The sequence below is a fragment of the Girardinichthys multiradiatus genome, chromosome 23 (genome assembly GCF_021462225.1).
Source record: "Girardinichthys multiradiatus isolate DD_20200921_A chromosome 23, DD_fGirMul_XY1, whole genome shotgun sequence".
Lineage (NCBI taxonomy): Eukaryota > Metazoa > Chordata > Actinopteri > Cyprinodontiformes > Goodeidae > Girardinichthys > Girardinichthys multiradiatus.
The window spans coordinates 748,249-969,973 of NC_061815.1; the positions used below are offsets into that span (position 1 = coordinate 748,249).

The 221,725-nt window shown below is 42.0% G+C and overlaps 2 protein-coding genes and 1 long non-coding RNA gene across 11 annotated transcripts; 2 read left to right on the forward strand and 1 right to left on the reverse strand.

Moving 5' to 3' along the window:
* The first annotated feature begins 16,798 nt into the window (after positions 1-16,798).
* Positions 16,799-179,177, forward strand: enpp6 (ectonucleotide pyrophosphatase/phosphodiesterase 6). Of its 9 annotated transcripts, none has more exons than XM_047353457.1 (10): positions 16,800-17,164; positions 52,926-53,105; positions 92,851-92,962; positions 113,344-113,485; positions 116,124-116,303; positions 117,900-118,037; positions 125,928-126,051; positions 126,707-126,861; positions 127,084-127,519; positions 178,421-178,545. In XM_047353457.1, exons 1-8 carry the CDS (start codon positions 16,909-16,911, stop codon positions 126,763-126,765), a joined length of 1,191 nt encoding a protein of 396 aa, XP_047209413.1. In that variant the 5' UTR covers positions 16,800-16,908; the 3' UTR covers positions 126,766-126,861; positions 127,084-127,519; positions 178,421-178,545. The 9 variants fall into 9 exon arrangements, with proteins under 9 accessions (XP_047209410.1, XP_047209408.1, XP_047209413.1 ...); XM_047353455.1 differs by lacking the exon at positions 178,421-178,545 and adding an exon at positions 142,584-142,937; XM_047353456.1 differs by lacking the exon at positions 178,421-178,545 and adding an exon at positions 142,584-142,937 and having other exon boundaries at positions 127,116-127,519.
* Positions 107,473-107,916, forward strand: LOC124860283. Its single transcript, XR_007036311.1, has 2 exons — positions 107,473-107,760; positions 107,859-107,916. It is a non-coding gene; the product is annotated as an uncharacterized LOC124860283 (long non-coding RNA).
* Positions 179,178-189,942: 10,765 nt separating the features above from the next.
* Positions 189,943-199,379, reverse strand: igbp1 (immunoglobulin (CD79A) binding protein 1). The gene is made up of 3 exons (XM_047354444.1): positions 198,862-199,379; positions 191,786-192,121; positions 189,943-190,910 (listed from the first exon to the last, which is right to left on the reverse strand). The coding sequence occupies exons 1-3, from the start codon at positions 199,333-199,335 to the stop codon at positions 190,641-190,643; spliced, it is 1,080 nt and encodes a 359-aa protein (XP_047210400.1). The 5' UTR covers positions 199,336-199,379; the 3' UTR covers positions 189,943-190,640.
* Positions 199,380-221,725: the final 22,346 nt, after the last annotated feature.

The window sequence follows — 221,725 nt, forward strand, 5'->3', positions numbered from 1 at the left end:
GTTTGAAGAATTAGTATTGCATACAGAATCATTGGTAATTTATTAGATTGAAAGTTTTCCCTCGTGCTATTAAGCTAACTGACAGTTCAAGATATGCCAAAAGTAAGGAATATATTTCTGATAAAGAATTAGAGTTATGATTTCATACGTGGTTGGAATTATTTATTAGATTCGAATTTGTAGGGTTTATGCATCTGAATTACATTAGATGTCCATTAATCTAAAACTTATCTTCATACAAGAAAAATCAGGATGATGTGTGACTTATTTCTAAGTGAAATATTGATGAACTGTACGACGACTGAAGTTTGTGTTTTGTTGTTAAAGGAACTGAGTTACAGTTAAAAACATCTGGATTTTCTTTATGCTGCTTTTGTTAAATTCATAGTGACACATACAGGTCCTTCTCAAAATATTAGCATATTGTGATAAAGTTCATTATTTTCCATAATGTCATGATGAAAATTTAACATTCATATATTTTAGATTCATTGCACACTAACTGAAATATTTCAAGTCTTTTATTGTCTTAATACGGATGATTGTGGCATACAGCTCATGAAAACCCAAAATTCCTATCTCACAAAATTAGCATATTTCATCCGACCAATAAAAGAAAAGTGTTTTTAATACAAACAGCGTCAACCTTCAAATAATCATGTACAGTTATGCACTCAATACATGGTCGGGAATCCTTTTGCAGAAATGACTGCTTCAATGCGGCGTGGCATGGAGGCAATCAGCCTGTGGCACTGCTGAGGTCTTATGGAGGCCCAGGATGCTTCGATAGCGGCCTTTAGCTCATCCAGAGTGTTGGGTCTTGAGTCTCTCAACGTTCTCTTCACAATATCCCACAGATTCTCTATGGGGTTCAGGTCAGGAGAGTTGGCAGGCCAATTGAGCACAGTGATACCATGGTCAGTAAACCATTTACCAGTGGTTTTGGCACTGTGAGCAGGTGCCAGGTCGTGCTGAAAAATGAAATCTTCATCTCCATAAAGCTTTTCAGCAGATGGAAGCATGAAGTGCTCCAAAATCTCCTGATAGCTAGCTGCATTGACCCTGCCCTTGATAAAACACAGTGGACCAACACCAGCAGCTGACACGGCACCCCAGACCATCACTGACTGTGGGTACTTGACACTGGACTTCTGGCATTTTGGCATTTCCTTCTCCCCAGTCTTCCTCCAGACTCTGGCACCTTGATTTCCGAATGACATGCAGAATTTGCTTTCATCCGAAAAAAGTACTTTGGACCACTGAGCAACAGTCCAGTGCTGCTTCTCTGTAGCCCAGGTCTGGGGAATGCGGCACCTGTAGCCCATTTCCTGCACACGCCTGTGCACGGTGGCTCTGGATGTTTCTACTCCAGACTCAGTCCACTGCTTCCACAGGTCCCCCAAGGTCTGGAATCGGCCCGTCTCCACAATCTTCCTCAGTGTCCGGTCACCTCTTGTCGTTGTGCAGCGTTTTCTGCCACACTTTTTCCTTCCCACAGACTTCCCACTGAGGTGCCTTGATACAGCACTCTGGGAACAGCCTATTCGTTCAGAAATTTCTTTCTGTGTCTTACCCTCTTGCTTGAGGGTGTCAATAGTGGCCTTCTGGACAGCAGTCAGGTCGGCAGTCTTACCCATGATTGGGGTTTTGAGTGATGAACCAGGCTGGGAGTTTTAAAGGCCTCAGGAATCTTTTGCAGGTGTTTAGAGTTAACTCGTTGATTCAGATGATTAGGTTCATAGCTCGTTTAGAGACCCTTTTAATGATATGCTAATTTTGTGAGATAGGAATTTTGGGTTTTCATGAGATGTATGCCAAAATCATCCGTATTAAGACAATAAAAGACCTGAAATATTTCAGTTAGTGTGCAATGAATCTAAAATATATGAATGTTAAATTTTCATCATGACATTATGGAAAATAATGAACTTTATCACAATATGCTAATTTTTTGAGAAGGACCTGTAGTTATGTCAGAATTCATTTCTTTGGTTCTATCTAATGTGATCTTGGTTAATAGAACATTCTTGTTTAAACCTTTTGCTGGATTGTCGCATGGGTTGGACCATGCGCCAAAAGGGGGGAATGTCAGAATAAAGTAACATGGAGATATTTCCAAGATCAATTTTTTTTTCACATCTTTGTGTGAAGATAGGATGTTGTTACTGTCAAAACCTGTCCACTGTGTTTTTTCAAGTTTCACAGACGGTGAAGGCTGCATTACCAGGAACAGCCACTTCCACCCTCCAGTCCTTTATTCCTGGCGACTGGATTCTGCTCAGAGAATTTAGGAGAAAACACAGGAAGTCCAGGTGCTGGAATGGCCCATATCAGATCCTACTAGACACCCAGGAAAGCTGCAGTCCAGCTCCTCCAGCTTCATCTGGCTTCCAGGACAAGTCATCTTCCAACTGGATCATCCACGGCTTGAAAGGTTTGAAGACAGCGGACCACCACAAGACAAAGAACTGGAAACTGATCACTGGCGAGTGATTGAAGAGGTGGTTGAAGAACACTGTTCTTGCAAGGGCACAATAATCCCTTGGGCAGGGCAGCGTTATTTCAGAATCTACTTAAGGCCATCGCATTGCTTGAAAGTTAGAAATCATAAGGTCATTTGCCTCACTGTACACACACACCACAGTGAGAGGGAAGACCTCTACACATTGCACATAACCTTTCTCTGGATGATGGACTGGTGACGTCTGCAACAGAGAGACAGTCAAACATGCGCCATGATGCTTATTCTCCTTAATTTCTTAATATTTGGTGGCTACTAGGGGCTCCTTTGCCTGGACGGCGAGGGTCAGCCAAATTCTTTTCTCCCACTTTGACAGCGAAACAGACTCTGAGGAGGAAATCTCGGATGCTTTTATCTAACTTTCATGTTTATTGCTTGATATCTATCATTATGGCACAAATTTGAAATGTGTTCATTTCCGCCGTTGTTATAATTTGTTTTCTTTCAGGAAAAAACTGTTTGCTTTCAGTATCAGAAGGAAGGAGTTGTAATGGAAATTATTTTATTAAGTGTTCCAAAGTGTATGACCTTTGGGTTACCTCACTCCCCTGAACATCTTTTAGTGGAGGAAGCTGTAAAAGCCATTATCAGAAGTTTAATGGTTAAGGCCATTTGTTAGGGTGATGCCTTTGGAAGAGCAGATGTTGTTCCTAGGTAACCTTCTCACCTCTGAACCCGAGAACGGTCTAGGGTCATAAAGCACAAACTCTTTTAAGTGGAGATAACACCCATATACTCTTTAAATACTGTGTGTAAATGTTGACACCACACTAAACCCAAAAGCAGATTATTATGATGACATGTTGTAAATGAATATATCTTCCATGCCTGAGTGTATTCATAATTGTACTTCATAAAATGACCTTATAGCAGAAAATTGAAAAAGGTTGCTGTTTAAGTGAAGTGAGAAAAAGTGCAATGATGATATGAACAAGGCTTGTTTTAATTCTTTTACTTTTTATTCTTACATTTTGTTTCTTTGCTTTATTATTGTTTTACTCTGCCATGATTGGTGGTTGCCTGGCGGAGGGACCGTGTAAGTGTTTCCCACAAAATAATCTGTTTTCCGTCCTGTGGGTTTGTGCTTACACAGAGTGTTTCATTTTACATGTATTTACTCATGACTTATTCGTGATAAAACAGGGGGGAACTGTTAGGGTTTTTATCACTTTTTGTATTGTTTATCACTCATCTAAGTGCTTTTCTCTCCTTACATGTTGCAGGAAGGGAGATGGTCACAAGAATGAGTTATGCTTTTATTACTAGCAGCATCTGGGGGCTATACTACACCAGGTGCCCACTTCCTCTGTTTGTTTATAATCAAGATAAATGAACCCTTACCTTTCTGACCCCCCCCCCCCCCACACACACACACACACACACACACACTCTGAATGATGTTTGAACTGTGTGTGACCAAGCATGTATAAATAAAGAGAGAGGGGGCTAATACTTCGTAGTCTGTAGTGCGCTGTGCTATTTAATCAACTCAGAGGTAAGGAAAGACACCGAGTCAGTTTTACTTGCAAGGGTAACAGCTACCCTTGCAAGTAAAACTGACTCGGTGTCTTTCCTTACCTCTGAGTTGATTAAATAATACCTATCACCACCAGAACCGTGAGATGCTTCCCCAATAACAAACCTTGGATCACCAGTGACCTGAAGGACCTGCTTAACAAGAGAAAAAGAGCCTTCAGAGAGGGAGACAGAGAATTATTGAGGAGTATACAGAAGCAACTTAGAGTCCAGATAAGACACAGTAAGGAGATGTACAAGAAGAAGCTGGAGAGCAGCTCGGGCAAAACAGTATCAGAGATGTGTGGACAGGGATGAAGAAGATCACAGGTTTCAAACAGAAGGACTATCAGACCGATGGATGTCTGGACAGAGTCAATGCACTGAACACATTTTTCAATAGGTTCAGTTCAGAAGCAATCTCAGCATCCTCCTCTCCTGGTCAGAGCCAAACAGACATTCCACCCTCCTTTGACCCACAGGACCCACAGCTGTCCAGTAACACGTCAAATGTTTTATCTTCCACCTCAGCCATGGACCCTTCTACTTCTACATGTTTGCCTTCAACCATATCAGAAGATGCTGATGCTCCCTTTGCCTCCCCTTCCACCTGTGTGTCTCAAGAAGTCAGCCAAAGAGACAACTGGAAAGCCTGAATCAGAATAAGACTGCAGGTCCAGATCATGTCAGCCCTAGAGTCCTGAAGGTCTGTGCAGAGCAGCTCTGTGGGATTCTGCAGCACCTCTTCAATCTTATTCTGGCCCAGAAGAAGGTTCTGGTGTTGTGGAAGACCTCCTGTCTTGTTCCGGTACCAAAGAAAACTCACCCATCAGTCCTCAATGACTATAGACCTGTTGCACTGACATCCCACATCATGAAGGTTCTAGAGAGACTCCTGTTGGCCCACCTGAGTAAGCAAACAATGAACCATCAGGACCTCATTCAGTTTGCTTATCACTGTGGAGTTGGAGTTGAAGATGCCATCAAACGCCTGCTTCAACAAACCCAGTCATCTGGACAAAGCCAGCAGCAATGTGAGGATCATGTTATTTGATTTCGCCAGAACATTTAATACAATCCAACCTGATTTACTTTGTCAGAAACTCCAGAAGACTCAGGTGGAGGCCTCAACAATCTCCTGTATCAAAGACTACCTGACAAACAGACCACAGTTTGTGAGACTGAAGGGTTATGAGTCTAACCAGGTAGTCAGCAGCACAGGAGCACCACAGGGGACGGTACTCTCACCATTCCTCTTCACTCTGTACACCTCAGACTTCTAGTACAAGACAGACTCCTGTCATCTGCAGAAATACTCGGATGATTCTGCAGTCGTGGGGTGGATCAGAGACGGACAAGAAGCTGAGTACAGGAAGGTGGTGGACCGCTTTGTGGCATGATGTGGAAACAATCACCTAATTTTGAACGTGACTAAAACAAAGGAGATGATTGTAGATTTTAAAAGAAACAGGAATAAGTCAAAAACTATTTCCATCATGGGAGAAGAAGTTGAAATTGAGCTTCCCCTCCTTGAAAGACCAGCATCCGCCACTGATGTATACCTAGTGTTCATCTGGACAACAGACTCGAATGGAGATGCAACTGTGAAACCATCTACAAGAAGGGACAGAGCAGACTTTACTTCTTCAAGAAGTAAAGTCCAGGAAGATGCTGCATATCTTCTATAAGTCTGTTGTGTAGAGTGTGATCTCTTCTGCCATAATCTGCTGGGGAAGCAGCATCAGAGCCAGGGACTTAAAAAAAGCTCAACAAGTTGATAAAGAAGGCTGGTTCTGTTCTGGGGACTCCTCTGGAACGTCTGGATTCATTGTGCAAAGAAGGATTCTTCATAAAATGAAGAACATTATGGAGAACCCTGAGCATCCTCTTCATGAGACTGTCCTACAACAACAGAGTGTCTTCAGTCAGAGGCTTCTTCAGATCTACTGTAAGACAGACTGGTACAGGCTTTCTTGCTGCAAGGCAACAGTGCTACCAACTGCGCCACCATGCAGCCCTGTACCAATAGCATTTGTTTTATTTAAAAAGTATGTATAAGGTGTAGAGGACCCTTGGGAGACCGTTGTCAGGCAATCTATCACATGGCATGCAGAACCCACTGAAAATCTTCTCTGGAGGTTGAGCTGGAGATCTGAGACCAAAGTGGAGCCCTAGAAACTTGGAACCAAGGTGGAGTCATGAAAGCTTGAGACCATGATGGAGCTTTGGGTACTGGCAAACAAATTGTATATGCTGTTGACCACAAGAGGGCGCTGAAGGAATGGCAGAGAGAGGCAGAGAACCCTGGCTTGTGGACTCTAAATGGTGGCCTGTGACCAGGAAGCCCGTGACAAGGCGTTGGTCAGATCCTCCACAGACCGACCCAAACCCTTTGGACCTCATGCATACAAGAGTGCACAGTTTTTGTGATAATAGTTTGTCTGTTGTATCTGTCCTGTTCTACAATGTCAAATCCAAACAGCCCTGTCAAGTTGCTTCATTGGCTCAATCATAGTTTAATGCTGGTCATAGCAATGTATACAAAATCACTGTAATGATGTGAATATGTCTCCAATATTTCTATTAGGAGAGAGTCACCAAACCACTATGTAAAGAACATAAAATCTTTAAAACGATTCAGGACGTCACATATAAAATTACCTAGAAGCTAATCAAAAATAACTGGGCATCCTGTAAATCTTTATGAGCCTAGTTAAATATGTAACAACTTGGTTAAGAAAGCACCGCTCTGCAACACAAGCAAGACTTATGAGATTTAAGGAGCCTGAGAACAAACATATTTGGAACATTTTATAGACACATTGAGTTTTTTGAGTTCAACCTGTTTTTTGAATAATTAATACTTCTGTACGTAATACTTGAACATGTTTTGTGTTGGTAAAATTCTAATGCTCACCTTTACTTACTAAAAAAGAATTGACACACTCGACTCTTTGGGAATACACACAGGCCTTTTACTTGTGCAAGGAGTTCAACAGACAGCACATAGCATGTACAGTCTTACCAATAACACACCAGTTGAACTCACTAATACAGAGAATGTGTCTCTATTAATCTGCATGTCTCCCCCTCCAGGTTCCTCGCTTCTGGAAGCAAACTCCTGCATGCAAAGTCATACTAGGTTCAGCTAGTACACAAAGTAATACAACTTTGATGTTGTATAATTACAAAGTATAGAAGAATAAAAGATGTTATCATAACAATCACATTATAACATAATAAAAATTCAACGTTTCTATTTCATTTCAATTCAATTCAGTTTTATTTATATAAGTCTATATATGTAAGTCTCTGGATGTTGTGGAGCTGTCATGGTTGACACGCCTCTTCAACAATTGCGTGGCGGTCGGGGACAGTGCCTCTGGACTGGCAGACTGGGGTGGTGGTCCCCCTTCATAAGAAGGGGGCTGGAGGGTGTGTTCCAACTACAGGGGATCGCACTCCTCAGCCTCCCTGGTAAGGCCTACGCCAGGGTATTGGAGAGGAGAGTCCGGCCGATAGTCAAACCTCGGCTTCAGGAGGAGCTGTGTGGTTTTCGTCCCGGCCGTGGAACACTGGACCAGCTCTATACCCTCTACAAGGTACTCGAGGGTTCATGGGAGTTTGCCCAACCGGTCCACATGTGTTTTGTGGACCTGGAGAAAACACTCGACTGTGTCCCTCGTGATGCCCTGTGGGGGGTGCTCCATGAGTAGGGAATCGGGGGCCCTTTATTAGGGGCCATCCGGTCTCTGTAGAAGCAGAGCAGGAGTTTGATCCGCATTGCCGGCACTAAGTCGGACCTGTTCCCAGTGCATGTTGGACTCCGGCAGGGCTGCCCTTTGTCACCGGTCCTGTTCATAACTTTTATGGACAGGATTTCTAGGCACAGCCAAGGGCCGGAGGGGGCCTGATTGGGGGCCAGTGGATTTCGTCTCTTCTTTTTGCAGATGACGGGGTCCTGCTGGCCCCCTCTAGCCAAGACCTACAGCATGCACTGGGGCGGTTCGCAGCCGAGTGTAATGTGGCTGGGATGAAGATCAGCTCGTCCGAGGCCATGGTTCTCGACAGGAAAAGGGTGGCTTGTCCTCTTCAGGTTGGAGGGGAGCTCCTGCCTCAAGTGGAGGAGTTCAAGTATCTTGGGGTCTTGTTCACAAGCGAGGGAAGAATGGAGCCGGAGATCAACAGACAGATCGGTGCAGCTGCTGTAATGCAGTAATGGGGGCACTGTGCCGGTCTGTTGTGGTGAAGAGAGAACTGAGCCGAAAAGTGAAGCCCTCAATTTACCGGACGGTGTACGTTCCTACCCTCACCTATGGCCATGAACTTTGGTTATGACCAAAAGAACGAGATCCCGCATACAAGCGGCTGAAATGAGCTTCCTCCGTAGGGTGGCCGGGCACTTCCTTAGAGATAGGGTGAGGGCTCGGAGTAGAGCCGCTGCTCCTCCACATCGAGAGGAGCCAGTTGAGGTGGCTCGTGCATCTATACCGGATGCCTCCTGGACGCCTTCCTCAGGAGGTGTTCCAGGCACGTCCCAGCGGGAGGAGGCCCAGGGGACGGCGCAGGACATGCTGGAGGGACTATGTGTCTTGGCTGGCCTGGGAATGCCTTGGGCTCCCCCCGGAGGAGCTGGAGGAGGTGTCTGGGGAGAGGGACGTCTGGGCGTCTCTGCGGAATCTGCTGCCCCCGCGACCCGGTCCTGAATAAAGCGGAAGACGATGAGTACTAGTAGCGCCAATTCACAATACATGTCTTCACAAAATCAATTCAGTCGAATCATACATATTTCAAGTCAGGTACATACAATCCAATTAATCCTTACTACCGAACAGTTCAGTCAGATTCAGTTATTTATTTAAAAGGATTAAAAATTTTTTCTATCTAAGGAAACCCAGCAGATTGGATTGAGTCAGTAACTTGTAGCATTCACTCCTCCTGGATGAGCATGTAGTGACAGTGGAGAGGAAACCCTTTACAAGGTGTATTGTTCATTTATTCAAAAATAAGGTGCCAAGTGCACCAATGAACACCTTTATGCTTGAAAATGGTGTTCATTATGGACAATCCGTGACTACCACATAAGTCCAAAAATGAAACACCACTCAGATTCAGATTGAGGAGGCCATTCCTCCCGAACACGCCTCTCCAAGTGTCACTGCCGTTTCCCACGTGAGCGTTGAAGTTCCCCAGCAGAATAATGGAGTCCCCGGGAGGGGCACTATGCAGCACCCCTGACAGGGACGCCAAGAAGGCCAGGTACTCCACACTACCGCCCGGCCTGTATGCCGAAACGACAGTCAGAGACGTGTCCCCAACCCAAAGGTGCAGGGATGCGACCCTCTCATCTGCTGGGGTAAACCCCAACACGAGATGGCTAAGATGGGGATCAACAAACAAGCAAACCCACCCCAGCTCACTGCCTCTCCCCGCAGGCCACTCCAGAGTAGAAGAGAGTCCAGCCTCTCCCGAGGAGCTGGTTTCCAGAGCCCACGCTGCATGTGAAGGTGAACCCGACTATTTCTAATCGATATCTCTCGACTTCCTGCACAAGCTCAGGCTCCTTCCCCTCCAGCGAGGTGACATTCCACGTCCCTAGAGCCAGCCTAAATATCTGGAGATCAGGCCGCTGAGGTCTCCACCTTCGTCCACTGCCCGATCCTTTTTTCACCGGTCCCTTATTATTCCCCCTGCAGGTGATGGGCCCACTAGGGGATGGCCTCGTGTCTCCCGCCACCAGGCACTCTCCGAGGAGTCCCAACCCCAGGCCTGGCTCCAGGGAGGTATCACTCCTTTAAACATCTCCACAACTTTAGCGTGTTTTGCATATTCAGGACGGCAAACACGCTAAAGTTGTGGAGATGTTTAAAGGAGTGATACCTCCCTGGATGGTACCCCGGCTCTGCTATACTGGGGAACGTCACGTGCCTTGATTGTGTTGTCCTCATTAAGGTGACTTGATCCGCTCTTTGTCTGCCCCATCACACAGAGCCTGTTTGCCATGGCATACCCTACAAGGGGCATTTAAGCTCCAGACAACATAGCCTCTAGGATCATTTGAGGACTCAAACCCCTCCACCACGTTAAGGTTTTGGTTCAAGGAGGGGTAAATAAATATATCATATATCTTTAATGTAAATCTTAAATTTAAATATATATCTTATATATATATAAGTTTTGGATTTGGATTTAGATTTAAGATTTAGATTCAAGATATGAGATATAGATTTAGGATTTAGAAATAAGATATACATTCAGATTTAAATTTAAGATTTAAAAATAAGATATATATTTAGATTTAAGGTTCATTCATTCATTTATTCATTCATCTTCTATACCGCTTAATCCACAGTGGGTCACTGGGAAGCTGGTACCTATCTCCAGCACTCTACAACCATGCACACACTCATTCCCACCTAAGGGAAATATAGGGAGACCAATTTACCTAACAGTCATGTTTTGGGTCTGTGGGAGGAAGCCAGAGTACCCGGTGAGAACCGGGGAGAACTTGCAAACTCCATGCAGAAAGACCCCTGGCCAGGAGTCGAACCCAGGACCTTCTTGCTGCAAGACAGCAGTGCTACCAACTATAATATTTCAGATTTATATTGAGATTAAGATATACATTTAGATATAGATTTAAGATTTAGATATTTGTATATAAATGTTATATTTACACTGCTCAAAAAAATAAAGGGAAGACTTAACACAATATAACTCCAAGTAAATCAAACTTCTGTGAAATCAAACTGTCCACTTAGGAAGCAACACTGATTGACAATCAATTTCACATTCTGTTGTGCAAATGGAATAGACAACAGGGGGAAATCTCTGGCGATTAGCAAGACTCAATAAAGGAGTGGTTCTGCAAGTGGGGACCACAGACCACTTCTCCGTACCTATGCTTTCTGGCTGATGTTTTGGTCACTTTTGAATGTTGGTGGTGCTTTCACACTCGTGGTAGCATGAGAAGGACTCTACAACCCACACAAGTGGCTCAGGTAGTGCAGCTCATCCAGGATGGCACATCAATGTGAGCTGTGGCAAGAAGGTTTGCTGTGTCTGTCAGCGTAGTGTCCAGAGTCTGGAGGCGCTACCAGGAGACAGGCCAGTACACCAGGAGATGTGGAGGAGGCCGTAGGAGGGCAACAACCCAGCAGCAGGACCGCTACCTCCGCCTATGTGCAAGCAGGAACAGGAGGAGCACTGCCAGAGCCCTGCAAAATGACCTCCAGCAGGCCACAAATGTGCATGTGTCTGCACAAACGGTTAGAAACCGACTCCATGAGAATGGTATAAGGGCCACACGTCCATGGGAGTTGTGCTCACAGCCCAACACCGTGAAGGATGCTTGGCATTTGCCAGAGAACACCAGGATTGGCAAATTCGCCACTGGCGCCCTGTGCTCTTCACAGATGAAAGCAGGTTCACACTGAGCGCATGTGACAGACGTAACAGTCTGGAGACACCGTGGAGAGCGATCTGCTGCCTGCAACATCCTTCAGCATGACCAGTTTGGCAGTGGGTCAGTAATGGTGTCAGGTGGCATTTCTTTGGAGGGCTGCATGTGCTCGCCAGAGGTAACCTGACTGCCATTAGGTACCGAGATGAGATCAAAATCAGAATCAGAAAAGCTTTATTGCCAAGTACGTTTTTGGACATACAAGGAATTTGTTTTGGCGTAGTCGGTGCAATACAATACAAATTAAACAGTATAAACATATCTACAATATAATATAAATATATGTGCACAGTTTTAAGTGAGTGAGAGTAAATATAGAGCAGTATAAGATGCAAGAGCAATACAACAGTGCAGGTGATCATTGTGCAAGTAAAGCAGGAGTCTAAGCTGAGCGTTAATGTAACGCATAGAGTTACAGTTTACAAGTGTCCTGTCAGCAAAAAAAAAAGGGGGGGGGGGGGGGGGTATGGGGGAAAGGGGGAGTGTCAGTGTGGTTTCCGGGCTTTGTTAACAAGGCTGGTGGCAGATGGGAAAAAACTGTTCTTGTGGCGTGAGGTTTTGGTCCGGATGGACCGCAGCCTCCTGCCAGAAGGGAGAGTTTCAAAGAGTCTGTGACCGGGGTGGGAGGGATCAGCCAGAATCTTCCCTGCCCGCTTCAGGGTCCTGGAGGTGTACAGTTCCTGGAGCGACAGTAGACTGCAGCCAATCACCTTCTCAGCAGACCGAATGACACGCTGCAGCCTGCCCTTATCCTTGGCTGTAGCAGCGGCGTACCAGATGGTGATGGAGGAGGTGAGGATGGACTCAATGATGGCTGTGTAGAAGTGCACCATGATAGTCTTTGGCAGGTTGAATTTTTTCAGCTGCCGCAGGAAGAACATCCTCTGCTGGGCTTTCTTGATGAGGGAGCTGATGTTTGGCTCCCACTTGAGATCCTGGGAGATGATGGTTCCCAGGAAGCAGAAAGATTCCACAGTGTCAATTGTGGAGTCACAGAGGGTGATGGGGGCAGGTGGGGCTGGGTTCTGCCTGAAGTCCACAACCATCTCCACTGTCTTTAGAGCGTTGAGCTCAAGGTTGTTCTGGCTGCACCAGTCCAACAGATGGTCCACCTCCCATCTGTACGCGGACTCGTCACCATCAGAGATGAGTCCGATCAGGGTGGTGTCGTCCGCTAACTTCAGAAACTTGACAGACTGGTGACTGGAGGTGCAGCTGTTGGTGTACAGGGAGAAGAGCAGAGGAGAGAGAACACAGCCTTGGGGGGAACCGGAGCTGATGGTCAGGGAGTCAGAGACCTGCTTCCCCAGCCTCACGCGCTGCTTCCTGTCAGACAGGAAGTCAGTTATCCACCTACAGGTGGAGTCGGGCACACTCAGCTGGGAGAGCTTCTCCCGGAGCAGAGCTGGGACGATGGTGTTGAAGGCAGAGCTGAAATCCACAAACAGGATCCTGGCGTAGGTTCCTGTGGAGTCCAGGTGCCGGAGGATGAAGTGAAGGGCTAGGTTGACTGCATCATCTACAGACCTGTTGGCTCTGTAGGCAAACTGCAGGGGGTCCAGGAGGGGGTCGGTGATGTCTTTTAGGTGTGAGAGCACAAGGCGCTCAAAGGACTTCATCACCACAGAGGTCAGGGCGACGGGTCTGAAGTCATTAAGCCCTGTGGTCCTTGGCTTCTTGGGAACAGGGACGATGGTGGAGGACTTGAAGCAGGCTGGCACATGACATGTCTCCAGTGAGGTGTTAAAAATGTCTGTGAAGACTGGAGACAGCTGATCAGCGCAGTGCTTCAGGCTGGCTGGTGAGACAGAATCCAGACCAGCAGCTTTCCGGGGGTTCTGTCTCCTGAAGAGTTTGTTGACGTCCCTCTCCTGGATGGAAAGAGCCGTCCTCGGCGTGGGTAGGGGGCTGGTGGGGGGGAACTTCAGGGTGGGGGTTGGAGGTGCCAAGGCCCCTCTTGAGGTTGGAGAGATGGGGGTGGTGGATTGTGGCTGCAGCTGTTGGGGGGCGTCGTGGGGGATGGTTGCAGGACTGTCCCTTTGTCTTTCAAAGCGGCAGTAGAACTCGTTCAGGTTGTTGGCGAGGCGTCGGTCGTTGATGGAGTGGGGGGCTTTCGGCTTGTAGTTGGTGATTTGCTTGAGCCCTTTCCAGACAGATGCAGAGTCGTTGGCTGAGAACTGGTTTTGGAGCTTCTCAGAGTACAATCGTTTGGCCTCTTTCACTGCCTTGCCAAACTTGTACTTTGCCTCTCTGTATATGTCTTTGTCCCCACTCCTGAAGGCCTTTTCCTTATCCAGTCTTAACCTTCTGAGTTTGGCTGTGAACCAGGGTTTGTCGTTGTTGTAACTCACCCTGGTGCATGATGGTACACAGCTGTCCTCACAGAAGCTGATGTAGGAAGTCACAGCCTCTGTGTACTCGTCCAGACTGTTGGTAGTAGTCCTGAACACATCCCAGTCTGTACAGCCTAAACACGCCTGGAGATTCTCCACAACCTCACTGCTCCACTTCCTTGACGTCCTCACAACAGGTTTGCAGAGCTTTAGTTTCTGCCTGTATGCAGGAATCAGGTGGACCATGATGTGGTCGGATTGGCCCAGTGCAGCACGTGGGACGGCGTGATAAGCGTCTCTGATGGTGGTGTAACAGTGATCCAGAATGTTGTCCTCTCTGGTCGGACATTTTATAAACTGTCTATATTTGGGGAGCTCGTGGGTCAGATTACCTTTGTTAAAGTCGCCAACGACGATAACTAAGGAGTCCGGGTTGGTCCGCTCCACACTCAGTATCTGGTCGGCGAGCATGCGCTGTGCGACCTGCACGTTAGCTTGCGGCGGGATGTAAACACCGACCAGGATGAACGAAGCGAACTCACGGGGGGAATAGAAAGGCTTACAGTTTATGATGAAGGATTCCAGGTCTGGAGAACAGTGCTGCTGAATCACTGTCACGTCGTTGCACCAACCACTGTTGAGGTAAAAACAGATTCCTCCACCTTTCGCTTTGCCGGAGAGTTCCGTGTCTCTGTCCGCTCTGTAGAGCTGGAATCCTGCCAGCTGCAGCGCAGAGTCCAGTATTAATCCACACAGCCACGTCTCCGTGAAGCACAAAACTGCCGATGAATAAAAGTCCCTGTTTTTCCCCAACAGCAGTTGTAGTTCCTCAATTTTGTTGGGAAGTGAGCGCATGTTAGACAGAAATATTCCAGGTAACGGTGTTCGTAGTCCACGCTGGCGAAGACGTACCAGCACCCCAGCCCGTTTCCCTCTCTTCCGGCGTTTCACCACGTGAGCAAAGGTGAGCGCACCTTTGACCAGAATGTCCAAAAATTCCAGAGCACCAAAAATCCTCAGACCCCTTGTGAGACCATATGCCGGTGCAGTTGGCCCTGGGTTCCCCATAATGCAGGACAATGCTAGACCTCATGGGGCTGGTGTGTGTCAGCAGTTCCTGCAAGATGAAGACATTGAAGCTATGGACTGGCCCACCCGTTCCCCAGACCTGAATCCGATTGAGCACATCTGGGACATCATGTCTCGCTTTATCCACCAACGTCACGTTGCACCACAGACTGTCCAGGAGTTGGCGGATGCTTTAGTCCAGGTCTGGGAGGAGATCCCTCAGGAGACCATCCGCCGTCTCATCAGAAGCACGCCCAGGCGTTGTAGGGAGGTCATACAGGTACGTGGAGGCCACACACAATACTGAGCCTCATTTTGACTTGTTTTAAGGACATTACATCAAAGTTGGATCAACATGTAGTGTGTTTTTCCACTTTAATTTTGCGTGTGACTCCAAATCCAGGCCTCCATTGGTTAATAAATTTGATTTCCATTGACGATTTTTGTGTGATTTTGTTGTCAGCACATTCAACTTTGTACAGAACAAAATATTCAATGAGAATATTTCATTCATTCAGATCTAGGATGTGTTATTTGAGTGTTCCCTTTATTTCTTTGAGCAGTGCATATCAGATGTAGAATTTACATATAAATATAGATATAATATTTAAACATAGATTTATATTTATATTTAGTATTTCCCAATGAATGTGAGAAAAATTCACTAAATGTGAAGAAAGTGCACTAAATAACAGAAATCTGACTGGGAATGTTTTTTTTTCAGAATTGTTACATTTGGCAAGCCACAACGTTTTAAGTTAATGTAGGTAAAAAAAACTGTTACCACGGTTTTTTTTTTTTTTTTACAATACTAATAATTTTATTTGTCATCCTAGCAATTTTTTGGCATGCAAATTCATAGCAAAAAAAATATTTTAAAACAGTATTCCTTCATGATCAAACAGACAAACGGAACACTTTCACTTTTCCTTGTACAAAAATATACACATTCTCCTAAGATTGGCTTTTCAGTTAAATCTAAGGTAGTAACTGTGAACTTTATTATTTCATGGTTTTATGCAATAGCTCTGAAGGAGGAGAGTTCAAAATTCCAGGTTTGGATGCAGTTTTCCAAAAACTCCCAGTAATCCTCTTCTCCCTCATGTTCTGCCATCTTTTACTCCTTTGTCTCCACATTTACTTGTATATTTTTACATTTTATTAACATTGTTTATGACTAAGACTGTTAAGATATCAACTCCATGTACTTGCCGGCTGATTCTCTGTTGGTTTTTGTTATTCAAATATATATTTTTACTAAAAACATACTACAGTCTCTGTGCTGTAGATATCAGATATGAATTCAACTGATGATAATAATAAAAGAAAGATTACCAATCAGAATTCAGTATTTATTGTTAGGGAAACATGCAGTTGTAAAGCAACAACTGAGCCACATACAGGATGGTAAAAATTTAAATGTGAAATAATTATTTAAACTTTTCCTGCTTATGGATCCAATGCTACCCTAAGGGGTAATGGAAGGATCAACTGTATAACTCAAAAAAATATTTTGTAAGCAAATTGTCTTTTGAAGGGAGTAAAGGTTTTGAGGGACAATCATACTTAAGGTATGATTAGGTATGATACTTACTGTCTCACATTATTTTTAACCTTTAGTGAGAAACAGAACTTCCCAGTTTTTTCTGATACATTTTGAGAGTTTATTTTCTTACAAATTTCTGTCTTTACGATGTCAGAGGATATCCTAGTTTTGATATCATAAATTTATACCTTTAATCACAATGTACATTTTTTCCCCGCAAAAGTTTTTTCCGCAAAAGTACTCCTCTGCAACCCCCCTTTTTTTCTCCTTTTGTCTAAATGGCCCTAATCCCCCGTCGTATGTTTCAGTTAGTACGGCCCCTATTCTGTACATTCGTACTTTATTACGTAAGCTTGGGTCTCTGTCAGGCAGTAACCACACCCACCACACCGTGCCCGTTAGGACGCTCCAGGCCACACTTCTCGTTGGTATTTTGTGGACCGACCCAGAACGAGGGCCCAATATGTATCCGAGACAAATCACCTCGTGTTCCTCGCATCTGTGCCTCCTTCTGCTACTTCTGTTTAAAGCGCAACAGCAGGGTCTCGCTTCCCGACCGTTACTTGTGTTTCTACTCGACGGGTTTCGGTATGACTACATAGATAAACTACACGAACTGCCGGGATTTCGCGAGCTGGTGGATAGAGGAGTGAAGGTGGACTACATGACTCCGGAGTTCCCGAGTCTGTCATACCCAAATTATTACTCTTTAATGACAGGTAAGCTATCAAGCCACCTATCTTGTTATCAGTTCACAAACAGAATGACATCAGCTCATAATATAATAATCATAAGCAGTTTTATAAATAAGACATTCACGGTGTTGTGTAAATGTTGATTTAACACAACTAAAATATGTTGACATTATGTGAAAATACTCTGCATGACCTGATAAAAGCATTGAAACCCCCTTTTGTTCTCCTGCAGCAGGCTTGATCTATGGCATGGTTCAGGGCAGATGGCTCTGTTGAGTCTAACATGACATTTCTGCCACACTTTGCAGTGTTCAAATTCCGTAGTCAACATGTCTAGGATGGAATTACAGGTTTTACTTGTAAATGACACATTTGGCCATGTTCTCTAATAGCTACTTCTTGTAGCTTGTATATAGACTTTACCAGTCTTGGAGAATCTGTTCTCTACATAAACAGGTGCTCTGTTAGCCTAAGCATTGCTCTTCATCTTGGTTTGTTTGGTAAATGACCCAAATGCAGAGTTTACCTGAGGTGAAAAAGAGTCCTTTAATGAAAAAAGACAAATGTGGACTTAGTAATCGGAGAATCAGGAGATCTAACCCATTGCGCAAAGAGACGTCGAAACGAAACTTCCAAGTCATTTTGCACCTCTAATTTGGGTCCCCTGAAGGTGCAGACTGTGACGCCAGATGATGTCTTTTTCCGACGTTTACCAAATGTCTAGTTTTTGATGTCCTCAGCACCGCCAATTGTAACGCCAACAAAGTGCAAATGTGGTCGGTCACTGTATACGTCTTTTCTACGTCAAATTTGTACTTATTTCAGACGGTGCGATGCTGCCTCTATGCTGTTCCTAATCACATTCCACCCATAGCTTTAATTATCCCATTGGCAGATAGCTGGAAACACTTACTGAAGGTGTAATGCATTTCCAGTTCAAACCTGCTGCTGAGCCAAATAAAGCTAGAAAATTGTACCCGTTCGGTTTACAAATAAATCACTCATGTAAAGTTATAATCTTCATTTTTGTAATTGGTATAACAGGTAGCTTACTGGCTGCAAAACAAAAATATTTACACACACACGGGTCTGTACCACACATCAAATAAAAAAATAAAAAAACACATCCCTTTGTAAATTTTTTATCGGATTCACAGATGAACAAGTTGCATATTAACGCTGTTTTTACTACATAAAAAACACATCCAAATAAAAATATAAAATTCCACATCCCTAATCAGTCCTGAGTGATGGCTTTGTGTCCTCCACCTCCACTTCTTTGCGGTGCATGTTTGAGATCCTCTGCAGCATGTATCCTTATGATGTCTTCTGTGGCTGCTTCATCACCATTCATGATTCCATCTGCATTTGTAGAAATACAAATGAGTAATATGCAAAAGGTAATCTGGAAAATGCACAATAATGTTGCTGGTGCCTTCCCTAGCAATACTGGATAAATACAAAACCATCTCCATAATTTAAAATACTTGTAAAATTTGAACCACTTTTCGCACCTTCAGTTGAAAAACACATATAGAATTAACCCCGGCACAATTCAAACACTTGCAAAATGTTCACACTTGTCTTTGCAAACACATCAGCTTACCTTTTATTGCTCTATAAAACTTTGACTTCTTCAAAGATCTCTTGCCTTGTTTCCCCTTCATATTGAATTTAGCCATCAGTGCATTGGCGAAGAGCCTGAAGAACAATAAATTACAATTATAAATCAGTATGAATATATAAAGGATGTTTTTATACATGCCAGAAAACAGTTTTACTACTTTTATGGGAGAAATGGGACTAAAGTGCTCATAATGTTGTGGTGGAGCGGAGGGGCTTGCTAATGGTTAGTCGGTTGGAGGGAATTGTGAGGATTGTATGTATGTGAGTAAAAGGTGAGCATTAGTTGTGACAGATACTGGGTGTCGACATTTGAGATCCCTTAGAGCTGGTGAAGGCTTCCAAAAGGTTAACTGAGGTTTGATTTACAGAGCCTAAAACACATATGACAGCATGTAATTATTTTACTGTGGTTCCTCCTTGCCTGAATGGAGTAACGTTGTTAAGTGGGATGTGTGGTGCAAGGGAAACTGCAAATACTCACGAAATGTGGACGTCTCCCTGTCCCGAATACTGTCAGTAACAGACATGGTTTCATCTTCAGAATCTGAAACAAGGACATAAGGTTATTTTATGTTCACATGCATAGAGATCCTGTGTAAAGTGCAGTGAAATTCCATGGAAAATTATGAATCTGCAAATATCATGTTGTGCACATTTCAGGCCATGTCTCAGAAGTACTCACAAACATAGTTTAATATGTCGATGTTGTGAATGGATTGGAGTTTCTTTGGTGCTGCGGGGTAGCTGGGCAGCTTGATGAACGGACAAAGGTAATTTAAAGTAAAAATAAGCATTTGTATTGTCCAAAAAAGAGATCATATAAAGAATCTGATTACTTTTCAAATTGGAATTGTGAAATTGATGACTGAGCCATGTGCAAAGGGGAGGAGGATGCGGTCACAACACTTACATTATCGAGGTGGTTATGGGTAGGACACCAATTCCACATCCAGGATGAAGAAAACACATACCTGACAAAAATATAAGACTGATTTATTAATACATAACTAAACCTTAGGTGTGTCTAAACATTAAAAAAATGTGGACTGGTGCTGAACTTAATTTGAAAGCATGCTAGTTAAAATGAGGTCAACAGACATGTTTATTTGTCTCCCAAAAGGCCTGATCCGAGTGGACAAGGCCTGATGCGTGCGTCTTCCACAAGACAATGAAAATATAGCACTCAGCAACCACCTTCTGTCCTGATTCACTAAAATACTTCGGTTAGTTTATAAGTCCCTGAATTGCTTAGCAAGAAAAATACATTAAAGATTTGTTGCCGTTGTATCAACCTTCCAGATCACTCATCTGGTACAAGTCTACTCTGCATCCCCAGAATCAGAACAAAACATGGAAAAGCAGCATTCAGTCCTTATACTCCAATAATCTGGAACAAACGTTAAACTGAAAAATTGGTGAATCCCAGAGTTCTTTTAAATACAGGTTAAAACCCCATTTGTTTAGTTATGCTTTGGAAGGAGCCACCTCATCGCCTTAAAGCATTGAGTACATTCATTTTTAGCTTGTAGCACAACTTTTCTTTACTTTCCTTTGTTTCACTTGATCATACTCCTACAATGTACTTATGTTTTTTGCAAAGCACTTCGGTTTGTCCTGTTGCTGGAATGTGCTATATAAATAAACTTGCCTTGCCGCTTACTGAAAAAAACTGTTATATGCCTTATTAACATTCATCTACCACTATAAATGCAAGAAAATAGAAGAGACGACGTAAACAGACGTTTTAGCTAACATTAACTGAAGATGTGCAAGCTAATACAGCCAGCAAGGTTTGGTAGTTTAAGACAACAAAGCTAAAACCCCAAACGCAATCTAAACAGCATCACACTTACCTTCAACTTTTGAGTGGATTGCAGTGAGTTGAGCGTGACCAGTTTCTTCAGCTCCAACAGATATGAACACCGAATAGCAGAAGTTAGGTTTTAAATGAAGCGTGCTACTTTTTCTTCCTTTGTTTTGCTGGTGGTGAAGCCGGGCTCCTTAGCAAGGCCGCCCTTGATTGGTTGGGTCATGATCACTTGCTGCCTGAGCCAATCAGTGCCGTTTACTGGTCCAAATCAGAACGCTGTGGCTCCTTGGCCCTGTCCCAATACCCACACTACACCCTACACCCCTCTATGAAGTGTTTACTTTGTACAAGTGCATGTAAGGCTTGAAGTGCGCAGGTTACAAGCATGCAAAATTGGAGAATTGGGACAGTAGAGGTTACGTCATCGACTTGCACCTCTGCACCGTAACTGCAACATCAAAAAGGGCGGGAACCAGCGCTGTTTTCACAGTCTTGCTGCTAAAAAAACTATTTAAAACTGCAACAAGCAATTGTTTTGAGGAGAAGAAAGTGCAGGAATCGACGGAGGTTTATACACCAGACTATCACTGCGTCAGTGTTTGTTTGAAAGGTAACTTCAGTGTTCTGGCCTAATGACTGCCCAGACTCACACTGAACCCAGTGGTATTTTACAATGTTGAGCCTGGAAAATGTTGAAGTATCCCTTTAACGGGGCCTTCTGTGCGTTCGTTTATTCACCGTAGCCTGGAGGAATTCACAACACATTAGAATAAATCACACTCAGACACCGTTGTATTCAATTTTCATACCTGGACCCAGGGAGAGAACTCATGTGGTCAGGACACACCGAGATTTCTCTGCTCCTCTCACTGGGCTCATGTCTTTTATTAAAAAACACACAAAAATGGGCAGCGCCCTTGTTTACAATATTTTCTACACATAGTCACATACACATTTTTCCGGCTGACCATATTTAGACAGGTATTGTCCAACAGCTGCATCCCGTATCTTCTGATATAAGCAGGAAGTAACTCAGTCAGTTGTACTATCTCTACTTTTCTACTTTTCACACACTCCTGCAGTTCTCTGTAATTTTCCACTTCACCTCTCCTGTGAGAAATACCTCTGCAGGCCACACAATACACAATGTCTTATACTAACACATGTTACAAATTTTTTTTCCCACACTGGTTATGAACATAGTAATAATAATGATGCACACATAATATAGCTCCACAAAAACCAGTAAAAAAATATATTTGTCGGCTTGCTGTCTAAAGTTTACGCAGTTCTTATTATTCTGATTTGATGGCTGGTTACGTTGACGGTTGTAATTGGTTTTTGCTCAGAACGTCATCTGCAGCAGTGAATTGTGGGTAATATACTTCGGCGAAGCCCGCATCGAAGCGGACTTCGCCGAAGGGCGGATGTGGGGCACAAATGGGGCGGGGCTAAGGACCACTCTGGAAAATTGGGACACACTACGCACTCGAACCCATCAACGGGAACGCGCAATTCAGGGACACAAGGGTGGAAGTGCGAGTATTGGGACATGCCCCAAAGCCCTCAAATTGAATGCAATTCCTCTTCTTCGTCTTTTTCCTTTATGGCAGAAAGCAAACAACTTCATCGGTACATATCGCCACCTACTGTACATGAGTGTATAACCGCAGTCAGCCACTGTAAAACGTAGAAATTGATCAATAATAACTGTATTAATTGAATAACAATAAAACAGTTAAGGAAATGCATTACAATGTAATATAAAAATAACACAGTCGATAACCTCGTACTTGTACTCGTCGTCTTCCGCTTCATCTGGGACCGGGACGCGGGGGCAGCAGACTCAGCAGAGACGCCCAGACGTCCCTCTCCCCAGACACCTCTTCCAGCTCCTCCGGGGGAACCCAAGGCGTTCCCAGGCCAGCCGAGAGACATAGCCCCTCCAGCGTGTCCTGGGCCGTCCCCTGGGCCTCCTCCCGGTGGGACGTGCCTGGAACACCTCCCGAGGAAGGCGTCCAGGAGGCATCCGGTATAGATGCACGAGCCACCTCAACTGGCTCCTCTCGATGTGGAGAACCAGCGGCTCTACTCCGAGCCCCTCCCGGATGGCCGAGCTCCTCACCCTATCTCTAAGGGAGTGCCCGGCCACCCTACGGAGGAAGCTCATTTCAGCCGCTTGTATCCGGGATCTCGTTCTTTCGGTCATGACCCAAAGTTCATGGCCATAGGTGAGGGTAGGAACATAGACCGACTGGTAAATCGAGAGCTTCGCTTTTCGGCTCAGCTCTCTCTTCACCACAACAGTCGATAACCAAATAATTAAATAATGTTTACATTGAAATAATTTATTCTCGCAATTATTCATGTAAGAAAATAATAAATCTGCACCTATCTGGGATATCTATATGACCTCCAAAAGTCCGACGTTCAAACATTGAACTGCCTATTGACGTACAAGAGGGGTCATTGATAGACGGCCAAATTGCGGACCTTGTCTGCACGTCATGGAGACGTCAAGAATTGGTCTTGGCCCGACGGTCTTCATATAGACCTGATCTGCACGTCCATTTGACATCCAGTGTTTAGTGGGAACATGGGCAGAGTTACAGGCGTGCGGCTGTCAGGCAACAGTAGAATCCAGCTGTGAACAATGTCAAACCAGGAGCTTAAATACTCCGAGGCAGGGAGGGAGAAATGGCAAAGAAACCAAAAGACCTATTTGGATGAATGAGTTGCAGCTGAGGAGAGAGAACGAAAGTTACGTATGTAACTACGGTTCTATGAATCCCGGATGACCGCCAGAGGCGGTGCTTCAGGCACTGGATGACGTATACCAACAGGGTCCCGAGGGATCCCACGGAGACCCCAAGGAACACAGCAACACCACTAACCTCAGCTGGACGCAGAAGGCGGTTGCTCTAGTATTCCCTGCAGGGGATGCGGCGTGGTGACGTTCACCCTGTAAAACCTGGCAAAGGTGCTTGGCACCGTCCAGGAAGCAGCTTCACAAATGGCCTCCAGAGGCACCCCGGTCATGGCAGCCCACGAGGTGGAGAGGCTTCTAGTGGAGTGACAGCGCACGCCGCTCGGCAGGGGCTGATCCTGCAAGGAGTAAGCCACAGAGATCATCTCCACAATCCAACGTGCCAACCGCTGTCTAGAAAGGGCCTGACCTTTCCGAGAGCCAGCATAACAAACGAAGAGACAGTCAGTCCAACAAATGGGTGCCGTGGAGCGGACATACGCCTCAAGCGCTCGGACAGGGCAAAGAGGCTCAGAGGGGGCACCAGGATTAAATCAGGAAAGCCGGAGTGGCAGCACACTGCCAGCCACTGCAGGCACCTTTGGCACAAAGGAAGCATTAGTCCACAGTGTAACACCAGAGCCATCCGGGTTCCACCGACAGCATGGTTCAGACACAGACAGAGCATGCAATTCCCCCACCGTTTGGCAGAAGCAATGGCCAACAGGAAGACGGTTTTCAGGGAGAGCCACTTGAGATCCGCCCCTGTAACGGGCTCAAAAGGGGGGGACTGAAGAGCCGCAAGCACTAGCGACAAATCCCACGTAGGGGCCACAGGGCGCCTGGGCAGACACAAGCGCCTGGCACCGTTCAGGAACAGCGCGACATCCCCATGTCGGCCAACAGAGCAACCACCAAACCCAACATGCCAACGGGAAATGGCTGCTACATACACCTTCAAGGTGGAAGGGGATCACCCTAGATCCAGCAACTCCTGGAGGAAGGACAGCAAATGGGAAACAGGACAGCGAATAGGGTCCAGTCCCTTTCCACGGCACCAGCCGGCAAAGACCGCCCATTTAGCACCATAGGCGTCTGTCCAACCCTGCCTCCATAATGGGAGAAGGCAGAACCTGCACCTGTAGAGGCCAATGCCAGAGTTTCAGGCGGCCCGGATCGGGATGGAGAATCTGGCCTCCCATTTGGGAGAGGATGTCTCTCCTGGAGGGGAGGTGCATCGGCAAGCTGGAGCAGAGCCTGCGCAGCAGAGGAAACCAGGTCCTCCCTGGCCAAAAGGGAGCTACCAGCAGGAGCTCGTGCCTGTCCTGAAGAACCCTCAGAAGCGTCTGGAGGATCAGGGGAAACGGGGGAAAGGCGTAGAGAAGGGTCCGGGGCCACTCGTGCGCCAGTGCGTCGCAGCCCAGAGGACTGGCATCCTCCATAAGGGAAAACCAGAGGGGACAGTGAACTGCATCTCTCGAGGAAAACCGGTCCACCTCCGCCCTGCCGAAGGTGGCCCAAATGCGATCCACCACCTCCGGGTGAAGCCGCCACTCCCCCGGAAGTAGCACCTGCCGAGACAGAAAGTCCGCGTCAGAAAATAAACTGAATAAAAACCCCCGGGATCCCGCAGGGGGTCCACCGGAACAATCGCACCCTTGGCCAGCAAGGTGCAGATCTCCCAGTCCAGGGCCCGAGCCTTCATTGGGTCGCAGATGACCGTCATCTTGGCCCGGCTGGGGATAGGAGGCCGGTGGTGGAACTAAAGATGGTATCCCCGGGACAGAGTGGACAACACCCACAAGTCCGGGGCGTGAACAGCCCAATAACTGAGCTGGCCCGGGGAGAAAAACCCCACCGCCGGCTCCAGAACATCACCGGCGGGCCCCCTGGCCCCAGGAGGCCTGGGGAAACGCCGACCGGGATGAGCAGACCGAACTGGGCGCAAACCCTGGGCCCCACCATGGTCCCCTTGGGCCCTAGTCGGTCTCGGTCTAGGAGCTGTGCTTGTGGACCCCAAGAAAGGGAGAGGAGGGGGGAGGGAACCCCGGAACAAGTCCGTAGCTGCCCCAGCAGCAACTGGCCGCCGGGGAGATCTATGGAGACCCACCAGCTTCTGCCATGTTCTTGAGGCCTGGGCTGTACGCTCCAAGGCCTCCAGTGCGGCGGAACCGAAGAGTTCCCCCGGAACCACAGGAAGAGCCCTCAACGTTCTCCTGCAAGGCTCGGTCAGGGGCGATTGCGCCAGCCACACCTGACGCCGAGCATGGACCAATGTAGAGAGCGTGTGACCAAGCTCACGCGTCATCAGGGCGAAGGCCTGCAGAGAGGCGTCCAACAAGCCCTGAGTTGACTGGTCCAAGGGAACCGACTCCAACGAGGAGGAGAGGCCCAACATCAGATGGGAGAGCGAGTTCCCTATGCAGCCCATCTGGGCACCTGAGTCGTAGGCCCTACACAGTAAATCGTCCGTGACACGGCATTGCGGTCGTGGACAACGGGCATTAGTCCTCAACGCCTCATCGGGAGGAACGATGAGGGAGGCAATGGCAGACTCGACAGGGGGCATGCAGCCCAACCCGAACTTGGGTGCCTCTTGCATGGCAGCCAGGGCCCTGCCATCCGCTGTCGGGCGGGAAAAGGCCCTTGTGTCCGTCCAGCAAGCATGCAGCTCCTGGACGTATTCTGCTGAGGGAGGAACAACAAAGGCAGCCTTGGCATCACGGTGCCTAAAGAAGGCGCTAGATGGAGCAGGCTGGGCCAGGGGAACGTCCAGCTGCAAACGGCCCAGAGCAGTTTTAATAGCTGCAGACACCGGTTCCCCCGCACCTCCCAGGGAGGCACCGGACCCCGAACCTGAGGTCTGGGAGCCCAATTCCGGAAAGGCCTCACGAAAGAGGGTGCCCGACATCATCCTCGCAATGCGAGGACCTGGCCTGTTCAGGAGGACAGTCCCGGGGGGCCTCGCCGCTTGGCTCTCTTTCCAGACTCCAAGGGCACATTCTCAGCAGACCGTTTCGTGGAGGCCGCACCTTGTCCAAGCGGCAACGGATCCTGCTGGACAGAGACCGTCCAGTCAACAGGCTGCTCCACCGAGGACAGCCGGGCCAACCGCACCGCTCGGGGCAGAACGCTGCAATTAGAGCAGGCGTGATCTGAAAGCGCCTCCCTGAGATGGTCAACACCAAGGCAAGGAGGGCACATGTCATGGCCGTCCTCTGGCTGTAGGGGAGCCAAACAGGATGCAAAACAAAGATTGTCCATGACCCAGTGGACAGATGGGGTCGAACGGGCAGAAAAAAATGCAAATTTACAATGTACAATATACAATGTACAATGCAATATTCTGCATTACAGAGTATACAAATTTACAATTTACAATGTACAATATACACATATCTAACAAAAAAGGTGCATTTGCAACATCTGTATAATGTTGTTTTGTACTCTATTGAATGTTCATCAGAGAAACAGCCTGGGGGAAGAAACTGTCTCTGTGGCGGCTGGTTTTAGTAAACAGTGCTCTGTAGCGGCGGCCTGAAGGTAAAACTCTAAACAGTTTATGTGCAGGGTGTGTGGGGTCGGCAGAAATTTTAGCAGCTCTTTTCCTGACCCTAGACCTGTATAAGTCCTGGATGGAGGGAAGGTCAGCCCTGATTATTCTCTCTGCAGTCCTGATTATTCGTTGCAGTCTGGACCTGTCCTGTTTTGTGGATGAGCCAAACCACACTGAGATGGATGAAGGCTCTGCTTCAGCCTCTGAGGGTTCGGCAGGCTCTGCTTCAGCCTCTGAGGGTTCGCCTGGTCGCCCGCCGGAACTCTGTGCCTGCTGGGGACGTCCTCCTGGTCGCCCGCCGGAACTCTGTGCCTGCTGGGGACGACCTCTTGGTCGCCCGCCGGAACTCTGTGCCTGCTGGGGACGACCTCCTGGTCGCCCGCCGGAACTCTGTGCCTGCTGGGGACGACCTCTTGGTCGCCTGCCGGAACTCTGTGCCTGCTGGGGACGACCTCCTGGTCACCCGCCGGAACTCTGTTTTTGCGGTCACCATCTGTGAGTGAGTTTTTGTTTTTTATTAAATTGTTTTTGACCTACCGTCATGCTGCCTGCTAGTCTGCATTCTGGGTTCGTCCGTTGTTCACGTCCTGACAATCTGAGGTGAACAGAGTGAAAAGGAATGGTGAGAGTACAGTCCCCTGTGGTGCTCCTGTGCTGCTGACTACCTGGTTAGACTCACAACCCTTCAGTCTCACAAACTGTGGTCTGTTTGTCAGGTAGTCTTTGATCTAAAGGGTGAGTTATCTTTGGTACTGGAAAAAGACAGGTGGTCTGAGACTTGTCATCTTTGACACCTGGCTTTCTGAGACACATAGGTGGAAGGGTTGGGGGTAAAAGGAGCATCAGCATCTTCTGATTTGGTTAAAAGCAAACATGTTTAAGCAGAAGGGTCCATGGCTGAGGTGGAAGATAAAACATGAGGTGTGAAAGAAAAGCTGTGGGTCAAAGGAGGGTGGGATGTCTGTTTGGCTGTGAGCAGGAGAGGAGGATGGTGAGATCGTTGAAGAATCCATTGGTCCGATCTTCCTTCTGCTTGAAGACTGTGATCTTCTTCATCTCTGTCCACACATCTCTGACATTGTTTTGCTGGAGCTGCTCTCCAGCTTCTTCTTGTCGCTGTCTCTTATCTTGACTTTAAGTTACTTCTGTAAACTCCTCAATAATTGCCTGTCTCCCTCTCTGAAGGCTCTTTTTTTCTGGTTAAGCAAGTCCTTCAGGTCACTGGTGATCCAGGGTTTGTTATTGGGGAAGCATCTCACGGTTCTGGTGGGGATGATGTCATCCACACAGAAGTTTATATAGTCGGTTACACACTCAGTCATGGCATTGATGTCCTCTCCATGTGGCTGGCACAGTGCATCCCAGTCTGTAGCCTCAAAGCAAACTTGCAGAGCTTCTTCAGCTTCCTGTGACCATTTTCTCACAGTCCTCTCTATTACAGGTTGCCTCTGAACAAGAGGCTTATATTTCAAGCAGAGAAAAACAAGATCGTGATCTGATTTGCCTAGAGGAGGTCTTGCTGTAGAGATGTATGAGTCCTTGACATTTGCATAAAACAAATCCAACGTTTTGTTTTCTCTGGTAGAGCAGCTGACAAACCGTTGAAACGTTAGAAGTGTAGCAGAGAGTGAAGCATGGTTAAAATCACCAGATATTCACACAAATGCGTTGGGGTGTTGTGTCTGTAGCTTAGCAACAACTGAGCTGATGGCATCACATGCAGTGTCGGCAACAACTAACAGTAAAACGTATACTATTGCCGAAATAAAGCTGGTGAACTCTCACATTGCCTATTAGGATCAATCAAAGAGATAGTTTGAATTTCCCCTCTCTCTTCTCTTTGGTCCTGCTCTGCATCCACTTCACCTTCTTTTTAACTCATCAGGGATTTTGGGTTGTAGTATTATTTGAGCTTTTGAGATACCCATCAGCTGCTCCTGGTCACTAAAAAACAACCCCATTGCCATGGTGATGCATAATAATAAATGTGAAAAAGTAAAAGAGCATCAGTAAAAATCCTTCCAGCTGCACGGCATCTGATACCACAGAAGTTGATTGTCCAAAATTGTAAATTTTATCCATGTTATGACTTTTCCAAAAATGGCCTTCTTTCACATCTCTTCATTTACAGGATAATTGTAACATAACATTTTAAATATGTATAGGTGTACACGTAATACTGCTGAGAGGAGTCATTTTGACACCTTTTGGGACCCACAGCCATGGATTTCAACATTAAACTCTGGTACGAACTCTTCTGGAACTTTTCAAAATAAAGTGCATTAACCTTCTTCTGGCACAGCCAGGAAACGGGATAACTGCGGACTTCCTGTGACGCCACTACCCAAATAAAAGCACAGCTGTTGATACATCCGCCCTCTTCCATACGGCCTTCGAAAGAGACCGCATAGGGGAGACAAGCGCGCTGATGTCTCTTTGCTGGCAAACAGACATAAACTTTTCAACTGGATCCAAGGATGTCATACGATCATCGATCATATGCAAAGATAAGTACGAATGAAATACTGTCTGTGTATCCGGTATTTTCATTCATGAACGGGGGAAATTAAGGTACAAGCATCGCTTGACTTTCTCTCCGAGCCCTGCAGAAGCAAACGGTGTTCGAGAGAAGCCCCTGCAAAGACGCGGTCTCCCAGTCTGGAAGGAAGACAGCAGAGACCGCAGCGGACAGGACGGGCTGCCCAGCTACAGCTCCGGAGCTAACCCTTTGTTCACAGAGTGAATGCACCTTCTGATCGTGAGAAGCTGAGGAGGTTAGTGGGAAGCTAACCCTTTGTTCACTGTGGATACCTTCTTCAAACTTCATCGTCTTTTGGACAACGTTCCTCACCACAGTTCATGAGGTTAGGTTTGGGCAGAATAACAGTTAGGATGAAATGATCTGCTAGCAGGCTATCTGCAGGACACGTGCCCTGTTTGTGTTCTTTGTATGTTTTTAAAGTTAAGGCAAACTTTATTTAAAGGGTGATTTTGAACAGAACATTGCTCATAACACGCTGTCCGCGCTTATGCATTTTAACTCTTTTATTAACCCTGGTATTTTAAAGGTATGTGTTGATTCTGGTGCTAAGCTATCCACTTCTTTGTTAGCTTAACTGCTAACCGGTATGAACACGTGTTTGCTACTAAAGAGTATTCAACAGAAAGGTTGTTGGTTTTCAAGCTAGTGAATAATAGTTCCTAAACATCATTTGCTAAATTTGATAAGTAAACACCATTAAGCCCCATTTCTCCAGAAAGATTTGGCTCTTTTCCAAAATACTCCCTTAATAATATTTCTTCAAATATTATTTAAATAAATAAAGGCCGCTAATTAGACACCGTTGAGAAATGGTCATCCAGAAGGTTGGTTTTATTCAGCAGATCATTCTTTAAAACATTATTTTCTTAAAATAATATTTTATTTGATCTTGCATTGTGAAGGGTTGTCTAAAGGTATGCTGATTACTGCCTAAGTTGGTTCCAAGACTAACTTAACTTCACTTCCAGATACTTCAAGATAATCATTGGTTCTCAAATATAAAGATTGCATGATAATGTTGCATCACTCTTTCAGTCATGGTTCTCAATCATCTTTAATCAACTTGTTTATATTGTACATAGTCCATTAGTCTTCGTTATTCTTTAATTCTGCTTGGTAGTTTAGTTGGATTGTTTTAGCATAGTAAAGAGTTTGTTGATTAAAATATGTTTGACTTTGAGTTGACTTATTATTATTTTTGTTAATAAATTCTTGTATTTTAAGAAAACGGGTGAATTCATTTCATATATGCAAGTGTGTCTTTACCGTGCGAACACCTGCGTGCAGGTGCGCTGTGAAACTGGACTGCTATAATAACCTTAAGGTGAAAATCAACCATTTTCTTTGTCTTCAACTTCATGTTTTACTGGTTTGCCGCCAAAAGGGTTTATGATCCTTTGTTGTCCTTTGAGTTTTACAACCTTGCTGGGGGAAGGTTTATTACTGCCCGTCTCCCGCTGAGCTACACTTTGGGAGGGGCGCACCCAAAGCTTCGTTCAACCATATTCCCCTTTTATTTTGCCATAACTGCTGGTTTGACCTCATACACACCCACTGCTGTTTTGTTTTATTTTGTTTAGTTAGATATTTTGCCCTTTTTGTGTAGAACTTTGCATGTTTGAGTGGGTTAAGATTATTAAATCGGAAGAGCGGATTGTATCAGGCTGTGATTTAATAAATATTCACATAGATAAAGAGAAGGTGTTTTGTGTTTATTTTGTGCAACTGTGATTTGTCAGTCAAGATAAGGTTAAAGTTCCACACGTTTCGGCAGAAACGGTTGATTAAACAGTGGCATCTCTGGTAATAGTTATCAATTATTACTGAGTATTTAACGGTTGTAATTATCAAAGGCGTTGAGCCACAATTACAACCCCAGAAAACATCTCTGGTTTCGATTCATAAATGAGGATTTTTGGTTAAGAAATTGATATTCTCAAATTATGATTGTTAATTATAATTCTATAAATTATAATTCTATAAATATTAATCAATAATCATAATTCCAACAAGGGGTACAGCACTTGACTGGTTTAAATCTTATTTGTCTGACAGATTCTAGTTTGTTCATGTAAATGATAAATCATCTTTAAACTCCAGGGTTAATTGTGGAGTACCACAGGGTTCAGTACTTGGGCCAATTCTCTTTACTATATATATGCTTCCGATAGGTAAAATTATCAGGCAGTATAGTATACATTTTCAGTATTACACTGATGATACTCAGCTTTACTTATCCATAAATCCTGATGAACCCAACCAGTTAGATAGACTACAAGCATGTCTTGAAGATATAAAAACTTGGATGACTTTAAATTTTCTGCTTCAAAATTCAGACAAGACAGAAGTTGTTGTCGTTGGACCGGAGTCTTTAAAAAGAAACTGCTTAGTCAACCATTTAACCTGGATGGCATTAAATTGACCTCCGATTATAAAGTAAAAACCTTGGTGTTATTTTTGACCAGGTCATGTCATTTAAATCCCATATTAAACAGGTTTCTAGGATTTCCTTCTTTCACCTCCGGAACATTGCCAAAATTAGAAATATCCTGTCTAGGAGTGACGCTGAAAAACTAGTCCATGCATTTGTTACTTCAAGGCTGGACTATTGTAATTCTTTACTATCAGGATGTCCACAAAATGCAGTTAAAAGCCTTCAGCTGATTCAAAATGCTGCAGCGAGAGTTCTGATGAAAATTAAAAAGAGAGATCACATTTCTCCTGTTTTAGCTTCCATTCATTGACTCCCTGTTAAATCCAGAATAGAATTTAAAATTCTCCTCCTCACATATAAAGCCCTTAATGATCTAGCTCCATCATACATCAGAGATCTGATGGTTCCATATGTTCCTAACAGAGCACTTCGTTCTCAGACTGCAGGTTTACTGGTGGTTCCTAGAGTCTCTAGAAGTAGAATGGGAGGCAGATCCTTTAGTTATCAGGCTCCTCTCCTGTGGAACCAGCTCCCATCTTTAGTCCGTGAGGCAGACACCTTGTCTACTTGTAAGGCTAGGCTTAAAACCTTCCTTTTTGATAACGCTTATAGCTAGAGTGGCTTAGGTTATCCTGAGCTATCTCTGTAGTTATGCTGCTATAGGCTTAGGCTGCTGGAGGACATAATGACCACTTTCACTCTCTTCGCTACATTCTCCAATTTTGCTCCAATTATTTGCTGTTATTTCAGCTTTTAACTTTGTTCTCCCGTTTCTCTTCCTAGAAGCTACACCTGGCCTGACTCTGTGTCTACCTGTGACACCTTTCTGGAGAGGGGCATCGTCCAAACTTCTGCTGGCAACAACTTAATGCTCACCTTCTACAGATGATCCACATGGCCCTGGCTTTCAGTGTTTAACCCTTTCTCTCTCCTAGACATGGCTACTGACTGAGCTTCTACTGTGACTAACACTATGTGCTCTCTTTCAGACTCTAACCTTGAAAACTGGCTCAGAGTTTATCTGTTCTTTCTTTCTAGGTGAAACGACTAAAGGAGCTACATCCATTAACGTTTACTTTTCCTTCCCATAGAAAGGACTCTTGGATCAGTGCTTCTTTGTTCTCTTTGTGTCTCTGCTCTGTTCTCTCACATCCCCAGTCGGTCGTGGCAGATGGCCGCTCACACTGAGCCTGGTTCTGCTGGAGGTTTCTTCCTGTTAAAAGGGAGTTTTTCCTCTCCACTGTCGCTACATGCATGCTCAGTATGGGGGATTGCTGCAAAGGCAACGCCAGTGACTGTCCACTGTCTCTACATGCTCATCCAGGAGGAGTGAATGCTGCAAGTCTCTGACTGGATGCAATCTGCTGGGTTTCCTTAGATAGAAAAACTTTTTATCCAATTTGAATAAATAACTGAATCTGACTGCACTGTTCAATGGTTAGGATTAATTGGAATGTATGTACCTGACTGTTGTGAAGAGCCTTGAGACGACATGTGTTGTGAATTTGCGCTATATAAATAAACTGAATTGAAAAGAAAACAGAGTATTTTGCAGTGGCACAATAAAGGAAGGTAAATGTTTCAGTTAATAGATTAAATTGAACAGTCAAAGGCAACTCTAAATAAATGGGATTTAACCTTGATTTAAAATACTCAGGGTTTCAGCGTTTTTGCAGTTTTCTGGTATTGTGTTCCAGATTAGTGGAGCATAGAAACTGAATGCCCCTTCTCCATGTTTGGTTCTGATTCTGGGCATGCAGAGCAGACTTCAACTAGAGGACCTGAATCGTTGAATCAGACTCAATGTATTTTTGTGCCGTTAAGCCATTAAGTGATTTATTAACTAACAGAAGTATTTTAAGTCTATTCTCTGTGATACAGGGAGTCAGTGTAAGGATTTTAGAAATGTGTTGATGTGCTCTACTTTCTGGGTCAGCTGCAGCTGTCTGATTGACTTCTTAGGCAGACCTGTAGAGACACTGTTGCAGTGATCAATTCGACTAAAGATAAAAACATGGATCAAGATTCTGCTGGGACATTATTCCATTAATACTGGAAATGTTCTTCAGGTGAAAGAAGGCCAACTTAGTTATTGTCTTTATTTGCCTCTGGAGGTTTAGGTCTGAGTTCACTACACCAAGATTTCTGTGGCTTCTAGCTTCAATAATTTAAGATTTTGGAGACTCTTGATCTCTCCTCCTTTGATCCAAAAAATTATGACACGTCCATATATTAATTTGTGCTATGCATCTATCCTATGCTTCAATGGATTCATAGTCCCCTGGTGACGTAATGTGGAACTGTGTACTACACAAACTAACTACTAATATCTCGGAAACCGTAAGGGCTATCGATGTCATTCTTTGACTGTTTTTATCAGAACGGACAGGGGAACGATAATGTCAATCCTTTTTTGTTGAGAAAATATTATTAAAGGCACAACAATAGGTGAAAAGAAAGGGAAAAATGGAGAAAAGACAAACATGCCTGAACATGCTCTCCAACAACTTTGAATAACTCGGAAACTATAAGGGCTATCGATTTGATTCATGTACTACATGAATCCGCATGCTTTGCTGAACAATCATGAAGCTTTTCAAGTTTCTATAAAAATCTGTATAGGTATGACCCTATAAAAAAGTGGATCATTTTGAACATTTTAACATAAGTGAAGGTGGATTTTTGTACTCTGAAACAAACCTATCTCACGGGAAAATGGTAAAAGGTATCCAAATAATTCCTTCACTGTGAGTGAGAGGACCCACTGAAGCAAAAAACTGACAAGGCGCATGTTTCTACATACTGCCATTTAGGAGATAGGGTGATTCGAAGACGACCCTCCACACTGAGAGTCGCAGTCCTTCCTTTTCTTACATTTTGTATTGATCCCAATCGGTCAGGAGGTGTGACATGCCATGCCTGAGGTCTGGCATGACACATATATTTCCTAAAAGCAGAAAGACGTAGCTACATTTTGATGCATAAATTACTTCTATACAGTGAAATATGTAAGAACAAGAGTGATTTGTTCATGAAAATTCAGTTAAGTTTCAAAAACTGAGAAAAGCCAGAGTGTGCACTGTGACAGTTGGAGAATTCGGTCATTGGATTACATTGTAAAATTGAAATCTTGTGAAAAGTTGGATAAAATTTAAATCGCAATTTTAGAAAAAACGTAAGAGATATCATCATTTGAAGATAGCTTAATATCTCGTGATCCGTTTAAACTTTGAATGGAGTTTCTAGCTGAAAATATGTGGAAGTAGTTAGCTGTGAAAGAGCGCCAACCTTTTGCCGAATTTTTGGAATTTTTGAGATTTTCATTTCAATGGGCTCCAAATCGGCACAAAAAGCTTAATATTTTAAAACGTATACAAACTATTAATAAAAAAAGTCATTGCCGGAATGTCCTAAATGAGCTGAACAAAAGTCGAATGGCTGAAATAGCACAAAGTACTAAGGAGGAGATATGTGGCAAAAAAGTGTTAGATATATATAATAATAACTTGAAAAATAGCTGTTTCTGTGAAACAGCACGTGAGAATCCATTTTGGAGAATGAACATAGCAGAAGATGGTGAAGAATTTTGAAAAAGTAAAAATTTGCAAAAATGACCAACAGTTAGCTGAAGAACATATGACACAAAAACAGGCAGAATGGAGAAAAAGAAGCAGAAAATGTAAAAGCTAAAAGAACGAAGCAGAAGATGCTGAAAAAATTTGAAAAAGTAAAAATCAGCAAAAAGTTGCAGAAGAGCACTTGAAAGATGAGGCGGAAAGAAGAGAAAGAGGATAATTGACAGCCTCCTTTTCTAGTTGTGTGAATGCCTACAGCATTCACACAACTAGAAAAATTGCATTTCCTACGAAAATGCAGTGTGAATGCTGAAAGCTGAATTCTCTAGCTGAAAGCTTGCAGAAAAAAGCTTAAGTAAACTGGAGAAAATCTGCTGAAATGAGCTGGAAACAGAAATGCTAATCTTCTGTACTGAAACCTGGCAGAAAGAAGATTAGGTTGACAGCACTATGTTGGCTAAAATTCAATGAATTAGCAGATAACAGAAGAGTTGGCACAAAGAAGCTTACGTTTACAGCAGAAGATCTGTAGAAATCTGATAAATTAGCATAAATGGCAAAAACATTAGCAAACAAATGCTCATCTGAAATGTTCAAGTAGTAAGACTGAGCTAAAAAACAGCTCAACAAGCTAACATTACCTGAAAACTAGTTGTTAAAACAGCATATTATTACAGCAGTGTATAAGCTGAAATTAGCTAAAAAACAAATGCTAGCTAAAATTCTAACAGTAGCATTTTGGCTAACACTAGCATGTTGGCTACTAGTATCTCACTATTAGCCAACATGCTAATATAGTAATTTAGTCTTATAAGTGAAAAGTAGCCTAAATGCTAATGTTAGCTTAAATGCTAACATTAGCATGTGAGCTAACACTAGCAGGGTGGGTAACATTAACTTGCTCCATTCAATATCTTCATTTAGGCCTGTATGTGAAAATAAGGATAAATGCTAATGTTAGCTTAAATGCTAATATTGGTATGTGGGCTAACTCTAGCGTGTTGGCTAATATTAACTTACTCCATTTATTTTGTTAATTTAGCTCTATCAGCGAAAATAACCCTAAATGCTAACATTAGCTTAAAGGCTAACATTAGCATGTCGGCTAACACTAGCATGTTGGGTAACATTGACGCACTCCATTCAATATGTCCATTTAGCCCTATAAGTGAAAATTTTCCTAATTGCTAATGTTAGCTTAAATGCTAACATTAGCATATGGGCTATCACTGGCAGGATGGATAACATTAATGTAATCCATCTATAATGCTTACACATCTATAATGCTCATCTGCATTAGTTTCGGCACCATGCCAAATTTTGTTTTGAACAGGTGATATTGTCCGTTGATACAGAATCTCAGCTTTTCCAGAGTTATTGTCTCTGAAGTGATATTTTTCCACAATAAAAGTGATGGGGGGCTCATCACCCACCCACTTCGTCATCACCGCCTTCCTTGCCACCATGAGGAGAAGGTTTATTGTGTCCCTATACTTTTGTAATGAGTCAGCTAAAAGTCCCAGCAGACACAATAATGGATCTGGTTTTAGCTGTGTCAAATCATACTACTGACCTCTATGCACACGGCCTGCCAGAACTGTTGAATCTTCTCACATTCCCAGAGACAACGTGTTGTAGTTCCCTTGAATACTTTGCACTTTAAGCAGTTTGCAGGGGCCCCTGGTGTATATTTACTGTACATGTATGGAGATATATAAACTTTATGTAAGATATTATACTGCATCTCTTTATATCTGTTACACACTGATATCTTGGAAGGCATTAACATAATATCCTCCTATTCATTGGGGTCAATTGTTGTTTTCAGAAGTGTTTCACAGGACAATATTAGACTTCATAACTTATCATCAGAAAGATGTTGTAGGATTGAGTAAAACTTAGAGACAAAGTGGTTTTGATTCTGGCTGTCCGAAAATACCTTCTCGACTAAGTTAAAGTCTTCAGGAAGGCTAAGCTTATTCATTTAGAGTATACATAGTGTCTGACCTGAAGATATTTATAGAATTCAGTTCTGGGCAAATTATATTGAGTTTTAATAGCTTCAAATGATTTAAATTTCCCTTTATCCCAGAGGTCATAAACACTAAATTCCTGATTCTTTCCATTTTTTTAAATTTGGCTCCAATGTCCCCTCCTGATAGTTCTGGATTATTCATAAGTTATGTAAGACAGCAGAGCGTATGTTGTGCCCCAAACAGTTTTTTTAAAATACTTCCGAGATTTAATGACATTTGTAATCATAAAGTTGTCCCTAGTCATTACTGGCAATTCTTGTCTACTTTTGTCCAAAATATTTACTGGGGAAAAGGGTGTACATATCACTGTCTCTATCTCATACCATGGCGGTTTTGTATGTCTACCAGCCCATATTGAAATAATTTTAGCTTGTATTGACATTATATAATGTGCAACATTGGGCAGGACCCATCCCTCTGCTGTTTAGAAAGTTGTAGAATATCCAATTTAATTTTAGGTTTACGACCAGCCCTGATGAAGTCAGAGATACCCCTATTGATGTCCTTAAGATGGTTCGATTTTAGAATTAAGAAGAGCATAGACATAGGATATGTTATTTTAGGAAGTATTCAATTCAATTCAGTTTATTTATATAGCGCCAATTCACGAAACATGTTGTCTCAAGGCACTTCACAACAGTCAGGTACATACATTCCAATTAATACTAACAATTGAACAGTGCAGTCGGAGTTAGCTTTTTATTGAAATTGGATAAAAAGTTTTTCTATCTAAGGAATCCCAACAGATTGCATCCAGTCAGTGACTTGCAGCATTCCCTCCTCTCGGATGACCATGTAGAGACAGTGGACAGTCACTGGCGTTGACTTTGCAGCAATACCTCATACTAAGCATGCATGTAGCGACAGCGGAGTGGAAAAACTCCCTTTTAACAGGAAGAAACCTCCAGCAGAACCAGGTTCAGTATGAGCGGCCATCTGCCATGACCGACTGGGGGTTTGAGAGAACAGAGCAGAGACACAAAGAGAACAAAGAAGCATTGATCCAGGAGTACTTTCTATGGGAAGGAAAAGTAAATGTTAGTGCATGTAGCTCCTTTAGTCGTTTCACCTAGAAAGAAAGAACAGATAAACTCTGAGCAAGTTTTCAAGGTTAGAGTCTGAAAGAGAGCACATAGAGTTTGTTATAGTTAAGCTCAGTCAATCGCCATGTCTAGGAGAGAGAAAGGGTTAAACACTAAAAGACCGGGCTATGTGGATCATTGGTAGAGGGTGAACATTAAGTTGTTGCCAGCAGAAGCTTGGACGATGCTCCTCTCCAAAAAGGTGTCACAGGTAGACACAGAGCTAGGCCAGGTGTAGCTTCTAGGAAGAGAAAAGAGAGAACATAAAGTTAAAAACTGAAATAACAGTAAATAATGCAAAATTGGAGAGTAGTGTGAGAATGTAGCGAAGAGGGTGAAAGTGGTCATTATGTCCTCCAGCAGCCTAAGCCCATAGCAGCATAACTACACAGATAGTTTCAGATTCAGTTTATTTATTTATATAGCGCTTATTTACAACAATGTCGTCTCAAGGCACCCCACAGAGGGTCCCACTGATGGTCATTGTTATACTGAAAACCACAAGGATTGTGATACCTCTCTCTGTCAGACAGATCACAACCATCGGAAAAGAGAAGGGGTCACACAGGTAGCAGAAATGGAGGGTGTGTTTTGACTCCCCCTTACTCCAACCAACAGGGAGGGAGGAAGGCTCCCTCCCAGATAAACTAAGCCACTCTATCTATAAGCTTTATCAAAAAGGAAAGTTTTAAGCCTTGCCTTAAAAGTAGACAGGGTGTCTGCCTCACGGACTAAAGCTGGGAGCTGGTTCCACAGGAGAGGAGCCTGATAACTAAAGGATCTGCTCCCATTCTACTTCTAGAGACTCTAGGAACCACCAGTAAACCTGCAGTCTGAGAACGAAGTGCCCTGTTAGGAACATATGGAACCATCAGATCTCTGATGTATGATGGAGCTACATCATTAAGGGCTTTATATGTGAGGAGGAGAATTTTAAATTCTATTCTGGATTTAACAGGGAGCCAATGAAGGGAAGCTAAAATAGGAGAAAAATGATCTCTCTTTTTAATTTTCATCAGAACTCTTGCTGCAGCATTTTGAGTCGGCTGAAGGCTTTTAACTGCATTTTGTGGACATCCTAATAGTAACGAATTACAATAGTCCAGCCTTAAAGTAACAAATGCATGGACTAGTTTTTCAGCGTCACTCCTGGATAGGATATTTCTAATTTTGGCAATGTTCCAGAGGTGAAAGAAGGAAATCCTAGAAACCTGTTTAATATAGGATTTAAATGACATGTCCTGGTCAAAAATAACACCAAGGTTTTTTACTTTATTACTGGAGGTCAATTTAATGCCATCCAGGCTAAGTGATTGACTAAGCAGTTTCTTTTTTAAACACTGCAGTCCAAAGACGACAACGTCTGTGTTGTCTGAATTTAGAAGCAAAAAATTAAAGTCATCCAACTTTTTATATCTTCAAGACATGCTTCTATCTAACTGGTCGGGCTCATCAGGATTTTTTTGTAAAGCTGAGTATAATCAGCGTAACAGTGAAAATTTATTCTATGCTGCCTGATAATTTGACCTATTGGAAGCATATATATAGTAGAGAATTGGCCCAAGTACAGAACCCTGTGGTACTCCACAATTAACCCTGGAGTTTAAAGATGATTTATTATTTACATGAACAAACTGGAATCTGTCAGACAGATAAGATTTAAACCGGCCTAGCGCTGTTCCCCTGATCCCTACAGCATATTCCACCCTTTTTAAGAGAATATTATGGTCGACTGTATCAAATGCAGCACTGAGATCTAACAGAACCAGTACAGACACAAGTCCATTATCTGAGGCCATAAGAATATCATTAGTGACTTTCAGCAGAGCTGTTTCAGTGCTATGATGAGCTCTGAAACCTGACTGAAACTCGTCAAACAGGTCATTGCTGTGTAAATGCTCACACATTTGATTAGCAACAATGTTCTCAAGAATTTTAGATAAGAATGGAAGATTGGATATAGGTCTGTAATTTTTCAAGTCATCTCGATCAAGCGAAGGTTTCTTAAGTAAAGGTTTAATTACAGCTAACTTAAAAGCCTGTGGTACATATCCATTTACTAAAGATAGATTAATCATATCTAAAATGGGGCTGGTAATCAGAGGGAACACTTCCTTAAATAATTTGGTTGGGATTGGTTTTAACATACAAGTTGAAAGTTTAGATGAAGATGATATTTCTGATAACTCAGGAAGCTTCACAGGATCAAAACAGTCCAAACACAAATCAAGTTCTGTAGTTATTTCCAATGTTGTCTCACTTGCTGAGGATGAAGTAATCATCTTCGGGAGTATGTCAAAGATTTTCTTTTTAATAGAATAAATTTTATTTAAGAAGAATCCTATAAAGTCATGGCTGCTAAGAGCTAAGGGAATGGATGGCTCAACAGAGCTATGACTCTGTGTAAGTTTAGCAACTGTACTAAAGAGAATCCTAGGATTATTCTTGTTTTCTTCTATCAATGATGAGAAATAAGCTGTTCTAGCTTGGCGAAGTGTCTTTTTATACAACAGTAGGCTATTTTTCCAGATTAAGTAGGAATCCTCTAGGTGTGTAGAGCGCCATTTTCTCTCTAATTTTCTAACATTGTGCTTTAAAGTATGCAGCTCTGAATTAAACCAAGGAGTCTGCCTCCTATGAATAATTACCTTCTTTTTCAATGGGGCTGCATTGTCTAATGCATCACGCAATGATGAAGAAACACTATGAACAAAAGAATCAATTTGTGAAGGGGCAACGGAAACAGAATTATTGCCCTCCATTGTGCTTTTCAGTGATAATGAAGAAATTAAAAGTGGAACAGATTCTTTAAAGGTTGTTACAGCATTGCCTGATAATGATCTACTATAATGAAATTTTCTTTCAGGTGTGGAGTACTCGGTTAAATTAAACTCAAAGGTTATTAAGAAATGGTCAGACAGGACAGGGTTATGAGAGAATATTGTTATGTCTTTACACTCAATGCCATTTGTCAGCACAAGGTCTAGAGAATGAAGACAATGGTGAGTAGGTTTGTTAATGTTTTGAGCAAAGCCAATTGAGTCTAAGATAGCATTAAACGCTATATTTAGGTTATCACTTTCAGCATCAACATGAATGTTAAAATCCCCCACTATAATAACTTTATCTGTATTTAACACTAAATCAGATAAAAGGTCTGAAAACTGATCTAAAAATTGAGAGTAAGGTCCTGGTGGACAGTACAAAACAAACAGAAGTGGTTTTAGTGCTTTGCAATTTGGATGAGGAAAACTAAGGATTAAATATTCAAAAGAGTTGTAGCTATTGATTGGTCTGGGGCTAATCAATAAATCGGACTGAAAGATGGTTGCTACTCCTCCTCCTTGCCCAGTAATTCGAGGAATGTGAAAATTTAAATAATTAGTAGGAGTTGACTCATTTATAGTAACATAATCCTCTTGCTGCAGCCAGGTTTCTATGAGGCAAAATAAATCAATCTAATTGTCACAAATCAGGTCACTAACTAGCAAAGTCTTTGAAAAGAGAAATCTTATGTTCAGTAGGCCACATTTAATTGTTTAATTTTTCTTTTCGGTCTGAGTTGTGTTTATTTTTATGAGATTTTCCTGATTTCCTGCTTTTAGTCATGTATTGTCATGTTGATTAAGGTAATCCTGCCTAGGAAGGATTTTCGGGAGCTTTATCCAACTAGCCATTTTCTCCTTTACATGTTTAATTAACGGGTTAGCATTTCCACATAAAGTTTACTGATCCTACGTGTGATTTTAGCACCCAAATATGTGAATCTTTCAGGAGCACATTTGAATGGTTTCACAAAGTCAGGCTCATAGGTTTTTATGATGGCCACGGGCATAATTTAGGATTTAAAAAAATTAATCTTATACCAAAAAAATCTGTGTATATTCGTTAACACACCTAATTAACGCTGTTATTGATTTTGTGGGGTCGGTTACAGTTAAAAGAAGGTCATCTGAGTACAGCAGAATTTTATGCTCTAGATCCTATCATTGTTCCTTACAGATCAAGGGCTATCGATTTGATCCTTGCAACGTATGACTCAGCAGACCTTGCTGAACAATTATGGAGTTCAAGTTTCTACAAAAATCTGTCTGATAGGTGTGACCCTGTGAAAAAGTGGATCATTTTGACCATTTTTAACCTGAGTGAAGGTGAATTTTTCACTCTCAAACAAACCTACTTCACGAGAAAATGATAAAAGGTATCCAAAACATTTTTGGACTGCGGATATCAGCAGACATCGGTGAACAATCCCTGAGAATTTCAAGTGTCTACAATAATCTGTGTAGGAGATGTGACTGTAAAAAGTCAATCATTTAGAATTTTTAGGCTTTTTACGGAAGGACAGATTTGGTACTCTGAAACAAACCTATTTTATGACAAAACAGTAAAAGGTATCAAAATAATTCTTTCACATTGAGTGCTAGCCAGGTCTGAAGATTAATTGGTGCAAAGCTCGTATCTCTACCTCGAATGGTTTACGAGAGTCGATGATTCGAAAACATGTGAGTTTAAGGATTTTCTGCTCAGATTTTTTCTCAAATTCCTATGGGTGGCCCATTCATGGTGTATTGACTTTGCGTTGCTCCTGGGCGTGTTGCTGGAAATCTGTTAGTCCCACATCATTGAGTGTGACATTTTCTGAATTGCAAAAGAGAATCCTACGTTTTGATAAATAATTTGTGCCAGTAGAGTGAAAATTAAGCGAGCGAGGAGCGTTTGTTTGTTCTTTCTCAGGTTATTCAAAAACCTAGACTGTACACTCTAGCCACTGCCGAATTCCGCCATTGGATTACATTATAAAATTGAAAACTTCTAAAATCTCGCGTAAAATCTGAATCGCGATTGTAGAAGAACGGTAACAGATATGAAAAAGCTGAATTATTTGAAGATAGCTTAATGGCTTGTGAACATTTTAAAAGTTGAATGGTGTTTCTAGCTGAAAGTATGTAGCTGTGAAAGAGCAAGATTTAGCTGAATTATGCGGAATTTTGCTGAATTTCCATTCATTTCAATGGGACGAAAATTGTCCTATTGTCCTATCTCTTGTTTTTCACTGATTTGAGCCAACACCTGTTTTAAGGCAGGAATACCCAATGGAGGTATGTCACATTTCACCACTTATGTCAAACACATAGCATTCCAAAGAAGTTTAATATTTCATTACATAAAAATATAAACAGAATGTGTCTGGACCACCATTATCATGTCTGGAGACTATCACACTACAAAATCTATTTCTTTATTCTATGTATCTCAATTAACATATGATAATAAATCCACAATTCATAAACTGGACGCATGGAGATCAGTACTCAGAGGGGACACCAGAGGCAGACTGCGAAATTGCATGTTTAAAAGCCAAAAAGCAATCAATTATTACAAAGATGAAACTCTTCCAATATACTGTATGTGGTTGATGAGAACTTGCATATCTCCGGTCAAATAGAATCGCTGGTCTCTTAACATCCCAGATAGCTTTAGTAAATGTTTAGACAGAAAGGATACTCTGTTTCACTGTGTATGGTATTGTCTGAAATTAAAGCAGTATTGGAAATCAGTCATGTAACTCTTGTCTAAGATTGTTGAAGTAAATGCACCTGTTAAGGAAAAAAGTTGTGTGTTAGGTATATATCCAGATAATTGTGTTTTTAGAACCAGACAGTTAAAACAGATTGACTTAAGACTCCTGCAGGACAGGTAGTTAATATCTTTGTACTGGAAGAAAATTTATCTTCAAGTCATTTGTGGGTTAAGAAGATGGCATCATGTATTGTACTGTAACAACTCACTTATATTGTCAGATATAGGAGTACAAAGGGAGTATATTTTGAAGAAATATGGTCACCGTTTACTAAGACACTATGAAGGACATTAATATAAACATTTATGCTTAGTGCTGAGTTAAATTTTTTGTATCCATCAATCCATTGTCTTCCGCTTATCCAGGGTCGGGTCGAGGGGGCAGCACCCTAAGCAGAGAGACACAGACTTCCCTCTCCCCAGCCACTTGGGCCAGTTCGTCCGGGGGAATCCCAAGGCGTGCCCAAGCCAGCCGAGAAACATAGTCCCTCCAGCGTGTCCTGGGTCTTCCTCTGGGCCTCCTTCCAGGAGGCACCCTAACCAGATGCCCGAGCCACCTCAACTGCCTCCTCTTGATGTGGAGAAACAGCGGCTCTACTCTGAGTCCCTCTCGCGTGATCGAGCTTCTGGGTCTCTAAGGGAGAGCCCAGACACCCTGCGGAGGAAACTCACTTCGGCCGCTTGTATGTGATCTCGTTCTTTTGGTCATGACCCAAAGCTCATGACCATAGATGAGGGTAGGAACGTAGATCGAGAGCTTTGCTCTTTGACTCAGCTCTCTCTTCACCACGACAGACCGGTACACTGCCCGCATCACTGCTGACACAGCAACAATCCGTCTATTGATCTCATGCCCCATTTTTCCCTCATTCGTGAACAAGACCCCAAGATACTTGAACTCCACCACTTGAGGCAGGACTTCCCCCCCAACCCGGAGAAGGGACTCTATCTTTTTCCGGCTCAAGACCATGCCCTCTCACTTGGAGGTACTGATTCTCATTCCGGCCGCTTCACACTCGGCTGCAAACTGCTCCAGTGAGAATTGTAGATCACGAGCTAATGAAGTGAATAAGACCACATCATCCGCAAAAAGCAGAGACGTAGTTATACGGCCACCAAAAGGGATCCCCTCAACCCCTTCGCTGTGCCTAGAAATTCTGTCCATAAAAGTTATGAACAGAATCGGTGACAAAGGGCAACCTTGGCGGAGTCCAACCCTGACCGGAAACGAGTCCAACTTACTGCCGGCATTGCGGACCAAGCTCTGACACCGGTCGTACAGGAACCTAACAGCCCATATCAAAGGGCCTGGTACCCCATACTCCTGGGTTTTGAGGGTTTGGTTGGTTCTGGGGTGGCAGAGGGTGCTGGTCCCGGTTTTTTGTCGGTTTTTTTGGGCTCGGTGGATGTGCCTGTACCTCCCTCCTTTGTTGGAACCCCATCCCCGGAAACCTCCCTCCGCCTGCTCAGTCATACTACCACTCATATGGTGCCTCGGGGTGCGGGTGCGTCACTGGAGTGCCGTGAGGGTGTTCCATCTCTGCTGTCTCATGGCAGCCCCAATTGGGCCCCAATTTTAATGTACAACTCAGACACTCTAATTTAGAACATTTTTGTGACACACATGTAGGGAATTGGGGATTGGTACGCTCAATGGCATCCAGAGGTTGTGTATTTTATTAACCTCACCTCTGGTGCCTGTGCACACCTCTAAGAATTAAGTTGTGTGCAGACATTGAGAGCACTGGGTTTTGGAGAAGTCATGGCGGACCTTCTACTTCACCTGTTTTTCTTTTTAAATGCACTCTATAACAACAAGCATCAACACCACATTTGAGGCATTTTTTCTCCAATGGTTGTACTGGCAGGGGCTGCTGGTGTTAGATGGATGTTTGGTCGGTGTGCTGCTTTGCTGGCTGTTGTCAAGGTGGCAGGCTGGAGGGTGGCGTAGGGGGGTTGCAGTATGTGGGATGGGGGGGTTGTGTACTCTTTTTGGGTCTGTTCACTAGCATTTGAATCTGCTGAGCAGTGATGGTGGAGCTGAGCTGGATGGTGTTTCTCCCTGGGTTGTTGTTGCAGTGGCGGTGATGTGGTATGTTTGTGTGGCTGCGGGGACATGGTGGGGGCCACCAGACCCGGGTGCGTGCCGCCAGCCGGGGCCCTCTTGCCAGGTGAGTTTGTACCGTCTTGTTGTGTGTTGGGGGGTCCATTGTGAGCACGGTGCTCAGCAGTGTCTGCTCTGTTGCGCATGTGGGCGGAGGCTGGGGTGGCATTGTGCGGGGGCCCTTGCTGGCGTGCTGTATGGTGGAGGGCAGGATGCGGCGAGGGTGCTTGGGGTGGGCCTGTGTGTGGAACTTGCGCTGTGTGGATGTGTCTTCATCTGCTTTTTGGGGCTGGAGCTCATCTGTAGGGGTGTGCCCTGTGGGGAGGGGATTCATGGCATTTGGGTTCAGGGGCATGTGTTCGATATCTGTCCTTTTTGGGGGTGGCCCTGTGGGGAGATTCATGTTGGGGTTCAGGGAGGGTGGGGGGGCTCCTGGGGTTGAGGTGAGAGGTCATTGAGAATGTTTCATTCTTGGACGGCTCTTGTTGGCGGGCTTGTTTTGACTAAGTAGGCCCCTCTTTTGTACATGGCCCCTTTTCCAGATGGGGACGGGGATCATTAGGGGCTGGGGTCAAAGCGGGGGTCAGGGTCCGGGCTGGGCTGACTTGAGTTCGGGCAAAGCCGGCACTAGTCTGGGCTGGTGCTGGTGCAATCTGCCTGTCTCCACCCTGGAAGAAAGGGCACCACCTACTGGGTTTGGGGGCTGGTTGCCCTTCTGGGATATCGGTACCTAGACCTGGGAGTATACAGGTCCTTCTCAAAAAATTAGCATATTGTGATAAAGTTCATTATTTTCCATAATGTCATGATGAAAATTTTACATTCATATATTTTAGATTCATTGCACACTAACTGAAATATTTCAGGTCTTTTATTGTCTTAATACGGATGATTTTGGCATACAGCTCATGAAAACCCAAAATTCCTATCTCACAAAATTAGCATATTATTAAAAGGGTCTCTAAACGAGCTATGAACCTAATCATCTGAATCAACGAGTTAACTCTAAACACCTGCAAAAGATTCCTGAGGCCTTTAAAACTCCCAGCCTGGTTCATCACTCAAAACCCCAATCATGGGTAAGACTGCCGACCTGACTGCTGTCCAGAAGGCCACTATTGACACCCTCAAGCAAGAGGGTAAGACACAGAAATAAATTTCTGAACGAATAGGCTGTTCCCAGAGTGCTGTATCAAGGCACCTCAGTGGGAAGTCTGTGGGAAGGAAAAAGTGTGGCAGAAAACACTGCACAACGAGAAGAGGTGACCGGACCCTGAGGAAGATTGTGGAGAAGGGTCGATTCCAGACCTTGGGGGACCTGCGGAAGCAGTGGACTGAGTCTGGAGTAGAAACATCCAGAGCCACCGTGCACAGGCGTGTGCAGGAAATGGGCTACAGGTGCCGCATTCCCCAGACCTGGGCTACAGAGAAGCAGCACTGGACTGTTGCTCAGTGGTCCAAAGTACTTTTTTCGGATGAAAGCAAATTCTGCATGTCATTCGGAAATCATTGTGCCAGAGTCTGGAGGAAGACTGGGGAGAAGGAAATGCCAAAATGCCAGAAGTCCAGTGTCAAGTACCCACAGTCAGTGATGGTCTGGGGTGCCGTGTCTGTGTGTTGGTCCACTGTGTTTTATCAAGGGCAGGGTCAATGCAGCTAGCTATCAGGAGATTTTGGAGCACTTCATGCTTCCATCTGCTGAAAAGCTTTATGGAGATGAAGATTTTGTTTTTCAGCACGACCTGGCACCTGCTCACAGTGCCAAAACCACTGGTAAATGGTTTACTGACCATGGTATCACTGTGCTCAATTGGCCTGCCAGCTCTCCTGACTTGAACCCCATAGAGAATCTGTGGGATATTGTGAAGAGAACGTTGAGAGACTCAAGACCCAACACTCTGGATGAGCTAAAGGCCGCTATCGAAGCATCCTGGGCCTCCATAAGACCTCAGCAGTGCCACAGGCTGATTGCCTCCATGCCACGCCGCATTGAAGCAGTCATTTCTGCCAAAGGATTCCCGACCAAGTATTGAGTGCATAACTGTACATGATTATTTGAAGGTTGACGTTGTTTGTATTAAAAACACTTTTCTTTTATTGGTCGGATGAAATATGCTAATTTTGTGAGATAGGAATTTTGGGTTTTCATGAGCTGTATGCCAAAATCATCCGTATTAAGACAATAAAAGACCTGAAATATTTCAGTTAGTGTGCAATAAATCTAAAATATATGAATGTTAAATTTTCATCATTACATTATAGAAAATAATGAACTTTATCACAATATGCTAATTTTTTGAGAAGGACCTGTAGAGTATGAATGGGGAGTGTGAGTGAGTGTACGACGTCCATGGATGTGTGTCTTTACGTTGGGGGTGTGGGTGTGAGTGCTTTATGTGTACGCACGAGGGTGGGAATGTGTTTTTGTGACTGTGTGTGCCTGTTTTGTGTCAGGTTGGGTCTTGGGCTGCTCTTTTTCCTGGGTCAGTTTAGACCCCCTCAAATGTGGGGCCTGTTTCCTCCCCGCCACACTCCCTGCCGGTGGGTGGTGTCTCTGCCCGGTGGTGTATTGGTGGTTCTCGGTATCTGGAGCTGGGTGCTTTAGTGTGAGCTAGCTCACTCCCGGTGGCTGTTTGCCAGGGCCTGGGCCCACTGGCCATGTCAGGCCTCTGCTTGGGGAGTGATGTGCCCCAGGGTCTCTGGTCTCTGGGTCCATTGCTGGATATGTTCCAGCGTAGATGGCTGCCACCGAGGTCTGTGGGCTTCTCGCTGCAGCTCCCAGCGGCTTCTGCACTGTGGCTACTGGGTGGTTCCCCTGGGGCTCTCCTCTGCTCCTATTTGGGAGGGTTGTGGTATTCCCAGCGGTGGTCCTTCTAGGGTTCCCGTTCTCTGGGGGCCCTTTGGACTTCTGTGGCTCAGATCTCCTCAGTCTCTGTCTCGGGTCCAGGGGGCAGGTCTGTGGCACCTCACACTCACTATTGCATATTTTTATGGAGAAACCTTATATCGTGAGGAGAACAAGTATTTGATACACTACCGATTTTGCAGGTTTTCCCACTTGCAAAGCATGTACAAGTCTTTAATCAAACAAACTCCAACCTCTCCACAAGGGCCAAGACCAGAGAGCTGTTTAACGACATCAGGGATAAAATAATACCCTGCACAAGGATGGGATGGGCTACAGGAAAATAGCCAAGCAGCTTTGTGAGAAGGCAACAACTGAAGAAGTTCAAGATTACGGTCAATCTCCCTCGGTCTTGGGCCAATGACAAAGATGGAGGCTAGCTTCGGAAAGGAGGGGCTATTTCATGAATGGGTTACAGTGTTTCTTCTTATTTCCAGCAGATTTACATTATGTCTGAATTGTAATTACTGTTGTGTAGGATATACGTGTGTATATGTGTATATGAGCTTTTTCAAGAAACACTACCAACATTTTTCTCAGTGAAGCAAACAAGGTGATTCATCAAGTGAGAAAGCAGCTAATTAATTTGCTAACTCGTTGCAAAGTCAGGGGTGTATATTGCAATATGTCAAAATGTCTGGTTCAGAATTGCTTGGTATCACAAAACCCATTTGGACTTTTTGTTCATTCAGCTTCCCTAGTTTACTCTCTCAGGTCGGCTGATGGGAGAACCTTTGCAACACAGCTTAGATTCTAGCTACAAGGTCTCCTAGGGACTAGAAGGATCTTTGTTCTGGCTTAGTTTTCTGGATGTCTTAGGGTGTATTCACACCAGGAAAGTCCTTTGGTCCGCTTGTTTGGTACGGACCAAAAGCAAACTTTATTTTTTTCATTTGGTTCAGTTTGTTTTCACATTGTACTTTTTGCAAGTGAACTATTACTTGTAAACAAAGCCATGCGGGTGATGATCATTGTTCCCATTGGACAGAAATGGCGGGGCGGGACAGAGCACAGACGCAGAAATGTAGGAAAACAGCTGTAGACGTGCTGCGTACAGCACCTCTGTTCTGCATATTTATGCCGTTATTACAGCTGCAATATCATTGTGAGAGTGAAGAACAGCTCATTCAACACAGATTTTGAGACGTTCCATTTATAATGTTGGAACTCCGTCGGAGAATGCGTGCTGAACGCCGACGTTCGTGCCTTGTCCCACAACAAGCCAGTAGCATTGCTAAGCAACACACAGCTTATCAGGTATGATTACCTTACAACACACACCTTTGCTACCGGCTACGGTGGCTTTTTATGTCCAAAGAGACGTACGCTTTTTGTAGTTGGTTTGGATCGGGGCCGGTTTGTATTCAGACCATAAGCGAACCGCACCAGAGTCCGTTTGGAAGCGGACCGAGACCGCCACAAAAAGTGGGTCTCGGTCCGGTTGCTTGGTCCGGACCAAGGGTCGCTTGAGTGTATTCACACCTGCTCAAAAGATCCGGACCAAGGGGGGAAGCGAACTCTGGTCCGTTTAAAGCGGACCAAAAGTGGCAAGTGTGAATACACCCTTAGTAATTTCAAACTTTGTATTCCAAACAAGGTGATGCTCTTACAGAGAGTTGCTACTTACACAGTTCATGAAAGTTGTGGAGGACAATACAGAAAGTCTTGCAAGAATTTTATCCAAATTATATCAGGGCACAACCACAATTCCAATAAAGTTAGGATGTTGTGTAAAACGTAAAAAAAACAAAAAAAACTTTCAAATCTTGTTCAACTTATATGCATTTGAATATGCTACAAAGACAAGATATTTAACTTTCAAACTAATACATTTTATTGATTTTGTTTTGCAAATATCCACTTATTTTAAATATGATGCTTGCAACACAATCCAAAAAAGCTGAGACAGGGGCATGTTTAACACTGTGTTACATCACTTTTCCATTTAACAACACTCATTAAGCGTTTGGGAACTGAGGACACTAATTGTTGAAGATTTGAAGGTGAAGTTCTTTCCAATTTTTGCTTGATTTACAACTTCAGTTGCTCAACAGTCCGAGGTATCTGTTTTTGTATTTTGCACCACCCATTGCCAGTGGAAGGCAAGTCTGAACTGTAGGCAACCCAGTCAGTTACCCACATTTACCACAAAGGCATGTTGTGGTAACACATGTAGAATGTTGCTTGACATTATCCTGCTAAAAAAAAGCAGGAACGTGTCTGAAGAAGAGATTGATTGGACGACAGCATATGTTGCTCCAAAACCTGTATGTACCTTTCAGCATTAATGATGCCTTCACAGATGTGCAAGTTACCCAGGCCATGGGCATTAACACATCTCCATACCATCACAGATGCTAGCTTTTAAACTTTGTGCTGATAACAATCTGGATTGTCCTTTTCCTCTTTGGCCTGAAAAGACACAACGTCCATGATTTCCAAAAACAATTAAAATGTGGACTCATAAGAACAGAGCACAGTTTTCCACTTTGCATAAGGCCATCTCTGATGAGTTCGATAGATGTAGCGACAAACTATGTGTTAACTGACAGAAGTTTGCATTTAGACTTTAGAACTTTGGAGCTATTCTTGATTTAGTCTGTTGTATATTTTTCTAAAACCCTGTGGGCTTAAGAGGTTAAGCCACCAGGAGTTTTTGTGAAGTTTGTGCTTGAAATAACATGCCCAAATCTAATTTTCTCAACAATTACAAACTCTATTTATATAATCATGGTATCAAAATAAAGCTAACACTTAGGAGATTCCATCAGAAGTGTGCATATCACAGCAGCTGCTATTGGTTTAGAGATAATGACGATGGAACACAGAAAAAAAGGAAGATTTCTTCCCTCACCAGATGTTTTCCTGCATTGTACAGTATATAAACATTTTAGAAATATCATGAATAAGGCTACAAACCTTTGGAAAACCCAAATCCAGTTGTGGACATTACATGTGCAACGATTCATGCAGCTGAGGTAAACTAAAACACAGTTACAGATGTTTTAGTAAATACATACCTAGGAGTTTTGCCTTTTGGCACAGCAGTGTGACACATTTTGGCACCATTGACAATAGTGGTTATTTTACTTCCCAAACTTAATACATTTTTTTTGCATGTCTGAATCCTAAAATGGCTCATTTTTAAATGTTATTTTTCAAATCACCCACATTTATTTTCCATTTTTTGTAAAACAATGAGAAACTGTTCTGTTTCAGTCCACCTGGAGCATATTTACTCACCAACATCGGAGCGCGGATCAATAACTCGAGTTTGGTTGATCTGAATTGCAAAAATGACCCCTCCTTTTCACCCTTAGATTAGATTATGTTTTTCAATTGTGAGTGATAATTCAGTCTTTTTTTGCTGCTGGTTGAGTAAATCCTGGGTGGATTGTGACAAAACCTATATTTTCAGAACCTGTGAGCTCTCTGCTGTTGGCAGCCATGCTGATTGTGTGTTGTTGCAGGGGTAACAGCCGAGACCAAGATTTGCGATGATGCAATTTTGTGGAGTTTGTTCATTTTCTGATTCAACTGCTTGTAGTTTTAACTGTTTGGTGTTCATAGAAATGGTTTATATCAGTCAAATTCCTTTACTTGGGTTTGGGGCTCAAGAGGTTAAGTTTCTCACACTTTTGTAAATATTAGGTTTTAAACTTCACATAATGTGTGAATGTTAGATTAGCTATGTTAGTATTGTAGCCACATTGTTATTGTTTTAAATTAGAGGGAGTAGTTTTTTCAACATCTTAAAAAGATGCTTAAATGTTTCCATTTTTTTAGGCCGTCACTGTGAGACCCATCAGATGACTGGAAATTACATGTGGGATGAAGTCTCAAACAAGGAGTTTCTTATTGGAACCAGTCCTGACAGTCGGTTGTCTCTTTGGTGGAATGGATCAGAACCTCTGTGGGTCACAATGCAAAACCTGGGAAAGAATGTTTTTATGTACTTCTGGCCCGGTGAGTACACACAGTTAACCTGAGGAGTCCTCTGGCACTTTTCCTTTAAACTTTATTTTTATACAGATCTTTAGTTGAAATTTTCAGCCATACAAAAAGAATGGAAAAGAAAAACTAAGAACCAAAATAGAAACAAAATAGAAAAGGGATTACAATACAGGACCAGACAACACATTTAAAAGCAACTAAGTTCAACATCTGGCAAATCAAAATCAAAGTGTCCAGGTAGGACAGAAGAATTCAGGGTGTCTTTTGACATCTGAAAATTATAAATACATTCCCCAAAAAGATAAAACCTGTTTTCAAAGAGTTATCCCCTCATAATGTATCTACAATACAGCTGTCCGTTGAATGGGTTTTAAGATGTTTTCTAAATCTCATGATGCATGGTCAGATCATTTCCAAGAAAGGTGTGCGACAACCTACACAAACCCTTCTACTCCATCCTTCTGCCAAACAATATCCTTCCACCTTAACATCTAGTTTCAGATACCCGTTCTCTATCATACTGCACCCATGTTCAATATAATTTTCCCATTTCTTCCAGTATTTCATAAACTGTTCCATTTTAAGGTTCAAGGAAAATGTTAAGTTCTCAACTTTATATATTTCCTTTACCAATTCTATCCATTCTTTTTTCACCGGTGGTTCTTTCATTAACCACCTCCTGGTAACTGCTTTTTTACCAGCTCCCAGCAGAATATGAATTATTGGTTGCTGTAGGACATGGTTATCAGAATATTTCCAAAATAGATAGTACTGAAATCGTATGTCAGTATAAAACATATCAAATGTGTGATTACTTCTACAACTTCACTCCAAAATGGTTGAATATCAAGGCAACCCCAGAAAATGTGAAAGTGATCAGCCGCCAATTGTCCACTCTATCTCCAGCAACAACCATACTTAGATTGACCCCTCTGTTTTATTTTTGGAGTAATAAAATATCTAACCAAATATTTCCACATAACGTCTCAAGTTGTGTTCTGCAGATGTTAAGCCAATGTTCCTCGGAAGTAATGATATTACTTCTTTTCCCATTTTATTTTAATGTTGTTTGTTGAGTGGTCCCTAAATGTTTGTAGGTATGAGTATATTTTGCCAATCAGTTTTGTTTTCATCTCAGATTTGAATGCATCATTTAGAAAAGTAATTAGGTCATTAGTGCTTACATGCCTAAGTTTCATGTTGCTGTTAAAGTAGGATCTAACTTAGAGATATAGGAAGAAATCTTGCTTTTTCAAGTCATATTTGTCCTTTAGTCTTTGAAACTGTATAATTCTCCTGCCTCTGCAATTGAACTAAATGTCCAAATACCTCAGACTGACCACTATATGAAACGATCATCATGCTAGGCTGGAGCGAAGTCTCTATCGTATGCTAGCCACCGTAGTTGTTTCCTCTGGTTTCCTAACTTTAGTTTTTCACATTCTTTAAACCAAATATTTAGGGGAATTCTTGTCCAACAGTTAAGTTTTTTTCCTGTAATTTCTTATCTCCAATTATTTTTTGCAGTGGCATATCTAATTTAGCCATGCCTAGCTTTTTCCATTCTGCTTTATTAAAATGGTTGCACCAGTAGTAAAAATATTAAAGTTGTGCATATTTAAAATAACTTTGTAAGTCTGGTAGGGAAAGCCCACCTTTCTTCTTAGACAGTTGTAATGTTAGGATCTTACTCTGGGCTTCTGACCCTTCCAAATAAATGCTGAAAGCATTCTGTTCCACTTTGGAAATTGTTTTACTGGTATTTCACAGATAATCACTAAAAAGAAAGAGTATGTGAGGTAGACTATTCATCATAACTATGTAAGTTCCATTATATAAATCTAACGGTAGTAAAGTCCATCTATTGATATCTTCCTTTATTTCCTTATTAATCGATGTTATGTGCTCCGTGGAGTGGAATGTTGTTACACAAATTGTTGTTCCAACTCTGTATTGTGCACAAATCTTACACTTGGCATATGACAATCCACTAGCGGGTCACCTTGGCATGAGGAAAACTTATGATCGTGTTTTGTGACATTTCTTTTGGCTGGGGTTAAAAAGTGATGTAGTGCGTCATTACAGTTCAATTCAGTTCAATTCAGTTTATTTATATAGCGCCAATTCACAACACATGTCATCTCAAGGCACTTCACAATAGTCAGGTTCATACATTCCAATTAATCCTAATCATTGAACATTGCAGTCAGATTCAGTTATTTATTCAAATTGGATAAAAAGTTTTTCTGTCTAAGGAAACCCAGCAGATTGCATCCAGTCAGTGACTTGCAGCATTCCCTCCTCTTGGATGAGCATGTAGAGACAGTGGACAGTCACTGGCATTGACTTTGCAGCAATCCCTCATACTGAGCATGCATGTAGTGACAGTGGAGAGGAAAAACTCCCTTTTAACAGGAAGAAACCTCCAACAGAACCAAAACTAGGCTCAGTGTGAGCGGCCATCTGCCACGACCGACTGGGGGTTTGAGAGAACAGAGCAGAGACACAAAGAGAACAAAGAAGCACTGATCCAGGAGTACTTTCTATGGGAAGGAAAAGTAAATGTTAATGGATGTAGCTCCTTTAGTCGTTTCATCTAGAAAGAAAAAACAGATAAACTTTGAGCCAGCTTTCAAGGTTAGAGTCTGAAAGAGAGCACATAGAGTTAGTCACAGTAAAAGCTCAGTCAATCGCCATGTCTAGGAGAGAGAGAGAGAAAGCTTGGACGATGCCCCTCTCCAGAAAGGTGTCACAGGTAGACACAGAGTCAGGCCAGGTATAGCTTCTAGGAAGAGAAAAGAGAGAGAACATAAAGTTAAAAACTGAAATAACAGCAAATAATGCAAAATTGGAGAGTAGTGTGAGAATGTAGCGAAGAGGGTGAAAGTCATTATGTCCTCCATCAGCCTAAGCCTATAGCAGCATAACTACACAGATAGTTTCAGATTCAGTTTATTTATTTATATAGTGCCTATTTACAACAATGTCATCTCAAGGCACCCCACAAACGGTCCGGAACGGCGCGGGGCCGCCCGGGAGGCCAGACCAAACCACCAAGTGCCAGAGCCCGTCCACTCCAGAACGGGCCACGTGTAGGGGCACTAAGTAAAATAATACTCTGATAAAGTTTGTCCATCTAGAGCCCACTGATGGCCATTCTTATACTAAAAACCACAAGGATTGGGGTACCTCTGTCTGTCAGACTGATTATATTCATTGGAAAAGAGAGGGCGTCATACAGGTAGCAGAAATGGAGGGTGTGTTTGCACCTCAACCCTAACTGAGCCGTTTTAGGCTAAACCTGACTCCTCCTTACTCCATCCAACAGGGAGGGAAGAAGACAGAGGTAAAAAATCAGAAAGATAGCTCAGGATAACCTACGCCACTCTATCTATAAGCTTTATGAAAAAAGGAAAGTTTTAAGCCTAGCCTTAAAAGTAGACAGGGTGTCTGCCTCACGGACTGAAACTGGGAGCTGGTTCCACAGGAGAGGAGCCTGATAACTAAAGGATCTGCCTCCCATTCTACTTCTAGAGACTATAGGAACCACCAGTAAACCTGCTGTCTGAGAACGAAGTGCTCTGTTAGGAATATATGGAACAATCAGATCTCTGATGTATGATGGAGCTAGATCATTAAGGGCTTTATATGTGAGGAGGAGAATTTTAAATTCTATTCTGGATTTAACAGGAAGCCAATGAAGGGAAGCTAAAATAGGAGAAATATGATCTCTCTTTTTAATTTTCATCAGAACTCTTGCTGCAGCATTTTGAATCAGAAGGCTTTTAACTGCATTTTGTGGACATCCTGATAGTAAAGAATTACAATAGTCCAGCCTTGAAGTAACAAATGCATGGACTAGTTTTTCAGCATCACTCCTGGACAGGATATTTCTAATTTTGGCATTGTTCCAGAGGTGAAAGAAGGAAATCCTAGAAACCTGTTTAATATGGGATTTAAATGACATGTCCTGGTCAAAAATAACACCAAGGTTTTTTACTTTATTACCGGATGTCAATTTAATCCCATCCAGGTTAAGTGATTGACTAAGCAGTTTCTTTTTTAAAGACTCCTGTCCAAAGACGACAACTTCTGTCTTGTCTGAATTTAGAAGCAGAAAATTTAAAGTCATCCAAGTTTTTATGTCTTCAAGACATGCTTGTAGTCTATCTAACTGGTTGGGTTCATCAGGATTCATGGATAAGTAAAGCTGAGTATCATCAGGGTAACAGTGAAAATTTATTCTATGCTGCCTGATAATTTGACCTATTGGAGGCATATATATAGTGACCCTGGAGTTTAAAGATGATTTATCATTTATGTGAACAAACTGGAATCTGTCAGACAAATAAGATTTAAACCAGCCTAGTGCTGTTCCCCTGATCCCTACAGCATATTCCAGCCTTTCTAAGAGAATATTGTGATCGACTGGATCAAATGCAGCACTGAGATCTAACAGAACCAGTACAGACACAAGTCCATTATCTGAGGCCATAAGAATATCATTAGTGACTTTCAGCAGAGCTGTTTCAGTGCTATGATGAGCTCTGAAGCCTGACTGAAACTCTTCAAACAGGTCAATGCTATGTAAATCTCCACACATTTGATTAGCAACTATTTTCTTAAGAATTTTAGATGAGAATGGAAGATTGGATATAGGTCCGTAATTTTTCAAGTCATCTCGATCAAGCGAAGGTTTCTTAAGTAAAGGTTTAATTACAGCTACCTTAAAAGCTTGTGGTACATATCCCTTTACCAAGGATAGATTAATCATATCTAAAATTGGTACTCAGAGGGAACACTTCCTTAAATAATTTGGTTGGGATTGGGTCTAACATACAAGTTGAAGGTTTAGATGAAGCTAATATTTCTGATAACTCAGGAAGCTCCACAGGATCAAAACAGTCCAAACACAGATCAGGTTCTACAGTTACTTCCAATGTTGTCTCACTTGCTGAGGGTGAAGTAATCATCTTCAGGAGTATGTCAAAGATTTTATTTTTAATAGAATAAATTTTATTTAAGAAGAATCCCATAAAGTCATGGCTGCTGAGAGCTAAGGGAATGGATGTCTCAACAGAGCTATGACTGTGTAAGTTTAGCAACTGTACTAAAGAGAAACCTAGGATTATTCTTGTTCTCTTCTATTAATGATGAGAAATAAGCTGTTCTAGCTTGGCGAAGTGTCTTTTTATACAACAGTAGGCTATTTTTCCAGATTAAGTAGGAATCCTCTAGGTGTGTATAGAGCCATTTTCTCTCCAATTTTCTAACATTGTGCTTTAAAGTACGTAGCTCTGAATTAAACCAGGGAGCCAGCCTCCTATGAATAATTACCTTCTTTTTCAAGGGGGCTACATTGTCTAATGCATCACGCAATGATGAAGTAACACTATGAACAAGAGAATCAATTTATGAAGGGGAAGAAACAAAATTATTGCCCCCCACCGTGCTTTTCTGTGATAATGAGGAAATTAAAAGTGGAACAGATTCTTTAAAGGTTGTTACAGCATCGCCTAATAATGATCTACTATAATGAAATTTTCTTTCAGGTGTGGAGTACTCGGTTAAATTAAACTCAAAGGTTATTAAGAAATGGTCAGACAGGACAGGGTTATGAGAAAATATTGTTATGTCTTTACACTCAATGCCATATGTCAGCACAAGGTCCAGAGAATTAAGACAAAGGTGGGTAGGTTTGTTAATGTTTTGAGCAAAGCCAATTGAGTCTAAGATAGCATTAAACGCTATATTTAGGCTATCACGTTCAATGTCAACATGAATGTTAAAATCTCCCACTATAATAACCTTATCTGTATTTGACACTATATCAGATAAAAGGTCTGAAAACTGATCTAAAAATTGAGAGTAAGGGCCTGGTGGACGGTACAAAACAACAAACAGAAGTGGTTTTAGTGCTTAGCAATTTGGATGAGAAAAACTAAGGATTAAATGTTCAAAAGAGTTGTAGCTATTGATTGGTTTGGGACTAATCAATAAATCGGACTGAAAGATGGTTGCTACTCCTCGTCCTTGCCCAGTATTTCGAGCAATGTGAAAATTTAAATAATTAGTAGGAGTTGACTCATTTATAGTAACATAATCCTCTTGCTGCGGCCAGGTTTCTGTGAGGCAAAATAAATCAATCTGATTGTCACAAATCAAGTCACTAACTAGCAAAGTCTTTGAAGAGAGAGATCTTATGTTCAGTAGGCCACATTTAATTGTTTTATTTTTCTTTTTAGTCTGAGTTGTGTTTATTTTTATAAGATTTTCCTGATTTCTTCCTATTACATTATTTTTTAATCTATTCAATTTTGGCCGTGGCGAGACACTGTCTTAATAGGGTAATGGGTGGGTAGCAGTACAGAAGCTGCAGAGAGGAGTGTTACACTACGACCCTGCTTCCTGGTCTGAACCCTGGGTTGTCAGAGTTTTGGAGAACTAATAAATTCGGCATAAGTCCGACATTGTTTTGGCAAACTTACACACCGCAGCAACACTAACTTTGGTGACCTACGATTGACGTAACTGGGTGTCATTACCGCCAGCGTGAATAACAATCTTACTGTATTTATGCTTATCCTTAGCCAGCAGTTTCAGGTAGGATTTGATGTTCCTCGTTCTGGCCCCTGGCAGACATTTGACTATGGTTGCTGGTGTCTCTAGTGCCATGTTTCTGACTATGGAGCTGCCGATTCGTGTCACCTTTGCCAGTTGTCTGGGAAACCCAATCAGGGGATCCATCCAGCCCCGTTGTGTCCCATCCCAGCCATTTCTGAACATTTTGAACGTGTGTTGATTGATTGTGTGGGTCCGTTACCTAGAACCAAGGCAGGGAACAAGTTTTTGGTAACTGTGATGTGTGCATCCACTCGATTTCCAGAGGTTTTTCGCTGACTACGTTTTTTTTCGTTTCCTCGTGTTGTGCAGACTGAGCAGGGTTCCAACTTTATGTCTAGAGTGTTTGCGCAGGTTTTAAAGCAACTTGACCCAAAGCATTGTCATTCCAGCGCTTATCACCCGGAAAGCCTGGGCGCACTTGAGCGCTTCCGTCAGACGTTAAAAACCATGCTTCGTACGTATTGTTTGGAGTTTGAGAAGGACTGGGATGAATGGGGTGCATTTGCAAATGTTTGCAATACGGGAGGTGGTTCAGGAATCTCTCGGGTTTAGCCCGGCGGATCTCGTTTTTGCTCACATGGTTTGTGGTCCTTTAAAACTGTTAAAAGAAAAATGGTTGGGCGACAACCTTGAGCAGAATCTATTGGATTATGTCAGTAACGTCAGACTGAAATTAAGACGTGCGGTTGAAATAGCCAGAGAAAACTTCAAGAATGCACAGGCTATGACGAGCGTTTGAACCCAGTGAAAAAGTTTTAGTTTTGCTGCCTAATCTTGGGTCAAGCTTGCAAGTGCGCTACAGTGGGCCGTATCTGATTCAGGAACAAAATGGGTGAAAGAGATTATTTGGTTGCTACACCTGATTGGAGAAGAAGGTCCCGTCTGTGTCACATTAATATGTTGAAGCCTTATGTTGAGCGTGTACACTCCTTGTCACATAAATTTACAAAGGATGTTGATGCTGAGCATTTTAAGGCACATGTCAGTTTAGCTACTGATGTGCGAGAGTAGCTGTCCAGTGCTGAACCTGAGAGTGAGTTTTTTTCCGCGGCCGTGACTCAAGGGAAATTTTCTAATTCAGTGGTGTTAGAAAACCTTCCTCTCTTGTTGTCCCATCTTAATGTTACCCAGCAGGCGGATGTCATTAAGTTGATTCAGTCCTATAGGTCACTGTTTGCTGATATTCCCACTCAGATGCATGTGATCAGCTATGATATTGATGTTGGTGATTCTAAACCGATAAAACAACATCCTTACAGAGTAAATCCAGACAAGCAGAGCCATTTGAAGTCGCAGGTTGAGTATATGGTGAAGCATGGCATTGCGGTTAAAAGCAGCAGTGCATGGAGTTCGCCATGTCTCCTCATTATTAAAGCCAATGGAGAGGACCGTTTTTGTACGGATTTTAGGAAGGTAAATGGGGTGACTAGGCTGGATTGTTACCCATTGCCTCGTATGGAGGATTGTGTGGACCACGTTGGGGCTGGCCGGTTTGTGACCAAGCTGAATCTGCTGAAGGGGTATTGGCAGGTGCCTCTGACAGCACGCACCCAGGAAATCTCTGCCTTTGTCATGCCCGATAACTTCCTTCAGTACACGGTGATGGCTTTTGGAATGTGTAATGCTCCTGTTTTGGTAATTTGTTCTGCTACGTGGACTAAGCATGTTGAGCATTTGAGTACTGTTTTTGCACATCTGAGTGAGGCCAACCTTACCGTTATCTCTCCAAATGTGAATTACGACAGTGACTTACCTTGGAAAAAGGGTGGGGGGAGGTCAGGTGCGTACTGTTCAGGCTAAAGTAGAGGCCATATTAGCTGTTCCTGTACCCAGAAATCGCACAGAGTTATGACGCTATTTGGCAATGGTGCGCTACTATAGGGGTTTTTGTAAAAACTTTTCTTCTGTGGCTGCACCGTTAACAGACCTACTTAGCTCTAAAGTAGACTTTTGTTGGTCCGACCTGTGTCAGTCTGCCTTTCAGCAAACCAAATCTTTACTTGTCAATGCACCTGTTGTCTGCGCCTCGTTTTGATGTGCCGTTTAAGCCTGCTGTCAATGGGTATGATTTTGGCGTCGGAGCAGTCCTTTTACAAGATGGTGTGGATGGGGTGTGTCAAAATAAGGTGAGATCTTTCCATGTAATCCATGCAACATTCATTAACTGCTCACAGTTAAATCCATAAAAATTACAATAAATATCCTTATATCCTTATGTGAAATCCATGTAATAATTATTATAAATACACAGTTGAAGCAGTGGAGAGTGAAACAAGCATGTTCTCATATTCTGGAGCTGAGAGACTGAAGAGGCCTGTGTGGAGGCACATATTATCTGCCACATGTTATCTGTCTTATCTTTTGCGAAAATATAAACAAGTATATCCAAAGAAATGATGTATGATGATTTTTATTCTTTCACATGTATTGAATAAAATTAGTAATCTTTGATTAACAAGTTAAAAGATGTATGATTGAATTGTGGCTAAGAACTGAGAATTAGAGGAAAACAAAAAACAAAAACTTTAAGGTTTGACATTCTCAATCAGCTATATATGAAAGAGATAATGTTGTGTGGTGTATGAATAAAAAGGATTAAGTTTAAGTAATGGTTTTAAACTGTAAATGAAGTAAATGCTGTAACTAAAAGTTTGAGCAGCACCAATGTAAGAATTAAAGCCTCTGTTTAAGAGGACGTGTAACGTTGAGTGAGACAGGGATAGGCAGATGTTCGGGAATTGGGGAAGTGAGAGCTGTAGCTTATAGCACAAGACTGATGACTGATCTGGGGGCACAGGGCAAAGAAGAGGCCAGCAGACTGCTCAGGACTGAGGTGATGATGGCATGTCTGATTTGGACACGACTCGGGAAATTCCAGAAAATCACCTTATGTCATAGGTGACCAATGAGACAGCCATGGCTACAACCACTGGCCAATGAGCACAAAGGGTTGGTGGAAATGCTCTATAAAATGGGCAAGAATAGAGGAACTAGTTGGTTGTTTCCTTGCAGAAGACCAGCGAACAAGATCGGAGAGATGCTACAGATGAATCAGAGGACCAGAGACACAGCCCAGCTGATCGACTGCATTAAAAAGAGGATCAACCCGTTTGCCTTAGAAGGACTGTGCCTCAAGATTAAGAATCTGATTTCATCTAAAGCCTTTTTATCCAGACAACAGAAGTGAACTTGATAGGTGAACAGCTGATTGCTCTAAGTTTCAGGCTTCTGGAAGTCCTGAATCAACCTTATTTATGTCTCCGGGTTTCCTTCAACTCTTCTACTGTCTTCTGAGACATATGACAACAAAGATCCTGTTTAACCATTGAAGCCTGGAGCATCAGTACCTGCCACTTAAAGGAAGAAAACTGAAGATTAAGTCGTATTCCCTTCAAGAAACCACTCGTTGTTACCAGTAGAATTCTTCTCCATCAGGTGCATGGATGAGACTCCGTCTTCAAAGCCTCTCCAAACACATTAGTTTCAGCATCAGGGCAAGACAGGCTGAATTGATTGATTTATTTCTATTATTAAAATTATTACGTGTTGCCGAATTGAAGCTGTTACTGACCCCTGCATAAACGTTGCTAATTAAATAAAGCATATAAAATTCTAGTAAAATCGTGGACATTCAATTATTTGAGTCACCTTATTTTTGGTTTTTCATTGGTGGTAAAAAGTCTTGTTGCCTGGTTCTAAGATATTTTAGGAGGTTTTTATAGGTTACCTTAGCCAAGTTTGTGAAAACAGCGCCCTTGGGGCTCATGCTGAGCCACTAAAATTAACCTAGCCCATATACCAAGAGCCAGTTGTAAAAATAGGGAATGAGCAGCCGTGAACAAAATGACTGTCGAAGGTGTGGATGACTGTGAGAGGCTACTCGGTCGCCCGGACCTCCAGATGAAGAAGGGCGAGACTTTTGGATGAAAGCTGTGAGAGGCTAGGCAAGTCATTTCCTGACACCAGCTTAAACAGAACTTTCAGTAAACCTGCTTAGTAAGATCTTTCAGGTTTAGGGAAGTCCGGACCTGTTAGATGGAGAGCTGGATTGAGCAATCCCTTTAGACATGGGGAAGTAGGAGGGAGGGGTTAGCTCATCGGACAACGAAAGGTGGTGTAAAAACAGCTTTAGTCCAAATTTTAAAATACTAATAATATTTGGCTTTTGCTGGTAATCCTTCTGAGAAATCTGAAAATCTGAGCAGGGGTAAGCAACACACACATAAGTAAAAATTTAGCAAGGGTACGGTGGAATCTTGAGGGTGCGAATATATAAGCCTGAGTGTGTTCCAATGATCCAGTGATTGTTTTTACAGACCATAATCCGTTAGTATTTTTGGATCGTATGTGTAACAAGAACCGTCGCCTTCTGAATTGGTCTTTGCGGCTGCAGACCTTTAACATCTCCATACAACACATTCGTGGCAAGGACAACATTGTTGCCGACGCGCTTTCACGTCTTTAGTATTGTGCTGTTATTGGCTGCATCAATCCCATTCAGTAACTCTGGGTGGGGGTGTTATGTGCTCCGGGCACAGTATTATTATTATTATTACTATTATTGTTTAGATTTGTTCTTTTGTATTTCTGGCTTAAGTCTTAGTGTCATGATGCAGGGTTGTTTGGTGTTTGGTTTCGGGTTTCTTATGTTTTTCACAGTTGAGGTTTTGACTCATGCTTTTGTTTTGTCATCTTGTTCATATTTTGTCAAGCTTGGTTTTCGGATCTGGTTATGCTTTTGCTTCATGTTTTTCTAGTTTGTGTTCAAGAGTCTCTGTTTTGCTCCAGTCACGTTTTGTTGTGTCAATTAAGTTTATTTGGTTCACCTGCACCATGTTAATCAGTTTTGTTGCTCCACCTGTACCATAATCCATTTATACACACCTGTTCTGTTTAGTCTTCGCGGAAACATTTTTCACTTTCATGCTCATGTCAACTTACCTTCATGCTGCCTTCTGGTCTGCATTCTGGGGTCCTATATCTGGCAAACCATAACAGTATGTTTCCGCCAACCACGGACCTCGCGTGTGTGCAGAAGGCAGACACCTCGGATTGCTGCGTTCAGCGTCAGAAGGAGGAGGCTATGAGCAATCTGCCGACCAATCTGGAGGTTGTGCCCTCTCCACTTCTGCTGGAGGAGATGGAGCTCGCACCTGCTGGTCCTGGGTCTGGCCGCGATGCGGTGGACCTCTTTACCTTCCTGTCTCGGGAGGCGGAGAAGTCACTGTGCCGGTCTGCAGGGCTGTCTGTGCCGCGGTCGGCTTATGGTGGATCTGGGTTGACGATTCCATGTCCGGGGACAGGTCCTCGTCGTCGCCGTTCTCCGCCTGCTCCCCTGGCTGCACACTCTGGTCTGGCAGTGAAGCCCTTGCCCTCCTCTCGCCGCAAGAGACGTCGGCGCGGAGCGCCTTCCTGTGGTTCGGCTGCCGAGGAGGTGGTTTCCCAGCCAGGCGACGTGAAGGCTGCGGCAAGTAAGCCCGCATCTTCGTCTGCCACAGCACTGTCTGCCAGGCTCGCTGCACCTCCGCCCATGCCGTCTGCGCTCGCTCCAGCCCGGTGTTCTGAGGCAACACCTGAGCTGGAGCAGCGCTTGAGGTTCTACGCACGACAGATAAAGAGCTTCAGGAAGACCAGCCTCATGTATTCCTCTCCTGAGCTGATGGACAGAATCAGGCAGATGGAGAGGGATTATGAGGCTGCAGTAAGGCAGTTTTACTGCCGTCCACCTCCTTCCAAGCCAGGACTCCAGGGAGCTGCTGCTGCTGCTGCAGGACAGCCCCCTTCAGGTCTCCAGGAAGCTGCTGCAGAGCAGCCCACTTCAGGTCTCCAGGACGCTGCTGCAGAGCAGCCCACTTCAGGTCTCCAGGAAGCTGATGCAGAGCAGCCCACTTCAGGTCTCCAGGAAGCTGCTGCAGAGCAGCCCACTTCAGGTCTCCAGGAAACTGATGCAGAGCAGCCCACTTCAGGTCTCCAGGCAGCTGCTGCAGAGCAGCCCACTTCAGGTCTCCAGGAAGCTGCTGCAGAGCTGCCCACTTCAGGTCTCCAGGAAGCTGATACAGAGCAGCCCACTTCAGATCTCCAGGAAGCTGCTGCAGAGCTGCCCACTTCAGGTCTCCAGGAAGCTGCTGCAGAGCAGCCCACGCCAGGACTCCAGGGAGCTGTTGCTGCTGCTGCTGCTGCTGCTGCTGCTGCTGCTGCTGCTGCTGCTGCAGAGCAGCCCACGCCAGTACTCCAGGGAGCTGTTGCTGCTGATGCTGCTGCAGAGCAGCCCACGTCAAGTCTCCAGGGAGCTGCTGCAGAGCAGCCCACGCCAGGACTCCAGGGAGCTGTTGCTGCTGATGCTGCTGCAGAGCAGCCCATGCCAGGTCCACAGCCAGGTCTACAGCCTGACACACCACAGCCTGACTCCAGGCCAGACACACCACAGCCTGACTCCAGGCCAGACACACATCGCAGAGGAAGTCGTAAAAGGGACGCCCCGGCTCAAGTCATCGGGGGCCCCGGCGACGCCTCAGCTCACGTCACTGAGGGTGTCTGCGACGCCTCAGCTCCTGTTCCTAGCCTGCAGGGGTTCAGTGAGGAACTGGTCTTTGTTCTGGCTTCAGAACCCTGCGAAGAGGGGTTCGAGGAGGAAGCGCCACTGGACCCTGTTCCGGAAGGGTTCAAGGAGCAACTAGTCATCATTCTGGCTTCTGAACCCTGCGACGAGGGGTTTGAGGAGGAAGCGCCGCTGGACCCTGTTCCTGAGGGATTTAAGGAACGTTTTGTCTTCATTCTGGCCTTTGAACCCAGAGATGAGGGTTCGCCAGGCTCTACTTCAGCCTCTGCTCACGTCACTGAGGGTCCGGGCGACGCCTCAGCTCCTGCTCACGTCACTGAGGGTCAGGCCGACACCTCAGCTCCTGCTCACGTCACTGAGGGTCAGGCCGACGCCTCAGCTCCTGCTCACGTCACTGAGGGTCAGGCCGACGCCTCAGCTCCTGCCTACGTCACTGAGGGTCAGGCCGACGCCTCAGCTCCTGCTCACGTCACTCAGGGTCAGGCCGACGCCTCAGCTCCTGCTCACGCCACTGAGGGTCCGGCTGACGCCTCTGCTTCTGCTCACGCCAATGAGGGTCCGGCCGACGCCTCTGCTTCTGCTCACGCCACTGAGGGTCCGGCCGACGCCTCTGCTTCTGCTCATGCCACTGAGGGTCCGGCTGACGCCTCAGCTTCTGCCACTGAGGGTGCGCCAGGCTCCACGCCTCTGGAGTTCCACAGAGCGTCTGGGAGGTCCTCTACTCTGCTCAGTCGGCCTCCACGTCTTTGGTGCAGGCCTGGTCGCCCGCCAGAACTCTGTGCCTGCTCGGGACGACCTCCTGGTCGCCCGCCTGAACTCTGTGCCTGCTCGGGACGACCTCCTGGTTGCCCGCCTGAACTCTGTGCCTGCTCGGGACGACCTCCTGGTTGCCCGCCTGAACTCTGTGCCTGCTCGGGACGACCTCCTGGTCGCCCGCCTGAACTCTGCTTCTGCTCGGGACGACCTCCTGGTCGCCCGCCTGAACTCTGTTTTTGTTTTTGGCCCCCCGGTGGAATCTTGAGGGTGCGAATATATAAGCCTGAGTGTGTTCCAATGATCCAGTGATTGTTTTTACAGACCATAATCCGTTAGTATTTTTGGATGGTATGTGTAACAAGAACCGTCGCCTTCTGAATTGGTCTTTGCGGCTGCAGACCTTTAACATCTCCATACAACACATTCGTGGCAAGGACAATATTGTTGCCGACGCGCTTTCACGTCTTTAGTATTGTGCTGTTATTGGCTGCATCAATCCCATTCAGTAACTCTGGGTGGGGGTGTTATGTGCTCCGGGCACAGTATTATTATTATTATTACTATTATTGTTTAGATTTGTTCTTTTGTATTTCTGGCTTAAGTCTTAGTGTCATGATGTAGGGTTGTTTGGTGTTTGGTTTCGGGTTTCTTATGTTTTTCACAGTTGAGGTTTTGACTCATGCTTTTGTTTTGTCATCTTGTTCATATTTTGTCAAGTTTGGTTTTCGGATCTGGTTATGCTTTTGCTTCATGTTTTTCTAGTTTGTGTTCAAGAGTCTCTGTTTTGCTCCAGTCACGTTTTGTTGTGTCAATTAAGTTTATTTGGTTCACCTGCACCATGTTAATCAGTTTTGTTGCTCCACCTGTACCATGCTCCATTTATACACACCTGTTCTGTGTAGTCTAAGCGGAAACAGTTTTCACTTTCATGCTCATGTCAAGTTTTCATGCTCATGTCTTGTTTTTTGATCATGCCATGCCTGTCTTGCCTGCCCGTTTGTTTTGTTCCTGCCTCCTGTAGTGAGTGAGTTTTTTATTATTAAATATTTTACACTTACCGTCATGCTGCCTTCTGGTCTGCATTCTGGGGTCCTATATCTGGCAAACCATAACACTTAGTGTTTTTGTTTAGTGTTGGTTAAATCTTTTTTGCGTGTTTCCTAAGTACAGTGTTTGTCCTGTAAATAGGCTGGACTTTGGGCGCTCTGTCTGTCCCTTTCTCGCTCTCTCATTCACTTTCTCTCTTCTGCTGCTGGGGTGCGCCTCGTGTGTGCGCGCTCCCAGCTGGTTGTCAGTGCTGCAGGCCGCAGCACCAGTTGGCCATGCGGTACCTTTTGTTTGTAGCTTTAGCCTTTTGTTCTGATTTTGGCCTGGTGGGACTGTTTGACATGTTTTCCCTTTTTTTCTTTTTGGGATTTCTTTTTTCTTAGTTTGGTGTTGGTAGTGGCTTCGATGGCCCTGTATAGGGTTGGCCCGCTGCCGCACTGTTGTTTCTGTTTGGCCGGCTCATCAGGTCCATCTTTCTGTTTGTACTTTTGGGTTTGTTTTTGGACATGGTGAGGTACAAGTTCTGAGTTTGTCTTTTTTTTAAAAAACAGCTGTTTAAAGTTCAGGTCTTCGTGGGATTTCAGGAAAATCAAAGAAGAAACAAAGTAATCAATAAACAGAATGTTTGAATCTGTATTTTGTCTCCATGTCCTCATTAAATAAGTTGTGACCTTTTTTTGTGGGCCGTAACAATCGACAAATAATTTATGTTGTACATATCAACCAATGTTTTGGGGATCCTAATCCCCAAGTATTTGACAGTCTTATTATTCCAATTTAACTTGCAATGGTCCTTGATCTGTGCACTGGGGCCCATATGATGGCCCATAGTTTTTTGAATGTTGATTTTGTTTCCCGAGTAATCACCAAATTTTTCCAGGCTTAAAAATGTCATAGTCATAGTCATTGTCTTTAATACTGATTTCTTTCTCCTCCCCAATTGCTTATGCGGGCGGTTCTACAAATACGGCAAATAGTGCCAGGCTAATGGGACATCCCTGCTGACATCCTCTCCGAAGGAGCACTGCGTCGGCCAGACTCCTGTTTATTTTTGTGCTTGCTGTTCAATTCAATTCAATTCAAAAATACTTTATTAATCCCAAAGGGAAATTAAATGTTGTTGTAGCTCATTTTGAACGTTTCTTCAAAGAGCCGTTGTAGATGCTGATGGCTGTGGGCAGGAAGGATCTCCTGTAGTGCTCCGTCTTACAGCAGATCTGAAGAAGCCTCTGACTGAAGAAACTCTGTTGTTGTAGGGCAGTCTCATGAAGAGGATGCTCAGGATTCTCCATTATGTTCTTCATTTTATGAAGAATCCGTCTTTCCACAATGATCTCCAGAGGTTCCAGAGGAGTCCCCAGAACAGAACCAGCCTTCTTTATCAACTTGTTGATCTTTTTTAAGTCCCTGGCTCTGATGCTGCTTCCCCAGCAGATGATGGCAGAAGAGATCACACTCTCAACAACAGACTTATAGAAGATATGAAGCACCTTGCTGTAAACACCAAAGGACCTAAGCTTCCTCAAGAAGTACAGTCTGCTCTGTCCCTTCTTGTAGATGGCTTCATAGTTGCATCTCCACTCCAGTCTGTTGTCCAGGTGAACACCGAGGTATTTATACTCCTCCACCACCTCCACTTCTTCTCCCATGATGGAAATAGTTTTTGACTTATTCCTGTTTCTCTTAAAATCTACAATCATCTCCTTTGTTTTAGTCACGTTCAAGATGAGACGATTGTTTCCACACCATGCCATAAAGCGGTCCACCACCTTCCTGTACTCAGCTTCTTGTCCATCTCTGATCCACCCCACAACTGCAGAATCATCCGAGTATTTCTGCAGATGACAGGAGTCTGTCTGGTCCTGGAAGTCTGAGGTGTACAGAGTGAAAAAGAATGATGAGAGTACAGTCCCCTGTGGTGCTCCTGTGCTGCTGACTACCTGGTTAGACTCATAACCCTTCAGTCTCACAAACTGTGGTCTGTTTGTCAGGTAGTCTTTGATCCAGGAAATTGTTGAGGCCTCCACCTGAGTCTTCTGGAGTTTCTGACAAAGCAAATCAGGTTGGATTGAGTTAAATGTTCTGGAGAAATCAAAGAACATGATCCTCACATTGCTGCTGGCTTTGTTCGGATGACAGTGGGTTTGTTGAAGCAGGTGTATGATGGCATCTTCAACTCCAACTCCACAGCGATAAGCAAACTGAAGGAGGTCCTGATAGTTTACTGTTTGCTTACTCAGGTGGGCCAACAGGAGTCTCTCTAGGACCTTCATGATGTGGGATGTCAGGGCAACAGGTCTATAGTCATTGAGGACTGATGGGTGAATTTTCTTTGGTACCGGAACAAGACAGGAGGTCTTCCACAACACCGGAACCTTCTTATGGGCCAGGATAAGGTTGAAGAGGTGCTGCATAATCCCACAGAGCTGCTCTGCACAGACCTTCAGGACTCTAGGGCTGACCTGATCTGGACCTGCAGTCTTATTCTGATTCAGGCTTTCCAGTTGCATGTTCACTTGACTTCTTGAGACACACAGGTGGAAGGGGGAAGCAAAGGAAGCATCAGCATCTTCTGATATGGTTGAAGGCAAACATGTAGAAGCAGAAGGGTCTAGGGCTGAGGTGGCAGATAAAAAATTTGAGGTGTTACTGGACAGCTGTGGGTCCTGTGGGTCAAAGGAGGGTGGAATGTCTGTTTGGCTGTGAGCAGGAGAGGAGGATGCAAAGCTTGTTTCTGAACTGAACCTATTGAAGAATGTGTTCAGTTCATTGGTTCTTTCCAGACCTTCATCGGTCCGATCATCCCTCTGCCTGAAGCCTGTGATCTTCTTCATCCCTGTCCACACATCTCTGATATTGTTTTGCTGGAGCTGCTCTCCAGCTTCTTCTTGTACACCTCCTTGCTGTCTCTTATCTTGACTTTAAGTTACTTCTGTATACTCCTCAATAATTATCTGTCTCCCTCTCTGAAGGCTCTTTTTCTCTTGTTAAGCAGGTCCTTCAGGTCACTGGGGATCCAAGGTTTGTTATTGGGGAAGCATCTCACGGTTCTGGTGGGGATGATGTTATCCACACAGAAGTTTATATAGTCGGTTACACACTCAGTCATGGCATTGATGTCCTCTCCATGTGGCTGGCACAGTGCGTCCCAGTCTGTACCCTCAAAGCAACCTTGCAGAGCTTCTTCAGCTTCCTGTGACCATTTTCTCACAGTCCTCTTTATTACAGGTTGCCTCTGAACAAGGGGCTTATATTTCGAGCAGAGAAAAACAAGATTGTGATCTGATGTATGAGTCCTTGACATTTGCTTAAAACAAATCCAATGTTTTGTTTTCTCTGGTAGAGCAGGTGACAAACTGTTGAAACGTTGGACGTGGAGCAGAGAATGAAGCATGGTTAAAATCATATATATGTATATATATATATATAGATATATATATATATATATATATATATATATATATATATATATATATATATATATATATATATATATATATATATATATATATATATATGTATATATATATATATATAGATATATATATATATATATATATATATATATATATATATATATATATATATATATACATTTATATATATATATAGATATATATATATATATGTACAGATTAGATTGGATATTTTTTTTAAAAGCCATATTTACTTAAACTGCTGAATATTTTTACACATCTAGATTGTGCTTAGCCTTGTTTTAATTTATTGCAATTGTAGAGAAACATCAATGGAAATGTTGTTTGGTATAGAACTGAGAACATTGAACAATCCAGTCTTATCAGAGAGGTAGTGGAATGTATGGAAACTTTGAAAGCCTACCCTATGATTGACTAAGAAATAATTTCTTTATCACTTCCATTTCTTCTTAAAGTCATATAGTTATTTTTACTGATGCCATAACGTTAGTTTTAATGTGGGTTCTACAATCTTGAAGTTGGTATTGTTACAGCACCACCTTGATCAAAATACTACGCCATCATAAAATGCAACATAAAATGTAATGAGATAGTAAAAATACCTCGAAGGCTGACCCATGCTTGAGGTAGAAATGAGGACTTAAGAGATAATCTTAAGCACCCTTCAACCTTTTCTGACTAAAATTGGCCTTTCCTGCTGCATATTGCCATGCTCATACTTTACCATGGGCGTGCATCTCTCTCAGGTGCACCAGTGGAACCAGCATTCTAGAATTGCGCTGCTCAAGGTGGCAGCAGGTTGGAGTAGCTGTTACTTTTCATTCTGATTAATTATTTTTAAGAACCCAAATTCCTGTTGTGGTGGATTCAATTGATTTTTTTGGATGATTATCCTCTGTTATCGGATGCTGTGCAGCTGGAAGGATTTCTGCTGATATTGTTTTGTTTTGTTATGATGCATCACCATGGCAACCGGGTTGTTTTTTTTTTACAACCAAGACCAGCTGATTAATATCTCAAAAGCTCAAATAATACTTCAGCTATAACCCAAAATCCCTGAAGAGTTGAAAAGGAGATGCAATGGATGCAGAGCAGGAGCTAAGAGAAGAGAGAGAAGGAGGAAGTTCAAACCATCTCTTCCATCGACTCTGATGGGCAATGTGAGATCGTTGGGAAACAAGTTGGATGAACTCCAAGCCCTACAAAGGACCCAGCCAGAATACCGGGAATGCAGTATTATGTGTTTTTTTTTTTTTTTTTTGCTGAGACAAGGCTCCAGCATTATATCCCTGACTCTAGCGTCTCTCTGTCAGGCTTTCTGACCATACGAGCAGACAGAGATTTAAACAGGAGCGGCAAATGTAAAGGACTTGGACTGGCAGTACTTGTGAACAACAGATGGTGTAATCCAGGACTTGTTACTATGAAGTGTCGTCTCTGCAGCCCAGATATTGAACTGTTAGCAGTACGTTTTCGTCCATATTATTTACCCAGAGAGTTCACCAGTGTTATTTTGGCAACAGTTTACGTTTCTGCCGACACTGCATGTAATGCCATCAGCTCAGTTGTTGCTAAGCTACAGACACAACAGGCCAATGCATTTGTGGCAATATCTGGTGATTTTAACCATGCTTCACTCTCTGCTTCACTTATAACGTTTCAACAGTTTGTGAGCTGCTCTACCAGAGAAAACAATATGTTGGATTTGTTTATGCAAATGTCAAGGACTCATACATCCCTAAAGGAAGACCTCCTCTAGGCAAATCAAATCACAATCTTGTTTGTCTCTATTTCATATATAAGCTCCTTGTTCAGAGGCAACCTGTAATAAAGAGGACTGAGAAAATGGTCACAGGAAGCTGAAGAAGCCCTGTGAGGTTGCTTTGAGGCTACAGACCTGGACACACTGTGCCAGCCACAAGGAGAGGACATCAATACCATGACTACATGTGTAGCCGCCTATATAAACTTCTGTGTGGAAAACACCATTGCCAACAGATCAGTGACATGCTTCCCTAATAACAAACCCTGGATCACCAGTGACCTGAAGGACCTGCTTAACAAGAGAAAAAGAGCCTTCAGAGAGGGAGACAGAGAATTATTGAGGAGTTTACAGAAGTAACTTAAAGTCAAGATAAGAGACAGCAAGGAGGTGTACAAGAGGAAGCTGGAGAGGAGCTCCAGCAAAACAATATCAGAGATGTGTGGTCAGGGATGAAGATCACAGGCTTCAAGCAGAAAGAAGACGTTTAGACAACCTTTCACAATGCAAGATCAGATAAAATATTATTTTAATAAAATGATATTTTAACAAATGATCTGCTGAATAAAACCAACCTTCTGGATGACTAATTCTCAACAGTGTTTAATTAGCTGCCTTTATTTATTAACATAATATGTAAAGAAATATTATTAAGGGAATATTTTGGAAAGAGACAAATCTTTCTGGAGTAATGGGGCTTAATGGTGTTTACTTAGTTATCAAATTTACTAAATTGATGCTAGGGACACATTATTTACTGGACTAAAAACTAAACCTTTCTGGGTAAATATTATTTGGCAGCAAGCACGTGTCCTTACCTGTTAGCAGTTGAAGCTAACAAAGGAAGGCGATAGCTTAGCACCAGAATCAAACACACACCTTTAAAAATACCGCCAATAAAAGGGATAAAATGCATAAGCGCAGCGGGCACGTTATGATCAATCTTCTGTTTAAGATCACCCTTCAAGTAAAGTTTGTCTTAACTTTAAAAACATACAAACAAAGAACACAAAACTGAGCATGTGTGCTGCAAGTCTGCTAGCACCAAGATAGTTGAGTTCAACACAAACAAAACCAAACTTTATAAAATGAAAAACGTTTAGATCATTTCAATCTAAATCTTTCTATTATTGTTCTGCCCAAACCCTAACCTCATGAATGACTGTCACTGAGCAAACCAGTTAAGCAGAGCCCCGAACACCATTTACACACAGTATTTATACCAAACATGACAGTGTTATCTCAACTTCAAAGAGTCTGTGCTTTATGGCCCTAGACCCTCCTCAGGCCAGAGGTAACAAAGTTATCTACGAGCAGACCATCTGCTCTTCCTGAAGCATCACCCTAAATGATGGGTTTTAACCATTAAACCTCTGATAATGGCTTTTACAGCTTCCAACACAGATGTTCTGAGGTGAGAGGTAACCTAATGGTCATACACTTTGAAACACTTAATGCAAGAATTTCCATCACAATGACTAATTCTCAACGGTGTCTCATTAGCGGCCTTTATTTATTAAAATAATATTTGAAGAAATATTATTAAGGGAATATTTTGGAAAGAGCCAAATCTTTCTGGAGAAATGGGACTTAATGGTGTTTACTTAGTTATCAAATTTCGTAAAATAATGTTTAGGGACTATTATTCACTAGCTTGAAAACTAACAACCTTTCTGTTAAATACTCTTCAGTAGCAAGTATGTGTTCTTACCGGTTAGCAGTTAAAGTTAACAAAAGAAGCTGATAGCTCAGCACCAGAAACAAACACATACCTTTAAAATACCTCGGTTAATATAAGGGTTAAAATGCATAAGCGCGGACGGTGCGTTATGAGCAATCTTCTGTGTTTAAAATCACCCTTGAAGTAAAGTTTGACTTAACTTTAAAAACACACAAAGAACACAAACAGGGCACGTGTGCTGCAGATAGCTTGCTAGCACTAAGATAGCTGAGTTTCACACAAACAAAACCAAACTTCATAAGATGAAAAACGTTTAGATCATTTCAATCTAAATCTTTCTATTATTTTTCTGCCCAAACCTAACCTCTGACCATGCTGAGGGAACGTTGTCCAAGGGGCGAAGTTTGAAGAAACGTCCACAGTCAACAAGCGGTTAGCTATCAGCTAACCTGACCTCCGGAGCTGTGGCTTGAAAAACGGCTCGTTCTGTCTGTCAACCAGCTGTTCATTACCGTAACCACGGTGATGCGGGCCATTGTCCTTCCTTCAGACTCGGCTTGTAGAAACAGCTTCTCTACTGGGGATTTCTCTGCGACACAGTTTCGGCAGGCCTCGGAGAGAAAGTAAGCAATGCTTATACCTTAATTTCCCCTCTTTATGAATGAAATCACCGGGTACACAAACAGTGCTTCACTCATACTTAACATATGCATATGATCGCGTGATCTTATGACACTCTTGGATCCAGTTTGAAGAGTTTATGTCTTTTTGCCAGCAAAAGACATTAGCGCGCTGGGCCTCTCCTGACAGGTCCCACTAGAGGCCGTGTGGAAAGAGAGCGGATGTAGCAACAGCTGTGCTTTTATGTGGGTAGTGGCGTCACAGGAAGTCCGCAGTTATTCTGTTTCCCGGCTGTGCCGGAAGAAGGTTAATGCACTTTATTTTGAAAAGTTCCAGAAGAGTTCGTACCGGAGTTTAATGTTGAAATCCATGGCTGGGTCCCAACAGGACAGAGCCAATGAACTAAATACACAGTTCAATAGGTTCAGTTATGAAAAACAACCTCAGCATCCTCCTCTCCTTTGACCCACACCTTTCCTGTCACACCTCACCTGTTTTATCTTCCACCTCAGCCATGGACACTTCTGCTTCTACATGTTTGCCTTCTACCAAATCAGAAGATGCTGATGCTTCCTTTGCTTCCCCCTTCCACCTGTGTGTCTCAAGAAGTCAAGTGAACATGCAACTGGAAAGCCTGAATCCGAATAAGACTGCAGGTCCAGATCATGTCAGCCCTAGAGTCCTGAAGGTCTGTGCAGAGCAGCTCTGTGGGATTCTGCAGCACCTCTTCAACCTTAGCCTGGCCCAGAAGAAGGTTCCGGTGTTGTGGAAGACCTCCTGTCTTGTTCCGGTACCAAAGAAAATTCACCCATCAGTCCTCAATGACTATAGACCTGTTGCCCTGACATCCCACATCATGAAGGTCATAGAGAGACTCCTGTTGGCCCACCTGAGTAAGCAAACAGTAAACTATCAGGACCTCCTTCAGTTTGCTTATCGCTGTGGAGTTGGAGTTGAAGATGCCATCATACACCTGCTTCAACAAACCCACTGTCATCCGGACAAAGCCAGCAGCAATGTGAGGATCATGTTCTTTGATTTCTCCAGAACATTTAACTCAATCCAAAGTCTGTTGTGGAGAGTGTGATCTCTTCTGCTATCATCTGCTGGGGAAGCAGCATCGGAGCCAGGGACTTAAAAAAGCTCAACAAGCTGATAAAAATGTTCTTCATAAAATGAAGAACATTGTGGAAAACCCTGAGCATCCTCTCCATCAGACTGTTGTACAACAACAGAGTGTCTTCAGTCAGAGGCTTCTTCAGATCTGCTGTAAGACAGACTGGTACAGGAGATCCTTCCTGCCCACAGCCATCAGCATCTACAACGGCTCTTTGAGGAAACCTTCATAATATGAGCTACAACAACATTTAATTTCCCTTTGGGATAAATAAAGTATTTTTGAATTGAATTGAATTGAATTGAATTGAATGCCAACAACTGTTCCTACTAGAGACTTTTCACAATAAATTACCTAATGGCGCACAAAATATGCATATTGCAACAGTACATTAACATTAACAAAACTTATGGCAGTAAAAATTGTATCCTGTGCTCCAGGATTCATAAGAGGAATTTGCTTGACAAGGTTTAACTACAAACAATGGCAAATTTAACATGATTATCACCACAACCATCTGAGTTTGAGAACCATAAGCCATATTCCCCCATGTGCCTCAAACAGTGAGATGACTATAAAATAACAATTGTGACTAGGCTGAATGCGTATCATCTGTGCCCTTTGCCAAGGCTAACAGTGGTTCTTAACCTATTTAGCAAGACCCTCTCTTGTTGCACTGAAAAGAGATTTGCACCTCTACCACCACTGTAACGCTTGCGTATACACTTGTGGGCAGACATACAGGTGTGTGCATTTATGTTTGCACATATATGTGTCACGGCTTGTGTAGCGGAGGACCCCGGAATGCAGACGGACAGGCAACATGATGTTATTTAGAAGGTTTTAATCTTTAGAAAAACAAAAACTCACTCATAAGAGGAGGCAGTAACAAAACAATAACAAGGCAGGCAAGACAGCTATGGCATGATCCGTAACAACTGTCTGAAAACAGGGTGACATGATCCGAAATGTTTCCGCGAGGAATGAACAGAACAGATGTGTATATATGGAGGAAGAACCAGGTGAATCGAGGAGACTGAATGCGTAGTGCAGGTGAACCGAATGAAGCTGATTGAAAACAGACAGGAGAGAGCAAAACGTGGCTGGAGCAAAACAGATTCTGGAATACAAACTAATAGAAACACAACTAGAAAACCATGAAATTAAAGCATCAACAGAAGCATGATCCAAAAAGCTAACTTTACAAAACATGAACTAGAAGATAAAAACTAAACCAGGACCAGGAAAATAATAAACAGAAACATGATTCAAAACCTATCAAGAAATAATAATAAAAACCCCAAAACATCCACAAATCATGACAATATGCAAGCAAACGACACAATTAGAAGTCAGTGGTTCCCATATTTTGCCTCCTAGGAACCATTCTTCCTGCATTGGACCAAGAAAAATACATTTGCATGCACATGCCATTTTTGTTGTCTGTGTACCAAAGAAATGGGGATCAATTTGTACTTTTACACATTATTCAATATTCAAGATTCTTTATTGTCATTATGTCACAACAAAGATACACATGTATTGCACGGACATAAATTAAAAACACTTGCAAATTTTAAAAACAATTATAGAAAATATGAACATATGTGCATGGAATGTGGCATGTAGTATTTGGCATTTACATAAGGTGTAGCTTGTGCTGAAACTGTCAGGGTTTGGACTTTGTGTGTGTTTAGTTACTTCTTATCTAAGATGTTTATATTTTGTATTTTGGTAGTCATGATTGTTTTGGTTACTTCCTCTTACTCCTGATTGTTTATTTCCTCCTAGTGTTTGTTGTCACTCTCCTCGTTCATTGCTCCTTTGGTTATTGTTGCTTTCTTTGTTATGACTTAGTATGGTTTTCTCTGTGTTGTTGTTATTATTATTTATTATTGTAGTGCTCTGGTTTCCTTGTATTTCCTAGTTCAGTTTCCTGTTGAGTATCTCTGTGTTTTTTTTACGGTTAGGTATTTGTTCTCTTTTGCACTTTTTTAGTTTATTAGTCTTACTTTCTCTGTGTTAGTTTCCTTTATAGTTGTAGTCCCTTTTAGTATGGTTCTTTATGTTTAGTTTCTATAGTTCTAGTCCTCTCTCCTGTTAGGTCAGGTTTAGTTATCGTTTACATTTTGTTTGTATTAATTCTTGTCCTCATGTTCTCTGCTTATTTCCATCAGTGTGGTTTTGGGTTTGTTTACTTTTGTAATCTGGGTTCTTTATGGGTTCTTTGTTTATACTTAGGTTGCCAGGTCCTAGGTTGTTGTTGTTCTTCTGTTTCCTTTAGTTCATGGTTATTCTAGTTTTCTTATGCTTCTTTTGAGTATTTATCTTTGACTATAAGTTTGCTTGGTCTGTGTTTCTCCTTATTGTTTATTAGTTCCTTCGCCATGTGTTAGTCTATGCATTAGACTAACCTGTCTAATGCATAGACTTCCACCTGTCCCTTCAGCCTCCCTGCCGCCTTGTCTCACCTGTTCTTAGTTCCTTTGATTACCTGGCTTTCTTCTCCCTCAGTATATTAGTTGGTTTTGTTTCATTGTCCTTTGCTGGTTCCTCCAATTCACAACCGCTGATTAAGTTCAGTTTTTGCTACGTTCCTGCAGTGAGTTCTCAAGTAAGTTTTGGACTGTCTCAAGCTTGTACCTGCAGTGATACTTGCTACATTTTTGCTAAGTTTATAACCTTTTGAATAAAGCTGAAGACCGCTTCACAATGCTGCTGCCAAGCTCTTGTCTGTGCTTCGGTCCACCCCAAAACACCATCGTGACAGAAACATTCTATAAGATGGGCTGGTGGTTTGTTTGATTGTCAGCAGGTATGATAAGTGTCTGCCTGCACGGGGACAACTGCTTCACTGCTTCTGGAAAGAAACTATTTCTGAGCCTATTTTTTTTTTATTTCTGTGATGTTCCTGAATCATTTTCCTGACTGAAGTGGGACAAACAGTGCAAACTCATGCAGCATTAATTGGGTCCAGATCTGGTAGACGGCATCCCACAATCCCCTGTGCGGTCTTCACCACCCGTGCCATCGTTTCTCTCCTGTGCCGTGCAACTCCCATACCACACTGTCACACTGAGGCACAGGATGCTTTCAACTGTGGCCTGGTAAAAGTTTGTGAGCAGCTGAATAGAGAGTCCAGTCTGTTTCAGCTTTCTGAGAAAGAAGAGCTGATGCTGGGTCTTCTTTACCAGGTGGGAGGTGTTCTCAGTCTAGGAGATGTCAGAGGAAATATGAATGCCCAGGAACTTTATGCTGTCTACACGCTTCATGGCCATTATGGCCATTATGTCAGGAAGGATGGTGTTGAAGGCTGAGCTGAAGTCCACAAATAGCATCCTAACAGGTGTTAGGGTCCTGCAGATGAGTCAGGACTGTGTGAAGTGCTAACGAGACAGCATCTTCTGTGGGGAAATCCTCCCTGTAGGCAAACTTCAGGCTGTCCAGGCCAGCAGGGATAGCATTGTTGGACCATGTTTTGCTTAATATTGGACCATTTGTAAGTTGCTGGACACCAGGATGCCTTCATTGGCCATTTTGTATCCCAGGACAGTCCAGTACTACAAATCCCAGCGGCCACCGCGGCTGATAGGACAGGGGCGTCGCAGCTCTGAGGCCACTGTCAACTATATAACAGAGTATGTGACGGCCCACCATTGCTTTCAGCTTGGGACCGAGACGCGGTTACCTTGCAACTGGAGCATCACTCTGGAGAAAAAGTCCCACGTGGATTTTTTTCATTCTCCTTCGTTGGCCAACGAGAAAACTAAACAAATTAAGCTTACAGGAATAAGAAGGGTTGTAAGTTTTCAACTTTACCGATCGAAGACATGGGTTTAACACAGAGTTTTCAAGGAGATGCAATTTTTCCTCCTTGTTTTTTTTGTTCCAGTCGACTAGTGACGGTCCGTCATATTTTTTCACTTTTCTGCCAAGGAGATCACAAAGGACAAAAAACGGACTGCTTTGCTGAGTATCCACGGATGCGTGGAACTCTTCAACTCCTTTCTCTCTCGCTCCCTCTTTTCGTTGTCCGATTAACTAACCCCTCCCTCCTACTTCCCTATGTCTAAAGGGATTGCTCAACCCAGCTCTCCATCCAACGGGTCCGGACTTCCCTAAACCTGAAAGACCTTACTAAGCAGGTTTACTAAAAGTTCTGTTTAAGCTGGTGTCGGGAAATGACTTGCCTAGCCTCTGACAGCCTTCATACAAAAGTCTAGCCCTTCTTCAACTGGTGGTCTGGACGACTGAGTAGCCCACAGCAGTCATTCACATTTCAACAGTCACTTTTGTTCACGGCTGCTCATTCCCTAATTTTACAACGGGCTCTTGGTATATGGGCTAGGTTAATTTTAGTGGCTCAGCATGAGCCCCAAGGGCACTGTTTTCACAAACCTGGCTAAGGCAACCTATAAAAACCTCTTAATATTTCTTAGAACCAGGCAACAAGACTTTTTACCACCAATGAAAAACCAAAAATAAGGTGACTCAATTAATTGAATGTCCACGATTTAACTAGAATTTTATATGCTTTCTTTAATTAGCAATGCTTATTCAGGGGTCAGTATCAGCTTCAATTCGGCAACACGTAATAATTTCAATAACAGAAATAAATCAATCAATTCATTCTGTCTTACTCTGATGCTGAAACTAATGAGGTTGGAGAGGCTTTGAAGACGGAGGCTCATCCATGCACCTGATGGAGATGTTTCTTCTGGTAACAACGAGTGGTTTCTTGAAGGGAATACGACTTAATCTTCAGTTTTCTTCCTTTAAGTGGCAGGCACTGATGCTCCAGGCTTTGATGGTCAAACAAGAACTTTGTTGTCATATGTCTCAGAGGACAGTAGTTTCCAGAGGCCGAAGAGTTGAAGGAAACCCGGAGACATAAATGAGGTTGATTCAGGCCTTCTAGAAGCCTGAAACTTAGAGCAATCAGCTGTTCACCGATCAAGTTCACTTCTGTTGTCTGGATAAAAAGGCTTTAGATGAAATCGGATTCTTAATCTTGGTGCACAGTCCTTCTAAGCCAAACGGGTTGATCCTCTTTTTAATGCAGTCGATCAGCTGGGCTGTGTCTCTGGTCTTCTGATTCATCTGTAGCGTCTCTCCGATCTTGTTCGCTGGTCTTCTGCGAGGAAACAACCAACTAGTTCCTCTATTCTGGCCCATTTTATAGTGCATTTTCAACAAACTCTTTGTGCTCATTGGCCAGTGGTTGTAGCCATGGCTGTCCTATTGGTCACCCGTGACATAAGGTGATCTTCTTTTTCTGGAATTTCCCGAGTCGTGTCCATATCAGACATGCCATCATCACCTCAGTCCTGAGCTGTCTGCTGGCCTCTTCTTTGCCCTGCGCCCCCGCCTCAGTCATCAGCCTTGTACTGTAAGGTACAGCTCTCACTTCTCCAATTCCTAAACATCTGCTCTATTCCTGTCTCACTCAACATTACACTTCCTCTTAAACAGAGGCTTTAATTCTTACATTGGTGCTGCTCAAACGTTTAGTTACAGCGTTTACTTCATATACAGTTTAAAACCATTACTTAAACTTCATCCTTTTTATTCATACACCACACAACATTATTTCTTTCATATATAGCTGATTGAGAATTTCTAAACCTTAATGTTTTTTATTTTAATTATCAGTTCTCAATCATATTTCAATCATATGTGTTTTAACTTGAAAATCAAAGATTACTTGTTTCATTTAATACTTGTTGAAAATGGAAAATCATCATACATTATTCCCTTGGTTACATTTCTTGGTTATACTTCTGCAAAAGATAAGACGGTTAATATGTGATGGTACACAGGCCTCTCCACTCTCTCAGTTCTAGAATATGAGAATATGCTTGTTTCACTCTACTGCTTCAACTGTGTATTTTAATAATTATTGCATGGATTACACAAAAGGATATTTATTGTAATTTCTGTGGATTTAACTGTGAGCAGTTGATGAATGTTGCATGGATTACATGGACAGATCTCACCTTATTTTGACACCCCCTTCTTGAGATCAGACCGTATCCATGCCCAAAGTCCCAAAAGTCAGAGAAAATCAACGTCTTCATGTGTTCGGCTTTCACCCTCTGGGAAGTCTCCATTTGAAGTGGGGAACACCATAAGCCATCCATACCCAGGGAAACATCGTGTTCAGCCATTCTTCGTGTTCAGTCCAGATGGTTTTCAACCACGAGGTTATGAAGGAGAGATAGACTCGATGAGTGTAAAGAGGGGCCAAAGGCAGATAGTTCTGAGTGCGGCATTGAGTGAATATGTTCCAAAAACAGCTGGGCAAATATCTGAGTAGTAATACATAGTAGTAATACATTCCTGCAGGGCATCTCGATTCCGAAAAGCCAACGGGTAATTTGTACGATTCTTGGCTGACAAAGTGTCTTTAGGCCTAGGGTGTCAGGAATGCGTGTGCGATTCTGCGCTGTGGCGTTGGGTCCTCTTGCAGGGATAACAAGGCCCCATTCGGTGTGGTTGTTGGTCTGCTGGGATATGTCTGGTTTAGTGGACACATTCTCATAACCAGGCTGGGCAACTCACAACTGTTGAAGGAGCCCTGTGGATGACTTCAGGCTCCCAATAACCGTGGCCTTTAAACTGTACCAAGGGCCGATAGGCCCAGTGGCAGTGCCACTCCGGGACCCCTCGGTCAGGGTGTAACCAATTGCAGCGAATTGTATGGCGGATGAGTCGGTACAAGATTCTCACCCATATTATTACTTCCTCGTCAGTGAGCTCAAGGTTGGAGATAGACCAGGTGCTGTCATGATTTTTACAGCCGACTTAACCCACATGCAGAGACACTCAGAGAACTTGTTAAATAAAGAAGTTTATTGCAAACTTGGTCAAGCACAACAGAAGCGGCGGATCTAATCTCCCGTCACTGAAAAAACACAAACACAAAGAGAAATGATTAGTGGCTGAACCTCAGAATATGACCTAACTGAAACATTCTCTTACTGGAGAATCCAGGGAAACCGCCAGGGAGAGGATAAGTGTCAGGAAATAAGCCCCGCTTGCTAGGTTCAGTCCAATTCCAGGAAGTAGCCAGTACCACAACGGAGGACTGGGACAGGTCAGACAGAAATCGCACCTGGAAGAGGTAACAGGGGAAGTTAGAATTCACACAGAAAAATACTTCAAAATCCTTCACAGCAATTCTTGCAAAGTTTTCAGAGCTGGCCAGAAGATTACCACGGAGGCAAAACACGCGACGAAGTGTTGGCAACCATCCTCTTTATGCTTCCCAGCTGATGAATAGATGCGCAACACCTGTCGCCTCAGGACTCTCCTACTGGCGGCACCTAGTGTTGGAAAGGTGTTAGCAACAGGCAGCAGATGACTCCAGATCCTGACAGGTGCGGTTGACAAGTTGTTGGGTCGTAGAGTCGTTAATCCATGCAGGGTTTCTCTGTAGAACCTTCTTCAGTCTGGTGAAATTGGTTTTTTGGCTTTCACAAAAGAACACAGACTGGTTTTCTACGGGAGGGTATTCTGTCCAAGGCAAAAAGACATTCAGAGAGGTTGTGATCCAGCAACTTTGGTTGGCATATTTTGAAGAAACATGAGCAACCTTAACATGGGTTAAGTTCCATGGTCCCACTCCAGCTTGGTAAAGTATAATTAACAAAAGAATAATGCCGATAAGCAAAGCAAAAAGCCTGAGCAAAGTCTTTAAACAAGACGCTTTATCCGTAATCTTTTATCCGTTTCCATAGCTTGGGTTGAGTAGAGGGACTTGTGTTGTCAGGGTTGTCGGGAGGCTCTTCGTCTTGGGCATTAAAAGTAGCTAAATAACTGAGAGGAATCATGTCTGAATGAGTCTCTGGCATGGTTATCCTCGGGAATAGCCCGCTAATTCCAGTTGATCTGCTTCTAAAATTCTGTCCACTCGTCCTTTGAGCAGGGTTTGATAAATGGGTGATGGGTAAGGCAATCCAGGTTCCAACCCCTTCCACACCCACGTCCACTGGTAGACTATTCAGTAGTCAGGTTGTATCTGTGGTCCTGCAAGGGTGTATCCGTCTATGGCCCGCCTTTGTCTATAGGTCTCCTAAGCCAACCCCACTTCTGACAGGGTACAGATTGACGTGTACAGTGGGTGGCCGTGAATCTTGAGTTCGACCCGACGGCCATGCCGAGCCGGAGTGGTACAGTGTGGGTGGGGAGGGTTAGGGCAGACCGTTCCTTCTCACTGAAATGGGTAATTGGGTGATGTTGAAGACATATCTGCCAGGTTGGCGCTCTTTTCCTTTGAATTCTTTTGACATAGAAGGTGATGTGGCCAAATTACAGCTCCGGCCATTGAAACTTCATAATACATGCCTTGTAATGGTTCTTGATAATGTGGTCCCCATCTGATTCCCAGAACTGCTCCTTTTACTTCAAGGTAGACGGTATTGAATATCCATGGCAGGCTTTTGGGCCCCTCTGGTGAGATTATAATTTGAGTATCCAGCAGGTGACGCCTTTCGTTGCCAGGCCAGGACATTGTGCGATATGAGAGTAAAAAGTTACTTACATCCCATGGCAAGGCTTGGCTTTTTCCAGCATGGTCAGGCTTTTGCAGATCTGCTTTTCTATGATACTCAATATTGGAGACAACATAACTTTCTGAGGATGGATAGTAAGGGGCAAAATCCGCTCTCGGTTTGTTTAGTAGAACTAATCCTGATGGCAGTTTTAGATAGGGGATTCCTTGCATCAGGCCATTCCAGGTATCAGGCCCAATTTTAACTCTGTCGTCAGTGTAGGAACCCGATGGGGAATAACATTCTTTCTTTTGTGTTTTTCTTTTCCTTTGATGCTTGACAACGTTTGTCCCTTTTTCCGGTTGGACCGTCAGTTTTTGTCCTTTCTTGTCCATTTCCACTTCTGTGGCAAAGAGGAATGTGAGCGTTTATTCCTGTATGCAGCTGCAACTTCTACTTTTCCAGGGTCTTCTTTTTGCTGTTCTGGAATGACTGTTATTGTTACTCCGACAGAGTATACACCTCTAAATGTGACTACAACCATTTGCACTGGCAGTTGTACCCTCTGGGTGGAGCCAGGGTCAGTGGGTGTGTCTGTCCAATGAGCCACAGTACCTGGAACCTGTAGCACCCTATCGCGATGCCAGTTTTCAGAGGTTATGATAAACTCTCCCACCTTCTGTTTGGGTCTGGCTCCCTGGCTACCCCAGGCATCTAAACTGGTGGTGTAGTAGTATAGCCCTGTACCCCGAGCACCCCTTTCCTTGGGAGTGTCAGGAAAGTCTTCCAGGGGGAGGTGTGGATTTGCAACAACTTCTAGTATTAACTGTCCCCAGGTTGTCAACTCCCAGGGCCCAAACCATCCACTTGGCTGCGCCTGTTGTTCTTCATTGTCAGGAGCTTGTTCCAGTGCAGTGCCGACACCCTCGTGACACTGGTCTCTATACACTCGGAACACCAGGGGATACTGTGTGGTGGTTAAAGGTGGGCGGCTTACCTGGCCAGAGGCTGGATCATATGGCCAGGACTCCCTGATTGATGCTGTCAGCAGATCTGTTGGTCCCCCATCCAGGCCATCATTCAGGTGACCCCATCCTTCGGTTCCACATAACCCTTCATAAAGTGGAGGAGCTAATGGTTGAGCTATTAATACCACACTGTCTTGGTCCCTCCCAGTGGACTTTGAGCTGACTTGGGCCCGTGCAGATTGCGCAACAGTTCTTGACCTCTCGGCACCACAGCATTTCATCTTCTGTTGACAGGAATCCTCTTTTAGCAAGTTCCAATTTCTTCAAGGCTCTTCCTGCCCAAAGCCCTGGAGTGGTTCTTTGAATGGCAACCACCCCATATACAGTGGCCAGTCTGATGTAGGGTGGCATGGTGCTTGGTTCACTGGCCATCTCTCCGGTTTCTGGTTATCCTTAGCTGAGAATTGGCTTGAGCTGTTCAACTCCTTGGATCCCTCTCTTCTGTAACAACACTGTGTTACGATCTAATACTTGCTTCACAATGTCAGTGGTATCGTACTTGGGTTTCACTGCTGTCGACACAGGTTGATCTCGTACTGTCACCCAAACTCGTCCCTCACGGAATGGCACCTTAGGCGTTGGCTTTCCTGTTTTCTCATTGGAGCTCCGCCCCGCTTTTTGTGAAGAGAATGGTCGTTGGTTGAGTTCTGCTGCAGGGGAGGGTCTACTGACTCGATGTCTGTCATTCAGTGCTTGCCCTATTTCTACAGCTTTGGCGCTCCAGTCACAAGAATTAGCATTCTTTGCTATCCAGTTTTTCACCAGACCTATGGTGCATTCCACCAGTCTGTTTGCTTGGGGAGTGTATGGTGGAGAGTAAATTCTCATTACCCCAAATCTCTGGCACCAGTGATCAACCTGTGCATTGCGAAAATGAGTCCCACTGTCTGTTCGCAGTTCCTTAGGTACCCCAAGGGAACCACAGACTTGCTCCAGCATGGCAACGACACTGCTGCCGTTGGTTCTCCTTGCTGCTCTTACAGTTACATACCCTGACATTGAGTCTACTAGCACCAGGAGGTATTTCTCACCTTTCTTCCCTGTTATCCCCATGGGGCCTGTGACATCCATGCACACTGAGCCCCAGGGGATGGTTCTCTTGTGCTCTTGATGGTCAGACCTTCCATCCGCTGTCCACGGCGTCCTGCGTTGTATTGACCACATACTTCACAGTCCCGTAGTACACGCCGGATGTGTTTCATATGGATCCATAGCTCCTGCTCTTCCAATTCTTTACGGGTAGGCAGCACACCTGCATGTCCTAACGTCTCATGCACGCTCCATACCACCTCATCCACGTACTCTTCAGGGACCACCCGTCCTTGTGGCGTTCTGTCCCACTTCTCGATCCCGACAAAGACAACTTTTCTCTGTTGAACATAGCGATCCACCTCATCGTTTCCACGCCAGTGAGCCCCTTCTCGGGTATGAGCCTTCTGGTGCTCCACTTCAAGCTCCAGGCTCATTCTCAACTCGGCGATCTTCTTCCACAGATTGTGATGGGCCACTAACTTTCCTTTGGCGCTTTCAAATCCATTCTCTTCCCAAATGGATAAGTCTTCGTTCAAGGCTTGTGCACAGTAGTGGCTGTCTGTGATTATCTTTGCTCTCTTGATTCTTCTGTTCATCAACTCCAACATTCCCTCCAGCACTGCTGTCACTTCTCCCGCCTGTGCACTACCGGGAGTTTTACCTTTCTGGTGGCACCTCTCTTGACCGTGCTGTTTGAGAATAAACCCCCAGTAGGCCATCTGATCTAGTCCTTTCTTCGTCCCATCAGTGTATAGGACCCACTCTGGCGGCCTTTCTTTCACAGACGGCTCTAAGGGTGTTTTCTTGCTGGCTGGTTGTGCTGGGCCAATCTCAAGGTCGGGGTCCAGCAGGATGTCTTCTTATCTTCCCCACCTTGTATTGGTTGCTTTTGTGCTTTCCTCTGTTCCTTTTCTGAGATACTTGTAGACTTGGCTCTGAGTGATGATTTTAATCTGCTGTCCTTGTGCCAGGTCTTTGAAGGTGCTCCAGTATCTAGCAAGCACTGCTAACTCTTTTTCTTCTTGGGGGAATTGTTTCTCTACAGATGACAAAGTGTAACTCCACAAAGTTACTAACCCCCCATTTTCATTGCTTACTTTCAGCATGGAATCCTCATCTTCACAGCTGATCTCAGCCACCATCTTTTCTGTCAAGCTCCTCAGTTCCAACCTCACAGCTTCTTGGAATGCTCGTTTGAGCTTATCCAGGTCGTTGTGGTTTGATGCAGTCCATGTCCAGTTTTTCTTTGTCATTTTTTCTTCTCCTTCTTGTTTCTTTAGAAAGGCATATAATGGCTTAGCCTATCTTTGATAATTAGGAACATGATCTCTTACATAGTTGCAGAGTCCCAAAATCTTTTGTAGATCATGTTCAGATTCAGGTGGCTGGATTTGTGCCAGCTTCTCTCGATACCCTTCTGAGAGTCCCAAATCTGTTGTCACTTGGAATCCTAGGTAGTTAACCTGAAACTGTCCAAACTGGCATTTCTTGAGATTCAGCTTCAAACCTGCTGCTGTGATTCTCTCCACCACTGCTTGCAGTCTCTCTAGGTGCTCCTCTTCTGTGTCGTCTGCAATGAACACATAATCTATGTACACTGTAGCTCCTAGGTCACCCAAAACTTCCATTACAGCTGACTGGAACACATTAGGGGAGTTCCTGTACCCATTAGGTAACCTTTGCCATACATAACTCTTGCCTTTGTGTGTAAATGCTGTCTTGCCTTGTGATTGCTTTGCGAGTCTGAGGGAGAAAAATCCATTTGCTAAGTCAATGCAGGATTTAGATTTCTTGACTCTTAGCGTCTTCAATGCTCCTTGGGGATTGATTAGGCTGGCTCGGTTTGCTATGGTTCTTCGATTGAGGGCCTTGAAGTTGATTACTGGCCTACAACCTCCTCCTGCTGACTCTGGTTTCTTTACCGCTTGAATGGGACTGTTAGTGATGGGATTTAGCTCTTCTCTGATGATTCCTGGAGCGCTCAATTCTTTTACTATTTTATCCATTTCTTCAACAGCACCCGGGTTCAGGGGGTACTGTCGAACAGGTGGATGCATTCCCCTTGACCTTGACCGTAGCTGGCTCAGCCTTTGAGATAGAGAGCGGGGCTCTCCCCATGGTTTGTTGAGTTCTTTCAAGTCTATGACGGTGACGAGGCATCTCTTCTACGGTCCCATTGGCAAATTGGACCGTAAGGCATCCTGTTGTCTTTTGGCCTCTGTGAGTCATGGATACCTCAGCCCCGGTGTCCACTAGATAGGGTTCTCCTTCCACCTTCGTGTAGATTTCATCCCCCCTCCAGTAGGCATTTTCCAGGGTGACTCGCGGCTGTGTCATCATTACTTGGCTGGCCCCCCGGTCCCGGATCTGCGGGACTCGAAGAGAGCCTTCTTTTCTTCAGAGGACAGTTTGTCGTACTCCTCCTTTGGGAGAAAGGTGCTTTTCTTTTGTGGGCCTTGCGATGCTGGTGGTCCGTAAAATCTTCTTTGTGATTCTTCTCTTCTCTGAAGCGGCGGTCTGTTAGGGGGGTTGGCTGGAGCTTTCATACTGGCCTTAGTTGGTGGTTTGGCTCCTTGTCCTGTCTCTTTCTTTCTTCATAAAACTGCTGCTCCAGATCATAAGAAATCAGTGCTTGGTCCATTTGTGGAACTGTTGTACCCTGCATCGGCATTTTGGCAAAAGCGATCTCTCCTCTCCTCCCTTTGGTTACTTCTCGGAGGGCCTTCACATATCTAGCTGGTGAGATTGTTTGCTTAAGCACATGCCACACCAGTAAAAGGTGCTGACCTCCATCCATGCGCAGTCTAGCTCTTATGATCTGGGAGTCTTCATCATCCATGTCTTCCAACACCAACCTCTCATAATGACTTTGAGCTGTTCCCTGTTTGTCTAAGGTGTTATGATTATTAATCTGATAATATTATTTAATATTAATATTTTAATATTTTATTAAATAATATTTGGGTCTGTTAAGGGTTGTCCTGTGAATACCAGCCCAGTAGGGCGATGGTATTAGGACAAAATAGAAAGGTGTGAGACGAGTTCTGACATTATTGAACAGCATAAACTCTGCACACACATGAAATGAATTCACACAATTTCTTAAAATACAAGAATTTATTAACAAAAATAAGTCAACTCAAAGTCAAACATATTTCAATCAACAAACTCTTTACTATGCTAAAACAATCCAACTAAACTACCAAGCAGAATTAAAGAATAATAAAGACTAATAGGCTATGTACAATATAAACAAGTTGATTAAAGATGATTGATAATTATGACCAAAAGAGTGATGCAACATTACCATGCAATGTTTATGTTTGAGAACCAAGGATTATCTTGAAGAATCTGGAAGTGAAGTTAAGTTAGTCTTGGAACCAACTTAAGCAATAATCAGCAAACGTTTAGACAACCACTCACAATGCAAGATCAGATAAAATATTATTTTAATAAAATAATGTTTTAAATAATGATCTGCTGAATAAAACCAACCTTCTGGATTACCATTTCTCAACGATGTCTCATTAGCTGCCTTTATTTATTAAAATAACATTTGAAGAAATATTATTAAGGAAATATTTTGGAAAGACCCAAATCTTTCTGGAGAAATGGGGTTTAATGGTGTTTACTTAGTTATCAAATTTAGAAAATTATGTTTAGGAACTATTACTCACTAGCCTAAAAACCAACAACCTTTCTGTTGAATACTCTTTAGCAGCAAGCAGGTGTTCTTACTGGGAGGAGTGATTGCTGCATAGTCCTTAATTTTATGCAGTTGTCTAGGTTGTGTTGAATAGAATACCTTTTTGACAATTGGCAAAACAAACAGAACTTGACTGCATTATTGTATTATAACTGGATTAAATTGGAATGTAATGTAAATGACTTAGAATCTGTCTATGTGATTTGATTGAAATGATTATATTTCTGCCTCCCCGCCATCACTCTAATTTTTAGCTCCTTCCACAATTTCTATATCACATTCAAGCTGATCCTAATCCCAGCCGCTTCACACTCGAATAGCCCCAGTACATGCTGTTGATCTTGGCTAGAGGGGGCCAGCGAAGAGGAGAGACGAAATCCACTGGTCCCCAGACAAGATCCCCTCCGGCCCCTGGCTGTGCCTAGGGTTAGTCAGTGAAAGTTTTGAATAGGACCGATGACACTGGGCAGCCCTGTTGGAGTCTAACATGCATGGGGAATAGGTTTAACTTATTGCCGGCAATGCGAACCAAACTCTTGCTCCACGTGTACAGAGACAGGATGGCCCCTAGTTAAGGGCCCGGCACCATAAGGGACACCTTCTCCAAGTCCACAAAACACATGTGGACCGGTTGTGCAAACTCCCCTGAACCCTTGAGCACCATGCGGACGGTGTAGAGCTGGTCCAGTTTTCTACGGCTGGAGCAAAAACTACACTGCTCCTCCTGAAGCCAAGGTAAACTATCGGCCAGACTCTCCTCCCCAACACCCTGGCATTGGCTATGTGAAGGGGGACCACCACCCCAGTCTACCAGCTCAGAGTCACTGTCCCTGAGTGCCACACAATGTTGAAGAGGATTGTCAGCCACAACAGCCCCACAACATCCAGAGACTTGAGGTAATCAGGGTGGCTCTCATCCACCCCCGAAGTCTTGCCATCGCAGAGCTTTTTAACCACCTTAGTGTCTTCAGCCTGGGTGATGAACGGGTCCAACTGCAAGTCTCCAGTCTCTGCTTCCACTAGGGAAAGCGTGATGGCAGGATTGAGGAGGTCCTCGAAGTGCTCCTTCCACCACCCAATAATGACCCCCGGTGAGGTCTGCATCTCCCCACCCCCACTGTAAACAGTGTTGGCGAAGCACTGCTTCCCTTTCATGAGGCACCAGACAGTTTACCAAAATCGCTTCGAGGCCAGCCAGTAGTCTTTCTCCATGGCCTCACCAAACTCTTCCCAGACTCAAGTTTTTGCCTCTGCTACCGCCCTGACCACAGACTCTATTGCCCCTTTTCCACTGGCTCGATTTAGCCTGGCTCCACTTCACTCCGCTCGCTTTGCGAGTGTTTCCATTACTGTTTGTTCCAGACCGGTACCTACTTTTTTGGTTCCTGCTCCTGAGCAGGTATGACCGGGGCTGAGTAGGGACTACATGTGACATAACCAGACTGCTGTTTACTGATTGGCCATGGGACTAGGAAAAAGGAGAAGGTGTGCGCTGAGGGAATGTAGGGAAAAGTAAATAAAACTCCAGTGCGTCTACAACAATATAGGACGACAATGGCCTTAGCGGGTAATAACAAAATATAATTTTACTATTTACAAATTATAAATTGTGTCTGAAAGCTGAAAGAAAAGAAAAAGGACACGTCAGCTGCCTGGCTGGGCTGAGGTCCAGATGGCGTACCAGGCGGCATCATGTGCCTCCTTGTACTAGTCTTCATGAAGGCTTCAGAACCGTTCTTTGTCTGACCTGTCACCCAGAGCCTATTTGCCATGGCAGACAACATAGACCCCCAATCATGTTTTCCTGAATTGTGCTATTAGTTTGTAACAACCATTTTATGTGTGTCAGTATTTGACAGGTAACATGTGCAGTAATTTCCTGTATTTGTTTTCAGGCTGTGAAGTGGAAATTCTGAATGTTCGTCCAACATACTGTAAGAAATATGTTTACAATCCATCAGAAGAAGATCTTATATGGTCGATAACCAGTGCGCTCACTGCCCTGAGGTAAGAAAATCTGTTACAAAATAATATTTTAGAAATTAGGTCTGACATAAAACAATTCAAGGCAATTTGGTAAAATACAACTACTTATCATAAAGACACATAATTAAGAAACACATTTCATAATTTACATTACACCTAATCGTCTGAATATTTAAGTATGTTGTTTGTAATCTGAGTGCTACTGATGAAATAGTGTCTCTTGTTCATATTGTTGGAGAAAACCCCTCGCCTCTCCTGATGGATCTTTTATTCTGGGAGCAAGACTGGTATTTGGCAAAGAAATCACAGGGCAATTAAATGTAATCATTAAAACTATATTAGATCAGTAAAAAAGTTTATTAACAGATTGTATGCATGCAGTGACCTTTTTCGCTTCACTAAACGCAGGTAGCTTGTTCAAAGCCAAAAAGGATAAACAGTAGAGTCAACACAGTTCCTTTATACAAGCATGCACTAGGGGGTGGGGCAGGATCTGAAAACAGAAAGCCCCAAAACCAAGCACCCCCAGTGCTTCCTGAGGTACCCAAAGCCCCCTGCATTCCTTGGCAAAAAACACTCCCTAAATGGTCACAACATTGGACCGAGCTGGAGCAAACATCTATTGTAGAAGCAGCCCATATATAATCTACTTCCAGGACATCCCCAGGGTGGTGATATCTTCTGAGGTATGTGTTTTGCACACAGTAGCGACCCATACAAACCCAAGCGGTCACTAGTACTAAGGTTGAGGGAATGCATTTTTATGACCTCTTTCTCTTTCATCTGAAAAAAATTACCCATTCCTCTAATAACTATTAAACACAATAAACACATCGATGCTAATAAAAATATTCGCATTATCTGGGGATCAAATATCTATTAACTCTTAATAACTATATTATAATTATTTACCATTCAAACCAAATTTGATCACTTTCCTACTGAAACTGTGTTTTATGTTTAAACATACACAGTGTACCAGACACAAGCAGGAAGCAGTGAGAACATGATGGGGAGGGCTTTTTTTCCACATAAGAGAACCAGGTCTGAACTGTGGTTGTATTTTAGTTTTAGATTTTATTTTTTCTTTTACCGTGTCCTGTCCGGCAGAGTAGCGCTCAGAATTGTTGTCTGAGTGCCAAGAAGTGGAGCATTACAGCTAACGCTTTAAAGCTCTGCTTGACATTCATAAAAAGAAACTTTATTAGAAACTGCTTTGGGATTATTTCAATTGTTACGGACATGGAGACAGAAATGAAAAGGAAAAAAAAAAGAAGCACGAAAGAGAGAAAGGGGGCAAAAAGGCAAAGGGGAGAGAAGGAGAATAGAATGGAAGAAAGAAAGAAAGATGAAGAGAATACAAGATAACACCCTGCTTGCTTTTACACCTGCAGAAACGTTCATATTACCAGCTTTTTTACGGAAAAGATGTATTTAGTGGTAAATGCGGCTCAATATAGAACATTTGTGTATCTGTTAACTCCTGAATCTAAACACCTGTGGGTCTGAGTGAGCACGCTTGTGTATACAAGGTTTCTCCATAAATATATGCAATAGTGAGTGTGAGGAGTCACAGACCCGCCCCTCTGGACCCTCGACAGATACGGAGGAGATCCGAGCCACAGACATCCAAAAGCCCCCCAGAGCACAGGAACCCCAGGAGAACAACTGTCGGGACTACCGTAACCCCCCCAGAGAGTAGCAGGGGAGAATCCCGGGGGAACCACCCAGCACCCACAGTGCAGAAGCCCCAGGGAGCTGCAGCGACAAGCCCACAGGCCCCGCCGGCAGTCGTCAACGCCAGATCCAGCCATGGACCTAGAGACCCGAGACCCCGGGACATATAACTCCCCAAGCAGAGGCCCGACCAAGTCCAGGGGTTCACAAGTACACCAGCGGGCAGTAACACCAACCACTGGCAGGTAGTGTGGCGAGGAGGGAATAGGCCCCACATTAAACTGCTCCAGGAGAGGGAGCAGCCCAAGACCCAACCTAATAATTTCACCAACAGCGAAGCCAGGTCAAAAACTTTTATTCGGTGGTGACTGGACTTTAGCTGCGTGTCAGGGCTAGGACATGAAACACTTGGGCTATTTGGGTACTTCTACCTTCGACATATGTACCAGGAGTAGGAGAGTTAGCCCTGCTGCTGCTTGCAGGAGAGAAAGTGCTGCCATCAAAACTAAATTTGGTGCCCTTTATTAGGTTCTATCCAGTCTCTGTACAAGCGGAGACCGGATGGTCCGCATTGCCGGCACTAAATCGGACTTGTTCCCGGTGCATTTTGGACTCCGGCAGGACTGCCCTTTGTCATAGGACCCCCCTCGGGAGGGGTTCCAGGCACATCCCACCGGGAGGAGGCCCAGGGGACGGCCCAGGATACGCTGGAGGGACTATGTCTCTCGGCTGGCCTGGGAAAGCCTTGGGCTTCCCCTGGAGGAGCTGGAGGAGGTGTCTGGGTAGAGGAAACTCTGGGTGTCTACTGAGTCTGTTGCCCCTGCAACCTGGTCCTGGATGAAGCGGAAGACGACGGGTAGGAGTGCAAGTAATTACTTCAGCTCCAGTTGCTGGGTCCTTTGTCTGGCTGGCTTCTCATGTCATGTTAGGAGGCTGTTGAGGACCCAATTGGCAACAATTAGATACATGGTGGAGATAGAATATTTAATGACAAAAATGACGAGCTTAGCGAACACGAGGAGAATAAACACAGGAACCAGGACATGAGCAAACATTAAAATCAAGCAAAGAATGACCAAGACTGAGAGGCTAAAATACTGTGGGAATATGATAAGAAACATGGAAACCAGGTGAGTACAATCAACATAATGCAGAGCAGCTGGGTGGAAAATCTAAGCAGGAAAATAATGAAAGTTAGTATAGTGGGCACAGGAGAAACCAAATACAAACACAAGTGAGAACCAAAACACAAATAGCAGTGTATCATGACAGCTTACATTCGCTACCAATGGGAATTTCAGTAACACTTTGTTCACCACGGAGCACTTTTTATTCCAATAGGGCACTGTTTTGAGGTGAACAATATTTTGACAGCTGGTAAACATTTTTTAAATGTTAAAAATTTCAAAATTAGTGACTTTTCTTCACTGTCACATCTCCTACACGGATTTAGGTAGACACATGAAAATCTCCAGGATTGTTCACCGATCCCTGCTGATACCTACGGTCCAAATGATTTTTGGATACCTTTTACTGTTTCCTCGTGAAGTAGGTTTGTTTGAGAGTGAAAAATTCACCTTCACTCGGGTTAAAAATTGTCAAAATGATCCACGTTTTTACAGGGTCACAACTCCCAGACACATTTTTATAGAAACTTGAGAAGCTCCATGATTGTTCAGCAAGGCCTTGCGATTCATACGGTACATGAATCAGATCGATAGCCTTTATAGTTTCCGTGTTATTTGACGTTGTTTGAAAGCATGTTCAGGCAGTTTTGTCTTTTTCTCCACTTTTCCCTTTATTTTCACCTTGTGTTGTGCCTTTAATATTATATTTTAAAGGAAAAAGATTGATGTTATTGTTCCCCTGTCCGTTCTGAAAACAACGGTCCAAGAATGACGTCGATAGCCCTTACGGTTTCCGAGTTATGGGCGGTAGTTCGGGAGCATGCGCCTCCATGTTAAAAGCCCAGGCCAGGGGGAGACGATAGTGAGGTGCTGCATTAGAAATGCTGCCGGTGTCAAGTTACACTGACACTCTTTGCTGATTGGCTGATTCATTCATCACTGTTCTATTTATAGCTCTGTGTATCTCCTACTGTCTATGTCTGTATTAGAGGCTGACATTTTATCGGGAGTCCCACGGGAATCCCGCGGGACGGGAGACAGCATCAGTAAAGATCACGTGATTGGGACGGTACAGGATAAAAAATGAACGGGAGCAGACGGGAGCGAGAGCTAACCAATAGGAGGGAAAATAAACTACGATCAATTGTCCTTGGAAATGTAAAACTGAGACTTTGTTATAAACTTTAAGAAAAAAAAACTTGGATCGACACCACCATTGTGTAGTTTTTTTCCAAGAAGCCTATACTATAATGTGAGTCAAACAAACTACACGACCCACAAGCCAACAGTGCTTCTGCTCGATGTTTTCCACCTGCGTTCAGAATGGAGGGAGCAAACGCAGGTGGAGAACTGGACGCGGTAAAATTGGATTTGCAACGTAAAGTCAGAAGTAAGGACTTATCTATTAAACTCATAGAGCTGACAGGAAAGTCGCAAATATTACCGAACGTCAGGAGAGTTGAATGCAGCGCTGTTAACACGCAGTATGATGCTTGTAAAACGTGTTTAGTTGTAATCAAGTTCACCAGTGATTAAGGGACACTTGTAAGGCAAATTCTGGATTAAATCAGCCCTGCATCTCTTCATTCATCAAACCAAAAGTACCATCATGTGTCAAGTCTCATCTGACCAACAAAATTGCTGCATGTGCTCTAAAGATTTAAGAGGTAAGGTACGGAAGCCCGTGAGGGGACATGGGGAAATGTATTACTTTTGCGTCCCCACGTAACACTTTTGCGTTCAGCATTTTGGAGCAACAGCACAGATGATAAACTGCTCATAAAACAAACACTGATATGTCATTGATATGGTTTATTTGTCATATGCAGGTTAACACGCAGTCAACAATGCGATGAAATGCTTAGGATAAGAAGAACCGTTCAAATCACGATAAAAACAAAGACACTAATGGCGTACAAAAAAAAAAGTACACATCATGCAGCAGTAATAAGCAAACAAAGTGTCACAGATGGGGTTTCGTGCAGCATTATTGTCTAGAGTTCAGTAGTTTGTTTGGCAGCTTGTGGATAAAAACTGTCTTTTAGTCTGATTTGAAGATAATTTTATTTAAGGCTGATTTCAAAATAAAACTCAATAAATCTCAAAACGGGTGTAGTGTTTGTTTCATTTTTGCAGTTATCTGGTTTGGAAACTATCCCACAAAGTATTGCGAAATAACGCAAAGACTATTGCGTGGGAACATAAAAGAGAAAAACAATTCCCCCATGTCCCCTCGCGGACTCCGTAGAAAGGCTTCATCAAGAAGATATTAAATAAATATGTTGTGAAATAGAAAAAAATTTAATGTACCATTAAATGTACAATTTATTTAATACATCATTAAATATTAAGTGTACCACTAATTACGTCATGTCGTCTTTAAAATTATACTTAATTATTCAGTGGCACATTTAATTGCATAATAATCCATTTCATAATATAATGGTACATTTATTGTTTCTAATGATGTATTAAATAAATAAATGGTACCTTTAATTTAATGGCACATTTAATGTTACATATCTTTCATGTTACATTTACTTCACTTATGGGACATTCACAACATTCATTTATTTAATGATGATTTTATTGTATTAAATTTGTCCAGTTTGACCCTCCATTCTTGATGCCTGTATAGGAGGTCATGTCAGAACTTGAATCAGGTGTTCTGGAGCAGACACACATCTAAAACTTGCAGGGAAGGGGTCCCTGAGAACCAGGGCTGTGAACCATTGAGGTACAGTTTCTAAATTATGAAGGTAATGCCTTTTTGGCCTTTTGTTCAACAAGTACAGTTCTCTTACTAGGTGCATTTTTCTTTCTTTTCAGCAACTTGAAACATAAAATGATGTCATTGTTCAAAGGAAACAATCACTTAATAAATGAGTAAAATACAACTATGTACATTTTATTTATTCAGCTAAGATAGGCATGGTCTGTTTCCTTGTTTGATATTTTATTATTTCTTCATTATTATTCTTTTTACTTTAACTGGCCTTTACTACAGCTAAAAACAGGGACCTAACTGGTCCTTCAAAGAAAGAAATTGCCAAAAGACTAAATGAAGAAAACAAAAATGGGAGTGGCACAGGAGTGGGAGTCGTTCTGAATGGGAGCGGGACAGGAGTGGGAATCAATTTACCAGGAGTGGGACGGGACAGGATTTTATTCGTTATGCTGGCCTGGGATTGGGATGGGACAAGACATTTTTCTGTGGGAGCGGGATGGGACAGGAGAGAAAATCCACTCCCGTGTCACCCTCTAGTCTGTATGTGACTCTGCCTTTCTTCTCTCCCTGTCTTCTACTCAGACACACACAAGAGCCCTGACACACACACACACACACATCCCTGTTTTACTGTCTTTGTGAGGAGTTTGGATCAACTTCCATTCATTTTCATTCATTTCTATGGCCTAAACCTGACCCTACCCCTAACCCTTTGACCATCTTCATAGGAAGCAACTACATGGCGGCCATTTTGTGTCGAGTACTTAAAAAGCATGTACTGCTGTTCCAACAGCTAGACAACACTGATTAAATTTAAAAGGCAATTTCATAGAGTTTTGCATATAGGCTGTTAGCACATCCGAACCTGGAACAAGTCTCTATCAGAACCAGACACAAACTCCATCAGAACCAAGAGGAAATCTCCATCAGAACCAGTGAGGAACCTTCCACCAGAACCAGGTCCAAACTCAGTCAGAACCAGGAAGTAACTTCTATCAGAACTGGACTCAAACTCCATCAGAACCAGTTAGGTACCCTCCACCAGAACCAGGTCCAAATCGCCTTCAAATCACCACCAGGAAAACCCTTCTATCAGAACCGGGTCCGAACTCCATCAGAGCCAGGAACAACCCTTCTATCAGAACCAGGTCCAACATCCATCAAAATCTGGAACAAATCTACATCAGAACCAGACCCAAACTCCATCAGAACCAAGAGGAAATCCCCATCAGAACCTGGTAAAAATCTCCATCTGAACTAGTTAGGAACCCTCAGTCAGAACCAGGAAGAAACCTCTATCAGAACCAGGTCCAGAATTAATCAGAACCTGGAACAAATCTCCTTCAGAACCAGACCCAAACTCCATCAGAACCAGGAAGAAATCTCTATCAAAACCTGGAACAAATCTCCTTTAGAACTGGACCCAAACTCCATCCGAACCAAGAGGAATTCTCCATCCGAAACAGTCAGGGACCCTCCACCAGAACCAGGTTCAAATTGCCTTCAGAACCAGGAGGAACCTTCAATCAGAACCAGGTCACAACTCCATCTGAGCCAGGAAGACACATCTATCAGAACCAAGTCCAACATCAATGTGAACCTCGAAAAAATCTCCATCAGAACCAGACCCAAACTCCATCTGAACAAAAACAGTTAGGAACCCTCCATCAGCACAAGGTGCAAACTCAATCAGAACGAGGAAGAAAACTCCATCAGAACCAGACATAAACTCAATCAGAACGAAGAAGAAAACTCCATCAGAACGACACCTAAACTCAATCAGCACCAAGAGGAAATTACCATCAGAAACAGTTAGGAACCCTCTATCAGAACCAGGTCCAAACTCAATCAGAACCAGGAAGTATCCTCTATCAGAACCAGTTCCAAAATTAATCAGAACATGGAACAAATCTCCCTCAGAACCAGACCCAAACTTTATCAGAACCAGGAAGAACTTTTTACCAGAACCTGGTACAAATCTCCATCAGAACCAGTTATAACCCTCCATCAGAACCAGGTCCAAACTCTATCAGAACCAGGAACAAATCTACAGTACAATCAGACCCAAACTCCATCAGAACCGGAAACAAATCTCCATCAGAACCTGGTTACAATCTTCATCAGAACCATGTACAAACCTCCACCTGAACTAGGTCCAAATCTCCTTCAGAACCAGGAGGAACCTTCTATCAGAACGAAGTTCAAACTGCATCAGAACCAAGATGAACACTCCATCAGAACCAGGTCCAATCTCTATCAGAACCAGAATGAAACCACTAGTCTGTGACTTATGATGATAAGACCATCTCCATAGGTCCCAGTGGAGCATCAAAACAGCGACCATTTGATGTCAGCTACTTAAACAGCTTCTACTGCTGTTCCAACACCTGAACAAGAGTGAATAATTTTAAAGGACAATTTCATAGACTTTTAATATAGGCTGTGTTGGAGTTATCCCTAAACTCCTGCATGCTTGTTTGTTTGGTAAAGCTAAGACCTCCTATACTGTTACTAATAAAAAACAAAGTAATAAAAGAAGCACATAGACTGCAGTCTTTAGATGCCTGTACAGGGAGAAGATCGTCTGAATCCTTCTGAAACTTCCGAAACTTCTGATTACTTCCCCAAGAACAGCAGTCTTTATTCAAAAGCCAGGCATATACTTGTACATGAAAAAACATACATTTTAATCGACTGTCTGATTTCATATCTGGAGCTGACACCCATTCAGCTGACTTTTCGACACTTCCTGTTTTTCTACTTTTGACCTTTATTTACATATGTAGAAATATGAAAATATCTGTTACTGGGCAGAAGTCTTGCATATAAAAATATCTTGTTGTCACTGGGCAAAAGTAAGTCTTACATACAGAAATATCTTGTTATCACTGGGCAGAAGTTATCCAAGTCAAACACACACAGGAGCCTGTTAGCAGACCTCCTCTAAATTACACAATACATTTTATTTCACACATTATTAAACATACTTAAGCATTGCTATACCAATCCTATAAGCATAGCATGAATATTTTCCATCAGCTGTAGTAAGCATTAGCATTTTAGCTTATGCGTTGCTTTTTGCATAGTAGATGGGGTAAATTAATATCAGCCTTCATGCTAGTGATAACCAATATGCTAATGTTAGCATTTTAGATTCTCTTTCTCCTCTCTTAGCTGAAGAACACTTTTGCCTTTTTCAGGCAATTTCTTGTTTGTTTTTGTGTTTCTTCAGATTATTTGTTGTTAGTTTATTCTTTTTCTAAATTGTCTGCCATTTTTTGTATTATTTAGCACTGACTTCAACTTCTTAGGCTATTTTATTGCTTCAGTCTATGCTTTTTCAGCTCATCTATAGCAGGTCTTTCTTGCTTTTTTAATGTTTTTGGCAGTTCTTGTATTTAAACAACTATTTCAAGTAGTTTTGAGGTAATCTCACCTTGTTATGCTATTTTATACCTGATAGTCTTCCTGCTTAAACAGATCAGACAGTTTTTCTTTGCTGTTTCTACAATTTCTACTAATTTATCAAATTTCAGCTGATATTCTTCTGTCAACCTTAGCCACTTTCTGTCTGCTTTCAAAAGAGTTTAGCATTTCTGTTTTCTTCTAATTCATTACATTTTTGCTAATTATCTGCAGTCAATTTCAGCTTGTTTCTGCCAGTTTTCAGCAAAAAAAAAAAATCAGCTTTCAGCATTCACACTGCATTTTCGCAGGAAATGCAATTTTATTTTTGTTATTATTGTAATACAGTCTGAACCAAGCATAAAGAAAGAATTATTACATGGTGTTAGAAAAGACATGTGTTGTGAATTGGCGCTATATAAATAAAACTGAATTGAATAGAAAACGGATACTGAGCCAAACCACCGTTAAAAGAAATGGATGCCAATGGTGTTCCCATTGCACGGATGGATTGGGATTCCACAAACCTACCCGAAGCATGGCAGCGCTTCAAGCAACATGCTGAGCTGATGTTCACTGGCCCCGTGCGAGAGAGAGGGGAGGAGGACAATGTAGCTACCTCCTTTTATGGATCGGGGAGAAGGGACTTGAGGGATTTGGAGTCTGAACGTCTGAACACAGAGGTTTCTCTGAAGCTGCTTGAGAGATTTGCGAAGGACGGTGAGGAGTTCAGGATGAAAGTACTGGCGTTGGAGGGTGGACAGGGTATGTTTATGCCTTGGTCCGGATGACGGTGAAACAGGAAGCTGCCAGCTGATTCTTGTCCAGATGAAGAAACAGGAGTCTGGGATCATAACCCACAATAACAGGAGACCTTTCTCCAGAAGTCGGTAATCCAAATCAGCCAAACACTGCTGAGAGCAGAGTCAGGCATCAGCAAGAATTATCCAAAGGTTCAGGTAAACAACCTGCGAAGGAGCACATACGAAAGTTAACTTAGAGCTTAGAACAAAGCAAGGATTTGTTGTGGCTTGAGCTTGTTACCACTTAAGGCAAACACTCTGGCGACAAAGTGCTGGCAGCTTCCCGCTTAAGTACACCTCCAAGTAATCAGTAGATTAGTTGCACCTGTCACCCACCGCACCTAGGAACTCCAGCACCATCTGAGAACTGAACATGGTTAACAAAAGAAAACACACACACACAAAAACTCCAGACCCTGACAACAGACATATGATAAGTGCACCAATAATACAATTCCCAAAGCAAACCCCATCTATGCTAGATATAAGTTTCACCAGAAGATGCAGGGCGAGCATGATTCATTTGAACAGTTGGTCACTGAACTACAATTGCTTGTTAAGGACTATGGATACCCAAATAGTGACAACATGGTTAGAGATCCCATTGTATTTGCCACAAATTCACCCCATGTATGTGAGAAACGTCTCAGCCAGGGTGCAGACCTCATTAGCAGAAGACCACACAGACCAGATAAACACGGCAAAAACATGCTGATACATCATACAAGGCATGCAGCTACTGTGCAGGGCAACACGGTACTAAAGAGGACTATAACGCAATAGGGAAACAATGTATGAAATGTAAAAAGATGAACCACTTTGCTAAGGCATGCTAGTCAAAGCATTTTTTACAGGCAAGTTTCCACCGCCAGACAATACACACTGTCAAAGAGTTGAACAAGACACAGGTGATGAACAGAGAGGCCTTTACATTGACAGCATCACAAATGATGCCGGCTCAAAGATGAGCTTGACAGCATGGAGGAGAATGGCATCATCTGTAAGGTTACAGAACCCACAGAATGGGTGAATGTGCTTGTCATTGTAGAGAAGCTGAAAATGGGCAGATAGTGGGTGTGCCTAGACCAAGGATCCCTTAACAAAGCTATACAAAGACCTCATTACTCCTTACCCACTTTAGAGGATGTCGCCACAAACTCGTTGGGGCAAAGTGTTTCAGTGTTTTGGATGCCAGATCAGGCTACTGGGCCATTACGCTGAGCCATGAGTCTTTAATGCTAACAACATTTAACACTGTGTTTGGCAGATACCGTTTTCTCAGGCTGCCATTAGGCATACCTCGGCCGTGGTTGAATTCCAGTGTTGTGTGGACAAGACCTATGAAGGCCTCAACAGCGTCGCAGCCATTGTCAATGACATGCTAGTCTTTGGGAAGGCCAAGCAAGAGCATGACCGAAACCTGAGACCATGCTACATGGTAGCAGAGAGAGGGCGTGCGGCTAAACTCTGATAAGTGCTGCATCTGCGTAACAGAGTTCAGTTATTTTGGACACATACTGTCTCATGAAGGGTGAAAACCAGACCCAAACAAAGTGAAGGCAGTGCAAGAGATGTAGCTGCAATAGAACAAGGCCTTCTGTTTTTGCCCGGTATGGGAAAGCAGATCATGGCAGCAGTAGGAGCCTGCAGCATTGGCAGGAGAGATGTTGTGCAAACCATAAAGAACCCCAGGTATCACATGCCATACCATAAAGACTGTGTGGAGTGGGCAGCACCTGTCTATTTACCTGGAACCTGAAATACTACTTCATCATTGTGGATTACTACAGCAGATTTTTTGAGCTGGAAAGACTATACAGCTGTACTACAGCAGCTGTGATCTCCAAACTGAAGTCCACCATGGCCAGGCATGGCATCGCTGAGACGATGATCAGTGACAACAGTCCGTGCTACTGCTTGAGTGAGTTTCAGCATTTTGCTCAGTCATGGGGTTTCATTCTCACCACTACAAGCCCCCACAATCCACAGAGCAACAGCGTTGCAGAGAAAACTGTCCAGCTTCGGTCGCAGGGGAGCTGGTGCCTATCTCCAGCAGTCTATGGGCGAGAGGCAGGGTACAACCTGGACAGGTCGCCAGTCCATCATCAGCACAGAGACACACAGGCACAAAACCATGCACACACCCATTCACATTTAAGGGCAATTTAGAGAGACCAAATAACCTAACAGTCATGTTTGTGGACTGTGGGAGAAAGCCAGAGTACCTGGAGAAACCCACGCATGCACATGTCAACTCTATACAGAACAGATTCCAGCCAGGAGTCGAACCCAGAACGATCTTGCTGCAAGGCAACAGTGCTACCAACTGGAATTGCCATTTGTCCTGCAAATATCCTTATTCAATACCGTAGTTCATTCTATATTCCACATGAATACACAAGTTTGGTATGATAACAACATAGCATGGTCAACAAATACACTATCTATCTGCTTTTGTTGTATTTTATTTCACTTTACAACAATCTCATTTAGAAAATGGGACATCGGTTCTTGGAAACCAGCCCATTGACTATCTATTTGAGCAATACAGCGATTAGTGAAAGCTGGTGGTTTTACTCCAGTGCCTCTAGTAGCAGAGCAAAGTATTATAAGAACAAACACTTGTAATACTTTAGCCTCTCAAAACAATTTTCTCACTTGCCTTTTAGGGCAGAAAAAATAAAAATTTGAAATGTTTCAATCTAGATTTTAGATTTACCTTGTCAGATGTCATGGTAAGATAGATGCTGTTAAAAACAGGACAATCCTGGAAGCAAACGTGTTAGAGGCTGCAAAAGACTCGAGACTGGGTCAATGTCTTACCTTCCTGCAGAAAACAACGCTATCTGTAAACATACTGATGGCACTACAATGAAATGGTAACTATCAAAGCAGAGTTGTGTATTAAAATCCCCTAGTAAAATTGTCTTTCTAGAGAAAAAGATAATTTGGTCATACATGGAAAATGAGTCTGTAAAAAAACATCTCGTTTTTTCATTTGCCTTTCTGGGCTTTTGTAATTTTATGACAAAAACAGATCTAGTTAAAAAAAACATTCCAGTCACTTTAGCACTTTCTGTGGCACTTTAATAAAGGTACTGTATGGAATAATATTTTTTAAACTATAATGTACAATGATCCATGACCATCAGAATATCTTTACCAGGGGTCCCCAATTAAAATAGCTGGAGGACCACTCCCTCCCCCATCCAAACACCTGGGGTCCGAACATTTTAAATCAAGAGATAAAAATATTTTCTTTCATTTTTATTTAACATTTTATTAACACTAGTTTTTTTAACTACTGATCAATTATTTATATGTCCATGAAATCATATGCTAAACAAAAAGGGCAATCCAACTTAAGTACCAATATTAAACACACTTTGAATGGCTCATTCGAGCTGGGTCGGTACAACTTGTTATAATTTTGCACTCCTTGTTGTGCTTGTGACAGGCATGATAATTAGCTTAACCTTTTCCTCAAGTTCTTGTTCTTCTTTTCCATCTTAGTGTTTCTGCCACAGCTTCCATGCACTCTTTGATCATTTCCCAGTCAGTGAAAGGCTTTTTGTGTTATCCCAAAATCCGCTGTGCTCAAAGTGAACACTCGTATGCTCACTGTTGTGCTGTAAGACACCATATGCTTCTGTCCATTCATCTTTAAATGTGTGATTTTCATAGTCCACTTTACTTATTTTTGATGAAACCATCTTTTACTCACTCATCTGCGTACCACCAAGTCATTATACTATCAGCAAGCGTGAGTTCCCAAGCTTGAAACTTGGCAACCTGCGTTGAAGGACCTGCATAGCTTCTTCTTTGTCGTTTTCTGGCAGTTGTCATACAACGATGTGGTGCATTACTGCCACCAGCTGGCTTGGAGTGTGGATCAGAGTGTCGCTGACCTACACAGCTGCCCGTCTGTTTGAAAGTCAGACGTGGCAGGAATAAAATGTTACATAGTAAATGAGAAAATGCTTTGCGGTTAGGGTAGAAGCAGCAGCCCTGACACAGCTCATTGCCTGACTTGCATCACGTGCATCCTGGGGGGCCAGACGCTCCGCAGGGCTATAGCATATTAACACGAGATGCGGCGCAAGTAAAGTTAGACACTGTTGGAGAACATGTAGTAATATATAAGTGTTAGAAATCAGGTTAGGTCCGGATTGGACGGCACGTGGGTCTGGATCTGGACCCTGGTCCGCTAATCCGTGACTTCTGATCTTTACCATTTCAAATCATCCTTTTGCAATTTAAGTCATTTTTTAATAAAACATAAGCTGCCCTCTTTTTTGTGTATCAATTTAGGGTTCCAAGCCTGCGGGAGCGAGCGAAGGCCATGCAAGGCATGTTCGCCAGGCCGTTCGCCTGTTCCCAGCAGAGCAGGGAACCCTATTGTTTTTGCTTTGTTTTTTTCATTAATATTATTATGATTATTATTATTATTCTCCACTAAAAGTCGTTGGGCACAAGAACTTGTCAGGATCTGGGCTGTTTGTGTTTTAGTGTTGCTACATGTGCTCTGTTTCAGACTGTGCTGGAGCTCTCAGGTGTGCTGGGTGACAGGTGCGACTTGTTCCACTGATTACTATGAGGAGTACTTAAGCAGGAGGCTGCCAGCACTTCAATGCCAGAGTGTTTTGCCACTAGTGGTGCAAACTCGAGCCACACTCTAAGTTTATGCTTCATTCTTCGACCTCGTTTAACTTCGTTTTTGCTCCTCTGCAGATTTTGAAAGCCTAAGCTTTGGATCTATGTCACTGAGTTTCTGACTACGTTTCTGGGAGTTATTCTGGATGATCAAGCCCATCTACGTACGGTGGATTCCTATCCTGTCATCTGCCTTCATTTGGATTTGCATCAAGCTGGCAGCTTCCTGCTCTCTTCGTCTCCTGAGCCAAGCCACAAGCGTACCCTGTCCACCCTCCAACGTAAACCACCGCACATCGAACTAATTCCTTTGTTCTGAGCTCACACAGAACAGCACTAAGTGAACTCTCTACAGATATCCCTGCTGGATATCCCTACCTGGATCCTGAGTCTAATTCCACCTGGCGACCTGTCCACCATTACTCAGTAAGCCGATCTCAGAATCATGTTAATTATTTGTTCTTAGTTTCGTCTTACCTTCCGTTACCCGTACTCATCCATTCTCTTCACTTCTCTCCCTACAGTGAGATTTTCGTCCATTTCGATCCTGATTTCATCATCAATAAAACAGTGTTTATTTTACTTCCTCCTCCTGAGTGTTCTCTGTATGTGGGTCAGAGCTATTTCGAATAGAATGACAGAACTAGAAAATGCTGGGAAAAAAACTGACATAGCAGCCTAGTAGGGAATCGCAACCGCTACTCAGAAACAAACTTTCTGACCCCCAAATAACTAGGGGGTGCTCTTACGTATGACAATGCGTTTGGGCTTATAACTTACAAACCGTAAGTCCCACCCTCCAAAGCTTTATATCCCCTTGTTTCTTGGATGATTCTGCATCACTTTGTAATTGGCCACAACCATATATATACAGTGCCTTGCGAAAGTACTCGACCCCCTTGAACTGGTCAACCTTTAGACACATTTCAGGCTTCAAACATAAAGATATAAAATTCAAATGTTTTGTGAAGAATCAACAACAAGTGGGACACAATCATGAAGTGGAATGAAATTTATTGGATGTGTCAAACTTTTTTAACAAATAAAAAACTGAAAGTGGGGCCTGCGATATTAGTCGGCCCCCTTGCGTTAATACTTTGTAGCGCCACCCTTTGCTGCAATTACAGCTGCAAGTTGCTTGGGGTATGTCTCTATCAGTTTTGCACATCGAGAGACTGAAATTCTTGCCCATTCTTCCTTGCAAAACAGCTGGAGCTCAGTGAGGTTGGATGGAGAGCGTTTGTGAACAGCAGTCTTCAGCTCTTTCCACAGATTCTCGATTGAATTCAGGTCTGGACTTTGACTAGGCCATTCCAACACCTAGATACGTTTATTTGTGAACCATTCCATTGTAGATTTGGCTTTCTAGTTGGTCCTGTATTTGGCCCCATCCATCTTCCCATCAATTTTGACCATCTTCCCTGTCCCTGCTGACGAAAAGCAGGCCCAAACCATGATGCTGCCACCACCATGTTCGACAGTGGGGATGGTGTGTTCAGGGTGATGAGCTGTGTTGCTTTTATGCCAAACAGTTGGATTTTGGTTTCATCTGACCAGAGCACCTTCTTCCACATGTCTGGTGTGTCTCCCAGGTGGCTTGTGGCAAACTTTAAACGAGACTTTTTCTGGATATCTTTGAGAAATGGCTTTCTTCTTGCCACTCTTCCATAAAGGCCAGATTTGTGCAGTGTACGACTGATTGTTGTCCTATGGACAGACTTTCCCACCTCAGCTGTAGATCTCTGCAGTTCATCCAGAGTGATCATTGGCCTCTTGGCTGCATCTCTGATCAGTCTTCTCCTTGTTCGAGATGAAAGTTTAGAGGGACGGCCGGGTCTTGGTAGATTTGCAGTGTTCTGATACTCCTTCCATTTCAATATGATTGGTTGCACAGTGCTCCTTGGGATGTTTAAAGCTTGGGAAATCTTTTTGTATCCAAATCCGGCTTTAAACTTCTCCACAACAGTATCTCAGACCTGCCTGGTGTATTCCTTGGTCTTCATGATGCTCTCTGCGCATTGAACAGAACCCTGAGACTATCACAGAGTAGGTGCATTTATACGGAGACTTGATTACACACAGGTAGATTCTATTTATCATCATCAGTCATTTGGGACAACATTGGATCATTCAGAGATCCTCACTGAACCTCTGGAGTGAGTTTGCTGCACTGAAAGTAAAGGGGCTGAATAATATTGCACACCCCGCATTTCAGTTTTTTATTTGTTAAAAAGTTTGACACATCCAATAAATTTCATTCCACTTCACGGTTGTGTCCCACTTGTTTTTGATTCTTCACAAAAAATTTTAATTTTATATCTTTATGTTTGAAGCCTGAAATCTGGCAAGAGGTTGAAAAGTTCAAGGGGGCCGAATACTTTCACAAGGCACTGTATATATATATACATATATATACATATATATATATATATATATGTATATATATATATATATATATATATATATATATATACAGTGAGAAGCAAAGCAAGAGCATTGAGGCTCCATCATAGCAGAACAGTTAAGAAACAATTTGGAATGAGGGGAAAATAACTACATTTATAAACAGATCAAGTCGTGTTTTAGACTGCCTGTTGGTAGCGGATCTGATCTTTGTGTGCTCATGAATTTTTGCAGCCATAACTGGTTCTGGATGACAGCTTCATAGCAGACAACTGTTCTTCCCTCTTCCTGGTACTGTGTACCGGCGCAGAATCTTTTAGTGGTACGCAGTATTGGACCGTACCGGCTCACTTTCACCCTTGGCCACGACACTAACTAGATTTTTTGCTACGCCGCGACAAAGGCAAAATTTATTTTACATAACTCCTCATACATTTTAAGCCCGATCAAGGTGAAACTCTGTACATACCTTCTACAGAGTTAGCGGGACAAAGTAGTGTAAAATCATTCTCAAATTTTCGAATGTTGTTAAAGCTTCGTGTGGACAAACTTTAATCGCAAGCTTGTACAAAAGTTAATTGACTATACCTCTACCATATTTCATGATTTCCAAACAAGATTAGAGATCCTGATACAGGATGAGTTATTGTGCCTATACATTTAGTTTGATACACATTCAATCATAGGGGGCGCTATAGGCACCAAAAGTTTATATCTGCATAACGGATGGGCGGATTGACACATGCAACTCGGAACATGTGCACCAGACCTCAGCCTGAGGACATACTTTTAATATGATTAAGAAGTGGCTTATATGCTATCTCACATTTGACCTTGACATTGACAATTTTAAAGATTTTGTTGGGAAAATCACAGATCATATGCAGAATTGTGCTACCCAGGTACACGATAAAAATTGTTACGTTTCTACACTAGATGGCACTGTTGTAACATAAAATGCGTTTCGGTGATTATCTCTGAAACTGCTGCTTGCAGAAACTAAATCTCTATTCCTGGATATTCTTTGAGTCATTCTAAATCATGAGAGTTTTGAAAAAAAATTATAAAGTTATAATAATTAGCAACAATGTTAATTGTTAATTGTGACCTCCAGTCACCAGTCTGTCAAGCTTCTGAAGTTTGCGGACGACACCACCCTGATCGGACTCATCTCTGATGGTGACGAGTCCGCGTACAGATGGGAGGTGGACCATCTGTTGGACTGGTGCAGCCAGAACAGCCTTGAGCTCAACGCTCTAAAGACAGTGGAGATGGTTGTGAACTTCAGGCAGAACCCAGCCCCACCTGCCCCCATCACCCTCTGTGACTCCACAATTGACACTGTGGAATCTTTCCGCTTCCTGGGAACCATCATCTCCCAGGATCTCAAGTGGGAGCCAAACATCAGCTCCCTCATCAAGAAAGCCCAGCAGAGGATGTTCTTCCTGCGGCAGCTGAAGAAATTCAACCTGCCAAAGACTATGATGGTGCACTTCTACACAGCCATCATTGAGTCCATCCTCACCTCCTCCATCACCATCTGGTACGCCGCTGCTACAGCCAAGGACAAGGGCAGGCTGCAGCGTGTCATTCGGTCTGCTGAGAAGGTGATTGGCTGCAGTCTACTGTCGCTCCAGGAACTGTACACCTCCAGGACCCTGAAGCGGGCAGGGAAGATTCTGGCTGATCCCTCCCACCCCGGTCACAGACTCTTTGAGACTCTCCCCTCTGGCAGGAGGCTGCGGTCCATCCGGACCAAAACCTCACGCCACAAGAACAGTTTTTTCCCATCTGCCACCAGCCTGGTTAACAAAGCCCGGAAACCACCCTGACATTCCCCCTTTCCCCCACACCCCCCCTTTTTTTGCTGACAGGACACCTGTAACCTGTAACTCTATGCGTCACATTAACGCTCAGCTTGGACTCCTGCTTACTTGCACTGCTTTACTTGCACAATGATCACCTGCACTGTTGTATTGCTCTTGCATCTTATACTGCTCTATATTTACTCTCACTCACTTAAAACTGTGCACTTATATTTATATTATATTGTAGATATGTTTGTACTGTTTAATTTGTACTGTATTGCACCGACTACGCCAAAACAAATTCCTTGTATGTCCAAAAACGTACTTGGCAATAAAGCTTTTCTGATTCTGATTCTGATTCTGATTCTGATAATAAGTGAAACCTATTTTTGTTAACTCCTCCTTAGGGCCAAGGCCAATCGAAGTGAAACCAGGCCCGGTGAGACTGCAGATGTAGCCGATAAAACAATAAGGAATGGATTTCAAAAAATTTTTTCCGTTTGTGAGTTATACACGAACAAAAAAGTTTTTTTGGCCCAATTTTAACATAGATTAAGTAAAAATAATTTTCATACCAGTAGTGCATAAGAACACATTGAAGGTATGTACTCATTTTCAGAGGAATCCAAGCCTAGTGAGTGCTATAAGCAAGATAATTTTATATAGCCAAAATAGCTGAATGGATTTTCAAAATATTTGGTACATTCCTTCAGGATACCACCTACAGACTATGTTATCAATATGATAAGGAGCGGCCAAAGTGGGCATGGCTTATTGGCAAAAATGTACCTCTGACCTATCGCTCATAAACAAATTCCCCAAAAATCACTTGTGCTACCTAGAGAGCTCAAACCTTCAGGATGTGTTCTGTCCATAATCCTGAAAAGTTCCTATTCTAACTAACGTTCTATCTCAAAGCGTGTCACTACGAGATACGACATTTGGTAATAAAGCTAGCAGCCGTATCTCCAGTTCTGTTAAGCCAAACGCCATGGAATTTTGAACACTACGTAGGTGGACAATGCCTATAATCCCCAATAAACATTGTTCAATTTGGACTGCCCACTTCTGTACAATTAATTATAAAGATTTATGCTAATCAATAATGGCGATTATAAATTAATTTGGATTGAAAAATTAAAGTGTGGTGGCTGACAAAACCCATGCATATTCTATATTTTAAAGATGTTGGTGAATATTTTGTGATTTTTCTGACAAACTATGCATTTTATGTGAATTTTTCAATTTTGGCCATAATTACTACCTTAACAGGATAGCCGTACAACATTCTACCTCTGATCATCCCATTGGTTTGGCATGAGCAAGAGCTTAGCCTGTGGTTTGAGATGTTGGCGGTTTGAATCTCCACATTGACTGTTTTTTTTTATATTTTGTGATTTTCTGATACAAATGCTGATTTCTAACACTATATTGTGTATTACGTTTTAAAGGTTGCTTCAGCATTAATCCACACACATTTCAAGTTCTAACCTGCCCCTATGGAAAATGTGTTCATATTTGAATTTGGCTAAGTACTACTGAAATGATAGTTAACGATTTTTGGTTGAAAAGGTAATTCATTGAGGGGCTTGAATAAACACTCATATATTGTTCCTTCTACAGTCACGTTCATCTGAAAGTAATTTGGGAATTTTATGTCAAGGCATTTTACAATTTCTTTTAACGAGGGATGCAGATGAATGTTGAAGGTACTGCTTCATTTGTTTTAAAAGTTATATAATCTTACTATATTGGTTGATGATTAACTCTAATATTCCTTTGTTTTTTGTTTTTTTAGTTCTGGCCAAGCAGACATGGCAGCTGTTTACTATGAGAAAATCGATGTGGAAGGCCATCACTTTGGTCCAGAGTCCCCTCAGGTCAGGACAGCTGTGCGACACCTGGATCTCACCATGCAGATACTCAACCAAAAAATCAGGGTAATAACGGCACTGTTACTTTCACTAAGGTTTTATACGAATGGCAATTTATCCCGTTAATTTTGATTATTAGCTTGTGGGGGGATTCCCTATGATGTGAAAGAGGCCCCTTTCACATCATAGTTCCACAATAAACAGTAGGTATGACCCCATTTACAAACCACATTGTCCTTTTACATCATACAAGTCACTCTGCCAAGATCATGAGCATTCAGTTTCTGTTGCTGCGAATGTTGAATTGAAGAGGCGTGGCATAAAATTGTTTTCTTCTTCTGCAATCAAAATCAAAATTAATATCCCAGCACAATAGCAAAATAATCCACAGATGAAGTTGTGGGTAAATAATTGGAATGACAAAGAAAAACAATATGAAACATTTTGAGTAAATACAGCGGGGAACAGTGGGAGACAGAATTTAAGAAATGAATTTAGAAAATCACATTGAATTATATTTAAGTTATTAATTTGCATTTTATTGACTGGAATAAGTTGTTATATATATATATATATATATATATATATATATATAACAACGTATTCCATATATATATAACTTATTCCATATATATATATATATATATATATATATATATATATATATATATACAGGTCCTTCTCAAAATATTAGCATATTGTGATAAAGTTCATTATTTTCCATAATGTCATGATAAAAATTTAACATTCATATATTTTAGATTCATTGCACACTAACTGAAATATTTCAGGTCTTTTATTGTCTTAATACGGATGATTTTGGCATACAGCTCATGAAAACCCAAAATTCCTATCTCACAAAATTAGCATATTTCATCCGACCAATAAAAGAAAAGTGTTTTTAATACAAAAAACATCAACCTTCAAATAATCATGTACAGTTATGCACTCAATACTTGGTCAGGAATCCTTTTGCAGAAATGACTGCTTCAATGCGGCGTGGCATGGAGGCAATCAGCCTGTGGCACTGCTGAGGTCTTATGGAGGCCCAGGATGCTTCGATAGCGGCCTTTAGCTCATCCAGAGTGTTGGGTCTTGAGTCTCTCAACATTCTCTTCACAATATCCCACAGATTCTCTATGGGGTTCAGGTCAGGAGAGTTGGCAGGCCAATTGAGCACAGTGATACAATGGTCAGTAAACCATTTACCAGTGGTTTTGGCACTGTGAGCAGGTGCCAGGTTGTGCTGAAAAATAAAATCTTCATCTCCATAAAGCTTTTCAGCAGATGGAAGCATGAAGTGCTCCAAAATCTCCTGATAGCTAGCTGCATTGACCCTGCCCTTGATAAAACACAGTGGACCAACACCAGCAGCTGACACGGCACCCCAGACCATCACTGACTGTGGGTACTTGACACTGGACTTCTGGCAGTTTGGCATTTCCTTCTCCCCAGTCTTCCTCCAGACTCTGGCACCTTGATTTCCGAATGACATGCAGAATTTGCTTTCGTTCGAAAAAAGTACTTTGGACCACTAAGCAACAGTCCAGTGCTGCTTCTCTGTAGCCCAGGTCAGGCGCTTCTGCCGCTGTTTCTGGTTCAAAAGTGGCTTGACTTGGGGAATGCGGCACCTGTAGCCCATTTCCTGCACACGCCTGTGCACGATGGCTCTGGATATTTCTACTCCAGACTCAGTCCACTGCTTCCGCAGGTCCCCCAAGATCTGGAATCGGCCCTTCTCCACAATCTTCCTCAGGGTCCGGTCACCTCTTCTCGTTGTGCAGCGTTTTCTGCCACACTTTTTCCTTCCCACAGACTTCCCACTGAGGTGCCTTGATACAGCACTCTGGGAAAGGCCTATTCATTCAGAAATGTCTTTCTGTGTCTTACCCTCTTGCTTGAGGGTGTCAATAGTGGCCTTCTGGACAGCAGTCAGGTCGGCAGTCTTACCCATGATTGGGGTTTTGAGTGATGAACCAGGCTGGGAGTTTTAAAGGCCTCAGGAATCTTTTGCAGGTGTTTAGAGTTAACTCGTTGATTCAGATGATTAGGTTCATAGCTCGTTTAGAGACCCTTTTAATGATATGCTAATTTTGTGAGATAGGAATTTTGGGTTTTCATGAGCTCTATGCCAAAATCATCCATATTAAGACAATAAAAGACCTGAAATATTTCAGTTAGTGTGCAATGAATCTAAAATATATGAATGTTAAATTTTCATCATTACATTATGGAAAATAATGAACTTTATCACAATATGCTAATATTTTGAGAAGGACCTGTATATAACATACACACACACATATATATATATATATATATATATATATATATATATATTGTGTCTTTTTTTTTTTTTTTTTTTTTTCAAAAATAGAAGTGATCATTTATTTTTTCAATTAACAAAATGCAGTGAATAAAAATAGAAATTTAAATCAAATCAATATTTGGTGTGACCACCCTTTGCCTTCAAAACAGCATCAAGTTTTTGAAGGAACTTGGCTGGTAGATTGTTTCAAACATCTTGGAGAACTAACCACAGATCTTCTGTGGATGGAGGCTTTCTCACATCCTTCTGTCTCTTCATGTAATCCCTGACACACTTGATGATGTTGAGATCAGGGCTCTGTGGGGGCCATACCATCACGTCCAGTAATTCTTGTTGGTTTAGTTTCATGCATTTGTGTTCGTTATGTTTTTGCAGGACAGCAACATGGTGAACCAGCTAAATGTGCTGTTATTTTCAGACCATGGTATGACAAAGATCCAGTGGATGGAGAAGGTAATAGAGCTGGACAAATTTATAGACATGTCAGACATTGTGAAGATAATGGACAGAGGACCAGTAGTCAGCCTGTGGCCTAAAAATACCACATATGAAAAGGTAACCCTGCACCACTTTTTCTGTTGATCTCCTTCTTTGATTTAATAGAAACTCTGTATAAATGTTGCTGTTCTGTGGCCTCAGAACTTTGGTGGAGAACTTTGTGTACTCTACCAGAATGCATAATGTAGAGTACATGGCAGATAGGGGAGTGGTGGCCTAGTGGTTAGATATGCGTCCCGGAGAGGCCACAAGTACCCTGGTTTGAATCCCACAGCCTGCCACTCTGGGTCACTGAGCAAGACCTTTAGCCCCTGAATGCTCCCTGGGCACTGCCCAATGGCAGCTCACTGCTCCCTAAGTGACGGGTTAAATGCAGAGGACAACTTCTCCATTGTGAATCAATTAAGTTTATATTAGTGTAGATACACCATAATAAAGACCAAGAAACACAGCAAACAAGTAAAAAAAGTTTGGGTCAGGTTTAAAGCAAGGTTTGGTTCTAAGATAAAATCTAACAATATCTATCGCACAGTGACACAGCCGCCCTTCAAAAATGATAGGCTGAGAAGACAGATATTAGTTGTGCCTCCACAAATGTGAGATTTAAAGAAGACTGGCCAGAAAAAAAGCCTGTTTATAGTTTGACTCAACACGTGTAACACACCACTATGTAATGGGGTGCTGGAGTGTAAATATCTCTTTGTTCACCTAAACAACAGACTGGAGTGGAAATGCAAAAGTGAAGGTCTATACAAGATGGACAGAGCAGAATGTAATTCTTGAGGAAGCCTTAGACCCTTTGACATTTACAGCAAGACCCTGCAGATTTTCTACAAGTCTGTTGTGGAGAATGTAATTTCTCCTACAATCATCTGTTGGTCACTAGCATTAGAGCTTGTGACTAAAATAGCTGATTAAGAATGCTAGTTCTTTTCTGGGGACTGTTCTGGAGCCTCTTAGAGTGAATAGTCAAATAATGAAGGCTTCATAGAATGACGAACATAATGGACCATCCTTTTCACAAGACAATAATACAACAAATAGAATGTCAGAGGCTTTTTCAGATCTGCTGTAATACTGACCACCACAGGACATCCTTCCCCACCACAACATACACAGTCTATAAGGACTCTTTTAAGAAACTAGGATTGTTTTAGTTTTATTTAAGAAAATAATTAATAATTAATTTTACTTTTGGATTCATAAACTACTTATGAATAAAATTAAACTGAATTATTTTGATGTTGGGGTACAGCAAACAGGCGAAAGAATGTGTTTTCTAGAAAAGTGGAAAAAGAAAGCCATAAGAAGTTCTAGTTGCAGTTTGCCACAAGCTATGTATTGGACACAGCAAACGTGTGGAGGAAGGTGCTCCAGTAAGATGTGACCAAAGTTACCATACCTTTTTGGCCTACAAGAAAACACTATATGTGGAAGAAACCTAACACTACAAATCATCTTGCAATGTCAGCTACATGACTATATGATATTACGCATACTTAGGGTATATTACTATTGATCACCTGTAACATATTGTCACTTGCTAAGGAGTGTCAATTACTCATCAATAATGTTTGCCATTTTAGAGTTGCTTTTTAAACTTTGATGTTTGAGACTGTGAATGTTTCTTTTTTTTTATATGTATATTACCAGGTCTACGCAGCCTTGAGCCAGGTCCATAACATGCATGTATATGCCAGGCAGGAAATACCTGAACGGTTCTATTACAAAAAGGGAAACTTTGTTTCCCCTCTCACGCTGGTTGCTGAGCCAGGCTGGTTTATCACTAAGGTATGGAATACCATTGTATCGACAACAGGTGCACCTAAAAAAATTAGAGTATTGCGTAAAAGAATAATATTTTTTGCCAGTCATCTCAGAAAGGGAAACTCATATATTATACAAAATCATTACACATAGAGTGGTGTATTCAAAGCCTCTTGTTTCTTGTAATTTCGGTGATTATGGCTTATAGGTAAAGAAAACCCAAAATTCTGTGTATCAGAAAATTTGAATACTGTGAAAAAGTTCATTATTGGACACCTATGGTGTCACACCCTAATTAGCTAATTAACTCAAAACAGCTGCAAAGGTTTTCTAAGCCTTTAAAGGTATCTCACTCTGGGTCATAGGTCACACAATCAATGGGGAAGAGTGCAGAGTGTCCAGAAGACAGTCATTGATATCCTTCACATGGAGGGTAAGCCACAAAGGTCATTGCTGAAGAATCTGGTTGTTCACAGAGTGCTGTATCCCAGCATATTAACAGAAATTGAGTGGAAGGAAGAAGTGTGGTAGGAAAAGGTGCACTAGCAACAAGGAAAGGCCTTGGGAGGATTGTCAAGCAAAATCCATTCAAGAATTTGGGGGAGCTTCACAAGGAGTGAACTGAGGCTAAAGTCGGTGCATCAAGAGCCACCACACGGAGACGAATACTAGACATGGGCTACAAATGTCACAATCCTTATGTCAAGCCACTACCGAACCAGAGACAACGTCAGAAGTGTCTTACCTGGGCTAAGGAGAAAAGGAACTGGACTGTTGCTCAATGGTCCAAAGTCCTATTGTCCGATTAAAGTAAATTTTGCATTTCAGTTGGAAATCAAGGTCCCCCTGGCTGTAGGAAGAGTGGAGAGCCACAGAATCTACGTTGCTTGAAGTCCAGTATGAAGTTTCCACAGTCAGTAATGGTTTGGGGTGCCATGTCATCTGCTGGTGTTGGTCCACTGTGTTTTCAGTGCAGACATCTACTAGGAAATTCTAGAGCATTTCATGCTGCCCTCTGCTGACAAGCTGTGTGGATGTGTGGATGTGGATGGTCTAGACAAGTTGTTCTGCCACTATTGGAGTCAAACACAGCTACATGTGTATAAGGCATTGTCCAAAAAATGCCCCTCAGTAGTTTGCTTTGATGCAACTGGCTCAGTTGTGAGAAGACTGGTGAGACCAAATGGTACATCTGGCCACATCTTCTTATATCAGGCGTTCTGACAGGGGACAACTGCTCAGTCCCAGTTGTGCAAATGCTGTCAGAGAGACCCGACATTAATGCAATTGCAACATGGCTGACAGAATGGCTTCTTACAGGTGCTGCTGTACCAAAGGAAGCCGTGAGTGACTTTTCTCTGGCTATTCTTGGTGCTCTGGTGAAGGCCTTCACTCCTTACCCCGATCTGAAGACATACATTAACAAATGCTTCCGTTTGCTACTTGGGAACAAGTCTGCAAAACGTCCTCCTTGTTTTATCAGGGTTGATGTGGCACACTGCATAAAGATGATCCGTCAGTGGGACTGCCTGAAAAACAAGTCACACCGTGTCAAAGACTTCTTTGTCAGGGCAATAGCAAAGCTTCTTCAATCACAGTGCTTGGACCATGCAAAACAGCTAATGCATGCCATCACTGTTGTGGCCCTCATTGAGGCAGAGGGTAATGATAGTTCTGGAGTCCCTCTCCAATCAGAGAGGTGCAAAAAACATCTGAAAACCCAGATTACAGAAGACTCCATCATCATTCCAGCTGAAGACACAACGGAAGCGCATCAAGTGGATCATTTTGATGAGATCCAGACTGACCTATGCAGCTAGGTATCAAACATATGCGAGGAGAGCAGGTTACCAATGGGGATAGGGATAACATCCATTTCCTCCCTGATATTGTTCCACACATAATATGACTTGCAAGTTACTTACCACTTTGGACAGGTGTAATGGTCTCCCTCTTCAAAGCACCATTCTCACAGCAAGCTCAGCCATTGTTGAAGCAGAATTCAAAAATGTAAAACATGGCCTTTTTAAACATGAGAACTTACCCATTCGAGTTGATCGCTTTATTTCTCGTCATCTTTCTTTCATTGAAGGAAATATGCGGATTTGTTCTGCAAAAGCAAAAAATGATGAGGAAACATCTGGATTAGCAAAAGTTACCGAAACAAACTCTGTATCCATGACTACCCACAGTGCTGAAGCCAAGAGAAGAATGGATTCTCACCATTCTGTGGAATCTGATGAAACCACAAACATTCCTCTAACAGATGAAGACGTGGTTGAAAACTGGAGGGGACTAATTCTTCCACCCAAAAAAAGGAAGAGGACTTTCTTATTTCACTTCCTGCACTGAATGGCTCCATGCAGATCCATCTTTTGGGGCAAAAAGAGTGAAAGTGGGACTATTAAAAAATGAAAACCTGCATCAACCGATTAGAATTGTGAAATCAACAATCTCTATTCTGAACACATGTGCATTTGATGCGTTTTGTCAGTGCTTATGCTGTGCTTTCTGTGACAGCTCAGCATTTCAAAATGTTGTCAGGAACAACAGTGACAACCCCATCTTGCTGCTGGTAAAAGCCATTGCTACAGATGGTGTGACCCCAAAGATATATTCACAGAGGGCAGAGCTGCCTAGTGCAATGGTTGAAAAAATCCAGTTTAGATCTGGGGCCCAACAAATCGATGCCCAGTACAATATCTCCAGGTCACTGGAAAAACAATGAGAAATGTATCAAGCGTTTACCTCTCAAAATACTGCTTTTCACAGTACTGCCAGCTAAACAAAGGAACAACAAGGGGAGTACCATTTGTTTCTCCTGACATTTCTGTGCTGATGGACTCTGGCATGGCTCAGCTTGAAACTTCAGTGGAAAACTGACTCTTCCTTCCGGAGTCTCCCTGCTTTCGCCCACTACAGAATGAATCACAATGTCCAGTTGAATTCAAAACAGGAGCCAGCATCTCAGGAAAAATGCTCTGTGCTGGAAATTTTACTCACAGCTACACTATTGGAGAAATAGCATGGATTGACAATGACCTTGCAAACACAACTCAATTTCCTTTGAGTGAATTTCCCACCATTGTGGCTCTCCAAGGGAAGACATTCTCTTTGAGAGGAGTCATTGCTTTCAAGGGAAGCTTGACTAAAGATGGTCTGGGACATTACATTGCATACTGCCGAAGAGCTCCATGTGTGTGGGAGCTATTATTATTATAGTTAATCAAAGCAAAATGTGGCTATTTTGAAGAATCTAAAATATAAAAATGTTTAGAGTTATGTCACACTTCTTGTTTAATCTATAATTCCATATGAGTTCATTCACAGTTTTGTTGCCTGCGGTGAGAATCTACAATCTAAATAGTCATGAAAATAAAGAAACCCATTAAGTGAGAAAGTGTGTCTGAAACTTTTGTCACACACACACACACACACACACACACACACACACACACACACACAACAATAGTTTGACAGTATTAAATAAGCAATTTGATTCACATTTAATACTTACTGTCCGTTGGTCATCCATGTTGACTCGGACAAGGAAACAGATGTTGCGTAAGGGATCTAGAACTGCAGGTCTGAAACTGCGGTCTTCGAGTCTGCAGACACATGCTTCTCACAAAAGCAGCCACAAACACAAGGCTTGTGCAATGGTATGAGGGAGCAACATGTTGCATGCTGTCTCCGCCACCTAATGTACAAGATGCATAATGGTGCAGTCTGGGGCAGGAGAAGAAGAGTTGCCACTGATGTCACTCTCCTGCACCACTTGGAATTGCAAAGTCAAATTGATTTATGGAACATTTTTTGTGGGCTCTTAGTTATTTCTTTAGTTGTGTCACACAATGAGCCAGTCTTGAAGAAGAAAATAAAAAAGCAGTTTGAAAGATCTATTAGCAATTTCATTTATGAGTCAAAATGCAGCTATGACTTTAAAATGAAAAAGCATTTCTGTTAATACATTTTATTTTTCAAAATGAATGTTGGTCACTTTTTGCTGAGACATCTTTTGAAAATGATCAGGCCAAATCATTTTAATTAATTTACAAATTGAGCACTCTTGGAGAAGAAAATGAAAATGCAGTTTGAATAATTTATTTTTAATTTTATTTATGAGTCAAAAAATGCAGCTTCATTTTGAAAATGAAAAAGAATTTTATTAATACATTTTAATTTGCTTCCATAAAGGTGAAGCTTCACTTAGGCTGAAGGACCTCTCCAGTTCTTTACTAGCTTCATGCATGGGATGGGAAATATTGTCCAACTATGACTATATTGGTCATGTACCGACTTCATGCCCTACAGTAGTGGAATGCTCCCTTTTCTGCACGCATGTGACAACCGCCATTGCATAGAAAAGGCATAGGCTACTCATAACATGTCAGGATATGACATTTTTGGACTTTGCTTGTGGCTTTGTGTTAACATTTGTTTAGTTGTTTCCATTTTGGATTGGGCTTCATGTTTATTAGTCCCTTTTCCTCCCTCTATTATTTCCTAGTATGTATTGTATTCCTCTAACTCTTAGTTTCTTTTGTGGTTGCTTTCTTATTACTTTTTGTGGTATTATTATTATTATGATTATTATTTCACCCTTGGATTCTTATTTAGTATCTGTGTTTAGTTATGGATTGGTATTTGTTTCACCTGTTCCTTCTGCTTCCCTGCCTCCTTGTCGCACCTGTTCTCAGTTCCCTTGATTACCTGCCTTTGTCTTTCCCCAGTATATTAGTTGGTTTGGTGTCTCTGTTCGTCGCTGGTTCCTTGTGTTTGTTACTACCCCGTTCCCTACCACGTCTATGCTTTGTTTATGCTTCGACTATGCAACGTTTTGTCTATGCTATGCCTTGCCATGAGTACCTGCAGGTTTGCGCAAGTTTTTGATCTTGTCTTTGTTTCATCCCTGCAGTGTTTTTGTTACGTTTTTGGAATTTGTAAATGAACTATGATGCGGCTACCGAGCTCTTGTCTGCACTTTGGTCCGACCCAAGATCCTCCCTCGACATAACACTTCAAACAAATTATTCTTTAAGAAACATTCAAAAAACTCCTAAAAACTATATAATTAAAGTTGAGTTGTAGTTAATTTCACCAAAAAAAAAAATAAAAACGCTATGTGGATGACATTAAATTGACCTCTGATAATAAAGTAAAAAACCTTGGTGTTATTTTTGACCAGGACATGTCATTTAAATCCCATATTAAACAGATTTCTAGGATTTCCTTCTTTCATCTCCGGAACATTGCCAAAATAAAAAATATCCTGTCCAGGAGTGACACTGAAAAACTAGTCCATGCATTTGTTACTTCAAGGCTGGACTATTGTAATTCTTTACTATCAGGATGTCCACAAAATGCAGTTAAAAGCCTTCAGCTGATTCAAAATGCTGCAGCAAGAGTTCTGATGAAAATTAAAAAGAGAGATCATATTTCTCCTATTTTAGCTTCCCTTCATTGGCTCCCTGTTAAATCCATAATAGAATTTAAAATTCTCCTCCTCACATATAAAGCCCTTAATGATCTAGCTCCATCATACATCAGAGATCTGATTGTTCCATATGTTCCTAACAGAGCACTTTGTTCTCAGACTGCAGGTTTACTGGTGGTTCCTAGAGTCTCTAGAAGTAGAATGGGAGGCAGATCCTTTAGTTATCAGGCTCCTCTCCTGTGGAACCAGCTCCCAGTTTTAGTCCGTGAGGCAGACACCCTGTCTACTTTTAAGGCTAGGCTTAAAACCTTCCTTTTTGATAAAGCTTATAGTTGGAGTGGCTTAGGTTATCCTGAGCTATCTCTGTAGTTATGCTGCTATAGGCTTAGGCTTTGACTCTCTTCGCTACATTCTCACACTACTCTCCAGTTTTGCATTATTTGCTGTTATTTCAGCTTTTAACTTTGTTCTCTCTTTTCACTTCCTAGAAGCTACACCTGGCCTGACTCTGTGTCTACCTGTGACACCTTTCTGGAGAAGGGCATCGTTCAAGCTTCTGCTGTCGACAACTTTAATGGTCACCGTCTACCGATGATAAACTTGGACCTGTCTTTCAGTGTTTAACCCTATTTTTCTCCTAGACATGGCTACTGACTGAGCTTCTACTGTGACTAACTCTATGTTCTCTCTTTCAGACTCTAACCTTGAAAACTGGCTCAGAGTTTATCTGTTCTTTCTTTCTAGATGAAACGACTAAAGGAGCTACATCCATTAACATTTACTTTTCCTTCCCATAGAAAGTACTCCTGGATCAGTGCTTCTTTGTTCTCTTTGTGTCTCTGCTCTGTTCTCTCAAACCCCCAGTCGGTCGTGGCAGATGGCCACTCACACTGAGCCTGGTTCTGGTTCTGCTGGAGGTTTCTTCCTGTTAAAAGGGAGTTTTTCCTCTCCACTGTCACTACATGCATGCTCAGTATGAGGGATTGCTGCAAAGTCAACGCCAGTGACTGTCCACTGTCTCTACATGCTCATCCAGGAGGAGGGAATGCTGCAAGTCTCTGACTTGATGCAAACTGCAGGGTTTCCTTAGACAGAAAAACGTTTTATCCAATTTGAATAAATAACTGAATCTGACTGCACTGTTTATGTCGAAGAAGGATCTTGGGTCGGACTAAAGCGCAGACAAGAGCTCGGTAGCCGCATCATAGTTTATTCTTAAAAAAGGTTGAGACGTAACAAAAACACTGCAGGTATGAATCCAGAGACAAAATCCAAAACTTTCAAAACACTGCAGGTACTTTGGCAAAACGTAGCATAAGTGAAGCAAAAACAAAACATAGTCATGGCAGGGAAAGGGGTAATCAACAGAATAACAGAATAAACCAGCGAGGAACTAAGCAAACAGAACAACTAATATACACAGAGCACAGAGAGGGGAACAAAAGGCAGGTAATCAAAGAAACAGGGAACAGGTGTGACAAGGAACAGGTGAAACAAATACAAAGGCTGAGGATGGGTGAAAGGACTAAAACAGAAAACACAAACTAAGCAAGAGAATAAATCAGAGGAGGAAATAAAGAACTAGAATAACTATGAACTAAAGTAAACAGAGAAACTAGAGGGGAACATAGAAACAATAACTTAAGAAATAAACAAAGAGCCATAAGGAGAATCAAAATTACAAAATAAACCATCAAAGAGCCCACAAAGTCCAAAATGTCACTCCATGACAGTTTAATGGTTAGGATTAATTGGAATGTATGTACCTGACTTTTGTGAAGGGTCTTGAGACGACATGTGTTGTGAATTGGCTCTATATAAATAAACTGAATTGAATTGAATTGAATTGATTTTCCGAGACACAGAATTTTGGGTTTTCTTTACCTGTAAGCCATAATCATCACAATTACAAGGAATAAAAGCTTGAAATATTTTACTCTATGTGGAATTAATCTCTATAAAATAACCATTTTACTTTCTGAAATAAAAGGCAAAAAACATTGCACTTTTACTCAATATTCAATTTTTTTATGTACCTGTATGTAGTTTTTATTTATTATATTGTCATTTTAATCAGAGTATCTACCTTTAGAATATAATAGAATTTTGCTGTCCAATGGAGAGTTACAAAGTAAAAATAATTAATGATTTTAAATATTTTAAATAAATATCGTGCCTTATATAGAATGTAAAAACACCTTACAAAAATGCAGAGACAGTGGCAGGTGGTGATAAATCTTTTGCAATTGCAGTTAATAAAATAAACAAATTGTACATGACTGTAGTATATGAAGTCACTGCAAAAATATGTTGGAGGGACTACACAAGCTGAAACACATCTTGCTTCAGATTTTATTAATAAAGGACTGGTATTTCTCCAATATATAGTTATACCAACTGTAAATGATATTAAGCAACATGCTATTTGCTTTTTCTTAAATCATATCATTGTGAATGTGTATCTGTGCTCTCTGCAGAACAAGGCAACCCTACCCTATTGGAAAAATGACTCAGGGGAGCCATCAGCGTGGCAAAATGGCTGGCATGGTTATGATAATGAGTTCCTTGACATGAGAGGCTTTTTCTTGGCAGCAGGACCAGGTAATAAACTAAAAATTTTTTACCTGTGATATAGCAACACATTTTTACTACTTTGGCCTGAAGTGTAACAAAGTAATAATAGAGATATTTGCCAAAAACAGACAATATGCAGAATAACAAAGGAATCTTCAGGGCTGGAATGAGAGTCAGCTTCTCTAAGTATTGATTGTAAAAAGTGGACTACTCCATCTTGATGTCTTGTTCACAAGTGGCATGCGCAAACTTACCATATAGGCAAAGTTAGGCAACTGCCTGGGGCCCCTAACCACTAAGGGTTTCCCAACCTCCAAACAAAACCCATACGTTAATAATGTATCTTTGAGTTAAACTGATTATAAGTTGCAATCAAAACAAAAACAAAACCTTGACAAAATGCATGATCAACTCCCCCTGTTCTCATACTAAAATGGGCTATTACATTTGTCTCATAAAAAATGCAGAAAGTGGTTGAGCCTGAGGCAAGATCAGACAGAAGAAAGACAAAGCGAGTTTATTAAAGAGGAGCAGAAAAATGGAGAAAGCATAAAAAAAAGATATTTTTCAATGTTCCTACAATGATGTCGCCTGACGACAATACTGGGTATTGGTTTATAATTGACACATTGAACAATGACACAACCACGTCATCCCCGCCCCTGTTCTCTGAAATCCTCAGCATTTCTGAATTTTTGTAACTGGGTGCAGACTGTGCATGCCGTGCTCCATTCAGAATGAACTAAGTTAACGATGCGAACCTTTCACGCACAAATAAATCACTTCGTCTCGAACAGAGGGAAAAGAGTGACAAAAAAAAATCAACAAACAAGAAAGGTAAGAGAAACACAAATGTAAGTTACAAGGTTAAATTTAATGCATTAACCATGTTTGAATTTTGAATCTTTTTTTGAGAGTCCGACATTGTATCTAGGTAAAGTTTTAGATCCTTTACAGGGGTCATAAAACGGTTTCATTGTTTTACTGTTATGATTCTGAAACTTTGCAGGAAACAGAATCATGTTTATAAAAAATGTTTTAATTTTTTGGTTTTTGCAGCACTAGTGGCCCTTATTTTTCACATTTTTCAGACAGTAAGGGTGAAGAGAGTGGGAAGACATGCAGCAAAGGTTGACTGGGCCCACAACAGCTCCGTTGAGAACTGAAGCCTCTGAACATGGGTCGCGTGTTTTAACCACTGTGCCTGAGTCAAAGCATTTCTTCTCTCTTTCACTACATTGCCACTGGTAATGTAGCATTCTGCTCCCTGTGTTTTCAGAGAATAGTGCACCGACGTCAGCATCAGGTATAATCGCTTAGAGCTCTTGTTCAGGCTCGTGTCGCGTCAGCGGAGCGACACCCTGAAGCACGACTATAACTGAGACTTGACAGGGATTAGCCCATGGCAAGTATGCACAGGGAACCAGACTGGATGAAGGAAGAATAAGTGAGTGTCGGGGAACAACAGGACAAGAAGGATGATTCACATGATGAGGTATGATTGATGGTTGTTGTGACAGTACATGTCACACATATTGAACAGATTTAAGAGTTTGAGGATTTCGTTCTACATATATTCTGGGTAAAGGGACCCACATTGACAGCAAATTGAATACAGCTGAGACAAACTGTAGTACTTTGTTTATTTTTTTCTATATTAAAGGTATCATTCCATCTTCAAATCTTATCACTATTTGAGATGCTGGATTACTTATATCATCAGAATGTGCTTGACTTGTGTCTAAGTTCAATGGGGAGAACAAGTATTTGATACACTGCCGATTTTGTAAGTTTTCCCACATGCAAAGCATGTGGAACTCTTTTTTATCATAGGTACTGTTGAGGTATAATAATTTCACCACTAATAACAAACAACCTCAACCTCACCCAGTCCAGATGTAGTGAGAAAGAACAGAGAAGAGCAGGAAATTAAGATTAACACAAGTTTAATTTGATAAATAAGTCCAATGATTTCCAATGCATAATTGAATACAAAAGAATAATACAAAAATGAAAGATTACCTGAGGCGCCTTAGGGAGAGACTCGGGTCAGCAAAGCTAGGGCTGGATTCACCGAGTGGTCTGTCTCACTATCAGTGTTAAAGCTTTTTATACCTTTAACAAACTCCAAATCTGCACTGCTGAAACTGTCACTGTTTACTCAAAGGTGGGGGAACTTCGACCTTGTTTTCACAGATAAATCACTCTTGCATGAAATAAACACAAACTTAATTATATATATGAAGATTTATTGAAGCTAAATAATCCTGATATGCCATTATTCTGGTCCAAAAACCTTCACCAAACTAACAAGCACTATTCTACACAAAGGGAATAAAAATGACTACCTAACAATAATAATAAAAGAATAATATGTGCGCATTTAATGTCTATGAAGATCAAACCAGTAGTTTTATGGACAAAATGTGTAATTTGGGTTAAATGGAAAGAGAAATCCTCCTGTTGTGCTGATGTCTCGTTTGCAGCGATAAGCTGATAAAACGGTGGGGCCACGCCCCTTTAGCCACAACCAGCTGATTGCCCCAAATCTTTAACAAAGGGTCATAAAACTCTGAGGTGGGAACTCAGTGGAAAAACTCCAGCAATAAAACTGGAACAAAGAGTGGTTGGGCGAGGCCCAGACCGCAGTTGCTTTGAATGAAAAACTTTTGAAAGTCCAACTTCTAACTCCTGGCTGATTTGAGATCAGCCGGACAAAACATTAACCACGCACAATTCAGCAGTGCTTGTGCAGCAAATCCAAACACAGCTCAGCATAACATAATTCAATCAGTATTGCAAGCAACAAGTTAATACCTGAGACTAACTACTGGTGATTCTAAATCACCTTAACTCATCCTGCCCAGACCTCTAAATGCACCTATCCGGTTTAATAAGAAAATAACTAAATTACTTTGAGGTTGATTTCTGCTCTCCACTGGTTGAGGAGGGATCAGGTCTGAAGAAAAAGGAGGGGAGGGGGAATCATGCGTCTGTGATCAAATTAAAGAAGAAAAACTGTAATTTCTCATCCGTCCAGGAGGGGAAAAGATTAACCGTTTAGTTGACCGCATACACAAGGAGGAAAACTCATCTCCTTGGACATAGAACCTCTGTGGGTTTCCATCTGCGCCGGGTGTTGGCGTGGTCTTCGATCGGTGAATAAATCCTCTGATCTTCTCATATCAGACAGATTTACCAGCTTTCAAGCTCTTCCGGGAATGGCCTTGTGGAGCAAAAGTTCACCTGCGAGCTTTTGTCTGTCCAGATATGCGCCTCCATTGCGCTGTCCTGTGAGACAGGAGGGAAATGACAACGAAACTCCAGAGACGTCAGAGCTGCAACGTCTGTTGAGCTGCATGTGTCAAAATGTGCGACCAAAATGGATGACCCCAACACAGCCTACAAGTTCGCTTCTACGATAACAAGTCCGTTAGTTTTTCCTCACGTCAAAAACTTTTCCTTATCTAAACATTTTCCCAGACAGGCCTTGCATGCTGCTCGGAGTGACTGTTTCCTTATGCCCAGAACAATCTACACAGAATTAATTTTCACATATGGTAAAAACAATAGTAACATTTTTAATCTACCAAACAAAGCTTTAAGCTTCCACAGGCTCCATGTAAGATCTCACCTCATGGGGCATCAATGATCATGAGTACGGTGAGGGATCAGCCCAGAACTACACGGCAGGACCTAGTCAATGACCTGAAGAGAGCTGGTACCACAGACTCAAAGACCTTTAGTAACACACTACGATTATGGATTAAAATACTGCAGCATATTCAAGGTCCTCCTGCTCAAGCCAGCATGTCCAGGCTCGCTGAAGGTTGCCACTGACCATCTGGATGATCCAAAGGAGGAATGGGAGAAGGTCATGTGGTCAGATGAGACATAAATAAAGCTTTTCGGTCTAAACTCCGGGCGAAGAAAGAAGGATGAGTACATCCCCAAGAACACCATCCCTACCATGAAGCATGGAGGTGGAAACATCAGCCCGTATTGCTCAGCAACAGCCTCGAAATCTGAAGGATCTGGAGAAGCCTTGTATGGAGGGGCAGTTCAAAATCCCTGCTACAGTGTGTGCAAACCGTATCAAGAACTACAGGGAAAATCTAATATCTGTGATAGCAAACAAAGGTTTCTGTACCAAATATTTTTTTTCTGGTTTTTCCGATGTATCAAATACTTCAGTCATGCACTGAAATGCCAATTAATTACCTAAAAGTCACACAATGTGATGTTCTGGATTTTGTTTTAGATTCCGTCTATCACGTTCTGGGTTTGGATCGGACCAAAGTGCAGATAAGAGCTTGGCAGCCGCATGATGAGAGGAAGACTTTTCTTCAATTAAAGGTCTCCAAAACGTAACATAATCCAACAAGTACAAACGTGAGTCGAGCCAAAAACTTACATGTGTACATAGTTCTGTAACGTAGCAAAACTGAGCATAAACAGGGGTAGTGAACGAGGAATAGTGACGGAGGAACCAGCGGGGAACAAAGAACACAGACCAACTAATATACAGGGAGAAAACAAAGGCAGGTAATCACAGGAACTAAGAACAGGTGTGGCAAGGAGACATGGAGGCATAAGGGACAGGTGGAACTAATTAACAATAAAGGAAACCATAGACCTAAGAACGGTTAATACAAAAACACAAACCAAGTCCAAGGATGTCATACCATGACATAACCCCCCCTCTAGGTCGGATCCCAGACGACCAAAACACAAAAATACTCCAACCAGGGTCGGCGGAGGGGGCCAGAAACAAAAAACAGAGTTCAGGCGGGCGACCAGGAGGTTGTCCCCAACAGGCACACAGTTCAGGCGGGCGACCAGGAGGTCGTCCCTAACAGACACAGAGTTCAGGTGGGCAACCAGGAGGTCATCCCCAACAGGCACAGAGTTCAGGCGGGTGACCGGACCTGCACCACAGAGTTCTGCAGTGAAGTAGCCAGCGAAGAGGCCGACGATCAGGAGGCCGGCAGCGTCGAAGCCAGCGGCGAAAAAGCCGGTGTTCTGGAGGCCTGCAGCGACGTAGCCAGCAAAGAGGCTGATGATCCGGAGGCCAGCGGCGGAGAAGCCAGCAACGAAGAAGCTGAAGGTCAGGAGTTCGGCGACGTGGCCAGAGGAATCCAAGAAGTGAGGTCTTCAGAGGTCTGCGGCGAGGATGCAAACGCCTCGGAGGTCTGCGGCGAGGATGCAGGCTGCCTGGAGGCCGGCAGCAGAGATGCCCGGGAAGCCCACGAAGCGAGGAGTCAGGCGGTCTGTGACGTGGCGAGATCCTCAGAGACTTGAACCTGGCGTCCGGCGTGGTCCCAGGCAGAAACCCTGAAGACTTGAACCTGGCGTCCGGCGTGGACCCAGGCAGAAACCCTGAAGACTTGGCCCTGGCGTCCAGCGTGGACCCAGGCTTAGAGTCGTCAGTTGCATTGTCAGGTGCATTGTCAGGTGTACGGTCAGTCAAAAAGTCAGTCATCACATAGTCGGGCTGTGGAGTGTCAGGCAAAGAGTCAGGCTCTGGTGTGTCTAGCTGTGGCATGTCTGATCCTGGGTCAGGCTGTGGTGTGTCTGGCCCTGAGTCAGTTGTGGTGTCAGACTGCCCAGGAGCACAGTCAGTGGGTCCTAGAGCCAAGATCTGAGGCAGTCCGTCCTCAGACCCCTCAGGAAACTCAGGAACTAGGATGAGAGGCGGTCCGTCCTCAGACCCCTCAGGAAACTCAAGAACTAGGATGAGAGGCGGTCTGTCCTCAGACCCCTCAGGAAACTCAGGAACTAGGATGAGAGGCGGTCCGTCCTCAGACCCCTCAGGAAACTCAGGAACTAGGATCTGAGGCTCTGTAGACCCGGCGGCGGCCGGCTGAGGCTCTGTAGACCCAGCTGCATGCTGTGAGTCCAGCGGCTTGGCTGCATGCTGTGAGTCCAGCGGCTTGGCTGCATGCTGTGAGTCCAGCGGCTTGGCTGCATGCTGTGAGTCCAGCGGCTTGGCTGCAAGCTGTGAGTCCAGCGGCTTGGCTGCATGCTGTGAGTCCAGCGGCTTGGCTGCAAGCTGTGAGTCCAGCGGCTTGGCTGCATGCTGTGAGTCCAGCGGCTTGGCTGCATGCTGTGAGTCCAGCGGCTTGGCTGCATGCTGTGAGTCCAGCGGCTTGGCTGCATGCTGTGAGTCCAGAGGCTTGGCTGCAAGCTGTGAGTCCAGCGGCTTGGCTGCATGCTGTGAGTCCAGCGGCTTGGCTGCATGCTGTGAGTCCAGCGGCTTGGCTGCATGCTGTGAGTCCAGCGGCTTGGCTGCATGCTGTGAGTCCAGCGGCTTGGCTGCAAGCTGTGAGTCCAGCGGCTTGGCTGCATGCTGTGAGTCCAGCGGCTTGGCTGCATGCTGTGAGTCCAGCGGCTTGGCTGCATGCTGTGAGTCCAGCGGCTTGGCTGCATGCTGTGAGTCCAGCGGCTTGGCTGCATGCTGTGAGTCCAGCGGCTTGGCTGCATGCTGTGAGTCCAGAGGCTTGGCTGCAAGCTGTGAGTCCAGAGGCTTGGCAGCAGGCTGTGGCTCATGAAGCTTGATGGCGGATGGCTGTGCCTCATAATCCTTGGAGCTCTGTGCTGCTCTAACGGCCACAAGAAGAGGGTCGAAAGGACCTCCAGCAGAAAGAGGAGCTGGAGCGTCGAGCCATCCCTCCACAATGAATTCGGCCTGTAGAACAGAGTGCACCAGATTCAGATCCTCTGGATGATCCATTAGATGAAGCACAAAATCACAGCAACGTCCCTTCATGAATTCCTCTTTCATTTTCTCCAGCCTGGCTTGAACCCAATTCAGGGCTGGAGGCTGCACCGGTGACTGGTGACCTGCAGAGGGCGCTGGGTGACCCCCCACCAACTCCAGGGAAGATAGCCGCGAGGAGGCCATGGCAGATGGACCCTCCGTAGAAGGGTTGGTGGCGCCCATCCGAACCTCCCCAATGGCGACTGTTCCACGGCGACGATGTCGTCCAGGGCGGGAGCCGAAACCAGCGGGGAATTCGGCCGCAGCAGGTGCCGCTGCAGACGAGGATGGCTCCGCAGGAGCTGCTGCTGACGTGGATGGCTCCGCAGGAGCCGCTGCTGACGTGGATGGCTCCGGCAAAGCAGCTGTGAGCAGGTTGAGCTCAGCCGGAGCTGCTGCAGCTGGGGTGGAGCGCTTGCCGCGAGGGCGACATCGCCTGGAGGAGGAACAAGCTGGAGAGGTATGATTCCGATCCGGTAATACATCCATGGGGACCCGGTCAGATACACCGAGACACTCCATCTCCTCCAGCAACAAAGGCGAAGGTAAAATCTCAACACTCTCTCCATACATAGCCTGTAACGTCTCCTCTTGCTGCTTTATCCACATTTTAAGTTCTTAAGCTCTGTCTGCTTGGTCCTGTTTATGGCTGGTTCCTAATATCACGTTCTGGGTTTGGATCGGACCAAAGTGCAGATAAGAGCTTGGCAGCCGCATGATAAGAGGAAGACTTTTCTTCAATTAAAGGTCTCCAAAACGTAACATAATCCAGCAAGTACAAACATGAGTCGAGCCAAAAACTTACATGTGTACATAGTTCTGTAACGTAGCAAAACTGAGCATAAACAGGGGTAGTGAATGAGGAATAGTGACGGAGGAACCAGCGGGGAACAAAGAACACAGACCAACTAATATACAGGGAGAAAACAAAGGCAGGTAATCACAGGAACTAAGAACAGGTGTGGCAAGGAGACATGGAGGCATAAGGGACAGGCGGAACTTATTAACAATAAAGGAAACCATAGACCTAAGAACGGTTAATACAAAAACACAAACCAAGACCAAGGATGTAATACCATGACACCGTCAGTCACAGTTGAAGAGCACCTATGATTCACCTTCTAGACTTCCGGTGACGACATGTTTGGAGTGACAGCCTAAAGTTTGAGCTCCCGTCTGATAACTGTAAAACTATATTTGACAGCATTTGTTAACCTTGGCATTTCAGTGTTAAGTAGTGGGGTGAGATGAGCTCAACAAGTAAACTCATCCAAAGCTCAAGTAAACACGACAGAACAAGGACGGAGACAGATGGATGAAGAACACCCATTCCAGCTAATCATGCTAAATCTAGCAACACAGGTACAAAACGGGGGGACCGTTCACAAATTATGGAAGAGCCTAAGAAAGTCCTAAGTGGGAACCAAGAAGGACACATGCAAACCAAAGCCTCGCTGGACCGTCTAGACCTTTCTGTTTAGGATTTAAAGTCTAAAATATTGAAACATGATGAAAGGCTAGATGAGGCGGAGAAGAGAATTTGTGCAGCAGAGGATGTAAGGACAAGAGTGAGCAATGCGTGAGCATTGCGTTACCTGCTACACCGAGAAGTGGATCTCACATCACGCTGTAAAGATCTCCAAAACAGACTTCAACGCAACAACCTGAGGATATGCCAGTTGCCTGAAGATAGTGAAGGTCAAGATATGATTGGCTTTATACACGCTTTAATACGCACAACTTTGAGAAAGCCAGAAATGGACCTCAAAATAGAAAGCTCACCGTGCACTCATGTCCAAACTAAGAGATCCTAGCGTGCCTCCAAGGTCTATAATTGTAAGATTCCTGGATTTAATTGTTAAAGAAAAAGTCCTGCAAACTTGCATGAAGCCTAAGGAGGACCTTCTTTGAGGATCAACCCATCTACTTCGACCATGACTACTCTCCTGATCTGCGGAGGAGGAGGAGGAGGACACAGGTCCGGAGTGTTGTCAAAGAACTTAAGGCAAAGGAATATTGATTGGCAATATACCACCCCTGGTTTTGCTCATGTTTTTATGGATTATTCTTACTGTCACGCCTTTTGTCTCTCCTCCACATGTGTACAATAGACAAATGCTGTTAAATATCCATGACTCAGTGGACAACTGTTCTTTTTTTGACTACAAAGGACATTCAAAGTCACGGCCACCTTTCCTGTCATTTGTACCAGCGCTTTCATGGCGTCCTTTCACCTCGTTGCCACATAATAAACACCATAGGGGCACGGGAAGAGAGTTGGAATTCTCGTGAAACTCAGGACATACCTGGCTGCTTTTTATGGACGCCCTCCCCGCTGCTCATCGTCTCTTTTTCTTGCGGAGTATGGCGTTTTGGACTGCAAGCTTCTTGTGTACGACAGCTACTTTTGGCTCCAACAAATTGTTCCTGATGCCAACTGCCTGCTTCCGCGTTTGCGTCCCGTTAGAATCCAGAAACGGGGCTGCGCACCGGGGAATCTCTGCCCACTCACCTGTGCTGATCAGCAAGCCGAGTGCTCTAACTCTATACAATGGGTGCTGCTAAATACTAGGTCCCTTTCCAATAAGACTTTTATTCTGAATGATTTTATCTCAACACACAATTTGGATTTAATTTTACTAAATGAGACCTGGTTGAAAGCAGGTGACAACAGTGCTTTTACCGAACTCCTCCCTTCTGGCTATACATTCTTCAGTGTCCCACAGGCCTCAGGGCGCAGTGGTGGTGTGGCAGCAGTGTTTAAACAGAGCTTCAGCTGCCGCTTAATTCCAATGAGAAGTTACTCCAGTTTTGAGTTACAACCATGTGTAATTGACTTTCCCTCTCCTGTGCTCTGTGCTGCCATCTACCGTCCTCCTAAATAAAATAAGGATTTTATAACTGAATATTCAGTTTTTTTTGGACATTATGCCTAATTATGACAACATACTCATTTCCAGAGACTTTAATATATATGTCTGTTGCATCTCTAACCAATTGGCTAATGACTTCAAAAGCCTTCTGAACTCTTTTGGTCCTTCACAATCAGTTAATGGAACCACCCATCAACATAGGCACACATTGGATCTGGTCATCTCTCATGGACTCTCCCTGTCTCTTAGAGATGCAGCAGTCATTCATATCTTGGACCACCTCCCAGTCATTTTTGAATTCACAGCTCCTCGTTTAAGGTATCCATTCTAGCCTATTCCCGCCGTACCATCACCTCATCTACTGCAGAGGAATTTGCAGCTGCCTTTAACGTGACTCCCCTGTATTCTACTGAAGAGTTTGCCTCTACTCTTTGTCTAGATGATTTCATCTCATCCTTCAACTCCACATGCTGTGGGATCCTAGACTCTGTTCCACCTTTTAAGTGTAGGTCCACCAAAACCAAACCGGATCCCTGGCTCAGTGGCACCACCCACTTCAGGCAGCGCTGTAGAGCGCAGGTGAAAAAAGGACAGGCTTCAGGTGTCTTTGGAAATGCTGAGGAACAGCTTAACAGAATATCAAAATGCTGTGAAAAAGGCAAAATGTCATTATCTTTCAAGCATCATCTCGAATAACTCCAACTGTCCTAGGGTGTTATTTGACACAATTAACTTTTTTCAGTTTTTCACTGATAAGGTGGTTTCCATTAGAAAGAACTTTGTGGCCTGTAGCATTGTTTCTGACAGCCTCTACACCCTCCTGCACCATCTGCTGTTTTTGAGAGTTTCGAGCAGGTCTCTCTCGCCCTTCTCACTCAGATTTAAAAAGGTTTTTTATACCGTAGGGCCATGCATACTCCCTTTTATTAAGAGCTGCCTCAGTTCTGGAAGAGTTCCACTTCCTTTTAAACATGCTGTCCATCATACTTAAAAAACCCAACCTGGATCCTTCGGTTTTATCTAATTTTAGACCGGTTTCTAACTTATCATTTTTATCTAAAGTTTTAGAAAAAAAATGTTTTTACTCAGTTGCAAATATTTTTAGAACATAACTGTTCTAGATATATTTCAGTATGGTTTTAGATCTCGACACATTACTGAGTCTGCCCTACTAAAAGTGCAAAATAATTTGATCAGCTTTTGATACTGTGGATCATTCAGTTCTTATAACACGTCTGTCACAACAGGTTGGGCTTCGGGGGACTGTCCTCCAGTGGTTTAAATCTTGTTTGAAAGGCAGGGCATTCAATGTGACTTCGTATCCTCCACTGCTCCCCTGACCACTAGTGTGCCTCAGGGCTCAATCCTCAGACCTGTACTTTTCTCTCTGTACATGTTGCCACTAAGTTCAGTCATAGCCAAACACAACCTCCTGTTTCATTTTTATGCAGATGATCTGCAGGTCTATTTACCAATTGTCCCCAACAACACAAGTGCATTTGACTCCATACTGAATGGTTTTAAGGCCATTAGGGAGTGGCTTTCCCAAAATTTCCTGCACTTGAATGAAAGTAAAATAGAATGTATTTTGTTTGGGATTACAATATTTTAAAATTTTGTCCAGGATCTCAGTATTTTGGCTTCTTACAGGAATTTGGGAGTAGTGTTTGATGAGTGTTTGAAATGTGACAAACAGATTAATGGTGTTGTAAGAGCCAGCTTCTTCCAGCTCTGGCTTCTAGCTAAGGTTAAACCCTTTCTGAGTCAAAATGACCTTGAAAAGGCTATGCATGCTTTCATCGGCTCCTGTATTGACTATTGCAATGCACTTTATGTTGGAATAAATCAGGGTTCCCTCAATCGGCTCCAATTAGTCCAGAATGCTGCTGCTCGGCTGTTGACAAACACTACTAGACGCAGTCACATCACTCTTGTTCTTTAAATATATAAAAACACTGGTTAAAGTAGACCAGATTGGCTTTATCAATGCCCGGCATAGCTCAAGTAATTTAAGAAGGGCTCTAAATCTACAATTATTAGCTATCTCAAGAGAAGTGTCATCTGTACTTTTCAGCCTAGATGCTGAGAAAGCTCTTGATTGAGTCGACTTTGTCATGGTATGACATCCTTGGACTTGGTTTGTGTTTTTGTATTAACCGTGCTTAGGTCTATGGTTTCCTTTATTGTTAATTAGTTCCACCTGTCCCTTATGCCTCCATGTCTCCTTGCCACACCTGTTCTTAGTTCCTGTGATTACCTGCCTTTGATTTCTCCCTGTATATTAGTTGGTCTGTGTTCTTTGTTCCCCGCTGGTTCCTCCGTCACTATTCCTCGTTCACTACCCAGCCGGGTCTGGGCAGTACTGGCGCTGTCTGCCTGCCTCTGGCCCAGGAGGGAAGGGGACCACCTCCTGGGTCCGGGGACCGGTTGCCCCTAGGGGGTACCGGCGCCTGGACCTGGGAGTATAGAGTATGCATGGGGAGTGTGAGTGAGTGTATGACGTCCATTGTTGTTTATCCTTACGTTGGATGTGAGTGATTTTATGTGTATGCATGAGGGTTGGAGTGGGTGATTGTGACTGTGTGTGCCTGTTTTTTGTTTTGGTTTTTTTTTGCGACAGGTTGGATCTTGGACTGCTCCCTCTCCTGGATCAGCTTCCTCCCCGCCACACCGCCTGCCGGTGGTTGGAGTCTCTGCCCGCTGGTGGGTGTACTTATGGTTCTCGGTGTCCGGGGCCGGGTGCTTTGGTGTGTGCTGGCTCATTCCTGGTGGCTGCTTGCCTGGCCCCCTGGGCTCTGTCGGGCCTCTGCTTGGGGGGTGGTGTGTCCCGGGGTCTTGGGCCTCTGGGTCCATGGCTGGATCTGCTTGGGCGTGGACGGCAGCCGGCGGGGCCTGTGGGCTCATTGCTGCGGCTCCCTGGGACTTCTGCACTGTCGCTGCTGGGTGGTTCCCCTGGGACTCTCCACTGCTCTTCTCTGGGGGCGTTGCGGTAGACCCAGCAGTGGTTCTCCTGGGCTTCCTGTGCTTTGGAGGGCCTTTAGATCTCTGTGGCTTGGATCTCCTCAGTGTCCGTCCAGGGACCATGGGGCAGGCCTGTGGGTCTTCACACTCCTTTAAAGCTGTGTAACAATGGTCCAGTGTGTTTTTGTCTCTGGTGGGACACTTAATATGCTGTTTGTATTTGGGGAATTCATTTGAGAGGTTTGCGCTGTTAAAATCTCCGAGTATTATGATGAAAGAGTCCGTGTACTTTTTCTCCAGGACTGTAATCAGCTCAGCAAGATGTTTTTCCACGGCAGAAGTGCAGCCATGCGGTGGAAAATATGATCCAATTATTATAAACGAGGAAAACTCTCTCGGTGAAAAAAACGGCTTACAGATTATGGAAAATGACTCCAGATCAGGACTACATGTTTTTCCCAGCACTTTTACGTCTCTGCATCAACTTTCATTTATATAAAAGCAGATTCCGCCACCTCGCTTCTTCCCCAATAGCTCCGCGCTGTGATCCGCTCTGAGCAGCTGGAAGTCCGGCAACAGCAGTGCACGGTCCGGAATGTTTTCACTCAGCCGTGTCTCGGTAAAGCAGAGAATCGCTGATCCGTGGAGGTCCGTGTTTTTACCGGTGAAAAGAAGCAGCTCGTCCATCTTGTTGTTGAGAGAGCAGACATTTGCCAGGTGGATTGAAGGCAGTGGTGTGCGAAGTCCTCTTTTGCGGAGCTTTACCAGCGCGCCAGCACGCTTTCCCCTCCGCCGCTTTCGGCGCAGAATCCCATATAGAGCCGCAGCTCCACTCGCCAGGAGCTCAGTGAACCTCGGATCATTGAAAGATGGTGAAAAAAAACCCAAGAGAGGACTCTCTGATGTTGAGAAGTTCCTCTCTACTGAATGAGACCACAGGATTGTGGCTCGAAAAACATAAAAACACACAAAATACAAAAACAAAGAGAGAGCGAAGCTCCGAGGCTGCCATCGTCGGCGCCATCAGGACAGTTTTTCTGCCCACTGACAACCAAGAAAGAATCCTTAGAGGCATACGTGACCGCGTCTAGACAGCTGATGAACCCCTCCCGACATTTGTGGCTCATATGCTTTGTGAGTTCAACAAGTTAAGGTGCCCACCACCTGAACAAGAGCGTATTCAAATAATATGTAAACATTCACTTGAAAAATGCAGAGTGGCGCTGTATGGCTCACACCTGTCTTCTGCGACTGAGTTTCTGCTAAGGGCTCATGAAATACATACACTGCTGGGAGCTGATAGTCACCAGGACCTTCCAAAGACACACTGGAAGCAACAGAAAGCTGAGCCACAGTGTTATAAATGCTCACACCCTGGATGTACGTCTAAAACTTGTCCCAGCTGTAACCAAGATCGCATTAATAAACGTGTGTCAGCTCAGTCTCATAATGAACCCGATCCTGCTACCGCTATGGACAAACCTGAAGCTGGTATAGGAAATCGAGACTTCAGCCCGGCAGCAGACTCTGTACCCCCGGGCCTTCACCATGGCCCCCATGGAAACTTCAAGGGGGGGAGGACGTTTCATTGAGGCCATCCTCCCTCCAGACGTTAACTGAGCCTCACCTTTCTACAAATGAATTCCACTTTCTTGGACATATGGAGGACAATGACTCTACAGCTCCCTGGAACACTCCATTTAAAACTAAGCTGAAATTTAATGGAACCTGCATCGAGGCAACCCTGGACACAGGCGCATCGCTTTCGGCTGTATGTGCTGATCTCATTAAAGTAAATGGTTCTACCAGCGTTTCGCAATCATCCAAAACCTGTCTTCTCCTTTTATTTTAGGGATGGATTTTATGATGAGAGCCTCTGTAACTATCCATATACACAAAAGGTCAGTTTTCATTGATGACAGTGCCTGTCCTGTGATGGATGAGTATGAGGACCACACTCTGGAACAGTTTCTGGTTGAACAGACTGTTATGTCTCTGGACATTTTGTCAGACACCATAGAATCAAAGGTGGCTAAGGAAAGCCTTTATCTACGACGGGGGCATATGTAACAGCCAGTATTTACTTCCTAGAGGCGTTTGTATAGAACCAAAAGGGGCACCTCCTCCCCTTCTCTTTTTCTTTCTCTTCTTCTGTTTTTTAGAGAGAGCTGGATAAGTTGTGATGCGGTGCTAACGCACGAGTTCTCTATCCTGTATGAGGAACTTTAATAAAGAGACCGTGTGGAACCTCCTCGGTGTTTGCCAAATTCTTTGGATTAAGGAAGTGGACAACAGGTTACTGTCTCTCCAACCTCGCATCGCATCATTACAATACCCAGAACCAAACATGGAGAAGCACCTTTTAGTTCTTATGCTCCACTAATCTGGAATAAACTCCCAGAAAACTGTAAAAGCGCCAAAACCCTAAGTTGCTTTAAATCAAGATTAAAAACTTATTTGTTTAGAGTGGCCTTTGAATGTGTTATCTAAACATTATTAGTTGATTTTCAGTCCAATTTTCCTTTCATTTTCTTATCCATCACTCTATTCTCTTTATTTTTTTTTAATTACCTCTGTTGTTTGATTTTCTGTATCTTTGTAATGTTTTTCCTTATGTACAGCGCCTCGAGTGGCTTGTTGCTGAAAGCGCTATATAAATAAACTTGACTTGACTTGACTTTTGACCGCGGTAAAGTTAGTTTTAGATTGGATATTTGTGCTCCGCGGATACAGCGGGACTTTCTCCCGTTTGATCCGAGGCAAACAGTCTGATTACAGGCTGCTGCCTTCTGCCTGCTCCCTCCTCCAGCAGACGCTGGTTCGCGGTTAAGGACAGTCAATAAAGCTGAGCTTCTCTGATTGGTTGAAGCGCCGCGTAAACCTCCAAATGTTCAGATTTCTCAACTCTAGTGTCTGCCGCTTTGAACGTGCGAAACGCGCGTCAGACGCTTGAAGTCTCAAAACGCACAGCACTCAACTGCTGAAACACATCACAGCATGCCGCACCAGATGCGTGAAGTGTGCTGCAGGACCTCTCAAGGCACCCGGGACTTGCGTCCACTGTAGATTTTGCATGAAAACCCGACACCCTTGATGCTCAAATCACGTTCGGTCTCAACGCACCGGAAATCTCCGAATACATCAGCGCACCTTGGCAATTAAGCAATATCTTGATAAACCGATCAGATATTTCAGATTTAAAAACATTGTAAAAGTTCATTTTGTTTCACAGAATGCCCAATATATCCAATTTTATTCACAGCTTTTCTCTGTCCTCTGCTACTTCTGTTTGAACAATCTACTTCGACACGCATTGAATCATGAGATAGGGTGGGACACGGAGGATACACTGGCCCCATCCTTTGAAACTGGGGATAAGAAGGACGCATTTGTGGGCCGCATTTGAAGGAGCCTTCGGAGTTGGATAGCCTTTGTCGCCTCACCATGACGTAATCGGCCTACAAATGCGACATTCAGAGGCTACAGCCCCTAAATTTGGACACAGCAATAGTGAATGACCTCCGTCAATCTGTGTTGGATTAATCTGTGGCTTCAAGGACCCGGATGTGTGACACAAAAAACTTAATTTTGGAACTGAAATTGAAAAAGAAAGTAATCCAACGGAATTTTAAATACAAAGCAAACCAATTTTCAAGGCAAACAATTTCAGTTTCAAACCATGTAATTCAGGTTCAGTTTAGTGAAATAAATTTTCAAACCAATGCATTTAATTTCAAATAACGCAAATACAGATTCAGTCTGAGAAATTTAAATTCAGTTTCTGATGGCACAAGTTCTTCCCATATTTCTTTTTTATTTTTACATTTCTGAACATTTCATAATTGCATTTCTACTTATTCACTTTCCTCTCTTTTCAGATTCATATGTTGTGTAAATAACAAAAAGGGAAGCAACAAATTACAAGATTTACAGCTAAAACAATTTTTATTGTTGTCCTTTTACAGCTCATGCAAGTGTCTCTCTTGCCTGGACGTCATGCTGTCCGTCATCCTTCACCCAGTCTGGTTCCCTGTCCACACCTGCAATGGGCCAATGTTAGGACCTGCCTCCAAGTGTTTCTCTGCCTCCTCTGTAAAACACACTTAATTTTCCATAGTGCTTTAACAACTGTGTTCTGTCATAGGAGTATCCAATATGACTCTAAAAGAATTGTGATATAAGGTTATAAAAATATGCTTATTTGGGAATCTGTTATATTTTTACTACATTGTTTACCTCTACCATGTCATTGTTAGTTTCTACTCAGTTAGTGGTGTTGACTTTTCTTATTATAATAAAACTAATATTTTTCCAAAGTATTTCAATGAGTAGTTGTCCAGTTATTCCAGTATGAATATTGTGGCAGCCCTACAGAAGCTTTCATACACACGGCCTACTGCAGAGGTCCCCAATTAAAATAGCATCTTCATTTAAAATTTTATTAACACTAGTTTTTTTTAACTACTGATCAATTATTCATATGCCCATGAAATCATATGATTCTAGATTAATCAAACGTTCTAGGTGAAATGACTAAAGGAGCTACATCCATTAACATTTACTTTTCCTTCCCATAGAAAGGACTCCTGGATCAGTGCTTCTTTGTTCTCTTTGTGTCTCTGCTCTGTTCTCTCAAACCTCCAGTCGGTCGTGGCAGATGGCCGCTCACACTGAGCCTGGTTCTGGTTCTGTTGGAGGTTTCTTCCTGTTAAAAGGGAGTTTTTCCTCTCCACTGTCACTACATGCATGCTCAGTATGAGGGATTGCTGCAAAGTCAACGCCAGTGACTGTCCACTGTCTCTACATGCTCATCCAGGAGGAGTGAATGCTGCAAGTCACTGACTGGATGCAATCTGCTGGGTTTCCTTAGATAGAAAAAACGTTTTATCCAATTTGAATAAATAACTGAATCTGACTGCACTGTTCAATGATTAAGATTAATTGGACTTTTGTGAAGTGCTTTGAGACGACGTGTTGTGAATTGGTGCTATATAAATAAACTGAATTGAATTGGAAAACTGAATATGCTAAACAAAAAGGGCAATCCAACTTAAGTACCAATATTAAACACACTTTGAATGGCTCAGTCGAGCTGGGTCTGTGCAATTTGGTATAATGCTGCTCTTTATGCTAGTGAACGGCATGGCAATTTGCTTAACATTGTCCACAAGTTGTTTTTCTTCTTTTTCATCTTAAAGTGTTTCTGCCACAGCTTCCATGCACTCTTTGATCATTTCCCAGTCAGTGAAAGGCTTTTTGTGTTTTCCCAAACTCCACTGTACTCACAGTGAACACTCGTATGCTCACTGTTGTGCTGTAAGAGGAGTTGTGCTGACGAGGGAATGCTGCAAGTCACTGACTGGATGCAATCTGCTGGGTTTCCTTAGATAGAAAAACTTTTTATCCAATTTGAATAAAAAGCTAACTCCGACTGCACTGTTCAATTGTTAGGATTAATTGGAATGTATGAACCTGACTGTTGTGAAGAGCCTTGAGACGACATGTGTTGTGAATTGGCGCTATATAAATAAAACTGAATTGAATTAAGAGACCGTATGCTTCTGTCCATTCATCTTTAAATGTGTGATTTTCATAGTCCACTTTACGTATTTTAGATGAAGCCATCTTCTTTTACTCACTCATCTGTGCACCACCAAGTCATTGCACTATCAGCAAGCGTGAGCTCCCAAGCTAGTAACTTGGCAACCCGTGTTGAAGGACCTGCATAGCTTTCCTTCTTGCAGAAACATTTCATTGAGCAGTACAGCCTCGGTAACTGCATCATGGCAGATGTGAGTGTACACATTGATTTTGAGGTTGCGGTTACAAATTCAAATTCAAAAATACTTTATTAATCCTGAAAGGCAATTAATAATTACTGAGGCTTGACGAAATGTTTCCACAAGAACGAAGTTTGGCCGTGTGAACCCAGGTAAACTTCTTTGGAATGGTAAACTTCAGAAACGTCGTTTCTGCAGCCAGTATAATTAAGCCGGTAGTATAAATAACCGGAAGGCACCCACCACATGTCCAAATAACCATGGCAACTGTGGTGTGGCAGACACAACGCTATCTAAAATGTTATATGTGAGACTTTGTCTACGCACCATGAGGGATTTCTTAGTAAATTACAGCAAACCAACAACATCTTGAATGACATCAGCGACTCAAACATGACTGAAAATAAAACGTTTGTTGGCTTGTACTTGTTAAGTTCTACAATGTGTATACATTAAATGTCTAACTGCTGCATTGAGCTCAATTATAGCTCAATGCAGATCACTGTGAAGACGTGAATATGTCTCCCATGTTTCTATTAGGAAGACTGTTACCATACACACTATGTGAAGTACTTAAACTCTTCAGGACATCACATAAAAGAAAATTACCTAGGAGCTAGCCATCGCACACAGGGCCTGCTTTGTACCTAACACAACTATTAGAATTATTAAATTCAGTTTTATTTGTATAGCGCCAATTAAATGGACTTATATAGCGCTTTTCCAGTCATACAGAGCACTTTACACTAGAGCCACATTCAACCAATTGCACTCACTAACACTTTCATACACTGATACACTGATCAGTAGGCAACTTGAGGTTAAGTGCCTTGCCCAGGGGCACATCAACATATGGCAGGAGGAAACTGGATTTGAACCCACAACCTTCTGATTGCAAGACGACTACTCTTCCTACTGAGCCACAGTCACCTCAATTCATAACACATGTTGTCTCAAGGCACTTTACAAAGTCAATTCAATCAAATCATACAGATTTCAAGTCAGGTTCATTCATTCCAATTAATCCTAACCATTGAACAGTTCAGTCAGATTTAGTTATTTATTCAAATTGGTTAAAGGTTTTTCTATCTAAGGAAACCCAGCAGATTACATCCAGTCAGTGACTTGCAGCATTCACTCCTCCTGGATGAGCATGTAGAGACAGTGGACAGTCACAGGATTTGATTTTGCAGCAATCCCTCATACTGAGCATGCATGTAGCGACAGTAGAGAGGAAAAACTCCCTTTTAACAGGAAGAAACCTCCAGCAGAACCAGAACCAGGCTCAGTGTGAGCGGCCATCTGCCACGACCGACTGGGGATTTGAGAAAACACAGAAGTACTAATCCTTCTTGCTCTGCTCTCGGTGGAGGACGCACGCGTTTTCTCTTCCTCCCTCTTGCCTGCTTCTGCATCTGCTTTTGTCTGTATTTTTCTCAGAGCCTCACTTTACATATCTTCCAAACTTGCAAATTATGGATTTGGTCAGCTGGTCTCTCAACGTAATTGATCAAATCTTTTTCCACGGGAAGACAGGGTAAAGGAGAACCTTCTTGTCCAGACGGGACGTTCTTCTCTGGATACACAATGGATTCCTGGCAACAGTGGAAGATTGTGTGCTTGACTACAATGTCGGTTGAGGACGCAGAAGACGTTTATATATTTGGAGTTTTGATAACAGAATTTCTGCTTTTTAGAGCCGGTGGTTACCTGACTTATCGAGTAGGAAAACATGGGCAGCTGTTCAAAGCAATCCAAAGTTGCCTGCGATGCTGGATGGAATCTGCAGAGCGATCAATGCTCAGACTGAATTATTAAGAGAGCTAACCCGCAAGCTGGATACAGTTCTTGAACAGAATTGTAGCCTGGAAGCGGCTTTTGGACTCAGAGGTGAAAGGATTTAATCATGGAGAAGGTTGTTCGCTCCAGAACTGCAGAAAGTCCCAGAAATTTGGATATTTGGATTTGCAATTGAGAGATAACAGTAAAAACTCTTAAAGTGGTTGGAAATCCACACAACTGCTTGAACCAGAACATTTATTGTTTTTCTAAATCTGGTGCCCCATCGTGGCCTTGGCAACTTCTGCTAAGTGGCTATCGACAAAATATGTCCTGGATGTCATGTAAACATGGCGATCTTTCCCAGCACCCCCGAACAGCTGTGACCCAGATAAGACTTTGCGGCCGATTGAGAAAACTTCCATCTCTCTCCTCAAGGACAATAGCGCTCTATATGTGTTGACAGTCTAATTCTTGCACACACACTCATAGTTATATATTAGCACCCCCAGGATTCCACCACACTCTTGCAAAATCGTTTCTGCTTGTGTGTTGCTTAGCCCTGCCCCTAATTGCATGATTTCATTACTTTTTCATTGATCTTTAGTTTTATCAGAAGGATTACCAGTGAAAACCAAATATTATTAGTAATTTGGACTATAGCTGCTCTTACACCAATGACCCAGCTTTCTTAATTAGACTACAATGGACTGTTATTACTTAGTTCAACTTCAGTACCAGTAAAAGCAATCTATTATTAGCACCTGAAAATGTGGATTAAAGCTGTTTTGTATCAGTGACTCAGCTTCCCTAGTTAGAATTCAGTGGAAGGATGAGACTATCAATATTATCATCGTCTTTTAGCATAAGATGTTTTATTATTAAGAGTGGCTTGGAACCAATTTCTACAAGTAAACCCGTAAGGATTATTAATTATTATTACTCCCAAGGATTATCAGTGTCATTTGATTTGTTTTTCTGTGTCTGCATCTGTGTTTATTTTCTTTGTGATTGTAATTGTCCTTCCTCATGTACAGCGCTTTGAATGTCTTGTTACTGAAAAGCGCTATATAAATAAACTTACCTTACCTAACCTGTGAGAATGTAGCGAAGAAAGGGTGAAAGTGGTCATTATGTCCTCCAGCAGTCTAAGCCTATAGCAGCATAACTACAGAGATAGCTCAGGATAACCTAAGCCATTCTCTCTTCAAATATTTTTTATTGAAAGGTCCCAGTAGAGTAATACAAAAATTGAGATGAAAAAAACAACCTTTCACATTTTATGAACAAGCATAGAACAATACAAACCAGCAAATAAAATCAAAACCAAGACAAGGACATACGGAATAAAATAAGATAAAAACCATCTTTCCCGTTCCCCCTACCCCACCCCTCACAGTGGTGCCACCTGGATGATGTAGGATGACTGTTCGTTAAGCAAATCTAGCTGGTCTTCTCTTCCACACATGAGATCACTGGGTTCTAGATTAACTCAAACTCCTCCAGTTCGTCATTGAGTATATACCAAATGTTCTCCAGATGCAGGATGTTGGTTAGTGCAGTGATTCAGGACTTAAAAGTTGGAACGTCCTTCTTTTTCCTGAGCAACAAGATGAGGGTTTTTTTGCACAGCGGAGTCCAAATGACAGAAGGCATTGTTCTGACTTTTTCAATGTGATAGATTGTTCTGAGACACCTAGTATAACCAAAAGTGCATCTAAACTGAGTTTGGTTTTAAAAGCATTTGTGCTGACATATGGCATTGAGTTTAAAGAAATAACAATATTTCCTCATAACCCTGTCCTGTCTGACCATTTTTAATAACCTTTGAGTTTAATTTAACGGAGTACTCCACACCTAAAAGAAAATTTCATTATAGTAAATCATTATCAGACAACGCTGTAACAACCTTTAAAGAATCTGTTCAACTTTTAATTATCTCATTATCACTGAAAAACACAGTGGAGGGCAATAATTTTGTTTCTTCCCCTTCACAAATTGATTCTCTTGTTCATAGTGTTACTTCATCATTGTGTGGTGCATTAGACAATGCAGACCCCTTGAAAAAGAAGGTAATTATTCATAGGAGGCTAGCTCCTTGGTTTAATTTAGAGCTGAGTACTTAAAAGCAGTGGTCCCCAACCTTTATATCACGTTCAACGCTTGACAATTTTACTGCGGCCCGGGGTGTGGGGGGGTTGAACCGTCATGTTGGTGTGCTCTCTGAGACTCACAAACTCTACTCCTCTCCTCTCTACCACTGCCCTAACGCTCGCTGACTCTGGTCGCTATGGTAATGTTTAAACATCCATTCAAAATAAGATACAGATATGCCACAAAAACGAATATAAAGAACATTTTATTTTCATGAAAGTTTTTACTCACGATATCGACAAAATCAATGGGAGCCCTGAGCTTGCTTCTCTGCAAGGAGGCGGTCCCATCTGGGAGTGATGGGAGACAATGATACCCGAAGTGTGTTGCTTATGCCCAGTCTACTCCATTGTTTTGTTTTGGTTGCTGTCACTACAGAAAACCCCGCTTCACACAGATAGGATGTCAGAAATGGCCAAAGGGTTTTCAGTGCTGTTGTGGCGATCTCAGGGTATTCTGCCATGACTTTAATCCAGAACACCGGCAGAGTTGCTGCCTCAAACATACTTTTAAGGCTCCCATCATTTGCGATCTCTAGCAGCTGATCTTTTTCTTGTACAGACCTGTTAGATTCACCTGGTTTGTTGACAAATGGGTCGTGGTTCCGTTCCTTGCTAGTTCGTGGGTCTTTTGTGGTTGGGAAGTAGCGCTCGAACTCCTTTAAAAGCAAGGACAGGTGATCGTGAGAGACATTAAGGACATCCTTCAATCAAACGAGGTGTGAAAATTTTGACAGGTGGGCGGGACTTCCGGTGGCTGGGACATCCTAGGGCGGGACTTCCGGTGGCTGGGTCTTCCTGTGACGTAACCGGATATCATCATTAATCGGATGTTGTCATTAGCCGGATATCATCATTAATCGGATGTTGTCATTAGCCGGATATCATCATTAATCGGATGTTGTCATTAACCGGACGTTGTCATTACAAGGAAGCGACTCTTTCTAGTTGTATGTTTTTAGATGTTTTTTACATCTAAAAACAAAACATGTAGTTTTTTCACTTTAAAAGGTCACTCAATTTAATGCAAGCACATCACACAAAATTCTGATTAGAAGAGAGAACCTGACAGATTGTAAATTCATTTTGTCTTAACACAGGGGGTTATTTAGATGCTATTTAGAAAAGAAGGATGAATTGGCTTCTGTTGTAGAGATGATCTAAAACAGAGAAACCAATGAACTGAAAAAATTTTTTATGAGTGCTCAGCATCCTGTTTCCAAATTAGAAATGGATTCTACAGCTAAAAGACTTTGTTTGGAATCATGAGAGACTCCATTTGGTAAAATGGATGATAATTTTAGTTACCTTAAGCTTTTCTTCTTTTCATCTTAGAGCAATAGTTATTGATGATTTAGAGAAAACAGTTTTCTCCTCATTCCACGTGGGAGCCAGAGGTTGTAACCAGTATGTCTATGTAAAACGTAACAAGAAACTGAAAAAATAAAAAATAAAGGTTATAAAATCCTCAGACATGTCACTGTTTATTGAATTAAAGCAGACAACTTGTGTACTGTCTCAGACAGTCTTCACACCAACTGTAGTCAAAAGTAATCAAGAGGAAAATAGCACTTTCATGGCTATAAGTCTGGAGCATTGTCTGACAATACACATCCACTGTTTAATGAATAGATGGGCAGACCTCTAAACATCCACAGGTGTTTCTTGTGTATTGTCTCAGACAGTCTTCACACCAACTGTACTCACAAAGTAATTAAGAGGAAAATGACACTTTCCTGGCTATAAGTCTGGAGCATTGTCTGACAATACACATCCACTGTTTAATGAATTAACGCATCTGCGCTGTTGCTGAGGTGTCTCGGGGGGTATGGCCAAGGGGCGTAACTAAGCGCGCTAATAGGATTTTGTCATTAGGGGGCGAATCTAGAATCAACAAATTAAAAAACAGAGGGGCGTTCTTCATTGTTTGTTTTAAATACTAGCGGAAAACGCAACAATTTACCTGCAGCATTCGCTGGAAAAGAACGCTTGTTGAACAATGGTTAGAGTTAAGAGAGTTTTTCATTAAACCGGGGAGAAAAGCAAGATGTGCCAAGATGATGAACAACCATCTACATCATCTATTTCCTCGTCTGAGATACCTATCGGAATTCCTATCATAACATACTCTGCAGATGATGATTCAACTTCACCAACAACAATGGATGAAAAACAGGCCTCAGGTCAGCTAAGACGTACATCTCTTCTGTGTGAAACCCCAGTAACCATCTACAGGCATACGCGCCGTGAAATGGATGCCCCGAAGAAATCAACATATTACCTATGCAAGGTACAAAGGCCTCCGTTCGACACTCTGCAGGAAGAGGGGTCTTTGGAACCATATGGACTGAGCGGTAGCTGGGGGTATATTTTCATGTACGAAATAGGAGAGCTCTGCCTGTATCAATTGGATCAAGACGAGGTATTTAATGGATCATTGGCTCTGTGTACTCTCACCCAAAACGACTGGGCTGTGTTACGGCTGGCAATCCCACACCTTAACGATAACCCTGAATCAGTCTCAGTGTACGAAAGAGAGGATGAAGATGAAAGCTCTCCTCGACCAGCAAAAAGGATGAGAATGTGTCCTTCCGATGTTGAAATAGCTGCGAGAGAACCTCTCTTTAGTGCAGTGTGGGGGTCAAAAACCACAGCAAATGGCCGCTGGTCTTTTCAGGCAAGCAAACGCAAGAATAACCAGACGACCCCCTCAGATCTGTTTGTGTTGGAGGCATTCAATCAGAACTGCGGTGTATTCAAGACTGTGCTGGCTCTACCGTATGATGCTTGGGTTGAGAAGATGAATGAAATTGGACAGCGTCTTTCCAACCTTTTCGAAAACTCACGCTGCTGGATTGATGTTATGTCAGTGAAAAGAATCCTGACGTTCCCTGCTGTGGATCTAAAGCCCACCCTCTTTTGAGGACCCACTCCCCTTCTTGAGGACCCTCCCACCTTCTTGCGCTATATATCAGGGTCTAACTGCGAGCTCACAGACTCTTCTTCTTCATAACGGCGGGCGGCAGACCTTGAGAATGTATGGAGCGTACGGAAAAACACCATACTGGGACCTCTACAGCCAGCAAGAAGAGACCGTCTTCTCCCCTGATCATGATAAAAGCTTCAACACCGGGCCATATCATCCACTTTCTCCAGACCTCTACTCACCAGCCGCCTCATCGTCGCAGCTCTTTGAGTCCCTATTCAGTTCAGGGACACCGACAGGATACAACCTCAGATCATATCATCCGCCTTCACCCGGCCTCTATTCACCACTATGCGTGGCTGAGTCTGTACACACAGATATCCAACCTGAAGACAAGAGGGTGATCGTGGAGGACAAGGCAACCATCAGCTACTCCCCCTCCCCACCAACTCCAGACCCGATACCTGCCCCTCAGCCTTCACCAGAGGAGGAGGAGAGTAATCAGGGTGATGAAATTGACGGCTGGATCTCAAGCGCTCTCATCAATACTGTGAAAACAGCAATACTTCATTTATTCAACATAACCTGTTTGAACTATGTCAAAGAAACCTGTTATGGGTGCATTACGAACCACCCGAGCCAACGACAGCATCAGTGCCTGGAGATATTGGAGGAGGAGTATTACCAAGTCAACTTTCAACGCATCGTGCGACGACGCGTAAACCCCAAGCTCCTTCCTGCTATTCAGAAACTTCTGACACTTCGACGCATACAAGCAGATGACTTCAGAGTGAAAACGATTGCAGAGACGGTTTTATATGAACTGAAATCGGTACAAGGCTTCCATAGTGCAATCACTGATATGTACGATACGATGAGCGGTAATGATTGTCTCAAGCAGCTTAACTCTGTCTCAGAGTGCTACGATCCGATCTCAGATGATTGATGACTTGTTTTGTCTTTTCTGTATTCTCTCTCAGCTTTCTACTGGTATACATATATAACAGTTTTTTTTTTTTTTTAAAGATTGCAATGTTTGAATTGATCTTTATTATCTGAATGTGTTTTTTTTTTCAGTTTTTCTATTAAATACGGGTATAAAATAAAAAAAGAAGTATAAATATACCCTCAGGTGTTTGTTTTATTCATTATTTAACAAGTAGTCATCAGAGTGAGCATAAAACTGGGATGTCTGAAAGAAGGATCATGAAAAATGTATATTACAACCCATCAAATCCTGGAAGTTTAGGGGGTTTAGAAAGGTTGAGGAGGGTTATACAAGATGAAACGGGGAAGAAGGTAGCGGTTGAAAAAGTTAAAGATTTTTTATCGGGAGAAGATACCTATACTCTACATAAACCTGCAAGAATAAAGTTCCCGAGAAACAGTTTTTGTCACCAGACCATTGAGACAGTTCCAAGCCGATCTCTGTGACATGCAAGCTCTGGCCAAGGAAAATGACGGTTACAATTATTTATTAACAGTCATTGACATCTTTTCAAAGAGGGCGTATGTACGTGTTTTGAAGAGGAAAACTGCTGCAGAGGTGCTAAAGGCTTTTGAATCAGTTTTTAAAGAAAGTCAGGTCCCAAAAAAACTTCAGACTGATGCAGGGAGAGAATTTTTTAACAAGAAATTTAAGCTTCTAATGGAGAAACACGGTATTGAACATTTTGCCACAGCAAGTGAAGCAAAAGCCTCTGTGGTTGAGAGGTTTAACCGTACGTTAAAAACAAGGATGTGGAGATATTTTACTGCTAACAACACCCGGCGGTACATTGACGTCCTGCAAAATTTAACTAGAAGCTACAACCACAGCTACCACACCAGCATTAAGATGGGCCCAATGGAAGTGACCTCAGAAAATGCCTTTCAAGTGTTTCAGAATCTGTACGATGTTACCTCCAACAGATATTGCAGGGACTCAGTGACAATGTTTAAACAGGGGGATCTTGTCAGAATATCCAAGGTACGTGGAGTGTTTGACAAAAAATACAAACAGAGTTTTACGGATGAAGTGTTTACAGTGTATGAGCGGATACCCCGATCTCCTCCTGTATACAAACTCAAAGATTTGGATGGAGAACCTATTGAGGGTTCTTTTTACGCTGAGGAACTTCAAAAAGTAAAAATATTTAAGGACAAGATGTATCAAGTGGAGAAAATATTAAATCAACGCACCGTCAAGGGTGTCAAACAGGTTTTTGTACGCTGGAAAAATTGGCCTGAGAAATTCAACAGTTGGATCAAGTTTGATGAACTACGAAACGTATAAAATAGGTGTGTACTAAAACCTAATGATTCATACAGCATCATGGAACGCAAGGCAGAGGATGACGGTTTTTACATTACCCTTCCCTCTAACGCTAGCATGGAAGTGTTTAAAAATAATACCAGTTCGAGTTTCCGTGTAAATTTAGCTCAACATATTGATTTAGAAGGCCAATGGATGGTTGCATTAGCAGAGATTTCATACCCTCATACATGGCATAATTTACCGGATTATGATGCCTACTTTGAATGGAGGAAGGTTGGCGATGTGGAGATCAATATGCAAAGGATCAGAAGTGGCTACTATAACAGCGTTATTCAACTCGAGACAGAGATGGAACTGTTTTTCAAAAAAATGAACTCGGGTATCCGCATTAAATTCAGCAAAGTTCAAAAGAGATTTGCATTTCAAGCAAGCGGTCCGTATGAAATACGCTTCTTCAACACTCTGGCTTACATGAAACCAGGGGAATGGATTCATGTATCTGAACCAAAACTGGCTCCTTTTCCGGCAGATATAAAGGCTGGTTTCTATCACCTATACTGTTACAGCGACGATGTCAGCCCGCAAATAGTAGGCGACACTTTTGCGCCTTTACTGCGGACCGTCAAAGTACAAGGCGACTTCAGGGTTACTCTGACGTTTAACCCTGCCCACTACCTTCCAGTTTCCAGAAGACATATTGAAAATATCCATATAGAAATTAAATCGGACCAAAATGTTCCTGTAAATTTCGTCTATGGTAAGACCATCGTAAGACTACACTTCAAACCGGTGATATCACAACGTAGCCTGAGATAAATTTTATTTGTATAAACAGAGATATATATAACCTCTAAGATTGATTGATTATCATTCATATTACCCTGGTCCTTCAACACTGCATCAAGCAGGCAAGAGAGAACATGGCACATCTAAGTCTGAGACGTGATCCAAATCGCTTTGTAAATTACTATGTAAGTCAATCAGGCGGTAATCTGCCAGGGTTTTATGGGGCCCTGGTCATGTACGGACGCGGAATCGGATCATTATTTTCGAAATTATTCCGCTTCGTATCCCCTCTGGTTAAAAAAGGATTTGCTTTTGCAAAACCCCATCTTAAAACGGCTGCATCAAATATCGCTTCGGATGTCATCGGTAGAGCCGTGAGTAAAATGAGTGGTTCTACATGCACCGAAGGTCAAGAAGGTTCAGGAATTATGGTTTTATCCAAAAGACCCAGAACAAGACCCCCTGGTGATCGTTTAAGGACAGTTAAAAAACAACGACAAACGCGAAAAAGGAGATCAGTTGGAGCTGACAAACAAAGAGGAAGGAAGTCATCCGCATGTTTTGATATATTTAAATAATGGCTCTTTTACATAACAAATCATCAGAGTGCACGCTGGCAGAGTTGGACTTATTTTCTGCCCCAATGACGCAGCTATCGATTGAAGATAAAATTTACACTGAGATCCAGCCTTTATCAGCAATCACCGATGGAGGCCCGATCGAGTTTTTCATTCCGGGAGATGGAGAAAAGTATCTAGATCTCAGAGTGAAAATTACTAACGAGGATGGAACAAACCTGCCGGATGATGCACCTGTAGGGCTCATCAACTACCCGTTAAACACCATCTTCAGTCAGTGTGACGTCACTCTCGGAGATCGATTGATTTCACAATCCAGCGCTACACATCCATACAGAGCCATGATTGAGACATTGTTAAACTTTTCTGAGGATTCTTTAAAAAGCCAGTTTAGCTCTGGTCTTTTTTATAAAGACACTGCAGGGGCTCTGAACTCTATTGTTACAACTAACGGCCCTAATCAAGGTCTTAACAACAGAGCAGGCTTTACGGAAAATTCCAGGGAGGAACATCTCCTAGGCCCCCTGCATGCAGACATATTTTTCTGTGAAAGACTTCTTTTAAACTCTGTTGACCTCAAAATTAAACTTACAAGAGCCAACGATGCCTTTTGTCTCATGGCCGCAAGAGACTCTACTTTCAAACTCAGGATATTAGGAGCATCTCTTTTTCTCAAAAAAGTTACTGTCTCTCCAGCTGTACGACTGGGTCACGCTTCAGCTTTAATGAAAGCAAATGCTCTGTATCCACTTTCACGTGTGAATGTAAAAACATATTCCATCCCTGAAAATTCAAGGGTATGCAACCAAGAGAATCTTTTCTTAGGCATCTTTCCCAAGTATGTGGTGATTGCATTACTGGATCATGACGCTTTTACAGGAACACGCAATCTCAATCCGTTTGACTTTAATCATTTTGATATGGAATATTTAGCTTTGTGTAAGGATGGCAGACAAATTCCAGCTAAGGCCTTCCAGCCCAATTTTAACCAAGGTCATTCAGTGAGAGAGTATTACAACTTGTTTACGGCTACAGGACGACATCTAAAAGATCTTCCACTGAGTATAACACGTCAGGAATTTAATCAAGGATACTCTCTATTCACATTTAATCTTAACCCGGGCGAGGACACAGATGCTCTATATCCAGTTTCTAGTGGGAATTTAAGACTGGAAATGCGTTTCAGAAACCCGTTGCCTCATACCACCACGCTGATCATCTACGCTTGTTATGATTCTATTTTAGAGATTGATTTAAAGAGGCGTGTGCTGGTGGATTATTATTAATCTAATCAGACATGAATAATCATGAAATTGAGAACATACTGCATCATCTGCTGGGAGATTTGTTTTGCGGTGTGTGGCCGTGCGACCAGCTCCCGCTACTAGCTGACAAATTCCCAGGGCCGGCCTACTTTATTGTGAACACACATCCTTCACACATGCCTGGAGAACACTGGCTAGCGCTGACATTGGATGAGAATGGTCAATCCAGCTTTTTTGACTCTTATGGATTCTCTCTGGATTTCGAGTTTTACCCGTCAAGCATCGTAACATTTTTAGAAGACAGATCCTCAAAAATATTGTATCATAATAATCAGCTTCAAAACACTCTGTCCACTGTGTGCGGTCACCATTGCATTTTTTATCTATGTCATAGAGCGTGTGGATTATCAATGCAGCAAGTGTTGTCAAAATACACCGGAGATGTGATTAAGAATGATTTAATGGTATCTAACTTTGTGAAAAAATATCAGAAATGTGTCATTAATCAAAGTTGTACATTTTATACTCACGGAACATGCTCTTTGGAGATGTTTCTGGATTGTTATGGAATTTAAATTGTCTTTTTTTGTTTTTTGTTTTTTTTCCATTGTTTGTTTTTTCTTATGATATAATATTTGTGTAATGACATCATATGTTAGTGTGTGAAGTAGAGAACGAAGCTAGACTTGAAAATATAATCAATAAATATTTTATTGAATAAAAGAAATAGGCTACATGTTTCATTTTTTTATAACGGTTTATGGTGAAAATGTAATCCATCGGGGTGGTAGTGTCGTCTTACGAAGAGACTTTTTTGACTTCCCATCAGCATTTTTTGGATCTTCCAGCTCGGATCTCGACCAATGGGGAGAATGAGTTATCTGCCTTCTTCTTGTTGTTCTTCTCTGCTTAATGCTGGGTGGTGTACCCCCTGTTTTGAACTGTCTATATTCTTCACAAGCATAAGGGTTAATGACTGAAGATATGGGGATGTTTACCTCTGACAAGGTATGTAGAAAGTCTGACCACCCTTGGGGTAGCCATGCTCCAGATTTTTTAAACGGAAGGATGAGATTTTTCAACAAGTCAATCATGTGGGACCCCTTTACAACATTCCCTTTATATACAAATTCACCTCGCGAAGTCCAACTCTCACTTCTTTCGGATAATTTCATCAAAATGTACTCAGCATTTTTGAGGTTATGCTTCGGTAGGCTTTTCAGTACATCCGTAACAACCTGATCCTTAGGGGCCTCGTCCTGCCCTGGGCCTTGTTTTTCTTGGGACCGCTCATGTTTGTTCAGGAACCTCTGTGTCACGCTGTTCTTCTTTCATACCTTGCTTGAGTAGAGTCAGATACCTCTGGAAAAGTGCATCATATTTCTTGATTTTTTCTATAAGAAGTCAAACCGGGCTCATTTATTATCGCTCTCATTTCAGCATCCAAATTCTCCTCCGCCGTCTGTCTGATGGACGTGTCTGACTGGGTCAGACGCTTGAATTGATGAGGGGAAATGAGAAACATCTTCTGCGATGTTCTGAGAGACATTATCTCCTGATGATTCCACCCACTAGATCACCGATCAAGGGAGCAAGAGCCGTTAAGATGGGGAGAATAAAACCACCTCGTTGCTTTTTGAGAGCCAGCTGTTTAGTTTTTATTGTTCTTTTATCACCCAACAATCTGATGATTTTTCTTTGCTTCTTCAATTTCCGGTGTTGAGATGGAGATAGTTTAATGTTACCTTTTAGGATATTCAGAGCAATCTCACACAGAGCCTGAAGAAAGTCGGGAGAGCAGTGTGCAAGAATATCTTTGTGCTTCTGCGGGGTGGCCTCAAACAAGGCTCTGAATAATGGTACATTCCTTTTTATACGTGCAGACATGATGACTTACTTTGTTTTGGGCACGTACACAGCAGGCCACTGGTGAGGAAGTATGCCTGTTCTCAATCTGAAATGTTCTGGGCAGGTAGGCGTAAAATCGATGATTAAATAACCATGAGCTTCTCTCGTCGCATCTTCAAAACTCTCCAAGAAGAGACCCTTTTGAGATGGAAACATTTGACGGGCCAGTATATTCAGCTGGAGTTTATCTCTCGGGTTCTTAAACAACACCATATAATTACAGTTCAAACTAATAGTGCGACTGAACTTTCCCTGATGAAAAACATTCTGAGTCAACATCATAACACTCATATTACGATGGTGACGAAACTGGGTAAAGGCCTTCATCACGTTTTCATCATCTGAGGCTTGAGCAATAACATCGTCTAGAATAATCAGATGATTCTGATCAGGAGGAAACAAGTTTTCATCTTCAAAAGAATGAGGCAATCCTTCCACAAATTTTATATTTTTATTCATCTTCTGCAATTCAGCATACATCGGCTGAAAAGATGTGTAAATCCACACAATATTTTCTGGAACAACATCCATGACATGTTTACAGTTCTGCAAAACACTTTTTACAAAAAAGGTTTTTCCACAACCACTGGGTCCTATTATCATACATGAGAAAGGTGCTCTAAATCTAGGATCAAAATCAACCTCCTGTAAATTGGCAGATTGCAACATTTTTATTTTATCTTTCTTCTTCTTCTTCTTATGCTCTAATAACCGAAAGGCAGAGTTGTCCCGTCAGAAAAAAGGCATCTCTTGTCATACACCAACCGAAACCTTTTAACAAATGCAGCATTTCTTAAGAGGAATCTATTTTTATCCCTCCTGATCGTGTGCTGAGGGATTTCAATGACACCCTCAGTTGACCCCTGTAAGTAGCCCTGGACCAGCCCTTTGATGCTGTCCAAATTGACCCTCTCGCTGCATTCATGTGTCTGAGTGATACCCTTAGCACGTATCACTAGCTTTTTCTGGTTTTTGGTTTGATATGCATAACTCTTGGGTCCTGTTGATGCAAACTCCGAAATGCTGTCTCCCACGAGCTCGTCTGTTAGATCCCCCAGATAATTTCCAAGCTCCAAAGGAGTTTCACCACTTTTTGTCACATAAATCAAACTGTCCATGTCAATATAAATTAATCTATCCTGCAATTGCTCCATGCTGCTGGGAAGTTTTAAACGCGCATAAGCGGTTGTGAATGCTGCAATAAATACATTGTTTACCTTGCTTGGGGGGGAGATGACACGTTTGCTGTAGTTCCACTGCACTACACACATTTCAGGGTTGAAGAAATGGAAATAGCTAACCCTGTATTTACTCGAGAACATGAAGCTGAAAAACTCATCAGGGTTAGTGATGACTGTGGTCTGGGACAGATTACTTCGCTGCGCAAACTTTCCCCAAAAGCTGTTTAAGCACAGTTTCGCTACCTGTCTTTTGGCAGGGTTCACCTCGATTTTGCCTGCGTCTAATTGGATACCCTGGGGGAGTTTGTAGTCTGCTACATACTTTGACCTGCTCTCCTCATCCACCGCTTCAGAAGGCTAGCCTGAAGCCTCCTGCTTACCCTTTAAAAAGCAACGAATGTAACCTTTAAAGATTGTGTCGCTGGTCTTCTCAAAATGCCAAACTTCAGTGATTTTAGCAAGGCGATAACCACACTGCAGCGCTTTACAAACCTCTACACTCACCCACACACCCGTCAGAGCTTTGTCCTCATCATTATGCCTGCAGGGACCTGACTGGTTATTTATTTCAGCACATGTGCGGCAGAGAGTAAACACCAGTTTACCATGGGATGTTCTGTAAGGCAAAACAGGGAAAAAGAGCCCTCGTGGGGGGTAGACCACAGCTCTGATGAGGCCAAAGTAGCTGCTGGGGTCATCAAAATCTTTCTAAATGATGGTGGGGTGCCCGAGGGGAAAGACGCAGCTAGCATTTACATAGGGGTACAGAGATGTGTAATCCACATAGTGTACAGTTTCACCTGCCCCCGCTGTGTACCTCAACCTCATAGGACAGGTGCGTCCACCATACAGAGCATCTCGGGGTGATAGCGGTTCGGGTGCATTAACTTTCTCAAGAAAGCTGATCACCCTGGGTCTGATTTTTTCATTTCAGTCCATTCATGCTCCCAGATAACCTCGAGACGAAGACCGTACACAGTTTGGAGCACCTTGCTTCTGTGGCTGCGTAAAACTGTTCAAATGCGACCCCTCTCAACGGACACTTGTCATGAGGCATCTAACACTTTTTACAGCCGTGGAAAAAACAGCCGTAAAATTCAAACGCAACTTTGACACCGTTAATCTCTGCATACCCATCCACAGAATATGGACCAATTTTCTTTTCCCCCATGTTTAATGCATGTTCGATGTCAATTTTTCTGCTGTCTGAAATCCAGCCAAGCCATTGAATGGACGTGCTGGAAAATGTCTTACTACTACGCCTGTAGTCCAGAGGTGAGGGGATGGCCAAGGTTTTAGGAGGAAGGAAATTGGTTACAAAAACCTTCATGCAGGCTGAGGCTATCGTGACGCATTTAAGCGGATCCACACTTGTCTCCTTAAAGAACTCATCCCTGAATTTAACACAACCTTGATAAAGAATGTCCACATCATTTTTACAATAACGAATAGCTTCTTTCTTAAAGTCAAAGACCTCTTTGCTCGCTTCTCTATACCAGCTGCTAAACACCTGTTGTTCTTGAAGACTCATGCGTTCTACAGCGTAGGAGGATGGAAGAGGAAAAGACCCCACATACTGGAGATGTTGCTCAGACGAGAATAGGTGGGGGAAAAAACCTTTGGTCTTATCACTAAAACCTAATGCTTTCGGCATCGCACTAAGCTTCATACACATGAAGGACAGGCTATCAATGTATTTTAACCTGTAATCAGGGTCGGTTAAACAGAGAACTTTACTTCCCTGCATGATGAGATGAGGTTTAATGCCTAACTGCAGCATAGCTGTGATAATCAGGTAGCTATCATACCCACGTGCGTTATGAGCTATTAAGGTAAAGCCTCTGTACATCGGTCTCCTGAAATGGAGAAGTAATTTTTGGGTGCAATTCAATCCATAAGCATGCCATTCCTCACCTTTCAGCGTTTTAACACAGACCAGATAGGGGATGTGGACACCGTTCTCGTCAAGGAAGCATTCAAAATCATAAAAAAACAGTTTATCATCTAACTGATTACAGGCTTGGGCGGTTTGAATGTAACACAGATGACAATCGCACGTCACATCTAAATCAGGAGGTATATTCTCACCACAAATAAGGCATTTTACATTACACACGTGTGGTTTATCCTGCTTGCTGATTGGAATAACGTATATCCTTTTGCACACCTTGCACAGTTTTACCAACTCACAGTCACTCATGGGCCTGTCAGCATTGGTCTTTTGCGAGGTTCCCTGTGTCTACTGACACAAGAAGAGTTACGACAGATTCTGTGACAACCTGCACAGGCGACAGGTTTGTTAATTTCACGCATACACTGGTATGAGTGACACATCGGACAATAGCCTTCACAATGGTGTGTGTCTGGCTTTTCATAGCTCCCATAACAATATGCACAGATGTATCTCGATCCTATAAAACCCTTGAGATTTTTTATCCCATAGTAGTGACCTTGAAATAACAGCAGAAAGAGAGGGTTTGATCGATCAGGGAAACTGGTCTCAAATTTACACAGAGCTGCAGAGTCTGTAACGGTTCTGTGAAACACTACAGTTTTTCTCTTTAGAATGTTTTCAAATTTACCAATGTCGCTGAAAGTTACTGCTGTCTGATCATCTAAACCAGCCCTGTGTTGCCACTCCCTCCCCAGCTCTAAAGCCTGATTATCAGTAAGGTTAGAGTCAGAGACGTGTGCAAGACTTATGGCAAACCATAACTGATTACCGGTATTATCTACAATATACAGGTGACGCTTTTTCTTATTAATCAGTTCACAGTCTAACGTTCCTTTAACCTTACGTTTTGCCCTCCTGCAGGGTCATTAACTACCTGTAGAACAAATTCCAGGTTATTATCTGCAGGCATTTCAGCGTTGGACTGTACTAACTCATCCAGAAAATTCTCAAAAGCAGGCAGAATCATATTCCCATCGTCGTTAATGGTAAACGTGACGTTACGGTTCAGATTTTCCCCGACTAATTCTAGCTGCACAACATCGTTACGTCTGGCTAACGATCTTGCAGTATCGGCTAATTCAGTGAGAATATGCATGATGTTTATATAGATTGTAGCAAGATCAGGAACATGACCAGGGCAGGGAGGTGGGATGGTAAAAGGTCTCCTTATTTCAATGTTATTAAAACGTTCACGTTCAACAGTCACAGGAGGATCTCCCTCAATCTGATCAGGGTTGACTGCAACCTCTGGATTGAAATTACCGCCATGCTGCCCAGTATGATCAGCGGCGTGTGACGTTGAAGGAATTTGTAATTCAGCTGATTTATTTTGCTGAAGGCCGGATGGAGATGGTGTTCTAATTAAATCTTCAACAGTCTGTTCTAATGAGCTAAAAAAGTCACCGTACAGATGTTGATTTATTACATTTTCACTGTTAGCAGGAGATGCATTTAACCCGATGTTATCTGCTACATCAGCATTAACAGGAATTTCATTAAGATGAGCAACAACATTCCTTATCTCATTCAGCGCATGTGTGATCTGGCTTTCCATATTAACACCAGAAGAAGAAGAAGAAGACCCAGGGATCAGTTTAAATTACCTTGATATCAGCGCAATGTTTCACTAACAATGTCTGACATGTAGCCAGAAGCGTTAAACATGATTCTTTATTACAACGGTCACGTAAGGATAGAGAAACTCTCTGTCTGCACTGTTGCTGTCCAGGTCTCGATGAAATCTGCTCCACCATCAACGTTGCCTCTGGAAAGATAAAGAAAAAAATAAATTAATGAAATATGCGAATTAATTCAGTAGGTAAATGAGTATAAGAAGAATTATACTTACCATTCAATAAACCTCTAACAAGCCTCGCCCTGGTATAAAGAGCACAGAGTCGCCGTCTTTTCCTCAATTTAAGATATTCTGTGAAACAAAATAAAGTTACCTTACAATGCAGGTCTTTTGAAAAAAAAAAAATCTTGTTTATGTGAAGATTTTAATATAACTATAACTTACTCCGTACACGGGGTATTTGAACGGTTCCGGGCGGTTCCAACTCTTCCTGCACTGAACTGCTACAGTTCTGCTGAATGTTATCCAGGCTTGGGTTCTGGATTAAATCATTCGATATATCTGTAAAATATTTTATCAGGGGTTAAAACAAGTCTGCAATATCGCATAGACTTGTGAAAACATATGCTTAGAAATATATATATATATATATATATATATATTTTTTTTTCTACTTACTCTCCTCTTCTGGAGCTGTTAATTTTTCCGGCGCACGGTCAGGTGACTGTGGTACATGAATGGCTTCGCCCTCTATTTCATGTTTAGCTGGGATCGGATTGTCTTTTTTAAAGACAAGTTTCCGTCTCAACTTTGATTTTTTTCGGAGGCAGACGGTTACAAACGCTGACCTCTCCAACGTTCAGGAATATGTCTCTTGTTAAATCTGTAAGTAGAATTTATCTCATTTATTTTTTAAATCACAAAATAGCATTCACCAGTTGACTAAACTAGATGTTGTTGTTGCAGTTAATAATTACCATAGTCAGACTGTGTAAAAACGATACCATCCAGCTCATCACTCGTGGGTTCCAAAGAATATAAGTTAAACATTATTATTATCCAACGAGCATTCACAAGCACTTAAATAATTCTTAAAGATGAATACTTACTACTGAAGATTGCGTTGTATCTTTCGATAGAAGCAGAATGTTCACCTTCTTCGTTTTCTGAAATATTTTCCGACATTTTTTTTTCAGCTTCTCCTTACAAGTGTTCTAAAAATATTTCAGTGTAACTGGTTAAAAATAAACTTTTAGCTACCTGATTTGAAGCCGATCTCCCAGTAAAGATTGCGCTGTATCTCTCGATAGAACCAGGGATGACTGACTGCTCCACCTTCAGCGCGCTTAGTTACGCCCCTTGGCCATACCCCCCGAGACACCTCAGCAACAGCGCAGACGCGTTAATTCATTAAACAGTGGATGTGTATTGTCAGACAATGCTCCAGACTTATAGCTATGAAAGTGCTATTTTCCTCTTGATTACTTTTGACTACAGTTGGTGTGAAGACTGTCTGAGACAATACACAAGTTGTCTGCTTTAATTCAATAAACAGTGACATGTCTGAGGATTTTATAACCTTTATTTTTTATTTTTTCAGATTCTTGTTACGTTTTACATAGACATACTGGTTACAACCTCTGGCTCCTACGCGGAATGAGGAGAAAACTGTTTTCTCTAAATCATCAATAACTATTGCTCTAAGATGAAAAAAAGAAAAGCTTAAGGTAACTAAAATTATCATCCATTTTACCAAATGGAGTCTCTCATGATTCCAAACAAATTCTTTTAGCTGTAGAATCCATTTCTAATTTGGAAACAGGATGCTGAGCACTCATAACTATTTTTTTCAGTTCATTGGTTTCTCTGTTTTAGATCATCTCTACAACAGAAGCCAATTCATCCTTCTTTTCTAAATAGCATCTAAATAACCCCGTGTTAAAACAAAATGAATTTACAATCTGTCAGGTTCTCTCTTCTTATCAGAATTTCGTGTGATGTGCCTGCATTAAATTGAGTGACCTTTTAAAGTGGAGAAACTACATGTTTTGTTTTTAGATGTAAAAAACATCTAAAAACATACAATTGGAAAGATTCGCTTCCTTGTAATGACAACTTCCGGTTAATGACAACATCCGATTAATGATGATATCCGGCTAATGACAACATCCGATTAATGATGATATCCGGTTACGTCACAGGAAGGCCCAGCCACCGGAAGTCCGGCCCACCTGTCAACATTTTCACACCTCGTTTGATTGAAGGATGTCCTTAATGTCTCTATCGTGCACCAGCTGGGAGAACGACGGCTCGGGCTTTGTCTCACCCAAAATCCCCGCTCATGTTTGAAACATGTCCAATATGGCTCTGTTCACGCGCCGTCCCCGCAAATCCAATTTGGCTTTAAATGCAGCTACTTTATCTGCCAACTTGAAGACAGTTGTCATTTTTCCATGAAGTGACAGATTGAGTTCATTTAGCTGTTTGAATATGTCGCACAGGTAAGCCAGTTTTGCGACCCATTCCTCGTCACTGAAATGTGCTGCCAGCGGTGACTTCTTTTCTGAGAAAAATCTTTGCAGCGGCTCTCGTAATTCAAACACTCTGGCCATCGATTTCCCTCAGGATAATCATCTTATTTCTGTGTATGATTAATAACTTTAACAAGATCCTTCAATATGCTTTTCAATTCTGGTGGCATTTTTCGGCTTGCCAGCATTTCCCTGTGAATAATACAATGTGTAGATTCACATTCAGGTGCAACTTCCTTAATCCGAGCAGTTAAACCAGACAGCCGTCCGGTCAGCAGCACCTCCGTCTGTGCATATACCGACACAAGAGGACCATTTCAGTTTTCCTGATATATAACCATCCAGCAACTTGAACAGTTCTGCGGCGATGGTGTTGGTTGGCAACGATAGTGCACATAACATATCCTCATGCACATGTGCGATAAAGATATTGATAAAGATTCATCAACCTGGAGGGCGTACCACGGTGATGTATTAATCCTTTCCAACAATTGTGTCTCAATGTCTTCTGCTATTTCTTCAATGCGCCAAGTCACGGTGCTAGCTGACAGAGGCACCTGTGTGATTTTTTTAACAGCAGCCTCTCCTAGAAGTTCACGGCAGATGTCTTTAGTAGAGGTCAAGATCAATTCTTCACCAATAGTGAATGGCTATTTAGCCTTAGCAATACGGTTAGCCACCAAGTACGATGCTCTCAGTGCATTCGCATTTACTGATGTGGTGGCCCTCAGTAATTTCTTCTGTCCATCGTGTTCCTGTTTTTTTCTTTCAAAATACACCAGGGGCTTGTCTTTTAATCCAGGGTGCTTGGTCTCCAAGTGGCGAAGCAGTTTTGAAGGCTTCATTGCCTCAATCGCAAGCCGGTCGTCACATATTATGCAGAGCGGGCTTGTGGGAATCACCTACCGGGATAAATCCATATTTCAAGTAGGACTTCTGGTATTGTCTGTTAAAAGCTTTCTTTTTCTTGGAAGTGGGTTCTTCTCCTGTTTCTTCACCGGGCCTTTTCCCCTTCACAAAGAAACTTCCCAAAGACATCTGTTTCTTACTCATTTTGCTAGCTTGTGGGTTAAACTGAGAGGTTTTTCAAAATAAAAGATTGTTCAGACTAAGATAATACATAAAACATAAATATTTTATTATTTCTTCTGCAGCCTGGTACCAATTGATTCACGGACCGGTACCGGTCCGCAGCCCAGGGGCTGGGGATGACTGCTTTCAAGGACAGCGGTCTCATCTAGCCAGTAGGAAAAAGAATATATGTTAACCACCCAATTAATAAAGTATAAAGTCTGGGAGGGCTAGGCCCCCACTCCCCTTAGGCTTACACAAATATCCCTTACTGAGTCTGTGGGATTTATAATTCCAAATAAATGAAGGAGCATGGAATCCAATTTTTTAAAGAATATTTTAGTAAGGTATACGGGTATGTTCTGGAGAAGAAACAGTAATTGAGGGAGACAGACCATTTTGACCGCATTTATTCTTCCTATCTAGTCAATTGGAAATTTATCAAGTAAGTCCATAAAATTTGATTCAAACAGTGAATTATATTTTTTTGTAATGACTAGTCCTAGGTATCTAAATTTATCCCAGGCCAGAAAATGGTGTTTGATGTAGTACTGTTGAGTCTGCGCAGCGGACAGGCATCGGTTCGCTCTTGCCCCAGTTAATTTTGTACCCTAAAATAATACTGAATGCCTCAATGGTTAAACCTATTAAATACAGCGTAGTGGGAAGGCCATTCTACACAATCAAACGCCTTTTCGGTCCAAGCTTAAAATAAGTCCGTCTTTTTTAGGTTGTCTGGGTGAGTACAAGATATTAAAAAAGGCGTCTGCAGTTCTAGAATGAGTGCCTGTTAGGAATGAACCCGGTTTGGGCAGGGTAAAAAAGTTTAGCCAAATGAGGGTTAAGTCTTCTTGCCAGGGTTTTAGCTAGAATTTCTAAATCTGTATTTATCAATGATATCGGCCTGTATGACACCACCTGCTCTAGGTCCTTCCCCTTCTTTTGGAATCAAAACTATTGTAGCTTCATTTAATGTAGCTGGGAGGCCTTCCTGTACATCTTGACTAGGTATGGAGCAATAGTGTTGCAATTTGTTTTGCAAAACTCGTTACATAATCCATCCGGCCCCGGGCTTTTACCATTTTTAAGTGAGGTAATTGTTTTTTTTATTTCCTCTCGAGTAATATCTAGTTCTAATGAACCTTGATCGCTCTCTGTTAACAAAGGGAGTTTACATAGGTTTAAAAATCGCTTCATTGTTTCCGGAGCATGGGCTTGCGAGTTGTATAATTTTTAATAAAACTGACGGAATGAGTTGTTAATATCTTTATGTGAAGTAAGGGGAGTGCCTTCTTCAGATTTTATTGTGTCAATAGTCCTCTCGACAGCTGCCTGGCCAGCAGTTTGTGTGGCTTATCTCCAAATTCAAAATGTGTTTGTTTAATGAATGTGAAGACTCTAGAGACCTTTTCAGAAAGGATTCTGTTCAGTTGGTATTTGAGGGTGGAAATTTTGTTATATTTCTCACTGGATGGTACGGTGGCATTCTCTATTTCCAGTCTTCATTTCTCACCTTCCAAGTGTAATTGTTCTAAGCTGTTGTGCTTCTTTTGTGATAACTGAAAGGCAATAGCACATCCCCTTATATACGCTTTGAATGTATCCCATAGCTTAATCTGGAAAATAGGGGTACCCCCATAAACTTGAAAAAACTAGGGATGAGTCCATAAACTTCCTTATCAATCGCCTCAAAATACAGTTTAATCTGGTCTTCCAGATACGTACAGAATTCCTTCTTTGTCAAAAGTCGGGGACCTAGTCGGGGACCTCTTCAAAAGTTAGAAGCCCTTAGATGTTGCCGTTATCTGGGTTGATGATCTATCTAGATGGGTGACTAAGACCTGACGGACCTCTTCCCCGATAATCTAGTTGGTATTGGAGATATCTGGAATGAGACCAAAAGCTCTCCTAAAGAATTCTGGGTCATCCCATTTCGGTCCATAAATATTGAGTACAGTGATATTCTTACCTCTGCCTTCCTCCCTCCCTGTTGGATGGAGTAAGGGGGAGTCAGGTTTAGCCTAAACCGGCTCAGTTATGGTTGAGGTGCAAACAGACCCTCTATTTCTGTTACCTGTGCGACCCCTTCTCTTTTCCAATGGTTATAATCAGTCTGACAGAGAGAGGTACCCCCAATCCTTGTGGTTTTTAGTATAACAATGACCATCAGTGGGCTCTACATTGACACACTTTATCAGTGTATTGTTTTACTTAGTGCCCCTACACATAACCCATTCTAAAATGTCCAAACTCTAATACTCAGTAGTTTAATCTAACCTCCCCAACAACCCTATACCACTCCAAACCCTTTGTAACGTGCCTTGAGACAACATGTGTTGTGAATTGGCGCTATATAAATAAAATTGAATTGAATTGAATTGATTGGTCTGCCATGTATTTCACCTCCCACCAAAACATATCTCCCTTCCTTATCCGCAATTGTCAGTTTAAGCACAAATGGGAAGTTTTTACGAATTATAATGGCTACTCCTCTAGTCTTAGCTGTGAAATTTGAGTGATAGACTTGGTTTATCCATTTAGCTCTGATTCTTACACGATTTTTCTAGTAGTGGTAATGGGTCGCTAGCTTAGCGTTAGCTTTAGTTCCACCATGGCTACCCGTTCTGCGGTTTCTCTGAGTCTCCTCCTCTCTCCTGCTCTATGTGTCAGATGTTCAGTTACTCCTCTGCCTCTTTTAGTGATAATGGTAGGTGTATTAAATGTAGCATATTTGTAGCTTTGGAGGCAAGGGTGTCGGAATTGGAGGCCCGGCTCGGCGCTGTTGAAAAACCAGCAGATAGCCGAGGCCCCTTAGCCAGCGCGGAGCCACCGAGGGTAGCTCCCCGTAGCAGTCCTCCAGCAGAGCCCGCGCAGCCGGGACCTCAGGCAAGCTGGATGACGGAACGTAGAAAGCATAGTCCTAGATCCCAGCCCACAGGTCACCACCAACCCGTCTGCGTTTCTAACAGATTTTCCCCGCTCAGCGACACACCCGCTTATAAGACAACTCTGGTAATTGGCAGCTCCATAGTCAGAAACGTGGCACTAGAGACACCAGCGACTATAGTCAAATGTCTGCCAGGGGCCAGAACGGGCGACATCAAATCCTTCCTGAAACCCTGAAACTGCTGGCTAAGGATCAGCGTAAATACCGTAAGATTGTTATTCACTCTGGCGGTAATGACACCTGGTTACGTCAATCGGAGGTCACCAAAGTTAGTGTTGCTTCGGTGTATAAGTTTGCCAAAACAATGTCGGACTCCGTAATTTTCTCTAGTCCCCTCCCCGATCTGACCAGTGACGACATGTTTAGCCGCATGCTGTCATTCAACCGCTGGCTGTCTAGGTGGTATCCAGAAAACAATGTGAGCTACATTGATAATTGGAGAACATTTTAGGGAAGACCTAGTCTGATCCGGAGAGACAGTGTCTCGCCACGGCCAAAATTGAATAGATTAAAAAATAATGTAATAGGAAGAAATCAGGAAAATCTTATAAAAATAAACACAACTCAGACTAAAAAGAAAAATAAAACAATTAAATGTGGCTTATTGAACATAAGATCTCTCTCTTCAAAGACTTTGCTAGTTAGTGACCTGATTTGTGACAATCAATTTGATTTATTTTGCCACACAGAAATCTGGCTGCAGCAAGAGGATTATGTTACTATAAATGAGTCAACTCCTACTAATTATTTAAATTTCCACATTCCTCGACATACTGGGCGAGGAGGAGGAGTAGCAACCATCTTTCAGTCCGATTTATTGATTAGTCCCAGACCAATTAATAGCTACAACTCTTTTGAATATTTAATCCTTAGTTTTAAAACCACTTCTGTTTGTTGTTTTGTACCGTCCACCAGGCCCTTACTCCCAATGTTTAGATCAGTTTTCAGACCTTTTATCTGATTTAGTGTTAAATACAGATAAGGTTATTATAGTGGGGGATTTTAACATTCATGTTGACACTGAAAGTGATAGCCTAAATATAGTCTTTAATGCTATATTAGACTCAATTGGCTTTGCTCAAAACATTAACAAACCTACCCACCTTTGTCTTCATTCTCTGGACCTTGTGCTGACATATTATCAGATAATGCAGTAACAACCTTTAAAGAATCTGTTTAACTTTTAATTTCGTCACTATCACAGAAAAGCACAGTGGAGGGCAATAATTTTGTTTCTTCCCATTCACAAATTGATTCTCTTGTTCATAGTGTTACTTCATCATTGCGTGGTGCATTAGACAATGCAGCCCCCTTGAAAAAGAAGGTAATTATTCATAGGAGGCTAGCTCCCTGGTTTAATTCAGAGCTACGTACTTTAAAGCACAATATTAGAAAATTGGAGAGAAAATGGCGCTCTACACACCTAGAGGATTCCTACTTAATCTGGAAAAATAGCCTACTTTTGTACAAAAAGACACTTCGCCAAGCCAGAACAGCTTATTTCTCATCATTAATAGAAGAGAACAAGAATAATCCTAGGTTTCTCTTTAGTACAGTTGCTAAACTTACACACAGTCATAGCTCTGTTGAGCCATCCATTCCCTTAGCTCTCAGCAGTCATGACTTTATGGGATTCTTCCTAAATAAAATTGATTCTATTAAAAAGAAAATCTTTGACATACTCCCTAAGATGATTACTTCATCCTCAGCAAGTGAGACAACATTGGAAGTAACTGTAGAACCTGATCTGTGTTTGGACTGTTTTGATCCTTGGGAGCTTCCTGACTTATCAGAAATATTAGCTTCATCTAAACCTTCAACTTGTATGTTAGACCCAATCCCAACCAAATTATTTAAGGAAGTGTTCCCTCTGATTACCAGCCCCATTTTAGGTATAATTAATCTATCCTTAGTAAATGGATCAGAACCACAGGCTTTTAAGTTAGCTGTAATTAAACCTTTACTTAAGAAACCTTCGCTTGATCGAGATGACTTAATAAATTACAGACCTATATCCAATCTTCCATTCTTATCAGAAATTCTTGAGAAAATAGTTGCTAATCAAATGTGTGAGCATTTACACAGCAATGACCTGTTTGAAGAGTTTCAGTCAGGTTTCAGAGCTCATCATAGCACCAAAACGGCTCTGCTGAAAGTCACTAATGATATTCTTATGGCCTCAGATAATGGACTTGTGTCTGTACTGGTTCTGTTAGATTTCAGTGCTGCATTTGATCCAGTCGATCACAATATTCTCTTAGAAAGGCTGGAATATGCAGTAGGGATCAGGGGAACAGTGCTATGCTGGTTTAAATCTTATTTGTCTGACAGATTCCAGTTTGTTCGTGTACAGTGCCTTGTGAAAGTACTTGGCCCCTTTGAACTTTTCAACCTCTTGCCAGATTTCAGGCTTCAAACATAAAGATATAAAATTCAACTTTTTTGTGAAGAATCAACAACAAGTTGGACACAATCGTGAAGCGGAATGAACTTTATTGGATGTGTCAAACTTTTTTAACAAATAAAAAACTGAAAAGTGAGGCGTGAAATATTATTAAGCCCCTTTACTTTCAGTGCAGCAAACTCACTCCAGAGGTTCAGTGAGGATCTCTGAATGATCCAATGTTGTCCCAAATGACGATGATGATAAATAGAATCCACCTGTGTGTAATCAAGTCTCCGTATAAATGCACCTGCTTTGTGATAGTCTCAGGGTTCTGTTCAAAGCGAGAGAGCATCATGAAGACCAAGGAACACACCAGGCAGGTCCAAGATACTGTTGTGGAGAAGTTTAAAGCCGGATTTGGATACAAAATGATTTCCCAAGCTTTAAACATCTCAAGGAGCACTGTGCAAGCAGTCATATTGAAATGGAAGGAGTATCAGACCACTGCAAATCTACCAAGACCCAGCCGTCCCTCTAAACTTTCATCTTGAACAAGGAGAAGACTGATCAGAGATGCAGCCAAGAGGCCCATGATCACTCTGGATGAACTGCAGAGATCTACAGCTGAGGTGGGAGAGTCTATCCATAGGACAACAATCAGTCGTACACTGCACAAATCTGGCCTTTATGGAAGAGTGGCAAGAAGAAAGCCATTTCTGAAAGATATCCAGAAAAAGTCTCGTTTAAAGTTTGCCACAAGCCACCTTGGAGACACACCAAACATGTGGAAGAAGGTGCTCTGGTCAGATGAAACCAAAATCCAACTGTTTGGCCACAATGCAAAACAATATGTTTGGATTAAAAGCAACACAGCTCATCACCCTGAACACACCATCCCCACTGTCAAACATGGTGGTGGCAGCATCATGGTTTTGACCTGCTTTTCATCAGCAGGGACAGAGAAGATGGTCAAAATTGATGGGAAGATGGATGGGTCCAAATACAGGACCATTCTGGAAGAAAACCTGTTGGAGTCTGCAAGAGACCTGAGACTGGGACGGAGATTTATCTTACAAAAAGACACTGATTCAAAACATAAAGCCAAATCTACAATGGAATGGTTCACAAATAAACGTATCCAGGTGTTGGAATGGCCAAGTCAAAGTCCAGACCTGAATTCAATCGATAATCTGTGGAAAGAGCTGAAGACTGCTGTTCACGAACGCTCTCCATCAAACATCACTGAGCTCCAGCTGTTTTGCAAGGAAGAATGGACAAGAATTTCAGTCTCTCGATGTGCAAAACTGATAGAGACATACCCCAAGCAACTTGCAGCTGTAATTGCAGCAAAAGGTGGCGCTACAAAGTATTAACGCAAGGGGGCCGAATAATATTGCACGCCCCACTTTTCAGTTTTTTATTTGTTAAAAAAGTTTGACACTTTCAATAAATTTTATTCCACTTCACGATTGTGTCCCACTTGTTGTTAATTCTTCACAAAAAATTTGAATTTTATATCTTTATGTTTGAAGCCTGAAATGTGGCAAGAGGTGGACCAGTTCAAGGGGGCCGTATATTTTCGCAAGGCACTGTAAATGATAAATCATCTTTAAACTCCATGGTTAATTATGGAGTACCACAGGGTTCAGTACTTGGGCCAATTCTCTTTAATATATATATGCTTCCAATAGGTCAAATTATCAGGGAACATAGGATACATTTTCACTGTAATGCTGATGATACTCAGCTTTATTTATCCATAAATCCTGATGAGCCCAACCAGTTAGATAGACTACAAGCATGTATTGAAGACATAAAAACTTGGATGACTTTAAATTTTCTGCTTCTAAATTCAGACAAGACAGAAGTTGTTGTCTTTGGACCGGAGTCTTTAAAAAAGAAACTGCTTAGTCAACCATTTAACCTGGATGGTATTAAATTGACCTCTGATAATAAAGTAACAAACCTTGGTGTTATCTTTGACCAGGACATGTCATTTAAATCCCATATTAAACAGGTTTCTAGGATTTCCTTCTTTCACCTCTGGAACATTGCCAAAATTAGAAATATCCTATCCAGGAGTGATGCTGAAAAACTAGTCCATGCATTTGTTACTTCAAGGCTGGACTATTGTAATTCTTTACTATCAGGATGTCCACAAAATGCAGTTAAAAGCCTTCAGCTGATTCAAAATGCTGCAGCAAGAGTTCTGATGAAAATTAAAAAGAGAGATCATATTTCTCCTATTTTCGCTTCCCTTCATTGGCTCCCTGTTAAATCCAGAATAGAATTTAAAATTCTCCGAACACTGACTCTCTTCGCTACATTCTCACACTACTCACCAGTTTTGCATTATTTGCTGTTATTTCAGCTTTTAACTTTATGTTCTCTCTCTTTTTTCTTCCTAGAAGCTACACCTGACCTGACTCTGTGTCTACCTGTGACACCTTTCTGGAGAGGGGCATTGTCCAAGCTTCTGCTGCCGACAACTTTAATGCTCACCCTCTACCGATGATCCACTTGGCCCTGTCTTTCAGTGTTTAACCCTTTCTGTATCCTAGATATAGCAATTGACTGAGCTTTTACTGTGACTAACTCTATGTGCTCTCTTTCAGACTCTAACCTTGAAAACTGGCTCAGAGTTTATCTGTTCTTTCTTTCTAGATGAAACGACTAAAGGAGCTACATCCATTAACATTTACTTTTCCTTCCCATAGAAAGGACTCCTGGATCAGTGCTTCTTTGTCCTCTTTGTGTCTCTGCTCTGTTCTCTCAAACCCCCAGTCGGTTGTGGCAGATGGCCTATGTTTTCAGAAATGCACAAGCTGTATGGTCACCTATGCAGTGTTGTCCTTGAAGCCTTCCCTCAGCTGGGACTCTAATGTGGGATGGTCATCCAATTTCTCAATATAAAACATTTCCCTCTACAGGGTTAGAAATGACTTTCTGCATATTTAAGTGCCTCCTCCCGGTCTGTAAACCACAGCCCCGACCCATTGTGTGACAGTTGGAGTATCGCAGGGTACAACAGTCCAAATTTAACCTTAGGTTTATCACGAAGGATTCTCCTCACTGGGGTAAATGCAGTTCGGGGTTTCACCACTCCAGGGTGAAGGTCTCTGAAGATCCGGATTTGCTGGTTCTTGTATGACAGGTCCTTAGCAAGTAACACCTTTTACATTATCTCTTCATAAGCAGAGCAGTAATGTATCTTTCTGTAAAAATTATGATTATTGATTCATTAATATTTATCAAGAATTATCATTTAAAATCATAATCTGAAAAATATTAATTTCTTAACCAAAAATCATTACTTACGAATCGAAATCAGAGATCTCCTCTGGTGTTGTAATTATGGCTCAAAGCCCTTGATAATTACAATTATTAAATTCTCAGTAATAATTGATAACTATTACTGGATGTCACTGTTTAATCAACCGCTTCACCGAAGGTGGGGGAACTTTTACCTTATTTTGACAAACAAATCCCTCTTGCTCAAAATAAACACAAACGCTTTCTCTTTATCTACGTGAATATTTATTAAATCAACAGCCCTGATACACCTCACTATTCTGATTCAATAATCTTCACCTAATCAAGCATGCAAAAGTCTACACAAAACGGGTAAAATAACAAACTAAACAAGATAAAACAACATTGAGTGTGTAAGTCAAATCAGCAGTTATGGCAAAAAAAATAGAAAGCTTTGGGAGAGGCCTCCACCAGGCTGCAGTCATAAAACCCCCAAAGTTGGAGCTCAGTGAAACACAAAGGGTCATAAAACTTTTACGCGGCAATCAATGGAAAAACACGAAGAGTGAAGACAATGGAATAGTGAGTTTTCACCACGAGGTTCTAGCAGTCCAACTTTAAGTTCACCTGAGTCTGTGCTCAGGTGTTCAAACACAGTGAGACACGCACTGCGTCAAAGCGCGGCGGCTTCAGAGTCCAACAGCAATCAAAGTCTCAATAAGACATGGCATGCACATAGTCACTATAAGTGGCGATTCTAAATCACCCTAAAATCATACTCTATCCTGCCCAAGCTATTTCTAATAGAACTAAAACAAAACGGGATTACTTGTTGTGTCTTTGGAGCAGGGGGGGGAGTAGTTACGCATCCGTAACAAACTGAAAGGAAAACGGTCGATGTTGAGGGGGGCGCATTATCACCTGGGTGTCTGCGAAGGGCTCTGTGGGCTCAATCTGCCAATCATTCATTCATTCATTCATTCATTCCTCTTCTATACCGCTTCTTCCATGGTGGGACGTGCGTAAGCTTGTACCTATCTCCAGCAATCTATGGGTGTGGGGCAGGGTACACCCTGGACAGGTCGCCAGTCCATCGCAGGTTAAATTCAATTCAATTCAATTCAGTTTTATTTATGTAGCACCAATTCACAACACATGTCGTCTCAAGGCTCTTCACAAAGGGTTAGAAATGGTGCAGGGTTGTTGGGGAGGTTAGAATAAACTACTGAGTGTTAGAGTTTGGCCGTTTTAGAATGGGTTATGTGTAGGGGTACTAAGTAAAATAATAAACTGATAAAGTTTGTCCATCTAGAGCCCACTGGTGGCCATTGTTATACTAAAAACCACAAGGATTAGGGGTCTTCTTGTTCCTGCCGTTTATCCGACATGCCGCTCGCTGCCTCAGCTACCTCCTTTAAATTTTGAATTTGAGTGTTGATATCGCTGTATCACTTTCGGCTTTCCCAAAACAGTTTGTTTGTTCCCAACACAACTATTAGAATAATATTTTATAGTTTAAAGGAATCATGAGTTGAGGAGGTCAACTTGCCATTGCATTAGTGAGACACATTTGCGCATCACAAATATGTTGCATGATATTGAGCAAAAACACTTTCTATTCACAAAAGCATATTCACTTACAGATGGTCCCCTTATAGTAATAAGAATTCAAGAATTGCGCCGCTAAAGGTGGCAGCAGGTTGGAGTAGCTCTGTTACTTTTCATTCTAACATTTAATTTCCCTTTAGGATTAATAAAGTATTTTTGACTTTTGAATTTGAACTTAATTGAGTGCAGCTCAGATTACATTCGGAAATCGGTTCCTCTCTACAAATGAGAGCCACAGTTCAGGGGAACTTTATAGATCTGAGCAACATACAGATGTGGCCATCCCATAAGGCTGGCATGACCTGGTTCACGGATGATTGTTAAATACATCACCTGTCAGTCAGCTCCCTCTGAAAACCCCCGGCTGAAAGGACCGCAGCGTAGTGAGAACTTGAACTGCCACTGGTGGACACCCGGCTCCTCCTGGTTTCCCTCTGTAACTGAGGCCACCTTAATGCAGAGCTCCACAATAATTGCAGAAATTATTCCAGAAACCCGGCCAATCTAAACCGGCTGATAAGCCATATGTCATCATGTCCCAGCAGATCAGTGCAATCTCTGAAAAAAAAACGCTCCCTCCGACTTCTTCCATTGACGATGTCCTCCAGCTGTGCCAAACCTGCCATCATTCCACAATTATGCAGAACTTTACGCACAGAGCTTTCATCCAACTGAGGTTGTTTCCATTATTTGTTGAGGTGTGTTTAGTTATTGTATGTGACTGAATGTGATTCGGTTTCATCGCTTGTGTTTAAACATCAGGTTTGATGCTCCATGAATTAAATAAAACTGAATGGAGTCATATTTCAGTCTATTAAAGGGAGGTTTAGTTCTCTGTAGTTTATTGTTGTCGATTGAAAACGTTTGTGTGGCTGCTGCACATTTTCAGTGCAGTTCAAAAGTTTCCACACACTTTCACGCAACTTTAATTTTTGTACATGCTGAGTTGTGCACAAAACAGTGCTCCGCAAGGTTTTTGTGCGTACACACTACATGATGCCTCAGATGATGAGAAAACAAAAAAAATCCTTCTTATATTTCAGAGTGAGATGAAGTTTTCATAACTTCACAGAACTGTTCATAATTGTGGAGGGCATTATAACCACAACACATTTTTGCTGTTTACATAAATGTACCAATAAATATGTTGCAAGGTTTAGAAAAAGGTTAGAGTAGGTCATCTTGAAACATTTCATCAGATTTGTCAAGTAAGCTAAAAAGGACTCAATACATTCAAATTACATGTGATGCATGGGCTGTCTGTTGGTACTTCAGTTCCTCCCACACAGACCAAAAACAGGCATGCTTGTCCTGTGTGTCTCTTTGTGATGGACTGGTGATCTGTGCAGGGTAAACCATCCCTTGCCCAATAATCACTGAAGATAGACAGCAGCCCATGTGTCCCGCTATAATATATATAATAATATAATATATATAAGCGAGTATAGACAATATGGATGTGCACTGAAATTAGCTGGAGGTTTAGTAAAACTACTCAAGAAAAGCAATCCTTTTAGAGAAATATCAAAAACTTTAAAAAGAGCTAAGCTGTTTTCTTCAGTGGTTTTATTTTTCCTGCTTTTACTTTAAAACTTTGCTGTATCTTCTCCCTTGTTTTTTTTTTTTATTAACATTTCTACCTTTGTTGCTATGCTTAATATTTCAGGGTCCATCTACTGTATGAAATGTTATTTTACCTTACTGTCTTGATATAATCACTACTATACAGAGGAAAAATCTGTCAAATACAAGAAACAAGAAATGTGAAGTATTGGTGCTTTGTCAGGTTATTATGAAACTGTCTTAAAACTGGAAAAAGAGAATATAAAGCTAAAATGTAATACTATTTATGTTTTATGTCCAGACTTCAAGAAGAATGTTCGAGCAGCTCCAATTAGAGCAGTGGACATCTACAACCTCATGTGCTGGACATTAGGTGTGGATCCTTTGCCTAATAATGGATCCTGGTCTCGAGTTGACTACCTACTGAATTGCTATGAAAGTCCATTCCATTCTGGGACACTTTGGACCAAGATTATTGGTTTGTTAGGAGTACTGTTGTTAGTATTTCACTAAAACGTGCTTTGCATCAGATGAACTGCTTATTTGATCTTTGAAAAGTATGATGGTAATTATTATCTGGTATAGATTTTAGTTGTAATGATTTGCTGTGGTATGTAGATGTTGAAATGAAACTGGGTCTAGGAGTATCAGTGCCCAGGGGCTCCTGAGGATGTTACCTCTGTTTTGATTAAGTGCAACTTGCTAGGGGACATTGAACCAAATTGTTACTGTTTTGTTTATATATTTAATCCCTGTAGACAAAATCAACTTCAAATTGTGCACCCTATTTTTAATTATAAATTATATGAAAATTGTATCTTATCCTTTAACCCTGCAAGAGAAACATTTACAAATTATTGACATTTATACTTGTGATAAGTGTAATGAAAATATCTGACTAGAACTGTATTTTAACTCATATATCCTTCACTTCTGTTTTCTTTATAATGGGTTTATTTTGAGTGAGAAAGGTTGACAAAACGATGCATGACACTATTTTGCTTTCCATTGTGTTTTTTCCTCTGTTAATTTTGAAATAAATTTGTTTTATCCAAAAACACTGTTCTGTATTACCATAAACTCATGGAGAAATGAAAAGCAGTACAAAAAGCTATATAATTTAAAGAGAGCATACGCATGGTTGGCCAGTGAGAAGTCAAGATACAAAAATGGTCACAAAAAGATACAATAATGCTGCTTTTCTCTGCTTTCCTTGAGAGTTTGCAGTGAACCATGTGAAGTTAAACTGAAAACAGTAGAGGTGGAATTTTCAAAAAAGGCAAGATAGGGTTAGGGTTGGATAATGGCCAAGTTTTATCTGCAAAGCTGCAATTAGTTTCTTGTGCTAAACCCATCCATTGATCCAAATTTAGTATTATGAGATGGAGAGTTGAGGCTATGTTGTCTGGGGCTTTAATGCCCTGGTAGGATCCTCCCATGGCAGATAGGCTCTGGGTGATGGGTCAGACAAATAGCGGTTCAAGACGCCTTCACGAGGACCACAAAATCGAGGCACGTGACGTTGCCCGGTACGGCGGAGCCAGGGTCCCACCCTGGACAGTCATCGGGGAGGTTGGGCACAGGTCTCTGACTGTCCCAGCGGTAGTGCAGAGTACCTATCCTTCTTGGCATCCCTGTCGGGGGTGCTGCATAGTGCCCCTCCCGGGGACTCCGATGTTCTGCTGGGGGACTTCAGCATCCAAGTGGGAAACGACAGTGACACCTGGAGAGGCGTGATCGGGAGGAATGGCCCCCCAATGTGAATCCGAGTGGTGTTTCATTGTTGGACGTCTGTGCTAGTCACGGATTGTTCATAATGAACACCATGTTCAAGCATAAGGGTGTTCACATCAGTGCACTTGGCACCAGGACACCCTAGGCAGGAGGTCATTGATCGACTTTGGTGTCGTATCATCAGACCTTCGGCCGCATGTTTTGGATACTCGGGTGAAGAGAGGGGCTGAGCTGTCCACTGAACACCACCTGGTGGTGAGTTGGATCCGCTGGAAGAGGAGAAAGCTGGACAGACTTGACAAACCCAAGCGCATAGTGAGGGTCTGCTAGGAACGTCTGACGGAGCCCTCGGCCAGGGATGTATTCAACTCCCACCTCCGGGAGAGCTTTGAACAGATTCCGGGGGAGGTTGAAGACATAGAGTCTGAGTAGACCATGTTCTCCGCATCTGTTGTCGATGCTGCCACCCGTAGCTGTGGCCGTAAGGTCTGCGCTGGCTGTCGCGGTGGTAGCCCAGAACCCGGTGGTGGACACTGGCAGTAAGGGATGCTGTCAAGCTGAAGAAGGAGTTGTAACGACTGTGGTTGACTTGTGGGATTCCTGAGGCAGCTGATGGGTACGGTGAGGCCAAGCATTCTGCGGCCCGGGTGGTGGCAGAGGCAAAAACTCGGGCCTGGGAGGAGTTCGGTGAGACCATGGAGAAGAATTACCGTTGGCCTCGAAGCGATTCTGGCAAACCATCCGGTGCCTCAGGAGGACAAAGCAGTGCTTCGCCAACACTGTTTACAGTCAGGGTGGGGATCTACTGACCTTGACTGGAGACATCATCGAGCGGTGGAAGGAGTACTTTGAGGATCTCCTCAACCCTGATGTCACGCATTCCCTGGTGGGAGCAGAGGCTGGGGACTCAGGTTTGGACTCTTTCATCACCCAGGCTGAAGTCACTGAGGTGGTTAAAAAGATCCACGGTGGCAGGACTTCGGGGGTGGATGAGATCCACCCTGAGTACCTCAAGTCTCTGGATGTTGTGTGGCTGTCATAGTTGACACGCCTCTTCAACATTGCGTGGCAGTCAGGGACAGAGCCTCTCGATAGGCAGTTGTGGAGGGTGCGTTCCAACTATAGGGGGATCACACTCCTCAGCCTCCTTGGTAAGGCCTACGCCAGGGTATTGAAGAGGAGAGTCCGGCCGATAGTCGAAACCTCAGCTTCAGTAGGAGCAGTGTGGTTTTCGTCCTGGCCGTGGAACACTGGACCAGCTCTATGCCCTCTACAAGGTACTTGAGGGTTCATGGGAGTTTGCCCAACCGGTCCACATGTGTTTTGTGGACCTGGAGAAAGCACTCGACTGTGTCCCTCGTGGTGTCCTGTGGGGGGTGCTCCAGAATAATGGAGTCAGGGGCCCTTTATTAGGGGCCATCAGGTCTCTCTACAAGCGGAGCAGAAGTTTGGTCCGCATTGCCGGTACTAAGTCTGACCTGTTCCCGGTTCACGTTGGACTCCAGCAGGGCTGACTGATTATTTCAGCTGTCTGAAATATTCTATTCCCCCCTGTAACTCTGGCATATAAAGAGCAGATGTTTCCAAATTCACAGGACTTGTTGTCTATGATAAGAGGAATAGACACAGTAAAACACTTGTCTGTAAGTTATTTTGTTCCTATGTTATGAGCAGGAAACAGAATATTTCAGATGGCTGAAATATTTTGTTCCCCATGTAATTCTGGCAAATAAAGAGCAAATGTGTCCACATTCACAAGAATAGTTGTGTATGATGTGAGGAATGACCAACTCAAAATATAAGGTGATTGTTCAATCCCTGTCCCATGGGGTAACAAAACATCACGAGGTGTGAGCGTCAGGCTGAAATATTGTGTTCCCCTTTGATGTTCCTATAAACATTTTTTCCCTCTTTTTAAAAGAGAGGAAATATGTTCTCATACATGACAGGGACAGTATGTTTGATATAGGAATATGTAAAGTACTTTAATAATACTAGAGCTGATTATTTTAAACAAAACATCAGACATTACCATAATCAAAAATGATCAAAAACTAGCAAGTAGAAATATCTTTTATAAAAACAGTATTTTGTCACATTTTACATTAGAATGCGATTTACCAGAAAAATAAGCTACACTCTCATCTATTCAGGAAGCCTGACTATTCGCGTCCAACAGAGTGAGCATCCATTGTCTTATATCAGTAATAAAAAAGTAGAAATAAACACAATGTGTTGGAAAACAGAGTTTGGTGGCTGACTGATGTCCGTCAGGTTAAAGTGAACATGACACAGGTTGGAAAAGACATGGATTCTTTCGGCGAAACAACACAAAACTGTGCAAAAAAAACCTCACAAGACCAGGTACATTTTGTATTTATTTATTTTTTTCTATGAGCTATTGATTAAAAATAAAGAATAAAGAAAATAAAGAACATTGACATGAATACATTTTGTCGTTTTACCGACAAATCGATCAGAAAAGCTGCGAAGACGGTCGGATCCGCCTCTCTGGCTGCAGTGCGCGCTCCCGACACAAGGGGAACAGATTATTTCAGGGGAACAGAATTTTGCACACCGGTCTGCAGAGACTAAGGCCCTGTCCCAATACCCGCACTTCCACCCTTGTGTCCCTGAATTGCGCGTTCCCGTTGATGGGTTCGAGTGCGTAGTGTGTCCCAATTCTCCAGAGTGGTCATTAGCCCCGCCGCCTTTGTGCCCCACATCCACCCTTCGGCGAAGCCCGCATCTAAGCGAACTTCGCCGAAGTATATTACCCACAATTCACTGCTGCAGATGACATTCTGAGCAAAAACCAATCACAACCGTCAACGTAACTAGCCATCAAATCAGAATAATAAGAACTGCGTAAACTTTAGACAGCAAGCTGACAAATATATTTTTACTGGTTTTCCAGGCTCAACATTGTTAGATACCACTGGCTTCAGAGTGAGTCTGGGCAGTCAGTAGGTCATAACACTGAAGTTACCTTTCAAACAAACACTGGCGCGGCGAGAGTCTGGTGTATAAGCCTCCGTCGCTTCCTGCACTTTCTTCTCCTCAAAACAATTACTTGTTGCAGTTTTAAATCGTTTTTTTAGCAGAGAGACTGTGAAAACAGCGCTGGTTCCCGCCCTTTTTGATGTTGCAGTTACGGTGCAGAGGTGCCAGTTGATGACATAACCCCTACTGTCCCAATTCTCCAATTTTGCACGCTTGTAACCTGCGCACTTCAACCCTTACATGCGCTTGCACAAAGTACACACTTCATAGAGGGGTGTAGGGTGTAGTGTGGGTATTGGGACTATTAGATTTTGTTGCCTTTCCAGGGCAGCTGTGGCTTCCCTTATCTGTACCGGCTTCCCTGGTACAGATTTTGACATGGTGATTTCCCACCGTCTCTGAACACAATCTTCGCGCTCTCATGTCGTCATGAGAGCAATGCACACCGCTAATGTACAAAATGCGTAATGATGCGGTCAGGGGCATGAGAAGAAGAGTTGCCACTGACGTCACTCCTGCGCTGCTTGGAATTGCGAAGTCAAATTGATTTATGGAACACTTTTGCAGGCACGGGCATGAAAATGAAAACCCATTTTCCTCTTAGTTATTTCTTTAGTTGTGTTACATAATGAGCTGTCTTGAAGAGGAAAATGAAAACGCAGTTTGAAAGATCTATTAGCAATTTCATTTATGAGTCAAAAAATGCAGCTGTGACTTTAAAATGAAAAAACATTTCTGTTCATACATTTTAATTTTCAAATTTGATATTTCAAAATGAATTTTGGTCACTTTTTGAAGAAAATTAAAATGTAGTTTGAATGATTTATTTTTAATTTTATTTATGAGTCAAAAAATGCAGCTTCATTCTGAAAATGAAAAAGCATTTTATTAATACATTTTAATTTGAATATTGGGACACATTTGCTTCCATAGCTGGAGTACCCAGAGAGAACATGCAAACTCCATGCAGAAAGACACACCCTTGAGACTGAATAAAACGAACTGGAAGCAAGAGTTGATCAGAGTTGGGCCTGCAGCTGCATGGGGCCTCCATCTCTCACTCTGCGCAGAAGGTGAACATAAGTAGATTGTACTTGTATTTATTTCACTCTTTGAAACCTGTACCCAAATCAACGGACCCGGGGAAGCAGAGATGGCTTCAACACAGGACTCTGAGAATCTTTGTGAACACGGGCCCTGAACTTTGTCTACTATGACTCTGTGCCTACTCTGACCATAGTTGCCGTAATTATCAACCAGTTCAAAATAGGGATCCAAAAGCAGACTCAGAGTCAAAAGGCAATTCTGCTGGTTTAATTAATGGCTGGAAAACAGGATGATGAGGCTTGGCAGCATCAGATGAGGGCTCAAGGACAGGCGAGCTGGGTCTGAGGACAGAGAGGACAGAATTAGAATTACTTCAAAATTTCGCTATACACTTCTCAAAAAAATAAAGGGAACACTCAAATAACACATCCTATATCTGAATGAATGAAATATTGTCATTGAATACTTTGTTCTGTACAAAGTTGAATGTGCTGACAACAAAATCACACAAAAATCATCAATGGAAATCAAATTTATTAATCAATGGAGGCCTGGATTTGAAACTTACAACTTTGATGTAATTTCCTTAAAACGAGTCAAAATGAGGCTCCACGTGTCTGTATGACCTCCCTACAACGCCTGGGCATGCTCCTGATGAGACGGCAGATGGTCTCCTGAGGGATCTCCTCCCAGACCTGGACTAAAGCATCTGCCAACTCCTGGACAGTCTGTGGTGCAACGTGACGTTGGTGGATGAAGCGAGACATGATGTCCCAGATGTGCTCCATCAGATTCAGGTCTGTGGAATGGGCGGGCCAGTCCATAGCTTCAATGTCTTCATCTTGCAGGAACTGCTGACACACTTCAGCCACATGAGGTCTAGCATTGTCCTGCATTAGGAGGAACCCAGGGCCAACCACACCAGCATATGGTCTCACAAGGGGTCTGAGGATCTCACCTCGGTACCTAATGGCAGTCAGGTTACCTCTGGTGAGCACATGGAGGGCTGTGCAGCCCTTCAAAGAAATGCCACCCGACACCATTACTGACCCACTGCCAGACCGGTCATGCTGAAGGATGCTGCATGCTGACTCTGTTACGTCTGTCAAATGTGCTCAGTGTGAACCTGCTTTCATCTGTGAAGAGCACAGGGCGCCAGTGGTGAATTTACCAATCCTGGTGTTCTCTGGCAAATGCCAAGCGTCCTGCACGGTGTTGGACTGTGAGCACAACCCCCATTTATGGACGTCGGGCCCTCATACCATCCTCATGGAGTCGGTTTCTAACCATTTGTGCAGACACATGTACATTTGTGGCCTGCTGGAGGTCATTTTGCAGGGCTCTGGCAGTGCTCCTCTGGTTCCTCCTTGCACAAAGGTGGAGGTAGCGGTCCTGCTGATGAGGCCGCCTAGATGGGTGGCCTTCTCATGACAGTATACTGGATAAAGTGGTTCCAGCAAACAAATCACCATTTTTCAGTTAATGCATTCTATGTTTAGAACCTTGTTTATCAAACACAGTATGAGAATGTGTTTACGTTCCTCATGAAGGTGTCTTGAACCGCTCTTTGTCTGACCCATCACCCAGAGCCTGTTTGCCATGGGAGACCCTGCCAGGGGCAATTAAGCCCCAGACAACATAGCCTAGGATCATTCAAACACTCAAACCTTTCCACCACGTTAAGGTGGAGGTTCAAGAAAGGGGATGTTTATTATTGCTGTTGATTAGTGTTTTCTTTAAGGGATTGGGGTAAACTGTGTAGTGTTATGAAATTTGCCAAACTGCACTGGTTAACCCCCAGTTGGGGTACTTTTGAACATATTGGGCTAGAAAAATAGCTTTGGGTGGGTTGTTAAAATTTGGGCTGCTTTCACAACATTTGGAAGGTTTCTAGAAATGATTCATGGGAAAATTCTATCAAAATAGTTGTCACTGTGTGGCAGAAAAGTAAAAACCTACACATCTCAAAATCTCAAATTGTTGTGAGTTTTTTACTCATATCAATAGTTCATTTATTTTGAAAAACTCAGCTACTTACTGTAGCTCAGTTTCTCAACACAAACAAAACAAATATCATTAAACGGATATTATTTAGATTATTAAACTCTAAACTAATCTCTTCCCAAACACTACCTCTTACGTGAACCGTGCTGAAGATAAGTTGCCCTGGGCGTTGAGGAAAACATCCACGTGTGGGTAAACAAAGGGTTAGCTTGCAGCTAACCTTCGTAGCTGTGGGGTGGGGCGGCTCTTTCTGCCGGGTCGACCGAACTGCCCGTTACTGCTTTAGCCACGGTGATGCAGTCCTGTTGTCCTTCCTTTAGGCTGGGAAAACCGCTTCACTTGGCGTTGTAGAGACAGGGTCTCTGCTGGGAACTCTCTGGAACACAGTTTGCTTCTGTAGACCTCAGAGAGAAAAGTCAAGCTACGTTTGCACCTTAATTACCCCCGTTCATGAATGAATACTGGATTCACAAACAGCAATTCATTCCTACTTTCATTCCTATTAATTAAAAATCATAATTCAGAAAAATAATTTCTTAACCAAAAATCATTACTGACGAATAAAAATCTGAAATGTCTTCTGGTGTGGTAGTTATGGGCTCAAAGCCCTTAACAATTACGATTAGTAAATTATCATTAAAAATTGATATTAACCAAAAACCACGTGAAATATCACTGTTTAATCAACCGCTTCACTGAACGTGGGGGAACTTTGACCTTATTTTGACATATAAATCCCTCTTGTTCAAAATAAACAAAGGTTTTCTCCTTATCTACATGAACATTTATTAATACCCTGCTATTCTGATTCAATAATCTTCACCTAATCAAGCATGCAAACATTCTACACAAAAACGGGTAAAATAACTAACCAAACAAAGATAAAACAACATTGAGAGTCTATGAAAGTCAAACCAGACGTTTATAGGCAAAAATGGTAATGGAACAAAGCTTTGGGAGCGGCCTCCACCAGCCTGCAGTCATAAAACCCCCAAAGTTGGAGCTCAGTGAAACACAAAGGGTCATAAAACCTTTAGGCGGCAACCAGTGGAAAAACACTAAGAGTGAAGACAATGGAACAGTGAGTGTTCCACCATGAGGTTCTAGCTGGATCTTCAAGGCTTCTGAGAACGTCTAGCAGTCCAACTTTTACATTCACCTGAGTCTGCGCTCAGGTGTTCAAAACACAGTGAGACACACACAGCTTCAAAGCACACCGGCTTTCAGAGTCCAACAACAATCAAAGCTTCAATAAGACATTGCATGCACATACAATTTATTGTGGCGATTCTATATCGCCCGAAAATCCTACTCTATCCTGCCCAAGCTATTTCTAATAGAAATCAAACAAAACGGGATTTCTTGTTGCCGTCTTCTCTGGAGCAGGGGAGAGGGAGGGGACATTAGTTACGCATCCGTAACGAACTCAAAGATGGTCGGCTTCCCTCCTTTGGCAAAAGGGGAAAAATATGACGGACCATCAGAAGTCGACTGGAGCAAAAACAAAGAGGAAAATGTCCTTGTGGGTGAATAAATAAATTTGGCATCCACAATTAAAATAAACAGGATATATTTACGCTTTTATAGCCTCCCTTTTCTTGGCATTATGCTGCCACATTTGTAAATGAAATAAATCATTGTTCTGCTATGCATCGTAATCAAAAGAGACACTGAATCAGATGAGAAAAGTGTGTATTATTTGACTGTTCTTTGACAGAGTTGAAATATTACACTAATAATATACCATTACCAATATCAATATAACTCACCATACTTAGACCTACCTTTCATTTCAAATCACAAACCTACTTTAGGTAGTTAATGTTAACATTGGCTTGATTATTATACTAATAAAATCAAACAGACAGCGAAGTAACATGTTCCTATTTATTTATTTTTTTTGTTTGCTGCTTTCTATTATACAAGTCCTTCTCAAAATATTAGCATATTGTGATAAAGTTCATTATTTTCCATAATGTCATGATGAAAATTTAACATTCATATATTTTAGATTCATTGCACACTAACTGAAATATTTCAGGTCTTTTATTGTCTTAATACGGATGATTTTGGCATACAGCTCATGAAAACCCAAAATTCCTATCTCACAAAATTAGCATATTTCATCCGACCAAAAAAAGAAAAGTGTTTTTAATACAAAAAACATCAACCTTCAAATAATCATGTACAGTTATGCACTCAATACTTGGTCGGGAATCCTTTTGCAGAAATGACTGCTTCAATGCGGCGTGGCATGGAGGCAATCAGCCTGTGGCACTGCTGAGGTCTTATGGAGGCCCAGGATGCTTCGATAGCAGCCTTTAGCTCATCCAGAGTGTTGGGTCTTGAGTCTCTCAACGTTCTCTTCACAATATCCCACAGATTCTCTATGGGGTTCAGGTCAGGAGAGTTGGCAGGCCAATTGAGCACAGTGATACCATGGTCAGTAAATCATTTACCAGTGGTTTTGGCACTGTGAGCAGGTGCCAGGTCGTGCTGAAAAATGAAATCTTCATCTCCATAAAGCTTTTCAGCAGATGGAAGCATGAAGTGCTCCAAAATCTCCTGATAGCTAGCTGCATTGACCCTGCCCTTGATAAAACACAGTGGACCAACACCAGCAGCTGACACGGCACCCCAGACCATCACTGACTGTGGGTACTTGACACTGGACTTCTGGCATTTCCTTCTCCCCAGTCTTCCTCCAGACTCTGGCACCTTGATTTCCGAATGACATGCAGAATTTTCTTTCATCCGAAAAAAAGTACTTTGGACCACTGAGCAACAGTCCAGTGCTGCTTCTCTGTAGCCCAGGTCAGGCGCTTCTGCCGCTGTTTCTGGTTCAAAAGTGGCTTGACCTGGGGAATGCGGCACCTGTAGCCCATTTCCTGTACACGCCTGTGCACGGTGGCTCTGGATGTTTCTACTCCAGACTCAGTCCACTGCTTCCGCAGGTCCCCCAAAGTCTGGAATCGGCCCTTCTCCACAATCTTCCTCAGGGTCCGGTCACCTCTTCTCGTTGTGCAGCGTTTTCTGCCACACTTTTTCCTTCCCACAGACTTCCCACTGAGGTGCCTTGATACAGCACTCTGGGAACAGCCTATTCGTTCAGAAATTTCTTTCTGTGTCTTACCCTCTTGCTTGAGGGTGTCAATAGTGGCCTTCTGGACAGCAGTCAGGTCGGCAGTCTTACCCATGATTGGGGTTTTGAGTGATGAACCAGGCTGGGAGTTTTAAAGGCCTCAGGAATCTTTTGCAGGTGTTTAGAGTTAACTCGTTGATTCAGATGATTAGGTTCATAGCTCGTTTAGAGACCCTTTTAATGATATGCTAATTTTGTGAGATAGGAATTTTGGGTTTTCATGAGCTGTATGCCAAAATCATCCGTATTAAGACAATAAAAGACCTGAAATATTTCAGTTAGTGTGCAATGAATCTAAAATATATGAATGTTAAATTTTCATCATTACATTATGGAAAATAATGAACTTTATCACAATATGCTAATTTTTTGAGAAGGACCTGTATTAGCTGACAGAATGAAAGTGGTTAGGCTAATGATTCTTGATCAGGTTGTGCCCTGATTTGTTGACTTTACGTTGTTCTGTTCATAATTATATTTCATAGTTGCTAACAGTTAAACCCATCACTGTTACCCAACACTGGTGCTCTGATTTGTTAGTCTGACTAAAACTTTAATATTCTAACATTAGTAGATTTAATTGGAGGGACAAATTCATAATTGTTAATTATGCATAGTTGCTAATAACCAAACTAAATATATTGTTGCACAACAATTCTTTAGAACTTCAAAATATTTGTCGCTCATTTGAAGCTCTAGCTCCACATTTCTTAGGGGTAGGTTGTCCAAATTGTTTTTGGGGTGCAGGATGCAAAAAGGAAGAGCCCTATAAACAGTGATTTTCTTTTTATAAGTGGAAAACAAAGGAGCAGAAACACTCAATTGTGAATTTTGATTCAGTCTTTTTCTACCATAGAAAAAAACTAATAGTGCTTTTAATATAATTTATCAGATTAAGGAGATGCTGTATGCTTTATTCACCAAATCAGACAGAGATTTTTGCTTGTGACATAAAAACTACCTGCATAATTGGTTGATGCAAGACTAATATGATGCAAAAATCTACAACATTAAAATTGCTAAAAAATGCTTAATGTTTTGATACGTTCTAGATGATGGGTTCCCTTCAGGCTGATCATGAGTTAGCTGAGCACTTTTATTAGGAGGTCTCCACTCCAACCGCTTCATATTCCACAATACAAGAAATCTACTGAAAGCTTTTTTAAACTAATCTGCGGATATCTCCAGGTCTGTTGACATCACATGCTGATACTTGCATCATTTGGCTAAAGTAAGATTTCTTCAATCTGTGACAGAATAAAAACAAAAAGGATAAAGCCTAATTATACAATCACCACCTAATGTGTACATTTTAAAACCATGGCACTAATGAATTTGTTTTATGTATACCAGAACATGTATTAAAAGAACATGCAAAGGCTGGACTCCATTAAAACCATTGCAGCTGTTTTAACTGGTGCTCCAAAGTTTAATGAAACAACCCTTACCACAGAGGATAAACATAACATGAAAAGGCAACTCCAAAGTCTGAGACCATCTTATACTTCAATGTTTGGGAGCAGCAATGTGAAGAACAGCCACTCCTTTGTTTACATCATGAACGTGAAATCAAGACTGTGTTGGGGAAGGGTTAGCCCATGTTCTGGCGGTTTCCATATCCTCTGCGGTGACTGTCTTTCCAGTCATCCCAATTTCTGGCTTTTAGCAAAGACTCCTCATCATCATTTTCAGCACTTTTCTCTTTTTCTTCTTCATCTCTCTCCTTTGCATCAGAGTTGTCTTCCACAGCAACTTTCCTTGGACTGCCCTGATCAGGCAGGATTCGTTTTTTTTGTTGCTCATACCAGTCATCCACTGTCATGGTTGGAACGCTAGGATACCCAGCCCCGAGTACACGAGCCTGTGGACAAGGGAAATGAAATCCATCACACAATGAATCAGCATGTTTGGAAAAAGAAAACCTGTACTGGAGCTAAAAGCAGACTGATCATTGTGATCATATCTGCACTGTTTTCAGCCAATGAAGGCCCATATTTTCCATCCACTTGACTGTCAGCATTTACACAGTGACCCAATTTGTACAACAGACCTGGCTGCAGACATTGTATCTGTCAGAAATTGTCCGTGTTTCTTAAAGACACTTAACAATGCTGGTGATTGTCTGATCATCATTACATTATGTTATCTCACATAATGAATAAAAAAATCTGTTTGGTATCTTATACGATTTGCTTTTCATGGTGATGTCTGCAGAGGCAAAAAATATCATTCACTGTTATTGTGTTTTAATTACATGCCCACATAAATGCTTAGAGAAGGCCTTTAGCAGAGTTTTGTCTGGTCATTTTGATATCTGAGATGTGGATATTGGTCATTTTTAGCATTGGCAAATTTTATTTGTACAGCATGTGTATCACTGCATATGGAAGTGATCTCTTAAGAGATTCTTTCGGCACTAGTGGCCTTTATTTTTTATTTTTTTGACAGTAGACAGACACAAAAGAGGGGTAGAGAGAGGGGGAGACATTTGGCAAATGTCGCCGGGTCCGGGACTCGAACTTCAAGGACTGTAGCCTCTGCATATGGTTGTGTGCTTTAATCCCTACACCATCAGCGCCGCATCGGAAGTGAACTCTTAAAATTAAAAAGTTAATTTATCAAGTTAAGATAAAATAATAAAGTCTGAGTTCACTGCAACTGTATATCCTAAGGATGGCTGTCCCTGCACATACTAAAGCAGCTAGTAAATGTGTTGCCATCATCACACAAACTCACTTGTAAAGCATCTCTAGTGAGGATGAAGGGTTTCATTGGATGTCTGGACGGCTGAGCTGGTTGATGAGCAGGGCCCTGCTTCAGAACATCCATGTTTTTAAGTATCTTCATCTCCTGGTCAATGGCCTCGATCTCCTCCAGACAAACAGTGATCCACCTCTGGACATTCAGAAGATAAAAATCTCTGCTGACCTCATCATCGGCTTGTCCACCCTCCATAACTCTGCGAACATCCAACAGTCTAGCCTCCAGCTCCTTTCTCTGTCGATACCGTTCTATTTTCGTTTGTCTCTTTGCTGCCATGGTAACCAGATTTGATGGATCTGGAGAAAAAGACTGACACCAAAGGTACATAAATAAGTCAGAGTCTATTAATTTATTTCTAACAGAGTACTAGATTAGGATGAACCACAACCTTTTTTTATTTTCAGTTTGACTGTACAGGTGCCAAAATTAGAATATCATGAAAAAATGTATTTCAGTAATTCCATTCAAAAGGTGAAACTTGTATATTATATTGATTCATTACAGGCAGACTGATGTATTTCAAATGTTTATTTCTTGTAATTTTGATGATTATAACTGACAACTAATGAAAATCCCAAATTGAGTGTCTCAGAAAATTAAAATATTGTGAAAACGTTCAATATTGAAGACACCTGGTGCAACACTCTAATCAGCTAATTAACTCTAAACACCTGCAAAGGCCTTTAAATGGTCTTTCAGTCTAGTTCTGTAGGGGACACAATCATGGAGAAGACTGGTGACTTGACAGTTGTCCAAAAGACGACCATTGCCACTTTGCACAAGAAGGGCAAGACTCAAAAGGAAATTGCCAAAGAGGCTGGCTGTTCACATATCTCTGTGTCCAAGCACATTAATAGAGAGGCGAAGGGAAGGAAAAGATGTGGTAGAAAAAGGTGTAAAACCAATAGGGATAGTTGCACCCTGGAGAGGATTGTGAAACAAAACCCATTCAAAAATGTGGGGGAGATTCACAAAGAGTGGAGTCAGTGCTTCAAGAACCACCACCCATAGACGTATGCAATACATGGGTTTCAGCTGTTGCATTCCTTGAGTCATGCCACTCTTGAACAAGAGACAGCGGCAGAAGCTTCTTGCCTGGGCTAAAGACAAAAAGGACTGGGCTGCTGCTGAGTGGTCCAAAGTTATGTTCTCTGAAGTACATTTTGCATTTACTTTGAATATCAAGGTTCCATGCCACGCCGCATTGCTGCAGTAATCCTGGCAAAAGAAGCCCCAACTAAGTATTGAGTGTTGTACATGCTCATACATTTCATGTTCATTCTTTTCAGTTGGCCACATTTCTAAAAATCCTTTTTTTGTATTGGTCTTAAGTAATATTCTAATTTTCTGAGATACTGAATTTGGGATTTTTACTAGTTGTCGGTTCTAATCATATAAATTTTAAGAATTAACATTAGCTGTCCTTGGCGTGCTGTGGTGGCTTTCTCCAATGCTTCCTTCTGTGGCTCTGGCCCCTGGCCAGGCGCCGGTCTGCTGTTGGCAGTCGGGGCGGTGGAGCATGTCTTTTGCCAGCACTGGAGTGGCTGGCGGGTTATGCTTGGCCTGGAGCGGTTGGCCTGCCCAGCCCGGTTAACCAGCTGGTGCATGTTTCCCTCTCATAAACTGGCAGGCTGGGGATGCTGGCACTGGATGGTTGGAAGGGCTTGGAGGTGTGCTGCTCTGCTGGCTAGAGGGTGGCATGGAAGGGCTGCAGCGTGTGTGTTTGGGGGGTTGTGTCCTCTTCTTGGATGTAGGGTCACCGGCATTTGGATTGGCTGAGCAGCGATGGTAGAGCTGAGCTGGATAATGTTTCTCCCTGGGCTATTGTTGCAGTGGTGATGTCGTGTGTTTGTGTGGTTGCGGGGGAAGTGGTGGGGTATGCCGGCCTTGGGCGCTTTCCGGTGAGTTTGTCCCGTCTTGGTGTGGGGTCAGGGGTTCTGTTGTGGGCCCGGTGCTCGGTGGTGTCTACCCTGTTGTGCCTGTGGGCGGAGGCTGAGGTGGCGTTGCACAGGGCCCTTGCCTTGCGGCACACTGTGTTGTGGGGGGCAGGATGCGGCGGGGCTGCTTGGAGTAGGGCTATGTGTGGAGCTTGCGCTGTGTGGGTGAGGCTTCCTCTGCTTTTCGGGGATGGAGCTCATCTGTGGGGGTGTGCTCCTGTGGAGAGGGAATTCATGGTGTTTGGGTTCGGTGGCATGTGTTCGAAATCTGTATCCTGGTTGGGGGCGCGGCCGGTGGGGAAATTCATGTTGGAGTTAATTGGGGGTGGGGGGCTCGTGGGGTTGGGATCAGAATTTGTCGGGGGGTTGGGACCGTTTCTTCCTGTGGCGGCTCTGGTTGGCGAGCTAGTTTGGTCCATGTAGACCGCTCTTTTGTACATGGCCCCCTCTCTGGATGAGGATGGTGGTCGTTGGGGCAGGGTCCGGGCTGCTCTGGTTCGGGCAGTGCCGACACTAATCTGGGCTGGTGCTGGGGCGGTCTGTCTGTCTCCACGCCCGCAGGGAAGGGGACCATCTCCTGGGTCCGGGGATGGTTGCCCCTCTGGGATATCGGCACCTGTACCTGGGAGTATAGAGTATGCATGGGGAGTGTAAGTAAGTGTAAGACATCCATTGTTGTTTGTCTTTACATTGGGTGCGTGGGTGTGAGTATTTTTATGTGTACGCATGAGGGTGGGAATGTGTGATTGTGACTGTGTGCCTGTTTTTTGTGTCAGGTTGGGTCTTGCAGTGCTCCCTCTCCCGGATCAGTTTAGGCCCCCCATCAGGGGAACAGCACTAGGGTGGTTGAAATCTTATCTGTCTGACAGATTCCAGTTTGTTCATGTAAATGACAAATCATCTTTAAACTCCAGGGTTAATTGTGGAGTACCACAGGGTTCAGTACTTGGGCCAATTCTCTTTACTATATATATGCTTCCAATAGGTCAAATTATCAGGCAGCATAGAATAAATTTTCACTGTTACACTGATGATACACAGCTTTACTTATCCATGAATCCTGATGAGCCCAACCAGTTAGATAGACTACAAGCATGTCTTGAAGACATAAAAACTTGGATGACTTTAAATTTTCTGCTTCTAAATTTTAGACAATACAGAAGTTGTTGTCTTTGGACCGGAGTCTTTAAAAAAGAAACTGCTTAGTCAATCACTTAACCTGAATGACATTAAATTGACCTCTGATAATAAAGTAAAAAACCTTGGTGTTAACTTTGACCAGGACATGTCATTTAAATCCCATATTAAACAGGTTTCTAGGATTTCCTTCTTTCACCTCCGGAACATTGCCAAAATTAGAAATATCCTATCTAGGAGTGACGCTGAAAAACTAGTCCATGCATTTGTTACTTCAAGGCTGGACTATTGTAATTATTTACTATCAGGATGTCCACAAAATGCAGTTAAAAGCCTTCAGCTGATTCAAAATGCTGCAGCAAGAGTTCTGATGAAAATTAAAAAGAGAGATCATATTTCTCCTATTTTAGCTTCCCTTCATTGGCTCCCTGTTAAATCCAGAATAGAATTTAAAATTCTCCTCCTCACATATAAAGCCCTTAATGATCTAGCTCCATCATACATCAGAGATCTGATTGGTCCATATGTTCCTAAGAGAGCACTTTGTTCTCAGACTGCAGGTTTACTGGTGGTTCCTAGAGTCTCTAGAAGTAGAATGGGAGGCAGATCCTTTAGTTATCAGGCTCCTCTCCTGTGGAACCAGCTCCCAGTTTTAGTCCGTGAGGCAGACACCCTGTCTACTTTTAAGGCTAGGCTTAAAACTTTCCTTTTTGATAAAGCTTATAGTTAGAGTGGCTTAGGTTATCCTGAGCTATCTCTGTAGTTATGCTGCTATAGGCTTAGGCTGCTGGAGGACATAATGAACACTTTCACTCTCTTCGCTACATTCTCACACTACTCTCCAGTTTTGCATTATTTGCTGTTATTTCAGCTTCTAACTTTATGTTCTCTCTTTTCTCTTCCTAGAAGCTACACCTGACCTGACTCTGTGTCTACCTGTGACACCTTTATATATAACAGTTATATTGTGTTGTTTAAGTGTTCCCTTTATTTTTTTGAGCAGTGTATATATATATATATATATATATATATATATATATACATATACAGGGGTTGATCAATGAAAGTGAAACACCTGTCATTTTAGTGTGGGAGATTTCAAGGCCAAATTTGGACCAGCCTGGTAGCCAGTCTTCATTGATTGAACATTGCACCAGTAAGAGCAGAGTGTGAAGGTTCAATTAGCAGGGTAAGAGCACAGTTTTGCTCAAAATATTGAAATGCACACAACATTATGGGAGACATACCAGAATTCAAAAGAGGACAAATTGTTGGTGCACGTCTTGCTGGCGCATCTGTGACCAAGACAGCAAGTCTTTGTGATGCATCAAGAGCCACGGTATCCAGGGTAATGTCAGCATACCACCAAGAAGGACGAACCACGTCCAACAGGATTAACTGTGGACGCAAGAGGAAGCTGTCTGAAAGGGATGTTCTGGTGCTAACCCGGATTGTATCCAAAAAACATAAAACCACGGCTGCCCAAATCACGGCAGAATTAAATGTGCACCTCAACTCTCCTGTTTCCTCCAGAACTGTCCATCAGGAGTTCCACAGGGTCAATATACAAGGCCGGGCCGCTATAGCAAAACCTTTGGTCACTCATGCCAATGCCAAACGTCGGTTTCAATGGTGCAAGGAGCACAAATCTTGGGCTGTGGACAATGTGAAACATGTATTGTTCTCTGATGAGTCCACTTTACTGTTTTCTCCACATCCTGGAGAGTTACGGTGTGGAGAAGCCCCAAAGAAGCGTACCACCCAGACTGTTGCATGCCCAGAGTGAAGCATGGGGGTGGATCAGTGATGGTTTGGGCTGCCATATCATGGCATTCCCTTGGCCCGATACTTGTGCTAGATGGGTGCGTCACTGCCAAGGACTACCGAACCATTCTTGAGGACCATGTGCATCCAATGGTTCAAACATTGTATCCTGAAGGCGGTGCCGTGTATCAGGATGACAATGCACCAATATACACAGCAAGACTGGTGAAAGATTGGTTTGATGAACATGAAAGTGAAGTTGAACATCTCCCATGGCCTGCACAGTCACCAGATCTAAATATTATTGAGCCATTTTGGGGTGTTTTGGAGGAGCGAGTCAGGAAACGTTTTCCTCCACCAGTATCACGTAGTGACCTGGCCACTATCCTGCAAGAAGAATGGCTTAAAATCCCTCTGACCACTGTGCAGGAGTTGTATATGTCATTCCCAAGATGAATTGATGCTGTATTAGCTGCAAAAGGAGGCCCTACACCATACTAATAAATTATTGTGGTCTAAAACCAGGTGTTTCAGTTTCATTGTCCAACCCCTGTACGTCTCTATCCATCTTTTTTCTTTATCTTTCACTGTCTCAATCTTTTTTATTTCTCCATTTTTCTGTGTCTTTATCACATCTTTTACCTGTTTCTGTCTCTTTCCATCTTTTCTCTATCTATCATGTATGTATTTAAGTACCAAGCTCAGTCTTATAGATCCAGGGGTATTATTTCACCTCCGACAGCCAAGCCAGGTTAAGAACTTTTATTCGGTGGTGACTGGACTTTAGCTGCGTGTCAGAGGCAGGCATGAAACACTTGGGCTAACTTGTGTACTTGTACCTTCACCATATGTACCAGGAGTGGGAGAGTTAGCTCTGCTGCTGCTCGCAGGAGAGGAAGTGCTGCCTTAAAACCAAAATTTGGCGTTTTTTAAAACCGCAGATATCCTTGCCTGCTTTCTAGGTTTTAGTGGCATGTTTTTCTGTCCGCTGTCAGGAGCTTGTGTTCAACTGCGTGCGACCGCACGTAGCTCAGTGTGTCAGCGTTTGTGACGCAGAGTTTGAGGAGGCTTTTTTCTAGTTTGGCCATAGAAAGTAGAGTAGCAACTTTCTATGGCCAAACTAGCAGGGACAGAAATCCTTCATGACGTGTTCTATTAAAATGAATGACATTAACTGTTAAAACATACTATTACTACATGCCCGTGACCCTCTTGGGGGGGTGGGCGTTCTGGATGGCAGGGCGGGGCGCCCCCCTTGTATAGTGATAGGGGAAACGCTGCAGGTGCTTCCTCAGATTAGAAGTATTCCCATTGCTGGACTTGCACATTGGATCACAAATATCCAATGTGTAATATTGCGAGATTACGCTCGCAATATTACAGCGAGCGTAATCTGCATCACATTTTGAAAAGTGGAACTATACTTTCAAGTACTTTTTATCAACCATGCTTGCTTTTTTGACGGTACCAGTGGCTACTGACGTCATTACGCTCTTGTGCGTGCAATGCTGTGTTCATGTCTGCGATGGATAATCGCCCACTCTTACACTACCTCAGTGTCACAATGAGGCATTTACCTACCGAAACATGGTACCGTTTGATTTTACGTGAATTGGTACTCAGTAATACCGATGGAATTCGGTCGGTACCTATAAAAGTATCGAGTTCGGTACCCATCCACAATTAGCTGTCCTATGCCAGCAGACAGAATGTGAAGCAACAGGTGTAGGCGGGGGAATGTTGTGTTACTTTGTGCGCTATACAGCCCAAGTTTAGAGACATGAATTTCAATTTTAAAAATCACGAAAGCAATATAATAATCAAAAAACCATTGCAAATAAATTTTTGAAGTGATATCTCTTCCTATGATGGCAGTCAGAGGGTTCCTTGTTCAGATTGCATTGTTGGGTCAATCTCCTGTAAAAACACCCAATGTCATTGAATTTTGGTAAAATGTTGATATGATCTAAGGAATCTGGGTTTCCCTAACAAACTAAGAGTAGCTCGTCCTATACACTGACATACAAAAAGTCACACCGTATTTCTTAGGGTAGGTAGGTGCAGAAACACCACTGCACATAATCTACACAAAGGACTTCTGAGGCGTCTTTAAACCAACCAAGTAACACGCTGGATTCCCACAATGCATCTCTGTAATGAACCTGCAAATGAGACAGCCAATGGTGTCATCTGTCTCAGGCTCGTTTTTACCTTGCCTTTGGAAAATCCGCCCTCCGCTGCTTCCTCGGACACGCCGTTTTTATTTGATGATTTCGGCAGCTCAAACTGGGAGATGTTGTAGTCGTGACATGTCTTCAAGAAATTCATGAAGTAAAGCCGGGCTGTCTGCACGGTCTCCAGACGCTTGTGCTGGCTGCTCTGTTTCATGTGCAGGGCCCCTAACAGAGCAGGCAGCAGCAGGTACTTCAGGTCAGCAGTGGCGATCTCTTCCAGCTCTTCGTTGCCACTAAACAGGTCGAGCTGAGCAACCATGCTCGACGCTTCTTCCAACATGTTAACACCGCGTTTAACGCGGTGGACAGAGTCGGGGCCAAACGGTTCGTTTGAATTGTCCAAGTCCTCAAATATCTTCCAGCCACGCTCTAACAAGTCAGATAATTTTAACTGTTCGGTGTCTGAAGTTGATGATTGTCCAACAGTGATATTATCTCTGCTTTCTGCCATCTTGCTGTCGTCGTCTTCTTCTTCTTCTTCTTCTTGGTTTTATTGGCGGTTGGCAACAAACTTTTAGTAGCATTACCGCCACTTACTGGTATGGAGTGTGGTTCGTGTCGGTCTATCTATTTATATATATATATATTTAATTCTACAAATTAAATAAATAAATATATCTTACCTATATGTATATATACAAATAGACATACTTACACATTACATTGTATTCTACCCTTCTATATCCTCCATACTTTCACAATTTTATCTACTATTATCAAATTCTATGAAATAATTTTGTTTTCTTTAAAAAACGAATCACTATTTGTATATGTTTACTCCCTAAATTCTTCCTCAAAATATCTAATAAATTAACATTTTCCTTAATACCTTCAAACTCTCTCCTCATATATCGTCTTTCTCTTTCATATTTATGACATTCTAATATAACATGTTCTATTGTTTCATATTTTCCACAGTAATCACATTTACCAGTATCATGCTTTTGAATTTTAAAAACTGTAAATTAAGTCCTGTATGCCCAAATCTCAACCTTGTTATCACTCTTTCCTCCTTTCTATTTCGTCTTCCATTTCTTCTTTCTCCTACTATCTTCTGAATTTTATAAAACCATCTTTCTGTTTTTCCTTCATCCCACCTTTTTTGCTATTTTTCCATCAGCTTTCCTTGAACAAAACTCTTTCCCTCAGATTTACTTGTTTTAACTGTAAAACGAATAGGATTTTGAATTATCCTCTTTACTATTTTATCTGCCCTCTCGTTTCCTTCTACTCCAACATGTGCTGGAACCCACACAAATATAACTATCAAGCCCATTTTTTGTATTCTGTATAATGTATGAAATATTTCTAATAAAATGTCCATCCTACTATCTGATTGATTATATTTTAAACTTAATAATGCAGAGCTTGAATCTGAGCAAATGACTGTTTTTAATGGTTTTATGTCTTCTACCCATTGTAAAGCTAATAATATAGCCAATATTTCTCCTGTGTATACTGATAAGCCGTCTGTAATTCATTTTCCTATTTTTAGATTGAATTCTGGTACTACAAAAGCTATTCCTACTTTTCCTTTTATTTTTGATGCATCTGTATATATTTGAATATATCTATAATAATTATTTAAATGTATCTGTACTGAATAACTATCTACTATGGAAGATTTATCTTGCTTCTTTTCCATTATTGACATATCTACTGTTGCTTCTGGTAGAATCCATGGTGGTATAATTGATACTGGTGATGTTTGACTAATTTCTAAATCAATTATTTTAAATTATTTTACTTTATTTTCAATTGTCCATCCAAAACTCTTCATTTCTTTCTTTTCTTTTTCCCAACATGGATTTAAAATTTCCCAAATTGGATGATCCAAGTTATTACCTTGTAAATTTAACCAATAATTTATTTCTAGTTTTATTCTTCTTAATTCTAACGGCATTTCTTCCATTTCTATTTCTATTGCTGCTGTTGGTGTAGTTTTAAATGCTCCAGTACATAATCTTAATGCCTGATGTTGGATAATATCTAATTTAACCAGATGTGTTTTAGCTGCTGAACCGTAAACTATAAAACCAAAGTCTATGTTAGATCTTATCATTCCTGTGTAAATCTGTTTTAGTGATTTCCTATCTGCTCCCCAGTCACTGCCAGCCAAGCATCTCATAATATTTAACATTTTCTTACATTTATCAACAACTTTTTGAATATGTATATTCCATTTTAGTTTTTCATCAAACCATAATCCTAAAAATGTTATATACTTTACTTGCTCTAATTCTTGGTTATATAATTTTAATTTTATTTCCTTGTTTATTTTTTTCTGATTAAATATCATTACTTTGGTTTTTTCAACTGAAAATTTTAATCCCCATTGTAACGCCCATTTCTCTATTTCAATAATAACCTCTTGTAATTTCTTTACAATGAAATCTACATTTTTTCCTCTTTTCCAAACAGCTCCATCGTCTGCAAAAAGTGAACATCCCATTACTTTTCCAATATCTTTAAATACATCATTTATCATAATTGAAAACAATAACGGACTTATAATACTCCCCTGTGGAGTTCCATTTTCTACTATATATTTTCCTGAGATCACTTCCCCAATTCTAACTTGTATTTTCCTATTTGTTAAAAAGTCTTTGATCCATTTAAATATTTTCCCTTTAATGCCCAGTATTTGTAATTTAATTAATAATCCTTCCACCCACATCATATCATATGCTTTTTCTATATCAAAAAATACAGCCACTACACTTTCTTTATTTACCTGTGCTCTTCTAATTTCATGCTCTAAGCAAAGCATTGGATCATTAGTACTCCTCCCTTTTCTAAAACCACTTTGATACTTTGACATATATCCTTTATTATTTAAATAATATACTACTCTACTATTAATCATTTTTTCCATTATTTTACATAGATTTGATGTTAAAGCTATTGGTACTGTAATGGAAAATTATTTCAAAGTGCTCTGATATTCCCTTCACCTCTCTCATTTGATTCTGTCTTTTATCACCCACAGGTGACCTTCCATCTACCTCTCACCTCTGACCTCTGTGTTTTATTAGTGTTCTGTTATTTAGAGCAGATGGACTCTAAATTCAAATGCTGGAGAGTTTTATGGTTAACACTTCCTGAAGTGTATATTTCAAGGGAAGGTAGATGGGTGCCCTCATAAATAACTTTGTTAACTCTGACCCGGGGAGGGTCTAGGGGCCATATTTCTAAAACTCTTTGCAGTTGAGATAACACTGTCATGTTCTGGTATAAATACTGTGTGTAAATGTTGATCAGGGCTCTGTTTCACTGACTAACCTCAGTGTCAGGGTCTTCAAACGCTAAATGCCTTTGAATAAAACTTATAAGACAAAGTCCGGATTTTCTCTTGTTATGAGTCAACTTCTACCCACTTTGATAAGAAAATTCCACAACAGTACTATAATTGATTACTTCCAGCTCAGTGGTAATTTTCCCTCCTCCCATATTTTATTATATAATTGTAATATTATATCTTTCGATTTTCCACCAAGTTGCCTTATCATTCTGTATCAAATTTGATCTTTACCTGGTGCTGTATTTTTTGTCTTCCTAAGTGCATAATTTAATTCAGCTTTTGTAAATTCAACATTTAACAGATTATTTGTTTCTTCAACACTCTGTAATACATCTTTATATATAAGTTTTGTATTTTCTCTTCCTTTTCTCCCCTCTTCACTAATATTATTTGAACTGTTAATTTTACTAAATATTCTTGCCAATATTTCAACTTTATCTTCATCTTTTACTATATTTATATTATTTATTTTTAATATAGGATATTCAAACTTTCTCTTTATGCCATTCATTCTTTTAATTATTTTCCAAATTTTTTCTATTTTTGTTTCTTTCCCTATTGTGCTACAGAAATTTCTCCAATATTCTCTTTTTACCTTCTTAATAGTTCTCCTTACGTTTGCTTCCTTTCTTTTATAATCAATTAAATTCTTATAAATTGGATTTCCTTTTAGTACCTTAAATGCTTTATTTCTTAACTTTATTGCTTCTTTACATTCATTTGTCCACCATGGTACCATTTTCTTATTACTTTTACACCCTGCTTTCTTTATAGAATTATCTGCTGCTTCCATGATTACCTTACAAATTTTTAAATTTACATCATTTATATCCATTCTCATATCTACTTTCTCTAAGTTTATTTGACTCAAGTATCTAAATTTAGTCCAGTCTGCCTTATTAAAATTTAGTTTTTTATTGACACTTATATTCTTATTATTTAAAGTTAATCCTACTCTTATTATAATGGGATAATGATCACTACCTGTAGTTGATTTTTTCACCACTCACAACTACCAGCTAAACCATTTGAAACCATTGTTAAATCAATAACTGATTCCATCCCTGTTCTTACATTGATTCTTGTTCCCCTCCCATCATTAATACATACTAGATTTTTTATTTCCATTAATTCTTCTATAACTTGTCCATTTTTATTATTACAATTACCCCACAATGTACTATTTGCATTAAAATCTCCACACCAAATTACTTTCCCTTCCAAATATTCATTTAATTCCTCCATTATTTCAATTGACAATGTTTTACATGGATTATAAAAATTTATTATTTTAAATTTACCTTCGTGTTCCCATATCTCAATTACTATATATTCAAGTTCTTTCCCTTTCCCTAATACCTGATATTGTATCCCTTGCTTAATAAATATTCCACATTCTCTGCTGTCGTCGTCTTCTTCTACCTTTTCTGTTTATTGGCTGCTGCGGCTTCTCTTTTTTCTTCTTCTTTCTTGATGTTATTGGTGGTTTGCAAACAGTGTATTGATGCATTACTGCCACCATTCGGTGTGGAGAAAGTGGCATGACGCAAAAAAAAATCAAAATCAAGTGGACAGCTGTTTTAATGCATTAAGGTATTGTTATGGATGTATGATTCTGTGGCCTTTTCTAATCATCTCTTTGCTGCCTTAATTAAATATATCTGCCCTTGTTGCTTATCTGCCGCACCGCTCACTGCTACAGCTTACACAACATAACTGTTGATATCACATAAGATGCAACACATAGTCAAGGATAAACTGATACCAGAGGATGACCTTTAGGAGGGTTAAGAACAGGCAAAGATAAACGCAGGACTCACGCTCCATTCTTTGCTCCTCTCAGTTCATCTCTAAGATGGGCTGATGGGGGCCCGGTACCGAAGGTGAATGTCATTCTGTATCTGTTCAATACTATACTCTGTACACTGATCATTTTGGCATTAAATCTTGATTTTATACTTAACAATTTCTCATTATTTCACAAGGTAAATACTTTGCTGGTTTTACTGGTTGGGTCTCGGAACCGGAGAGAAACGGACCCGGTGGTGCACAGGGAGAAAAGAGTAAAAACTCCCATTTTACAATAGTGGGGGCTCGTAGAACCAGGTTCCAAACGAGACCAACCCTGCAAGGAGGACCCAAACAGCGGCGGCGGGGGGACCGAGCCTTCGGTACAGACCGCGGTCATCTCACGTAGGCAGAAATAGCTGGTAGACAGACCCTTTTACTGCAAGGCTCGGTTCTCATGTCTCTTCTTCTGGACTTCCACTGATCCAAATTTATGTACGGAGTGACATTCACTTAGTCTTTATTGTTGGGGAAAATGGTGAAAAAGATGAAGAGGTAAAAAGACGTCAGAGGTAGAGAACTCATGCATGAGATAGAAAAACTAATCAGTGATTTAACGAAGAAAGGTTTGAATAAGATGGCGGATTCGGCCCGAGGAGCGGGGATCGGTCAACCTCAGGGTTGATTGATTGGTTGAATTAATTGGTAAATTGATCTATATGGATTTATTCTGTGGATTGGTTGATTAATTGATTAATGACTCAATGATCTTGACACTCCAGGAAACTTGCGTACGAAGATATAAAAAATAAGTCCCCATCTGTTTTTACAGGCACAGGTAAACAATAGTATTATGAATGATGATTAATGTTCTTACATCACTTGTACTGTGTGAAAGAGATCGGTGGACTGAGGAAGTGTGTAGTCTGGAAACCTAGTGGTGATAACAAGGACTGCACGCTGAATCCATCCTCTGGTGGAGTGAATGTGTTCTGGTGTCTTGGAAGCCGATTAGAGCGCTTTCAATTGGATCGGGAGTTCGGAACATAGCGTGTCATACGTCCCGGTTGGCCAGAGCTATGGAGGACCGATCCTGACAAAATTAAAAATAAAAGCAGAAATATATATATTTTGTTTTTCCTTTTCCGTACACATGCCTTTTTTCTTTTGACATTTCCTCGTCTCTCTTCCTTTACCGTATACATTTCTCCTTCATTATGCAAATGAGGAGGGCTGCCTTCTTCTCTCCAGCTCCTCTCCTATTGGTCAATATACAGGAAGGAGGAGGATCCATGTGCAGGCTGAGGGTGTGTCCCAATTCAGGGGCTGGACCCTTCCAAGTCCGTACTTGTGGGCTGATTACATCACAGCGTGGCACAGAAGGTCTGTCAGATGCTGCCGACAAATGTGTCCTTCTTTTGCCTGATTTGAAGGATGCGTTGTGAGTATCCTTCACGGTCCATCTTTTCCCATGATTCATTGCGGGTCTAATCGGTTTGGTCAAACAGGGGCAGCCATGGCGGACCACAGTGGCAAAAGCTGTGAGTAAACTGTGAAAAATTACACTTTCTGCGACACAAATGAACTTTTACAATGTTTTTAGTGTGGGAATATAACTGTGTAGACGTGAAAAATCTGCTTGATTTATCAAGACATCGCTTAATTTCAAGACTTCCTGTCTTGATTACTGCAATTCCCTCCTGTTCGGTCTTCCACACAAATCTCTTCATAAGCTTCAACTAGTTCAAAACTCAGCTGCCCGTATCATCTCTAGAACCCCTTCCTTCCGTCACATCACTCCTGTTCTGTCAGAGCTCCACTGGCTCCCCATCAAGTTCCGTATAGACTTTAAAATCATTCTTATCACTTTCAAGGTTGTCCATAATCTCGCTCCACCTTATCTATCCCATCTTCTCAACGTTGCTACTCCCTCTCGCACTCTCAGATCGTCCAAGCCACGGTGGCTGAGTTTTTAGCTCCAGTAAAACGGTGGTCATTCTCACCCCTGAGCTTAATAAACTGGCCCGTCTGCCAGCAGGAGCTCAGTGCCGATAGTCCGGTCAGATCTCTCCGGGTCTAGCTTGCTGGCAAGCCAAGCCGGCAGTTACTAAAACGAAAAACTCCGAACACGTCGGAGCACGTTTGAAATTAAGCGATGTCTTGATAAATCAAGCAGATTTTTCACGTCTACACAGTTATATTCCCGCACTAAAAACATTGTAAAAGTTCATTTGTGTCACAGAAAGTGTAATTTTTCACAGTTTACTCACAGCTTTTGCCAGTGTGGTCCGCCATGGCTGCCCCTGTTTGACCAAACCGATTAGACCCGCAATGAATCATGGGAAAAGATGGACCGTGAAGGATACTCACAACGCATCCTTCAAATCAGGCAAAAGAAGGACACATTTGTCGGCAGCATCTGACAGACCTAACAGTGACGTAATCAGTCCACAAGTACACACTTGGAAGGATCCAGCCCCTGACTTGGGACACACCCTCGGCCTGCACATGGATCCTCCTCCTTCCTGTATATTGACCAATAGGAGAGGAGCTGGAGAGAAGAAGGCAGCCCTCCTCATTTGCATAATGAAGGAGAAATGTATACGGTAAAGGAAGAGAGACGAGGAAATGTCAAAAGAAAAAAGACGTGTAAGAAAAGGAAAAAGAAAATATATATATTTCTGCTTTTATTTTTAATTTTGTCAGGATCGGTCCTCGATACAGAACTGAGTGTTGTGAATAAAAAGCAAGTCATGGGGGCGGCCCCATGAGAAACTGAGTGAGTGAGAGTAATAGCCTTTATCCAGCAGCGTCCTTAAAGGGGCACTGCTGGAAAACAGCAAACAGCGAATCATAAATCCAGCTAAAACCACAAAACAACACTTGGACTCTTAACAGCTAGTGCAAATACATGCAGGTTGTGGGAATATTTTGGAAATTCATGGAGATTTTATTGGTAAATTATTTTCTCCCACTCTGTCATTCAGCAGCCATGGCACTGTGGCTCAAACAACAGGCGAAGAAAATAGTTTTATAACTCAGTGTGCGCCTCCCCCTCTTTCTGTTAAAAAAAAACTAACGAAACAAACCTAGTCTACTCAAGCATCATGTCAGACTAGATAGAAAATTAAAGAACAGAGAACAGCAAGAGCAACCTTTAACTAACATAGCCATAATGCTGAGGCCAGTTGAAAACCACATGCAGAAGATTCATTTTACAGGGAAATAATTCCATATTAGACCCAGATTGTGTGCATTTTTGATTTTTCCTCTTTTGAGAGAAGTTAAATTCTCTCCTCAGCTTGTTGAAATGACTGCAGAATTAAACTTGACACAGACATGCAGCTGCCTGAAAACAAAGATAAAACTTCTGCAAACAGCAGAAGCCTGTCTCTGCTGAAACGTCTGATAAAGATTGTAACTCTACCCTGCATGTGGCAAACTCAAGGCCCGAGGGCCAAAGCCGGCCCACCAGACGTTTATGTCATTCTCTAGAAGTAAAACCTTAGATATGATAACCTTTTCTCTCTCAATAGGGGGAAGTAGGAAAACAGCAGAAGTCACTGTGCTGGTTCAAAGCAACAGGTCCCAATTCTCAAAAGTCATAAATTGAAGGATAATTTGAAAAATGTCACAACATATTTTGTGCAACTGTGTCAAATCTGCAATCAGTTTAATCTAGAGGTTTTATTAAAAGCAGGACTGGGCATCGTTCCAGTCCACAGTGCTTCATGGAAGCAAATAATGATTGATTTTACTAACATGGGAGCAGAACACAAAACTGAAGGAAAACGTTCCTTCTAAAAGAGGAAAGAGGAGAAAATGACACCATGGGAGTGCCTGAAATCATGAGATCTGACGATGGCACTCATCAAAGATCCGGGGGAAGTTGAAAGATAAATGAGAGTAATCGTTAATTGGTGCAGGTTTTCAAACCAGCAACTCATGGGTTAGTATGGAGAGCTAACAGAACTATGTATACAAAAAGAAAAATTGGCTAAAGTCTGCAGACATAAAATGAACCTGGATTGAAGCTCTAACTAGATTTATTTAATCTGAGATCCTCTCCAAATGCAACAGTATATGTCAGTCTACATGATACACTAACAACTTCACCTACCGCAGAAATAACATCACACTGTGTGGAAGGTTTGTTGACTAATCATAGGCTGGATCTATGAAACATTATGTGCACAGACCAAATGACCAAGGTTCTGACTGACTTATGAACCTCACTGACCTGACAATGATAACCTGACACTTCTCCAGACTGGACGGACCCAAAAGACAACACCTTCAAGGTGGACCCAACTGACACCACCTTATTGATCCTGGGTGTCATAATGGAGTGTTTCTTTAAACTCTGGGGAGAACACAACTCCAAATTCAGGACATAGTTTTCACAGATTTACTTTGTGAAAAGAAATGAACAGGGCACGACAGGGACCCAGGCAACAACAGCAGGAGACTGGTTCTTCTCTGGAAAGGAAGGTGACAAGGTTATGGATATCCCAGGAGAATTTAAAGAAGTTTTCTTTCTGAAGGATTAATTCAGGGACTTACAGCCAGAGTGGTAGTGATTTAGCTGGTGAAGCAAGTCCTTCCTCTGAGATGGAAGTTGGCAGGATGAGTGTGGTAGGCAGCAGGTTTTCCTTCTCCTTAGTTCTCAAGTGATGACCCAGCTTAAGCATTCCCACATAGGAGGGTGGACAGGCAGGTGACAACAGGAGTAGGGTTCTCCAAAAGAAACTTCTCCCAGGCCAGGGCCAGAAGCTGAGGAGGCAGGGAGACTCACAGTGGGAGACGAGGAACAAACCTTTAAGCTCGCTCAGAAACAGATCACAGGACTAGGAGCCTTAAAAACCCATCAGGCAAGGTCTGGGGAAAAACACAAGAGAAAATTCCAATTAGGTTCAGCAAAAATGTATGCAAAAGCACTGCACATCACAGTCAGTTACCACCAAAATGTAACAACAGGCTGACATCTCCCTTCTTCTTCTTCTTCTTCTTCTTCTTCTTGTATTATTTTTGGTGGTTGGCAAATAACTTTGAGGTGTGCATTACCGCCACCGACTGATATGGAGTGTGGTTCTTCATGGTTTTAAATCTTGTTTATTATTACAACAATCAAATTCTATTTATTAATTGAGTTTTCTTGAAAAATCTAATTATAATTTGAATATGTTTGCTACCTAAACTTCTTTGCAAAGTCAGTCAGTCATTTTCTGCTGCTTATTCCATAGTGGGTCGCAGGGGAGCTGGTGCCTATCTCCAGTAGTCTATGGGCGAGAGGCGGGGTCACCCTGGACAGGTCACCAGTCCATCGCAGGGCTCTTTGCAAAGTATCTCTCAAAATAAAATTTTCTTTAATACCTACAAATTCTCTCCTTAAAATTGTTCTTTCTTGTTCATATTTCTGACACTTGAATATGACATGTTCTATTGTTTCCTTCTCTCCACAATGATCACATTTTCCTGTATTATGTTTCTTCATCTTGAACAATGTAGAATTAAGTCCTGTATGTCCTATTCTTAATCTTGTAATTAATCTTTCCTCTTTTCTACTCCTTCTTCCAGTTCTTACTTCTCCTACTATCTTGTTGATTCTATAAAACCATCTTCCTTTCTTTTCTTCATCCCACCTTTTTTGCCACTCTTTCCTGATTCTCTGTTTAATCATATTTCTTGCCTCTGACCTACTAATATTTATTATAAAGCTAATGTTGTTTTGTGTTGCCTTCTTTGCTATCCTGTCCGCCTTCTCATTCCCTCCAACTCCTACATGTGCTGGTACCCATAAAAACACTAATATTAATCCCATTCTTTGTATTCTAAATAAAGTAAGTTTTATTTCCAACAAAATGTCTGGTCTACCCTCTGAATGATTATGTTTTAAACTTAATAATGCTGAACTTGAGTCTGAACAAATGATTGTTTTTAATGGTTTTCTATCCTCCACCCACTGCACTGCTAACAATATTGCTAATAATTCTCCTGGATATACTGATAATCCATCTGTAATTCTTTTTCCTACTTTTAATTTAAACTCTGTTATTATAAATGCTACTCCTATTTTCTCATCTGTTTTTGATGCGTCTGTGTAAATCTGGACATAATGATAGTAATTGTTTATATATTCTTGTATTATACTTGAATCTAATCTACATTTTGTATCCTTTTTCTTTTCCATCAACACCATATCCATCACTGCTTCTGGTAACAGCCACGGTGGCACTACTGGCAAAGGCAACATTAAACTTATTTCTTTTTCATATATTTGAAATTCTTCTGCTATATTATTGATAATCCAACCAAAACTTATAACTTGTTTTTTTCTTTTTCCCAGCATGGTTTTAAAATATCAAGTGTGGGATGATCCGGATTATTGCTTTGTAAGTTTATCCAGTCATTTATTGCTAACTGTTTCCTTCTTAGATCTAATGGCATCTCTCCCATCTCTACCTGGAGTTCTGTTATTGGACTGGTTCTGATTGCTCCTGTACAAATTCTTAAAGCTTGATGTTGTATATTGTCTAATTTTATAAGATGAGTGTTTGCTGCTGATCCATAAATTATACTTCCATAATCAATATTTGATCTAATTAATCCTGTATAAATTCTTTTTAATGATGTTCGATCTGCTCCCCAATCAATACCAGCCATACATCTCATAATGTTTAATATTTTTTCGCATTTATCTATGATTCTTTCTATATGTACTTTCCATATAATTTTTTCATCAAACCATATACCTAAAAATGTTATATTTTTTACTTGTTCTAAAACTTGATTGTATAATTTTATTTTTATATTTTCTCTTTTCCTTTTCTGTGTAAAGACTATTACTTTTGTTTTTTCCACTGAGAATTTAAATCCCCATTGATTTGCCCATTGTTCTATTCTAATAATCTCATCCTGTATTTTATTTTCAATAAGTTTGATATTACGACCCCTTTTCCATATAGCTCCATCATCTGCAAATAGTGAACAACCGACGTCCTTACCAATATTTTTAAATACATCATTTATCATTATAGAAAACAATAACGGACTTATAATACTTCCTTGAGGAGTACCATTATCTATTATATATTTACCTGACAATTCTCGACCAATTCTTACTTGCATTTTTCTATTTGATAAAAAATCTTTAATCCAGTTAAACATTTTTCCAGTAATACCCATTTTATTTAATTTAATTAATAATCCTTCAACCCACATCATGTCATAAGCTTTTTCTATATCATAAAATACAGCTACTACATTTTCTTTGTTTATTTCTGCTCTCCTAATTTCATATTCTAAACATAATGCAGTCATTTGTGCTTCTCCCTTTTTGAAACCCATTTTGATTTCTAGATATATATCCATTAATATTTAAATAATATGTTAATCTATTATTAATCATTTTTTCCATTATTTTACAAATATTTGATGTTAATGCGATCGGTCTATAATTTTCTGGTTTTGTTTTATCTTTTCCTGGTTTAACTATTGGAATAATTATTGCTTCCTTCCAGCTCTGTGGCAGCTCTCCCTCCTCCCAGACTTTATTGTATAATTATAATATTTTTTATTTTTCTTTATCATTAAGATGTTCTATCATCATATAGTACATTTGATCTTTTCCAGGTGATGTATTTTTTGTTTTCCTGGTTACAAAGTTCAATTCTCCTTTTGTAAACGGTTCATTTATTAATTTATTCGTATCTACGTTATTTCGCATTAAGTCTTTATATTTCATCTTTGTGATTTCCCTACCTTTCTTTCCTTCTTCACTAATATTATTTGAACTATGAATTTTACTAAATGTTTTAACTAATATTTCAGCTTTTTCTTTATCTTCCGTTATAATTGTATTATCTATTTTTAATATAGGATATCCATATTCTTTTCTAATACCCTTCATTCTTTTAATTGTTTTCCAAATTTGGTAAATTTTTGTTTCTCTCCCTACGGTATTACAAAAGTTTCTCCAATATTCTCTTTTTGTATGTTTAATAATCTTTCTTACCTTTGCCTGCTTTCTTTTGTACTCAATTAGATTCTGATAAATTGGGTTACTTTTTAACATTTTAAATGCTTTATTTCTTAATTTTATTACTTCACTACATTCTTTTGTCCACCATGGCACCATTTTTTTATCGTTCTTTCTTCCTCCTTTTTTTATTGATTCTTCTGCAGCCAGTAAGATTTTTTTACAGATATTTATATTTAAACTATTTATATCAATTGACTCATCTATTTTTTCCAATTTCTTTTGACATAAATGTTTCCCAATCAGCCTTATTAAAGTTCCATCTTTTATATAATCCTGTATTCCTGTTATTTATTAATATTCCTGTTATGATTTTAATGGGATAATGATCACTGCCTAATGTTGTATCTTTGTCAATGTCCCACTCACAGTTATTGGCTAAACAATTTGATACTATTGTTAAATCAATCACAGACTCTGTACCTGTTTTTACATTAATTCTTGTTCCTCTTCCATCATTTATACATACCAAATTTTTCATTTCCATTATTTCTTCAATAACTTGTCCATTTTTATCATTACATTTTTCCCATAATGTGCTGTTAGCATTAAAATCTCCACACCAGATTACTTTTCCTTCTAAGTATCCCATTAATTCATCCATCAACTCAAATGATAATATTTTACATGGATTATAAAAATTTATTATCTTAAATTTTTCTTTTTTATTGTAAATTTCAACTACTATGTATTCTAAATTTTTACCTTTTCCTAATATCTGATATTGTATCCCTTCTTTTATAAATATTCCACATCCTCCTCCACTTCCTTCTATTCTATCCCTTCTGATACTATTATACCTTTAAACACAAAATCTAGATTTGGCTTTAACCACGTTTCCTGTATACATATAATTTCTGGTTTTTCTTCAATTCCATCTATATACCATTTAAATTCCTGTCCATTAGCGATTAAACTTCTTGCATTCCACTGTAATATTATCATATATTTCTATCAGCTGGGGTTCCTCCTTGCCTTCCATCTGTTTCCAACTTTTTATTAATGTTTTCCCAAGATCCTTCTTTAAACCCTAAGAACTTTTCTGCTCCTCTGACTATTATTTTAATCTTTTCTGTTTTGTGTTTAGCCTGTTCAGTGCAGTTAATGACATAAGCTATGAATAATATCAGTTTTTCCACAGACATTGTAACATTTTCCTCTGATTCTGCTTTTCTTTGTTGATAATCTGGAATCCTAATTTGACCTTCATCCCTTGATCTTTCTTTCTGTACATTTTTTACTGCTTCAGCATAGCTTATGTTTTTAGTCATTTTAATTTGTTGAATTTCTTTTGCTTTCTTCCTTACCTCACATCCCCCGAATGTAACTCTATGTTTCCCTCCACAATTGCAACATTTTTCCTGCACTTCTTCCCCACAATCTTCAATTCTGTGATCTTCTCCACACTTTGGACATCTTTGTTAACCTTTTCATACAGCTGCTATATGACCATATCTCTGACATTTAAAACATCTTAGTGGTGGAGGAATGAAAGCCTCACAGGAAAACTCAGATATCCTATTTTGACATTTTGTGGCAACACCTTTTCTTCAAAGTCTATTAAAATTGACAGGCTTTCTATTCTTTCTCCATTTACATTTTTTGTCAGTCTTTTGAGATTTTTTATCTTTGCACCAACAATGCTTTTTTTTAACTTGTCTATATCTTCCTCCAGAGGAATGCCATAAATTACCCCCCGAATGATTTTATCTTCTCCTATAATCTTCCTCTCTGTCACCGTTTTCTTGCAAATGTTTCAACTTGTAAAACCTTTCTTCTTTGTTCTTCGGTTTTACACGACACCAGTATGTTTCCATCTCTCAAGACCTTCACCATTTCAACATCTCCTATCTTTTTTTTTATTTCTCTAGATAGTGAAATAGGACTCAGGTTGTCTTTTTCTTCTTCATTTTTTATCTTTAATATTATTTTACATTCCTCCCGTCCAATTTTCCTCCTAACTACTCTCTCTTGTTCAGAACTGTTTTCTTCCAGCTCTCTTTTACTCCTTTGGCTGTCTAACATTTTCCCTTCTTCTGCTTTACCTCTTCCGCGTCCTCTCCCTCTACTTACTGGTGTCCATTCATTAAAGTCCATATTGTCCTCCTGTGTGTCCATTCTGAACCATTTACATGTCAGTTTATGCCTTTTACCGCCACTTCCAAAAGTAAATAATCTCTGACATTGTGGGGTTCTAAGGAGTCCGGCGTTCGATACAAAAAACTTAAGGATAGTGTTGAAGAACCTCTTTAAAGAGGATCTTCTGTGTGTTCGTTTATTCACCATAAGCTGAAAGAATTCACACCCATTGAAATAACACACTCAGTTCAAAGTACCTGGCCCAGGGGAAACTCTCTCTTATGTGATCAGAACACACACCGAGATGACTTCAGAGCTTCTCGCTTGGGCTCATAGTTTTTATTAAAACACACATGAAAATGGGCAGTGCCCCTGTTTACAGTTTTTTCACACACATAGTTACGTACAAACTTTTCCAGCTTACCATATTAAGAAAGTTATTATTCTTGCATATCCTGCACCTGCACTCTGCTTTTCTGCTGATATAAGAAGGGAGTACTTGGCCCGTTAATCTGTTCACATCCTTTTCCCACCCCTACAGTTCTTCAGTACTTTTCTGCTTCACCACACTCAAGGCCAAGTTTGTACAACAACACTTCTGCAGGCCACAATGTCTTATACTAACACAGGTTATACATTTTATTTCCCACAATGGTTATGAACATAATAATAATAATAATGCACACACATAATATATCTCCACAATAGCTTCCTTCGTCTTCCTGAATCCGCGTCCGCTCTCACAACCGTGTCCGAGCGGAGTGAGAGCTAACACTTCTTCATCTTCTTGTCTTGACGTCTCCCTCCTGGTCTCAGCTCCTTAAGAAGCCCGGTAATTAGACCCTGATAAGCAGCACCTGCCAGGGAACGCTCTAGAGCAGAGGGTGGAAAGAAACACACACACACACACTGCGCACCAACACAGAGCCCTGACACTGGGTGGAATAAAAAAAGAATTCAAGCATTCAAAACAGACCTATTGGAAACAAATAGGATTATATGTAAATTATGTGTATTATAAGAATATAAAACGAAAATTATATTCACATTTTTGCAAATAAAAATTGCTCTGACAGAGATGTAAGAAAGTAAAAATGTATTTGTATTTTTCAGCAGCAGGGCACTTCAAAGTGCTTTACATTATAAAAACATAAAATCATTAAAAACATCAATCAAGTACACAGCAAATCTGTCACTCCATGACAGATTTGGACTTTGTTTGTGGCTTTGTGTTTGTTTACCTTTTGCTTAGATGTTTGTATTTTGGTTTTTGTATCATGTTTCTCTTTTCTCCCCCTTCCGCCTCCTAGTTTTTACTACTTAAGTTCTTTTATGGTTGTTTTCTTATTATTTTGTATGGTTTACTATTGTTATTATTATTATTGTAATTATTATAGTTCTTGGTCTTCCCTGGATTCTCTAGTTTTATTTCTCTTTAGTATCTTTGTGTTTAATTGTGTTTTATTTGTTCCTTTGCACTCTTCTTGTTTACTAGTTTATTTTCTGTTTCCTTTCCAGTTATTTCAGTCAGTGTGGTTAAGTTTCTTGACTTTTGTATTCAGGTTCTCTTTATGGGTTCTTAGTTTGTTCTCAGGTTGTTATTGTTGTTCCTATGTTCCCTCTAGTTTCTCTGTTTACTTTAGTCATGATTATTCTAGTTTTCTTATTCCCCATTTGATTATTTATCTTTGTCTATAGGTTTACTTGGTCTGTGTTTCTGTTTATTGTTTATTAATCTTTTCTCCCATGCTCAGTCTTTGTATTTGTTTCACCTGTTCCTTGTTTTCTCTGATTACCTGCCCTTTGTTATCCCTCAGTATATTAGTTGGTTTTGTGTCTTTGTTCGTTGCTGGTTCCTTGTGTTCGTCTCACCTCGTTCTCGTTCATGATTATGCTTTGTTTTTTGCATTACCTTGCCTTGGGAAACCTGCAGTAATTTTTTGTAAGCTTTGTATTTAGGCTCTGGTTCGTTTCCTGCAGTGATTTTGCTCCGTTTTTTGACCTTGTAAATAAATCTTTGAATTACAAAGATAATCCTGCCGAGCTCTTGTCTGCACTTTGGTCCAATCCAAAACCACATCGTGACAAAATCAGTCATCACACAAAATCATAAAAACCATCAAGCAGATATTCATGACAGTCATGGGGAAACGTTGTCAGTGTCTGAATGTGTATGAATGGGAAGGACTGATTTCATTGTAAAATGTTTTTGAGGGACCTTAAAAGCGCTAATAAAGGTCTGATGTTCTGATGATCATTGCCAAACTTCTATCTCAAAAAGGTTTCCAGAATTCTTCCGAAATCATATAAAGATAGGAAAGGTTCTGATAAAAATAAGAAAGCTCATAGACCTGTCTTCAGTTTTTCACAATTCTTTTACAAACAGGGTAATATAATTGGATGTTTGATATCAGGATTTCTGCTTTTTGGAGTCAGCGGTTACCTGGCACATTGAGAAATTTGGAGAATGTCAGCAGCTGTTCTCGCCATTGTGAGGCTGCCTGGCATGTATGATTGGATCTTCAGAGCGATCAACACTCAGACTGAGATGTTACGTGAGCTGAATCACAGACTGGATATGATCCTTACACAGGATCGCAGGCAGGTTGCAGTTCCTGGACTCAGGGGTGAAATGGGATTAATCTTGGAGAAAGTTGTTTGCTCGGATCTGGCAGAAAGACCAGGAATTTGGCTGTTTCGATTCGCCTTTGAGAAGCATCAGTGAGACTCTCAAGGCTGACGGAAAATTAAGAGTCAGCCTAACCAAATAATTATTGTTTTTCTGAATTTGGCTCCCCTGCACGGCCTTGATGGCTGGCTATCTTCAACTTCTCCTGGAAGTTATGTAACCATGACACTCTGCTCCCTCTGCCCTCTGAGGTTTTTTGCAATCTCATACTGTATCCTGCTAAGGATAAAATGTGAAATATGATTTTTTTCCCTCTACTTACCTAATGTGGCCTCTTTTCTCATCTAGCAAGGGCAGCGCCTGTGAGTGGGCAACAAAGCCTCGGTGACCCGTCCCCCCCTTGTCTTCAATTCAATTCAATTCAATTCAAAGATACTTTATTGATCCCCAAGGGGAAATTAGAATTCCAGTACAACCCATCCAAAAGGTGTGTCATAATGTATGTTTGGATGGGTTGTACTGGAATTCTAATTTCCCCTCGGGGATCAATAAAGTGTCTTTGAATTGAATTGAATTGAACTGAATCCAACTTTTATGTGGCCAATGTTTGTTCATTTTGTCAGTCTGTTTTTGTGAAATGAGTGTTTATTTCATTATGTAAAAATAAGGGTATATGTGGCAGGATACATTTAATTTAAATTGTTTTCTAATATGAAACTAATTGGAAATTTGAGGTTTTAGGTCCTGGCCATGGACCGCCTGCATGAAAGGTAAAAACATTTTAAACTATCTGACGGTCAGTGTTATTTATTAAATAAGGTATCACAATAATAATTAGAGACTACAAGAGCAGGTCTGATCCTCAGCAGTACCATAATAATATTAGGCCAGTTCTTTATGATAACACCAGAAAGGGACAACCTCTCCCCTCAAAACATGATTTTAACAGATGGTTTGACTTTTTCCAGTCAGGTTCAGAATGATCAAATTAGATTCAAATTTAACACAAGATTAAATGAAACTTAACAGAATTACTGGACTGGACTAAATGGAGAAAACTTTAGCTAAATGAAACAAACTTTAGTTACTTGAAATAAATACAAAGTGTAACTTATAGCTGACTGAAACTGTACGGTTTGTTTATAAAACTGGGTAAGACAAACTAAGATTATAAGACATTAAATGCCCTTCATTTTTGTGTTCATCAATTTCATTAAGCCTTCTAAACGGATGAGAAGTGAGTTTTTTCCACAGGACTCAGTTACAGATTTTAAAAATGGTATCTATGGTTAAGATTTAATACTTACATTCACAATTAAATGAACACAATACTCTGACCCTTTTTGATGCCTACACTACACATAAGAAGAGACCAATCGAGGTATGGAAAGAGATTAAAATAAGCATTAGAACTAATGAAATTAGCACTTAGTTGCTATTATTCTAATAATGCTAATAAAAACTAGTGACCCCATTCTTAAATATAATAAGGACTTACTGCATTAGAAAATATAGATAGATCTAAATAAAGCAAGATTAGAATAGAACACCCAGAGCCATTATAATCTTGCTGATGAATACCACAAACATTGTTATGGAACCAGATGATTACAAGAGAGCAGCTTTATCAGGGCCAAACAGAAACATTTGTAGGGAAGATCCAATGTCCTTCGACCTGATTTTGACTTTATTTAAGCCTAACTACCATGACACATATTATGTATGGAAATAAATAAAAGGTATAATTGGCAGCACTGACAACTGATTATTTCAAGGGTTACCTCTTGAGATGTACCATCTAATTTTTTAAAGGGTCCTTGCAGAACAGAATATAAACAACAGTAATACAGATAAAACAAAATAAAAATTAAAAAATCACAGAAATACCCACAACATTTTATAGGACACACAAACACACACTCTCACAACCACCACCATAGCAACTGCATGGCACACATCACAAGACACAAAATAAGACAACATACAGATGCAGAGTTCATGTTCATATAAGTGGTAGTTGCATTAAATGATACAGTTGATTTAATTGATGGAATTAAAAACAAGAAAATCCCTGGCGGATTATGCATACCGATTTATGCATAAATAGGTTTATTGAGGTAGGCAGAAGTACAAATTAATTTTCAACTTTCACTACTTGATGCTGCAAAAAGGGTGACTAGAGGCCAAGTATCAATAGTTTTTGTGTCAGACCACCAGGTGCTACAAAGGTTGGCTATCCTTTCCTTTTTCTGAATGATTCTGTTTATAACTAATCTATTTGTCACGGAGTGACATTTTGGACTTTGCTTGTGGCTTTGTACAAACTTTTGTTTAGTTGTTTCCATTTTGGATTGGACTTCATGTTTATTAGTTTCTTTTCCTCCCTCTATCATTTCCTAGTATGTATTGTAGTCCTACTTTAGTTATTGTTTTCATTTGGTTTGTTTATTTTGTAACTTAGATTCTCCTTATGGACTCTTTGTTTATTTCTTAGGTTATTGTTTCTATGTTCCCCTCTAGTTTCTCTGTTTACTTTAGTTCATAGTTATTCTAGTTCTTTTTTCCTCCTCTGATTTATTCTCTTGCTTAGTTTGTGTTTTCTGTTGTTTATTTAGTCCTTTCACCGATCCTCAGCCTTTGTATTTGTTTCACCTGTTCCTGCTGCTTCCCTGCCTCCTTGTCGCACCTGTTCTCAGTTCCCTTGATTACCTGCCTTTGTCTTTCCCCAGTATACAGGTCCTTCTCAAAAAATTAGCATATTGTGATAAAGTTCATTATTTTCCATAATGTCATGATGAAAATTTAACATTCATATATTTTAGATTCATTGCACACTAACTGAAATATTTCAGGTCTTTTATTGTCTTAATACGGATGATTTTGGCATACAGCTCATGAAAACCCAAAATTCCTATCTCACAAAATTAGCATATCATTAAAAGGGTCTCTAAACGAGCTATGAACCTAATCATCTGAATCAACGAGTTAACTCTAAACACCTGCAAAAGATTCTTGAGGCCTTTAAAACTCCCAGCCTGGTTCATCACTCAAAACCCCAATCATGGGTAAGACTGCCGACCTGACTGCTGTCCAGAAGGCTACTATTGACACCCTCAAGCAAGAGGGTAAGACACAGAAAGACATTTCTGAACGAATAGGCTGTTCCCAGAGTGCTGAATCAAGGCACCTCAGTGGGAAGTCTGTGGGAAGGAAAATGTGTGGCAGAAAACGCTGCACAACGAGAAGAGGTGACCGGACCCTGAGGAAGATTGTGGAGAAGGGCCGATTCCAGACCTTGGAGGACCTGCGGAAGCAGTGGACTGAGTCTGGAGTAGAAATATCCAGAGCCACCGTGCACAGGCGTGTGCAGGAAATGGGCTACAGGTGCCGCATTCCCCAGACCTGGGCTACAGAGAAGCAGCACTGGACTGTTGCTCAGTGGTCCAAAGTACTTTTTTCGGATGAAAGCAAATTCTGCATGTCATTCGGAAATCAAGGTGCCAGAGTCTGGAGGAAGACTGGGGAGAAGGAAATGCCAAAATGCCAGAAGTCCAGTGTCAAGTACCCACAGTCAGTGATGGTCTGGGGTGCCGTGTCAGCTGCTGGTGTTGGTCCACTGTGTTTTATCAAGGGCAGGGTCAATGCAGCTAGCTATCAGGAGATTTTGGAGCACTTCATGCTTCCATCTGCTGAAAAGCTTTATGGAGATGAAGATTTCATTTTTCAGCACGACCTGGCTCCTGCTCACAGTGCCAAAACCACTGGTAAATGGTTTACTGACCATGGTATCACTGTGGTCAATTGGCCTGCCAACTCTCCTGACCTGAACCCCATAGAGAATCTGTGGGATATTGTGAAGAGAACGTTGAGAGACTCAAGACCCAACACTCTGGATGAGCTAAAGGCCGCTATCGAAGCATCCTGGGCCTCCATAAGACCTCAGCAGTGCCACAGGCTGATTGCCTCCATGCCACGCCGCATTGAAGCAGTTATTTCTGCCAAAGGATTCCCTACCAAGTATTGAGTGCATAACTGTACATGATTATTTGAAGGTTGACGTTGTTTGTATTAAAAACACTTTTCTTTTATTGGTCTGATGAAATATGCTAATTTTCTGAGATAGGAATTTTGGGTTTTCATGAGCTGTATGCCAAAATCATCCGTATTAAGACAATAAAAGACCTGAAATATTTCAGTTAGTGTGCAATGAATCTAAAATATATGAATGTTAAATTTTCATCATGACATTATGGAAAATAATGAAATTTATCACAATATGCTAATTTTTGGAGAAGGACCTGTATTAGTTGGTTTGGCGTCTCTGTTCGTCGCTGGTTCTGTGTGTTCGTCACTACCCCTTTCCCTACCATGACTGTTTTGTTTATGCTTCACTTATGCTACGTTTTGCCAAGGTACCTGCAGTGATTTTGTTACGTTTTTGACCTTTTTGAGAATAAACTAAGATGCGGCTGCCAAGCTCTTGTCTGCACTTTGGTCCGACCCAAAATCCCTCTTCGACACTATTTGCTTTTTATCTTCTTTCACTCCTTAATAAGCTGGTACACAGCAAGACTGTAATGTCATTTATTTTTGTCTTCTTTGTATATAATAATAATGGAAATAACAATGTACAAATATCATTATGTGTTGTGAAATGAAGATGGTGAAAGAAAGAAAAATGCTGATTTCACTACCCAAGTTTGTGATTTCTTGTTTCTGTTAATTTGTTGTACTGGGATGACTGTATGATCAAACTGGTTATTTTCAGGCATTGCCGGTCACAATACTCATGATTTCTCTGGAAAGGTTGATGAAGAGTCGTCTCACTATATTGCCTGATGATGTGAGCGATAACCCTAAACATTTACTTTTCTCCTAGGTGAAGAAGGCCTGAAAAGGTGGCTGAGACCAGCCTGACAAATGGGTCCATTGACACATTATTATTTAGAACATGAGATCTCTGGGGTTCAGGAACCACAGGAATCCAAAGATTGTGTTTGAGGGTT

Bases quoted from the DNA above. Each gene is read 5' to 3' on its own strand.
- enpp6 (XM_047353451.1), top strand. From the start codon at position 16,909: ATGTATCCGAGACAAATCACCTCGTGTTCCTCGCATCTGTGCCTCCTT. The intron at 113,486-116,123 runs GTAATAACGGCA...ATGTTTTTGCAG, and splicing joins TACTCAACCAAAAAATCAGG to GACAGCAACATGGTGAACCA. The intron at 126,052-178,420 runs GTAATAAACTAA...TTTTATGTCCAG, and splicing joins TTTCTTGGCAGCAGGACCAG to ACTTCAAGAAGAATGTTCGA.
- igbp1 (XM_047354444.1), bottom strand. From the start codon at position 199,335: ATGGCAGAAAGCAGAGATAATATCACTGTTGGACAATCATCAACTTCA. The intron at 192,122-198,861 runs GTAAAAACGAGC...CTTTGGTGTCAG, and splicing joins GCGGATTTTCCAAAGGCAAG to TCTTTTTCTCCAGATCCATC. The intron at 190,911-191,785 runs GTGAGTTTGTGT...CCTTGTCCACAG, and splicing joins TCACTAGAGATGCTTTACAA to GCTCGTGTACTCGGGGCTGG.